Below are 226,122 nucleotides of genomic sequence, written 5' to 3'. Positions count from 1 at the left end.
TACTTACAGTTTTTCTCCTATCACTAGGATTTTAAACTCAGCTATTTCATTATCATGACAGTCAAGACAGCCACTCCCAAGACCACATCTATTTACAACCAACCATCTTTTTACAAACAACTCCAACTTGAGCCCTCCAGGGAAGAAAAGAGGCCTTTAGGGACTTCTTCCTCTGGTGAAGCAGAGCACAAGATGTTTAAAGGAACAGATATAATCTATGGATTCCTGGTTTAAAGCTTACTGGCAATCAGAGCCATAACTAATACGTGTATGTTTTGACTTGCAGCATCAAGGAAGCACAAATTCTTTGAACCAGCTTTGAAAATGCATTCTCAAACAGTCACCCCAAAGTAGTTGTGTGTAACAGATCCTATGTAAAGAAGACTGCTTATGACAGTGCTGTATTTCTCTATGTGCAATCAGGAAAGTTCTTGTTCAGTCTAAATTTTTTGTAGACTGTACATTATGGACACATTAAGCTCAGGGATTTGAACACAAATAAGGTTCTCAGTAACCTGAGCTTGTTCCACAAGATCTCTTCATTTTCAAGCTTCAGGTAGAGTTTAAGCTAACTCTTGGTATGCCTTGCTTTAGGCTGTGGCAGCTTTTTAAGAAGGAAGATAACTGGGTCCTGTCCTTAGAAGCTTCCCAGGGGTCTAAGGCAAAGGTAGGTGTTTCCTTAGGCTAGGACTTTAGCCCCTTCCCCATTGCTTAAAAGAGAGTATCTGGCATAGTGAAACACAGTATGTGTCCCTCCACCCATTTTTACTTCTGCCTCTTATTTCCCCCACTGCCCCTTTCCTGTTTCTTCCTCTAGTGGCAATGAAATGGCAAAGCCAGCTGGGAAATGGACACACAAGCCTATGGGCTCACAGGCTAAGGGAAGTTGAAGTCCCGCACATGGAAGGAGGGTCTGCTCACAAACTGTCTTCTGTCTTCCAAATGCTTCCAACCAGCTTTCTTGCCATATCAAAGGACAGCAAGCAGTGTTCCTTCCTCCCAATGGATTCTGTATAAATCGTGGTGGTCTTTGGCCCAGGGTGCTGCTGGAAGTGGCAGTGTTACCAGCATGAGGTCAGAGCAGCTGTGGCTTTGTTCACATATTGAAAACCCACAAGTAAAATTTAGGTGCAAAAGCTGTGTCAGTTTGCCACACCCAACTTTCCATACTCAGATTTCCCTGCTGACCACCAACACTTGAGCCTCATAGCAACAGGCCACCATAATTAGTCACAGCTTCTGTTCAGAAGCCTGAAGGCAACAGGAAATCAGGAAAACTAAGCTGGAACCATCCTTGTAAGTCTTTGCAGGTCTGCAGGTGAAATCAGGAGTACAGCTAACACGCTGAGAAGAAAACCTTTTGGTTTTGGCAGTCAAACAAATACAAGTTTATTTACAACAAATAAGAAAATATGGCCATCACATCAAATTCTGGTATATTTACAGCATCCAGGTGAAGGATGAGATAGCAAAAGGGTAAGAGGGGCAGAAGGTTGGTATTAAGGAAAGAGGAAGTCTCCTGTTGAATTGCAGAGGAGATGAGCTGAAACAGGCCAAAACCTCCATACTTAAAAAGCTGAGGCTTCAGGGAACACAAACAGATAAACTCTTAACTCATGGCCGTGGGCAGAGATGTAGCTTCTGGGATGACCTTCCCTGAGAATTCCACTGAAGCTGACACAGCAAAGGTGAGTTTGGGCCCCAGTGCTCAGGGAGCAAGGGAAGGAGGGTGTGACCTTTCCTGCTAAGGGATGATGAGGGGGCAAGAGACTTTGCTCGCCTGCACAGGCAAGGGACCATGGAGTCGGTCAGCTGAGCTGGAAAGCGCTCTGGTTCACGGCACTGAAAGCTGGCACGGAAGAGAAGGGGAAGGCTTCGTTCCAGTCCAAGAGCAAGGAATGCGAGACAGGCCAGCTGGGATGTGAGCTCCAGTCCTGCCGCCCAGGTTTAAACCCCCATGGGGCTACCTGCAATGTATGATTATTTTTTCTTTAGTGAGCCTTTCAGCTTCTTCTCTGAGGAGCGTTGTTTCCGCACCTTCTCCTCCTTTTTCCCCAAGTTCTCATAAACTGTTGACTCTTCTTTCTGCCTGTAAGACCAGGGAAAAAGTGAGGAAGAGGAAAAAGCCAGCCAAGCCCACAAGCAGATTTGCCAGGGGCAGGCAGAGCGGGTCTCTGCTGCAGGTGAGCTCTTACTTGGAGGGTTTTCGCGAAACCTTGGGGTGCACATTCCTCACTGCAGGGGGGTAGGCGATGTTCCCATACTCAGACTCGTTTGGCTTGCCTTTCTGAGACTGCAGGAGAGGAAAAACAGGCTTAGAAGAGTGTGATCTGGGAGATGCATTTGAGGCACCATGGAAGAGTTCTGTGTGTTAAACCCCACTCTGTGCTAGGATCTCAGTGGAAGTTGGTGGATTGCTGAAGTGCCTGGGCTCAGCACACTGCCACTGCCAGAGGTGAGCAGCAGGTGCAAATGCAGCCTTGCACAGGAGGCAACAGTGGGGCAACAAATCTCTGGAGGCACTAGAACACCTAAAAGTCCCAAATTTCTGCTAAAGAATATTAAAACAGCAGGAGCTACAGCATGCTGCCAGAAGCTACAAGGAAAGAGAAAAGACACCACTTATCAAATAGCAGGAAAAGATGATGCAGCTGCAAAACTGGGATGTGAAAGACAAAGAGGAAATAAGAGGCAAGGAAAGTCTTTGCTTGTCCTAAACGAAGTTTGTAACAAAACAGCACTTGGTGAAGTTATTCAGAACATAGTTGAGGTAACTGCATTAAAATGTACCTGCTGTCTAGCAGTTCAGAAGGGATTGGTACTTGAATTGCTAATGAACTTGTCCCCTGAATTTAAAAGTCTTAGAAGAGAGGAACAGGGACACAGATCTTACTGCACCATTGTAGTCTGTGTAGGTCTCGGTGTTAACTTAAAGCTTCTGAAACAGAGCACTTCGGCTCAGAGCCAGCAGCATGCAGGGCTTGGGCTCTCAGGGCAGTAGAGCCCCTTTTCTCTCACCTGGATAACTTCCAGCTTTTTCTTGGTTGCCTCTATGAACTGGCAGATGGCCATGTAGATGAACTTGTACTGGGCCTCTGTCTGCACCATCCCAGATCGCTGGGCCCTCACCATCTGGATGGTCTTCTGGATGTCAATGTCGCAGTCCAGCCCTAGCAAGGAGCACCAGAAAAGCTTACAGACATATCCACTGCCCTCTCGCCCAATTCTCTACCAAAAGCAGCCACAGTGGAAGACAGTCAAGAACTTTCCACCTCCTTCCATACTCTTTGTTTCTGTATGGACCTCCTATCTCTCCCTCTGCTCAGTACCTTTGAAGTCTGGCCTTGGAGGAAAAGCCAAAGCTCAGGGAAGGCTGAAGCAGTAATGGTACAGAGATCCAGCAGAACAACTTTCTTAGGGCTATGGCAGGATCTTCTCCTACTGACAGCTGATAGTTTTCATCCCTCTGCAGCTGAACTTAAAGGCAAAGCCCTACTGGGTAGTCCAGCTCATTTTAAGTCCTCTTACCCTTGGTGGAGATTGTTTCCACTATCATATCAATGACGATGATAGTCCCAGTGCGGCCAATCCCAGCACTGCAAAGAGAGGACAAGCAGAGGTCAGAGCAAGACAGGTCCTGAAACAAAATGCAGCTGCTTCTGGGGAAGCATGTGGCTCTTGTAGTAGCTGTTCAGCAATGCCACAAAAGAGTCATGGGTTCAAAAGGTAGAGAGCTTGGTGTAGGGGCACTGAAGAAGAAAACAGCAAATATTTGGACTGGCATATGCTTCACTCACAAGTCCTGGGGTACAGCTGGAAGCAGCAGGACAGACTTTCTGTATCTCACCCTAGATAAGCAACGGAGGATGCTTCAAACTCCAGCCTCTGTACCAACCTGCAGTGTACCAGAATAGGCCCTGCATTGGGAATACTCTCTTGCTTCTGGTTTATCTGGTCGAGGAAGCTGAGGACTCCTCCCGGCTCACTGGGTACACCATGGTCAGGCCAGCTCAGGTACTGGTATTGCCAGATCTCACGCACAGCTTTGCCCTGAGAAGAGCAAAGCACCCCAGTGGTAAAATTGCAACCCAGTCCTATCCCTGGGCTCTGTCCCAGGGAGAGATGAGTCTGAAACCAGAGAGAATCTCTGTTTCCTGCACACTTCTTGGTGATTCCACCAGTGTGATTCCAGCCCAAACCAGGTGGGAACAGCAGCCCTAAGCATGCTAAAACAGCAGCATCATCACAGCACCCAGCAGTTCCCAGGTTTAACTGTATGGTGGCTGTTAGACCCACGGGTTGGATGGCAGCCCTCGGTCAGACACTCACATTATCCTTTGGGCACACACAGAGGTGCCGGAGTTTGTACTCCAGTGCATCGTGCTCCCCAGCGTTCTGCACAAGGTAGGGACCATATTCCTTCGTGCTGCCCAGCTCTGGCCAGTAAGGCACACATTTGTTCTGTGTGGGCAGAGAGGGCAGGGTGAGGATGGGCAGAAGACAGGAGAGAGAGAAAAAGCAGAGCAATGGTTGAAAGGGAAAGGATACACCTCCAGACTGCTACTTACCCGGCCTTTTTCCACCTCCCGTGTTGTCATCACAATAATGCGTGTGTTCTCCTGCCACACCATTTGCCACAAGTCATTGACTGTGGCATCCAGGCAGCCCTGGCTGGCGATGTAGGTCTTGGTGCACTCATCTGGGCTGATCAGGGTGTTCTGAGTGCAGATGGGGGAGGGTCAGGAGGGCTGCAGGAGCAGCAGGCCTTCCCCTGCTTTGAGCACACAGTCATCTTTCAAGAATCTCACCTTGACATAGTTGGCATTGATGTAGTCAGATCCAGGTATATTTGGGTCCCTTCCCTGGAGGATGACTCTGGAGTGATCAACTGGGAGTGCAGTGAAAGAATGAACAGTGCAATGAGATACTCCATGCACAGCCACACAGAGCTCCCTCACTGCCCTGTGCCACCTCAGTCATGATTCCCAGTGATGCCCCATATCCTCAGCTCTCCCTCTCTGGGCCCAGACCAATCTCACTCCATCCTCCCATCTCTCTGTCTCTGTGATGGACCACAGAAGCTAATGACTCTGATGCAACCCTCCCTCCTTCCTTCAAAGACAGGGAAAGGCTGTGACCTCCCTCATCAGCTCTTAAATCCACCTTGTAACCTACTCTGGAGGACAGAGTGGGTTGAGGAAGGGATGGCTTGGACAGTTCTTCATTGCCTGTCTGTCCGTTTGGATTTTTTTATAGCGGAGAAGCAAGACTCACAGGGCAATATGTTCTTGTATCGGTTCTTGCTCTTATTTTCAGGTCTCTGGCCCTCATGACGGTCAAACAGGTGCTTGGCTTCCTGTTTTTGCAGGCTCTGAGAGCAGAAGAAAGAGTAGTCACAGCAAGGTCACAATGTATGACAGGAGAGGTGGGCACTAGGAGGCACAGTGGTGGCTCTGATGACACATGGGCATGCCGTGGGGGAGCAGAGAAGTGAAAACCAAACCTAGACTTGAGAAGCCTGAGCCTTATGCCCTTACTGTCTTGGTGACTCACTCTCCCAACCATAAAACAGCAGCACATTTCTACCTCACTGGGCTCACTTAAAGATGAGACTCATTCCCCAAGGAAACTGGGGAATTATTTTTGAAAGTGTGTGTTTCAGAAATACTTCACACTTCTTTCAGAAATAAATTGACAAGACACAAGAAATTTGTGTACAGGAAGAAATCGAAGATGGAGAATGAGGTGGTGCATGCAGAATTCACATAAAGCCAAATAATGTCCCCCAGCAGTTTCTTACATCAAATTCCTCCCAGAATCCAGCCTTGGACGTCTCCTCAGACAGACTTGTCTTCTTGTTCAGTTCCTGCACTCTGTTCTCAATGTCAGCAGCATTCACCCTTGTAGCATAGTAGGGCTGGGGATGGGAAAACACAACAGGTGAGAGAGAGAGAGATGCTGCTGGAGAGCAAATTGTCCTCTGTGCACCATGGAAAAAAGAAGGAAAAGGACATAAAGCAGAAACAAACAGCAAATCTGTCCCTCCAAAGGGCCCCTAAAAAACAGGAAACCAGACTTACCTGCTTCAGGTACACAAAGGAACCAGATATCTCCTCAATTCCAACCTTCTTGAAGTGCTCCACCAGATCTGTCAAGCTGTCAAACATCTCAGCACCTCCAACTGTGTAGCGTCCATTCTAAACAGAGGAAGAATGTGTAATATCTCACTCATAACATTCATAACAGAATCCTGGAATAGTTTGGGTTGGAAGGCATCATAAAGGGCAGCTAATTCCAAGCCCCCTGCCATAGGCAGGGACACCTTCCACTAGACTGGGTTGCCCAAAGCCCCCTCCAGCCTCGCCTCAAACACTTCCAGGAATGGGGCATCCACAGTTTCTCTAGGAAACCTGTGCCAGTGCCTCCCCAACATCACAGTATTTTTTTCCTATTTATCCCATCTAAACCTGCCCTCTTTCAGTTTGAAGACATTCCCCCTTGCTCTATCACTCCATGGCCTTGTAAAAAGTCCCTCTCCAGCTTTCTCATGAGCCTCCTTTAGATACTGGAAGGTGCTGTAAGATCTCTCCAGAGCTTTCTCCAGGCTGCACAGCCCCCACTCTCTCCACCTGTCCCATGAACAAAGCTGATGACGCTCAGGAAAAAGGCAATGCTGGGGTCCAGATCCATAGGCACCACCCTGCACCATCTAGGAAAGCATTTGCTCTGGCAGGGAGGTCAGAAGAGTTTGCCCTGAGCACACGGAGTTCATGGCTCTGTGCTCTCAGTGGATCAAAGCCCAGAGAAGGTGTATTGCCCTCCAATCCCATTTAAGGCCAGTTGCCTTCTCTCCTTAGAATCTCTTCATCCCACATGAATAAAGTAGGAGAAATCGTGACAGCCATTTCGGTAACATCCATCAGACCACTGCCTCTCCTCCTGCCCTTCCACTGCTCACCTCACACATGATCTTGATGTGTGTAACTTTGAGCTGGGTCCCAGAGGCACCAGTTGCCCCAGCTGGAGCATCAGACCCAGGTTTAGGCTGGTCAGTGAGGACAGACAAGACAAAGTCCCCAGGTTTGCTGAGGCTCTCCCGCACCAAGAAGGTCCAAGGGGTAGCTTTGGCCTGGAGCAGTGACTCAGCTGCAGGGCCTGACAGATGCCCATGGTACCACCTAAGAAAAAACAAGAGAAGGTCAGAAAAGAGGTGGAGATGCAGGAAGTGGATGCCCTGGAGCAGATGAGTGAAGAACAGCAACACTGGGGAAGGGTGAGGGAGGAAGAAAGGAAGGCAGAGACAGAGAAGAAGGAATGAGAGAGGAGCAGAATTTTGGGAAGAACAGATAAGACAGAAGGTGGAGAGCCGGGCAGAGAGGAAAGTGCAAGGGATGAGGTGGAGACAGAAGGGACCTAGGGAGCAGAAGGCTGGTACCGGATGACACAGTGGGAAAGCACCACTGTGTGACACACACATAGGCACAGGTAAATGATACTTTCTGCCTGGAACACCAGTTGGGAGAGAGTAGTCTGTGTGTTTCAGCACCTCACAGTATTATTGGGCTTGTTGCCTTACTGCTGCAAGGGGCTCTGGAAACTCAAACACCAGGGAAATAAAAATAAGCCCCCACTGAGTCAGAAACTCTGCTATGAGATTTAGCAGCACCCAGATGGTTGTATTGAGATCAGATCCATTAAAGAACCATTCCAGAAACTCCTCTTTCTGAAACTCAGTCACCTCTTCACTCAAAGGATAATGCCCATTCTCTGGGCACGTCACACTGCAGCAATCACCCTGGCGATGGGAGTGAGCACCAGGAGCTGATCCACGTGCACATTTCTGTCTTCAATGCAAAAACTCAGCAGCTCCTTCTCTCCTCCTAGCACAAAGTCAGGAGCATCCCCATTTCACCAAGGGATTCCCTGCCTTGCCATGGGGATGTGAAAATGGATTTACTTCCCACGAAGCAGCTAACAGGGAAGGCCTGGCATGGTACTGGTGAACTTCACATTGTTAGGGGGTTATTTGTTCCCCCAAACTGAGATGGAGTTCAGGAGGCCACAGCCCAGTCACAGAGGCAGCTGGGGCATTCATATATTCATTCTCCTCTGCATCTGGTCAGAGCAAGGGGGTGCTCCACATACAGCAAGAGGTTCACACAGTTATTGGCCTCAGCAAGTAACTTTTGTTGACCCTCACTTCGTGCACCGCAAGAAGCAGCTGGTGACTCTCACTGCATGGTTGTCATTAATTTCTGAACCTCCTCTCAGAGAACTGTTCAGCCACCATGTGCTCAGATGCCACCTTGGGATCAGTTGGCCCCTCCTGCCCATCCAAGAGGTCTCCCAGCCTCCCCTCCCCACAGGGAGGAGGGGGTTAATGGGTCCCATTCCTCCCTCCCCCAGCAAAGCCCAGCTCTTCAAAGCCACGTGACGGAAAATCACTTGGGGAGAGAGTGAGAGGAGCTTTCGTAAGAGCCCGAGGGGGGGAGGGGTAAGTTTCCAACCGCAGGAGGAAGAGAGGAAACTGCAGCAATGGCCTTGACTGGAGAGGACAGCCAGCAGCAGACCTGCCCCTCTGCAGCCTGACCCCAGAGCAAGCTGGGGTGTACCCTGATGTTTTGACCCAGGGCATCTCTGCTCCATGCCTCCAGGTGCCCAAGGAGGACGTGAGCAAGAAGGACTTGTCCACCCCAGAGCAGGGCATGACAGCTCCCCCGAGCTGTATCAAAGGGCCTGAAAGCAAAAGGCAAGGGCAAAACCACCTGATTTGATTTAGGAACTTGGTGTCAGAGACACATGCAAAGTGGGGACAGGAAGAAGACTAAGCAGGCCAGGAATAGCAGGGGAACATGGTCCTGCTCGCAGCTACGTGACTCACCCAGGCCTAGAATAACCAAGGAGGTTTGGGGCAAAACTGAGGGCTTCCACACAACGTGTCCCTCCACAGACCATTGCAGACCCACAGCGGACACCGCAACCTTTTCTTTCAGAAACAGCATATAAATAGCAAAGGCAACCGGAAACCAGAAGTAAAAATAGATCCCTATTAGGTCTGCTGTGATGGATCAAGGTACGCACAGCTATTCCTGGGGATGCTGCCCCCATGGACACATAGGAGGTTAAGAAAGGCAGGAGGCACTTTTTACAGGATTTGCTCTGAGGATGCAGGCAGGACAGAAAGGAGGCCATGAAACATTTAATCACAGACACAGCAGCTGCCTTGCTGTCCCTGTACCTCTCTGTCGTGGGGTCAGAGCAGTTGAGCGGGTATCGCAAGTCGATGATGGTTCCATCTTTGTCCTGCAGCGAGCCCTGTTGCTGTGTGTAGTACTCCACCAGTTCTGACAAGGTGGCAAACTTCTCCCCTCCATACAGGTCATAAAAATCCCCAGTATTCTGGATGCGGATGTGGGTTACCTGATCACCAACCCTGTGGAATAAAGCACAGGGCAGTCCAATGAGGTGGTTGGAAAAGGGGCAGAAAAGTGTCCTGCACTACCTCCCACCATGGAACCAGAGCAAACCATCTCCATGAATGGAGATGACTGGAAAGAGAAGCTCCTTGGACAACTTGAGGGAGGCTCTAGAAGATGCTGGGAAGCTGAGGTCATTTTACAGCTTGAGAAGAACTCAAAGGAATAGAGACAGGATGAAGAAGATGCCACAGGACATGTGAGGATCTAGGCAATCTGTAACACTCTGTATGTAACACTGCAAAGACAGAAGCTGGGGTCCAAGTTACTTACCGGACTGAAAGGGAAAAATCCCCTTGATTCCTCCGACTGGGTCTGGCCAGGAAGCTCCCATGGACACCTCGTCCCTTCAGTAAGGCTTCAGCTTCCAGCCCACTCAGGTCACGGTGAAACCACCTAGCAGAGAAAATAAAAGCAAGACCAAGTGAATAAAAAAGGCCAGGCACTACTGTGGAGATTTGTAAGGTGAAGAATGGTCCCTGGTCAGCATCCCTAGGTGAAATCCAACAGCAGCATCCCTTCCTGCCTGATGCCTCCCCCAGCCTATGGACAGTTCCCATTAGAGATACACCTTCCAGGGCCATCCCTGCCCTCATCCATCCTACTTCCCTGGTCCCATTCCTTACACACACAGACCTCTCAGACCCTCTTACCTCACCATTGTGGAGGGAGAAAGAAGAGGCGGCTAAGTGGCTGCCACCAAAGCAACCCAAAAAACACAGAGGAAAAATCAGTTTGCGCTGGAAAGGAAGGGGAAGTCGGAGGTCTGTGCTGGGGCACCCAACGCCAAACTGTTCCTGTGCCTCTTGGGATCTGGCCATGTATCTCTCCTGGAGTCGACTGTCAGTCCATTCAGACCCTCTCCATCCACCTTTTCCTGGACAGGTGCCTTGATCTCTGGCCCGCTGCTCAGTGCTGCTGGTCACGGGAAGTTGTGAGCCCGTACACAGCGGGGCACGCACGGCTCCGGGAACAGGAAGCGCTCTGAGCCATCCACTCTGCAGCCCCAAGCTGCTTTGCATACACTTCTGCTTCTCCTTTTGTGTCTTTCCTCCCCATAGCCCCTGTTATTTTTGGGTCTCTGTCTTTAGCACACAAGGACTGACTCTTCGCATGCATCTTGGGTTCTGGCCATGTTCACAAAACTCAGTTCTGCTCGTCCTCTGTTCCCCTTTTCCTCCAAAAGGCTAATGAGCAACACAAATGGTCCCAAATGTCCCACATGCTCTGTACAGGCACAGAGGGGAATCTGTGTGAACCCAGAGCTGCAGACTTCAAGGTCCAGGCTAGTGCTCTGAGCACAGCAGTGCCTGCCTGAAACCAGCCTGCCACAGGATGGGAATGACACAGGCCGTGGTAGCTCAAAAGGGATGGGGAGGTTGGAAGAGGGTGGTGAAACTGCCCAGAAAGGCAGGCAGAGACCAGGACAAACAGCTACTACCTACAGGGAACCCACATCGCACTGAGGGAGCTGAGCTGAGAACCTCCAAAATCCCAGCACCCCATACTGAGGCCAAAGCTGGACAACCTGGACAACCAAGTACAAAAAAAAAAAAAAAAAAAAAAAAAAAAAAAAAAGAAGGAAAACAGTTCCAATCACCTAGCTGCTTCCAGCTGTGGTCCATGACTGCCCTGGCCACAACACTGGTTTCAAGGTCTGCAGGTCTGGTGAAAGAATGGGAGCTAAGCAGTGGCCTAAGAGTGCAATCCAGCTGGCAAAGGAGCCTGGCTTTTCCCTGGGGCCATCTCAGCTACCCTGTGTGGTGTGGGCAGCAGCAATAGCAACAGCAAGAGCCTTGCTCATTTCAAGCAGCATCAGCTGCAAACTTCCCCACACACCACCAGACTGGGAAATCCTGCAAAAAGATGAACATGCTGCTAGCTAGACAAAAACTCGTGGCCAAGACAGAAACCAGCAACAAAGGGAAGTACAGGAGAGACGAGTGGGAAGCTAATCTTCATTGCTAGAAAGGCAACCCAGGCACCTACAAGAGCTTCCTTAGAAGAAATGCTTCTGGTTTCATGCACATGGTGAGCTGGGGTGTGGTGAGCTGCAGGCAGCCAGAGGTACTGACTTAGAACTGATATTAAAAACCAAGGACATTTTAAATGCATGGGACCAACTCAAGGGAACAACTTCTGCACAAAGTTGTAGAAGTTGCACCAGAAAAAACGGCACCTAAATCAGTCTAGCAGGAACAGGAAACAAGTGTTGTCTATAGCCAAGGGAGAGAAGGCAGGAACTTCCAAGGAGAAATCCCAAATATTAATTCCCAATATCAAAAGCATATTAGAGTATGCTGAGTCAATACAAAGCCAAGGCAGACGAAAACCAGAACTTAGGCACCCCTGTACCCTACCTGAAGGAGAAAATCTGTCTGAGGAACTGACCATTAGTTGGACAAAGGAGAACAGGGAAAGAAAAAGGTAGCAAAGAGCCCAGACCAGAATAAGAAAGGGTGAGAGAGAATTTATCCCATGTAACTCAGTATCCTCCAGAAGGACAAGCCACAAGGTGCAGTGTAATCTCTTGACAGTATTTTTGTGGACAAAAATCCCATATTACATAATTTACAGGATGACTTTACGCTTCTGCTTCTTTCATTTTAGAAAAGGAGTGGATGCATGCAGCTGCCCTGGTGTCTTTGATCTGGGCCATCTAATTGAAAACTACCAGTAAGGGAGGGAAATGTCACCACAGAGAAGCCATCAGTCGGTATCTTTGAGGTTGCCCTCCCAAATGGCTGCAGCATGGAACAGCTGAGCCACTAAATATAATAAGACTATAACTGAGCTACTAAACCATTTTTTAAATATAATTAAGAGGTCAAGAGATTTCAGCAAAGAGACTACTCTTACACTGTTTGGCTTTCAGTACAACACAGGTGTTAGAACCTCATCTTGTAAATCCCTCGTGGAAGCAGGCCACAGCTAGCACAGTAACAAATTTCTAGTAGAATGTAAATGAAATAAATAATTAAAAGACACACATCTGGATTCTGCAAGAAAAAAAGGCCCTGAGAAACTGGAAAGGATCCAGCATAATGCCACTAATGCAGTGAAGAGCCTGGAACACAGCAGAGAGCAAGCTGGGTTTATTCAGCTTGAAGAAAAGATGCTTAAGGAGGGATTTAATACTTGTCTGAGACTACCTAAAAGGGGCCGTAGGGGTTTAGAGATGATGAGTCAGGTTCTGTTTTGTGGGACACAACAAGAAGACAAGAGGCAACAGGCATCACTTGCAGCAAGGGAAATTCTGATTAGGTATCAGGAAAAACTGCACACGTGCTCCCCCCCAAGGGGGTTCAGCACTTGCCACAGGTCCCCAGAGCAGCCGAGGAAGCTCCACCCTGGCAGGTGTCAGGACTCAGCCGAACAAGGCCCTGAGCCACCTGAGCTAGTTTTGGGGCAGCAGGGGTGGGACTAGGCAATCCAGAGGTCAAAATGGTTGTCAAAGGAAGAGCAGAGAGAAAGATTGTGTACAGAGTTTCTTCTGCCCTCCTACTTCCTAAGCCTCTATTAGCAGCTACTTGTAGTCAACTGTCAAATGTATAACAAATTTTGTGCCCTTTGACAAAGAGCTCCCTTGCTCAGTTACAGAAACATCCCCTCCTTTGACTCACTTATAACCTGCTCCCTGCCTCTTTTTTAACACCTGGTTGTTGTAAAGAAAGGAAAAGTCAGTGGGTGATTCCTGGTTTTTGCCCCCTGCTCCAAGCTGCTTGTGGTAACAGACCTGAAACATCCGTATCCATCCTCAACTCTTTGCCAGGCTGAAGACTCCAGCCCTACTAAGGGGTTTCTTTTTGTACAGAACTATTCTATACCTCTGACCACCTTTGCTGTCCCTCTCAGAGATATTGCCAATTCTGCCATTTTGATTTGGAGATAAGAGTGAAGGGGGGCACAGAACTGTGGTGTTCAAAATGCCGGTGAATCATGGACAGTGATGATTTCTGATGTTCACTACAACCAAGCATTAAGCTAACAACTGCATGGACTTCTATAATCAAGGAGAGGTTATCATTAGTTCACAGTCATTGTTTTATATGCAATTTTTGTATTATTTTTCTGCATGAACATTGTTTTACATAAACATTTTCATCTGCTGTTCTACTGCCCACTCAATCACTGCCATTAGGTCTTTCCGAAATTATTCACAAGTCAACTCCCACCCCAATATCCTGAATAACTTTCTATCATCATCCAATTTTCTCACCTCACCAAGCTGTATTCCCAGATCACTTGGGAATATACTGAACAGCATGTATTCCAGATAAGGCCCCTGTGATCTGACCAGTGATGGATGACTTCCCTTTGCTATAAAAATGGGATATTAATTCCCACCTTCCATTTACTACTCTCTAGTAATTCTTTACCCAAGAAAACCTTCATCTTCTTTTTCTAATGTTGTGATTTCAGCTTTATTTGAAGACTTTGATGAGAAAATCTTGTCAAATTCTTTAAATCCAAGCAAACTGTACCGGCCAGACCTGCCTTATCTACAAGCTTGCTAAGCCCCTCAAAACCCTCCAGTTTTACAGGACCATATTTGCCTTTACAAAAGCAGATGCTGGTGCTTTCTTTAGTATCATATTCATTGCTTTCCCCATCATACTGTACACCCGCTTGCTCAGATGACTTTATTGTTCCATGCTTCCCTCACATTTGGGGGGAGCTAATTTGGAGCCCTTTTTGAGAATGAGCATTGCATATGTTACTTCTAAATCTCAGCACAGAGATGATTTCAGACAGGACTTCTGTACAGAAGTCTGTTGTAGTTCAGGCATTAATGCAGAGCAAAGGCTGCCTGGGGATGGGCAGATGGACCATCTTCTTGTGACTTACCAAAGCCACATGCTCTCCATCAGGCCCTGGGGCTCCAGCACAGTGCTGGGCCACTGTGGTTGCCCAAATTCTTACCAGGGAGTGATGCTAGTATGAATCCCATTTCCTGACACCCTTCCACAGTAGTCTCCAGAGCAAGGTACCTGTTTGGACTGACTGTGAGGATTGTATGTCCTGCATAAAGGACTAGAAAGACTGCAGCAAATAAAGGAATAACCAGTATTTAAAAGGCCAGGCAGCTGACATCTCTCTCTGCAAAACCATTCAGAGATGCTGCAGCTGCAGGGTGGCAGAGGAACTGCAGCAGACTGGGCATCACAAACCCTGCTTGCTTGTTATCAAAGTGAGAAGGAGCAACAGTAACAATGAAAAGCACAGCGAGCTCCAATCCTCTGGCTACCTCTAATAGGCAGCTCCTATTAAAAACTGGGGGGGTTTCCCTTCTGTGCCTGATTCCTACTGCTGATATTTTTATTTTTCTCACCAACAACTCTTGTTTTCTTGCCCTAACTAGCATTCACAGCACTCACCCACGGGATGGCATCAGGGTCTTGTCTCTCAGATCCCCACTGATGGAGGACTGACAGGAGCTGGTGGAGGAAGTACCACAGCCCTCAACCAAGGGGGTCCCACTAAAGAAAATAAAGCAATATTGGAATTACCAAGAAAGGATCTTGAAACGGATTTTGGAGAGAGATCAAAGACCTTGGTAGAGGAGAGGTGGCCTGGCACCCTGGCGGCAGGGCTGGATGCTCATGGCGCTGAGTGCCGGGGTGCTGGAGCAGCAGCTGGCAGTGCTTGCGGGTGCAGCACCTCCCGTGACTCACCTGAGCCCGATCTGCACAGGCGAAGCCCCGAACTCCACCCGCTCCCAGGCGGAATAAGAAGGTAGCTCCAGGTCAGGCAAACCTCAGGCCTCAAGCCGCGGGCTTAATTTTCACCATTTGCAAAGCACTTCCTGGACCGTAGTTAATGAATAATCGGAGGGGTGGGGGAAGGCCAAGGCCAAGCTCGGAGAGGTAGATGGAGACGGAAGGGACCGACTGCTCTTCCTGCCTCCCATCCACTGAGCTCACGCCCTCGCTGGCTGCATTCCTGCCCGGTTTGTAACTGAGAGCACAGAACGCCCGACGCAGCTCCCTCACACCTGGCTTGCAGCTCCCTGCTCTCCCAGGCCTGGCTCCTTCACGCTCAGCCCTTTTCTCCTCCTTTCTTTTGCCAAAGACCTCAACTCTTCCAAGGGCAACAGGGACAAAGGGCAGGAGGTTACAAGCAGACATACCTGTTGTCCCTCTGAACCACACTGGAAATAAAACTTTGTAAAGGAGCAAGGCCGCACCACTAGGTTGATCCCTCTGCAGTCCAAGAAAAAACGTGAGACAAAAATTGTATGTTGTTTATGTTGTTCTAATACAGGCTGCAGCCAAATGGGGCAAGCCCAGCCCTCCTATGCTCGGCGCTCCCTGCTGCCTTTTGCACTAGGGATAATGTGCTGGATCACATTTTCAGCCACAAAACAAGACAGCCACAGGCACTGGGGGCAGGAGTAAATTAGCACTGACCCTGCTGGGACAGGGGCCTCAATGGCATTTACAACACTTGCTGAACAGAACTAGATCGTGTTGAGGGACACATTTCCTAGTATGCTTCAAACAGAAAGTCTGAAAATGCTTGCCCTTGTAAAGTGCTTAATACCTGTCTCTCTGATATAAGATCCTAGGGCTTCGCACCGAGGCTCTGCACAAACCTTTCTGCAGAACATGGTACATACTGGGCCTCCCAAAACAGCGTTGCACGTGTCACGCAGAGAGCACTGCTGTACCTGCCTCTGCAGCAGGGAGCAGCACTGCTGAGCTCACGGCCATTCATAAAACACGGGCACTTTCAACACACGTTTTATTCACGAGCACACACGAAGCATCCCATTCCTTCCAGGACCGCTTCTCCCTCGTTCAAGTGCCCCATTCCCAGGGCCGACAGGACCTGCACCTCGGAAAGAGGGCACCAGCCGGAGCACCGGGAGAACTCCGCGGGCTCAGGAGGCAGCAACTCCGCCAGTGCCGGCCCCGTGCGGCGGCAGCGTCATGGGCGGCAGGAACATGGCCTTGAGCTTGCCGGACATGCTGGCGATCTCCGGGTCCTGAGACTCGTAGGACTTGATCAGCCGGGCGAACTTCAGGACGCCTGCAAGGAAAGGGGGTGGACGGGACGCCCCGCTGCCCCGGCGGGCCCGGAGCATCCCGCCCGGCGGGGGAACAACCCACCTTCGCCGTCGCTGCTGAACCCGTAGGCCTTGATCACGTCCTGCTGGATCTGGGTGGCCACGGGCAGGAGGAACTGCAGCATCTTGCCCATGTCGTTGCAGGCGTTGTCCCGAGCCTCCTCCATGCGCTGCGCGTTCTCGGGCGCCCCGAACGCCTTGATCACCTCCGCCAGCACCGCTGCGGGACGCGAGCGCTCAGCCGCCCGCCGGCCTCCCGCATCCAGCCACGCGACACGGGCACTCCGCCGCCGGCCCGCCCGGGAGACGGAACCTCCCGCACTCACCCTTCGCCTGCTCCGCGCTCAGCGCCGGCGGCACCGAGGGCTGCGCGGAGGCCGCCATGGGGCGCGGCGGGGCGGCCGCGGCTCCGGTGCCAGAGCGAACAGCAGCGGCCGCAGCCCGGCCCGCCCCGAGCGCGCCTGCGCCTCCCCGCCCCGTTCTGCCATTGCACCGGCCTGTGGGAGCGGCTTCCCGCGAGCGCGGGAAACCTGCTGGACAAATTCTAAAAGAGCTGAAATCACTGCCGGGGCTACCGCCCGGGCGAGGAGCCCCTCCGGGCCGACCCACCCCTAGGTGAGGGCGAGATCCGCTTTTCCCTCGTGCGGCCTCCTCCGTGGCCCCCCGGCCCGGTGCCGCCCGCCCGACCCGCTCCACGCCGACACCGGCAGCTCTGTCGCCGCCGAACGGACCCGGCCGTGCCGCCCGGTCCGTATGCAAATTTCTCGCTTCTCATTGGCACGCGGTGCGCACGCCCCGCCCCTGCCCGCCGTGGCACGGCTCCCGCCCAGCGGCTCCCCCGCGCCTTTCCCGAGGCGGTGCCCACTTCCAGCCTCTCCGTTTTCACCGGCAGTGCGTCTGCCCTTCCCGTTCTAGCCCCACTGAAAAGAAACGAACACACCAGAGTCCCGTTTCTGAAAGGGTTTTTTTGTCTTTTTTTCTTTTTTTTCCTTTTTTAAGAGCTTCATATATATATTTATATATATAAATTATTAGAATGTGTGTCAGGGCTCGGGAGTGCGTGGGGAACATCGTTTGGGTGGTTGTTTTTTTTTCTTTTCCATAGCTGGGTTGTTGGTTGTTTTCTCCTTTAATGGTTAAGTAAATATATATATATATATGGGGGACCAATCGAGAGATACAACTGTGAAATCAGAACACGCACGCGGGGGCAAGGGGGTCACAAGTTGCTACATAAAACTGCCACGTCTAATAGGATGTGCATGAGTTAAAGTACATCAATTAGGATGGGTGAGGGGAAAGGGGCAGCCACCATCTTACAGACAGTCCCAGGACGCAGTGTTACGGCTGGGCCACGCCAGCTCTCCCCATGGGGCTCAGAGGGGTCACGGCGCTGACGGCAGTCTCCAAAACAGTCTGCTGGTGCTTCGCACCTCATGGCCGTGCCCGTTCCCAGCAGCTGGGGAAAGCACAGCCACCGTCCTGCAAACAGTCCTGCGGTGCTTTGCACCCTGATGGCTGGGACCGGACCCTCCGCAGGCAGGAGAGGCCACTCCGGAAGGGACCTGGAACGCTTTGTTTGCATCTGAAGGGATGTTGGGAGAATGGGAAGCTGCTCTGGCTAATCTGAAAAAGTTCCATGTTGCTTTTCTGTATCGCTAAGCAGTATCTTACACCTAAAGGGGGGTGGGGTGTTGAGGAGGCATCTTGAAAAAAGGCTCTTTTGTGTTTGCAGTTATTTCTTGGCCGCACCTCCTCCTTGCAGAAGCAGAAAAGGCAGGAGCATCCTGTACATGAAGTCCTGCAATGCTCTGCACTTTTTATTTAATGCAACTGTTCCCCCAAAACAAAGGACGGAGCTCCTGCCACCCTGAATTCATGTCAGTCTTTGTCTTTCTGAGCTCTATGCAATGCTGATTCTCTTCTCTTCAGAGCTCAGCTGAAATCACGTACCCATCGCTTCAGGTCCGTTAGTGGTGCTTCAGTCCCTCCCCATTTTCTCTCCTCCACTTTTCCCAGGATGCCATCCCATACTTTCTGTCATCTTCTCTTGTACTCTACTGCATGGTGGGATCAGGATGTGTCACTTTGCAGCTTCCCTTCCCCCAGGATTTGGTTGACTGATTGCTTCTCTTGAGAGAAAGACATGATGATGTCACGCTGACAGAAGTCCATTTAAAGGGGTTTGTCACTTTCCTTTTTCAGGTGGCTAGGATAAAAAAGAGGAACAAGGTGATAGTGAAAGGGAAAAAGGCAATTTACACCATTCCCCTGCCTTTGTTCATCTGGACACATACAACACTGCTGGCTTGGGAGGTTTTGTAGATCCTTTAAGTAGGAGATACTATTGAAAAGGTACAACATTCTACCTCTCTCTTTCCCAGTGTGCCACCCCATGCACACGTGAATTCCTTATCTTGGCAAAACCATCAAGCCTTTATAAATGTTTTGTATTTTGGCAGGAGTATCAGTTAGTCATAACTGCATTAACATGTGTGAAACACAATAAAGTTATCTCCCCCCTCAGAGAGGAGGAGCTGAGATCTCACAAGGGATTAGCCACTGAATAACCACTTGCCAAGTATGACTTTCCTGGTGGTCAGCCATAGCTGAGCCCCATGGCAGAGCGTCCCTGTTCCCCGTGTGGGCTTGGGCCACAGTCACCTGCTCCAGGAGCAATGCTTTCCCTGTTCCCACTGCCTGTGCCAGCCCCACGCCAGGGCTGGGCCTGGAGGTGTTCTTGTGAGAGAGAGCAGCTCCACGCACCTGTAGTAGTCCTCCTGCGTGGGGAGCGGCACGCCGTGCAGAGGGTGGTGGGCGTGGAGCCACTGCTGCTGCTCCAGAGCCAGGCGCTGCAGCTCAGCCGACTGCGCGTGCATGGCCTGCAGCTGGTGCGCCGCCGACATGGGCGCCGAGAGGGAGCCCGGCAGGTCCCTGTAGGGTGCGGCTGCAGCCAAAGGTGACACAGAGAAGAGCCGAGTTAATGCTCCATCCAAGGCCCCACACTCAGCAAGACCCTACTGCACCCCCATTCCCATCCCTGCCCACGTGCAGGACCTGCTCATCCTGACAGCGTGGGCCTGTCCTACACTCTGTTTAACAGACCTCAGTTTGGTCCTGTGACACCTCAGGACACCCCTGTCCCTTGGAACTCTGCTGATGCTCTTTGGAGAGCAGCAGTCCCTGTGAAGTTCCTTACCAAAGAGCTGGTGGCGCAGCACTTCGTTCTCATGTAGAGGGTGAGGCAGGAGAGGGTTGGGGATGGTTCCAGCCGGGTATGGTATCCGGGTGAGGTGTGATCCCGAGGCGAGGGGGTCGATTAGAGGGTGAACGGAGGCTGAGGCTGGGAAGAAAAGATACCACAAGATAATTGTCCCAGGCTTTGTAGCAGGTAACACAGAGACAGGCACAAGGCCTCACAAAACAGATACGGAGAGAGAGGGTCAGAGCATGCTAGGGATGGGATGATTTCACAGCTAAACAACAGTGTCATCTCCTCCTGAGTGTTACTCTTTTTGCCTGCATCAAACTTCACGTGAACTGGTCTGGCAGAGCTCTGTCCCTACACTCCTCAGGAAGAAATACTGCTCCTTAGGATAAAAGTTCAGCAGGGTTCTGCAAGGACCTGCTCTGCAATCAGGTCTGCACCCCATATCATGCCCATCTGTCACCCCGACAGCCATTCACGTGCATACTTGTACTGGGTGCTTTCTTTTCCAGGTCTTATCCAGGACAGATTCTCTTTCTAGTGGTTTGGACTCCCAGCCAGAATAAGGTGCCCAGCCAAGGATGGTAGGGAAAATGCACATTCACTTGTACCTCATGCCATCTCTGAGGAGTTGCAGCTGCTCAGAGCCAGCGTCTGTGACTGACACCAGACTGCACTGACTGCTCACAGCACCTGAGCAGGCACAACACTTTTTTCCTATTGCACTGTAGCTTGGGCTTTGCTTCCCTGAGATTTTCATCCCTAAACGTTTTACTTTGCTTTCCTGTAGGATGTGGAAATGGAAGGGACCACCATTCAATTCTAAAACACAGCAGCCTCCAGCTCCTTATGATTAGCCCACCTTCCTTCTCATCCCATCCCATCCCAATATCTGCAGTCATAGGAGCAAACCTGAGAACCAGCATTTCATTAGTCCTAAGGACACTGCCAAAGTGTTCAAGCAGGGCTCCCGCTCCCTCTGCAGACTCCAGTGTAAGGAATGCAGTTTGCAGCAGCACCACCCAGGCACTCAGTGGGACTCCAGCACATGTACTGTGGCCTCACAGACCCAGAACAAAAGGACACAGTGCAAACAATTTTGCTGGCCACTGATCAGCAGTTCCAGTGCCTTTGGTGAAATGGGAGTGGGGGAAAGGAACAATGACCATGATGTTGGACTCTTTTGGCTGAAGATCTATGGCCTCAAAATTTAGTTCGTCAGCTTTTAGGGTTCCCCAGGGCCAGAGGCAGGGAGGACAGGGAAGGGACAGTAGGATGGAAATCAGAGCTTTGTGCAGGGCACCACCACCATGCAGCCCTTACCTGCGTGTATGGCATCCTGCTGGTGGAGATGGAGGTGGGAGTGGATGTGGGAATGCTGATGATGATGAGGTGTCACATTGAGCATCTGCAGCCGGGCCAGAGGGTCATTGCTGAGAGCGGCCACCCGCTCGGCGTGCTGGCGTTCAGCCGCCAAGCGCTCGGCGTAGGACATGTCAGGACGAAGGGTCGGGCCAGCTGCCAGCGCCAGCCTCTCCCGCTCCAAGTGGCCCAGCCCTGGGTGGAAGGGAAAAGCGGGATGAAGGCCGGGGGCCGTCTGCAGACTCAGCCCGCCGTGGCGTGGGAACGGATCCATGGCAGCAGCTGGCACAGCATGGAGCTGCTCCAACTCGGCCGGTTTGACTTCAAAGCCAGGCTTGAGACGTTCACGCAGATCCCGGTCCCTCAGGTCTCGTTCGCGGGCCTCCCGCTCCCGCAGCTCGCGCTCCCGCGTGGCTGGATCACTGCTGTAGATGGCTGGCACGTTGTAGCCCAGCAGGCCCGGGTCGACGGCGCCCAGGGGCACGTAGAAAGGGTGGTTGCGGTTGCTGGGGGACATGACGTGGGGCCGGGCATACTCGCTAAGGGTGCGCAGAGCTGGTGTGTCAGGGCCCAGGTATGGGGGAACAGTCGCTACAGCACTGCCCTGCTCGAAGGAGGGGCGGTGGGGAACCGGCCCGAGGGACGAGCACTCGACCGGACGGCCCTCCTGGGCCATCTTCTGCAAAAGAGCAGAGAGACCGGCTTCAGGGTCCCAGCGGGGAGCGGCCGAGGGGGCCCTTGAGCATCCGCCCCGGCTGCGCTGCGGCAGTGGGACTCCCAGACCTACCACACTCCTCTCCAGCTCCCGTTCCTTCTCCCGCTCCCGCTCCTTCTCCCGCTCCCGTTCCCGTTCTCGCTCCTTCTCTTCACGGGCCTTCTGCTCAGCCTCTCGACGCACTTTCTCTACCAAGTCTGCTCTTTTCTTGGCCAGCTTGGAGCCATCAAGGGGCACAAAGTACAGGTCTGTGCGGGAGCAGGAGTTGAAGCCACGGTCCAGGTGTTTGTTGAATCTGGGGATGAGAAGTGAAGCCCATTAGTGCCGACAGGGCTGGTGAGCAGGGATGGGGACAGGGACAGCTATTGTGGGAAAGGCTCCATGGGAATGTGAAGAGCATCATGAAAAAGGCAAGAGGGTAGCTGCACCTCAGGCTTGGGGTGATTTCCTCTTCCCTGCCCCATACGCCCCTCCCCATCCTTAGGAGAAACCAGTCTCCCCTCACCTGGCTGACTGGCTGGCATGGCTCGGCACATCCACCACCTTGGGGGGTGGTGAGGGGCTGCGAGCAGGTGGCACGGGGCTCTCCGGGGGCTCGTACTCCTCCGACGGCTCCTGCTTGATCTGAGCAGCGCTGAGGGGGAGTGGGGGCGGCGGTGGGGCTGGGGCAGCCATGTTCCCTGGCAAGGGTGGTGGGGCAGAGGGGGCAGGTGAGGGGGCTTTGTAGCCTCCCGCCACAGGGGAAGAAGCCACCCGGTAGCCGGGAGGGGTGGCTGCACGGAAAGGGGCAGCCGAGGAAGTGGGGGGCGAGCCCGGCTTGTAGGGGGCCGGGGGCTGGAAGGTGGGGACAGGGGAGGCCGCCCGCTTCCCATACGGGGCCACAGCTGACGGGGGTACCGGGGGCGAGACCGTCTTGTAGGGGGCTGCAGAGGGGGAGGCCATGGTGGCAATGACGGTGGAGAGGGTGGTGGCAGCAGAGGTGACTGGAGGGCCAGCCCCATGAGCAGGGGAGGGGGGCGGAGGCGGGGGGAAGGTGTAGGTGGCAGGACTCTGCCCCGGTGGGTGCGTGCACATGCTGGGGTAGCTTCCCTGGGAAGAGGCAGCAGAGGAGGATGAGGAAGAAGAAGAGGATGAGGACGAGGAGGAGGAAGAGGGGGCAGCGGCTGCAGTGGCAGAGGGAGCCTGGCTGTAGGCAGCCTGGCTGTGTGGAGGGTAGAGGCGCAGCCCGTAGGTGGGATGGGAAGGGTGATGGCTGCTGGACTCCAGGCTGTGGGGGTAGCCCCCGGGGGGCTGGGGAGGAGCTGTGGCTGCTGGGGAGACGCCCCCGCTGCTCCCGTGACCGTGGTGGTGCTGCTGGGGAGGCTGCTGGTGATGGGGGGACTGGCCGGGGAAAGGGGCAGCGGGGTGGGAGCCAGCATTTCCCAGGGGGCGGCTGTAAGGGGGTGGCCCCTGGCTCCAGACGGGCTGCGAGGGCAGGGAGGGCTGGGTGTACTTGGGGGGCTGGCTGGAGACAGAGAGGCCGCTGGGCGGGGGGAAGGAGTGCCCATAGGAAGCACTGTAGCTGGGCAGGGGCTGGCCCGGGGAGGGCTGGGGGTACTGGGCAGAGGAGCTGGAGGGCGGCAGTGGTGGTGGGGCGTAGGGGTAGCGGGAGGGGGCCAGGGCCGGTGCCTTCTCCTGCCCCATGCTGTGGGGCGAGGGCAGGTGGCCGCTCAGGGCCTGCCCCACCATCCCTGGGGAGCTGGAGGCAGCCACTGCGTTGTTGAGGGGGCGCAGGGCTGGCGGAGGAGGCAGGTTGGAGGAGACATGGGGGAAGGAAGGGGCAGAGGCCGGGGGGGCAGCCGGGGGGTTGGCCGGGGGTGTCTTTTGAGGGGGGAGCCCTCCTCCCACCGAGGCCAGTGAGATTGGGGTGGTAGGTGGTGGATTGTGCTTGGCGCTGAGGGTCTGCTCACGAGCCCCCGGTGCCGGGAGCCCCCCCACTCCACTGGCAATTTTGGCCCCAACCTGGACCACATTGGCTGTAGGATAAAGGGGAGTGTGGGAGGAAGAGGAGGAGGAAGAGGAAGAGGATGAGGAGGAGGAAGGGGGAGCAGAAGGGGCAGCAACAGCAGAGGAGGAGGAAGAGGAGGAGGAGGAGGCAGGTGTCTGTGGGGCTTGAGCCTGGAAAATGCGTGAGGCCTGGCCCTCCAGCTGGGAATGGTAACTTCCTGTGGGGGGTCCCTGGGGGTGTGCCTCGCCCGGGAGCCCAAAGCTGGGCTCTGGTGGACGGGCCAGGCTGTCGGGAGGGGGAGCTACTGGCGGGCTCTCGGGGAAGAGTGGGGGGTGGTGATAGGAGTGAGACGGCCCCTGGGACAGCACAGAAGAGGAGTCGGAGTCGTTCTCCACGCTCCCAGGGCTGTAGACGCTGGGCGAGGTGCTCCTGTTATCCTGGTCAATGTCCCGTGGGTCGCTGCTCATCTCATCGTTGAAGCTGTGGCCATCAAGGCTGTCAACATCGGATGGGGATGGAGGACAAGGCAACTCCTGAAGTAGAACGAGGAGGAAAGGGGCATTATGGGGCCTTCCAGACCTCACATGACACACTTCAAAGTTCCCAGAGAACTTGTTTTCTGACCTTTCTCTGCCAACCTCAGCACTAGAAAACCTCACAGAGGAAAGGAGACATTGTTTGGCAAGGTACACATAACACCAGTCCTGCCTCCTTTCCAGTGCTCTCCGGTCCTTCATGAGCATTCTGTGGTCAGTAAGGAGGTAACAATGGGTTACCTTGTGTAAAGAGGCAGTGAGGGAGGGCAGGGAACTGTTACACACGAGGCTGAGAGGGAACAGATACAACAGGGGTGATGGGTTGTTGGCCAGGATATGGTATCACCGGTGGCATGGAGCAGCACACACCACAGCGGTCCCAGCACAGGCCCCAGACCCAGAATTGCTTTTCTTGCCCCTGCAGAGCTCTCCCTGCTCAAGGAGACCAGCTCCCACCCAGACCCCTCTCACTGTTCTACTCCTTACTTCCAGGAGTTCCCCCTGTGCTTCCCAACCCCTGCTGCTCCCCACCACCTGCTGCCTCAGACAATGTGCATTGGTGATTAGCAGTCATCATGGGTAAGGATAACTAACAAGCATCACTCTAATCAAGGGAGGCTAAGCTGAAAAAATACCACTGTTGAGCTGAACAGACTGTCCATGTGGGGAAATTACAGAAGTGGAACCAAAGTGGTTGAATTATAAGGACCTCTTAACATGAGTAAGCATCCCCATGTTTGCAGGCCTTTAAGGCCAGTTCCCCGAATAGGCTAACAGGGAATGGAGAAGCACAAGAGCTGAGTCTTCCAACCACACAACCACCAATCCAGCCTGGTGCTGTCGGTGTTTCAGAAACGACTGCCACGGCTCTGTGTGCATGAGCAGGTGTTGAATGACTGTCACCTGGAACCCATCATGACTTAAGCACCTCCCTGTCACACTGTGCTGGGGTCAGAAGGGACTGACTCCGACCCAACCTGTGGCTGCACACGGCGACAGGCTTTTGCTCTGCTGGAAAAGGCAGGGCACATCCCCAGCTCCAACAGCATAGCAGCCCCCTGAACACAAGGCAAATGAGACAGACAGCCTCTATCTGCTCAGTCATCACTCCTGGTGGCATTTTTGTAGATACCATTTAGGTTGGAAGAGCTGCAGTGCAAAACCCAAGGTGTCGGGGCTCCCAAGCAGCAGGAACCTCAAGCTGAGCAGGCACGAGCAGCACAGACAAGGAACTGGAGACTCCTTTGCTCTAGAATGGGCACATGCCAGCAATCACAGCAGGGAGAGCTCACCTCAGTTTTGGTTTTTTTGGGAGCATTGGTGTCCTCCCCCTCACTCTCTGAGATCTCTTCTGTTCGGCCCTGCTTGCTGCTCTTGGGGGTGCAGGATTCCTCCAACCGGCCTTTCTGCAAGGAGACAAGGAGAACAGAGGTGGAGGGTCATGGATAAATCTTCCAACCCGACAGGTCTTCACAGACTGCAGCAGGTGAGACACAGCCACCATGGCACATGTGTCGATGACACTAGCAGAGCAACATGGACCCAGGATATGGCAAAAATGAGCACTAAAAGGGTCTGGTGAGACTAGACACCAGTTCTCAGGAAAGTGCAAGATGGTGAGGATGAGAGCAAAAGGGATTCTGCCCATTTCAGAAAGCTAATCCAACAGAGGCTACTTAGTGGATCTCTTCTGGTCTGTGTCCCTGGATCCTCAAATGGATCCCACCCAATCTGGGCAGTCCTTGGCCACCCCACACTTGTGTTCTAGCTGATATTACCTTTGTCGCTTGTCGGGATTTCTCAGCCTTGCCATCACTGCTGGAGGTGCTGACACCACCAGGGGAAGCTCGACCCCGTGACCTGAGCTCCTCTCGAGGCCCCGGAGTCTCTTTCTTCCGTCCACTCCGCATTGACATCTAACAGAGGGATCACTGTGTCAGTCCTGCTTTGCATCTCTCACCGCTCCTGCTCTGTGCCCAGCCTCCCAAATCCCCTGAACCCCTTGCACTCCACTGTGCCAAACTCATGCCCACTAGCTTTGCAGGGAGCCTCAGTTCCAACCCACACCTCCAGCCTGGCTCTCGTGTCCCACCCCCCTCTCCCACCCCACATACTGAGTCCTTGTTCTGTCGTGTCTTCATTCTTTTGGGTGTGGGACCCCCATTCTCCTTGGCCCGGTTTGATGAAAACATAAATTTTTATGACTCCACAACCCCCGTTGGCTGTTTCTGAGGAGACAGAGATGGGCAGTTCTTCTGGAACGGGGGATCACACCAGCCACGTAATAAAATCCTGCTGAATCCTGAAAGGCAAACAGATGAGGGAGGAGAAAGACTGAGTGAACTACAGAACATCCTTTTGTGGATTGCTATAGAAATATGACAAAATTACCATTGTTTCCTTATTTAGAGACTCAAGTATGTTTACCAAGAATGCAATAAACTCTCTCATCAGTGTGGGAAAAGATTTGCCCACTGCCATATCCGATTTCCAATTTCTAGGAGTGATATGTGCATGATGCGAGGTATTCATTTTGAATGGCTTCAGACTGAGGGCAGATTTAAATTAGATATTAGATATTAGGAAGAAACTCATTACTCTGAGGGTGATGAAGCACTGGAACAGGTTGCCTCATGGATCCCCCAATCCTGGCAGTGTTCAAGGCCAGGCTGGATGGGGTTTTAAATAACCTGGTCTTGTGGAAGAAGTCCCTGTCCACAGCAGGGGTGTTGGGAGTAGATGATCTTTAAGGCTCCTCTTAATCCAAGCCATTCTGTAATTATCTAATTCTATGATTCAGGGCCCAATAACACTGCTTTGGAGGATGCAAGAAGGAATGGTTATCAGGATGTTATCTGTCTTCTGGAATAATTTTAGTATTTTCTTTTCCTTGGGGGAAAAAATAACTGGAAAGTGTTTTAAAATGTTCCAAATTACAATTTTTCTGACTTTGTTAGTTCATCTTCACACTTGTCAGTGCAGAAAGTTACACCGCCCTTACCTGGCCATGTGCTGCCATTTGCTAGTCCCATGTCATTTGTCATTCAGCAAAGTGGCCTTTGCTGAAGGGCACTGTACAGCCCTGCCCTCTCCAGAGCACATCCACATGCACTCATGCACCACCACATAATGCAGAAAATGTGACAAGTCTTGCTTAGGCTGTTCCATGCCCAAGGTACACAAATAGGTGTGAGAAAACACATTTAGCTTTGCTTTTGCATGACACCATCACCAGCTCTGTTTAGCCTGGCGTGCCTGCCAGGGTGTCCTCCTCCTCAACACACAGGATGTTCCTCAGTGTACCAGACCGAGTCGTAGCCAGGGATGCAGAGTACATCCTTACACTTTGCAGCAGCAGGAAGATTTCTGAGATCCCTCCGGAACAATTTACAGCTTTGTGCCATGTCCAAAAGCATTTTACTGTAGATATTTAACACCCTGTTCTATCACACAGTTCCTACTCTGGAGTATGAAAGTACCATGTTTGTGTTAGACTGGGAACTGGAGGAAATTATTCAGGGATACTGCTCCTAAAGTTAGCTTGCTTGAATCCAGCGAGCTAAAGACCTTTTGCACTGCTCTGCACTGTGCACACATAACCAAAAATACTTTATCCTTCCCAAGCCTGTCATCTGAGTTGCTATACTCAGCCTCTGGAATGGACAATCTGAAAGACAAGGGAATGGGTCCTGTGGAAGAGGCACCAGCAGAAAAAAGCCACAACTACTGGGTTTTATTGTCTCATCTGGAAGCACAGAGGAATTCTGTGAATAAGAAGCCTGTGGATTTGGGGCTCCTGAAGACCATCCCACACCTGGAAATATCAGCTTCCAGCTAAGCAGTGCAGGAGCAATCTGGATGACTTCCATTTCTCCGAGAAGGGAGCTGAAAGCAGGGATCAGAGCAAAAGCACCCGACAGGAGAACTCTCAGACCTCCCATGCAGCCCTGCTGCTGGAATGTGTGGCCCCAGGGTCACTGCTTTCCACTGTCTTCATCTGCCTGACCATGAAAAATGACACTGGCCTGTCTCTCCTGGGGCTCCACATCTTCCCTGACCACTGCTTACAGAAACCCATCTGGAAGGTACTTAGGAAAATCAGGGGATTGTTTGTTTTAATTCCATTAATATTTTATTTGACCTTCATCACAAAAGCCCCAGGGGGACTCATCCAGCATTAATTCCCACACACATCAATTCATTAACTGAGACCTCTTCTTTAATAGGAAAATAGCTGATGATGGTTTATAACTGACCTAATGGAGGCAGAGCCCACTCCCAATCCCCACCCGCTGACTTGTTTTACAGGCTCATATTTCTGTCACGCTTTGGCCTTTGGTTGCTAATTCAGCCAGTTACACTGATGCTATTCTAGATAAGCAACCAGAATCAACATTTCTTATGTGAAACAAAAAATTGTAATACCTAAGGTAATCCTAATTTAACTCAACTTTGACTCACGCCATGGTGGCAAACCTGCAAGCATTAGTTCAGCTCTGAAGGCAAGCAGCAGCAACAGCACGCTACCAATGTCACTGCTCCCTGCATTCCACAGGAATAGCACCCATGCCTCCCACACCAGAGAAGCCACAGTGATAACGCAGCATACAGGTCTCACTTCAGCTTTCCAGCAACCCTGGAATGACAATTACCATCCTCTTCCCAGAGAAGTCAGTCAGGAAAATAACATGCAGCCAACCACAAACTGAAACTTCCCTTTTTGAAAGGGATACCCACTCCCTACTTATTTCAACCACTGAATATGCAGTAAGAAACAAAGCCAGAAACAAACAACGGTATTTCAAGAGACATAATCAACCACTAACTGAGGCAGAAGTTTCTGTCACTTAGACAGTGAAGATTTTACTAAAATATGTAAGAGAATTGATGCACACATTATTAGTATAGCTGTATAGCAACTGTTATGGCCAGATGAGAGGATGACAAATCTGTCTTCTAATTTTAACATCTATGAAATAAAAGCTTGCAGTGTGAGCCTTTACAATTTGCAAGTTACACCTAACCCTTCCCGTCAGTGAAGATCCCTGCAAATGCCTCTGAAGGGTTCTTAGGGCTCCATGGTTTTGGTTAGGAGGTGAGACGTGACAGGCCTGCTGTGGAAGGGTTAACCTTTCCCTGGCCCTGTGAAGCCCTTTACAGGTTCAACTGAGTTATGAGGCATTGCAAATTGCTATTTTCTGTTTGTATTTCATACAACCCAGCTTGGCTTGGCTTATTGCCCAAACCCCTCCATATTCTCCTGTAAGCCCTGGTGAAGTCTCCCGTGAGCAACACACACTCAACAGGCATCCCCCACGTGGCATTCAAAATGGATCCCACTCCTCCTCCTCCTCCTCAGCTCCAAGTAATTCTCCTTCCCAAAGCCTGGACTGTCCTGCACTAGCAGCCAGAAGCTTATGAGGTTCAGCTCCTCTTTTGTTGAAGGACACAGATAGGTTCTCTCCTTCCCAGGCTGTCATGTGGAGCAATTCTCCCAGGTAAACAACTCCCAGGTAAACAAGTCCATCTCCAATGAGAAGCACTCAGGTTTTACCTCTTCAAAAGCAGGCTGAATGCTTGTCCTTGGCTCAGGAGAACATTTACACATTAGGCTGTGGCTTTGAGGAAATAAACTTTCCTAGACGACAACAGAAGCAGAGGAAATGGGAACCAAGTTTCTGGGGTGGTTTGAGGGCTTGGCCAGAAGCGTAAATGACGAACGAGTCACGTGCCCAAAGCACTGCACACACTGGGGCTGCAGGCAGGGCTACACCCAGCACGTGTCCAGCAGCCAGGAGACCATTTCCACTGAGACCAGGAAGACACGGAGATGCTGCCAGAGCCATGGAGGGTTTTGACACTTCAGCAGGTGCTCAATGGCAGAGCAAGACCCAGGATGGGCAGCCCAAGTCCAGGGCTCCAGTCTACTTGAGAAGGTCAAACGCCAGCTCCAGTCTGCTTGAGAAGGTCCAGCTAGCCCTCTCTGGGGCCAGTGCCAGCAGAAGGGAGAGATGAAGGATCCTAGCATCAGTGTCATTTAGAAAAAAGAACTAACATTATACCCTTTTTGGTTTATTTACTGTAGACAAAGCCAGCTTCCGCTAGATGCAAGTTTGGAGCAAGGAGTCAGTGGAATGACTGCTTTAGCCTAAGTACAGATGTTCTGAAGTGCAAACCTCTTGTCTTCTTCATTTGGGTACTGTTTAAAGTACACAGTGACTACTCTTTAAGTCATTTTCTGAAATGTAGGAATCACATCCAAAATCCTATATGAAATCCAAGGTATTTGGTATGCCAAGGCAGGGATTCAGAAGTCAGATGTGAAAATTAAACTGAGTCTGGTTCTCTGCAATTCAATAGCTCTCTGTTCCCATCCTGTTTTTTCTCTTCCCACTTCTACAAAGGCATGGACTAGCACTGGAGGGAGGAACCAGGGTGGCAAAACGAACACAGCTGCTTTCTAACACATCGCAGATGCTGAAAAGTGTCCTGAAAATAAGCTGGAATGTTAACTGATGGATCCCTCTTGATGGGTAAAAATCACTAAGAAGAGGAGCAGTATGCATATATATATGACTGCCCAATGAATGATGGTCCCAAATATTTTTAACTCCTGTCTCTATCTCCCTCATTTTGTAAAATGAAGGGAAAATTTCCAGAAATGTAATCAGTTTTAAAGATTGTGTAGGATCTTGAAAACATTAAGTTTTGTCCCAAATACTGCAATCAGACAACCTGAAGTACAGAATTTCCCAATGGCTAATTACCTGATTTCCTGCTTGAACCCTGGCATTTTACTATAGGGCATGATGGAGAAAGAGAGGGAAGGAAGGGGAAGGGCACCGTGTCCAGCGTTGGACAGCAATGAAAAAACACGTCAGGGTTCGGGTCGCACGTCACTGTCTTTTGATACATACCTGGAGCGTGACATTACTGTAAAAGGCAAAATGACTGTGAGCAAAGGGATTAGGATGCCAAAATGGTTGAATACCAAGATGGCAAACATTTGTGGCTAATATTATCTTGGGTGTGAATACTGCCATGACTGGCTAATCTTCTGTATTCAGTAAATCTTGTTAAGAATAAATATACGAAGGTATACAAATGAAAGGTAGTTTTCCAACAAAGGCATTTTTCTGTCTCCTACAAAGTAACTACAACACTGGGTGGATGCAGGGGCTGTGAACTCAGGCTAGGAAGTGAATTCATCAAGGACCAGGACTCCTGCAGGTCACTCTCATGCAGGTCACTGCACACAGAAACCCCAGGATCAGAGCACACACCTCCCAGTCTTCTGCAGACCTCTCCACAAGGCCTGGGACAGGCACATCCAACTACCAGCAGCCATCGGACACAGGCAGGAAGGGCTGAGACCTGCCCTGCCAGGGAGGTTTGGCAACACAGTGTTATGTGGCAAACTCAGGCAAAAACACCTACAACACAAGTTCAAACTGTGACTACTGCTCAGGAGGTCAAAATAATATAAATCCAGTATGAAAATAGTGACAGCTGTCGATTTCTGTTATTTTTCATAAAGACACTGATTTCATATTGGCAGTGTACTGCAATTTCACCGGATTCTTCTGTCTTCAAAATATGCAAAAAAAAATACTCATCTTGAGGCAACAGCTTCAATCCTTCTTATATGTACTTGTTGACAAATTCACTTGTCAGGCTACCTATGTGCTTCTTCTCTGCAGTAAAATAATAAATAAAAATTAAAATGCTAACGCTTCAGGAAAGGGTGCCAAATAAGAATACTAAAAATAACTGTGCAGAACACTGGCAGTCTTAGGAGATAAAGCTAGTTTACATTTTATTAAGCCTATATTAATTTTTGTTTTCTTAATTTTGCACAACCATGAGGAGCAAGAATGTTATTTTGAGTATGAAAACTCTAATTCTGGAACCTCCATTCAAGTAAAAATGTATCTGAGAAAGAAAAAAATTCTGATTAACAGAGTGAAATAACAGAGCTAAAGCTAGGTCATAAATAATAAAAACATTCATGCATTTAACAATAGCTTAATTTACAGCATAGAAGAAGTTATTAATTTTTGCAAAAGCAACCGAAAATAAGGTTTGATTCACTAAATGAAGGTTAGATGTACTAAAGAAGGTTATGTTAATCATAAAACAATTCCTGAGGGCACAATAAAATGACTGTTAAGCATGTAACAGATTTACTTAAAAATCCCAGAAGAATCATTCTGTCTCCCCAGAGGAGGGCTTCCAGATCTCTTGGAGATACAGGCTGGCAGAGCCCAGTGGTGGATTGGGAAAAAAAACACACTGGGCTCTACCTTCTGCAAGTGGGATGGAGCCTACAGATGCATGATCCAGAGGACACATCACACTCCCCACACTCGCTATTTTGTGAAGGGCAGCGTCTTCTATATTTGCAACACCTGAGCACACCTTACCTGTGGAGCTGTTAGGGGCCAAGGGTCTACTGTAATACCTCACACCCCTCTTTTGATACACAGATGTCCCTTTGCTAAGAATGCAAAGAAAATTACCCAGAGACATCACAGGGTGGTTGCCCAGAGACCCAAAGGAGGATGCTAGCTGGAAGGGACATCTGGACTCTGAGCTGACCAGCGCACTCACAAGTGATACCCTTTGGATATAAGAGGCAGATCCATTAAAATGGCACCTGAGCATCCAGCAGCCATCGAGAAAGTAAACTGCATGCTAGAATTTCCTGAGGATAACATCATTATGCCCCCCCACAAACGTATGGCTTTCCTGTATCTTGAAATGTGTGTGCAATTCTACTTCTTCTATAGGAACTAGAAGGGGCAATGAAGAGGCACAACTGTGTGGGCTAGACATCTCTGTCCAGAGAAAAGGTTATTGAAGTGAGGGTGTGACTGGGGACCATTAAGCCATATATGAAAATTAGAGATTAGGTAGGAAAAAATTTTGTTACTGTCTTCTCCAGTAGAAATTTGATGGCCATCAAATAACACTACAAAGAAACACGTTCAAAACTAACCAAAAAGAAAGAGTAGTTCTTGAAACAGGTGGCTGCAGAATTTCCAGTTAAAGGGCACCATGTGTGCTAGAAGGTTCTATGTGTTTGATGGGAGAAATGGAGAGTTTCATTCAAGAGGGAATCACTGGCACTTTCTGGATAGCTAGAAACCATATCTGGCTGTGGCAGGTCCTCCACTGAAAACAGCTGGAAGCTGTAGGACTATCAGAGGAAAATGGCACAGGATTGGATTGGATTGGATTGGATTGGATTGGATTGGATTGGATGAGATAAGATTAGAAAATGACATTATTGGATTAATGGTTGGACTCAATGATCCTGGAGTTCTATTCCAACCTAAATGATTCTATGACTTTGCAACCACTGACCCTAAGGACACCCTTTAGATTCTCTGTTTCCAGGGATTCATGACTGACAGCAAAGACAACACAAGAGCCACATGTGCCAAGGGCAAACATGTGAACAGGATGAAGATGGACAGACACATCCAGAATAAAAGAAGTGAACTAGGACAAGGGAAATGGGCAGAGGAACAATAGTACAGCAGATATGAGTTAGTGGTAAACTTCAAGTCACTCCTAGGCTTGGGATCCCACAGCTTCTCCTTAGTCTACTGGCCAAGGACTGGCCAAGTGGGATGATTCTGCCCTCATCCCTCATCTCTCATCCCAGAAGTCTGAAAAGACTTCTAAGAAGGCTTTTTTTGAATGAGTGAAATCCACCAGTGCACAGAGAAAGGAATATTCCTCAGGAGCAGGAAAAGAAATGTGATTTTCACCTGACTATACACAGGATTGGTAAGGCAATTATGGGAGAAGTGCACACCATTTTTACCTGTGTACTCCAAAAAGAATGCTGACAAATTGAGGAATGTGATGAACTCCTCCCCCTTATAACCTTAGGCTGAATAAATACAGCTTGCCTGAGAAAACGTTAAAAGGCTTGAAGATGGCCTATGAGCACTACAAAGGAAGATGATTTCTGACAGTTCTTTAACCTACACAACAAAGACCCCCATATCCAATGGATCTAGCTAAAGCCAGATAAATCCAACACAGAATTAGTGCAAAATTTGAAAAGCAGGAGAAATCAATCACTTGAAAAACTTGCATAGGAATCTAGTGTATCAATGAAAATTTTAAAGGGTTTTCTTTTATTTTATTGTAAAATAAATGCTCTTAATATTTTCTGCACAGACCAGCCAGTTGATGAGAACAGTTTTTTCAATATTAAACTCATTAGTAGTCATAGAACTTGGCCAAAAGGTGATGAGGTCTACCTAGCTCTGGGTGACAATGGACTTTGAAAGCAATGGTCTAGCAATGTAAGAGGAAAGCCTGATGGATAACCATGACTGGATAAACCATTCTTCACGGAGGGTGGGCCCTCTTTATGTGTCTGGCAAACTCTGAATAATTCTGAGGTAAATCACTTCATCAGTTGCACTGCCTAAAAGAAAAAAACGGCAGTATATCCAAAATACTGTGCTACAGATACACTTTATATCCAATACACTCTGCTATATATATCAATATAAAATTTAATAACTATATAACATTATATTTTATACAAGATATATATTATACAAACTACCATATATATTGTGATATACACACACGCATATATATATATATATATATATATATATATATATATATATATACACACATATAGTAAATCCAATTCACTGTCCAAACAGAAGAAGGTTGCTCAAATGCAACCTTCACTTAAGTGATCTATAGCACAGAGAGACCTTGGGGAAGAAACAGGCTATCATCAAGTGCATTGTACAGCAGGGAAATACAAGACTAAAATTTTCCAGCTAAACTCTCTGTGATGAAGAATGTCACCAGGGCAAGAGACATGAAGTAAGATTGAGAGCAGCCAGCTCCCCTTCTTCAGCAAAGCCCAGACAGACCATCATTGGCTGAAATTGCCTGGAGAAGATATTGCAGTTAGCCTTTGGTTTGTAGGTGAAAATACTGCCACAACAATCAATCAAACATTGATATTTTTACAGGAGGAGGCAACAACAAATCAGTGTTTGCTGCCACAACACACACAGAAAACAGACGATCAGAAACTTCTGCAGGAGGATTATCAGAGCTGGAAGCTAGGCATTGCTTCTGAAGGGATCGCTTCCTCACAAAGTTGACTTCTGTTAAACTTAAAACATGGCCAAATCCTTATCCCCAAACATTCAAAGCCCAAACAGCCAACCAAACTGGTAGGGAGGTGAAGCTCAAGCCACTTGAACTGGAAACATCCCCTTCTGTTTCATCATTCTCCATACACACCTCACTGACAACATGGGCTGTGGGACCACAACCACCCAACACGTGACTGGAAGGGCAGAAAGATTCTCCAGTGCTCATCTCAATGTGACAAAGAGCAGTGCCACATGCACCTGGCCAGCCTGGCAACACATGCCTTGGGCACTGCTGAGCCTCAGTAGGTCAGGGAAGGCACTGAGAGGGAGCAGCTCATGCTCATGTTAAACCATCTGCTGTGACCAGACTCCAGCAGGGATCACAGGCATTAGTGATCTACCTAGGTGATCGATCATTAGTGACCTACCCTAGGTGTGCTCACTTGGTTGAGAGAACGACTTTTGCAGAGATGCCCTCACTTTTGAACAGTCAGAACTTGTGTTGCCTTCTCCTTCAGCCTTTAAGAAGTTTGTAAAGTACTGGTATTTTGTACTTCAATAGACATAGTCTTCAAGAAGTACAGATGGAAGAGATAAAGTGATAAACACAAGAAATATATGTCATACTTCCAAAGCATCTCCTAATGGAGGAAGAATGAGACCAGAAAATCCAATGAAGGCAACAAAATAGTTTATTTGTCCCAAAGAGATTGGGAGACAGAAACGAAGATAAAGTCTGATAGAAAAGAAAAGCAGGTTCACAGAAGAAAAGGCATTATACAAGGAATAATGTAAGATGGACAAACATTCAAGTAGGTATTTAAGGAGGGGCACAGGTGAACATATGCACAGACCAATTCCAGAGATTGCATTTGCAAACATTATACCCCAGACCTGGTAAATAAATAAACTTTCCCTACACAGCTCTGCATTCCACATGGACTGGTCCTCTCAACTCCACCTCCATCCCCAAGAAAATCACTGATGAACATGAGAGAGCTCCAGGACAAACTGGGAAGGTGTACAAGGAGTGACAGGGGCTGAACTTTGGGAAGATAAAAACCTGCCTGATGCATTTCACCCACAAATAGAATCACGATGAAGTATGTCAGTTGGAAGGGACCTACAATGATCATCTAGTCTGACTGGACTAGATGTTCCTCCTCCTCTTGAAGAACAATACAGATCAGGCTGCTTTTAGTACAGCAACCTCACCATGCTATAGAATCATAGTTCCTTGCATGACCATTATCATTTTGGAATACAAGTACACCCACAAGAAACATCATCATCATTCTTTGTTCAGGCAAACCTAAAGATGAGAATGCAAGAACCTTTCAGAGGTATCCAACGGGTACAAAACCCAGGGAAGGAGGTAAATGCATATGAAGAGAGGTAAAGGCAGGTCACTGCAGCAGGTTAAACCTGTTCATCTTGTTCATTAAGATTCACTGCACATTTAATTTTCAAATGTTTGGAGTTTTTTTTATAATTTCTAGCAAGAACTATGGTACTACAAGTTCACTCTTTGGCTATGCTTGAAAAGCTCAATCATGAATCATAACTGAAAAAGTCTGATTTGAAAGATCAGGTCATTCCCAAGAAGTTGGGGAAATACACAAATGATTGGTTTGCCATCACTAATGACAGACACAAAATGACATTAACAACTTGGCCGAGAAAAAGGGCAAAAGAGAATGAAAATAATTCCAAATGAACAATTTGATCATTCACATTTACAAGTGTCCCATCCATGGGTAATGACCATGGAGCTCCAGCCCCTTGTGTGTGCAGCACAGCAGTGATTCGCAACACCCTCGGGCTTAGAAGATAAGGGAGTTCAGCTTTCAACTCAGACAGCTGTGGGATTCTCGAGTGGGAAGTCAAAGCTGAGCTCTGCAGCTTTAGGCAGCACACACCTGAAGGGTGTGTAACCATGCTCCAGCACTCAGGTGGATACAAAATAAATGGCATTTGCAACTTCTCCTTCGCTCTCCTGCTACACACCTTAGGATAATGGCCCACTACTTTCTCCTCACTTTTTTAAGGCTGAAAAGCATAGCAGCTCCTATGCAATCCACCCAGTACAACCAGAAACAATGACAACAGATTTGGGTGCCGAGCTTGGTAAGGACATGCTGCTTCTCAAGGCACAGCCCACTAAAAAACAGACCCTGCAGACAAAAGCCCTACAAATTCTTTCAGTAGCCATCCTGACAAATGAGGAATCTGCTGCGGAACTCAGGGCAGCCACGGCACTGAGGCAAACACAAGGAAAGATACTGCCCATCTGGAAAGCAACTTCGGGAATGTACAATAGCTATCAAGGCACAACTCCACGGCATGCAAAGGCAGCGTGCAAAGTAATGCCACGGTGACCAAATGGCTGCCACTTCAACAGCACAGCGGCCACTCGGCAAAATACAGCCGGCAATTCGCTGGGCAACAGCAGCCGAGCCGGCCACAGGCCAGCTCAAGCCAGCAAGACAGAACAGCCACCGGCTCCATGGCATAGCCAAAAGGGCAATGTGGGAAACCCAGATGCCACTTCTTCAGGAATCCTGAATAACAAATGGACAACCAGCCGGACACAACAGGGATCTCGGCCGGTTCAAGAGGAGCGCAGCCGACACCTTGATGCCACCCAGCCGTACGGGGTCTCGCCAGTGCCCCGGTCCCCAAGCGGCACCCTGGCGTGCCAGGGGAGGGGGCAGGGGTAAGGGGTAAATCCCACCCGTGTCCGCTGCAGCCACGGCGGGGGGAGCCGACACTCTTCTCGGTCCCCCGATGGAAACGTTATTATTCCCAGTTCCTCCTGCCCGCTCCCCGGCCGCACCTGGGGAAGCGGGGACAATACGAGCCCCCCCGCGAAGGCAGGCAGGGCGGGAGTCGGTCCCCTCCAGCGTTGTGCCGCCCTCCTCCCCGCACGGCGCCGGGCCGCAAACTCGCAACTCCCGCCCGCCCGCGCCCCCCGGGCCCCGCGCGCCCCTGCCCCCGCCGAACTTCCCGCCGCAGGGAAGGGGGGCTCCGCGGGCGCTGACGTCACGCCGGGCGCGCGGCGGGGGGTGTCCCCGCCCCGGGACCCCCGCGGCGGGCGCGGAGCCCCGCGCGACCCCCGCCCCCCCGTTCCAGAGGGAAGGCGCTGCGCCGCCGTCCAGCGCAGCCGAGCCCCGGGCGGGCAGCGCCCCCCGGCGATGCCGGAGCGCCCCCAGCCGCGGCCGGGACCCCCGCCCCGCCGAGCCCCCGTGCCCCGCGGCGCTGTCCCGGCTCCTTCCCGGCCCCTCGCCGCATCCACGCCGGGACAGGGATCGCCGGGGACCCTTCCCCAGCGCCGCGGGGGTTAATCGCACTCTCGCCCCTCCTGCCCCCCCCAACTTTGGTGTTTCCCCCCCCCGCGCCGCCTCGCTCCCCATCCCGACAGACGGACCGGAGGGCTAAAATCAAGCCGAGAAAGAATGCAGCGAGTGGGCGACAATGACAAGCTGGGCGGGAGCGGCTGGGAGCGGGCGAGGGACTCACCGGCGGCTCCTGAGGGGAGGTCGAATGAAGGGAGGAATGGAGGAGGCGAGGAGCGGGGGGCAGGGATTTAAACGCTGCCCCCCCTTCTTTTTTTTTTTTTTTTTTTTTTCCCCTTTCCTCCCTCCTCCTTTTCCGCGCTCCCTCGTTTCCTCTCGCGGCTCCGGAATAACCGGTCGGTGGCAGGGACAGCGGCTCCGGGAGGGGGGGTGCGGCGGGGAGCGGGGCCCCCCCGCCCCGCGGCTGTGTCGCCCCCTCTCCCGCCGCGCTCAGGCGCCTCCGCCTGCGCCCCGCCGCCCTCCCATCGCTCCCACCGCTGCCCGCCTTAGCCACCTCCCATTTCCGAAGGGCCCAGAACGAGCCCCCTCCCCCGCCCCTCTGCTCCGCGCTCGCCGCCGCCCCTCCCCGCGAAACACCCCACACACCCCGCACCCCCAACCCACCCGTGGGCAGCGTGGGACAGGGGAGGAGGAGACGCGGACGCGGGGCGAGCAACCGGCCCGGCCCCCGCCCCGGCCGCGGCCGCGCCCCGCACCGCTGGGCCCCCGGCGCCGGCACAAAGGCCGGGCAAAGTGGGGGAGAGAGAGCCCGGAGGGTCGTTTTTGGCAGGACGGGCCCAGGGCGACCGAGAGGTGCGGGGGGGGTGGCGGCCGGCCGGGGCTGCGGCGGGGCCTCCCGGGGGGCGGGGGCGGCGGCCGCCCGACGGGCGCTCATCGGCGTGCGGCCGCGCGCGCATCCATCCCCCCCGATTCCACTTCCCATCCCCCGCCCGGTTGCCAGGCAACGGCACAAAGGGAGCGCGAGCCTCGTGCGGGGGCCGCTCCGCGCTGCCCGCACCGGGCTGCGGGCCCCCCCGGCACACGCACACACGCGGCGCGGCCGCGGCAGCGGCGGCGTGCGGGGCCCCCCCGGCTCACACGCGCACGGCGCGGCCGCGGCAGCGGCGGGATGCGGGATCCGCTGGCGCGGGCCTCGCCCGAGCGGCGCCACATCGCCCCCCCCTGCCGCCTTCCGCGACCGCACGGTGCGGGGGAGCGGCGGGGCTCAGCCATAGAAACGTGAAACATCCCCCCACGGCTGCTCAGAAACGCGGCTGCCTCCCCTCGCTGGCCAAGTTCATGGCGTCGATGGCCATTTTGGAAAAACTGCTGTCGGAGGAATGGCTTTGGGAAGGAAGGGGAGAGCCCGCCGGCTCTGTCACCCGGCCAGCCCGCCAAGGGGCTAATCCAGCTCCATCCGCTGCCTGCTGCGGGAGCACGGCCAGCGGAGCACGGGGCTGGGAGCCGAGGAGATGCTACAAGTGCTGCCCTTCCTGCCCCGTTTAGCTGCAGAAGGCACGGCAGTTGTGGGGGCAAACCTGGAGCTGTATCTCACAGACATGAACACGGCTGCATGTTTAAATAAGGGAGCCTTAGTGTGCAGATGGGCAAGTTTCACTCTGATGGCCTTCAAGCATAATCCCAAAATATTTCCTCAGGAGGACCTCTCAGTGAGCAGGCTGGATGGCGTGCTCTCCGTGGGCTTTTATTCAGCAATTCTCATTGTCCGTTACATGGCTCCGAGCACTATTTACTGTACAGCGTCCAAACTCAGCACTGAATACAGTTGTATTCCTCTCCTCGTGGGGGTTTCAGCAGTGCTATTCACCCCAATGCTTTAAAAATCATTAAGAGCAATGTCCCTTCTAAGCTGATGGCTCCCAATGCAAGTGTTCCACACCCACTTCCAGGGGTACCGTGCCATTTTGGGGCCTCACTATTTATCCTGGACACAGAGTTGCTCTCGGTGCTTCTCATTCCCAAGCCAGCCCCACTGGCATGCAGCACCCTGTTGCACAACATCAGCATGCTTCATGTCTCTAGCTCTCATTCATTCTTACAGTCCACCCTTCTCCCCAGCCTGCTTCTTTGTCCTGCCCCTCGTGGGGACCCTCTGCCCTGCCAGCAGTAATCCTGAAGTGCTGTGGTTCCCTAGGACTCTCTGGTTCCCACACCTGGCATGGGAGATTGAAAAAGCCATGGCTAACGTTTGCAAAAATGCTCACTGGGTTTTGTGTGGTCAGTCCAAAACATTTCACCACACTGTTTTGGAGAGGTGCTGTGTGGAAGAGAACACCCTGTGGATTCCAATCACAAGCGCTATCTGCTTCACAAAGTGCCTCACCAAGCTGAGCCCCAGACAAGAAGACAGAATATTATTATTGCTGTTGAGGTGGTGGCGTTTGCAGTTGTCACGGCTGCTTCAAACTGTCACCTTTAGGAGCTGACAGCCTTGCGTCCCGAGCTCACAGTGCGTGTGACCCTTAGAGGCCAAAGTGATGATTCATGAAGGAGGAAGATCTTGTCAAGATCCTTGTTCTCTGGATGCTAAACAAAATACCCAGATCCCCAAGGTTTGTGGTTTGAGGAAAAGCCTCTGTGGCAGCTACAGTGGTTGGTATTGCTGAGATCTTTTGGATGAGTAACATGTGATACCAAGTTTATATAACCACAGTGTCAAGCCCCAAATGGTTTTCATGTCATCATCTTCCATAACCAGGTCAGTTGCTTCAGTTTGAAAGCTTGACTTAAATATTAAATTTATTATCAAGATTTTTAGTGTCATTTGTTATTTCAATAAGTGACGAGGCAGAGACTCCAATACCTTATGATAATCATACTAGGCTTTGGTTTATTCCAAGAAGCCAGCCAAAGATGGCCTGCACTCTTAGTTTATGAAGAGACATCAGAGGTGGTTCAAAAGAGAAGCAGGACCAAAGCAACCATTCATCTTCCCCACTTATAAATGCTCACAGCCAAATTGCTGCTAGGTCAAGTCACACCCTATGCTTTCAGGGTGGTAAGTATAGGTGGAAAACAGACAAGAGAACCACGAGTGCTTGTTTGTGCTCGTGCAGCAAGACCAAAGTGGGCTGGCTGCAGAATGTGAGAAATAAAATTATTTCACCTTTGAAATCAACAGATTGAAGGTCTTGGGCAAATCAAGAGCATTATAGCTGTGTCTCTTCAGGATGGATATATCACCTGGGGAGTCTGTGAGCCAGCCAGGAACCAAACTTCCTGGAGTGTGTAATCCTGGTCCTCCCTCGGTTTAGGGACATAGGACATGCCACCTTGAGATCTCTCCAGCCACATCATCCCACTGCTTTCCAGTTCTACCAGGGGACAAACAGCTGCCTGCAAAAGGAGAGGCCCTGGCTGGGATGTAGCCTTCTTAGGGAAATGCAGCACAAGAAAGTTTCTGATAGTCCTGTGGGGGAGGGAATGAGATAAGTGAGGTGCTGGAGCTCGTGGCATACAAGGGGAGGCTGAAAGAGCTGTTTCTTTTCAGCCTGGAGTAGAGAAAAGTTAGGAGGTAACCAGTTACTCTTTGGCTTTTTTTTTTTCCCTTTGGTATGGAGGGCTACAGAGAAGTGAGAGCCAAATTCTTCTGACTGGTACACAGTGAAATGCCTATGAAATTTGCAAGAAGGGAAATTGTGACTAGATAAAGGGAAAACCTCCTCCCTAAAGGTAGTTCAGCACTGATACAGGTTTCAGTAGGGGTTGGGGAATCTCCTCACCTTGAGATGGTCAGAAACTGCCTGGCCAAGGCCCCAAGCAAGCCTCATCTAGGTCTGGAGCCAGCCCTGCTGTTAGCAGGGGCTTGAAGTCTAGACCTCCAAACATCTCATCTCAATTTTCCTGTGAAACTCTTACTCTAAAAACACATGGAGCCCCACTTCCCTTTTGACACACAGCATATAGTAGTCTCCTTGATGGAAGGAATAAGGAAGCAAGTTATAGCTGCTTCCATGCCGAGATACGCAATGCTCTAGCATGCTGATCTTTGCCTAGAGAGAGAGCTTTGTAATGTCCCCCTGCCAACCTGTCCAAGCTGTCTGTATTTAGTCTTCCAGCAGCAGAGACAAATACTCTTCTTTTGATTAAGCTGCGCAGGACCTCATAGGAATTATCCAGCACCCAAATTTTTGGACTTCTTGTCAGATATTCATCAAGACAGTGTCCCTGACAGCCTCCTATATGAAAGATACTGGTTTCTCAAGGTTGAACAACATCCCTCTGTTCTTGAGACAGACGAGAACATACTAGAGAAATTCGGTAGCTCTTCATCATTAAGGCTTTTCTCTGGACTCTACAGCAAGCCTAATTCAGTGACACCTCCCCTTCCAGCTCATTTATGGGTGCACACATGTATTTAGGGAAAAAAGAAAAAAAGAAAAATACTGCAGGCTTTGGGGGGGCAGGGGGGAAGAGGCAGCAGCTAATGTTAAATTATCCTGTTAACAGCTGTACATTGCTCTGCAAATGTAATTTAAACAGAGTATGATTTGAGAGGTACAAGAAAGCAAATCCAACAAATGTTTCCATTCACAGATAGCGTCACATTGCCAGCCCATCCCTGTGTTGTTGCTCATACTCCGACTGCATTCACATTACAGCACAGCAATCTGATGGAGACACCAGCTCATACAACAGGAGTCCTCAGGTGTGGGATCAGCCGAGTGCTTGGACAGTTCTACCACAAAGAAGCTGTAACCAAATCTTTGCCGCTGAGCCAAAGGGAAAGCAGCATATGCATCTTCGGATGCACTGCATGAGGACAAATATTTGCTGTACATTGTGCCAGCAGTGACGAACTCTTTTGATTTAGAAAAGGCACCAAGGTGAGGTACTGCTATGGCGGGATGTGTTCCCATCCCCTCAAGGCTTTCACGCACTTTCCCTGACACAGGGACGTGATGATGCCTCACCGGCAGAAACTCTTGCCTAACAAATTCTTCCCGCACTGTAGGGACATGTACACCACTTCCCTGCTGTTGCAGCCTGGCTGCATTTAAATGGGCAACGCCAAATACCTTGGGCACTTAATTGCCTTCCTTGCACAGAAAAAGACGAATGGGAGGGGCGGGGGGGGGGGGGGGGGGGTGGGGAAGGGGAGATGCTCTTGGGAATATGAAACGTAACAAAGTTGTGGGTTTTTTTCCCCTAAAAGACTGCCCTGATTGCTAAGCAGTAGCCATACTGTTCAGAAAATCCTAGTATCTAAAACAAAGGAGCAGTGAGGTGTACAACGGGAAAAGACAGCCCACTGCCTGTATCCAAAATGCACGTTCCTTCTGGAAAACAGCGCTGTCACGCACACAACCGCTTTTGCGGGAGACATGACCGCGGGGGGGACCCACAGGACCCCGCGGGGTGCCGGTGCCGCCGAGGGGGACGCGGGGGCGGGGGAAGATGGAGCAGAGCCTTCCCCCGGCGGCACCCGGACTACAGCTCCCAGAGAGCATGGGCGAGAGACGGGGCACGAGCTATTATCCCCTGCCACTGAAATGTGTGCTGTGTGCGCTGGGGATGCCCTGGAAACCAATCCTGTCTCTACCCTCAAATTTTCCCTCCCACCCTCTTCTCAGTTCTGGGCATCTGTGCCAGAGTCTTTGTCTTCCCTTCTTGGACTTAGTCCTTAATCTATACTGTTTAGTAAAGGATCAGCAGTGAAATGCCAGTGTTTTAAACTTTTGTCTTTGGATTTTAAAGACTGCATTAGGACACAGTCAAGGGGGATTGGGACTTGCTGAGCAACCTCAGAAACAAACTTAGACAAGAGTTAAGCAAGGGTCTGGAAACTTTCTGTAGGGAGGGAGCTGAGTGTGCCCAAGAACGTGGTAGGGCTGCTGACATGAATATAAGGGTGGGCAAGGTGGTTTTATCATTTATTCTCCAGTTGTATTTCTCACAGTAGCACCCCCAACCCCCCACCTTTCTTTGAGTCAGTCCAGAACAAAGCTGTTTGTTGAGCAAGCACTGGGATTTGCTGGCATCCAGCCTGCTAGGGCACTGGCTGGAGCACAGGCAGCTTTCCCCAAGTACTGCTGAGTTGCCCCTGTGAAAAAAGATGGAGCTGAGAGAGATACCCATCCCACCTACACCTCTAGTCACTGCTCTACAAACCCCTTGTGGGGGAGGACAACCAACGTTTTCTCTCTCAAAGACTTGCCATTTCGATCTACCATCTGAGTCCAGCAGGCAGACGCTGGGGGCCCACCCTGAGGCCTTTACATCAGTGGAAGGCACGACTGAAGTCCCTGCACAGCAGATCTTCATGCAACACGGTTTGGTGAAGATGACAGGGGCAAGTCATTGCACATGCCTTCCCTTTGGTGCTTCCTGGCTGGTGGGCAACAGAGCAGTCTGGCTGTGGGACAAAGCTATGAAAGCAGGTGAGGGTAGCTGGGCCTTTTCTTCCCCTTGCCAGTCCCCTCTGCCTTTTTTTGTTACCTTTCTGTGTGAGCATCTCCTGCTCTGGTGGCAAAATGTCCCCACTTCCCCAACACTGGCAACTTGAGATAAACATCAGGCAAGTCAGGCAAGTCAGGTGTGAAATACATTTTAATAGAGTTTAGGGATCTGTAGTTTGTCTGTTGCTCAGCTGAGCATGGGCTGTCCAGAAGGTGAAGCAGACATCATCGGCGGAGGTGAGGCTGAAGGAGTGCAAGAGGGAAGGGAACAGAGGGAAAAAGGTCACAAGAAGCAAATGAGAGCATGGGTTTGTTTACGGATGTGCTTTAATATATTGCCCCACAGTACTATGTGCTGAGCCAGAGACTGACAGCACGCACACGCACACGCACGCACGCCCAGCGTGGGACAGCAGTGCACTTCAACACCAAGCTGCCGGCAAGCACAGCCCAACACAGCACAGCCCAACACGACACTGCCAGGGTGGAGGCGAGGGACGCGCGGGTCCCGCCGGGGCTCAGTGCAGACACACGCCTGGGGCACAGGGACGCCGTAGGCCAGGACACGTACACACACCTACACACATGCACAACGAGAGCGAGCCACTGGCAACACTCGGCTGGATGCGGCCACAGGTGCGGCAGTGCCCGAGCACACCGGCCGACGCACAGATGGTCACCGCACATGCTTCGGCGTACGAGGGAGCACGCTGGGCAGCCGCTCCCGTGGTCTGACACGTGAGCAGAGCAGCCCAGGCGTGGCCCTGCACAAACAACAGAGACACACAATGCCTAGATCCAGGAATGCTTATGACCCCACAGCAAGGGACAGGGTGTAGGCCGCTCTCTCATCCTTCACCTGGGTACATCTAGCCAGGGACACCTGAACTCAAGGGGTTTCGAGGTGAGAGGAAACCAGGTGACAGAGCAAAAAAGGGAGCAGTGGAGGGAAAAGTGGGTTCAGAGTCTGTGAGGTGGGAAAGAGCAGCAGGGTGGCTGTGCTCTGGGGACAATGTTCAAAGAACACTTGGGTTGCGAAAGTTGTGTCCGGCGAAGCGTGCTTCATCGCCAAGCTCTTCCTCAATCCTGCAGGAGAGAGACAGCACACATCAGGCCCTTGTAGTGAGGGAGCATTGGAGGCACTAAGGCGCTGGAGAGGCAGCTCACTAGCAGGAAGCTGACATGTGCCCGAGGAGCTCAGTTCCTGCCAGCTGCTGTGACTGCAGGGGTGCACTCTCATGCCAAGGAGGAAGAAAGGAGTCTGCCCCAGAGGCCTCCCCGGGATCCTACTGTCATCTCTGTGCCTTGTCTTTGTAACATTTCACCCACATACCCCAACAGCCCTCGGGCTTTCAGCTTCTCCCACCCAACTGGTCACTCCCCTATTCTCTCTTCTGCATTCTCATCCCTGGGGCCCCTTACCTCATGAGCTGGTTGTATTTAGCCAGGCGTTCAGACCTGCAGGGAGCACCCGTCTTTATCTGTAAAGCATTCCGCAAAGCAAACACTGTAAGACACTGTTATGACTTGTACCAGTTTCTTGTGGCAGGGCAGGGGATTCTGTTTTGACACCCCTTTGCTTTCCTCCAGGCCTGTGCATGGCCTTGGTTTCACCTACCTGCCCAGTGCACAGTCCTACAACCAGGTCAGCAATGAAGGTGTCTTCGGTCTCCCCAGACCGATGGCTCACCATCACACCCCATCCATTCTCCTGGGCCAACTTGCAGCTGCAAGGAGTGAGAAATGCAGTCAGTAGCTCCTACTCCTACACACCTGCACAGGGTAAGATTCAGGCACACTCTGCTCCCACTCTCAGCATCCTACACTTGGGTAGAGACACAAGTCTGTTCACCCAGTGCATAGTGTGACACCTGGCCGTGGTTCATCCCTACCCCATTCACAGGACAACAAGGGCAGTGGACTGGACTCACGCTTGGATGGCCTCTGTGACAGATCCAATCTGGTTGACTTTGAGCAGGAGGCAGTTGCAGGCTTTCTCTTCAACAGCTCGCTCGATGCGCTTGGGGTTTGTCACTGTCAGGTCATCTCCCACTATCTGAATGCCCACATTGGCAGTGAACTTAGACCAGGCCTCCCAGTCATCTTGGTCAAAGGGATCCTCAATGGAGACCACTGAAAGGACAACCAAAGAGGCACAAATCAAAGCTGCCTCCCTTTCCACCCTTAAAACACAGAGGGTTTGTGCCTGGTCGGTGCGCAGCACCAGTGCTGATTCCCTACCAACCCGCACAGCAGCTCACCTGGGTAATCACGTACAAAGCTTTGGTAGAGGTCACCCAGTTCATCTCCAGAAATGTAGCGGCTTGGGTCATCTGGGGACTTGAAGTCCAGGTCATATTTCCCGTCACGGTAGAACTCGGAGGCTGCCACATCCATACCGATGACGATCTTGTCTGTATAGCCCGCCTTGTCAATAGCTTCCTTGAGCAGCTCCAGAGCTGAGGGGAGAATCACAGTCAGGAGAGTCAGCCCATGCAGAGAGCTGTGCCTTTTGGTAGAAACCTCCCTTGGGAAGGTCCCTAGAGCCACTTACAGTCTGGTGGTGTGATGGAGAAGTAGAAGGGAGCCCAGAACGCAACAGAAACATGCCAAGGAGCTGTAGGGGCTGTGTCCAAAAGGGACAAGGAGGAATTAAAATGCAATTCCACAGCTCAATGACAAGTTTGTGGAAGGCCTTGTAAAACTGTGCACATGCATAAAAGGTTTGTATGGAGAGGCTGTGACAGATCAAGAAGGAGCTTAGAAACATTCCCTAACACAGGAGGTCAATGACACTGAGGCATCATCTTTTGAATCAGTCCAGGGAATGCTGTGAGCTGGGCATAGGAAACCATAGCATTGCAGGCAGGGGTACCCCATCTCTGTAGGGCTCTCACCTTCACTATTTTCCAGGATGTTGGGAGCAAAGCCTCCCTCATCGCCCACATTGGTAGCATCTTTGCCATACTTCTCCTTGATGACACTCTTGAGGTTGTGATAGACTTCAGCCCCGATGCGCATGGCATCGCGGAAGCTTTCGGCTCCCACAGGCAGGATCATGAACTCCTGCATGGCCAGTTTGTTGCCTGCATGGGAACCTCCATTGATCACGTTGAAAGCCTGGAAGAGTCCATAAGAAAGTCAGAGTTGAAGGAACTGGTCTTGGCACCCCTGAGGGGTGGCTCTCAGATGTATCGCCATGCCCATTCATGCCACATCCCACAGGGTAACATAAGCACATCAGCTTCAACCATCAGACCAAAGACACATAAGCCTGGAGTCTTCCCTCCACCAGTGGCTCAAACCACACGGTTGGGGAGGATTTTCTCACCTGTTTCCCTCTCAGAGGTCTTCTGAGTTATGTGTGTTTATCTATGCTCTGTTTATCTGTACATGTTTATCAACAATGCTGTCAGTCTCTCTTCCAGGACCTTTTTTCTTGACCCTGAGAAAATTTTAGCATCCACAACTCCCTTTGTGAAAGAGTTTCTCAAGGCAGCTTCCCTCTGGTGTGAAGACCCATATGCCCTTGTTTTGAACTGTGTCCCAGAGAGTTCACATGATGCCCCCTGGTTCTTGTGCTAAGAATGAGATCTTCAGTTAGCCCCCCACCACAACCTCTCCTGTATCCTCCTCAGGCTCCTTTTTTCCAATTGAAACTTGATAAATCTCGGGCCTTGGCTTGCTTCCCTGACAACTGCAGTGCACTCAGCTGATGTTTCAATCCCATATCCCTTCCTTATCTACCTCCCAACACCTTTGAAGTTTCTTTTGGAAACAACACTCTTTTGGAGTTTCTGAAGGTGGATGTCAAGGGCTGAGGAGTCTTACTGGCACAGGAAGGATGAGGTCCGAGTTGCCGGCCAGGTCAGCGATGTGCCGGTACAGGGGCACATCCTTCTCCGCAGCTCCCGCCTTGCACACAGCCAGCGAAACTCCCAGGATAGCGTTGGCGCCAAACTTGGCTGTGGGCAAAGGAGGAGATTGACTTTTCAGGTGGCAACAGCCTGCCCAGTGGGTGCCTTTGCCAGCCCAGCCTTGGCCTCACCACAGCTTGGACAGTGCCCCCCACTCCATCCCTGCAGCCTCCCATGTTTGTAATTTCCTGGCCAAAAAGAGGGATGAATTACATTTGTTCTCTGTGCCGTCCATCTCAAGCATCAGATTGTCTATCTTCTCTTGATCCACAACAGAGAGGCCCTGCAAGAAAGAAACAGCTCCTGAGAAGGGGATGATTGGAAGAGCCGCTGGCTCTGGTGTGCGGGAGAGGAGGCGTTGATGGAGAAGCTGGGGGTAAAAGGACCTTTTCAGCTTGCGGGGGAACATATATACACAAAGCTCTGGAAACTGGTGGTATTTAGCCAGGTGAGGTAACCCTGATGGTGTTGCTGCAGTGCAGTGTAAATGTACCCATGGTGGAGAGGGGGTCAGCTGCAGCCCAGGCAAGGCCACGCATTGCTGGGGACACAGTACGCCCTTGGGAGTTTACCCATCCTTTTGGCAGCTTCCAGGGAGCTTTGTGGTGCTGTGGTCACACAGAAGCTAGGCAGAACAACAGAATATGCTCAACCTCAAGCAAGCAAATGTAGACTGGATGGAGCCATCCCCAGGAGTGAGGTGGATTAGACCCAACACAGGCAGCCCTCCACCACACTGGGTATTTTTCAGGGGCAGAGAGAACTGGGCTCTTGGCCAGAGCCAGCCATGGGCTACATGGCGTGTAATATGTGGCTTTGGCTCAGCTCTCCTCAAAGCAGGCTCCAGGTCTTCAGGTGTAAACAGGGTGCAGATGTGACACCACTGCTCTGCAAGGCTGTGCCAGACCCTGCATGGTACAACCATTGCTCATCACACCAGGAGGAGGCCACAGACACGTGGATGTGATTCAGTGCTTGAGGGGGAGCACAGCTGAAAGAGGGGGTGAGCTCTACAGGGAGCACCAAGGGGACTAGTTAGGCTGCACAGATGCTGCGGTGGACCAGGAAGAGTTAAATCCTTTCCCCCCAAAGAAAAGATTGCTCTGGACACACACAGGCATGGGGGGCAGGAGGGGTGTGCCCAGGTTCACAGAGAGCATTGCTATGTCTGTTAACCCAGTGAGATGAAGAGAGGCAGAGACAGAGATCAGGGGACAGAGACAGACCAGAGTAAGCGCTGGACAAGGGAGAACAAAGAGAAATCCTTACAGAGCCCACGAGAGCTGGGGCGACAGTGCTGTTGATATGATCCACGGCCTGCAGGACCCCTAAAGAAAGGAAGAGGCAGAGAAAGAAAGAGAGAGAGAGAGAGAGAGTGAGGCAGAGAGAAGAGTGGAAAGAGGGAGAGAGAGGACCAATAGAGAGACTGAGAGAGGGAGACAGCAAGGGAAGATCGAGGCCTGATCTTTCACTTTATGCTAGGTCTGTGCCTCTGTGGTCTCCCTGAGAGTAGTGGGACACATCTGTGTGTCACCACCAGTGGGTAGGCAGTACCCTCCAGCAGAGCCCCACACACAGGCAGCCCCGAGGATGAGCTGTGGAGCAGGCATCTCCCCACCTTTTCCAAGGAAACGTGACTTGTCGTTGTCTCGCAGCTCCAGCGCTTCGTAGATACCAGTGGACGCTCCACTGGGGACGGCTGCTCGAAACATGCCTGGGAGACAGCAAAACAGGGGTGTGAGACAAGCAGAGGGTGAAGAGGAAAAACCCTCATGCACCTCCTTCTGCTTTCATAGGAAAGGATGTAACAACTGCTTGTGCAAATGGGTGGCTCCACTGGCTGGCTGCTCGTGGCTGGTCTCCCTAGATGTGGAGCACCTCAGTGGCAGAAATAAATGCACCCAGGGCTTCCAGGCTGAGGAACTTGGATGTCAGGCACCCAGAGATTCACACCAATCCCAGAACTGTGTGTGATGAGTGGAAGTTCCTCAGCCCTCCTCCTAGTTCCAGAAGCAGCCTGACTCACAGCCACCCTCAGCTTCCTCCCCCTCAGACTGAGGTTTCTGCCTCACTGAAGAAGGAAGACAATAGCTGCATGCCTGCAGCTGGCCTCTCACTGCTCCTCACCCCTCAGCCCAAGTAGTTTTGGGCCCTGTGCAAATGCAGCTCTTTCAGTTGAGCCCCATGCATGGATGTAGCTGCACAGAGATCTCAGGAACAAAGGTTTACCCCTGCCATGAGCATGGCCATGGATGTGCTACCAAACATCTACTATGCCCCAGGACTAAAAGCATAGCTGCAGCAGGGGTATGATGAGAAGGTGCAGACATTTATGATAAAAAGACCTTCCGTCCCTGCTACGGGCAGGAGCGTGGCTCATGTCACACGCAGGACAGCCAGCTGTCTTGTCATGATTTGCCCAGCGCGTGTGCAGAGTTGCTGAGCACAGGCACAAGCAGAGCCACGAGCAGAGTTTTGGTCTCTGCCTCTTCCCCTGACTTGTTGTCTGCTGGGGGTTCACCCATGAGGACCCTCCATGGGTGCACAGCATCAGCTCTGCCAGGGTGGGCAGGGCTTGCCCTCTGTCTCTTATCCTCACCCTCATACCTTTGTGTGTGTAGAGGTCCACCTCAACAGTGGGGTTCCCACGGGAGTCCAGGATCTCACGGGCATGGATCCTCTCGACTGCCATGGTGAGTCTGTGGAGAGGAGAGAACAGGATACACTCAGCTCTGAGAGGCTCCAGGATGTGGTGCTCACCCCTCCTATGTCTAGACTGACAGAAAAAAGTGACCTTAGAAATTTGGGCTAAAACTATTTGCCCCAGGAAATTTAGAAATACACCCAGACTACAGGAATCTACAAACATTTTTCCAGGAACTGGCTATCTATTTGAATTTACCCTGTCCCTCTGGTGCAACTGACAAACTAGGAGCACTCTGCCTCTCCTTGTGTCACAGCACAGCACCCGACACAAGCCTGGATGGCAGGGATGGGAAGGGTGCCACGGGCAGCAGAGAGGGAGGGATCAGCTGCTGCAGCGGGGAGGTGCCCCTGGCTCTGGTGTCAAGGACGGGGCAGCAGCTCCTGGCATCTCCTGTCCCCTTGCCGGGAGGCAAGGACAGCGCCTGCCAGGCCAGACAGTAAGTGGCTGCTGTGTCCCTGTGCAGGGAATGGGGAGCCAGCAGAGCCAAGTCATGGGCAGGGCAGGGGGCAGCCAGCCAGGGGGGACCCCTAGCCCCTCTCCAGCCCACGGCAGGGGAGCCATCCCAACCTGGCTGTTCCAGACCCCAACCATGTCCCTCCTGCCGAGCGTCTGCTCAGCATCCCTGTGTCCCCGTGAGCTGCGGGGTCAGGCTGTGCCAAGGCAGCGGGAGCGTGGAGCTTGGCAGCCTGAGGAGCCATCTTGCTGAAGGCCACAGCGTCTCAGATGTGACAAAGAGGGCTCTGAAAGGAGGGGGCACCTGGCCCAGCTGCCAACCCTTCGCTCTGCTCCTGAGGCAGGGAAGCAGATGAGACTGGGCTGGATCTCTGTTGGGTGGGGGGGATAAGGATGCCTAGCATTCTGGGGCACCTGGTTAAACCTGAAGTAGAAAACATGCTGGTGGGTAATGATGACTGTTTGTTTGAAAGAGCTTCTCTTTGCTGCAGTTTGCTCTCCAGGGGTTCCAAATCAGCTCCTCATGCCACCTTCTCTTTCCCCTGGCTGTGGGGCTGTGCTATGCTGGGGTGCTGTAATGAGGCGTGTGTCCCTCCATGCTCCCAGCACTGCCAAGTTTTCCTCCTCTGGCTCCCACAGATGATTCCCTCAACCCTGAGCAGGGTTGGCAGAGGCCAGAGTAGCCACAGAGCCCCAGTCAGGACCTCCCCATGGCGTGTGTGAGCAGGGGTACAGCCAGCACAGGGCCTCAGCACCGGGGCAGGGGAAAATGAGCTTCAACCAGCACATCACAGCACCGAGGGGAGCTGAGAAGCAGGATGGGGAAGCCGGAGCCAGCACCCGACGCCACTGCCCTGGGTGGGTGGAAATCACAAAGGTGTGAGAAAATCGTGCTGCTGCTTTGAAGTTTCAGCCAGAGCTTCTCGTGTGGGGAGTTGCAGTCAGCGACTCCAGGGTTCTCTGGAGCCTGCACAGGGCCCTCCACCATGTCCATCTGGATGGGATGGTTGGGATCCCCCATCAGCCGCTTTGGCAGTGCTCCTCACGCCATCTGGCACACGCCACAGGAACTTCCTCCAGAGTCGTGCCGGTGCAGCCAGCCGTGAGCTTCCTTTGCAGCAGTGTCCGGGCTGTGCCTCAACAGCTTCCACGGGGTACAGAGGGACAGGACCCCGCTTAAAATCATCTTTGACTGCCAGATGCTGTGGCTCTCTGCTTATCTGGTCACATTGCCCCTGGTCACATCCCTGTGGTCACATCCACCTGCCCCTCTTGGAGCCAGATCCAAGGAAGCCAAATGACAAGCCCAAATCCAGCCTTGCCTTCCCCACCCCATCACTTACATGATCTTCTCTCCCTTAAAGTCCTTTAAAGCCTTTTCTCCGCTTGTGTTGCTGCTCTGTGTCCCCTTGCATTTGCTCTCTTTTGAACAGAACCACCCTGAAATCCCTGGTATCAGCTGCACTGTCCTGAAAGGAGGTCAGAGGCGGATAAGCTGGGATAAGGGATTGGGATGGAGCCATGGCTGGGAAGCCACAGACCATATCCAGGAAGAGAGAGGAGGCTGTGCAGCCCCCGTGAACAGGGGCTGGGCAGCGTACACGCGGAGGCTGGTGCTGCTGCAATGCCTTCCTGTGCAGCTGGCGCTGGTAGCAATTCCCTATCCCTGCCAGGCCAGCAAGGTGAAGACCTTTCCCCCAAGGCACCGCCACCTGTCTCGTGTGGTGCCGCGATTCCCCTGGGCTGGGCACTGCTCCCAGGAAGCCCGCACTGCTGCAGTGTCGTGACTGATGCAGCTATTGCTTGCCTGACTGTCACATCCTCTCCCTGCTCTCCCCCTCCCCTGTGGTGTGGGGCTGTGCAAATAGGAAAACATCCCCTCTTCTCCCTCCCTCTCCCTGAGCGCCCGTGTTTATGGCAACACCTCGGGAGGCTGGGGCGGCTGGTCCGCTCTGAGGCTGGATCCTTTCCCCAGCGGTGCCCAGACTCAGCGTTGCCTTCTCCCCACTACCACCCCCTCCCCCGGGGAAAGCTCCATCCCGCAGCACCTCCCGACAGTGCCCTTGGGAGCACCACCTATCCTCCTTGGTTGCCCCCCCTCCTGCAATTCCCTGGATTCACATCTGAAATTATGATTGCCGGGAGGGGAAAGGCGGGGGGCTTGGAAAGGAGGGAGTACCTGAAATTAAAATATGAAAGAAAAGTCAGAAGGATGGGAGTGAGGAGACAGAGGTGGGAGGAGCAGGGGGAGGAAGTGAGGGGAGTTGAGCTGTTATTGCCGCTCGCCGTGGTCTTTCTCCGCAGGGACCCCAAAGTGCGTGTGGGGTTTGGAGGGCACAAGGTGGGCATCAAAAACATGCACGCAGTGAGGGGTGTGCTGGCCGTGGGGAGACACTTACCTTCCTAGGGCTGGGTGGACGAGAGATTGAGAAAGTGCTGGTAGAAAGGAGAGAGGACGAAGCTGAGGAGGGATGCAGGACCTCAAGGGGAGATGATGTGTCCTCTAAGCCAACGGTGGCGGCAGCAGCAGGATGAAGACGCCCCTGATAGGGCCGGGACAGCAGCATGTGACCCAGAGCTGCGATGAGTCAGGATTTAGCAAAGCTTTGCAAACAGCACGTAGGGGATGGAGAGACAGAGAGAGGCAGGCAGCAAGGGAGAGACGTAGACAGATGAGGGTGAGAGAGCCAGGCAATAGGAGTGGGTGTGCAGGATAAACAATCCCAGTCACTCCAGGCTCATTAATCATTTTTATTCAAATCAGAAAATCTTGCAGGGTTTTTGGGAATCAAATCAAACCACAGAACCTGTAAGTGTCCCCTTTCCCCTCTCACGTCTACTGAGAATAGAACACAGTGCAGTGACTGCAAAAACACTGCAGTGCCTCAGGGCAGCTTCCAGGACCAGGGTGAGTAGCACTCCTCTTTTCTCCAGAGGTAAAATGAGGTGAAGCTGGTACCTACAGCTCTCACTTTCTCAGCCTCACAAACGGGGAAAGGCATCACTACATCTTGACAGCCTCTGGGAACAGGTGTTAAAAACAGGTCACTCAGCCACTGTATCCTCAAGAGATTCTTCCATTTCCTGAAGAAGGGAGGAGGGAGAAAGTTAATGACTCCATGCCCAGTGTCTCTTCCCCTTTCACTGCCCTCTTCTGCTAGTGGGGTCAGGAATGGCAGCAGGGTTGCATGCTGGCCACCACTACCAGGTTGCAAAACCTGGCCTCTTTTTCAGGCTCTTGTGCTCTTGCAACTGCCATCCCTCACCCTTCTCCTCATGTAATATAGTGGAGGAGAGGCTCTATCAGCATGCTTGGTCCTTTTTCTTTCTCTTCACCTCCTTCTAATCCCCACACTGTGTTGTTCTCACCTTTTCTTTTTCCTTCCTTGCCTGACGGATGTTCTCGGCCTCTTCCCGCTCCTCTTCCTCAATCGATTCCTTGTCGAGGCGTTGCAGCTGTGGCAGCCGGGACAGGACCTCCAGGCGGTAATTGGGTTCTTCGGCACATGGATTGTCCATCAGCACCAGTGCCTGCAGCATGGGGAGCACCTGCAGCTTTTCCACCTCCTGAAAGCTTTTGATCCCATTGCTCCTGAAGAAAAGGAAGCACAGATAGCAGGGGAGGGAGACCCGTGCAAGTAGTGAAATCCCTTTGGAACAATAAGTGGACAAGACAGAAAAAGCAAAACTTAGCAGCATGAGGTACCATAGGCCTTAGACCACAGATCTGTCACCTAAGATCCAGAGCTGTCTGCAGCTCCCCAGACTGAGGCACAAAAAAGATATCTCCTCTGGATTCCTCTGTCCATTGAACTGTGTGACAGCACCATGGCCCCGCATGGCAAACACCGAGAACTAAAGGGCATTTGCAGGCAGAACACAGAGAACACGCTTTGAGGGACCCAACTGACCTATAGCAAGGACTGAAAAACCTGAGGTGGAATATGAGTAACTGGAGAGGCCGATATTTTCTAAGAAGCCCAGGAAAGGCACTGGCTGTTACAGCCTAGACAGCTGCTGAACACCAGTTAAGGATGGTAAATATCAAGCCATCCCTACCAGGTCTTCAATTCCAAAAAAACCCCCAGAAAATCCGAAAGATCTAAATGGGAGTGCAGTCTGATGAAGGGATCTCTGGTCCCAACACAGAGCAGGGAGGACCCACCGTAGATTGAGGTACTGCAGGCACTTCATGCTATTAGAGAATCCATCCAGGGCCTCAAGCTTATTGTCACGCAGGTGCAGAGTCTCCAGCTGCTCAAACTCCTCAAGGCCTTCAAGGCTGCAAATGGTGTTCTTGGCCTGAGCACCAGGGAAGCAGGAAGAGAGAAGGAAAATTGGGACACAAAGGAAAGGGAACAGCAGTTATTTCTAGCCTTTAAATCTCTTTCTATCCTTTAGACTCCCTACCACTCATAACACAGCCTTGTCTGAAGCTTGGTCAGATAGTTCAGGGTCTTGGCCAAGTGGGTTCTCAGGATTCAGATTCAAGGACCAAAAGTTTGCTGGAAAAGTGTTTCCTGGAGCATCACTTGGTATCTGAGACAAAACCACCCCATGTGAATACTCCACTGCCAGCACAGCATCCCCTTCCATGGCAACAGCAACAGCGTGGAAGGGAAAGCACACCTGAGCCTAAAATTAATGTGTTTAAAGGATGAGTAACCAGCCCCTCTCAGTCACACAGTCCAGGTAGTCCAGGCACCTTACGGCAGCTGCTTCTCTTGTGGGGAAAATCTACGACCAAGAAGTCCCTTCAACTCCTCCGGGCTGTGTCTTACTTCAGGAAGTTTAAAATTCCCCATCACTGAATTTCATTCACTTCACTGGAATGTGGATTAACAAAGCAGGGAAATACGAAAGCTCTGAATTTCAGGTACTAGTTTCACAGCAGGATTTCGGCTGGAAAAGACCACTAGAGGTCTCCTGCCCAAGTGGAGGCTCCCCGCAGTGCCAGCACCTACGCTCTGCTCTGTCAGGCTGCTCACTGCCTTGTGCGGCCAAGTTTGGAGCATCCCTGGTAATTATCGTCTCCCCACCACGTTCTCCAGCCTGGAGCTGAGCAGGGATTTCCTTGCCGATGTGGTTCGGGCTGCAGTCTCTAAGGATGCTGAAACCTGAATGGAAAACGGGGTGAGAGGTGCTGTTGTACTCTCTCTTCCTCATAGGTACCCAAGCAATGACCTGGGCAATACCCGAGACTGAAAAAGGGGCACAGGCTGAACTGGTGGGATAGGAGAACATTTTAGGGCTGAGTCATTTAGGATACGGACATTTTGTACGAAAGGAGGATTTTAATAGAAAAACTGGACAAAGAAGAATCTGGACCAGCTGGGCCAAGTAAAAGGAGTAACACCAGGACAAAAAGAAGAAAGTTGGATATTTAGTGAAGGCCACGTGAGCAGATTTAGCAGTCAGGAAGTATTAGGACATTGTACCTCAGAGAAAATTGTGAGCTGGTGTGGGTTGGGAGCTCACTGATCACTGGCTTACAAAAGGAATTGTAACCTCTCAACACTCACACTTTCTTCATCACTTCAGTGTGAATTGTTTTACCAGCTTTAGCCTTGCAAGCACTAGCAGGACAATGCAGAATCAATATTTTTCAGAGTTGTTCCATTTTTCTCCCCTAAATCAAACAACATTCTGTCTGACACGCCATCACCTTCCCTTGGATACCAGTTCTTCACCCAGATGTGATGCCACTGTTTCTTCTGGAAAGTTACCATACATTGCCCATGATCTCCTCTCCGCTTCCTGCACACCTCACCTTTTTCAGGTTAGCCTTTGCCACCACTGCTGCACCATGAGCAGGAGCTAACACAGCCCTACTGTGACCCTCAAAAATAATGCAAACATGACACACACCCAGGTTGTAGATTTCCTAGCACATACCACTTTTTACATACAAAATTTCATCTGTGGCTATGTCATACATTAACCAAATGTGGTTCAATTCCTTAAATTGAACTCTTTGTCTTGAACCCTGTCCTTGAGGCATCAGCTGCACTTATCCAAGGCTGAAATAACACCAAAGTCTTTACACAGAAACCAAAGCATTACTGGGGGAGATTTCCTTGCAAAATTATTTAATGAGCATGTAGACATGGGAGATAAATTCAAGCCCCAAAGATTCTTTTGAGTCACTTGTTCTAGTTTTAACAATCACCCCTTGCAATTTTCCTGTTTCACATGGGCAGCTCAGAAACCCCTCAGTCATGTGAGGAACCTTCCCTCAGCAGAGATGCTCTGTTTGTTTCCCTGCAATAACTCACTCAGGTGACTGGGTATACATTGAAATTCTGTATTGTATCTAGTGACTTATCCATTTCATCCATTTTTGGAGCACCTCCAGTCATAAAATCCCAGTTTCCCATCAGAAAATTGCAGAGACGATCTCAGCAAGCAATCTCAGTGTTTTCTGCCAGGGAATCTTGATGAAAAGAAGCCACATAGTTTTTCAAAGCCTTTATCATCTTTAATTGCTTTTCAAGAGGTAGTGACTCAGGACATCTGTTTAGTCTTTGCAAGCTGTAGTACAGTGTGATCCATGGGGCTAAGCCATAAATACTTTCTTCACTTGCATCTCTAGGAGTAAATGCTTCCTTGAAATAACTGTTTATGATATTAAGAAACTGCTTCTCCTAACTTAGTTTCACTGCAATATTGAATCAATTTCTTTTTTGGCAGCTGTAGGTGTGAATCACATAATTGTGCTGGCTTTAAACCAGTATTTGATTAGGCCCATCAGAGAGGAGAAAGAGGCATTGCCTCCCCTTGTCACCCAAAGAGCAAAGCTGTTGCTTGCCCAGTGATCTCCAGTGGTCCCAGGGCACACGGAACACAAGCTTGCCCAACACTGCCTGAAGGGAAAGCTGCCCTCCTGCAGGAGGCTGTGAGGGAAGAACCTGATGCACCCAACATCGACTCCTCTGTGATTTGTGGTTCATGGCCACTCCCTTTGTGCTCTCTGGGCTGCAGGTGCTGGGCTCTGCAGCAGCTCTGTCCCACTCCCCAGGCTGGCTGACCTTACCAGGTAGAGCTTCTTGAGCTTGGAAACACCAAGCCCTGCTGTGGTCTTTATCTTGTTTCCTCGCAGCTCCAGGACTTGCAGGCTGAACAAATGGTCGTGACTCAGGCCCAGCACTGTCTCAATTTTATTTTCTGAGTGCCAGAGGAAGAAGAAATAAGAAAGTTAATCCCACCTTTCCAAGAGAGTGTCCCCACAAGACAGGTAGACTGTATCACCTTTCAGGCTGAGGCTGGCTAGGAGGGGGTGAGTAATGCCCTCAAAATCCGTGATGTGATTGCGATCAAAGCTGATGACTTGGAGGTAGGGCAGCTCCTGCATGCTGGCACTGGTGAGCAGATTCCCATCCACCTTCAGCCAAAGCAGCTGGGTTAGGCTGCTCAGTGGGGCCAAATCTTTCAGCTTGTTCTTTGACAAATCCACATACCGCAGGTGAATGAAGCGTTTGAGGAGGCTGATGTCTGTCAGGCCCCTGAGAGAGAGTGAATGTGAATAATATATCTTTTGTATTTCCCCACTACCATCTTTTGGGTTGCTCCTTGCCACAACTGGAGGGAGGGCAACCACCTCTCCTACTTCCCTGCTGTCCTAGAAAGCCCTGCTGAGAGAAGGAAGAAAAAGGCAGATGATAGGGACAGGCTTGTAAGCAAAGACGAATTGCAAGATTGGACCTGCTTTCCTGGCAGAGGGAGTACTTATTCCCATTACATTGTATCTGTCAGGACAGGGCACAACCAGAACAGAGGAAAGGGTAAGTTTTGGGAAGGGGTTTGTTAGACAGTAGTGACAATACAAAGGACTTTTCTAGTGGAAAAAATAGTGGCTGAGATACCCTATGAGGCTGCTGAAAGAAACAGTCTTAATGGGGCCTTAGTTAGGTGGCTCTGCTGGGGAGGCTGAGGCTTCAAACTGTCCCAAGCCTGTTGTGGCATAGTACTTACAGCTGCCTGCCTTAAAGGTTAGCAATTAGGAGGACAGATGTCAGTGGGTATTTCTCAAAGTGCCTGTGAAGGAGGTCACTCTGTTCAGGCCCCCTCCTAGGAGAGCACAGTCCAGAGCGATGGGCAGGCTGCCATCAGCCTTAGGGGACACTGATGTTCCCAGTGGTGCGCCTGGCCGTGCTGGAGGCAGTGCCCAGGCCAGGGCTGAGGATGGACAGGCTGCGCTGAGGCCCAGACTGGAATTCAGGCGGCTGGAGAGCAGGGCCTGGATACGCTCCTACCCCGCATGGCCGGTCACCAGCTGGCGGCACAGCGACTCCATGGCCATGGAGAAGGGGCTTCTGCCGGGTCACGCATTGCACACTCACTTGTCTTTGGCTTCAAACTTCACATAGGCGTGGGCCAGCCCGTTGCCGGTCTTACTGAGGAGAGAGAGGCCCTCCTTGAGGTCTTCCTCCGTCAGGGGACAGGGAGCCGGCTCCTGGGAGAGAAGGAGAGCACAACGCCAGCGCTGGCCCAGCCACAGCCGGGCGGTGCTGAAGGCCTCCTCCTCACCTCTTCTTCCTTCTCCTTCTCCTCATAGTCCTCCTTCTCCTCCTCCCCCTCCGGCTCCTCGTCCTCCATCCTCCCGGGGCAGGCCGCGCTTGCCGCCTCCCGCGGCCGGCGCTCGCTGAGGCCCGGCTGCTGCCATGGGAACGGGGCCGGGCCCGGCTGCGCGGGCGCGGCGCGGAGCCACCGCCTGGGCTGGCCCGCCGCTGTCCCCAGCCCCGCGTCCCCGGGGCTCGGAAAGCTCAGAGCGTGTCCCGCCCTCACCGCAAGCGCTTTGCGATCCTACTCCACCTGCCCGGCTGGGTGACATCTGCAGCTATTAGCGTATCCAGGGAACCGAAGGATTTTTTCGGTGGGAAGGGACCTCTCTGCGCACCCAGCTCAAAACGGGGCCGGTTCAAAGTCAGGCAGGGCTGCACAGGGTAGTGGGCACTCGGGCAACGAATGCCTAATTAACTCTTAATTTACCCTCTAGTAAATGTTTAATTAACATGTGGAGCAGAATTAGCCTTGGGCTTTGCATGAAGCCTCCCGATTATGAGCACGTGGATGCCAGGAAGGGGTTTTTGGGGTGCACTGCTCCAGCCCTGTCCTCCAGGCTGTGGAGCTGGGAAGGGTTGAGGCTGCCCGTGCCCAGACGATGCCAACAGCACTGGGTGTTTACCAGCCAGGAATGCTACTCAGAGCTGATGGTCAGCAGTGTTTTGCAGTTAATACAAAGTCCAAGGCTCTGCTCCCTTTCCCTTCAGTGCACTTTGCTCCTTTGCAGTGCCTGGGTAACATTAGTGCTAGGTAAGCTGCTTCAAGCAGAGCTGCTCACACAACCATCAGCCATCGCCCTTCCTGCAAGGGACCCCTGCACTCAGGGCGGCACAGCAAGCTGCCCCCTGCCTTGTCCTGCTAGACTCCCCGGTGCCAACCCCTTCTCCTGTGCTCCACATCTGAATGTGAATCTGAATTCACTCCCTGCTCATTATCACACAACTACAGATTGGTTCGGATTGAAAGGAACCCCAAAAATCAGCTTGCCTCAATCCCCCTGCCACGGGCAGGGATGCCACCCACTAGACCGGGTTGTCGAGGGCTCCATGCAACCCAGCCTTGAACACCTCCAAGGATGGGGCAGCCACAACTCCTCCGGGCAACCTGTTCCAGTGCCTCACCACCCTGAGTAAAGAATTAATCTGCATATGAACACTTCCTTTCCTGCCTTTGCTTCCTGCCCTAAACATCCCCTAATTACAGAAAGAAACACGAATCTTAAAACTAGAGAAATTTTGTTTAGATTATATATATCCCAAACCTAATTATACTGACAATTAAGGAGGGTATGTGCTAAAAGCGGGCCTGCACACCCACAGAGGAGCACAGGGTGACGATGGCAGGAGGGGGAGCCCAAGCAGCACCCGCCAGGCTGCTTCCAGGCCCGTCCCAGGAGCCATCAGCCCAATAAAGGCACATTTCCAGGGGCACAGGGGCAGGTGGGAACCCAAATTAAGGACTCAGAGAAAGGAACACCCTGTCCAGTGCCGCCCCAGGGGAGCCTCAGCCCCAGAGCACCTTTAGGATTGGGGGTGTAGCTGTCTTCAGGGGTGTGGGACACAGGATGAGATGCAGGGGAAGAGCATTTGGGGATTGCACGGGACTCATTAGGGAGTGGTTAGGGCAGGAGCCAGGGGTGACCTAGGTCACACAGAGAAACAAATATAGCACACAGGAATAAAAAGGGCCAGTCCTGTGTAAATGGTTTGTGATGATTTGTCCATGTCCTGCACCTGATCAGCACAGCCTGTCAGGCCTTCTCATTAAACTCCTTTTGCACTTTGCCCTGCGTGAGGAACTCGTGGTCAGAGCACCACGGGGAGCTGGCTGCTGGGGGCTGGAGAGGTTGGGATTGAGGGGCAGCTCCTGGGCACTGCCTGAGGCCAGCTGCTGGAAGGAGACACACTGTACACATGTGTAAATACTTCTGTAAATACACAGATGGACACAGAAGCTCACTAGTGCACCTTTGTCCTGCTCAGCTGGAGCAGAGTGTGGGATGAGGCTGCCAGTGCTGTGTGGAAGTGCTCTGTGTGGAGAGATCTGTGTGGCCAGCCATGGCTATGTTTAAATGCAATATATTCAAAGTCACAGAATATTCTGAGTTTAAAGGGATACCCACAAGGATCATTGTGTCCAACGTGTGTGTGGTGCCCACTGGGAATACAGGCTCAGCCTGGCTATTGTTTGGGGCTGAGGATGCAAAGCCATCGCAGCCTCTCTCAGGCTGTCACATCTGGCACAGTGCATTTTTCTCCAACAGCAACCTGTTTAACATCCAACCACTACAGTTTGCTGTGAGGATCTGGCAGTATTTCCACTCCAGAGAGCTGCAGTCCTGCCAGGAAGCAGACAAAAAGAAGAGAAACAAGATCTGGCACTCCTGCTGATACAGAAATTATTTTCCATGAGTTTATTCCTCATTAAATGAATGTTTTCATGCCCCTGAATTCTCTCAAAGCAGTAAGATCAATGCCCAGCTCCCATCTGTTTTCTTCTATGTAGGTCACTCTCCTGGGCTCTTGTGCTGTGGGCAGGGCTAGGGAGGAGCTGATAGCAGAGCTGCAGCCGGTGGTGGCCCAGCCCTGAGCAGTTGTACCCAGTCCCTGCAGCCTCAGGATCACTGTGTGCCCCTGCTGCATCAATGCTGCTCTGGTCTGTATAACCCAACAGCCCCAACCTACAGCCATGGCCCAGCAGCCTCTCAAACACGTGCTCTGGTTGTAGAAAAGAGTTTTCAGATTTTTTTTGCCTTTGAATCATCCTCCTCCTTTCTACATCACTCCACACACATACAGAGCTGGGAGCTGCCACCTCCTTGCTGCTGTCAGGCCCTTCCTTCTCAGGCCACCTGATATCCTAGGAAGGAAATCCCTCCCATCCAGCTGGGCAGCAGGAGGCTCCCCCAGCAGTAGTAGGGCAGGAGTTCCCCCAGCATCAGGGGCTTTTTCCTCCTTGCTCCTCAGCTCCAGCCCCTTATCCCTCAGGTGATGCTAGCACTAGCAGCTGGAACACTGCCCATAGGCTTCCAAGGATGTACTGCCTCACAAATAAGCTCCTCCTTGTGAGGCACTTCTTTTTCATCACCCTCAGTACTACCAAAAACACCCCAGCAGGTAGCTGGGAAGTAACATCAAGTCTTGCTTCCTCATCCACCAGCACATGGCTGAAAGTAAGCAAGCACTGCCCCAACACAGGGCCTAAATAAAATCCTTCCCTGCAGAGACTGAGCTGCTCCACTCTACATTTAATGAGCAAAGTCAATTACCAGTCCTTAAAGGCAAAAAGCAGGGATGAGCACATTACTGAGCCTGCCAGGGAAGACTGGCTCACTGCTGGAACAGCCAGGTGCTCCAGCAGCTACCGGAATAGAGACCCAGATATAATAGAATCACCACATGCCCAAAGAAGAGCTGTTATATGGCAGAAGCAAGATGCAGGTTGAATCCATGCAGTGCCTACTGGAGTAATGGTGGGCTCTCAGGGAAAAGCCCACAAAACCCTCTCTGCAACCAGCCACCTCCAAAAGCAGTAAGTTCTCTACGCTGCTTGTCCCCAGGATGCTTCCAAATAAGATCCAGGACACACCTTTGCTTTTTCTGTTTTTCATTTATTGTTCAGTACGGGACACAGGTGAGGTAAGACATCTCACAAGGGTCTAAGCTGACAGGTTCCTTGCTGATGGAGCTGAAGGATGCAAGAGACTGTGGTTCCTTTTTCCTCCTCGCAGCACCAGCGGCCCCCTGTCCCTGCAGGGCTGCAGGGAAAGGGAGAGATACTGGCCAGGTGGGCTGTGAGCTCTGAACAGGTCAATGGCAAACTGAGGATTCAGCTCAGAGGAGACTGTCAAGACTTACTGAGACAGGCTCCTGCTAACAGGACTCCGACGTGGTGGGGGTGGTTAGCAGAACATCTAGAACAATGACTGTGGAGGGGGAAAGCCTCGAGGGAGGTGTCCGTACTGAGATGTGTGCAACAAAAGGTCCCTTCTTGCTTCCACTTCTTTACCACAAGGGACAGCTCCTCATGGGGTGCTTCAGTGTTTGGCATTGATAATATCCACAAACTCTGGCTTGAGAGAAGCTCCACCAACAAGGAAACCATCAACATCATGCTGAGAGGCCAGCTCCTTACAGTTGCTGCCAGTGACAGAACCTAAGGAGGGAGCAGTGTTTTAAGGTCAGATGTGCCAGTTCTAGGAAAATGGGGTCAGGGACTGGCAAGGTACCAGCCACCTCTTGCAGACAGCAAGACTGTCTCCCATTTATCCAAGCAAGCTACCCAAACAAGCTATAAGGTGATTCTTTATGCCCTGAAAGTCAAGAGTTTCCTTGTCAGGGAGAGAATGATGTACAACTGCAGCAACAGGTAGAGAAACTAAGCACGACTGCCCTAGGAAAGTCACTCTAGACTCACCTCCATAGATAATCCTAGTTGACTGAGCAACAGCATCAGACACGTGGCTTTTCAGCCACCCCCGCAGCTTCTCATGAACTTCCTGAGCCTACAACACAACGCAGGAGTCACACTGAGGCGTGAGCCATTCTGCACACAGTTCCCTTCCAAAGACAAGGGAACGGATATTCTCTAAGTCACTAAGAATCTCCAGGAGATTCCCAGTAAGAATCTTCAGGAAGGTTTCCTGAGGGGGAAGGGTCATTTGGTCATTTAATCAGCCACCTCCCCTGCTCATACCTGTTGGGGAGTTGCAGTTTTACCAGTTCCAATAGCCCAAACTGGCTCATAGGCAAGAACCACTTTACTCCAGTCCTTCACATTATCTAGGGAGGAGAGAGAAGGTAGAGGTAAGCACAATACCCCCATACTGGGAAGAGCAGAGCTGGAAAATGGCTAAAAAACCCCAAACCAACCATTTCTTTTTCCTCTTACCAGCAATAGCCTTGGTCTGTTCAAAAACCACCTTCTCTGTTATGCCAGCTTCTCTCTCATCCAGCTTCTCTCCAATACAGGCAATGACTCCAAGGCCCTCAGCCAGAGCGTGAGCCACCTTCTGCCCAATCAACTGGGAATGGAAAGGAAACAAGGCAGCCAATAAAACAGGTTGGAGGCCTGTTTTAAATGCTCACTTTTCTAGTCTCTGCAGACCCATCATAGCTGGACCATGTCTTCATTCTATGAGGCCACTCACCTCATCAGACTCTCCAAAAACATGCCTTCGCTCAGAGTGGCCTAGGATCACCCATGCAGCTCCAATATCCTTGATCATTGCTGGGCTGGGGAGAAAGGAGATGACTCACTGGAGGAAATTCACATCCCAGAGGCACCCTAATGTTACTCATTGGGGCTCACCTGATCTCTCCTGTGAAAGCTCCCTTTGGTACTTTGTAACAGTTCTGTGCTGCCACTGCAATCTTTGCATCGAGCTTCTGACGGGCAAAGTCTAGGTAGATGGCAGGGGCTCCACAAACCACCTCTGCAAGGCAAAGCACCTTGTTACCCTTGTGACAGGAGAAGGGCAGAAACTGTACCCAGCCACTGATCCCAAATCCCAGCCCCAAGAGGTCATCCCTCTCTCCTGGGAAGGCCCCTCCTCACTGACATTTGGGGGCCCCTCTGCCATAGGGCAATCCCTGCTATCCGATGACTCAACAGCAGGGAGGAAAGCCCTATCCAGGGGGCTGGACAGGCGATACCAGACCGACGGCCAGGTCACAGGGGTCCCTTGAAAGTGCCCAAATGAAAGATCGGGTGAGAATCCCACCCTGCAGCCTGGCCTGGCCGAACCGGGAAGAGCCGCACCGGGTTGCGCTTGGGATTATAACCGGGCACGGCGGCGGGGCAGGGGCAGCGCAGCTCGGCTGCAGGGCGGTGCTCCGAGACCCCCGATCCTAGGGTGTGGGGGCCAGTCCAAGGGGAGGCGCGGGGCCCCCGGGCCGCCCGCTCCGCCGGGGTCTCCGGGGATCGGCCGGGGGCGCCCCGGGGGTCGGCCGCACGTGGCGGCCGGGCCCGCAGGAACCCGGATCCGGTTTCGCGGGTATATTTAGCGCCGCTGCCGCGGGGTTATATTTAGGCCCCGCCGCCCTCTGACATTTGCCGCTCCCCCGCCCGGGCCCGGGCCCGGTCCCCGGCTCCGCAGGGCCGTGTGGGACGTGCGCTACGTGCGGGCCGCGCCCTCACCGGTATCGGCGGAGAGCTTGGCGCCATTCAGCGTGTGGATGAGCTCGCCCAGGCTCTTCTTGTCGCCGTTCATCTTCCAGTTGCCCCCCACGAAGAACTTCCTGGGCGCCATGGCGGGAAGGAGCGAGAGCGGGGCCGGCACCGGAGGAGACGCGAAGGTCAACGGCGGCAGCGCGACCGGCGACCGGCGCCCCTTTTATAGCCCGGCGGCGGCCGAGACCACGCCCCCACGCATGCCCCGCCCCGCGGCAGAGCCCGCCCCTTGCCCCACCCGCGCTCTCCCGCAGCCAGGCGGGGTCAGACAGGAGCCGGGGGGTATTTCGACTTTTATTTTGTCCCTCGTGTATTTTGGCATGTCAAGGGCACACAAGGGGAAGCGCTGCTCGTGGCCCGCCTTGCTGCCCGCCCCACGCCCCCACCCGACAGGGCAGGCGGAAGGAACCCCCCATTCACAAGCCACACGTACACACAAGCCCCCTCCTCTCCTTCCGGACAGCAAGGAGGTGGCATCATTCCACCAAGCAGCGAAGCACTAGGGCTGTGTGTCTCGGGGGTGGGGACAGTGAGGACATTTCCTATAGAAACAGATATTCCCAAACCCCCTTCACTCATGTCCACGGGGGCTCCAGCCCCCAGTCGATCAGTCAGTGAACTCCTGTCTCCCTGTGTCTCCACAGAGAGGCCGTGAAGGGACTGGGGAAAGGAGCAGGGAGGAGAAGGACCCTGCTCCCACCCTCACTGCCCCCACCCCTTCCCCCCCCCGACACTTTCAGCCCACTCTCCCCCCACCACACACAGCAAGAGGATGTTCTAGCTGGGAATCCGCTGATAGAAGTAGATGTAGCCCAGGTCCTTGGGGGGCTTCTCAGAAGCACAGACTTTCTGGTCGTTGTAGATCACCCACCTGCAACAGGCATAAGAGGAGCTCAGGAATGCCATTCCATGGTTAAGACACAACTCGACTGCACTCACCTGCTCTCAGCCCCAACCCCTCAAGACCTCTAAAGAAACGGGGCAGGTTGGGGACTTAAACCAGTACCTCAGTTCCCTTACACTGTGGAAATCCTTACCTGCCATCTTTCTTGATGTGACAAACATAATGTCCACACATAGTTGAAGTGCCCATGTGGCTGATGAAGGCAAACAGTTGATATTCTTGAGAGAAGGAGGGAAGAGAGGATTGTCAGGGAAAGAGGAAAGATGTCTTACTCCCCAACACCCTGTGCAAGGCCCTCTCTAGAGAAGGATCCCTGAAGGAAGCTCTGCCGGGTAATAATTTAGAACTGGATCCCCATCAAGTGTGACTGTGAGTGGTCTTCAGGCCAAACATAGAGGGAAATGGGAGATGCTAACTTCCATTTAGCCTTCTCTCTTCCAACTTTTTATTTGGGCCATGGCTGCTGGATGGGTAACGCAGAGGTTTTGCCTCCCTATGGCACCCAGCAGCCAAGCACTACTGGCACAAATTCTGTGCACAAACTGGAACTGCTTTTTTCAGTGGGAACCGAAAGGGCAAAAAAAGCCTCCCAGAACCACTGGATAAAAGCAGCACAGCCCTTCCTGTCTTTCACTTGATGGTACTTCCCCAACCTCTCTTTTACTGGCTCCCGGGTAATCCTCATCTAGCCTGAAGGGTCTAGACTACTTTGCCATTCCTTCCCTCTTCGTCCCCGCTTCCACCTCTACAACCAGACCAGCTCTGCAATAGCTGCTGCTGCTAAAACCTGCAGTACTGCATGGATCAGGAATGACAAAGTAATCCTGAGTTTGCACTCCAAAATCCACGTTCCTATGGCTTGGAACTCACTTCCAGGCCCATCGCGCACTTTGGGACCCACAGGGACGGATTCAGAGATGGACTCAGCTGCTGAGCGCCCCTCTGAGATATCCATAGCAGCTTCTGCATCGAGGTCATCAATGTGACTAAAGATCCAATCCACTGCACGCTCCAGACTGTTGTTCTGGAAGGAAGAAGACGACAGTGAACTTGAGAATTCCTGTTCCTGAGAAAATCCTTGCACTCTGATGTCACCCGTGCCTCTCACCGTGGCTCTAAGCGCTTTCATTGCCTGGTCCCGGGAGAAGCCCATGGAGACAATGGTGGCCACACTGTCTTCTGAAGGAGGGTCTGGGCAGGCAATAGTTGACCCTGGCCCACTGGATCCAGGGAGAACTAATGGGTTAGCAAAGTCTGCAGCAGGAAACACAACACAGCTCAGAGTAATCAGATCTCTCCAAGAGGGTACAGCCCAAGTCCAAACTACTTCAGTTTTCCACTGTGGTAGTAGGACACAAGAACAGCCCAGAAGCAGTAAGTTTCACCATGGCCATGGCCTCATACCTGGATCGTCCATATGTGACATGACCCAGTTCATGGCCGCCTCAACCCCACTATTCCCTGTGTAATACACGGCTTTGCGGCAGGCATCCATGGGAAAGCCCATTTCCACTAGCTGGATAATCACCGACTCATCCAGCATGGGTGCTGTGGGGAGACAGAAGTTAGAGACGCCCACTCCCACCCATCCCTGCTGGCTCCATTTCGTCTCGTGTCACACAGCCTCCAAAGCCACCGCTTCCTAGCTTTATTTCACACCACCTTCCATCTCTTGGCTTTTCTCAGCCACCTTTCTTCTTCAGAAGAGCAGTCTCACACACAGGCAAAGAACAAAATTATTCAACCCATGAACTTGGGAGCACTGGCTCTTCCCTAGGCTCTGAACCCGACCTCCCACTGTGGTTTGTGAAAATCAAATACCCCTACCAATTAAATCCTGTATAAATCCCAGCTCTGTCTCCTCTAAATGCACCAGACATGCCACCCCATCTTGCACAGAACAGGAATCGACAAACCCCCTTGCATAACACCCTTGCATAACAGGCATGCAAGGGAGGCAGCTGGCAATCGCAGACAAAAGGACAGGGAAAGTCTGAGCAAGTGGGAAACTGCTAGCATGGGACACAAGGCAAGGAGAGCAAGGAAATGAGTCAGGCATCAGGAAGAGAGGAGGAGAATCACTAACATGTCGGAGAGGAGAAGTGAGGGGAGCAGAAGGAGTCGTCGTCCTCGTTGCCATAGAACCCCAGGCTACCTTTGGGCTCATCTGGTGTCACCAGTGGGGGTGCGATGTCTGGCATTTCTTCTTCTCCTTCCTGCAGCCCCGTTCCCTGCAGTGCAGAGATATCCAGCTCCTCTGGCATTTCAATGGAAACATCTGCAAGATATGGTCTTGCTCAGCCTCCACATAGGGGCAGAAACAAAAGACTCAGCTGGGAGATCTAGAAGGGCAAGTCCCTGGGGATGCCTGCAGCAACTTTTGGGATAGTTACTTTCCTCCTGGCAGTAGTGACCACAATATCCATATGTGACTCCCAGTACCTATATGCTCTGTACTTCTCATACTCCTTACCGAGCTTTTTGGGCACCCAGTCCAGACCGAAAGTGAACTTCTTGATCTGGATGACCAGATAATCTGGGAAAGAGGCGAACCGTGTCGTTCTGAAAGAGACACGTAATATTTTTAAGTACCTGGTCAGCAAAGATTGAGGGTATCTAGCTGATCCAAGAAATAACTGAGTAGGACAGAGCCATGTCCTGAGCAAGTTGGGGGATACATCTGTCTGTGCAGCTCTTCTGTGCTGAGCTTAAAGCTCCTCAAACACAGAACCATTTCTAAGGCAGAAGCCCTGACAAGATGAGATGGAATGCAAATCTTGGAGATGAGAAAAAAGTACATATTCTCTACCTTCCAATCCTGTATTTTACAAGCCTGGTCAGATTTTGTTTAATTAAAAGTCTAACCCTTAAGGAATGTAATGGAAATAATATCTTTTATTAGAGCAACCTGCAGGATTAGATACACCTGCAGGAACTGTCAAGCTTTCAAGCACAAGAGCACTTTTTTGGATATGAAACAGAAGCAGTGAATTTTAAGTTAATCAAATTCAGTTAAACATTATTTAGTTAGACTGTTTGAGAGGGAAAGTGTCTGGAAGCTATGAAACAGAGGGGAATGTTTGTGAAGGGAGAAGGACCTGTAAGTGAGACAGATACTCATTACCAGGTGATAATTGCAACATTCTGTAGAACTAAATTAAGCGACAGTAAAGTGTTTGAATACAACTCAGTAAAAATTAAAACAAAATGTTACTTTTCAATGTGATGTTTGTTTATAGTAGCTATTGCTTAATAATGGAGTATTTTAAAAATAATTTAATTAATTAATCCATTAATAATGGAGTATAGAAAAGCACTTCCAACTCTTTGGTGACTTTCATTGCAAAAGAACACCCAGCATCACAGCAGAAAGCTGCTTACATTTGTAATCTTGTCACTTCAACTTTGCACAACGTTGCATGTGCTACAAGCAGTGAGAAAAATTAAAGCTGTTTTTTAAACCTTGCTACTAGCATTTTAACTAGCATTCTTTCAGAGAACTCATGCATCTGTTACACTCAAGTGTTCTGCTCAAATCTTCACAGCTTAAAACTTGAAGAAATTTTAGAGATAGTGCAAGATCAGCGTCATCATACAGTCAGTACAGATTTCAAAGCTAAATTTTAACTTTACAGTAAAAACCACTAGTTTTCTGAACTATCACTGTGTTTTCATAGCCCCTCAGCAACTGAAATCTGATGGCTAGGACTTCACTAGCACTGCTGTTATGCCTACTGAGGGTAACCACCTCAGCACTGATGGACTGATCCCCTCTCTGCTTCAATGTTCTATGGACCCAGGGTGTGGAAGACTACAAAGCTTCAGTAATGGTTCTTCCCCCAAGCCACTACAAGAAGTCCTCAGAGATGCAGCTATGGCCAGTTCATCACAGCTTAGCTGACACACACTTACTTGAGAGCCACAGACTTGGCCTGCAAGGCTGTGCTCCAGAAATCATCCACCTGCTCTGGAGCTCCATAGGCCTCCAGGCAGGAGCTGAAAGGCACCTTGGCTCGCACCAGCTCAGGCAGCGGCTGCTTCTCCTCCTCTGCCTGCCTCTTCTTCTCCTCATATTCCAGCAGTTCATCTAGAGAATAAAGCAGGGGAGTCAAGGACCACCTCTAGGTACCTACAAAGCAACTGGTGTAAGCCACACCCAGAGGCAGAGCAGGCCTATAGATACACGCCACCAAGCACGGAGCACAGCTTCCAGAGCACGGTTCCGAATCTGCAGCCACTCCTGTTTTGCTGCTGAATCACAGCCCAGCTTGTGGTGGCTGAGGGAGAGGCTCTAGAGGGACATCACCATGTCACACCACCTTTGAAGAAATCAGCCCAATCCCACAAAAGCAGGAGAAGGACCTGGCCTCGGAAGTGGCAAAGAAGTCCCTTTCTCATTTAAGGAGTTCTGTAAGAATAGTATAATATACAAACACAGGGCTTGCTACTACTGTTCTGGTGTTGGCACATTACTGACCTTTGTTGAGTGCAGCATCCATGGGCACAGGCAGCTGCATAATATAGTCCACTCGCTGGGTATATTTCACCTTTTCTGTGGCCAGGCACTTCAGCTTCTCCTCCACCAGAAAACGGAAGACCTCATTAGGGTTCTCCGAGCTGCGGCAGTTCCTCTGAAGAAGGAGAAATTAGGACAGATGTAACATCAGAATGGCAGAAAAAACAATCTGCAGTAACACTGATGTCGCACAGCACACGGCTGAAGAGTATTCACTTCCGTACCCAGTACCAGCAAAGAGGAAAAACTAAAGCCAGCTTCTGTACTCCAGGAAGCCATGGCATTCCTGCTCCTACAGAAGAAACTTTACACCTCCAGCTGTGCCACTCCCAAAAAAGATTTCTCCATGGAATCAGCTCTGAAAACATGGCCAAGCACCTCTCCTTCTCCACCCTGGCAGGTGCTAGACAGCCCATTTCCCTGTGTTCTTTCCCTCTGTCTGACTGCCAGCTTCTCACCTCCACTCCTCACCCCTTGCTGTATGAAGAAAATCAAGCTGGACTTTTCCATGATTTGTCAGATAGACTCAACCATTACCTCCACCATGTTGATGAAGTGCAGAAAGAATTCCTGGGCATCCTGCTGTCGGTTAGTGGAAAATTCTGGGTGCCCCTTCCCGATGAGGGACTTAAACATGCGTGGAGCAATGCCATTTTGCATACCCTGCAAAGAACAATGTGGAAGAGGAAGATGGTCATAATTTGCCAAGCATGTGTCCTGGCAGATAGCTCTCTATTCTTAGCCATGCTTTTCTTCAGGTGACAGGCCTTGCAACAAGCCCCAGCACATGTCTTCAGAAAGGGTTCTCCCTCCTTTGCCACGTAGCACACACAATACCTCATGCAATACATGCATCAAAAGGATGCCATATCCAAGCCTCACCTTCTGATCAGGCTGCTGCTCCCCATCTGCAGAAGCTGGCCTTGAATACTCCCCAGAAAGCAGTCCATGGCCCAGTTTGGCTCTGGAATAACAAAGTCACTGTTAGTATCAATGTTTCTTCAACCTCACATGCTCCAGGAACCACATCAACCCATCCAGATTTAACACTGCCATGGGCTGTCAGTCTCACAGATAACAGCTTTCTCTGCTGCACCAGGCAAGATTATCTTATTGTGGTCTGCTCTCTGGCCCCTGGAGACATCACTGACTTCAAAGTTACCAGGACTTTAGGGTGCCAATCTCAACCACTGCTTGCACACTGAGTAGAACATGAAGGAACAGCTGATGCTGAGCCACACAGCAGCTGCGCAGCAGCCAAGCTGAGCTGCAGCCTGATGAGGGGAACGGAGCAGTGTCTGACTGTGCAGGAGACAACAGGGCACAGAGAAATTGTCTGAGCCAGAAATAGCACTGCTGTGAGCACACTGATCACGTTTTCCCACAGGAAAGATTGACTGCATCAGGCACTTAATGGACAACAGTATGTGTTCAGCAATTTACTCCTACGCTCAGACCCTCCTGCTATTCCATTTCACTCCAGTCCTTCCCCATCATTACTGCCATATTGCCATTTGTCTGGAACCAAACCTTACCAATTCCTCCCTTTGCCCAGGCAATCATCTTTCTGGCTGTCTCACCTTAATCCCCTCTCAGTGAACACCTCACTCCAGGCTGCCCAAATTTAGAATCCTCCCGTACCACTGACCTCCCTCCACAAATGCCACCTTCCATTCCTCCACCCCAAACTTCCACATGCTTGTTTGAAAGCAGCTGCAGCACAGACATGACATACTTAAAATGCAACTCCCTCCCAAATCTTGTGTTCCTTCTTCTGCACATTCTCCACACTTGAGGGAAGCCTCTTTAAGCATACATAAGTTATCCACTGAGAATAAAGCTGCCTAAATGTATGTATCCCCTTTACAATCTCCCTCCATTGAAGACAGCAAGCCCCTTTTAACTGTTATGCAGACAGAAGCTGTCTCCCAGAAATCCCCCCAGTTTAACAGGCATAACACACATAATACATTTCAGAGCCTCTCATGAACACAGGCTGCACTCTGTCCTCTCCATCTAGGGCATTCAGCTCAACTTCCTTGGCTTAGATCCTTATTGATCACTGAGGATCAGTGTCTCTGGTGACAGGCAAGGAAAGAGAGGTGAGGCTTGAGGGAGAACCCTGAGAGAGGTGAGGCTTGAGGGAGCAAAGCAGCACAGAGGGGATGCATCCAGGCAGTCTCAGCCTTCCTTCTCTCACCAAAATTCTACGTACACTTGTGTGCTGAAATCCTGTGTGGGGTCCGAAGGTGCACTTTGGAATATCTTCTCCAGCTTGTCCACATACCTGCAGAGCAAAGCAGAGCAATCTAAGGGATATGCAGCTTCATCTGGTAAAAATGCAGTTCTGAGCATGACTACTGCAACAGAAGCTCCCAGCTCTAGGGGACCTTTGTACTGATCCCAGACTAATGGAAAGGAGTGATTAAGCTCACTTACTTTCTCTGGAAGTCTGGGATACTGAACAGCACCTGCATGACAGAATTGAGGTAGCAACTGTTGCCCAGATTACGGATACCAGTGTACCCAGGCCCATAGAGGGGCTTGAGTTGAACGCCAGACTCCTGGATGAGCTCCCACTCTCCAATGCGCTGGTTCATGTCTATTTCCAGTTCTGTCATCGTCTTGTCTGTCTGCAGAGGGAAAGAACAGGAAAATCCTCAAAGAGGACTCAAGGCAACATCAGAGGTGTGAAAAGTGCAATGCTGTAGAGAAACAGAGTCAAATCCATTCTGTTTTACTCTATAAGTAGAAGAGGAAGAAACAAGAGTTGTTTCCATATATATGAATACCTGAGACAGAAAGAGGAGGAGAAAGAAATATGGGAGAAATCTGAACCATTCCCTAGAAAGAGGCATGGAAACTACACACTAACAAAAAAAAAACCTCAGCACCTGGGAGCCCCCTGCCCACAGTACTGACACATAACCCCAGGGAAATAATCCTGAGGGACATGAAAGAAAAGCAAAAAAGGCAATTAAAGAAGAGAGGCAGATAAGACAACCCTCTGTGTGACAAAAAAAAAAAAAAAAAAGGGTTTCTTGACCAGGAATGGTTCTGCATTGCCACAGAAAGTTGGAATCCAGCAATGACACCCCAGAGTGCTTCTCTCTCCCTCTGGGCCTACGGAGGACACCACTTCCTCCTCACCTTCTGCATTTTGAGCATGTCAATCCCAAAGTGTGCCAGGTGTTCTGCCAGGTTGGGATCCAACACCATGTCATCCTCATCATAGGAGTAGACATCTGTGCAGGAAAACAGGAAAAAAAGTAACTTATAATGGCCTGTGATCTCAAATTCACAGCTGGATGAAGAAAGTGCTCGGAACTGGGAGTTCTGACAAACTGAGCCATTGGGCTTTCTGCCCTTTCTCAGCAGAGTAACATAACAGACAGAATACTGAGATTCCTCCTAAACATGTGACAAGACAACTTTGTCACCAATCAGGGTACAGAGGTACACTTATGCCAGGAGTAATGAAAGTGGGTTACTGTGCCATATACTCTACGCTCAGGATTTGAACACAGGATTCTCTGATAAGCACCCCAACACAGAAAATCAGATGGCAACCTGGATAACTATTCTAAAAGCTCCCAATTACAAGGGAGGGGCAGAGAAAGGCAAGATTTTTTTTATCAGCTCTTTCTTTGCCTCACACAAGAAGCAGGTCAGAGTGGGAAAGTTCACAATGGGATGATACTGCATGTTCCAGGTCACAAGACTGCCAACACCACTCTGATACCTGCAAGACATCAGGGCCTGAGAGGTGCCTGGCATCCCTAACCCTGGGAGGATCCCCCTTCTCACCAGCCCCATCAGGAGTAATTGTTCCCAGTTTCACAGCCAGCGGGTAGCCGGTTTCTCGGTAGTGCTCGACTGCGTGGTTGTTGCCACCACTGCCATCGAAGTAGCGCCGACCACAGAGGATGGCTCCATCGGTCATATTCAGCCACAGGTTCTCCTTCATGTCACACTTGCTGCACTTCCAGCCACTATTGACAAGGAACAGAGAAAAAGAGATCAGAGGGAAAACCTCTGGGTTCTACCTCCCAAGCCCTCGCCACTGCTGCCCACTGCAACATCCACAGTATAAAGCAATCTCATCACTCTTCTACTACAGAACGCTGAGAATCCTGATATACCCTAGTGTGCCACCTCCCCTGAATCTACTGTGACAAGGCACACTTGTCACAAAAGAAGTCTCATCTGCTCTGCAGCCCGGCACAGAAGAAGGCACAGAAGAAGGGCCTGGGACACAAGTGACACAGCAAGTTCCGGAACTATGCTCACCACGGTGGGATGCGGACATCGTTCTGAAGCTGGTGCAGGGAAAAAGCATGTTTGGAAACACGTCGAACCTCCCCATCCCAAGCCTGCACCTCCTGCTTCCGTGAGGCTGAATCTGCTGTCAGGATGGCCTCAATCGCACTGGCAATCTGGAATCAGGACAGCAGGAGAAAACATGAAGGGCTGGCCTACCACAGTTAAGGGCACAAGAAGCTTCCATGACACTCCACATTTAGGCAAGTCAGTTGGGACTTTTGGAGCCTCAGTCACACACAAGCCAGAACTCTGTAATATACAGCACTGTGCAAGTGCAGAGTAATCATGATGACTGCCAGCTGAGACTTCACAGCAGCTCTGCAGGATCCCTTTTACAGGGCAGTTTCCTTCTCTGTAATGGTACATTTCTTCATCAACAGTAAACACAGCCCTCCACCCAAGCATACCCTGTCTTTGACCATGTCTGGTAGTCCCTCTAGCCCATCACGTGGAATATCCAAATGGTCCGGCAAAATTACTATTTTTACATCTTCATCATATTCAAACTTTTCTTCTGTGATGTCAAATCCACCTTCTACACCTACAAGAAGAAAAAACATTGTAGTAACAGGTGAAACCAAAGAGCTTGAAAAGCTTCTTTCCCCACAGCTTACATGAGGTAAGGCACCATGACTAAGACAACGATCTAAATCAGTGATCCACAATCTTTCTTCCACTTCTGGATCCCAGACCTTCTGCTGGTGCTGTGGACTTCAGAGGAGCAATTATAAGCCTAGTGACAATAGATTTTGCTTTCCCCAGATCTTTTTACAGATGCTTAAAAACAGTCTCCAGACTCTGGCTACAACTAGGAAGAAAACCAAACCTCCCCTAGAGAGGCATTGGCCAGAAGAGAGCCAAGATAAAGCCCTGGTGTTCAACCTTAACCAGAATAGTCAAGACAATAAATGGAGATGTGCATGAAGAGATCATCTTGTAAGCCAGGGCAAAGGTCAGGTCTATCAGCATCTTTAAGAAGCCTGCCTCTCTTTCTTGCCTTTTCCAGATAGTCTAGAGTCCTGCACTCAAGCAAGAAGAACCAGGAGCTCCTCTGCAACCAGAACACCCAGAACTGCAGAAAAAGTCTGAGCAAAGGTATAGTGATAGTAGTTACTATGCACACATAGCTGTGCTTTCCAAAGGTTGCACCACAAACTGGAGATCCATACGTAAAAGTTTATTTGCCAGTTGTAAAGAGTCATCATGGATGCTCACCAAAACATCTGCAGTTTCTGCAGATTTCCTCACCTACAGTTTTTGGACTATGTAGGTACTCAGAGGAAAAGCTTGGCCTTCTCTGTTCTGCAGGTATTCACATCCTACATCCCAAAAGGAAACAAGCAGAAGACACATGGCTTATTAGCAGCCTAAACCCCCTGTGTTTTTAAACTGAATTTCCTTTGTTTCTGGAAAAATTGCATGCTGTGATAGCAATAATCTCTGCAACAAATATCTGAACATCTGCAGCTGCAACAAATCTCTGAAGGGAATAAAAGCGTTTGCTGCTCAGTGCTTCTGCCTCAAGAATCCTGTGTGCAACACAGCTCTGATAATCACTTCTGTATTTCCTTAAAACCTCCTTGTCAAAAACGTCCAGTCCCATGACATCTCCTGCAACTCCTTCCTTAGATACTTACAATTTTTACACTATGCTATGTACAAACTGCTATGTATGAACACAATGATTTTAGAAAACAGTCACCAGCATCATGCAACAACATACCTAGATAATCCTCTTCTGTGCCTCTTCAGCACAGCCCAGAGATTTCCTGTCACGACTTCATAGAGTAAAGCAATACACAACCCCCCAGGGCATTACACAATTCCTGAACCCTAAGCAAACTAAACCAGACTGGTGAGGTCCCCTCAGGTGGTTATGTGAACCTTCTGAGGCTCCAGATGAGGGTCTATAGCCACCAGTTTGCTCTGAGGTACAATGCCTTCCTTTCCAGGGTGGTACCTAAGCACTACACACCACAAAAGTCCATCAACCAACATGCAGGCATAGGAGGCAAGCACTGTAGATCTTTTCTTGTTCTTGAGAGAGGAACGTGAGGAACAGAGAGATCAAGGGTGACGTTTTGTTTGCAAATCTTTCTAGTACTTTAAAAAAATCTCCCGTGTCAGGATTAGCTATACCACCACAGTTCAGCTAAAACAAAGATAAAAAAAAACTTCTCCTGAACTTGAGACCATTGTCTCACAGGGCTAATACTTTTCTTTATTGTCTCCTGCTCCATTCACACCACTAAGCTGTTATTACAGGCAGGTATCTGCCGACCCACTGACAACACTTGTTGCAAGACCTTTGTAGAATTCAGAATGGAGAAATAACTCATAATGCAGACCGGGCCTCATCTCTCCCAAAGCAGCATAATCATATATATACATAAAAGCACTGGCTATCTGAAGAAACAGAGACTCCAGCCTCAATTATGCCAGAAGTGATCTATGGGGATCTATTCAGCTCACCAGCAAAACAGGGAGCAGCTGCCAGTCTTAATAGTGCCGTTTGTGCTCTGGCAGTAGACGAGTCACTGGGCGTTTACACCAGGGAAAAAGTGAGCCAAAATCAAGACATTCACAGTCCAGATTCTGGATTTCCCTCTAGCGGTCAGCTTCCAGCAAGCCAAGAACCTTTTACTGCTACAAATGTTCCTGTCCCTTCCTTTATGTGTCTCCATAATGGCTCAGAAATTACCAGCTGAGACTGCTCCAAATAAGCAGTATTTCCATTGATTGCCACGACAGCCCTCACAGGCGGTGAAAGACTGGCCTTGTTCTTCCAAAAAAAGGAATATTTAAAATAGTTTTTATGTTTTAATGTTCATATGTATTTCCTCCACTATCAGCCTTGTGAGACCTAATGAACCAAAAATGTTAATGCAGCATTTCCCATTAATTTCTTTCTCGTCTATATCAATAATGCTAGTTCAATATCAGAGGAGTTTAAAAAATAGTTTACCTGCCAGGACCTTCAAACTTACTTTTCTCAGACATACATTTTCTCAAACTTACTTCAGCCCCATGCTAGGCACATTGTGTTTAAGCAACAGTCCCAGTCTGGTGATCCCCACACTAAGCTGAGCCAGGCATGCGGGATCACGGCAGAGGATAAAAAACGTATTTATCCACGGAAAACAAGATGCACCTTTGGACACAAAACACAACTACCACCTTAATGACTGTTCTACAGAAACTGCTCACCCAAGACACACTGGAAAATATGAAGTCTGAATTTGGCCAGGGATACTAGCCAAGAAGGGTAAAGCAAAAGAGACAAACCAAGCAGCTCCAGAGGACTGGCTGAACACAGGGACCATACAGTACATAGGCGCTTCCTTACCAATAGCCAAGCGAGTTGGTTTCTTCCTTGGGGGGTCCCCAGCACTGGAGTTGGTGTCTTCTTCCTTCTGTGGCATTGAGAAGAAATAGGGAAATTAGAGTTAAGGGGACAGGCACGCTGTGGCAAGTCTTAGGGATTGAAATCAAGCTACTCTGAAAACAGAATGAAACCAGGCAGAAATAACATTGGCAATCCAAACAACAACTCAGCATAAGCAGAACTGAAGCATTGGTGTCCCTCAATTCACCAGGAAAAACAACAGCTGTATCTCAGGAGAGAAAACTCTGTATCTGATGGAATACAAAGATACAGCCCAGCTCTCAATTTCAGAACAAGTTTGAGCGTATGTATTTTTATTTTTTTTACCGGTTTACGTGTCCTTTTGAGGTGCAGGTAGACCCTCTGGCCTGTTTTCTGATAGTGCTTTTCCACATACTGCTTCCCAAAGCCCAGGAACGTGTTCATGCAGATATACAAGCCACCATCTGACTCCTGGAAGGAAGGAGGGACAAAACTGAAGGGAGGTGGTAAGGAATGGCATTCCAGCTACTAGGATAGGCACGGCAGACTAGTCATTATTCGTTAAGTCATGGCAACAGCTCATTCCTACACAGCAGCCACAAGTAGCTAGTAAGAAATAGGATGGCAAGCCCCAGCCTGGCTGTCCCAGAAGAACAGGTACTCCTGTCATGATGATGTATTTAAAAAACTATTTGTGTGGTCATTTATGGCAGGATGCTACCAAATCAGGAAAGCCTGAGTTTCCACAAGAGTTTATCTTGTAAAAGGCCCCTAGCACACACAGTTTACAAGTTCAGAGCATGGTACAATCATTACCAGCAAAATTGTGGCACCCTGTCCAAACGCGTGACTCCCAGTGCCATAGGGAATGCTGCCAAGCTACAGTGTGAGGAAGGTTGACAGGCCACTGTTTACTTTTGCTGTTGTGTTCAAAAGCTTGTGAGCAGCTTGGAAACAGATACAGAATGCGCCCCCACCATCCCATCAGCAGCTGGAAAACACCACACTCATTCAGCAGATACCCTTTTCAAATTGAAGGGGCAGGGAACCCAAATGCAGAGGCTGGAAAGGAGGGAGGCCACGAAGAAGCTTGCAGAAGCTGCTGGGACTGAGACAGAATGGGCAGTGCAGGGTCAGGCATCACTGTGGAGCTCGGGGAGAGAAAGAGGGCCAAGATGCCATGTGCTGCTGCCTCGAAGGACCCGTATCTTCCAGTTGCAGCCCATTTCTGCCGGGCTAGGGCTCAGCCCGGACGGGCACCCGTGAAGAAGCTGAAGGGGCACCTCGCCCTCCCGCAGCCTTCGCCGCCCCTTAGGGCCACTTAGGCCGAGCAGGGTTAGCGCAGGAAGCGCAGGGATGTCAGCGGGGTGGAGATGGCTGGAGAAGGGACCACTGCCATCTTAATGACACAGCACTGCCTCGCCCCCCGCCTGCCGGGCCACGCTGCGCGGCCGAGGCCGGGGAGGTGGCTCAGACCCGGGCAGGGCGGGACCCCCGGCGCGCCCCCCCCCGCCGCCGAGGGCGGGCCCGGGACGCGCCCGACCCCCCGCCCCCCGCTGGACTACAAGTCCTGGCGGGCCCCCGCACGGAGGGTTCGGGCTGGGGGCGCTCCCTCTCCAGGGATGCCGACGGGCCGGGCCGCCGCTGATCGGGGCGAGAGCCCTGCCCACGCCCGCCCCGGCCTCAGAACTACAGCCCCCAGCGCGCAGCAGGCGGGCGGGGCGCGCCGCGGGGCACGCCGGGCACAGTAGTCCGCAAGGGCCCTACGCGCCGCGCGGGAACGGCCGCCGCGGCCACCGGGGAACCACAAATCCCATGAGGCCCCGCGTGGGCTGCGCCCCGGCTGGCGGCGGGGTGGGAGCCGGCCGCGGCGGGAGCAGCCCGAGACGGCGGGCGGGCTGGCGGCGGGGCGCGCTTACCGGCGTGTCGAAGGAGAAGGCGCACTCGTCCTTGTGGACGCGGTCGCCGGCCTTGGGCACCCGGATGGACGGCAACACCGACAGAAGCGCCTCGCTCAGCTCCGCCATGACAGCGGCTCACCGCGGCACCGCCCACAGCCCCGCCCCGCCCAATCGCAGCCCAGCGCGGTCAGGCGGGTCCTAACCAATCGGCAGCGAGGCTGGAGGCCGGACTCGCCGTGCCGATCCGCCGGCTCGTCCAATCGCAATCGCCCTCCGGCCATCGCGGGAGGCGGTGCCGGGCTTCTCGTCCAATAACGACGTAATGAGAGGCGAGGGGGCGGGTCTGTCTCGGAAGATTGACAGCGGGACGAGGCGGGACGTGACGGGCGGGGACCGCGGAGCCGACGGGCTGGCGGGGCGGGGAGGTGGGCGTGGCGCGGTGAGCCCCGCCCCCGCGCAGTGGCCAATGGGCGGCGGCACCGCCCGGCGCGCGGGAGATTCGAACGGCGCGTCCGGCGGGGCAGGGGCGCAGCGCGGCCGCCGCCGCCATGGGGGCCTCCGGCAGCGCCCCCGCCACCCCGACCGCGCCCCGCAACAAGCACCTGGCTCACGTCAGCGACCCCCGCTCCCCCTCCGCCGGCATCCTGCGCACCCCCATCGAGGTAGGCGTCCTCCCGCCGCCGCTCCCCCCTGCGTGGCTCCGGCCCGCCGCCCCCACGGCTGCCCTCTCCACAGGTGGTGAGTTCCCCGGCGGGCAGCCCGCAGCCCAGCCCCGCCGAGCCGCCGGCGGGCACCGGCCAGGAGCGGGACCCGCGGTCGCCCACGCCCGGCATCTCCCGCACGCCCATGAGAGCCGTGTCGAGTGGTGAGTGAGGCCGCCGCGGGCGGGCGGGTTGAGGGGCTGCCTGACTTAGAGGCTCACCCCGTCCCCCTCTGTCCCCGGCAGACAGCGTGGACCGCCTGGTGAAGCAGCTCAGCGAGGCTTTCGGGGCCGAGGCCGCGGCCCCGGAGCCGGCGCCTCCGGGAGCGGCGGGCCCCGCCGAGGAGCCGGCCCGGCGGAGCTCCCCGCCCGCGGGCCTAGAGGCGGAGAGGCCGCCCTCCCCCAGCACGGCCCGGCCCGGCCGCCCTGCCGGGCACGGCTTCTCCTCGGGTAAGTGCTCGGTGTGGTGGTGACAGGGCTCCGTGTGCCCGGAGAGCTGCGCGGCATGGGCTGTGAGCAAGGCGGGGCTCTCGGCACCATCTGGTTCGGGCGCCTTCTCCAGGCGTGCTCCGCGACAGGGCCTGTCCCTACCCCCAGCTCGGCTGTGTCCCACCGCCTGGAGCCTCTGCGGCCAGGGGACCCTTTGGGAACTGCTACGTTATCGAACAGATTTCTGTCCAGAGATGAGAAATTGTTTTTAAACTGTATTCAAAATCAAGAGGTATACAACAACTCTTCCCCTCTCTGAGATGGGTTTTTGACTGTGGAGACCTGTCCAGAGGGACCTTAGAGTTTCTCCTTGGGAAGACCTGCGGAGCAAGGGTGGGCAGCACAACCCTGTGCTAAGGCTGAGCAGTGCTGAGAGACTTGGATGCAAACTGTGCATCAGAAAGCTCTGGGCTGAGCACTGCTCCTCAGAGGAGCGGCGGAGCACTGAGACTGTTCAGCCTGGGGAGGAAAATGCTCAGGGGGTATCTTGTTAATAGATGCAAATACCTGAAGGAAGGGTATAAGGAAGGGAGAGCCAGGCTCTTTTCAGTGGTGCCCAGTGATGGGACCAGAGGCAAAGGGGACACAATGGTACACAGGTTCCTGAACACTTTTTTTTTCACCATGAGGGTGACCAAGCAGTAGAGCAGATTGCTCAGAGAGGTTGCAGAATCTCTATCCGTTGAGATATTCAAGAGACACCTGGACATGGTCCTGGAAAATGGGCTCTAAGTGACCCTGCTGGAGTAGGTCCTCTACAGTTCACTTCCAACATCAACGTTTCTGTGATTCCTTTGCCTCAAAGCCCTTGGGTAAGCCTTTGATAAAGGCCAGGAGGTATTTAAATTCCAGGACCTTTGAGCCTTGTCGTGATGTGCTGGTGTGTTTCTTTTTCTCAACTAGTGAGCAAGCCCAACAGACACAAGCCCAACAAATTCATGGTAACATCTGGAGGAACTGGCCGCTCTCCCCTCAGCATTCTACGAGATGATAATTCTCCCAGTGCTCCCACCCCTCGCCAGGTAAAGCTTAATGGGTCATGCTGAGGGAGGCAGATTGAGCTGAAAAAAAAAAAAAGCCAAATCCTTCAATTTCTGTATCTTGTAGGGTCCCAGTTGAGAATTGTGGCCTCATAGGCCTGTAGAGACTAGTAAATTCACAAATGTTTTTCTGTGAGTCAGTCTTGTCACTAAATGCCTCTGAGTCTTGTCCAATGTCTGTCTTTGTTGAAATCGCCCATTTCAGTGCATTCTTTCTCTCTAGGCTGTAGAAAAAAGTCACTCTTGTACATTGTCACAGGAGAGTCCAAGTTGAATGGCCTGAAAATAGGCTACATACCCTGCTGAGAATTAACTAACCTTCTATTAACTTGTGTTTTACACTCTGTGTTTGGGTTTTTTATTTCTCCAGGGCAAGAGGCACGTGTTGGGAGAGAACCTTGGGGAAAAGAAGGACATGGATCTGAGCAGGAGCATTAAATCTGGGAACTATGCTTGGAGTGACTTGAACAAGGAGAACCAGCAGTGTCCTTTTGTGGAGAACTAGGATCTTGCTATAATTTGCTCCTATGTTTTGAGAATTTTCTAGAGGGAAGAAATCCTACAATAGACTGAAACCCCAAAGCAGTGGTCACATTGCTTACCTATCCCTGTTGGGGAAAGATTTCTCCCTCCTCTTCCTAGCTTGTCATGTCTAATGTACAGCACAGACTTTGTCTCTTTTATTGTATATCAGTTGTATTGGTTTTTCCATAGAGTTTTTATCTCTAGTAAATAAATGTATTCAACCTTTGCTGACTGTATGTCCTGATATTGTGTTTGCTCAGCACAAAAAAACACAGTGTGAGATCCAAAATAACGTGAGATGGCATTGTCCATTAATACTGACCTCCTGTTGGTGAGTTATTAAACCTTGTTGATCTCCAGCTCTCCCTAGCAGAGCCTTGGGCCCCCCAGGATGCTACTCTGAGCCAACAAGTGGAATAGGGGCTGAAAAAAATGGCTCTGTCCTGTAACTGAGTAAAATATCCAAGTTTTGAAAGGAAACACTTTCATCTCACTATCCCAACTTCAGCCTCTTCTCAACTACAGCATGTGAGGAACACCCTCCCCATGGGATGTGAGCTAAAGCAAAGTCTGTGGATGAGGTGTTGACTGGTTGAGACCAGCAGGCAATATTTACAGGAAAATAGTTACGTTAGCAGTAGCTCATTGCAATGCTGGAAAGAACACCGCCTGCAGTGCTTCTGTGAGCTTTCTTTATTTGCCTGGGCTATGAAGATCTAAACAGACTTGAAAACATGGGCTGATGGCTACTGGTTAGATAGGGTCACCACACAATGCAGGAGTGAGGCAAAGAGGGAAGGAACAGCAGGAAGCAGACAACAAATAAGAATAAATATATTATTCCCTGATATTCTGGCAGGTCTTGAGGACTACTTTTCTGCCATTTATGCATAGATAAGACTTGAACTAACAAAAGAGTAAATATATTCCCTGCTATTCTGGCAGGTCTGAAGGCTGCCTTTTTCCCCTTTATGCATAGATAGGCCTTGAGCTAAGTGTTCCCCCACGAAAATGAACCAAATTTACTCTAGCTTTATATTTGAGGTGGTGCCATAGAAATCTCAAATCCAGTGTGTCTCTGGGGCTGTCTGCACAGATACAGGACAGCTGCATAGAGAAGTTAGGTAGAGTTAAAGCAGGGAGAGAGTTTAGTCTGGGGTGGGTGTTGCATGAGGGGTCCTCTGAAGGAGGAGGATGGGCACCAGTGCAGGTAAAGGTGTTTGAAGGAAGGTGCTGGGTGTTCGAATTGTACTGCAAAGTCCTGAGACAAAAAGAACAGGTCTTCAAGCCTGCACAAGGCTGGAAACTGCTGGGGCTGTTTAGAAGTGGAGAGAAGGGACAGTGCATTTGCTCCTGCTCCCCAGCTCCCCCTGCTTCTCCTCTCTGATCTCCTTTCACTCTGGGAGACTCCTACAAGTGACCTGTATCTAGAGACAAGTGGGAGTGGTAGGTAGGCATTTCTGTTGTGCTCAGCTGATGATGCTGTTTTGCATGGGCTCAGGCTGTGGGCCGTGCTTCTGCTGCTCTTCCCTCACTGCCGCCGTCCTCAGTTCCAAATCTTGAGGAAACTGTCCCAGGAGCCAGTGGCAACAGCCATGCCATCCGCCGTCACCCCCAGGCAGCTCACTCTGTTGTCGTGGCCAGAAAGGATTCCTGTGGCAGGAAAGAGGAGAGGTCGGGGAGTGAAGGGGGGCCTGTGAGAGGTGACAGGGGTGGCCCTGCTGAGGACACGCATTGCGGGCTGTGCCTACACGCCGTGTGTGTCCCTACCTGTTCCTGCACAGCCTCTTACAGTCAGTACGTGGAGAATAGGAGCAAACGTGCCAAAGAATTTTGTGTGTGGCATACAGCCACCACCCAAAGGGTTCTTGGGAAGGTATGGCCAGCTGAATCCTCATACAACTGCTTTCACCCTGGAGTGACGCTAAGACTAAGATACGATGGGGTCCTTGATAAGGCTGAGAAAAGTGATGCTGTTGGTGGGCTGTGTTTCATGACTTTTCAGAGGGTAGGGGCCGCTTCTGAAAGAAAAATGCTGCGTGTTCTGTGTATGAGCATTACAGAGTACCCAAAGATGTTGGATGGAAGCCTAGGTGCACACTTGGCTTGGTGCCTGGCCACCAAGTGGCACTGTGAGTACCTGGAACTAGCAGACTAGGAGGAAGTAGGATATTCTTTTGGTGCTTATGAGCAGTTTTAGCTAATAGGAACCTTCTTGTCCCCCTTGAAACAATGTTGTTTAAAGGCTTGACTTCCTTAACATTAAAAACAATAGCTCTTCTAGGCCACTGAGAGTTGTCCTAGTTCTGGTGTGCTCCCTAAGCATGAGGGAGCTTTGTTGGGTTTCAGTCAGTATAGGATGTCTTCCTATGTTTAGGAAGAATAAGTGCCTTATTATCCCTAAGGCAGGGACAGGAGGCCTTGCAGGGAGGGAAAGAGGGACCTCGAGGAGCCACTCACCCACACGCTCTGCTTTCAGTGAGTCCCAGATGTTGCAGTTGAAGTCATCGTACCCAGCAAACAAGAGCCGGCCGCTGCGGGAGAGGGCGATGGAGGTGATTCCGCAGATGATGGTCTCGTGGGAGTACATGATGAGCTCCTGGTCCGCCCGCAGGTCGAAGAGGCGGCAGGTGGCGTCATCGGAGCCGGTGCAGATGGCTTCGCCGTTAGGGAAGAACTGGGGAGGGCACACACCATGTTTTAATGAGGTTTTCCTCGGATCCCGATGGAATTGCTCAACTCGCCACCCCCCTGCTAACCACCAGGAGGGCACAGAGGCAGGAAAACCTGGTGGGGCCAGACATTGGATCATAAAATTTGAGTCTGCAGAAGGGGAAAACCGATACTTCTCGTAAGGCCTAATAAACCCTTTCCACTCCAAGAAAACAAATGACCTAAGCTGTTGCAAGATATCTCAGTGCTTGAGGAAGGATTATTTTAACTCCAGCTGTTAGGTTGGGCCTTGACAAGTGTCCACCCATTATCCCCCAGCTGAGGTCTGACATAATTCTGGCTATCAGAGCCTTCCTCTGTCTGATCCTCATATCCCAGCCTTCTCATACATGCTCATTTTCTGTGGTCTTGCTCTGAGGAGTAAATAAAGGCTCCTCAGGAGCAGGTATGGTAGAAAACCATGTGGCTGGCAATGTAGCCATGGGGCAACTGAGAAAGTTACACTAATTGATGTCAGTGGAGGGTGGTTTGAGCAGCAGACTGCAGGGTGCTGGCATTTGGTTGGCTTCAAGGATTAGTCTGCCATGTGTCTTGTCCTGCCATCTCTGCAGCTCTGAGAGAGGTGTTTCCTCCCAAATGTCTGAGCTGCCTCCCATGAAAATTTAATCTTCAGAAGATCTCCCTGTGATCCTACCTCTTCTGTCTGGAGCTGAACCCAGCTGAGTTAGGTATTCCTGCTGCCTCACTTGTGTCTTGCGCCAAAGCTGCTGGAGCATGCCTGAACCACAGTTCCCAACAGCTGCTGCGAGCAAAGCTGGACCAGCACCTGTGTCAGGGTGCTCAGCTCCACAGATCATGGTGTGCTGCCTGTCCAAGACTTGGATACTTTGGTGCCTGGGGAGAACCCTCCTCCAAGCTTCAGTGAACTTGGGCACTCTCTGCTTCAGGCTGGATCATGGGGCCAAGGTCTAAGACCCTTGTTACCCTAATGACTGACAGCTTCTTTCAACCTTGCACCAAGGCTGTTTCAGAGCTGTTCCACCCCCATTTTCCTCCCTAGCACTGTGCAGAGAGCATACGTACGGAGATGGCATTGATGTCGGACTCGTGCCCTGAGAATGTCTGGCGGCAGGAGCCCTCCCGCACGTCCCACAGTTTGGCAGTAGCATCACAAGCCCCAGAAATGAAGAGTTTGAAGTCAGGGGAGACGGCCAAGCTCATGCAGTCTCCAGTGTGACCAATGAACACAGTCTTCTGCTGCCCTGTCTCGATGTCCCAGAGCGCACTGCAGGAGGGGAGAAGAGAGGAAAGACTGTCTCAGAGCCAGCCAAGGCAGAGCAGACCTACAGCCGGGCTGAAGAGCTGTCCCACTCGCAAACAAAAGGTGGGAAACCATGGTTACCACACGGGAAAATGGGTGAGAGCATCCCTGGAGTCAGCTGTATACAACAGGAGGTATCTTCACGGCTGTTGTTGGCAATACCTTTGCCAAAACAGAGTTAGACTAAGGCTGGGGGTGTGTGAGGCTTGGCATATTCCCATAAATGTAACAGCTGAAGGGAATACTGAGAGACAGTAAGAGGGACACAAACAGCAAAAAAAAAAAAAAAAAAAAAAAAAAAAAAAGAAAACAGCTGAAAAAGGTCTTCTGTGTCCATGCTTGTAAGATGCAAAGCTCCTGTTCCAGGGGATCCCACACCACAGCCAGGCAAACAAACCCTGTGTAACCCTGATCTCTGATGGAAATGCCACATATCCTTGGTCAAAAGGTCATTCCAAAGCAGGTATTGGGATGGGGTGGGGTGAATAAAGACTCAGGACTGTTCAGAGTCACAGCACAGCGAGCCCTGAGAACCAGGAACCAAAGGATCAAGGCACTGGCAGTGTCCCTTGCACAGAGGGCAAGACTTGAGAAGTGGAGAATGTAAGGGTGCTCCACATAAAATTAAAACTCTTTCTGTCCTGGTATAAATGACACTGTTCTTTGTGAGAGCTGTTGACATGGTCCTTACTGCTTGACCTGTCCTCAGCTGAGAAAAGAAGCATCTGTTCTGCCAAGGGATGAAGAATGGATCGGGTTTCCTAAAGTGCTCCATGTGGCCTCCCCATGTAGGAGCAATTCCTCCTTAGATAGTGGAGTGCTGAAGAGCACAAGGACTGCACTTGTTGCTGTGCTAAGAGCAGAGGTCATGTCACTAGGATGCAGGAGGGAGCACTCACCATGTGGTATCTCCAGAGCTAGTCACAATATTGTTGTCATCAAGAAATCGGCAGCAGGAGAGGTATCCTGGGAAGCGGGAACAAGCAAATATGAGAAAAAGCGGCAGGGATAGAAGGGTCAAGTTTGGAAGCAGGGGGCACCCAGTTGCAGGCAGGCAGCACACACACCTGTATGAGCTGAGAGCTCCCTGCTCACTTTGACGTTGCCTTCACGAGACTTGAGGCTGTAGATGGAGCACATGTTGTCAAGGCCTCCACAGGCCACAAAATTGCCAGAGGGGGCATAGGCACAGGTCATGACCCAGGAAGAACGCAAAGGGATGGCATGAACCTGGGAGGACCAGAAACCGTGTCAGGGCTCTTGGCAGCAGAGAGAACAGGTCAAGGACACCAGCTCCAAGGGGACCCACTCCAGCATCCCGGTTTGCAGCCACCTGACTCCTACCTTGTTAGTTGTGTATGTGTCCCACACAATCAGTTTTCCATCTTGTGAGGCACTGACCATAAGTCTGTGAGAAAGGAACAAGATCATGTTAGTAGCTTTCTTCCCATCAGAGCTCTCCTGACCATCACACCCATGTGCTGTCCTGCACCCAGCAGATCAGCAGCAACGCTCTCACTTGGAGTCTGTGGACCAGTGCAAGGCGTAGATCTTGGCCAGGTGTCCCCGCAGGGTCCTTCGGGTCCGCATCTGGATGCGTCCAACGACCTCCATTCCAGACACAATCTAAAAAAAGAGTGGCGGGAGAGAAAGAATTTATCTTGGACTACCAGGAGCTTTACTGCTTTCCACATTTCTGCCTCCTAACTCCTTCCTGACTGGGCAAAAGCCCCTCAGAGTGTTGCTAGCTTGCCCAGGCAGCCCTGTCCCTTACCTGAGCAAGCGTTGTGTCTGCACAGGCTTTCCGGGCATCCTGGAGAAGAGACAACAGCAGATGAGAGAGATTAAAAACATGCGTGGAAGGCAATGACAAGTGAAATTTGGGGTCATAGTCTGAGGGCTACTAGAAGTAGGAACTGTGGCTTAGCTGTGTTTGGACACAGGGGGATCTTTGTCTATGATTAGGGCACCTTGACACCAGTCAATTGTCAGGAAGTTGAGCCAAAATTTGCTGTGCTACACCCTTTCCATAGACCCTCCCACCTGACAGAACACCAGCTATATCTCAGACAGAGGAGATCCTGGGGATTCACCACACTCTTAGGACCCCTGTCCCCTCTTCACTCCCTTCCCCTACTGCTCTTCCCCCCACCATGGTGGGAAGATATCCATTAGCATTTAAAGGGCTGTGGAGAGCTGCAGAGGGCTCCAAGTATGTAGATGGAGAAAGCCCAACTCCAGCTTGCGGCTGAGGAGGAAAGTTTGGGCATGCAGTGGTGGGGTAGACACGCTCTCAGCAACTTCATGACTGTTGCCAGCATTACCGCAATCTGCTTCTTCAGCTGCTCAGCCTCCTGCTTCATCTGCTCCATTTCCCCCATCTTTCTGACCTAGGGGTGGCTCCTCCACGTGGGGCAGCCTGGATTCTGGGGAGACAGATCAAAGGAAAGAGGTGTGAGTTAGATAGGACACCAGTGTGACTGCTCAGTTACGGAAATGTAGGTATCTCTGATAAAGGATTGGTGACCATTTATTGGCTGAATACTCAGTCATGTCGTGTTATATCTGGCCACAGCCCTTAGCATTTGGGAAGATTGTGTTGGGCCTGGTCAAAGGTCCATTTTGTCTTGGATCCTCCTTACACATACACATACGGAAGCTAAAGAACTCCAGAGCCACTTGCTGAGGTTCTGGCCACACTTGTCCACTCATTTTTAACCTCTCCATTCCAGGCCCTGGGTCCTCTTCATCAGCTTCTCCCTGCTCATAGCCAAGCTGTCTATCTCAGCTCCAGGAGGAAGAAACTTGATGGGGGGAGCCCATTGGCTATTTCCTACTGTTTGTCCTAAGCAAAGCCTCACCAGGTAGGACCAACCGACTCTCTGACCACCAAGAAAATCTACAGAGCTCTTGAGGTAGTCTCTCAGGGTTCCCTCCCAGTTTCACATCAAAAACCAAGCCAAAACCAACCAACCAACCAAAAAACCAAACCAAAATAAAATAAAAACAAAGGTGGATGCCTAGGGAAGAATCTAAGAATAACATAAGCCGATAGGGATACATCTCCTACTTGCCCAGCCCTAGCTTTTCACTGATGCCCAGAGCTAGAGCAGCATTACTGTATGCAAGTCCTTGATGGACTTCTGTGCATTTGTTCACACCATTTTTGTGCCCATGTCAAGCTCAGCCTCCTCAGTACCCCATGGTGATGACTTCCACAGCTGGGTGGCAGGCTCTACAAAGTTTCTACTTCTATCACTTCCTGGTGGCACTAGCTCCACTTGACATTAGCTATATTTTGAGTTGCTGGAAGAATCAGCAAATAACTGGTCTCTATTCACCTCTGCATCACTCGGTATTTTATACATCTTTGTCATAGCCGTCTCTTTTCCAGACTGCAGAGCAAACTTAGTCATTCCTCCTGTGTAAGCTGTTACGTCCTATTATCTCTGTTGTTCTATGAGCTTTTTTTCAGTTGTTTACAGAGCAGAGATGATACATTTTTGCAGGGCAGGGAACCAGAACTGTAATCCATATTCAAGATGCAGGTGCACTGTATTCTTATACAACATCTCTCTTTTGTTCTTTCTTTCTTGTTATGTGCATTTAAATCTTCACCAGCGATTCTAGCATCTCCCACTTTTATAGACAAACGTAATCTTTAATTGCTCCAACATTTCACCTGGATAGATGTGAGTGTCCAGATGTGCTCCAGGTGTTGCCCAAGAAATGTTCCAGCAGCATCTGCAGAATTTCTCCCAGTCCCTACGGGTCACATCATTCACATCACTTCCATCCCTGTTGCCTGAAGGCCTCACTTCCTCTGGTCAGTGGGGCTTTGGGTCCTTCCATGCCAGACTTGCTCTCTTGCTGTGGGCAAGCACATCCAGACAGCTCCCAAGTCCCACCTTTGCTTGCTGCTTCATAGAGCATTTTGAGTTTCCTTTAAGAATTCCTTCCCTTGGATGTCTCCACGGCTTTCCTTTGATCCCCCAGGCACAGTGAGTTTTTGCTTGTTCAATGATTCCTGAGGTATGGCTTTGAGTCCAGGAAAGAGAACGAGATACAGGCTTCCCCTAGCTCCTGGGAGGCTATCCCAGCAGGAAGCTATTTCAGGATATACTTTGCAGAGAGAAACTTGTGCCTGCCACCTGCAGGGCTGGATAGAGCCACAGCACTGCTGACTCTTCCCTGCTCGCTGCCCATGCACTGGATGGGGCTGCCAGCCCCAGCAAATGGTGAGAGGGCAACAGTGTCAGGGCCCAGAGGAAGGTGCCACAGCCATGGCCTGGGGCTGCCAGCCTCAGCCTCCTGCAGCTACACTGAAGGACAGCAACAGACCAGCACCTCAGCTGAGCCCATTCCACTGGTTTTTCTTCTCTTATTCCAACAGAAAAGTGATGAGGGGGCTCCTCATCACTGGGGCGTGCAAGGATGTGCACCCTAGGCTGTGCAAGGATGCACAGCTGCACCTCATTGAGTGACCCTGGCCATGAAAACCCACCTTCATACACTTCCCCTCCTTTGGGAAAGGGCTGGCATTCCACTCCACCTCTCAGCTGACTGACAGAGCAGGGAGATGCTGGGGAAGGCCTTGCAGCTTTTAGTCAGAGGCTGCACATCCTCCTTATCCTGGGGTGTTTGCCCCTCAGTTTCAGTGTACAGTGAGGCTGCAAGGCTCCATCCAGCTCTGGTCACAGCCTACAGCACACCAAGTGGCACACCTGAACTTCCAGCCACCCTGTGCAGCCAGCCCCTACCATTGTGGCCCACACTTTGCCCTTTTCCAGTGTTCCTAAGGACTGATCCATCAATCCTAAGCATTGGATTGCCTTTTCCTGCTAGGTAACCTCCTGCCCCTGACTCTCTCCTTCCAGCCTCCTTTGCTTGGTTCCCAATTCTTCAGGCTGTTATTTCATACACCTTTGGCTCTCTGAGATCACTGTCCATCCACCTGCCCTAATTTTTCTCTGTAGACTTCTGGCTTTGCCCACCCAGACCTGCACAGAGATGGGAACCTTGTTCTCCCTCCCTTCCAATTTCTGCTCCCAGTGAAGCTGGCTGTACCTGTCCTCCTCATTACCCGTTGGATCCCAGTCTTCCTTTCACTACTCCTGCTTTTTCACTACTCTCTTCCCTTCGCTGGTTGTTTCTCAACTCTGGCACTAGCAAGTGAATGCCAGTTCACTGCTCTGTAAAGCTGCACGACCAGATGAGGGGCTTTTGGAGCCGTAGGCAGATCAAACAGCAGGGGCAGGATGTCGAGGATGGATAAAAAGGGCTAAATATAGAGAAGGTGCAGCTCAGGACTGCGTCCGAACCTTTAAATCCCTCTGAGGAACACTCTAAATGAACTTGGGAATTGTTCTCAGCCTCAGAAGGACAAGGAGCCACAGATGAGTGATAATAATAGCTCCATCTTTTGCCTGTCGCCTCCATCCGTCACGTCCCAGTGCAATTTGTGGAGAATGAGTTATCCCCAGTGTAGTGCAGCTGCCTCCCAGGAGGACCAGGGCAGGTGTGCAAAAGAGCAGCTTGTTATGGTCATGTAAATTTAGGGCAGGAAATGGGAGGAACAAAATGGGGGAAGAACAGAGGAAAGGGAAATGGAGTTTGGCCAAGGCATGTTCCTGCCTTGACCAGCAGGACCTTAGGACTACACATTTCTAGTGGATCTAAGGATCAGCTCACAGTTGCTCATGGTGGTTGCCCAGGCTAGTTTTAATGAGAAAGGCTTCTAAATGGTGCACACGTGGTTCTTTCTGGAAGTAAGGGCTCTCTCAGGTCAATCCTAAGCAGAAGAGGAAACCAAGTCCTTAGGTACCTTTGAAAGAAACAATTCACCATTCTCAGCACAGTTACTGACAGGAGGACCTTGGCACCTGCTCCAGAGTTTTGCCTCCTGCAAGCACCACCAGGAGCGAGTAGGGCACAGCCAAACAGAGCCTGGGCTTGGTCAGTTCATGCCAGCCCTGTTCCGAGCCCTGCCTTAGCTGTGCTCATCCAGTTCACAGCTCTTGGCTTTGGAAATCACATTTCACTCCTTCTGCTCTCCAACATGACAGTTCTTTCCCTTCCTGCCTTTTCTAACAAACTTCTTGCTGCAGCACTCCTGTCCGTGGGCAGTCAAACCCATCCTGAGCCCTTTGGTGTCTGCTCATAGCAGATCAAATGCCTCTGCTGTGGTGCAAGACGGAGGGGGATCTGGAATCATCCATCTTCTGCCTTTTGCTGCCACACCCTGACTTTCCAGAGCAGTGGCCATATCCCTTGCACGATGCCATGGAGGTGGCCCAGCTTCCTCCCTGGAGGCTGTCCCTCCAAGTCATCTGCATCACTCCCTGGTGGGGATAAGGGTGCAAGTAATGGGGGGGAAAAAGAGGCAAGGTGAACCCTCTTATTATCTGCTCCTGGGTAGCTTCCCCCATGCTACGGAAGGAGTGGTTGCTCTGTGGAATGTTGGGAGAGGGCTGTGAATGGAAAAGGGAAAAGTGCAAGAAGAAGGACTCAGTGGGAATAGGCAGCATCCCTGGGTCTCTGTGTAATCCCTGACTAGATTCGCAGGCTCGCCCTGGTGACCCTGGGCTCCTTGCAGAGCCGGATAGAGATGATCCCTCTCTCCTGTGATAGAGGTCAAAGGTCAGGGTAAAATTACCCTGCTCTGCTCCTTGCTTTCTGAGGGCTCCTTCTCCACCCAGAAGAGCAGCCAGCTGCAAAGAGGTGTGCACAGGGTGCGCTGGGAGTGCAGGGCTCTGTACAGGCAGCGAGTGCCAGGTCAATCAGGGGAGGTGTTACCCTCCTGCTCCAGTCTGGAAACTGGTGAGATTTACCTGCCAAGTGGAGAAACAAGCAACCCCATCCCAGTGCAAATCTCCCTCACCACTATAAAGACACTTCAGTGCTAACTCCAACTTCTTTCCATGATCTTACCCTCCCTCATCCTCTGATGGGATGAGCCCTCATTCAAAGGCTGCCCACAGAATCACTCCAAGAAACTCAGGGTCCCAAATGCCAGGTTCACCAAGGTGACCTCAGGCAATGCAAGGCAGCAAACTTACCGGGATCTGTAGAGCAAGGTGGGTTGTAGTCCCTTCTGGATGGGACCCTCACAGCCTGCCTCCCTTGCTGAGAATGGCTCCTCACTGCCCAAAAGTCCCTTGTACCTCTGCAGTCTCCAGTCAGTCCTGTTCGTCCACCCAGCGAGTCCCTTGCTCCCTCTCTGCTCCTCAGCCTCTCCCAGGACTGATCTCCCCATGGGGAGCTGGAAGGCTGTGGACGGGAGGGGTTGGGGGAGGGCTGATTCCAGGAGCAGCGTCAGGCAAATTAAATCAGACACCAGAGACTTGGGGAAATCGGATTGGGACGTAATGCAAAGCAGGTGGATGGGGAGGGGTGAAAAGAGAGAGTAGCACACTGCTCCTGAAGGGAAAGAAACAATCCCAGGCGGATTTGACTCTCTCTGTTTATATCAGCAACAAACTAATAAAGTGAAGATTAGCCAGAACAGCCTAGGATTATCAGCCACCAGGGCAGGGCTTGCTGTACCTCACAGTCACAGGAATTCCTGTTTTCCCAGGGACAGCATGCCACTTGTGTCCTGGGCAGGGCAGAAGGAGGGATGATGCCACCAGAGAGGGCCTGCAAAGGGAAAACCAATGGCAGGGCCATCACACCCTCTCTCGGCTGCAAACAGGGCTCTGGATGGGGAAAACAGAACTGGGCACAGGGGCCAGGGGTGGCAAAAGATTTGGTGGCATGCCTTTTGGCAGCCACTTTAGTGGGATGCTGCGAGGGGATTATCTTGGCCTCAATCTCTTTTAATCTCTCCCGCGGCTTTGGCCCAAGCCTGAGATAAATACCTTTTAACGGATCTCATCTGACGTCAGGAGGCCATCAGTCTAATCACCCAGGCTACCTTTGGGCAAAGCAAGCCAGAGATGTGGACACTGGCCCCTCACCCCACAACGCGTCTTCATCAACCAGGAACCACCCAGCACCCCCCACGAATCATCGGGATGGACATGTGGGTGCTGGGATGTGACAGGCTCCTTTGCCAGGGAAAGGGAATTTGAAATGCACACAATCAAACATTTTCCTGTGACCCTGGGGAGGGGATGGGAAGCAAAAAGGGTTGCCAACACAAGTTTCTCAAGCCTGCATGTTAAGAAGCATCAGGATTCAGACTGAGGAAGGACTTCCCTTTCCGTGGAGCAGGGGCCCTGTGCCAACAGTGACAAAGGGGATCGCTCACCCACCTCTTACACCACTGGCCCTGGCTCTAAAGACTTCTTCCACTTGAACTGCATTTGGGGTCTCCATGCACAACTCATCAAGGCTTGAGTATGTCATGACCACAGATTGATCTCTTGCTCTAATGCTTCCCAGGAAAAGGGTCACTGCTCTTTTAGATACTCCATATCCACCCCATTCAATTCCTATTTGGCTACAATATAATCCCATCTCGGGACACTAATCCCCTGGGCAGTGACAGCAGATTGTCTTTCTATCAGGGTGGAAAATGATAAACAAAATCTTTCTTCTGCTTTCAGGGACAATTTAGTGCATGGAAAGGGGAAGAAAAATGAAAACAATAAAAAGAGAAGTCTTGCTACAGGGAAATGTGAGTGTACAGTGCTCTTTCTTAAAGGCACCCTCACCCTTTCCATGTTAGCCACGTCACAGCTGACTTTCTCTCTTGCTCTCCCTTATTGGAAGTAGCTGACATCTGGGTAAATACTCTGTTATCTTTCACTGAGGGCTCATGCATCATTTGTTAATTAAATTTCAATCAGAAACAAGTGTGCATGTCTTCCTGGTATACAGACTCACGCTCCCATCAATATCTGTGTCCAGCATTCGGCTTTTATTCCATCTATTCACAGTCCCTCACCTTTGCTGTCTCAGGTCACTTTGCAAGGTTCTGGAGTTTGCAGGTGCTTAGGAAATTCAAAGGCTTTAGTTTTGAGCTCCTGAATGTGAGACAGCCCTCACCAAAAGACTCCAGGCTCCTCCTCCCCATCTCAGATTTAGCCCTGGATGGCCAAGAACTTGGCACTGAGAGGAGTGGGGTGGTAAGACCTTGTCTTCTTAGTTCTGAGTGAGACAAACACGGTGAGGCAGTAAAGAAAGTTCCTGGTGTCACTGACTTCCACACTGTGTCCTCCCATTTTTCAGCTGCTGGGACACCACAGAGAAGAAAGCTGCACCCCTCCCCATCACTACGGCTCTACCACACTAATACACTTCCCCAGGCCTCTGTGGTCCCGGTCCTCCCGTGACCTGCCAGGCCGTGGTGTGTGACAGTCCACAGGGCCCCGTGCACTCAGAACTCATCTCTGGCCCGTAGCACCTTGGGGTGCTGCTTCCTATCCAAGCCAGGCTTCTGTCTCTGATCTGCAGGCTTGCTTGCACGCCTGGGAGCACGAGGCTCTGAGGAGGATCTGCTGCTGCGATCAGTTCTCTGATGTTTATCTCCATCAGGCTGGTCCTGCTCCACAGACCTCTGCTCCATCAGCTCCTCTGCCTTCACGCGTTCCTGCAGCCATGGAAACAGAAATGATCTGAATCCTCCCTGCTGGGGTCTCGACAAAACACATCCACCTGACCGCTGCAGAGCCCAATCCCCTTTGCAGGACCCATCCCAGGCTGGCCCCTCCACCAGATGCCCTGTCCAAGGGCAACCCCCAGCTGCTGCACTATGCCCTGCCCCAAGGGAAAGCCCAAAAGCTGTTCCTCAGTGGGATTTGATCTCTCTTGGAGGTACTTGTATTTGTTCCTCCAGCATGGCCCTTCACCTGCTCAGCATGCTCCTGGGAGTGCGTGTACCAGAGGGCAATGGCGCAGCGCCTTCCGCGGCTCACGGCCCACACGCCATGGGGGTTCTCCTTGCCAGAGCTGAAGGCTACCAGCCTCCCACACTTGGGATGCACCTCGGCCTGCCAGGAGAGAGACAAGAGACTGTGAAGCCAGCAGACCCCTGGTCTGGAGTACAGTCCTCCTACAGAGGTGACACTGCCTCTGGGAATGTGGAAGACCAGAGAGCTGCTAGGCATCTTCAGCCAGTTTATGAGCAAGGCAGGCCTTGGAGAGGGACAGAGAGAATCAATGGGACAACAAAGGTCACAGACACCCACAGACTGGAAGAGCCTGGAAAATCTCATCTAGGAAAGAGTCAAATTCTCCTGTCTAAGATTTGCCTCAATTTCCCTTTAGCTGCCCCTATTTGAATCTGCCACTGCACCAGCACTGGATTGTTTTTGGAGTGGTGGGATCCAATAACCAATCAGTTTCCTCCTGCCCAGACTAAGTCTTGCCCTCAGTCCTCTCTCCCTCTTTTGGCCAGTCCCAGACTTACTGTGACAGTCACAGTGTCCATTTCAGTGAAGAAAAGGCCTCCACCTTGGAAGTCATCATTGAGGTAGAGAATGCCACTGTGGACAAAAAGAAAGAGTACATATGTACGGTGAAGCTTACTCCTCCCAGGTGCTTCCCCACACTCCTTGTCACAGGTTCAAAAGCAAGTAGACCAGTTAGCAGGAGAATCCATCTGAGGGTGTTAAATACAGCAGTGCCTAGCTCAGGGGAGTCCCTGAGCTGCAAGCCACAGGAGGCTGGGAGAGTATGCCAGGGAATTAGCTCTACACACTTGTCCCGTTTTATTTTGGTTTATTCTTAATCCCCTGCAGCATGCATCTATGGCACTGTTGTGACAGCGCCCTGGGCTTGATAGACCTTGTTTCTAACCTGCTGCTTATGTTTCAAGGTTGGGAATAATCCAACTCCTGGAAGAGGAGACTGATCAGCAAAGAAAGCCATGTCTTAACAGCCAAGGAATTTCAGGGTAGCATTAGAATTGGAATGATCAAAAATGGGCCTGGTGCATGTAGAAAAGAAAATTAAACCAAGAAACTTTACTAAAGTTATACAAAAAGAGAAGTAGTGCAGCCACTGTACAGCACAGGTGAACCCACAATCAAATAGGTGAAAGAATGGACCACAAACTGCCCGGGTTCTTCTTGGTATTCAATTAAGCTGATAGAAAACATCAGAGGAACAACAGAGGCTCTTAATTAATAGGACAGAGAGGAAGAAATACAAATGAACACTGTGGTTGCTGAAGCAATGTTAAGGACATAAGGGTAGTGAGAGGATTACTAGCCCTGGAACCCAGGAAGTTGTAGCTCTTCTGCCACAGGGTTTTAATGAGGCTGTGAAGCCAGAGTGGTGACATGAGTGGAGAAAAGCAAGGACAGCTCTCACACATCCAAAGGGACAGGAAGGTAGGGATAATGGTTGAAGCATAAACAGTGTTATCCTGACCTCAATAGTCTGCAGGGCTTTAGACTCCATTTCTGAGAAGGGTAATTGGAGGACAAGAAGCAAATGGAAAATGGTCTTAAAATGTAACATGGGGGTACTAAAAGCAGATTGGGCTACCCACATAATGTTTGAAAAAATAGTGCATTTTCCAAGGAAACACTACATGCTCAATCTCAGCAGTTTGGACTGTGGTAAAAGGACTCAGAATAGTGCCATGGGGGAAATTTCTAACAAAAAGAGAAGGTGGAGACGAGCATGAACAGCACACAGGGACCAGTGCACTGCTGGCACCCAAAGGAGCACTGTGCACCTGGAGCAGCATCACTGGAACTCATGGGCCCCTGGGCCCAATACTGCTCAATATTATCATTAATGCCCATAGCACAGATTCACAGGAAAGATCCAGGAAGTTTGGAACACAGGGACTTCATTCAAAAGGACACTGTAAGAGCTCAGCCCTTAAGCTGGTTGGGCAGTCACAATTCGAGCTGCAAGAGGACAAGGATACTCCCAAAAATAGCTCAGTGGCATAGATCCCGAGAAGGTATTTTACCATCCATTCAAATGGAAGTCAGAGAACCCAGGGAGCAATGAAGGGACAGGACAGTTTTCTCACAGGAGGGACAGAGATCTAACTAGTTACATGACAAAGTCTGGTAACTTTACAATCTGGTTATACCAAGTAAACACTGGTATCCAAAGGGAAACAACTCAATTATAATAGAATTCCCGCTAAGTCCCATATCTTCATGTAGCTACTTAGAGATTTCTGCTCCGGATACAGCTACCATTCAAAGAAAAGACAAGTAAAATTTCTGGATGCTCAGGGATGAGATGGCAAGAAGGAGGAATCAGCTGTAGTGAACTGACCTCATCTGGCTGCAGTGTGCAACAACTGGCATCACCATTAAACTATATTTCAGGTTCTTTCACAGAGGAGTAACAAAACCTGCCACGGGCTGCAAAAAACATAAACTCTCACATGGAATGGAAAAACCCAAGACAAAGTATTTGCAGTGAATCTTGAGAGAACAGTCACTGAAGTACACTGACTGCTCAAACAAAAGGAATCCAAGGAGCTTGAATATCCCTTTCCTGTAATTCACAGAATTCTGTAAAAGATGGAACTCGACTACAAGAAACAGCCTGTCAAAAGGGCTGGTAGCTGACTGTAATACTGTGGTAGACCCACAAGATAGCAGTTTGATATCATGGTTCTAATCTGTGCAGCCTCCCAGCCTCATTCTGCTCTCTGTTAAAGCTGGCTGTGTGAAGCAAGGAAGGAAAAAGGGCAGGTCTTCCCAGCCCAGGGAAGGTGTTTCACACCTCGTTCTGAAGCTGCTGATGCAGCCTTCTGCCTGATGCTACAGTCCTGGATGGCTCTGAGCCAACCATCACCTGGCTTCTATAAGCTAAGCTCATGCTCTGATGGGGCCAGGGATATCTTCACATGATCTAATGCAGGTGCTCTTACCTGTAGTCCCTGTACACATAGGCAGGAGGTTCTTTCCAGCACTCTTGCCCCTCAGGATCCAAGAGACAATTGTCAGCGTGGACAGGATGACTAAGATCCATGCGACCTTCCTGTTCCCCTGAAAATATACAAAAAGGAATACGGGCATTTTCCGTTTCAAGAAAGAATAAAGCAGAGGGAAAGAGATACAGTGAGAATAACGGGAGGATAGTCTCCTGAGAGCACATGGCTGGGATTGAGGAGACTCTGGGAGACAGGGACTAACAGGATGAAAGGTTCTTTACCGTCTACAGCTCTGCGACACACAAGGTGTGTGAATGAAAAATGGAGTTTCTTTCCAGGAGTAAAATAGGACTCTATGATTTTCCGAGATTTCTCACTAGCCTGCAGAAGCAATTTGGCATCTCTCCATTCCACGTCCCCATTTTGGGCCAGCTACAAGTGGAAAACAAGTCTGTTACAATACTTACAAAGACACTCTATGAAATGATACACGTACACAGCACAGAAGAAGAGACCTTTGTAAAGTCCTGTGGTCACTCAGGCAAGAAAAGAACACATTTTCTCATTCAATTATAACTCAGGAGTACAACTGTACAGCACAGTAATTATTTCCTTCTCCTTGGCCCATGAAGCTGTAAAGCTGCATAATTTTGGATGTCCCACTACACAAGAGATACTAGGAGACTGAAGTTAGTCTTGAATGAAGAGTCCTAAGATGGCAGGAATATTGGAACACATGACTTAGAAAAACAGGCTGAAAGATTTGGCTTTCTTCTGTCTAGAGAAGAGGAGGCCAAAGGAACATCTAAGTACAGCCTCCTGTCCCCTAAAAGGGGATTACAGAGGAGACAGAGACAGTGTCTCCTCAGAGAGACACACTGAAAAGAGGCAGCAGACAAAAGCTGCAGCAAGGGAAATTTTGGCTAGATATGAAGAAAAATTTCACCCTCACAAGACTGGTACAGCACCAGAAAAGGTGCCCAGAGAGGCTGGAGAATCTCCACCCTTGGAAATGTTCAGAACTTGCCTACGCAAAGAATCGAGGGATTTCATCTAGCTTTAGAATTAGATGTGCTGCAAGCTGGAGGTCAGATCAGAGATCTCAAGAGGCTTCTTCTACCTTAATTTATTCTCCAACTCTAAACTAAGCATGTCTGTAGGGCTACCTCACAGGGACAAGCAGTTCCCAAACCGTGCCTCACAGAAGAGAAAGCACTTGTCAAGCCTTCTACATACAACATCCCTGAATGTGATGAGGAGGAAGCAGGTCAGAGGAGACCACAAGTTTTGTGAGGGAGACAGCTCACCCCTGACACCACCCAGAGTGCAATTCATAGAAGAAAACACTCAGGTGGCAAACTCTCTTTCCGGACAATTAAGAAGGCAGCAGACTCACAGATGCATTTTACCTGCATGGCCTTCAAAACAGTTAACCCTTCAAATCTCTCATGTGGGGTGTGAGGCGACCGTCTTGCCCGGTATCCATCTCCTGCTTCCCCTGCTGCCTGGAATAGAAGGATACAGATGACATGCATTAGGCTGCCACCTCTCCTCCATGGAAACCCTACTGCCCTGCCTGCTGAGGAGGAAAGTACACACACAGGAGTTCTTACAGGATCCTGGCCTCACCTTCGTCAGTCGGAGAAGGTCCTTACACTCAGACTCCGTCAGCACTCTGTCGAACACAACCCTCTGGGTTCCATTCATCTGCTGGGAATCCATTGTGACAGCAATACCCTCAAAAGGCAAAGGACCTGTTGAGAAGCAAGCACAGATAGGCATGAGCAGGCTTTGGACAAGAATCCCTCAGACACCAACCCCCAGCCTGGATAAGGAAGTGGAGACACACTATACATTCTCTGAGAAGACAGGACAGTTCCCCAGAAATGCCCGCTCCTCGCAGACCCCTCACATGCTTCAGGGTAACCAGAGCACCAGCTGGGGAAGCTGGCCTACAGCACGTGCTTCAGGAGCCAGCAGAGACTTGGGACTTGCTGGGAGAGCAGCAGGGAGCTGGGAGAAGTTGAGTGCACTGTGGATTGCAGCAGCGGAACAGGTCCAGCCTACTGGAGTGAGGCTCTGGAGAAAAGAAGCAGGTAAACACCTCCATCAACCCTCCTTTGAATCATCAACATCTTATTCAAGAATTATCTCTGGTGAATCTTTCTGCTTTTTTCACCCCAAAGAGAAGCACTGGCTATTAGGTGATGATTTATCTTTTTGATCTTCAGCCTTTTTTCCCAGCCGCTCTGACCTCTGGATGATGAGGAATGCCAAGCCACTCAGGCCCTGAGAAGGCTCAGCTCTCACATGTGCCACAGCAGAGAACCACCTGGGGTCATTTTAAGCAAAGACTCCACGACTGAGTCCTTCAAGAGGCTCTGCATCCACACATAAGAGTAGGGGACCAGCAAGAACACAAGACTCTGCACTGCAGCCTGTATCATTTGGCCACAAACCCCTTGGACTTTTGCTTTTCAGGGAAAGACTTGCCCAAGCCAATTGTCTGCTTCCAGTTTCCATTTCCTGGCCCCTCCTTCCATGTCCCTTTCAGAAAAGTGTTGATTGAAGTTGGGCTGGTGGAGCTGAACCAGGTTTGGTGTAGACACTGCTGGCACACTGAACAGGGATCTGCATGTCCACGGGCTTGTCACACATTCAGGCTGCTCTCAGCTTCTCCAGCCACAATGCCCTCTGAGTTCGCATGCCAGAGATGTATGCAGCAAGATTTTACAAGATTACACATGCATCAAAGAGGAAGAAAAGAACAGTGAGAAGACTTGCTGAGCCATTCAAGTCAGTCTGCATCTCTGCTAGCATTCCAATGTCTGAGGGTGGAAGACAGCACTTAGCCTGAGTAAGTCAGGCTGACTGCATCCAAGACCTCCTTCAAGCTCTTTTACTCACCCCTCTTCTCCCTCTCTTCCACATCCAGAGTTTCCTGCTTTTGCTTCTCCTGATCCTCTCTCAGGAGCAAGGGAAAAAACAGAGACCAGGGCTGTCAGTACAGAGCTATGCCCAACCCCCCTCTGTAGCAGCATGTCACATCCTTCCCGTCCTTTTGTGCCCATTTCTCCACATATTACTCTTCCTTGTACCACTCCTACTTATACTGCAGTCCTAGCTGACATGCCCAATCTTACCTGTGTTTCTCCCTTAGGTTTTCAGGAATCAGCTCATCTGGAGTCCAAAGATCCTGTAAGAAAAAAAGCACAGGTGGTTCAGTACACAGCAAACCTTGCACTGCTTCTCCAGTGAGTATCAGACCAACCACTGTGGTCAGCTTCTCAGGACAGACAAATTGAGCCAATGCACATGGTTACAGCAGCAATTTCAAATTAACTTCAGTCCTGGAGCAGCAGAAAGGCCTTAAAAGATCCACCTCATAAGGACTTGGGAGTCCTCCTCATCAGCATCTGATCCTTTCTGGATCATGGCCAATTAAAGTGAATTCTGACAACTGTGATTGTGAACAATTGGTGAAACCGTGGCAGGAAGATTAAGATGATACTGTTACTTACAGGGTCATTAAAAGTTTCTCCCAGATGCTCCACTGCATAATAAATCAACTTCTTCTCCATCAAAGATCTCTGCACATAATGCTGAATACTCTAAGGAAGCAAAGAAGACTATCAAACAACCACCTCACAAAAGACAACCCCATCCCTGTCCAGGGCAGAAGCCTACCCCATCACACTGCTGTGCCCATTTTTGTCCTGAAGGGACAATTAAAGCCCGTTTTTGTCCTGAAAGGGCACTGACTGTGACAGACTAGAAGTAAACTCCAGTTTCTTCAGTCCTGGCCTTGGCACATGTCAGCAGTGAAACACCTTTCTCTTTTTGTCTCTTGGACTGTGATCCTGTCCTGTGGGACAGGGGAGGACCAAAAAGGACAGACCTGGAGTTGCAACTACCTGTCTGGCTGTGACAGCTGCGTCCTCTTCCAGTTCTGTGCGATACTGTTTCATTTTCTCCAACATGGGCTCATCCGTGGGATAGAAGAGCAAGTAGGAAGCAGCACATTCAGCAGCCATTGTCTGGTTCCCAACTTGTGCAGGGACAGAAGAAAACAAACACACGTCTCTGAAAGACTTGAGCAGCGAATGTGTACAGGCCAGCAGCACCCAGTGTCCATGTCAGGATCTGGCAGCTGGCTTACACCAAGTACACATCAACCCCTGCCTAACAGGGCCTCCACCCAGCGATGGGAATGAACCTGGTACGGAACAGGCATGCCTTTAATACTTATTGGGAGCTGGTTTAGAAGAAACAGATTAAAAGTAAGTATCTTTTGAAAGAGAGATGGTCCCACTTCCCTCATGCAACAGACAAGATGAGGGGTCTAGCAGCTTCTTTGAGATACAAGTTTTACCAGTTGTCAGACAGAGGAAGTAAGAAACAGTTGGGTCAGTGTGGAGAGGAGCAGGGTTATGCAAAAGAAGGGCTGAGGAATGTGTGGAAGTGACAGAGTGACAGGATGACCAGTGCCATGCCAGGCCATCAGTTCAGCAGGTAGACAGGTAGGGCTGCCTCAGAAGGAGCACCACTGCTGAGGTGAGATGTGTAGCCTCTAGGCAGGAAGGGGGAGCCTTGTCTGGAACCATGTACTGAAAAGGAGGGTATAAAATACTCAGCAAACAGTTGGAACAAGGTCCTGAAAAAGTGTGCTGGAGGAAAGACATGGGAACAGCCTCACACCACAGTACCTGGGCAATGAGACTGTAGGAGACCACAAGGGACATCTCCCAAGGTAGCCAAAGACTTGAATAGAGGTTATGGAAAGAGTTAAGGGGCAAATAGAAGTAGAGCTCAGGTCAGTGTGCCATTTTTCCCCATGACATGCTCCCCTCCAGGATCAGAGGCAAAGGACAAGTGTGGGGGTGCCACAACCTGCTGGTTTGTGGCTCTGCTCACCCTGGCTGTAGGCAAACTGCAGCAAATCAAGGTGAGAGGGTATGAAATCTTCTGTGGCAGAAATTCTCCCCGGCTTTGTGGCAATTTCCAGGACACACTGCTGCCTGCACTTCAAAACCTGAATATAATGGGCTGCAAGAGAGAGGAGCAAGAAAGGCAGTAGCCCACACTTCTTCCAGACAGGAGTGCTGGGTGATGGGATGTGCCCAGTGTGGGGAGCACAGCCTTCCTACCCAACCCTCTGTGCCTCTAACACTACCTGCAATGGCTTCATACAGGCCAGGCTGCATTTTCTCCTCCTCGTCCTCATCCTCCCGAGGCCCTTCACACAGGGCACGACACTCTTCCAGTGCTGACAGGGCCTCTGAGAGTGACTCCTCCAGCCTGGCCACGGCCTGCAGGTACTCATCTGCATCATAGTGCTGCACACCAGTCTCATATGCTTCCTGTGAAGGACAGATCCAGGTCCCTTCATCAGTGTGGGTGACACCAAAGGATGCCCTGAGACTTCTGAGTCGCTCATAGGATGGTGCTGACATAAAGGGGCCCGCCTGCTCATGCACAGTCAACCACACAGTGACAGCAAATCCTAGACTAAAGCCAAGTAACTGTCATCAAAAAGTTTCTCCATCACACTTGCACTGGTTTGTCCTCACCTTGAAGAGAAGGCTGCAGGGAGATCTTCCTGCAGCCTTTCAGACACAAAGGGGTCTGAGCGAGACTTTTGACCAAGGCCTGTAGTGACAGAATAAGGGGCAATGGTATTAAACTGAAAAAGCATTTTGATGGAAGATAAACTATTTGTTGGACTGGAGATAAGATACTTTGATGATGACTGTAGGACACACTGAAGCAGGTTGCCCAGAGAAGCCGTGGATGTCCCATCCCTCAAAGTGTTCCAAGGACAGGATGGATGGGGCTTTGAGCAATGTGATCTAGTGGAAGGTATCCCTGCCTATGGCAGGGGACTTGGATTAGGTGATCATTAAAGGTTCTTTCCAGGCTAAATCTCTCTATGATTCTGTGTATGGGGGCCTGTCTCAAGCCATGGCCTTTGTGTAGGAACAGATCAGGGTCCCAGACCAGTCCCTAAGGTGGAATAAAAGCTGCTCATGCATGGCTCTGCACTGAGCCCTCACCCAGTGTGGCGTGGCCTCCAGGTCCTGGAAGCTGTCTGACTTCACCCCTGACATACGCCGGTACTTCTCGATGTCCTCCCGCATTTGGAGGTGCTGGGGATTAGCGACGAAGAAGGTGTGAGCGGCAGACACGGCCTGATCCAGCTTCTTCAGCTGTAGAGAAAAGGCAGCAGTGCCTGTCATGCTTCCTGCAGGTCTCTGCTGTTCAAAGCCACCCCTCACCCCAGCTGCTTCCTGGGTTCACAGAATCATAGAATTACAGAATGGGTCAGATTGGAAAAGACCATAGTGGGTCATCTGCTCCAACCTCCCTGCACAAGTAGGGTCGTCCTACAGCACATGGCAACAGATTGCATCCAGATGGTTTTGGAATGTCTCCGGTGAGGGAGATTCCCTCTGCTCTGGGCAATCTGTTCCAGTGCATGGTCACCCACATAGTAAAGTTCTTCCTAATATTCCACCTAAAGGAGGAACTTCTTGTGCATCAGTTTCTGCCTGTTCCCTCCTGTAGTGACTGGCACCCGTGAGAAGAAACTGGCTCCACTCCCTTGGCAACCCCCTTGTAGATATTTATGCGCATCAATAAGGCTCCCTCTCGGTTGTCTCTTCTCGAGGCTGAAGGAAAGGCGCTCACTCCCCCGGCTGCCCGACGACCCTCCAGGACAGCCATGCCACGCCGGCCCCCTGCCGCTCATGACGGCACCCCGGGAGGTGGCAACTCCCACGCCGCTGGGGCGAGCCCGCCCCCGGGGCCGGTGCCCACCTGGAAGAAGGCCACCTGCAGGTAGTTGTAGGGCTCCCTGCGCTCGAAGTCGCGGCGCACGGCGCGGCTGGCGCGGTGCGCGGAGGGCGCGGGGCGCAGCCGCCGCCGCAGGCAGCGCTGCAGGCACCCAGCGCGCTGCAGCACCGGCCCGAGCAGCGCGGCCTCCCAGCGCCCGGGCCCGCCGGGGAAGGGCTCCTCCCGGGCGCAGGCGGCGCGGCAGGCGCGGCGGGCGGCCCGCAGCCCCGCGTAGCTGTGCAGGGCGCGCTGCAGCAGCTCGGCCGCCCGCGCCCAGTCCCGCGCCAGGTACGCCCGCACCCCGTCCGCGTACAGCAGGTCGAACGGCACCAGCCGGCCCGGCGACGTGGCGGCCGCGGCGGCGGCGAGGAGGCTGAGGCACAGCAGCGAGGCCATGGCTCCGGGAGGAGAAGACGCAGGAAGAGGAGAAGGGGTCCGAGGCGGGCGGGCGTCCTGGCGGGCCCCGGGCTCGGCCCACCCCGGGGGCGGCGCCGGTCCGGGGCCGCGGTGGGCGGGAAGGCTCGGCCCAGGTCCTGCTGCGCCGGCCGAGAGCCGCCGTTGCCTCGGGGGCTCCCGGTGCTGCTGCCGCTGTGTTTGACGTGACCCCAGGTCCGGGCGGCAGCCCCAGCGCGAACCCCCTATTTGGGGTGGGTCACCCAAACGCCTCCAAGTACGCCTCTCCTTGGAGTCACGCTTGGACACTTCATACTCCCATCACACGGAGAACTAACTCCTTAGGGGGTGAAGCGCTACCTATCTCCCTCTGACACTGCCAAATCTTTGCCCTTGGCTGGAACTACAGCCAGCACCAGCCGGAAGGTCCATCTCCCACACACTAGTCTTGCACCTCCCTGCCAAGAGTCGTGTCTGGGGCAGGAACCTGCTCCAGACCTCAACATTCCCAGCTTTGCTGGTGTGGGCAGTTGAGAGGCACTTCCCCCAGAAGCCTCTGTCAACTTTCCTGTTTGGCTGAGAAGTTCGGGCCATCTGAAGTTTCACACAAAGTTTGCACTGGAATCAACAGTTTGCACTGGTGAAATAAGATGCTAAGGGTCAAGATCTTCTTGGAGTGAATTTAATTCTTTCCAAGCCTGGAGTTACCTCAAAGCAAAACCTTTTGTTGAGCAATGTTGGAAACCTGAGGCCTCCTGCTTAGCACCACATCTGAAATGGGCAGAAGACCTTTCACCCAGTCTCCCATGACAACTCCTCTAAGGGCATCATTCCCGTTCCTTGGCTGCTAAGCATCTGCTGCCTTTCAGGGAAACTGACAAGAAAGGATGAAGAGGGAGGAAAGGAGCCTCGCACATTTTGCATTTCCCTTCCAGAAGCCTGTGAAGCTTCATTAAACACCGGGCCAATCATTTTGTTTCTATGGAAACAAAATTATTACTAATATAGTATTTTAAAAACAGACACACGATTGACACTCCAAATATAGAATTTTAATACCATTCTGCGCCTGCCTTGTCTCTTAGGGCAGAGCGGATGCGAGGGTGGAGTTCACAAAGGGACGGGACTGGCAAGGGTGCCAAGTGGCGGTGGCAGCAGTGGATGTGTTTGTAACCTGAGAGCAGGCACAGGCTGTCTGTTGTCCGTTGTGCTCCCTTCTGTGGATCTGTCCCACTTCTTTTTCCCCCACCAGCATGGGGTGCCGTGTTTTCTGCCTGCTGGTGAGAAAGATGAGAATGCAAATTAGTGATTGGGTCCTGGGACAAAGGGAACGCTTGAAGTTTTATTTAAAAACTGTGATGGCACTGAATGTTTTTGATGCTGTCTCTCATAGTTTGGGGTCCTGGAAGGTCTGTGGCTCGCAGGCTTCTGGGGTCCTTTCACATGGCGCCCGCTCTCCATCCTGCAGATGCCAGACTTCACTGCCAAGCACGGAGCAGCGCCGTGGCCGGTCGGAATTCTCCTCCTCCCTGCTGCCGAGGGAGAGGCGGCGGTCGCGGCGTGATGCGAGCAGGAGACGGGAGTGCCGTGGGCTGCAGGCTGGGGTGGGTTGTGGCGTCTCGTCGATGAACGTGGTGATTTCATCTCGGAAGAAGCAGGCGCTGGAGCTGGAGCCCCGGGGCAACAGCCCTCCCTCCAAAAATTGCCTTAGGGTCGTCAGCTCATCTTCTGGGGGCCGCCGGCGGTGCTGGTAGTCATGCAGCTGGGGAGGCAAGAAACCAGGGCCTCCAGGCTTGCGGGGGGTGGAAATGCGGATGTCGTCAGATGAAGACCACTTGTGTAGGAAGGATGGAGCAGAGCGGTGGGCGGAGAAGATGTTAGTCTCATCATGTGACATTCTCCGTGAGATAGGGACCTGGAAAACAGAGAAGGGGGCAGGTGATGGAAGACTTGAAGAGTCAGAACAGGAAGGGAGTAGCTGAGGTTCTCAGAGAAGAGAGTCAAGAGGACACAAAGGTGTGGGAAACTGACAGAGAAGGAAGTGGGTTGTGGGGCTGCCCCGCTAGCTCTTGGCTCACCTGCAGGTAATGCACCTTGTCCTGGGGCAACAACATGTGGTGCATGGGCAGCAGCTTGATGTCCCGAGAGTCCCGCTTCGCAGCTGCGGCGCCGTTCGCATCAAATCTCACTTTGCAGATCCTGCCATCACCATAATCATCACACACACCATCTGTTGGCAAAGACAAGAACGGCAGTCAACACTTTTCAGTCAGAAGAGGAGCATTATCAGGGCACCTGGACACCATCCTAATGCTTATCTGACTTGTGCTGTCCTACTTGCAGCCCTGAGGGCTCACCTCTGAACAAGGACCTTGTCTTTCTGCTTGCAGCAGCACTAAAGCACCCACACAGTGCCCTATTTCTTCTGTCTTGCCTTTGAATTGCTCACTGCCAGGTCTCTTGGACCCTTGAATGAGCGAGTTGGGCTGAGGCCCAGCATGTCACTTTGGTTGTGGTTTGGCAAGCCACACACAATGTATCTATGCTTGCAACTAGTGAGGAGGATGCTGCACTAATGCTTCCTGGATGCTAGTCCTAAGGCTGTGAGTGGCAGAGCCTTCCACAGAATAAATTTTCTTGTGGTTGCTGACTTCAAGCTGTAACATGAATGTCACTGAGCCACCCGCAACACCACAAGATCCTTTCCCCAAAGATCCCCTCTTTCCTCCGTAGTCTTTTGGGGAGGTTGGTTAGTGAAGAAAGGAGACTGTGGGCTGGTGAGGAGCTTACCATCCTCTGTGTCTTCCTCAGACATGATAGCCACACACTGCTCCCACACAGTGCGGAGATCTGCTCGGTAGCGCTCGCAGGACCAGATGAAAGAGGGGAGCAGCAAGGTCTGCACCATGGAACACCAGAGCACAGCCAGAACCATCCAGGTGGGGGCCGTATCATAGCGCAGGCTGAAAAAGCTCACGACCTTTAAGGTAAGAAAAAGCAGCAATGCCAAGGAGACAGAAGTAGGGAGAAAGGTAACAATTCTGTAGTAGAACATAATTTGTCTCTAAAGGATTCATCAAGTAATTACCCTGTGTCCCTTTGAAAAACTGCTCCTGGGGTCTTGCCCCAGGTTTGCTGGACCATATTCCAAGTTGTCATATCTTTACCATGAGACCTGGTGCTAACATCCGTTCTTCCTGTGCTCATTACCAGCTGGAGCTAAATAGGTGCTAACAAAGGACACAGCCGCTGGGGAAAAAAATAATCTGTGACTCAGCCTCTCCCCTTTTAAGGGTTCTTTTTGAGAACTTCTCCAGCTCTCCAATTTTGCACAGAATCGACCGGCTAGCCAAAACCTGAATGCCGCCTACAGCCATAGAAGCAGAAGGAAAAAGACAACTGGATGCATCAGCTGTTAAAGCTGGTGTATCAGTCCTCCAGAAGCAAACTGGAGAAATAGAAATCTCATTGTTTTTACAAGTAAGTTTGCAGAATAATTTCCTCTCCTCTTAGCCACTTAAAACTGTGTTCCACAGTGGTTTTAGCTGTGTGGTGTGTATTCCCCAGACTTAGACTTAAGAAAATGCTGCTGCGGAAGGATGAGAGAATTACTGCAATCTTTTTAAAACCACCGCTCAGAATAACACAGATTCAGATGCGGCAGTTCTGCGGCTGGTGGGACAGGAGAGATCCCTCTCTAAAACTTGAGAGAAAAGCAAATCTGCTTTAACTGCAGACTCTGAAGGGAAAGAGAGAACTGGATACTTACCAAGATAGGCACCCCAGTGAGCGTGTCGTACAGGAAGACAATGGCGCTTATGAGGTTGGTCATCTGCAAGGAGGTCTTGGCTGACTCGGAGCCATCCAGTGAAGACCTCCTTTTGCCTCGTACATCCTCCACCACAATGGCTGGCACATTGAAAGTGGTGTGTGCTGATGAAGAGCAGGATGACGCTTCTTCCGCTCTCTGATGGTGGCACCGCCGGCGTCTTCTGTGTGCCCACAGGGTTTGGTAGAAGGTGATACCCACGCACACCAAGCCCATGACGATTCCTCCGAGCAGCAGGAGGCTAAAGCAGACACCGAAGCCCAGCCCTATTTTGCTGACAATGAACTGGCAGCCACGGGCATAGTAGCGCTCGCCGTTGTTGTGCCAGCCGATGGAGGGCAGGGTGGAGAGGATGAATGACACCATCCAGATCCCCATGACTGCGTGCAGAGCCTGCTTCTTGGCATTGCTCAGGCGGTAGTTGACTGGCCACCTCACCATCCACATGCGGTGGTAGGAGAGTGAGGCCACTGTGAAGCAGGTAGCCAGTGCCAGGGTGTAGTACGTGGAGACAAAGACCTTGCAGATGCTTTCGTTCCAGTCGTAGTCCGAGGACTCGCGCCGCAGCTGCACCACGGCATAGGTGGTGAGGGGTACTGCTGCCATAAGGATGTGTGTGCCAGCAAGGAAGCACAGCAGCAGCTCCAGAGGCTTGTGTTTCTGTTGTTTGGCCGTGATGCTGAGGATAATCCAAGAGTTGGCTAACAGAGCTAACATCCCACATGCCAGCCACCACAGTGAGTTGTTGTGCAAGGTGGACTCTGATTCAGAGTCCCCCATGCTGCCAACCCTGCTAGACTGCACCCTGCCTCTGCTGCTGGGATATTGTAAGAGGGTGAGTGGGACTCTGCGCTGGGGGAGCCACGTCTCTCCTCATCTGCTGCTGCAATGTGAGTTGTTTGCACGCTGGAAGGGTTTCTCAAGGCATTGCCACCAGGTGCCAGGCAGAACAGCCGTCAACTCTGTCTCGCTTCCAGTCTTCCCTTTCCCTCCTATTTGATTATATTTCTTTCCCTTGTTCTAACTTTTTCATCTGTTTTTTTTTCCCTTGTTCTCTTTCTTTTTCTTTCTTCCACCTTTTTTCTCTCTCATGAACACTTGCCAGTGCTTCTTCCCTCACTCGCTCGGGCTAACTTTTTTTTTTTCCTCCCCATCTATTACATCCCTCTCCTCCACTCTTCTCTCAGATAAAAAGCTCTCTTTACTTCATGTGCCCACCAGACAACTTCTGACTCAGAGGCCACCTTCTGCTGGGACTGGTGAAGGCCACACACAAACAGGGATTTCCAGGAACTCCAAACAGTTTGGCAGAACCAAGTGCCTGCTTCCCAGTGTCCTAGGGAATGAGGAGCTAGGCAAGAGTTTCAGAGGTGACAGGAAAAAGAGCAAAGGTCCTGACAAAAAAGTGAGGGTGGTGCATACACTGTGCGTAATTCCTGTCTCACCAAATGCCACTGCGCTCGTGGCCAGGTAGAGGTTCTTGCCAAGGCTGTCAGAGAGCTATCAACAAAGAGGGAAGGGTGAGAAACAAGATTCAAAAGGCTCCCTACCCAAGACCTCACTGGACTCTAACTACATTGTCCTTTTTGCTGTTCTCTTTTTGCTGGTCTTTAAAGCTTTCCTGCACAGGGCACAGCTGGCAAACAATACAGAGATGGCAGGGAGGGGAAGATCCTTTTCAAAGGTTCCCTTGGAGATTCAGGGCATGAGTTTCACTGTAGAAGAGAGAAAAGAGAAAAAGTAATTTAAGATCATTCTATCCTCCCAGATCTCTCCCTCTCTCTCTCCTTGCCCACACTAACACCTTGTCATGATTTAGACAGTGTGGAGCATTCCCTGTGTCTTTCAGGGAACAGAAGAGCCATATTTGCACCAGTCTCCACACAGCTCAGGCTGGGCTCTGGTCCCCACCAACTCAATCCAGTGCTGCTGAGACACACCATGCTCCCTGCCCTTCCAGTCCTAGGCTCCCTACCCAAAGTGTTACTAATGCCATTTCTGGCATAGAAGATCTGATCTGCATCATCCCTTGCAATTCCAGCCCTGCCATCTCCATGCATGTGCTGCTACACCCCTTGTTTCAGATGTACAGCTCCCACAGCTCCAACAGTCTTTGGACCTCAGCTTCTCTCTGCCAGTGATCTGGTTTTTAACCTGCTGCTCCCATGCATGGGTGCATTCCACCATTACAATAGAACCCTGCCATTCCGCATTCTTGATACACAAGTCTTTCAGCCACATGTTTCTGCTGGGGCAGTTCTGGTCTCCAGAGACCCCCGACAGTCACAAACCTAGGGAACAAGACTATTAACCTATTCCTGAGACTACTTATCTTTGCCTTCCCTGGTCCTACCAGCTCAGACCCCCTTCTCCCCACAGGGGACACCCAAGCAGTATATTCCAGGAAGGTACAGGCCTGCTCTGTGCCTTGACTATGTGGATGGCTCAGTACCCAAGCCTGAGCTAATGGCTGAGTTCCCACGCCCCCCTTCTTCCTGCTTCTCCATTATTTTCTCACCTTCTCTGTGACCACCTGAGGCTTTGCCTCCTTTCCTCCCTGCTTGGAGCAGTTTGCCATGACTGGACTGGCAATGGCCCCATTCTAGTCTGTTTCATCTTTTTCCCCCCACTATCACCACTCTTGCAGTTAGGCCTGTGGCCTCTGGAGACAGTTACCGAACTACCCGTCTCTGATAATCCCAGGGGAATGAATTTCCTTGCAGCTTCTCCTTCTGCCGCCCTTCCCACTCCAGCTTGTTCTGCTGGCCCACACTGATCCCTCGATGAGGCTGGAATCCTCCTGCTTCTGCTGGCTCTGGGGCCCAATTCTGCTTCAAGCTGTGGTACTCCCGCTCGCAGAGACCAGAATGCCCCAGAGCTAGCGCAGGATGCCCGGGTCGGGGAAACCCATCCTCACCTGAGCACGCTCCCTGGGTGCACCCCACCGCCCATCCCACCAGCGGGGGAGAGCACAGGAGACGCTCGCGGGGCTGCTGATGCAGGGGGAGGCGAGGGAGGGGGCTCGCAGGGGAAGGTGACCCAGAATGATTGCAAAGAAGCGCGGAGAAAGCCGGGGTGCCGGGAGACGCGGCCGGCCGGGCCGAGGTGCGCCGCTGCCCCGCTGCCCCCTCCCTTCGCCCCCCGCTCGGCAGCCCGGCCACGGCGGGGGTCCGGCCGCCCCGAGCCTCGCCCGGCGGCGGCGGAGCGCAGCGGCTCGGCCGGGGCTGGGCTGGGCGGGGGCCGCGGAGCCCGCGGGGCGCCCCGGGGCGCGGCCGTGCCCGGCGGCGGCGGCGCCGCCCTGCGCCCGGCGGAGCGGGGGCCGCCGGCGGCGGAGCGGGGGCCGATCGCGGCGGCGGCGGCGGCGGGGGCCGGGGGGACCCATCTTACCTCTCGCCGGAGCAAGCGCTGCCATGGCGACGGGCGCCCCGCGCGGCTGTGCGCGCCTCTGCCCGGTGTGCCGGCCCCCGGCCCCGGCCGCCGCCGCAGCTCCGGCCGCCGCAGGCAGCCGCCCCGGCCCCGCGCTCCGGCCACCGCCGGGCGGGGCTCGGCGAGGGGCGAGGGGCGGGGAGCGCCGGCGGGGGACGGCGGCGGGAGCACCGCCGGGCCGAGCAGCCAGGGGGCGGGACGGGCGGACGGGCGCGGGAGCCGCCGCCCCGGCACCGGCCCCTCCGCTACTCCCGACGGGCCGCGGCGACGGGGCGGGTTGCGCCCGGTCGTGCTCCCGGAGCCGGGCTTGGACATGGCCCAGGCACGGCGGCTCCCCGTCGTGTGCAGCCCTCCTGCCCCACGGGCCGACACGGCCGCCCCCACAGTGTCACTCGCAGGACAAGGAGGCGCCGGCTCCCTTTCCCAAAGAGGGATGTGAGGAGGCACCCAGGCCGTACTAGGTGTGGGGGGGATGGCTGCGAAGCGAGGGGAAAGGCAAAGAGCTGGTGCTGCAAAGGGTGCTTGGCGGGCAAGGTGCCCAGCGTGCCTCAGTTTGCACAGCTGCTGTGGTGGGCTCTTCCATCACCAACCAACAGCGTGGTCATACAGACAGAGGAAAGGGGGAAGAGAGGACAGAAGATAGAGTGGGAATAATGCTCAGAGCAATGGTTTGGTCATGTCAGAGGGGTAAAGCTCCCCCTCCAGCTGTGTCACCTCAGCCAGCACATTCCTGGCTAGAAAGTCTTCACAAGACAAAAGACGTCTCATTTTCCTGTTACCCGTCTTGCTACTGGAGTGAAGGCACCAATACTTTCATTGTCTTCATTCATTGTAGGGCCTGTTGTCTGCCAATAGCTCTGTCTTCCTTTCCTCCATCAGAACTGGTGGATAGTTAGGGTGCAGCTGCATTAGCACCTCAGTTTGAATCAGGAGAACATGAAAAATTTAGGTGAAAGGATCTGCAAGATGTGCAGCAAATGTGCTCTGACCACTGTGAGAATTCAGCTTTGCTTTGGGCTAGGGCTAGTCTGAAGTCCCCAGACACTTACGGAGTTGCAAAAAAGTCTTCATCATCAGCTGTTTCCCTCTACAGATCTGCTCCTGCTTCACCACCCTGTTTACTGAAGTGGACCTACGGATCTAGGATCTGCTCAGTTTTATCATTTATCATTTATCATTCTCAGTATTGGCTGAGGTGACCCCAAGTGTCTTAGATAGCAAGGAATTTCATCTAATATTTGTAGGATCAGCAGAGGGAGAGACTCCTGAGGAAGAAAGCTGGAGGTATGCTGGTTCTCGGGCCCAGGGGCAGCAGCAAGGGCAGTTCCAGAGGTAAAAAAGAGATTTGCATTGCAGTAGCTGTCGTGAATAGGGTCGCTTTTGGAGACAGTGAGTAGAATGAGGAACCACTAGAATAGATCCAGCTTTGTATCAGGTAGGTGATAAGAGATATTTTTGAGGAAGACAGGTGGTGACAATGCTGCCATGATCTGGCTTTTCTTTGGCGTGAGGAATTCCCACAGAGGAACAGTCTTGAGGTGGTTCAGCTCAGTCGCCAGTCCAGCAACAGCAGGAGCCAAAGAAGTGAGAAGGGACAGTAGTGGCCCCCCTCTGTCACTTTTTAACCTATATCATTTGGGGGAGGTTTATGCCTTGAAGTGAGAAGGTCTGTATCCACAAATGTAAACATTTGTGCAGCTTCAATTGTGTCATCTGGATGAAGTGCTTGATGTGATAACTTACACATCACCTTCCTCCTCTGACTCAGGCGTTGAGTCTCCTTAGCATGAGTTGTTAGCCTGCTTGTGTGGGTGAATAAATCCTCGTGTTCTCTCAGAGAAACAGCAAACCAAGCTTCCAGCACTTTCTGTACTGTCTGCCTGCCTCCTCTCCACACAGGAAGGGACAAGCTGCAGCACAGCATCTTTTCATGGCTTAGGCTACACCTGACAGAAATTGGTGAGCAGAGCTGGATGGGAACAGTCCTCCAGTCTCAAGGAAGCTTCTTGTGTTTGCAAATTAGTCTGGGTTATTACTTTGAATGAAAGCAAAAAAATTGAAGATTTACTGTGAAGCAGAACAAACTCTAGCGGAAGAAGAGTTCTTATACTAGGGCTGTCACATTCCCAAGCAGATGCTTGTCCATCCATCTCATCTAAACGTATTTTAAAGATTTCCAGACATCTGGTTTCACTAGTTTTTGTAAGAGGTGCATTGCAACTGTCTATATGCTGCATGTTGACAATGCAGATGCAAAGGAGCAGCAATACTCAGACCTGGAAATCCTGAAGCCTCACAGTGCAGGGCTCCCTGTGTATCTAGGAAGTCCAGGCTAGAGGTGTGACACCAACCCCCCCCACCCCCCCCCCAGACTCATCTCTTAGGAGGACTCACACAGCTGGGGGTAATTTTTAATTCCTACAGCGTCAGGCTGTACTCTGACCAGCAATCTGCTGTCTAAAGTCTCAGCTCACTAAAATAGTCTAAGGCATCCAGGCCTGAAGAAACAGTATTGTTACAATGTCGGGGTATGAAATGGTTTCTGGAAAAGTTCACTGCATAAAGATCAGTTATTTCTGGACAGCAGCTCTGCAGGTCCAGGGAAATGCACTTCCCAGAGGTATCTTGGATCCTTAAAGGAACAGAGCACATTAACCAAGCAACAAACAGCAGAATCCTAAAAGCAGAAGCATTTACACAACAGCCAAATGCGCTTCACAGGGTTTTGATGGTTTGCTGCTCTTACTCAGGACTTTGATAGGGACCATGGGAGGTTTCATATGTTTCTCACAGATCATGGATGCAATTAAATCCACCCTCAGAGCCCCAACACGACTTATACAGCCTCCTGTGAGGTAACATTGGTGTGCTTGCAAGCAGGTTTCCTGGCATCCTTCCTGGCTCTCTGAGCAGGGTGTGGTTAATGGCTAACAAGAATCCAGCCAAGCATCGCCCTCCAGTGACAATGACTGCAATGTAGATTTGTCATATCCAAACCTTAGGTTCTATTTCTAGCACCATACAGCAAGATTTAGTGAGATTTCTCAGATATTTCATCTGCAAAATGGGCAATTGATAATAGCTCTCATCAGGGGACAGATGACTAGTGCTGGTTATGAGCTTCACAGAAATATTTAGGGTTCACAATGTATAAACTAGGATTTGGACTTGTGGATGCCTGTTTACCACTGAATGTTCTTACACAGCTGGGCACCTCCAAATTTTTTTTTTCCTGTCATGTACATAAATATTTGTATAAAGATATTTACTATGAGAAAAGGAATTGCCAGGGTAGCCTTGTCAAATATATGATGCTGTGATGCTGCACACTGTTTTGCAGAGGTGTGTATGTCCTCCTTCTTCCCCCCATTCCCCCTCCCATCCAGTGTAATGCTTTGTGTGCTCTTCTCTTCTGAGTGTTAGGGCCCCCTTTTTCTTCCCTCTTGCTCTTGTGGCATCACTGATATCCCAGCTCAGTGAATTCCAGTCTGTAAAAGACGTAAAACTGTCATTTCAGAATTTAATTATGCTGCTTTCCAAAATTACCGAACACTTACTTGTTTGTTCTCATACACAGAAAAGATAATTAGGAGCTCTTGAATCATTAGTCTGGGAACCCACAATATCTGGAAAGAGCTAAAATTACTTCTTTGCTTTAAATTTGTAGCACTGAATTGCAATTTTCATTTTACCTCTAGCTTCTCTAGGTATGTTTGAGGTTTCCCAAGGCCAGAACAATCATTTAATTCAAATATAGCCTGGGCTTTTAGGAGCACTGCTGACATGCTGGATGCAGCTGGCCCCTGCCAGGGAAGCTCTCTGGCTCCCCTCGTTGTTTCAGGTGGTGTGCTGGCCTCTCTGGAGCCACGGTCCTCATGCAGCCAGCACTGCTGTTGCCGCTGTCCATGTCCAGAGCCTCGTCTCCACACAGCACACGGACAAGCTCAGAGGAGGGACTTCCCAGCACTGGAGCCTGAAACAGGCACCTTGACATGGAGCCAGCTAGTGCTGAACCATTGAGGAGCTGGGGTTTCTCCTTTCTTCCTTTTTGATGCCTTGCCAGTGAAGCAATTTCTGCCACCACCTCTTATTCTGCTGTTCTTTGATTTTCCAAATCTGGAAGTACCTCTAAGACTTGGCCAAGCTGGCTGGAAAATAAACTGAAGGAGAGCCAAAGGCTTCTTCAGGGGGATGCCAAGGAAGGATGCTGACATGCATGAGGCAAAGGCTGTCATTTGGATGTGTTGCTCAGAGGTGAGTGCACTTACAGACCCTGGGCTTCCTCCTAGGAGACACACACTTGGGAATACTCTCAGAAAGGAACCGGTCCAAAGCTGAACATCTTAGAAGAATCTGGTACTCCAACTCTACCCTCACCTTTGAGAAGGGTGGATGGAAGCTACTCTTTCTCTGCAGCTTCGTTAGGTTAATGAGCCATTCAAATGGACACTGAATACTGCCCTTCCTCTCCCATCCCCCCACCATTCCCATCCCCAAGATAAAAAGAAATTAGAAGAGGCTGAAGTGCACAGCTTTTTCCCTTCTAGACCTTGGGAACATGGAAAGAAACACACAGGGTCATTTGGCTCTGAAGGCTGAGGGATGCGAGTGCTTTGCTGCAGAGCCTGCGGGGAGCATGAGTCACATGGATTGCCTCGGCAGATCCGGGCTGACAGCATTCACCAAATCACCGCCTCACGTTGCACTCAAAGGGCACAAATAAACTGGGAAGCAGGAGGGGCTTGGGGAGGTAGCGCTGTGGGACGGGGCTATTTCAGCCCGTCTGTTTCTAGCTCAGCAGAACTGGACAGGGCAGTATATCCTCAGCTGTGTCCAACCTCCTCCCTCCACTGGAGCAAGGAGGTCTGTGGATCCTGACTGAAGACCATGCATTGGAGGTGGGTCCAAAGGACTGAAGCATGTGCTTTTCCCTTCTGCAGCCCAGAAACATGGGGAACTGTAGTTCCAGAAAGACTGATGTAATAGGAAAAATCAGCACTTCACATATTTTTCCAAATTCATGCTTTCTGTGGTATTTCCACATCACTACACAGAGCTCTTGCTGACATTGTCATTTTGTAAGTATTGCCATGTATGCCAGCATCTCAGGGCTACTCTGATGAGCTGTCACCACAAGATAAAATAAGTCTGTCATTGTGTTTGCTGCTTTGTAGAGTTGTTTATTGATGTGGTTTGTGTCATGCAGAGGCATTAATTCCACTGTATAGTGTAGATACACCCTTGTCACACCTAGCAAAGGGAGAAGCCCTCAACACTTCCTGTGAAGGAGGACCAGGAAACATGGAAGATAGCCTGTAAAGTCCTGGCTTGGGCAAGATATAGCCACACTCCATTCCAGCTGGGGACTCATCTATTTTGACACGTTTTGTGCAAGCTTGTTCTTATCTGGTTTGAATCTCTACCTCTGTGCTGCCTTGAAGCCCACACTGAAGCTTTCAGTATTGCACTCAGATGGAAAGCAAAGCCCAGCTAGGACTCACTCTGTGGATGACGTTTGTCTCAATCAGGGCAGTCTGTGCATCTAGGGAACAAAGGAGGAAGATGGAGGAGAGCTGCCAAAAAAGAGAGATTTATAAGATTAGAGCCTACAGTGGTTTGTGCTTGCAAGTGAACTTCAAGTGGAGTAGGGCAGGGTCACAACTTTTGAGATCAGGAGACCCACTGAGGAATTGTGCAGTGTTGAGGAAGGCCAATCATTTTTGTTACACTCATGCAGGTGGGAGAACTGGAAGCTGTGCATCTGTGGATGCAGCTGTGTGCTTACAGACATCCCAGTGGCACCATCACATCTGCTGTCATGCTAACCAGGCTACCTGGGAGCAGATACAAGGACTTTCTGCAACGATGGCGGGGGTGTGAGCCCGAGTGCTCTTTGCAGGTGGGTCTCAGCTGTGCTTTGGGACTGAACCTTTGGTCACTTGTGAGGACTCAGTGTGCCTCTTCCAGCCTGTGCAAGAGAGGAGAGCTGCATCCTGGCTTTAACAGCTGTCAGGCAGCTCAGGATACTCCGTGTTCTCTGAGCCACCGCTGCTGGCATTGTCTGCTACCCATGCTTTTTATCCTGGACAGGCCAGGTTTGATGGACCCTGTGCTGAGAAGAAATTAACTCTACGCTGGCTAAAACTGGGACACAAGGTTTTTAATAAGCCCTATTAGCTTAGTATTTTTTTTGTCAGGCTGATTGTCTTGCTGAAAAAGTCAAGGCTGGTGTTTTTTGGTAAAGACATGGTTGGTTCAGCTGTCAGAACCTCAGGTGAGCCTCTGAACTGCTGGAGATGGCTGCAGTGCTAAAGGAGCTCCCAAAAGATGTTCACCCAGCCTAATTTTTTGTCCCATCCATGTATCAGGTGATACAGGATAATCCCTCTGCTCTAGATACCTGTGTGAGTGAAAAACTGAGCTGACTTGGGTACTCAAACAGTTATTTAAGGTGAAGAGTCTGGACTGTGGAAACAGGGGTAGCTTTTTGCTGAGGGGACTGTGCCAAGCAGTTTGGCATGACCATTACACAGACCACCACTGACTTTCTGCACATTTTCCCACATACAGCTCCTAAAATGGACCTGTACTTAAGCCATGATGATGCCTAGTTTAGCAGATTGATGGGCCACAACTGGCTCCCAAGGTATGCTGGCAGTTCAGGGACAGGACAAGAGCAGGAGGAGCAACTGCGTGCACCAGGATACGGACCAAGGCTTTTCCAAAATTAATGTAGTCATGTGCATGCAAGCACAAGCTATGGGAGGGAAAGTGATGTTAGTGACAAGCCTTTGTCACTCCTGTTTGAGTGAGGATGACGGTGGAGGAGCAGGCCTGACACCAGTGGGGGCCCACACCTGCTGCCACAGCTGCCTGGGGCTGCGTCCCCACTCCAGGGCTTGTGGGCTGGAGGACTTCCCCGGCTCACAGGTGTTGCCTGTGCCGTTGTAGCTGCCTGTCTGTTGTCAGTGTGGTGCTGGCGTGACTGCCGCACAGAAAACCCCTCCTCCAGCAGCAGGCATCCCACTGAGGGTCTTCACCACAGGGAGCCCTTCCCACAGCCCAGTGCCCCTCTGTGTCTGTCCCCAGCAAGGTCAGCACAGACAAACAAACCAAGACCGCAGCCAGTGACAGCTGTGGGACCTCAAGGCCTTTTTTGACCTGCCACTAGCAGACAGACAGTAGAGTAACTTCTATAAACACAAGACTTTTGTGTACATATTTTAACAGCATTTTCTGTTCAGGACATTCTGTCATCTCTGCAACATGCTTTTAGTTCCGGCTGAAATTTCCTGGGCTTTTCACTCCCTCTGCTCATCTCCTTGAGCCAAAAAAAAAAAGGGGGTCATTTGGTGAGAAACATTTTCAGTGGCTTTCTCAGAAGCATCTGCTTTCTGCACTCTGTGGGAGTAGGCAGTTCAAGGCTGGTTTGTTCTCCTAGCCAATTACTTTCTCACACCATTCCCAAACTTACCTTCTAGATCAATATTCAGAACTTCTTCAGTCTCTGACTTCCAGAATATATTGGTATCCTGGGCTATCCTCCTGATAAAATTAGTTCTGAATTATCCCACTGATTGTGCTGTTTTTACTTGTTTTTTAGCTTGTTATGGGAGAGATGAAAGCTACAGGCTGAGAGATGGATATGGGGGATCAGATATGTAGGTCTAGGGGTAGATATGTAGGGCACAGACTGCCCAGGAAAGGCAAATGAGCATGGACAGACATGTTTCACAGACAGCAAAGAGCTGGTGCATTAAGGAAGGCTCATGGCAGCCAGGGAGGTTGGAGATAGTGAGAATCAGCATTTCACATCCTAGCAGGAAAGAGAGAAATGTGAACTTGAACCAGACAAGAGTGCGTCAGAAAAAATGTAGTCCAGCTTGCAAAAAATAAATCCCAACCCCAAAGTAATTTATTGTCACTCAGGCAGATAAAAGAAGTACATAAAATTGGTTCCACAAGAAGGTCAAATTAAGTACATGAACAAAATACAAGCATATTATATATGTATGTGTGTGTATATATACACATATCTTCTGTTCAGCATCTCTCATTATAGAACTGAGGATCAATGATAACCCCTCAGGGTTTCTTGTCTGGTCCATTGGCTCCTAGCCAGACAACCTCCCTCCATGTCATTAGACTGGGGGAATGATGAAGGAATAAAGAATTACATTAAAACAGGAAAATGGGAGATGGATTCACAGAGCACTATGGGCTGCCACGTGGTTAGGTACAGGCAGAGACTTCATCAGTCCTTGTGATATCAGTGCTGCAGTATTATTTTTTCAGCCGGCTGCAAAAGAAAAGTACTACATGAGTACCACCCCCCACTTTTTTTTTTGCATAGAGAATGACTGCCTGCCTCTGTAGCTGAGGATGCAAACAGTTACTTGAGCATCCACACGGCTGCAGTTTAGGTTTCAGTTACACTGAGCTGCTTACTTGGCAAAGAGAGTTAGAGAACAACTGTATCAGCACTTGTACTGCACAGATTTATCTAGATTTTGATGCATCTGTACAGACTTTGTCCTCTCTTTATGGGGATTATTTTTTAACCTTGATAAAATGTAGGTGAAAACAAGGTGAATTCTTTGACACGTTATGCTCTTCACCACATACACATCCCAGCTGTGATGCAGTATTTCCAATAAACATTGTCATTGAATTCTTGGTGGCAGTGAGAAAAAATTAGATGAAACTATCACAGTTTGCCAATGTCACTGGTGAAATGAAGCAGAAGTCCAGTTCTGTTCCCAAACATTCATCAAACTTGTTCATGCAACCATTTATACTTCCCTTTGCACTCCACTCCCAGTGACAGAATGGCTGTCAAGTGTTTCCAACAGCTGCTTCTGATGCCTGATACCATATAAGCTTAAAGACATGGCAAAGGGCAGCTTCTCTGCTGAGAAATCCTTGCTCCCATGAAAAGGGTCACAACGCAATGGTGTATTTCACATCACCCAAGGCTTTTAGGAAAGGGTACAAATCAGACTGTTCTGTGATTTTTTTTTTCTCCTCTTTTGTTACTCCTGGGAGGTTATTGGCAATTTTCACCAAATGCAGTCCAGCAATGCTCTAGCAGAGCTGGAATTAAATTATAGACATCATGGATTTTTAAAATTTAGGTTTCATCCTTGTGCTTGCTTGTGTGCCTTCCACCTCCACAACCTTGATATCCAGATCTCAGATTCACTGTGGACCCTACCAAAGGACTTTGGAACTCCTGCTTGGGTTGGGCTAGCATCTCTCAACACTAAGATAATTTGAGTGAAACAACTCTGCTCAAAAGTTTCCCAGCACAGTGCTACCATGGGTGTGGGATTTAGTAGAGCTCATAATGCTTAAGCAGGAATTTAACATGAGTAAGAGCTGAAAATGCTGAAATGCAGCTGTACTGTTTCACCAAAGAGGCTCAAGTTCAAATTCTTCCCGCTCAGTCATCCAGCCCCTCTCTCTTGAAAACAGTCTGCCCATTCTGGGTGCCCTCATTGCCACTTACTGTTGACACTGACATGTCTTGTTTTCCAGCAAGTATTGTCTTGCCTGTGCCATCCTTTTTGCCCGTAGCTGCCAGGAGAGAAGGGACAAAGAATAATTGGATATTTTTATGCTTCAAATGCTTTCCTGTGAAGTGGGAGTAAAGTGCTGCCTGACATTTGCAGACTGCCCATCTCAAAAACTTGCCTTGAGTCTAAGGATTGACCCTTTGTCTGTTCTGCCCTGCACCCAGACAGGAAATCTGACTCCTCCTGTGGTTTGGAGAGCCAGTAATCTCTGCACCTTTCACAGGGACCGTGGCACTCACCCTTCTCCGCCGCCAGTTTATACCACTGATGATGCACAGGCACCCAAGGGCAAACGCCAATAAGCTGCCTCCAATGCTTGCTCCAATTACCACATAGTTAATCCAAACAGAAGCTTCCTCTGTGGGAGGATAAAAGTATTTAGACACAGAAACAAATAGAATTTTATAGCTTTAGGGTTGGGGCAGGGATGTGATGCTAATTTCCATACCCACGTGGTACTGAAAGCTGATCTTTTTGTCGCTGTCTTCTATGAGGTGACAGCTCCACAGCCCTGCAGCACTGATGTTCACCTCCAACTTTACTTCACGCTGCTTTGAGTTCTTAATGTCCATCTCAGTGCCATTCACACGTTCCCAGCGCAAGTAGGCATTGGGTGCAAGCTGTCCGGAGACCTGGCAGGTCAGGGTCATATTGGCTCCTCTGGAGAGTGGCCCAGCAGGGTTAGCTGAGACTGTAAAGCAAGAAAAGGACATGTGAGTGAGGGGATGGGAAGATGGGTCCATCAATGCTTTTGGGGCTTGCAGATTTCTATAGCTCCTCCTCTTCATGACCGACTTCTCTTCCTCTCACCTTTCATCACCACCAGCTCTATCTTGCTCTGTGTATGTCTTCCTTGGTACTCCAGCTGGCACTGGTACTGGCCAGAATGGTTGAAATGGACTTTGGGGAGCTTCACTGCTATGGTACCTTCAGGTTTGCTTTCAGGTATCTCAAACAGAAAGTTGTTGTTTTTTTTAGTCTCATGCAGCTGTCCTTGTGCTGTGACACTGAACTCAAGCAGCTCATGAGATTTTGCACTTTCCTGTTGTTTCCAATTCAGCTGTCCTGTGAAATCTTCTTTCCATTTTATCTTCTGGGAGTTCAGATGCCATAACAAGATGACAGTGCTATCAACAATTGCATACTTTCTTTCCAAATCTGGATTCTGAAAACCTGAATTTAGAAGAGACAAGGAATACAGAGGCAGGAAGAGCCATGGTTACACTTCCCCATGTTTACCCTTGATCCAGAGTGAGGCACGCCGCACTCAGTTTAAAAAGGATTTGGAGAAAAGCCATGATATCCTCCAGGAAGGTTAAACAGAGGGAGAATAAGACAGCAGAAAGAGCTGAAGCTCCCAAGCACAGCAGAGCTGAGAAGAACAGACCCCAAGGAAAGGAGAATCTTCTCCTCACCAAGCCTGGAGATAAATACGAGTGCAAGAGTGGAACAGAGCTCAAGCAGCAGAACAATCACCAAGCTGCATTGTTGGAAGCCCTGGGAAGTCAACCTTGGAGCACCAGTGCTTGGAATTTGGAGATTAAAAGTTAAACTCATGAGCTGAAGGGAATACTGGTTCCCAAGCCTGTGTGTGAGTTCCATTTTTGTTGTCACATACCTAATACCTTCACAGCAAAGGAGATGTTCTGATCAATTAATGGAGCGTCTGAATGGACCTGACACACCCAGGTTCCGCTGTCCGTAGTCTCCAGTTTCTTTAAATTCACTATGTATTTTTGACGGCTCTTGTTTTGTATTTCTGGTGTTACTCTGTTATTGTTACTGTCAAACAATGTGATGCTGAGATCAGGAAGAGGACTGGATGAATTTTGAATTAAAATCAGTTCAGGGACTTCATTCTGCAGAAAATGCCCATCCAAAGAGATTGTCACTGTAAAAAGAAAATGCACAGCCAGTAAGTCAGTTCCTCTTCCTGCAAGAGAGGGACAAGTGTTACAGCAAAGAGAACCTGGAGATGCTGTGCTCTGGAGATGGAGGAGAAATGATAGCCTGGAACAGAAGAAATGCAGCTGGATAAAGAATCCCAGCAGAAAGGTCTACCCAAGCTCTATGGTTCCCTCCCCTCTTGATGACTAAAAGCCCCCCACTCACTCACATTTAAAGATGTGCAGTGAGGTGCAGACTTTGTGAGTGCCATATTCACAGGTGTAGATGCCAGCGTCGGAGAGTTTCAGATTCCACACGTACAGTTGTTTATATTGCATCTTGATGTCAGCTCGACCAGTAATGAAAGTTGGTTCTTTTGAAAAAATAGGCTTGGTTAGGAGGGAAGAGGTTTCTCAGCTGTGTCAAGGGAGAAGGGGCAATGAATTGGAAGCCTTACTTTTCCAATATTTATTATTCTTTTCCATACGCCATAGAAGAGTATCAGAGTACTTCCAGCTCACAACTGTGTCCCGGGATAACTGTGAGTCAGGAAGTATGCCTGTGCAGTTCAGGGTCACGTCCCCTCCTTCAAGCCCAGTCTGGAATTCATTTTGGTGAGCCATACTGGAGATCAGGCCTGAAAGTCAATACCGACCAAAAAAAGGCATAAGTTCACTTTCTGAAGGGTGGCTCAGTAAAGACTTCCCAGCCCTCCAAAAACATGTTGATATTTCTCCTCCCTTTCCCAGACACTGAAATTATCCTCAATTTTTGAATTTGTCACTCCTTTATATCATCAATCAAGCAGTCAGTCAATTGAGCTCTTTTATTACTTGGTTATATTTTTTCACATATATTCAGAAAAAAAGGAAAATACCAGTAGTTATGGTGGACTGACCATCATTCATAATTTTGAAATATCAACAACTTTACTGAAACAACATTTTCCCACTGGATAAGACTTAGTTATTCTACTGGTAGCAAATGAAGGATGGCATATGTCAGCCCTCCTTCACTCCCCAGTCAACACTTGATGCAACACTGACAAATTTGCTCACACCTTTTTCCAGTTTTTGCGTGGATGAAGACTGAAAACACAAAAAAATGAAGAAATAAAGTAAAAAAGAAAGAAAGAAGGCTGACCTAATGCCAGGTTCCTGTTCTTGAGAGGAGAGCTATGTGACAGTAAAAGAAATAGGATGTATAAGGTTGAAGAAACATTAGGAGTGGTTTCTTGGAAGAATAATTTCTTTTCCTTCACTGTAAAGAAGTTTTCTGCAGGAGACCTTAAGAAGGAGATGGGGTTGCCAGAGGTAAGACTGGGAATAACAGGGTTGTGATCTTCTGCCTCATTGCTGGTAAGCTCTCAGAGATACCTAACCTGCAAATCCCCCAGATGACCTGAGTACTGAAGAGCTGTAGAAGTGTAAAATGAAAAGTTTAATGTAGGGTTTGCCAGAAGTTACATCCCTCTAAGAGGTAACCTGCAACAGTACCCATACAGGTTTTCAATAATTGCACACTGGACTATAGATGTTTATGATTTTGTCTTTAATTGTGAAATTAGAAATGTTATTAATAAGATTTGGTATTTTTGCTTTTTATTTGGTTCTAGGATGCACAAAAGATTTCCAATCTTTTCTCTGTGACCAGAGGAATCAAATCTTGAGTATCTGAGAAATGCTAGCTTGGCCTTATTCACTGTCTTTCCTTTCTTGGAAAATGAGCACTAAAAAATCCACCAAAGCTTATAACATTAGCAGTCAAGCTAAGCAAGCCAGTAGCATTCCATTTGCAAGGGCAAATCTGTGATGACATTCCGAAGATCACATCACAGATGTGGTTACGCATCACAGAGATGTTTTTGCCCAGACAGCTGGAGGCAATGTGGAGGGCATATTTTCCACTCTGCTTGATGTGTATCCTGTTTCTTACAGGACCCCCACTCCTGCATCTCTGTGGGGCAGCTCCCTAAACCCTGGTTTTGGCTGGCAGGCTCAGCAGGCTGGCTGGGAACAACCTGAGTCCCAAAGCTAAACCGTGTGAGGAAATTTATACAACACATCAGAAAGAGCCTAGAAATACACCGAGTATTGTGAGGCCTGTGAAAAGGCTGTGAGAACCATGAGGGTTTGTTGAGCCCAGGACTCACCCAGATGCAGAAGCAGGAAGGCAGCAGGCATGCAGCTCAGGGCTGTGCCACACGACTCCATCACTGGGGAACGCTCCTCTCATGCGCGGAGGGCTGGAAATGCTGTCACTGCCAAGGGATCTTATCCTGGAAGACCCAAATGCTCTATTAATAATGTTTGATTATTCAGACCTCGATGGATGGGACTTGTGTTCCCAGTCAGCTCCCACCATCCTTCAGCACAACAAAATAGAAGCTTATTGGGAAAGTTACCAGAGCCCTTTGTTTCAGCAAAGAATCCATCTACAGCGTGCCCCTGGAGTTTGGTAATAAACATTTCATTTTACTCATCCCTAGGTTTCTGGCATTCATCAGGCAGCAGCTGTTTATACTGCCAAGACTTCTGTGCTTTTTTACTTCTCTATGGTGGGTTATCATCACTCTTGCAGAGATTAAAGCTAAACACATACAGGGCTGCATTAGCAAGAGCACAGCCAGCTCTGCTGGAAGTAAAGTGAAGTAATTATTTCTCTCTATTTGGCACACCTGAGGTCTCATCTAGGATACAGGGTACAGTTTTGGGCCCCCAGTACAACAAACTGTATGGAGTTCAGTGGAGGGCTAGTGAGATGGTGAGGAAGTTGGAGCACCTGATATACAGGGAGAGGCAGAAAACTGGGCTTGACAGGGAGAAGGGAGCCAAAGTGAGATCTAATTTCAGTTTCCCGTTATCTAATGGATATTACCTAGAAGAATAAGCCACATTCTTCTCAGATGTGCACAGGGGAGGAACAGGAGGCAGCAGCCATATGTTGAGCAGGGAAATGTTGACTAGATAGAAGGAAAACTTTCTTCCCACTGAAGGTGGTTCAGCAACAGAGTAGATGCCAAGAGACACCAGGCAACCTCCACCATTGGAGACACTCTGGAGTTGCCTTGTCAAGCCCTGAGCAACATGTTGTAGTTTTAGAGTCAACTCAGGTCTGAGTAGGAGAATTAACTGATGACCTCCCAATGTCCCTTGCCATCTAAATATTTCCATGTAATTTTGTGATTCTACAATTACAGCCATCTTTAGGTTGTTATTAATATTCTTCTTCAGATTTGGTTGTTTTTTTTTTTTTAACTTCTTACCTTAAAATTTTCAATAACCAGCAAGTCTGATGTTGGAAAGACATGCTTGAATTCTTAAGATTATTCAATGAAAAGTGTATGGAAAAGGGAGGAATGAGCTCCAAAAGAAGTTGCATTAATGGTAGCAAAACCTTAAGTGATAACTGGAAGCTAATGGTCATGTTAAGGTGAGTTACCAAATTAGATGCAGTTTCTGACTGTAGCAAAGACCCAGTGCTGGTAACAGCTGGGTGGAGTAACAAGGTGAAGAGGACCATGGCCGCTGGTGCAAGGACATTACCGAGCTCTCCATCCCTAAACCAAGGCATATATCACAGAAGGGAAGCCAAGCAGCTTAAATGCTCTGGGGAGTGAGCAAGCCAGTGAGGTGACCTCACTCCTCTGAAAGCAGGCAGTCCCCATGTCAGGCATGTGACAGACTGAAGGCTGGAGTCTTAATGGGATTAAATTCAAAAGAAATTAATGAATAATTTTCTACAATATTTATATGTACGATGTGCAATATGAAGTGTAATATATTCTATTAGAGGAAATTTAATACTGAAATTAATTTAATGATCAGAGCATGTGAAGCTATCAAAGAGTAGATGAAAACATCAGCACTACATTTAAATGGAGATCAGGTCAGCACAACATCTGACATCCAGACCGATGTACAGACATGCACAGATGAAAAATATGTGTGCAAGAACAAGACAGCAGCCATATGCACCATCAGAAGAGAAACAGGTGGCAAAGACACAGTCAGAGGAGACTTATGGCTTGCCTCGTGCAAAACAAAAAACCCACCCCAGGCCAGGAAATATTTGCATGAGCTGTTTTCTGTGAAAATTGTAAAACAAAGGAGCAAGTGCAGATGATTGGAGATCACTCCTAACAAGATGCAGAGGCAGTGATGAAGCAGTTTGCTGGGTTAAGCTACAGAATAAGGAAAGGGACACTAACAAGGCATCTGTATGCATCTCACTCCAAAGGAACATCGATAACTGAGAACTGGCACAGGGCCTGAGTAAGATCCATTCCTAAGGTGACAGGAGAAACCTCATCCCTGCTGTGAAATTTCACATCACCTGTTCCTGTGGGATGAAAGTCAGCCCCCATTCTAAAGTAATATCTCTGAATTAACAGTTCAATTATGGGTTTCAAATTTTTGAAGTCATTAAACTTTATATAAAACCCAAAGGTAATGGAACAAGTAAAAATTAATGAAATCGCTGAGTCACACCTCATAATTTTGTTTTGACTGGGAATCTCTATTCTCCTGTCATATGGCTTCAGTTTATTCTTTGCCTTCTTGCTTCCTGGTTATTGAGCAAAACCACACAACCAGAGCACTGTGGGACTGGTGAACTGCTGACCTTGTACATCTTGGTAGATGCAGATTGATGCATCTTTGTTCTTCTGTTTCTTCTCTTGGTTTCACATCTTCTGCATTCCCACTTTGTTCGCACTAATCTTTGTATTTCTGTGGCAGATCTCCACAGTGTGATGTTACCACCTACATGTTACAAATCAGTGGGGAAAATGGGTTGCCTTCAGCTAGGATTTCTTTTACACACTTTCCCTCTCTCCCTGTTTATTTCTACTTCTCATGCATGCCACTTCCTATTCTCCCCTGCCTTTCTATCTCCTTCTGGATCCCTCCAGGCCAGATCGCAGGCAAGGCTGCTCCGGAGTTTACAGATCTCAGTGAGCAAGGCTCTGCTGTGTTAACCGAGCAAGCTGCTCTCATTAGCGGATGCTTGTAGCAGACCCACAGCCTCCTTACAGGCAGCCCAGCTGCATCTTACGGTGGTACTCATAAATTAAGCGGTGTCACAGAATGTCCCCAGGCACTGGAACATACTCATCAGTCCTGTTAAATTGCTAGTACATTTCCTGACACATTTTTGGCCGGGGACAACTCTCGCTCTCCCGAGCAACTCTTGGGATGCATTTAGGTGTTAGCATGGGCCAGGGACCTCTCCCATTAGGTGGCTGGCATGTGGCCAGTTCATTTTGGAGGTTAAGTGAGTTTAATAGTCCAGACCATCTCATGCCAGCTGGCCTCTGTGCCAGAAACAGTCCAGGCATACTTGATTTATTAGCACATCTAGCAACGGAGGAGCAGGGCTCCCTCCCAAGTGAACATTGATTTCCTTTTCATTTTAACTTCCCCCTCTTATTAAACTGGTTTAATTTCCTTCTTGACTTATTTTAATGATCCTTGCCTCTCTGAGGGATAGGAAAAGGAGAGCTGAGGTAGTGAGTGGGCTTGCTTCAGAGAATGATGCCTGCAGGACCAAGTCATGCCTGGAGAACATCTGCTTGAGAGCAGGGCTGGCAGCCCCTTGGTCCCTCCAGTACCAAACCCCAGTGGGTGATGGCTACAGAGACCTCTCCACAGGCTGGCACTGGCATGACACAGGAGAAAACTTGAATTAAAAAAAAACCCAACAAGTAAAAACTCGACAACTGCTCCCGATGCAGAGCAGGCCATCTCCTTTTCTCAGTGTGTTCCTGTGCCTCTTTCTTGCAGTGTGGTTTTGGTTTCTCCTCTCGCTCTTGTTTGTGGCTGTGCTTTTGATCTGGCAGCAGCTCGTTCTGTCAGGGTGGGGGGCCCCCCAGCCCTCTCTCCCCACGGGGGCTCCACACCTCAGCTTCCGCTGTGGCATTTCCCCTTGCGCTGCCTGCTGGGCAAGGGCTCAGGGATGCAGCTGCGTCTTGCCCTGCTCGAGAGTTAGGCTCAGCTGTGGGGCCCTGAGCTAAAGGGGTTCACATCTCTTCTTCTCAGTTTAAAAATCTGAAAAAAAGCTGACTCGGCTGACCAAATAGTGGTTTCTTTGAATTTACTCCTTAACATTAAAGCAAACGTCAGGTGATCAGCAGGCAGGGTAAGAGATGAAGTGCAATGAAAATAGCCAGCAGAGAGCAAAGTTATGACAGCAGTGAGTCATTTCACAATCTCTACTGTCCCCCTGGACTGTTTGATCCTCCCTCCATTTCCTCCTGAGCATCTCTGCTCACCTAAGAGCAGATGCCACCCTCCCATTGGAGCTCCTGGGAGAGGGAGGTGCTGGAGCAGGATCCATGGGGTCACACAGGTGAAAGCAGCTGATCCTCCCTGGGAGAGGTCCCACGATCAGGACAAGGAGGGTGGTGATGTCACTGTGTCAGCACCAGCTGAGCTCCCCTCAGCCATGAAGTACCCCCATGCCCAGTCACATGCCTGTAACCACATGGAGATCACAAGAAGTGGCTCCATCTCCACAGCCCAGGCTGCTCCCTTCTGGCCTAAGGGGAAGCCAAGACCTGCCTTTCTAAAGCCACCGGAGGCTGTGACTAATAAAAGCACTGTGATGCACTCTGAAATCCGCTCCTTAATCAGCTTTCCAAGCCCTGTATGTGCTTGGGATGACATTTGGGTATCATCCCTCCTTAATTTTGCTCTGGTGAATACAGGCTCCCCACATGAAGCTGTAGCACATCAGGTGGACACCATCCCTGGGTGCTCAAGAAGCGGTCGTGGGGATGAGGTGGATGCTCAGTTTGGATGAGCCAAGCCCTGCTGTGCTGCAGGCTGACATGTTTGTGAGACACTGGGGAGGACAAAGGAAAAGTCGGGGAGACCTCGTCACAGCCTTTCAGTACTTAAAGGGATCTTACAAAAAAGATGAAGAGCGACTTTTTAGATGGTCAGATAGTGATAAGAGAAGGATGAATGGTTTTAAACTGAAAGAGGGTTGGTTTAGATCAAATGTTAGGAAGAAATCTTTTACTCAGAGACTGATGAGGCACTGGAACAGGTTGCCCAGAGAAGCTGTGGCTGCTCCATCCCTGGAAGTGTTCAACGCCAGGCTGGAAGGGGCTTTGGGTGACCTGGTCTAGTGGAAGGTGTCCTTGCCTGTGTCAGAGGTGTTGGAATGAGCTGTTTTCTAAAGGTCCCTTCCAACCCAAACCATTTTGTGATCCTATGACTCTAATCTGCACCAGAGTCTGTTGAGTTCTTGGTGGAGAACACTGAGCAGTAACCTGAACTCAACCCTCATGTGGAGGAATATCTGAGGTGGCTGATGGAGGCTGAGTAGGATACACCACCTGAAAGTTGAAAAATTCAACCAGAAATTAAACTCCTGCTTTCAACAGCACAGCAGCCCATGTAAGGGAAAAGCAAATCCCTTTTCTGTTGTCCTGAAATTGTAAGGATCCCTCTTTTTCCAAGAAATCCCGCTCACTCAGCCCTGACCTAATGGATCAGGCTGCATTGGCAGCTAGTGTCAGGCAGTGAGCCAGTCAGCCTGGATTAGCAGAACAGACCCCTCCAGTCTCAGCACGTACAGATGTAAATAGACATCCTTACTTAGCTAGAGACTGGCATCTTCTTATTTTTGCAGGCTTTTTTTAGAATAAAGTTCCCCTTCCTGCAGGGTACGTGGAGAAGGTGATAGCAAGTGGCAGCTGGTAGAGGGCTGCTTCCCAATGCATTTGCAGGCCTTGGGGATATGCAGTCACCAGTGACAGGCCCTCATATAGGACATATTTCCCTATATATGTGTTTAAAAGATCCCCAGGCTCTGAGGCAAGTTGAGCTTTTCATAACTCCCTTTTTTCATGCCCCTTCCAGAGAAAATTCCAGGGAGACAGTTTTTAGTTAAAATTAAAAGGCCTCAGAGAATTGCACAGCCAGAAGTATTATCAAGTCAAAGGTTTAAGATGGTTTTACAACAGACCTTTAAGCGTGGCAAAACCAATCCATCCATGCTGAAACAGCAACTTGAGTGGAGTAATAAAGTTCAGAGCATTAAAAAACCTGAAAACAGGCTGGCCTCTTAGCAGAAGAAAGAGTTTCCTTACCTCTTTTCTCTCAGCCTCTGTGTTTCTGTCTCCCTGTGTTTGTCACCTGCCGTAATTGATCTCACCCAACTACAGCTGAAACAAAAGAAGAATGAAGTTGATGTTCAGCGAGCAGATGTAGGGTTGGCCTTGATGTCTCCTCCTCTCCAGCCGGAGCGACAGCAAGGTCTTGCTGCCCGTCCAGGTTCTGCTGACATCCGCTGACTTCTCTAGGCAGATGGTGATTTTCCAAAGGCACGTGATTTCGACTCTGGGTGTGAACAGAAATGGACCTGAGCGGAAGGCGATGTATGGCAGCGGTGGGGAGAATGAGTGTGCGAAACAGAGAGAGCCTATTGGCCACAGGGCAGCTGATGGAGGCCGTGACGGACTGAAACTTCAACGTGGATGGCTGGGAGCTGGTTCTGCTCCACTGAGGAGGACAGCTCACAAACTAACAGGTTAGCTGGGCAGATCCAGACCCAGCCCATGCCTCCTGCACTCTGTAAAGCAATCTGAGCTCCATTTCCCAGCCTGTCTCCTGCACCACCACTAAGAGGAGGTACCTCTAAGGAGCTGACCCCAGGCCCACCTGTCTGTGGAGTATGTCTGAGATTTAGGGTGAGATGAGAGATTATTTTCTTTATAACAGTGGTGGCTTTTCCTTGGCTGTCAGCCAGCACCCACCCAGCTGCTCTCTCATTCCCCCTCCTCAGCAAGACAGAGGGAGAAGACGTGAAAAACCCTCTCAGGTCAGAATAAGGACAAGGAGATCTCTCCCCAGCTACCATCATGGGCAAAACTGACTTAACTTGGGGAAAGGTTAATTTAATTTATGGCAAATTAAAAACAAATACATACATAACATAGTGATAAATTTTTAAAAAACCCAACAATTTTCTCCTCAGGCTGAACTTCACACCTGACTCTTCTATCCCTCCTTCCTCCCCCAAAGTGTCACAGGGGACAGATCATGGGAGTTGTGGTCAGTTCATAGCCCCTCATCTCTGCTGCTTCTACCTACATGTGCTGTTCCTCTGCTGCACTGTGGGGTCCTTCAAGAAATGCTCTGATATGGATTCCTCCCATGGACTGCAGTTTTTCATGTTCATCTTGACATTAGAAAGACCTTTCTTACAGTGAAAACAATCAGTCACCAGAACAACCTCCCCAGGGATGTGACAGAGTTGCCATTGCTGGAGGCAATGTGATTGGGCAGGGTGCTGTATAATCTCATCCATGAACCCAGTGTGGGTCCTCCATAGGCCACATCTCCTGCCAGAAAATCTACTCCAATGCAGACTCTCCATGGGGCTGCAGGGGAATCTCGGCTCTGGCACCTGGAGCACCTCTTGCCCCTCCTTCTCCCCTGATCTTAGTGTCTGCAGGGCTGTTCTCCCACGTATTGCCCTTCCTGCCTCCCACAGCTGCTGTGCACAGCTTTTTACCCTTTGTTAAACACAGTCACAAAGGTCCCACCAGCATCACCAATGAGCTGAGCCTTGGTCAGCAGTGGGTCTGCTCTGGAGCTGTCTGGAGGTGGCTCTGAGTGACATCAGGGGGCCAACTCCTTCTCACCTCTCACAGAAGCCACTGATGCAGCCCCTCCAGTACCAAAAGCTTGCTCTGTAAAGCCAGTGTAAGGTTACTCTTCAGTAACCTGTACCAACCTGCACCACTACTGAATCTCAGCTGTTTCCCTTCTCTGTAGGGTGGAGGAGGGGGCTTTTGTGGTTTCCCACCCACATTTGGTCTCTCTCTCTGAATCCCAGCCTCAGCCAAGGTGGCGGAAACCCACTGAGCCCCAGACACAGCTGAGATTTCATCTCTGTGCCGCCCACTCTTCTCCTTTTGGCAGTGACTTGCCCCTTTGCCTGAGGATGGGGGTGTGAGATGCAACCAGGCTTTGGGGGGAGCAGGGACAGACAGGCACAGCAGCGAGGCTCACATTGTGCCACCAGCTGTGACAGGAACAGCCATGGTCAGGCCTCCAGCACAAGAGCTTCTCCATGGATTGTGACTTTGAAGAAAGATGATGTCCTGTTTCAGAGAGGAAGCCAGCTGCACGAGACAGGAACTTCCCAGTGTGGGATACAAATGATGGGATGGGATGGGATGGGATGGGATGGGATGGGATGGGATGGATGGGATGGGATGGGATGGGCACTCTGCCAGTGTCCAGAAGCTGGGAAAGCCCTTTTCTGAGACACAGCTCTCTGGCAAGAACCTGACATATCACATCAGCATCTTCAAAACTCTCTCACTTGTGTCAAATAAAAGTGTCCTTTCTGGTCCCCAGCTGCCAGAGAAGGGACGTCCTGGGGAAAAAAACAGTGTTAAGAAAACTCAGGTTGGGATTGTAAGGTTTTGGCATCTCAGTGCTTGGGGATCTGAGGCATTGAGCTGATGCTTCAGTTTGCACAGATTCTGGCTCGCGTTTTGTCTCCCCAGCACGCTGTAACACAGAAACATTGGCTTGTTTTTAAACAGTTGGTTTATGTCACTGCAAATATCTACCAGAAATAGCGTTCCCTGAAGGGGTAAAGCTTGCAAAATGCACTTGAACTTGCTGCAGAGCTGCAAGGAGAAGCAGGGCTGTGGGTCTGAGGTGACAAAGCCGCAGGCATGTCACATTGTGAGAATGCCTCTTCTGGATCCACTGTCACCCTAGGGTGGGGATCCATCTCTTGGAGCTGCTGCAGTTGTGCAGTGAACAGGTACCTCTGGGACCAAGGGTCACAGCGTGCAGTGACGTGTTTGTATCACTTTCATCCAAGCATCTCAAAGCACTTTGCAAGCATTAATTAAACATCAGAATCCAGAAGGGATGAATAATATTAGCCAGTCAGTCTCTCTTCTGAATGTAATATTCCTCATAAATATTTAACTGGTTTTTAGGTTCTTTGCAAGTCTGGTTCTCACCTCGCTGGGGCAGTTGCTGTACTGCACCCCTGGGGAAAGGGGGCTCATCCAGCATCATGCAGTGACCCCACGGCACAGCGAGAACAGCCTGAGCACTGCACACGGCTCTCCCCCCACAAATCAGTGGCTGTCATCTTTCCCTGCTCTGTCCCCTGCAGAGACACGCTGCGCTGTCTCTCTTTGCTCTAATCCCATCACCAGCAATATTTTTGCAAGCTCGTGTTGGAGAGAAACAGATCCTCTCAGCGGAGAGAAGAAGCTTCCAGGCTGTGCTGGGTGATGGTCACAGTCTGCAGAGACATTGAGTGTCTTCAAGGAAGTGAGAGATAAAGGGAGAAAAGGGCCTCAGAAATCAGACGTTGACAAAGACCTTTTAACTGGCTTCACTGGAAAGCCAAGATGCCTCCAGAGATCGTCTCCTTAAAACCAAGTTCCCTGCACATCACTGGGGGCTCTCAGTGTGCCTCTGTAGACTGATAGTTGAAAGATACCCAGATATGTTGGAAAATCAGTGATTGCCCAAGTGGTATTGGAGAGAAGGAAGGACAAGTGTTTGATGCAGCATAAAAAACCGATCTTCAGGCACCTGCCTATCAGCAGCTTCAAAAGCCAGGAGCGTTCTCTTTGCAACAGAATAGCTGACACCTGGTGAGCCTCTTGAGGGGCATTTCTGATGCCTGATGTGGGAGCTAGAAACAAGCTGGCTGCTGAGGGGGCCCAGTGATTTGCCCCAGCACAGCTGTGTTCCTCAGAAATGGGGAAAAATGGGGAGAGATACCTCTGTAGGAACTTGGAAGCCTGAACTGGGAAGAAAGGGCTCTCCAAGCAGATATCATAAAGGTTCATTTGCTGATCAAAGTGGAAAATCAGGAACCCTCCAGAGAGGTTCTTCATGAGCAAGGGGTCCCTTGTATTTAGTCAGGAGGGGTGGAGTCTGATGGAGCAAGACAAGCCAGGTGTGCTGGGAAATGAGGGACTGCTTGGAGGGCACTGGACAGAGGAATCAAGAATCACTACTTGCAGAAGTGTATCACCAAAAGTGACAGGGGCTAAAGCAAGCTTAACCAAAACCAATCCCGTGTTAAGGACATGTGAGAAATGCAACAGGCAGGAGGGAGGTGCCGGGGGGGGGGGGGCGTTTAGGGACCTAGATAGGATGCATATTGCTTTACTAGCTCACTATTACTGGCCTTGGCAAAAGCAAGGGGGAGAAGCTGGTGACAGTAATTGTTTTGATGCACAGCTGGAGGTGTTTCATCAGCGCAGAATCCCGCCGCACAGTGCACTAGATGGCGGCATTGGCTCGGGACGAGGGGCTGGGAGGGCCCGCGCAGCAGCCGCCGCAGCCGCCGGCCCCGCCGGGGTGTCCCCGCAGAGCTCTGCCGGCCGTGCGGGCTGATGGAATCACAGAGAGGCTTGTGTTGGAAGGAACCTGAAAGATCATCCAGTCCGACATCCTGCTATGGGCAGCCACACCTTACAATAGACCAGGATCCAACCTGGCCTTGAACACTGCCAGGGATGGGGCATCCACAGCTTCTCTGGGCAACCTGTGCCAGTGCCTCACCCCCTTACAGTGAAAAATTTCTTCATAATAACTAATTTAGGATTTTGAAGGGCTGGGGAGTGCCTGAGCAGAGGGTCCTAACTGAGCTCCTGACAGCCCCCAAAGCTTGTTAGGGAGTTTGCTGGTATGTCCTCCTTGGTCCAAAACCTGTGTCATTTTACATACAAAAAGGGGGAATGCTGACCTGGTGACAAGAAGACACACAGTGCTTGTAAAAGAAAAGGAACCTCAGTAAGAATGAGAATTACCAAATCCTTGCAAAATCTGCCTTTGTGTGTGACCTCCTGTGTTTCTGGGCACAATGTCCTATGTCCTTCTGCCACAGGACCCCCTGACACCCATCTGTTCAGGTGGGAGTGACACCCTTTTCAGAGTACGTCATATGACAGCTTTTGGAGGGAGTGGCATTGAACTGGCAGGCCAGTGGGATGGAAACCTAGGAGAGAAACTCTTAAGCATGATGGAATCCACAACTATGAAAAGACTGTTCCAGATGCTTTGGAACTTAGTGGGAGGCACAAGATGCACTACCCACAACAACAGCATTCCCGTAAGGAGCTTGGTGTGATGGCTTTGCCTTTAGAAGGCAAAAGTAAAACCCTACATATTTTGGGTTTATTCACCAAAGTGTTGAAACAACAGAAGCAGAGTACTAAGTTGTGGGATTTTTTTTTTCAGGATTGGTGCTGATATCGTTCTCATAAATTTGACAAGCACATATAAAACTCAGTCTGCCTTAGTAGCCTACATAATTTGAGATCTGGTTTTAATGTTTCATTGTTTATAAAAGGCTGTGCAGAATGCACAAAGACCACAATAAATCTATTTTTCTTGTTGCTCTTTTGTCAGATTATGCTATTTGCTAGCACTTAGCCTCTCACTGTAAATCCCTCAGAAGTCTGGGTTGCAGAACATCTGGACCTAGTTATGATTTTTTCTAATGATGCTGATCTTTCTTAGCAAAGAAAGATTAGTTTGGGATTAAAGGTTGTCTTCCTATTCCTTTCAGAGGAATCCTATGCAAAGGAATTTGCATGCATAACACTTTCTTTGCATTCCTTAAGCCCTCCTCTCTGCTAAAAGGGAGTCCACTGGATTTCCTGTGTTTTTTTGAAGTTTCCATTTGTGCAATAAATTTTCGTGGCAAGGTCAAGATAGCTGGAGCTACAGAGTTGGCTTCTGTGAGAAGCTGCCAGAAGCTTCCCCCATGTCTGATACAGACAATGCCAGCTGGCTCCAAGACACTGATGGCCAAGGCTGAGCCATCAGTGATGGTGGTAGAGCCTCTGGGACAACATGGTTAAGTGGGATGAAAAAACCATGAACAACTCCAGCCAGAGAGAGGAGTGAGGATATGTGGTAGGAACAGCCCTGCAGACACCAAGGTCAGTGCAGAAGGAAGGGCAGGAGGTGCTCCAGGTGCCAGAGCACAGATTCCCCTGCAGCCCCATGGTGCAGACCATGGTGAGGCAGGATACCCTCCTGCAGCCCATGGAAGTCCATGGGGGAGCAGAGATCCACCTGCAGCCCATGGAGGACCCCAGAACAGGTGGATACCTGAAAGAAGGCTGTGACCCCAAGGGAAGCCCACGCTGGAGCAGAGTCTTGGTAGGACTTGTGGCCCTGTAGGGAAAGGAGCCCATGCTGGCGTAGGTTTGCAAGTGGGACTGGTGACCCCAGAGCAGACCCATGATGGAGCAGTTTGTGAAAAACTGCAGCCTATGGGATGGACTCAAATTTGAGAAGTTCATGGAGGGCTCTCTCCTGTGGGAGGAACCCCACACTGGAGCAGGGGAGAATGAGGACTCCTTCCTCTGAGGGGGAAGGAGTGGCAGAGAGAACACATGATGAACTGACTGCAACCCCCATTCTCTGTCCCCCTGTGCTGCTGTGGGGAAGAAGGTAGAGAAAATTGGGAGTGAAGTTAAGCCTTGTAAGAATGGAGTGGTGGGATGGAGGTCTTTTAAGATATGAGTTTATTTTCTCAGTATCATGCTTTGATTTGATTTGATTTGATTGGTAATAAATTAAAATAATTTTCCCATGGCAAGTCTGTTTTGATGTGATGATAATCAGTGAGAGATCTCTCCCTGTCCTTATCTGGACCAACGAGCCTCTTGTTATACTTTCTGTCTCCCATTCAGTTAGAGAAAGGAGTGATGGACCCAGCCAGGATCAAATTACCACATTCTGATATATTGAAAATACTTATCTGAGTTTTGCACGTGTAGCTGTATCCTTATGGAAAAGCATCAAGTCTTTTTCCTTCATATTCCATTTGCTTTATTTCCTGTTTCTATTTATTGACTCTGCTTGAAACAGGTTTCCAGATTTGTTTGTTTTGTTGTACAGACTCTAGGTCCTTCCACCTCAACTCCACTGACTTGCCTTGCGCTATCTTGATTTGGAAATATTTTCCTATATATAGGAATAGTTTCTAGGAAGGAAAATCTAAACTGCATAAACACTTCCAGGCTTTTGCTCACTGTAACTGCACCATGCCAGGATTCTGCCTATCATGACAGGCTCAGTGAACAGCTGGGTACAAGCTCAGTGTTATTGAACTTCTTTCAGAGGAGCAGACAAAACACCGAAGGGCTGGATGGAAGGGATGCAGAGAAAGGCTCTGTGTCTCCGTGTAAACCAGCACTGCTCCCCTGCTGGGCTGCTGCCTCCTCTTCCAGAGCACAGGGCCCGAGCAGAGCTCTCCATGCACAGAGATGGGCCTGTGCACACTGTCAGAGAGAACATCCCAAAATCTGGGATTGGTACCTGAAAGACAGTGAGTCAGGAGGGGATGGGGAAGTAACAAAAAAGGGGATGTGATAAAACGTGGTAAAATAATGGCCATCCAAGGTACGATAGATTTGGGAGTCCCTCTTTTCCCAGCCTTTGTGATGGGAGAAAAGAAAACTGTGAAAGTGGAAAGCTTTCAATTCAAAACTGAGAGAGGAACCATTTTCATACAGTGAATAAGGAGATCCAAGGACTGATTGCCAGAGGAAGTCAGAGAGTACAAGGAAACAGGGAGGTTTAAAGACAGACCAGGCACATATCTGAGCAATGAGAACATCCAGGCTGGTAACAGGCAATGCTGAAAGTGTTACCACAGGAGGAGAGAGCATCCCATTGTGCGTGAGAAGAGAGAGCAAACCAATGTCAGGCACTGAGAGAATGTTATGTGATCCTGATGGATATTGGATTGCCCCTCAGTGCCACAGGGGTTAACCAGCCTTTTCTCTACCTCCAAAGCATCTGGCAGAGGGAGGTGATTGAGCTAGACACATCACTCCCACCTGAAAAAAAAATAGCAGCATTATCATTTGCCTAGGAAGATGCTGGTACCACACTGGACTGTCTTGCCTTATGTTGGTTCTGCTCCGGGGTCTGCCTGAAATTGCACGGGATGGTTGAAGCGGACAAGTCTACCTCGCAGCTCTGCTGCACTTCTCTAGGATTAAGTGGAGAAAGGGGTGTCATTTTCAGTAAAATACGTGGATAGCTGAGTAGCTAAAGAGCTGTGGAGTCCAGACATGCTCCCTGGAGTGGGCTAGTTGTGACTTTTGGGTGTTGCTGCGCTACCTGCAGTCTAAGGATACCTGAGTGCATTCACTACCTGAGTGCCTGAACCTTTTGGGGAGGGAAGATGAGAGCCACACAGTAAGAAGGTCTGTTCATGTACCTGCTGAAATAACAAAAAGCTGTTCTGGCTGTGGTGACCTTCTCTCAAGTCAAGAGAATCTTCCATCCTGAACATGGAGCAGCCTCAGCATGGGGACCCATATGGGAGAAATCACCCATGTGGCTCTCACTACTAAGTGTTTCTTCTGGGGTTGCATTCAATGGCTGCTCAAGAGCAGTACCACAGCCCTCCATGGCTGTTCAGAGGGGACGTGAAGAGCATTCTCTGACTGCATGAAACCTAAACACATTGAAGGTCTTGAGGGGTAGGGCCTGGCAGACTCATGCTTACATTTCTAAGTACATCCTTAGCAGGAAGAGAGTGACAAAGAACCATAATGCCACTTGTAGATCTTTCAGGAAAATGTGAGGATTAAAGAAATAAAAGAATGAATGAAAAAGGACAGTCAGATGAGGAAAAAAAAAAAAAAAGAAATGCAGCAAAAAGGAGAGACTGAACCTGTGATTCTTCCTTCTCTAGTGGCATTTAATTTCCCCTTCCCCACTGTGAAAATGTCAGAAACGAACAGGCAACTTCAGTAAAACAGAACTGAAAGAGAAAGAGAAGGCAGCAAAAGCCTTAGAAATGGATTCACACAGGCAGAGGTACACCCAGCTCTGTCAAATAGGCACACTCCTCCACAAGCACACACAAGGGTCAGAGGAATTTTTCATCACATGAATTTATTTTAAGTTCTAAAATGAGTTCCTAATAAGTTAAAATGCTCAAAATGTGCAACAGGGCCGTGAGCAGGGCAGTGCAGGGAGAGGGAGAGGAGAAGACAGTGAGCATGGGGGAAAAAATACTGTCAGAACTGCAGGGGAGATGGATTCCAGCTATGTCCTGCATCCAAGTGTTCCACCAGAGAAAGCCTGAGAGAGAGGCTGTGAAGGAGGGGCAAAGAGTGGGACAGAGATGTGGCACCAAAGCAGGCAGTAGCTACTGGCTCAAAAACTCCCAACAGCTCCAAGGCATCTCTGCTGCTGGCCACCTGACTGCAGTGGTGAGTCTGCCTTGCCCTGGCTGCAGCTTCCAGCCCCTCTGCAGGTACAGAGCTCCCAAGGTCCCCTGCATTGCTCATGCCATCCCTAGCCCCTCCTGAGAGGTCTGCATGGTGCCCATCTCTCTCTGTGTGGCACAGAGTTTCATCCTCCCATGCAGACTAGCCCCGATGCCCCTGCTTCCATCAGCACTCTGTTTGCTGGGTCTTCCCTTTCTGCTTTTCCTCCATGGGCTTCCATGGCACATTGACTGCAAACATCCCTTCCAGTGCTGGGAAGGCAGGAGTCCGTGCCTGAAAGGGAAGCAAGAGGCTACATCATACATTGGGAGAGAGACTGAATGGCACGAGTCTGAGCTTCTCCCTGCCATGGAAGACAGTCCCAGTGCTTGCAACCAGAAGGCTCCCATTCCTTCCCAGAGCCAGGGAAAAAAGATACTCTCTGAGACATGCAATTTCTTCTAGGCAAGGCTAGCTCAGCACGATCCTCTTGGTGTCATGGGCATAAGGAATAACAAAGACAGGACATGGCTAAGGGAGAGCAAGACTGGTCTGGACAATGGTCAGGCCATTGTCAGGTTTGATGGTATGTCAGATTGTACAACACCTTTTTGGAGAGGTAATAAAGGCATGAAGGCTTGGGCAAAATGACATAAGAACAAATTAAAGACAGAACCACTATCACAAGTGACTTTCTAGACAGTGAAAGGGGTAGATCTCAGGGCTCCTGATGGCAGGATAGGGTTGCACACAGACAGTACAGCAAGAAGGATGAGATTAGAGAATGGCATGGTAGGTGTGATCTCAGCTAAGAGGAAGGGACTGGGGTTTGCTGACAGGTTTCTGCCAGGCTGAAGGGAAATGAAAAGCTCAAGTCTTCAAAGACCAGTCATTATTGGCACAGAGGGTGTGAAAGTGCTAATGAGTTAGGCAGCTGATAAAGTTGAGGAGCCTCATTTGGAAGAAAGAGGATGAGAATATCATGTAAGACACAGATATTTTAGGAGAAGGCAGCACTACCCTGAGTGACAGGATCAATGAAATGCAACAGTAGCAATCAGACATTGATAGGATCAGGGGACAGGAATAGGAATCTCTAATGTGTGGGCAACAGCCCATCGTGTGTGCATGATACACCGCGGGGAGCGTCCAGTTTCCAACCAGCGCAGGAACAGCAAATGCAGTCTCAGAGGATGCCAGCAGAGAGAGAGAGAGAACCAGAGAAGAGCTGATATCTCTGCTCGAGGCACCACTCATCTCACTCTGAGGGAGGACGAGCCCAGCGGGGAGCCTGTGCAGAGAAGGGTGTGAATCACAGAACCAGAGGGTGGTCGGGGTTGGAAGGACCTTTGGAGATGATCCAGTCCTGCTAAAGCAGGGCCATCCAAGGCCAGTCGAGGAACACCCATGGATAGAGGAGCCATGCTTGCCACACGGGAGCCTGGCTTGCTCAGCACAGCGGGGCCATGGGGGCGTATGCAAGTGCTTTGATGTGGTGAATATCCTGGTGGGATGAGAGCTGTGCTGAGCAAACAGCTGGACACCCATTTCCTGCTAGCTGAGGCTTTACAGGTACACTGTCAAGGGGTTCCAGTCCAAGGTTTTGGGCCAGAAAGGTTGGTTCTGATCATCTTGCCCTGGACTTGCACACTTTAGAGAGTCTCACAGAAAGTGTAGATTTCTGCCTCATTTTATCCTTTACCATCAGTGCTGATTAAGGACGGATGACGAAGAACCTGTCACGAGCTGCTCTTGCACTACCCACAGTGGTTTTTTAAAAATTTCCACCTTGCTTCTTTTGTGATGCTGCCTGCCTTCAGTCTCCAGCCACTGGGACTTGCTAAGACTTTTCATCAATTTTGTCACATCCCTCATCTTCAGCTCGAGGCAGTTTCAAGGCTCCCAGCTCTTTCACCAGGGTAAGCTCTTCCAAACTTATCTCGCTCTGATCGCCCAGCCCCTTCCCCGCTAGAATTGTCATCGTGGGCTCTTTCCATGAGGCTAAGTAGGAGGCAGCTGCATCACAGCTACTCCCAAAAGATGGCCCTTGTCTGCAAAAGGAAACCCTGAAGGATGATTTTGCCATGTTATTAATTTGCAGAGCAATAATATGAAAACTTCAGAGAAAGAGTCTGTCTTGTTTGCACAGTTTTTTCCAGTGACATGCTCGGGAAGGATTAGTCCTGGTCTGGTCTTGAGGTTATGGACACTTACCCTTTTTTGTAGGGCCAGAGCCACAACACAAACGGCGAGCAGGAAAAAGAGGGTGAGTGTGAGCCCAAAAGTAATCTGCCCACTTAAGATAGAGGGAGCGCTGGAGACCTGGGCACCTGTGAGGAGGAACCACAGTTAGGAAGGAAGGGATGGTTGATTTTGCATGAAGGGAAGGGTGGGACTGCACAGCAACAGGCAAAATAGGAAAGAGGTAGGCAGGGAACTGGAAGGAGCAGCATAAGGAAGTGGTGAAAGCTAAGAGGGGATGACAAGAAGATGGGATTCAAGTGGTCCAAGGGGAGAAGGACAGGATGAGGTTGAGAGAGGAAAGGGCACCAGAGAGCTAAGTAGGGTGAGGAGAAGAAGAGGTTGTTTGCAGACCCATGGAGGACAGTACCTGTGATCTGCAGGTCATACTCCACTGCTCCCAGTCTGCCTTCTGGGCCATGCACACTGCATTCCCAGGTGCCCATGTCCTTTTGTGACACTTGGGCTATTTCCAAGGTAGGTCCCATCCGGGAACTGTGGTCCTCCAAGCTACGGGGAGTAGCCACAGCCAGCTTGCTCTTAGTGGGGGCTGAGTCAAGGTGAGTCCACTGGAAACGCTCATGTCCCTGGGAGTGCGTGAGGCTGCAGATGAGCAGCAAACGATTCCCCTCAGAAACTGGTCCTTGGATGCTTGGAGTCACTGTGGCAAAGGGAAAAAAGTAACCTCAGGAAAGCCTACAGGCATGTCCACATCTCTTCCTCATCCATTCGTCTTCTATTGCATCTTTTCTTTATTACTTCCTCTAAATTATTTTCTTTGTCTTTCTCATTCTTAAGAGGAATAATCAAGTCACCCAGGAAAGCCCCTGATACCAGCAGAATCCAATGCAGTGCAATGCCCTGAATAGAGATCTTGCTTCCTGCCCCAGAGTGGGAACCCATGACCAGGAGCTACCCATGCTCATTGCACAGGTATGTGGGGATGTTTATCTGCAGTGAGGGACCCCAGTCTCTCCTCTCACCTGAAAGCACGGCCAAGGTCACATTCCTGCTGATTGTCCTGCGTCCCACAGAGACAGCACAGCAGTACTGCCCTGCATCACCCGGCCCCACCGCGGGGAGATGCAGGGGGAAGCTTCTGCTGCTCAGATTCTGGAAGATGCCCCTGTCTTTCAAATGTCCTCCTGCAAGATGGCTCCAGTGGGCTGCCACCACACTCATCCCAAAGGCTCTGGGAAGGTAGCTCAGACTGCACGGTAGATTGGCTGCAGAGCCAGCTGCTGCATAGACCACAGGGTTGGTTGGGCCATCAAAACCTGAGCCAGGGAAAGAAGACAATGTGGAGTGGTGCCTGGAAAGAGCTCCTCAGGGAGATGACTGACCTGGGAAGTGAGGACAAGGTGGGAGCTGGAGCCACCGGGGTTAGTCAGTCACAGCAAAGGGATAAGGTTCGGGATGCTGGGGTATCAACACAGAGCTTGAGCTCACCTAGAATTTGCAGGTTGAATGTGGCAGAAATGATCTCCTTATCAGAGTACCGAAGCTGGCAGCGCCAGGAGCCCGCATCACTCATGGCTGGATGGAGGATGGAGAGAGTCCCGGACAAGGAGCAGAAGGTCCTGGAGGTGGGGCCCGAGTGCTCCTTGTGGAACCAGCATGTCTCCACAAGGCTGGCCCGGTGGCTGGAGTTGCAGCTCATCAGGAGCAGCTCACTTTCTATCACAGGACTGGGTGGACTAAGGGTCACTGCAAAAAGAAGGGTTTGGGTTGGGCAGTGAGCTAAGGTCATAGGGGAGCTACCAAAGCAGCCCTTTGTGCCTGCGCTGTCCTAACTTTATCCCTCAGGTAGCTCTCCCTTCAGAGCTGAGGGCAGACAGCAGGAAACTGCACTTTCCGGAGGGTGCTGCCTGTGCTCTCACCTGCCCTGCCAAACACGGCATCCCCACCCAATCCCACCTTTACAACCTCCCTGGTCCTAAAATCAACATTCCCCAGGTTTTCCATCCTCTCCTACCTGTGATCACCCCCAGCTCCACGTGGCAGCTGTGCACCTCTGTCTTGTATTTCACCTGTGCCTCATACAGCCCAGCGTCCTTGCTCCGGACAGGGATGATCCGCAGGGAAAAATTGCCGTTGCGTAAGGTGGAGTCCTGGAGCGACACTCGGGGCTTCATGAGCTGTGCTGTCTTCTGGAGGCCCGAGTCCCCAACTTCCAGCACCACCTGTGGCTCCTGGTGCACACTGGAAGCAGGACAAGTGAGTGGCACATGCCAGAGGCAAACACAAGATCAAGATGAGGGCAGGAAGGAGGGAATACGGGGAAGGAAGAAATATGGGGAAGGAGGGAACATGGGGAAAGGAGAAAAAGGGCTCAAAGGGCCTCCAACCCCCCCATTCCCCTAGGAAGGATTCGTATCTCTTTTGGCCCTGGCATACCTTCCCCCATGCCTCTTCCACAGCACAGATATCTTGTCAGGCAGCTGCTTTGAGCTCTCCCTTGTCTTTCTGGGGCTCAAGTGGCAGGGTAGCACGGCTGAATTCCCTTCTCTGACCCACACTTTCTGCTCCCTGCTTCTCCCCTCTGATAATCCTGGTAGGATGTGGCCAGCTGTAACAAGATGGAGAGTTGAGCAAAGAGAGGCATTCAATATTATCCTACTCTGGGGTGGGGATGACATCTTTGCCAGGGTGGATTAGAATACAGCATGATATCTGGCCACCTTCTGTGGAGTTGGAAGTGCAGAAATTCTCCCTTCCAGCCTTTCCAGGGATCAAGTAATACCCAGACTCAGATTACTGAGCTACTCTGCCCCCTCCCCCAATATGTTCAGCCCCTCTTACCAGTGAAAGGCAGCAGAGTGAAGATGAGGAACAGCACCAGGGACACTGGCTTCATGGTGGCATCCAGGAGAGGGATGCTTCTCACTCAACTCTGTGCTTAAGGAGGTCCAAAGCTTGAAGAGGTCAGCAAAAATGAGGCATGGGCAAAGAAGGTTGTTAAAATGGGTGGGTGAGCACAGAGGGTCAGTGGGATGTGCTTGCTGTCATGCTCCCCCTCTCTCTCTCTCTGATCAAAGCATTTCCCTAAATGCCTTTATATTGCAGGTGGGCAGTGAGTTTCCTCATATCACTAAGAAGATGCGTCACGACCAAGAAACCAGTACGAGCCCGGGGCACGTGAGGGCAGAGGAGGGAGGGACCAGAGACACTGCTCTAAGCATCTTTTAGTGGAAATTCTTTGGGTCGCTCTTGTTTTTCTTACAAGTTTCGCTTCTATATAGCCAGTGGAAAAAGTGTAGAAGACACTTCCCAGCAAGTACCCTTCATGTTTTTCTTTCATCTCTTACCTTTTTTGGTTTGATCTTCCTGTCTCTTACAGGTTCTCTCTAATTCTTTCAGGGCTTTTGAGAATATGTTGGTCTTTTTTCTGCTGTTCTTTCTTTTGTTGGTTTTCTTATTATTGTAATTTCCCCCCCCCCCCCTTTAATCTTTCAAATGTGCTGATTTCTTGGGTTTTTCTGATTGGTCAGTTCACAGGCAGCAGAAGAAAAGGCTAATGTTCCATGCTAAGCTCCAACCAGGACATGTGTGACTCATCAATCTAGAGTCCAGGGCTAGTATGGGACACACTTGAAGTGGTCCAAAGAGACAGAGGAGAGCATCCAGAGAGAAAAAATGAGCACTCAAAAGAGGGCAGAGTGCTGTGGCACTCTGAGGAGTGTGAGGAAGGAAGCCTCCTGCTCCAGCAGCTCTGGAGGAAACCCACTCGAGCTCATGTGCTGAGGGGGCTCATCCTAGCCCCCAAGCAGCTGCTGACCTTTGCACAGGGCAATACATTTCCATCCACGTGCCTCATCCTGGGCCCCCTTTTTGTCTCAGAGAACCCCCACTGTTGCGGTTCACAGTTTCCAGCTACCCACTGGCTCTGACTCTTTCAGATTATCAGCCCTTCATGATGAGTGTCAGACACCCAAGCCCCTCGGTGGCTCATCCACCAAGGGCTTGGGCTTTTTCTGAGGCTGAGGGAAGGGAGGTGACTCATAGTGGCTGCTTCTTGACTGTAGAAGGAATTCTTGCTTGCTCTCTAATTTTTCTCAGCTGTGTGGCGAAGGTGGAGGATAAAAGAGAGCCAGTGCTACGCTTCCCCTCAGCAGAGCTCTGTTGTAGGGACAGCTCTCAGGTCTTTGATCCCACGTGGCTCTTCAGCCTCCTGAGTAGTGGGACTGGTGTTCAGGTGTAACCTTGTGTGCCTCCATGCCCCTGAGGGACTGCTCTGTAGTGGCCCTTCATGCCCTCTTGTGTGACACAGCCCGGGGGATTGCATGGGAGAAGAAGAGACAAGTGAAGATGAGGGAGAACTTGTGACAGTTGTCAGGAGGTGTTTTTTCCTCCTGTTCAAGAAAAACAGTTTGTGGTGACCAGTTCAAGCAGAAAACATCAACCTCTCTTTCCCTTGAATCAGCAGCGCAAGAATGGTGTGAGTGTGTGGGTGCAGATGAGAGAGAGAGAGGGAGAGGAGGGAGTTGGAACTGTGGTGGAGAGGCACGTACAGCTCCACAATCCAGCACCCTCTGCTCCCCTTCTCCTGGCTTTTTTCAGGGGACACACCAAGCTCACTGCTCTCCCCCTTCATTTCAACCCTCCCTGCACTCGTAGCCTTGGCACACTGGCACTGTCCCCCTCTCACCCCCCAAACCATCCTTAGTGGAATCCGTACTCTGGGAAATGCTTGTCTCTTGTAGGGATCAGCAAAGGAGGCGATGTGTTTCCATCCTGCTGCCGCTTCCTCCAGAGGCGGTCCCACGGGACTGATGGACAGCCCGGGAAAATGACGGGCATTGCCTGGCACTGAGGGGGGGCATTTGGGGCCCAGGGCTTATTGTGCTGAGTGAGCACGTTGTGAAATGAAGGTTTTGGAGGCTCCATTTTACTCAGCACCAGGCTATCTTTAGCAAAGACACTGTGACGTTTGTGTCTAACGACCCACTTTAAATGCTGACTCCTCGAATGGCATTTTCGTCATCTCCCAGAACAGGACCCCGGCGCAGAGATAACAGTGGCCGGAGGAAGACCAGCATGGGAACGCCTTCTCAGAAGCGCCTGTGTGAGTCCCTTGGGCAGTGGGACTCCGGCAGAGCCATGGGGAATGACAGGCAGGCTACAATGGGAGTGGCCAGGGGCAGGGAGACAGGAGCCCAGCTCACGAAATGCTCCTTGGTCTGTGCCAGGCATTAGTATCTCCAGCCAGGTTCCAGGCACACCCACAGCAGACACCTTGTGCACAGCCTTAGTACATCGCTTTTCTTGTCTGTCTTGGCATGTCTTACAGATGCAAACTAGCCTGACCAAGAAAAATAGGAACAGAAAAAACACTGTCCTGCAGTATCATCGAGTTAGTGTCACTGAAGGAATCTTTTGTTGAGTTTCCAGATTGCTGTGATACTGTATTTTCCTCTGAGACATTCCACTTTCACGTTTTGGTCCTTGCAGCATCAAGTCTGAAGCTGGTCACAATCTTCTGCTTTTATGCTGACTTTCTGAGGTACTCCAGAATTTATTTGCAAACTATAGCTGATCTAAGAAACAACTTGCAGTGACTTGTAGCCTGGGTTATCGGCTGGTCTGGGTGTTCCTGAGATAGAACGCTCAACAGAAGGACCTCGTGTAAAACGTCCTGATTGCTGTTTGCCCAGTGCAAAAGCAAACACAGCAAGCAAAAACAAGTTACCTACTAATAAGAGATAACTAATAACTCCATGGCAAGGGACTGTAAACAAAAAGCAGCCACACCTGGGGAAACAGAAGGGAAAGTCTGGCAGGGATGTGGTGTGAGCAAGAGCTGCTGGGCAGGTTGGTACTCAACAGGCACCTGCATAGGCAGCAGTGTTTCCAGGGATCAGAATGGGATTAACTGCAAGACTTCTGGCACTGACTAGGAAGCTTAGGGAGCTAAAAGACATTTAAGGTCAGCTGCAGAGGGGAAGGAGTAGAGCTGCCCCTCTCTGGGCACTCGGACAGATGCAGTGGTTCCCAAGCCACCACCACGGTGCTGCGGCAGGGTCAAGCAGCAGAATACTGCAGCAGAAAGAGGCAGTGCCCACGTCTTTGCAGGCTTTGTGTGAAATGCAGAGTGGGGAAACACATGGAAATAGCAGCCCTGGGGTAGAGGGATAAAGCCACTCTATCCAAACAGAGGGCCATGGTGGTTTCTACCAAGGCACCAACCCAAGACGCATTCTGTGTACGAAACTGAGGGTGGGTACAAACTTCCTTTTTTGAGGGAGGAAGTGGCTGGTCCAGTCTTCCTTCTGTCCCTCTGTGATACCTGGAAGCAGCAAATTATCCCCCCTAGGGGCGGGATATACCACATGCCAGAGAGACCCATTCACCTGAGGTGACGATCCCAAAAAGGAGCGAGGAGAAGAGGATTGGAAAGGAGAAAGTTCACATCACTCAGCAGATCTGGGTGAAACCAAAATGTGCCCCTGCAGAATTTCTTGGAGTAGGAAGAGTGACTGGATGCCGGACTGGGAGGCTTTTCTGAGAGGGCCCTTTTTAGAGGGTTTGCTGGATGGGCAGAGCCTGAGTCACCACAGGTCTCTGAGATGGTGCTGAGGAGAATCTAGTGGTGGCCTGCTTCCCAGAATCCAACAGGAACACCTTTAGGAAAACATAGCTTTACGGGGTTTTTGGACAAATCTGCAGCCTCTTTCTCCAGTGCTATAAGGCAAGCACCCTTTGTATGACAGTCCTCAGCAGACAGCTGAATATCCCAGAGAAACCTGAATTAGAAAGTCAGGAACAGCACTGGGAGGTGCTGACTGAAGTCATGGGCTGCATTTCTGCTAAAACAACCCTGGTGATTTAATTACTGAAGCGAATCTGCAGCATTCATGGGCATGTTTGGCAGCTGGCAACTTGTATCTGGCCAGCATTCACTGTGGAGAAGTGTGTAACTATTCTCTTTCAAAAGATCCTTCCTGCAGGGAAGATGGGGTGCTGCAGGATCCCCTACAGTCATCCAAAACTGGATATGGTGATGGCTTATCAGTACCTTGGCCAGTATTTAGTTAAGTGATCTCTCTTTGATGCCATAGCCCCTGTGTTTTGCAACACAGAGGGTGAGGTGGATTAACTACAAAAATCCCTGCAGCAAGCTAGGTTACATTTTGACTCATCTCTCATTGCAGCATTCATGCTTTTAATCCAATGGAAAAATATGCAATAGCCTCCCAAACATCCCAGGGCTGCAGTGGGTTTTCTCAAGAGCAAAGAGGTACCCAGGAGCTCAGCACATGGTGGCAAGGCAGTGTCAGGACAGGCTGTGAGGCTGATGCTGGACATGCAGTGAAACCAGGGCACCCAGATTCCTCCAACAGACTGCAAAAAAAGCCCCTTCTTAGGTGTGGCTTCTTTGGTTTTCAGTCTCTTCACAGTTTTGCAGGGAGACTGTACAACTGCTTTTCCTAGAGATTTTTTGGCCTATGGGACCTCCAGAACAGATATGGGTTGTGTCTGCTGGTCTTAAGACCCAGCAGCAGATCTGGGGAAACAATATTTCTCCTGATGCCGAGAGAGAAAGTTTGATCCACATATTTCAGGCTCATATCCCCGCTGCTGCTGTTTCTCTCAATTGACAAAACAGAATCCCCTCAGAAAAAAAAGCCACTACAAAAGGATGTGTCTTCTGCTCCTGGGGCTCAAATCCTTTCTGTGCCCTACTCTGGGCAGTACCATGGCTCCCTCCAACACAGAAGAGGCACCGTGGTCATGCCTCAGATGCTGTTGTTCAGGGCATGGAGGGGTCTGGCTCTAGGCTTAGTTGCATGTGTCCTCAGGAGCCGCGAAAAGTCGATGTGCTCCATATGCTGTGTTTTCATGGTGCATCGTGGCAGGAGAACAGGAGCCCATGTCTCATGGTGCACTGGATCTCTGGAAGCTGCAGGCAAACAGTAAATAGTGAATATGTTGTTTCTTTCTTAGTGGGAAGGCTAGATATGGAAAATGTAGGGTAACTAAAGGAGCATATGATGCTATGAGAAATCATTTGCAGATGAGTACAGCCACAGGGAAGGTTGCTGTGGGTGATGGCACAGCAAGGAAGAGCACAGCAGTGCTCCTCCAGAAGAGTCCTGAAGAGAACAAAGTCTCTGATTTGGTGATCCCCAGCCACTTGGCTCTGAACAAAAAATTGCTAGGGAAGTAGATGGTGCATTTTTAAACTCAAAGGGCTCATTGTAAATCAAAATGGATTTATTCCTTTATAGTTTAGTTTTCAGCTGGATCAATTCTCTGCTGCTCATCAGTGTTGACAAAAGAGAGGCAGCAGGAGAGATGAAAGGGAGGATGGGATTGCCCCTCTCTGCAACACTACACATTTTTGCTGGGTTAACAGGATTGTGTGCCAGACTGTAATTCAGAGGGTGCTGGCAGCTGAGCTGTTTTTTCAATTTCCTCTCCACTTGGCACCTCATGGCAGGTAGCACCCTGTATACTTCTGCAAGATATCTTCTACTACCTCACTAAGAAAAAGCCCCACAAAACCAAATAAACTCTCTTGTTTGTTAGTCACAGCATCACAGGAAGATTCAGGTGGGAAGGCACCTCTGGGTCTCCACTCCACCCCTCTGCTCCCAGCAGGGTGATTCTCAGACTAGACTGGGTTGCTCAGGGGCTGGCCCAGGTGAATCCCGAACACCTCCAATTGTGGATAATCACTGCTTGCTGAGCTTTTGCCTTTAGCACTGCAAAGAGACCTGGCTAGCTCTGGAGTATCCCCACTCTCACCATGCTGGAAGATGACTGGCGCATCCAACAGGCTTTCCTGATTCACCCTCAAAGGAGGCTGGGACCAAAGAGTTGGAACTATAAATGGACCTTATAATTCCCAGGAAAGGGTGGGGTCTCCTGTGTCACAATGAGGGCTGGGAGAGATCTGGGTTCCCAAAATGGAAAGCAAACTGAAAGTTGGTCACTGGGGTGCAACTGAGGCAACGGGGAGTAAACATGGGTCTAAGCTTGATTTTTTTTTTTTTTGTGCCATTTATAATTTTTCCTGGTTCTTAGAAGTTTCTGTTTGCAGACATCAGATCCCATTCTCCAGGAGGAGTACACTCTGAGCAGCAGTTCTCTCCACTGTAACAGGTTTCTCTGCCAGGTTTTCCTCTGAAAGCCACAAAAGAACATTCAAAGGGCTCTCTTTAGCTGCACAGCGTGTGAGAGAGTAGAAGATAAAACAGCTAATGCTTTTGTGTCCTGTGTAAATACTTCAGACCCTTTGCTGATGAGATGAAAGTGTCCTGGAAATTCAGACAATGTGAGCTTCCAGTGCTAGGCTGCCACAGGATTTGTTCAACATCCAAATGCCCATGGGTGTCTTGTACTGCCAAAACATGGTTAGGAGGCTTCAGAGCTCTGCAGGTGTGACTTTCTCTCCTGGCATGGTGCATATATTTGGCAAGGTTAACAGGAAGCCACTGCCTCCTAAGACCCCTGGTAAAGTCACACCTAGAATTCAAACATAACGTTCTATGTTGAGGAACAAAGTATGTGGATCACACTTCCAGAACAGAATACAGTATCCTAGGAAGACAAGACTCCAGGGAGCGAGATAGATGGTAAAATGCTGCATAAAATGGGATCTCAAAGAGTGAACAGATTGTGTTACCTCTGTTTACAGCACAAGTTACTGGAATGTGTCCATATTTCAAAAAAGGATGTGGAAAAATGGAAAAGGATTTAGAACAGTGGTACCAAAAAAAAAATCCCACTTGAGAGCCTGAGGATCTTGCTTTGAAATGAATGAACTTGAGGTGTTTGATTTCTTCTACATAATCTGAAGAAAACAGCGGTAAACTCAGGCAGCAACTTTACTGCAAACAAAAGAAAATTAATTTTATGTGTCACAAAGACTGTATAATTCTTGTAAGAGGATGATGTGGAGGCCAGGAGTATAAATGAGTTCAAATACAGATTGGGTTATTCATGGAGGATCAGTTCCTCTCTGGTTTTCAAATATGCTGACCTGGTATGAGTGGCAGCTTAGGATCCTAAGAGAGCTAAGAGTTCTTGACTCTTGCACAATCCGTCTTTGACATTTTTTTCCCATGAGCAGAAGATGTGAGCTAGAGACAGGCTCTCCACTCCAGCAGAGGAACACACAGATGACCAGAGGCTCTAAATTACATCCCAAAATCTGTCTGGAAAGGAGGTGCATGCTTCTCACAGAAAGGGACTAACACGGGAAGAGATCTTGTCATGGCCTCTTCACCACCTGCAGACTGTTACCACGAAAAATGGTCAATGCCATCCTCTTGTTCAGCCCCAGGATATGGGACTCTGCAGGATTAAGGAAACTGAGCCAGACAATCACCACCATAAGAATAAAACAGTATCTATTCAGATTTCTCCGGGCTTTTTCCCTTACTCACAGCCCTGAATGGAGGGTCTCCCGAAGAGTTTGTGTGTGCCCTTTTCAAGACTTAGAAGTAAAAGCCAGCTTGTCTTGCTCTGCAAGAAAATTCCAGTGGAGGGAAAGAGTGGATGAGCATGACTGCTGAGATGAGGCACACAAGTCACAGGGAAAAGGAAGGAAAAAGCTCTTGGACTCAAATGAAGTGAGGTGGTGGTGGAACGTGGGTGTGGGGACTTTCCCCTGCGTTTGGCAGGGACTGCCTGTTTTTTCCCTAGCTACAGGTGCTCAGAGGGCTCATTTGTTCCAGCCCTGAAGGAGATACAGGGGTTTCTATGTTTTCTTCTTCTTTTTTTAATTACTATAATTTTCTTCTGTGTGTTGCTTGTTAAGTCAAAATAAAAGTCACTCTGAAGGACTGGTAACCCCAAGGGCTCTGTGTGCCCCCTGTCTGAACTGTAAAACCAGATCAGCTTGTGCAGAGGAGGAAATATGGGCAAAATGGTCCAGCCATGAGCCAAGGTAAAGTTCAGAAGCCTTAATAATGGAAAAGGAGGCTACAGTCACTCTGGCACAAGAGCAGTTATTCAAAAGGGGAAAAAAAAATAAACCAAGCCAAGAGCAACAGCATTTTCTGGTCTGTGAAAAACAAATGTTTGGGGTCAATATAAAAAATCAGAACTCCTCCAAGTGAAGTGGCATACTCATTCAAGGGTCAGAAGATGATCTGGAACCCTTCCCAGGTTCTTGAGAGTGGGATTCCACCTTACAACTGTTTTCATGAGGAAACAGATCCAAGAGACGCTCTTCCAAGCTTGCCTTCCTGTCTCAATGCCACAGGGAAAGACAGCCCCTGGCTACATACTCACTGCCACTGGCACGATTTCTGATAATATCGTCCTTCATGGGGTTCTAAGACAGATCAATGTAAAATTTTGGTTTAAGAGGAGGAGGAGAAAAAAAAAAGCGAGTTTGTAACTAGAATAGGGAATAACTAAAATTACTCCCATGGCACATTCCTACAAATAGCTGCCTGAGCACAACTGAGTGGATGATAAACTGTGCTGAGGGTGGAAAGGACAGAAAACTTTTAAAATTCTATTGCTGCCATGCAGAACTGAAGCTGTAGACAGTGAAAAAAACAGGCCCCTACCTCCTAAAGGTGGGACAGTCAAACTCCAGTGCTCTACCCAGGAGAACCAGTAAGGGAAGGAACACTTCTGGGAAAGGGTCCAAAATCCATATGTGCCTTTCTAGTGGAGGTCCCTTGGGCTTGCGTTGGACTGTCTAGGCAAAGGACGGTGGTCTCCTGGAAGCCAGAGAGACACCCGCTGTGTGTTCAAATCATCCTGTGGACACGCAGCCAAGACCAATCTGACCGTGAGTGACCACACAGGGACTTCTCAGTTCTCCAGCTTCACCGCTGGTGAGTGACCAGAGCCATTCCCGGCCGCACCTCGCTGAGAGGCAGCTCACAGCCTGCCCTGTGCCCGGCGTTTTGGGTACAGAGACACTGGCATGAAGCCTGCTCGGAACTTTCCAGTCGCGTATTCAGGGACACGTCGGGCTGGGTGCCACCAGGGGGCCCTTGGTAAGCAGGAAAGCTGCGCTTCAAGGACTCCAGCCATGCCTCTCCCAGGGATAAATCTGTCCCAGAGGATCAAGAAAAGCAACATAAGGTGCACCTTCCACGCTGAGAGGTACCAGTTTGAGCCATGTTTGGTTGTGCTGCCTGCTCTCCCAGGGTGCTGCTCTGTTTCAGCACAAGCAGAGGTCTTGAGAAAAGAGATTGGGGCTCAGCATTTGTGCCCCAAGTTGAGGCAGAAGGACTTGGTCCTGCTGGAGGTCACCCCGGAGTCCTCAGTGATAAGAACATGTACAGCACTAAGGTGTTCTGCTGTACAGCAGCTGGGACACCACAGGTGTCACCACTCCATCCCAACTCTGTGACACCCCGTCTTCCTTTCTGTCTGCAGTCTGCAATCCCATCTGTAGGCTTTTCACACTTGGAAGTAAAAGCATAAACAGCCCAGGGGGATACTGGGAACACCTACAGGGATCCTACCACAGATGGAAGATTTGATCTGAAGTTAGGATTTGATCTGAAAGCCCTGTAAGTATAGAGAAACTGAGGCAGAACAGGATCCTCACCCAACGAGGAACTAGTGTCAGCATGGCACACCATTAGCAATGCCATACCAGAATGCTTATTTTCACAGCTATGGAAAGGGATTCACAGACCCTGAAGCAGTCTGTATTTTCTTTAGTTATGAGCAAAATCTCCTGACTCATTTAAATTACAAGGCTGGCTTTTCCAAACATCCCTACTGAATCTTCTGTGAAATTTACCTTGTGAAGAAACATCAAATTCCCAGCTCAGATCTGGGTCCATATTTGCCATGCTGCTGTCCTGGAAGCTCAGGAGGTTTGTTGGAGCCATATTCATCAGCTTCAGCTCTTTTCAAAACTGGATCTGACACAGGAAAATATTTATAAGTATTAAGAAACTTCCCAAAAGAAAACAGCAACCAGCTATAAGTTTTCTGGTGTGCTTATGGACAAGCCTACCTGGGGTCATGCTGGGGCTATGCTGGGAAGTGTTGTCCAGCAAAGACCTTTTTGTCAAGTCATTTGGATATGCCACAACAGAAAGGCTGCCAAAGGATGCTTCAGGCAAGAGGCTTTGAAAGTTTTCATTACAAATTGTGCAGCCTAATAAATGCATCCTAAAATGATGTGTGAATTGTTGTAAAACCAGGGAAGGTCTAAGCCATTACTCCACTTGAAATGCCAGCGAGGTATTGGCAGACACAGGTAGTCACAGGGCTCTGGAAACTGGCTGTTTTTGCTACATCTTACATCCTTTACTGGTTGCAGGATCTTCTATCTTGGATGCAGGGAGCCCTGGTAACATTTTGGACCTAGGGACAAGACCCTTCATTGCAGGACATGTAGCCAGACACCCTGCTGACATGACACCACTGCGTGGCTGAAGGGACTAAACTGAGAATAAAGCATCTTGTACCCAGACAGGACACTGGAGAAGCTGACTTGGACGTTTTGAGACATGGTAGAGAATGGGAGCAATAAACGTCATTTCAAAAACCACCGGAGGTCTATAGAACGTGCAGCTCCTACAGCCCCCTGGTGACAAGCAGCATCAGTCAGATGTCACCCACAGCACACACATGAGCCGTGTGCTCTTCTGCCCCCTTCCATGGGTCACATACAGCAAGTCACCGAGCCCCCTGCCGTAACCTGCCTGCCCAGGGACACCTGACAAGGTGAAGCTTGTCTGCTCTGATATCCCAGTTCTGTGAGGCTCAGCTGAGGAACTGCTGTTGTGCACAGATACTTCCAGCTGGGACTCAGGCTTCCTGAACAGCCTGAGACAGGAAAGCATCTTCTTCTGTGTCTAATAAGAAATGCCTCCCACAAGAGCAAATCTGTGCTTGGTGGCACCACGCTGGGTCCATGAGCCATCTTGTGTGGCTGAGATCCTTCAACACTTAAAGACCTTAGGTGTCTCCTCAACCCTGTAACTGTCCAGGCTTTGATAAAACCATAAAAGCTCACCAGGAAACAGTACTGGGTTTGCATGGCAAGGTTTTAGTCATGGAGGGGCTCCAGGGGTGGTTTCTGTGAGAAATTACATGTGATGACCTAGCTGCAAATCCCTGCACTGCTGGAGGGGAGGAGATAGAGAAAATTGGGAGTGAAATTGAGCCTAGGAAGAAAGGAGGGGTGAGAGGATGGTGTTTTCAGATTTGGTTTTATTTTCTCATTTTCTTGTTCTGATCTGCTTATTAATAAATTAAATTAAAATTTCCCCAAGTCAGGTCTGGTTTTCCTGTGACAGTAATTGGTGAATGATCTCTCCCTCTCCTTATCTTGACCCATGAACCTTTCTTGACATGAGCCTTTACTGTATTTTCTATCCCCCATCCTGTTGAGAAGAGGAGCATTAGAGCAGCTTTGGTGGACTTCTGGGGTCCAGCTGGGGTCAACTCAGCACAGAAGGAAACCCCAAATTCACCCACTGATGAGACGTCCCGTCCATCTGCAATATGTCCTGGGCCCGAGCCCACACATGTAAACACAGACTCCTTCCCTGAGAAAACAGACTGGAGCAGCCACGAGCATGGCTGTCTTTGACTCCGTGTTTGAAATAAGGGAGAGAGGTGGGAGGGAAAAGTACACAGGCTTCCTAAGGATCGGGGAGGGCGAGTTGTTTCAGTTTCCCATATGGCATATGGGACGTGGCTGAGCAATGTGTCTCCTAACCAGAGGGACTAAAGAAGCCCCTGATCCCAAGGGGAGAGGAGGAATAATTGGTCTTCACTGTTTTCTTAAAGCTAGTGCAACAAGGTGATTATGGACTTTCCTGAAGCAAGAAGGGTTTTCCTCCCAGACCAGCAGTGGCTGGAGGGCTCACTTTTTCCAGGTCTGAAGGAGGGTTCACGACTCTGCCCATGTGATGGTTTTGATTATTCCAGTCTTGTATCATCTATTGAGTTAAAACTGGTGTGAAAGACAAAAGAAGCTGGGCAGAGGGGATCATTTGCCTAAGGGGAAATGAGAAGGTGACAGCTATAAGATACAAAGAGCATTCATTTCTGGGCTCAGCACTTCAAAATATCTTCAGACTCAGCTCATATTTTCGATGGCAGGCCTCTATTTCTTCATATATTGCAGAAATTGGTAGGTGGAAAGGGACATCTCAAGATCCCTAGCCCAACTCCCTTGGTCACATCAAAGCTGATTCCAGAGCTACATCTGGTTTTATTCACCCAACAAGGCAGCGCTGTTGGTCACCTGCAGCAGCCAGATCTGTCCCTATAGGTTTGGCACCCCTTTCACAACCAGAGCCCTCAGGAGGTTTGCTCATCACTCTGGTGGGCCCAGGTCCCACCTGTTCAGTGATCCCTGCCAAGGAGCAAGGGGTAACTCGCTCATCCAAGCTAGGACAGGGACCCAGCTAAGACCTCACAGGCGGCTCTACCTGTTCTCTGCACTGGTGTCAGCGTTTGCTTTTCCAGACCACACAAAAGGGCCATCAGAAGCAGAAATTGTCAGTCTAAAGGGAAGTTTAGCAGAGCCTGCAAGAGCACGACTGCGACACCTCCACAATTCCCTCAAAGCAAGCAGACCTGGAGGAGAGAAGAAGAAGGAAATGTCTGGTGCTGCTTGGCTGGCAGGACCAGATCTGCTGTAAGCTTGCAGCAGGTTCCATCGGAAGCAAGGAAGGGACAGCTCAGGGAGTTCTGCCCCCAGCTGATGAGGTTAACAGATGGCCACAGGAATTAAATTAAATGAGCAGAGAATTAGCACAGAGACGAGAACGGCAAATAAGGCCCTGAAAAGGCATCATCATTTCTGAGGAATCACCGGTGAAGACAGGCTTGTTCTTACCTTGATGACACCAGCACAACACGACTGATCTCACTGTGGGAGAAGAATTAGGCTGAAAGATGAATAAAACTGCAGGCTCGGACACAAACCAAGCACACAGGCAGGCTTGAAATGAGGCACAGTGCAAAGCCCTGCATTCTCAACTTTTTGTGGAAACCTATACCACTGCTTGCTGAGCTCAATCTGTCAGCCAAAATACCACTGGATTCAGCATGGACCTTTGTAGATCTACAGGAAAGGAAGAAACGGTATGATTTTCTATTGTGTTATCTGTAGCCCATACCTCAAGTCAGAGATGATGCCCTGTGGGTCATCAACATGAAAAAAAACCCAAAGCAGATATGTTTCTGTATCTCTAGCTGTATCTTCTAACTATCCACAGACAATGACAAATGTGTTCAATAAAAATGAGTAAGGCAGAAGAAATAGTAGAAACTGGGGAATCACGGGGCCCATAGAGACATGGAGAAGCTGTCTGGCAGCCCTTTGTCACTTCCCTCTGTCCTGCAGTATTTCCCTCAGAGGAAAGGGAGCGTGGCTGCTCACATTGCTAGTGCTGGCCTAACAATCAGCTGCTTCCCCACTTCCTTCTGGATGACTGCCTGGATAGAGCCAGTGGTACTGGTGTTGCACCCACATAGGAAGCTGAGATTGAATTATGCTTCCATAACTTCTCATTGGCAAGCACGTTCTTCACTAACCCCAGCCAGGCACTGCAGTGGTGGTGGGAAGGAAGTATGAAAACTGTAATATGCCTGTGCAGAGATGGTATCATCTGCTGATAATTTGTCTTCAGTACTGAGCAGTAAAAGCTGGCTGCCAAGCAGAAAGTTTGGGAAAGTCCCGAGAACTTGCTCAAATTTGAAGCAGAGACTAGAATCTGTAATATATATATATATATATATATATTTTTTTTTTTTTTTTTTCTTCAATGGAGGAATGCTGGGCATACCAAATTGCAACAGCGCTGTTGCGAGGTCCGCGCGGGCTGGAGCAGCCCATTGATCCATTGATCCCAGCGCCCCAGGTAGACCAGGCAGGGGTGGTGCGAGTCACTCGCAGGCAGCAGCGACCTGCTCTTGGAACGCGGCTCTCGGCGGAAGGAGCCCAAGCTGGCTGCGGCTCCAGCTGCCGGCAGCTCCACCAGGAACCGGTGCCTGGGCGAGGTGCAGCGTGACCCCACCCGGGAGACACCCACGGGCAGCGGGGGCTTTGTCCCTCTGCGCAGCCCTGCAGCCCGACACCGGCATTTGGAGAAAATGCTGGCGGATGCTTTGCCCCTCTGGAGACAAGTAAGTGTTTGCGCTTCCAGAGCCTGATCCGCCGCTGCAGCCGGACAAGCACAAAGCCGCTGACGCTCACACAAAAGTTGGTATTATTTACAGCTCCCGATGGCTCCTTGCGCGACTGCCAAAGCACGAGTTTAAAAAGAAGAAACACGAACGGCAGCTTTAAAGGTCTGCACAGATAAAAAGACAAACGCTTGACAGCTCTCCCCAGGGCAGCTGGTGGGACAAAGCACTGAGGCTCTTGCCTCTCCAAACGCTCCCTGGTCGCTGCCACTGGTGCCGTGTGAGTCACGCCTGAAGGCAGCCAGGGCAGGGGGCCACGGGGCAGCGCACGGCGACAGCAACACCGGGCTGCAGCCAGCTGCTACAGCTTAGTTTCCCTTTCCGAACCCCTTCTGCCCGACAGCAGTTTCGAGAGATTCAGGACAGCCCCGGAGCTTCGTCCTGTGTTTGTGCATTGCCCTCGCTGTAACCGCAGCGTGACAGGGCGAGCAAGGGGCCCTAAAATAACCAACACACACATGCCCTTTGATCAACCTCCGGCTCCCTTCTCCACCCACTGCTGGGCAAGCCACCCCCTCTTCCTACAAGCCAACTCCCACCGACCCCTGCAGGATGTGAAGACACAGCCACGCACACCAGAGGTTTGAAACATTTTTAAACGCTTTTATTTACAGTGCTTGTTGAAAACAATATATATATTTATATCCATCATCCTCGTGATGTCTGTGCCATAGAAAAGGCTGTGGCTATATTGCCTTTAATTTACAAAAAAATGGTCACAAGAAAATCTGAAGGGAAAAAATGGAAATCAAAGTTTGGTCCCCAATTGTGTCTCTCTTGATTTGTTTTAAAAAAGCCTCCAAATTAAAAAAAAAATACACAGCTCAGATGAAATTCATATATAAAAGCAACCCTTATCTTCCGAAAAATTCACGAGGGCCAGCTTGCTGTCATGTAAACTTGGAAAAAAAAAAGAAAAGCTTAAAATAAATCCTGTCTCCGTGTGTTGCTTAATAGAACCATTATTTGCTTGTAATATTCTTTCTTTGTCTCTCAGGGTTCAGCGGGAAAGCGGATGAGAAGAGGCCTAGGACTGGGGAATGCACCATGAGATCTGTGCCCGCACCTCCTGGCTCTGGCAGGAGCTCTGGCAGCAGGGCTGGGGAGCAGGAGCTCTCAAGAATCTCATACCAGTGACAAAAACAGGCGGGCAGGTGACAAGGGGACGGGAGGTGCTTTGCCACGTGAAGTGCCTGGCAAGGCTGTGTGCCCAGGAAACCATGAGATTCTTGAGGGAAGGGAGCACTGGTAAGTGGGGCACAGTGAAGGGATGCAGGGGACGGGGATAATTTCAGGTGGGGAATGTCATGGACGGACTAGGTCTTTGGGTGAGAAGGGAAATGCTGTCTTCCCTGTTTGAGAGCATTTCTAATCTTTCCTCATCTGAGATTGTGTGAAGCCAGAGGCTAATGGGCAGTGCAAGCACAGGCTGGAATGGAGGAGGAGAGATGGGCGGAACAGGGGAGATGGGAGGGGAGGACTCAAGCTGAAGAGCCGTTTTCTGTCTTCTGTCTCTTTGGATCCACTTCATCCTGCATCAGCCATGGGGAGGAAAGAGGAGGAGTTACCATCAAACAGTCACCACCCCAAGGTACATAATTTCTCCACAAAACTCTTGACTGCTGCTCTTTCCTCCATATGGAAATCTCTGTTAGGCCCACCCTAAATCCACTCCCCTCTAAAGCACCCTGGAGTGCCTGACACAGCTGTTCTGTTGGTTGTGGTTAAGATGTGGACAGTTCCATTCAGAGGGACACCACACCCATGCTGTTACTTCCAGGTGTAAGAAGCTGAGGCTCACACCACTCCAGACAGACCTCAGGGTCTGCCCTTAATGTGGAAGATCAGACCCTTCAATCACCACACCCTTACAAGTCTATCTCCTGGCCTGAAGCCCAGAAAACACAGGTAGTTCAGAGGTCATTGCCAAGCACAACCTCCAGCACCTCGACTCTCTCTCTCACTCAGCACCACGACTGCTGGTGGAAGGACCTGGATCCTACAAGGAGCATACAGTGATTTACTATCCCCTTGCCACATCAGATTTGTTTACCTGTCTGCTCCTGAAGCAATGAGACCTGAGGCCAATTTGAGATTCTCAGCAGCAGCATCCACATGGATTTGATCAACAAACAGCAAGTAGCCTCATTCCTTCTCCCCAACATTATTCTCACACTACTACTCACCTCCTCCTCCTCTGCAGATCGTTTCTCTGTGTGGCCATCCTGCTCCTGCCCATTCTCATCTGCTTCTAAGCACAAGCAAGAAAGGAAAATCATGGGTTAAACTGAAGCAGCATTTAAGGGAATGTAATCTCACAGTCAAGAGGGCTCAGAGAGGGAATTTCCCTCCACAATCCTCTATTCCTCTGCAGCCTCCTATTCCTCTAATTTCCCCTACCTTCATCCTCATCACCACCTTCTTCTTCATCTACATCATCAGGATTCTCTTCATCATCCTCATCAGCTCCATTCTCCTCATCCTGAACAAAACAAATCAGTCAGAGCAGAAACTGGTGCCCAAATAACATTTCCATATGCTCTTTGCTACAAGCACAACAATTTTCAGAGCTCCAGCCACTCCAGGTGTGCATTTGAGTGCGTTGTTACTCTGACATCATTATTCCCACCACCCCTGCTGTACACTTCTCCCAACCAGCCTTCCTTCACAAAGCCAATCCTTCCAGTCCATCCCCAACAACACGAAGCTCCTCGTCTCCCACGAGCTTACATCCTGAGGAGCTGCTGCCATCCCTCCCAACAAGGAAAGCATCTCTCTGATTACAGGCTAATGACTTAGCCGAGGCTCATGGTACATCTGCTTCCAGATCCCCCCCCCGCCCCCCTCCGCCCCCAACCTCCATCTATCTGTGTGTTTCCTCACAGTTCCTCCCCCCAGCTTCTCCAACACATGCTCCTTGTGCACCTCAGGATACCCCAGTGGGCGCAGGACCACATCTCCTGTGCCACATTCTCCCACTTGTTCCTGGCTCCATTCCCTTCTTTGACCTTTTTTCTCCCTGATGGGCTCTGCTGACTACACTATGTCCTTCAAGGCTCATTCTCCACAATTATCCAAGAGCTTACTCTCCCTTTACCTCTAGGCTGGCGCTCCCTTGGCCTGTTCCCTTTCTGAATCTCCCATATTCCCTTCATATTTGCTACCCACAGCAAGTACAAAAACCTCCCCGACGTCGCCAAATCTGTCCCTCAGAAGAGCCTCACCTCTACTATCTCCTTCTTCTTTTCTTTGTGGATTGCTTTCTCTTCGAGTTTTTCCTTCTTTTCTTTCCTTTCCTATATATGAAATGAGGTGCAGGGGGAGGGGGGGAAAACCAACATTCCGGCGGTCAGCGGCAATAAAAGACGGGGATGCCTAAACAAAGAAGGCTCGGAGGAGAGGCGGAATAGCGGGCGAGAAGACATATTAGGCGTTAAATCCGCCCGCCCGACAAAGGAAAACAGCAGCGAACGCGCGTCAGAGCTACTTTTAGCCCGCACACGCGTGTGGAAACAGAAGTGGCACGGAAGAGTTTTAACGATTAAAAAAAAAAAAAAAAAAGGGCAACGTTCTCCGTAGGATCGAGGCGTTTCCGGACCTCTCTCTCTCTCCATTCCACCCCTCCCTCCGAGGGCCCGCGCTTTGTGTCCACACCACTTTGCCGCTGCTCCGCCGTGACACCGCTTCCCACCCCCCGGCCCGGCTCCGAGCGCAGCCGAACCCACCGCGCGCTCGCGCCGCCCGGCCAATGGGGGGCGGGGGCGGGGCGGGGGGCGCGAGGGCCCTCGGGCCCCCCCCCCGCCCCGCCCCCGCCCCCCCATTGGCCGGGCAGCGCGCGAGGGGCCGCGCGCGCCCCCCGCCGCCAGGGCACCTCACGGAGCCCTCCCCCCCCTTCCCCCGCCGAGCCCGCTCCCTCCCCTCCCCTCCCGCCGGGAGCGCGGTCGGTTGCGAGGATGGGAAGAGGGGAACGGGGGGGGAGGCGTCTCACCTTAGCGCTCAGCTCCGCCGGTGCCTCCTCAACGCGTTTTTCCGACATCCTGGCCCCCCGGTTGCGAAGGGAAGAGGCCGGTTGGGAACCGTGCGAGGGAGGGAGGGCGAGAGCGAGAAGGGGTCAGCGGCGGGAGCGCAAAGTCCCAGCGGTCCGCAGGCGGCGGCAGGATCCCGCCCCGGGGGCCAAAGTACCAGGGTCTCCCGCGGTGGGGGGATCCGCCGGGGCAGGGGATTTATACGGCGCCGGTGACGAGGGAAGGAGGGACCTGGGGAGGGAGGAGAGAGGGACGGGAGGCGGAGGAGGGAGGGGAGAGGGACGGGCTGCTAGAACAATGTGCGCTCAGCCGCGGCCGCCGGGCAGCGGGGGCGCACCGCGGGTCCCCGCAAGACGCCGCACGGCCCCGTCGAGGCCACCCGAAAGCCCCGCTCCGCGCCGAGGTGCTGCGGCTCCGACGGGAAGTGTCCGGGGAGGGGAGCCGAGCCCTCTGGCCGCAGTACGCCCGGGGAGCCGCCCGTACAAGCTGGCTGGCTCTCCAGGAGGAATCCGGGGGAGGCGAGAAGCGGCGCTGCGGGGCCGTGTGGGAGGGCAGCGCTGGCGACACGCGGCCTCCTGCCTGGAATTTTCCACTCCAGCTGCCCGCCCTTCCTCCCGCTGGAAGCGCTCCCAGCGGCGGGGCTCCTCCCGCCCCTCCCCTTCTTCCCTCCCGCCTTCTCCCCCCGCCTGCCCGCCCGGCGCTGGGCGCTTTTCCCGCGCTCTACGCGCGGCAGAGGCAGTGGGCGGGGCGTCGGGCAGGAGGTGGGCGGTGCTTCGCGGAGGGAGTGGGCGGGGCAGGTGGCGGGGGAGCGGATTAGCGATCGCATCCCCCGGTCCCCATATAAGGAGGGGCTGGGGCTGGGGCGCCTGATTGGGCCATTCAAATGAGCTCTCTGCCTGGCAACAGGTTTCCCATTGGCTGGCGGCGGCCGGCGCGCCGGCGGGGCGAGGGCGCGGGGCCCTTCGGTGCAGTGCGAGGTGGGAGGGGCAGCTGGCACGTGGGGCGGCGGGAAGGCGCGCGAGGGCGCGGGCACTGTCCCGCTGGGCTCGGCTCCGACTCGCCCGGGACCGACATCCCGGCCACCGGCCGGGCAGCGCACGGTGCGCAACACTGACCCTTGCCGCCCGCCCGCCTCGGGCCCGGACTCTGGCAGACATTCTGCCAGTGCCTCCCTCCGGGCTGGGAAGGATCATCGCCCAGCTCCGGGTCTCCCTTTAGCCAAAGGTCCTTCCTGCAGTACCGCAGGTGGTGACTTGCAACTGCAGGGATTTGTTGCTAATAGAACAGATGTTCCTGTGGCTGCTCTTCAGCACTTTGGTTACCAGCTTGAGCAGACTGGATGACTAAATTCCCTTCACCTTTCCCAGAAGGTTTATATTGTCCCCCTCTTAGTCACAGGCTTGTACAAAAGCAAAAAAAAAAAAAAAAATTGCAAACATTTGCAGGCCTACGTACATACAGAACTAAGCGTGCACGTGAGCGCATACAGATGTACATGTGTACGCGGTCATTCTCACAGGTACAAGGCAAGGTTATTAATCCATCTGATTGGAAAATGTATTGAGGTACACAAGCCCTTCTTGTCCTTCAGATACAAACTCGGCCTCTGTGCAAAGTCAGGATTTGGAGCTGGTGCTCTTGAGTTTAATCGAATGTGTCTCAGTTCGAGCATTTAACAGCAAAAGCCGTTGGTATTTGTGGAACATAGGGCACTGAGTATGTATCTCCTGAAGGAAAGTAGGAAAGAGATTGGATAAATTATAATCTGTGTGACAGGGAGGTAGAAGGTACCCACCTTGTTGTCTCGTCTCCTCCACAGCTACAGCTGCTTCTCTCATGATCTGACTAATTGGCATTCTTCCCAGCTGCACACAGTGCAGAGTGCCTGCCCCAAAAAACAGTCCTGTAACTCAGATGCACACATCTAGACTAGTACCAAAATAAACCAAATTATGAAAATGCATGCACTAATTTTTTCCCCCCTACTGTTTCACAAAACCCATCTGGCCAATTTCTCAGATCTAGCTGCTATCAGCATTCCAGCCCTGGTTTGGTTCAAGTACCCCTCTTTCATCCTTCTCTTTTGCAAGAAGAAAATCTTACTTTCTAGATATACCTAAAAATAGGACCCAAAATAATCTATATAATGGCCGGATGTTGTTCCTCTCTGCTTCTGTTTGTCAGAAGGTGCGTGGCTCTTTGCTCTGCTGTTCTCCTCACCAATCCAGGATTTTTTTTCCAGGATCCTTTTCCTTTACACACTCAACGACTGAAAACACAAAATTACATTGACACATATCCCTTGGCAAAGACATCTTCACATTAATGCACAAACAGGCCTTGACACAACATCCTAGAGGGGAGAGAGCAAAGGATTATGTTCAGAGATGTTCCCGTGCCCAAAGCTCCGTGTTGACACAGACTGCGCACCCACGGATGCAAATTGACAAACACCTGTTTGTGCAAGGGGAGCTTGTTTCCAGCAACCTGTGGGATGGAGCTGTTGGGTCAGCACTACAAACTGGCATGGCAGCAGCAAGCTCTCCTTTCCTCCCCAGCACCTGCAGTGTGCAACCTCCCATTGTCCTTTCCATGCTCCACACCCCATCCCCTTTGCAATTTTTTCCTCATCTGCTGCTTCTTGGCATTTGTCTCCTACCTGTGTTCTTGGCAACACTCTTCCCATGGCCCTCTCCCTGGCTTGTCTTTGTGACATCCTGTATCTTACATACAAAATTCATCTCACATCCCCTCCTTTGTTTTTCACATGTCCCATTTTGCCCTGCATTATTGTATCAACTATGCCTTTCCCCTTAAATCCAACATGAAAAATTCTTCTTCATTCCTTGTGACCTGCCTGTTTCTGCATTCTGACTCTTCTTGCCCTTTGGATCCTGGTGGTGAGATTCGCTGGGCTTCTAGTGTGCAGCTGCTTCCCTCAAGCCCTGAGGGTATCCATTGACTGTCTCACCTAGCTCTTCCCTGTGTCTTCTGCTCCTCCACCTGATCTGTGTCACTCTTCATTTCGCCTGCCAGATCGATCTGCAGCTTTTCTCTGCTCCTCTCTCCCATCTGTGCTTTCCCCTTTGTTGCAAACGCAAGTACACTCATTGTGCGCTCTGCAGATGCCAGTCCCTGCTCAGTGTGTTCTATAGTCTTTGTAGTTGCTTTGCCAACTCAGCAGAATATATTCTATCCTTTTTGGAGACTTATGTCCTTAGACAAAATGAGGGAGGTGCAGAAGTTACATGACAGATCATTGTGTGGAACAGACACTCTCTGTGTCTGCCTGCAGCCCAGACAACAATGGGAATGTCATTTTCTCCGTACAGTGTCACAATTTTGGTGCTGTACCCAGTTTGTGCTTGGTGTTTATGTAGGTGTGTGCATGTGTTTAGGTGCAGTACATACCTGTTTGTGTAGGGAGGGGATATTTTCCCTCTGTTACATTCTTTTACTTTTGTGAGTGTAGAAAGTATAGTATTTTTCTACTGAGGCGTGCGTTGAGCTTGCAGGCGTGTGCCATCATACGTGAGCACGTGGTTGAGATGTGTTTGGGCTTTCATGCATGGTATCTATTTTTCTGCTCCCAGCAAATGTGGGGTGAATGCACCTAGAAGCAATTATTTATGCATTTTGGTCTATTACCTTGTTAGTCATGCCACTGTGTTCTGATGGGGGCAGAGGGGACGGTGACTTTTGTGTTTATTTTGAAGGCTGAACTAACTAACTGTGAGCCATTTTCTGAGCAAAAACAAAACACAATAACTGGGTATTTTAAGAATTATATTTACTGAGCTAACTCCTAAGTGGTTCCAAACTGTTTGCTGAATAACAAAAGAGCAGAAGGATGTGTATTTGCATTAAATTTTCTTAATTTACATAAATCCAGAATATCTGTCCGTTCACTTACAGCAAAAGTAGCAAAATCTCAGTGTGCAGAGAGAATGTGTTTGAATGCATTTATGTATTTAACCCACGCTGTTCATCTTTCTGTACTGTGTCCATTAAAAATCCCAGCAGATAATCCGCTTTGTTCTTCTTCCACTATGCTGTATACTGAAGTTAAGAGGAAATACACAAGAATTCAACCACCGGCCAACTTTGCATTGGGAAATGGCTTCCTGAGAGGCAGCATATTTAAATAAGCCCTGCAGGAAGGCTGGAAAGCAGGGTAGGTAACACAAGAAGAAGAAGCAAGAGGAGTAGAAGGGAATGACGAGGGGTGACACAGCCTGTCAGAAGACTGGAAAGAGGAGGGATGTTTTCAGTCGTGATTTTTTTGTGAGCCTCTCTGCTAACACAGCACAGATGGGAGGTCGTGGTTCTCACTCACAGTGTGACAGACACACTCTTAACACGAGCAAAATATTCTGAAAGTAATCGCTGCCACACAACGCAAGTTGCAGCCACCACAAGCTGGCTGTAGCATCCCAAACATGAATTTTCACATTTGAGGATCAAATCAGAGCTGTCCTTCACTCAGGGTGCCCTTCATCTGAGGTCAGAGTTAGTTGTTGGGTGAGGATTACGTAAGAGGCACAGATGAAGGGAACCAATGAGGAAATGGCTGTGGGTAGCTCTGACTTCTGGAAACGAGGATTTCTTTGTCTTCCAGGCGTCCGCGGGGCCCCTGCCGCATTCGGGCGCGTTACGAAGCTGTTTCTGCCCTCCTGGCCGCAATGCTCGGTCCGTGCCGGCAGCAGGTAACAAGGCACGGTTTCTCACCCTGCCTTTATTTGCCTTCTCCACGTGATGCTCAGTTTGCTTTCCCGGGGCCGGCCGTGCCGTGAGGGCGCCGGGGATGCCGGGGGGGCCGCGGGCAGGAGCCGGCGGCGGCAGCGTTGGCGAGGTGGAGCCGAGGGCAGCGGCGCCATTCATTGCTTTCCATCCCGCCCTTCGCTCACCTCCGCCGGGCCCCCGCTGAGCGCCTTCTCCCTGCCCTTCCCCCCGTTCCCCACCGCCCCCAGCACAACCTGGGCAGCTCAAAGGAAAAAAAAAAAAAAAAAAAAAAAAAAAAAAAAAAAAAAAAGGAAATGGAGAGACATAATGGTTTTGGTTTTTGTTCATGGTGAAAAGAGAAGCGGCCTGAATAGCGAGTGTGAGAGGAGCAAGATTGGAGCCTTGCTTCTCATTCACACCCCCATGTTGCTCGTTATTCTGACCCAGCAAATCGCCATCCCCTTGGAGCACATCGGGAATAACGTAGTGAGTGCCGTGCAGAAACCTCTCCTACGAGCACTGCAGCAACAGATCCTGCATTCCTCACAACTGTGACCTTATGCACATTCCACAAAAAGGTTGCCGTTCTAATTCCTCCTTCCAGGGTTTCACGCAGCGTTTGCCACCACCACGACTCTCTGCAAGCAAGGCTCCCTCGAGGTTTGCTGAACTGGCAATGGCCCCGGAAATGCAGCCTTTGGTAACGTGTCCATCAGGTGTAAGGACTGCCTGTAAGGCTGCAGAAATACCCAGGGAGAGCCACAGCCTCAGCCCCCAGTCTCACAAACTCAGCCCTTGGGTTGCACTTGCAGAGGAGCAGCATTAGGGACAGAAGAAGGATCTGCAGAGTGGTGTTTGTTCCAGACTCTTTTCTGTTCCTTTCCCCTCTGTGTTTGAAGGCAGCAATGCCTGACTTATACTTTGGAAAATCTGAGAGAGCCCTAGCATCTCTGGGACATTGCAGGAGTGGGAGGATCACTAGTATCCAGGGGACAGCAATTTATTTTATCCCAGATCTGGGGAAAAGAAGAAAGAAAGAAAAAAAATAAGAAAACCGAAAGAGATGTTTACATTTCTGCCCTAGAAGATCTTTACCTCCCTTTGCATCCTGACACTTGAGGTCAACTCCATACTCCCATCAAACACCAAGAGTGCCTCAAAGCAAAAGAAAAACACACCAGACAGGAAAGGCTTTCCAGACTGGAGGTCTCTGAAGGATGATTCAGGTTTGCAGAAGCAGCATCAGAGAGGTTGAGGCAGTGCCAACAAGGGCTTTGTGTGAACTTCAGCACTCACAGATGAGCTCTGAGCTGGAGACAGGAGGCTGTTTCAGCAGCTCACTTATGAACAACTTATGAACAACCCTCCAAGAGGTTTGGCCTTGCCTAACCCGTACCCTGCCCATAGGACTTGTGTCCACCTCATGATCCTGCACCATTGTGCTGTCGACAGTTCCCCTATTGTGGACGTTTTGGTTTCAGCCTCTGCAGAATGCAATTACTGTGTGCACAGAAGGGACTTCTGAAGAACTTTCTGCATGCACACAGGCACGGGCCTCCCGTGAGAGGTCTTCTTTCTCAATACCAAGCAATTTTGAGACCTGCTGTAGCAAGAAGTATTGCCAAGTCCTCTATGCATTCCACACATGAAGCACGCTACTGAGTCATTTTCATCTGTCAGACTCTGAAATCCAAGGACATGGCTCCTGCCACAACTCAGGAGCTCAGTTTCTCAACCACTTCTTGCAGCCTGCTATTTCCAGTCCTCTGGCATGGGTCCAGTCTGGCTCCTGCACATGGTGGGCCGGATGCAACAGTCAACAGAAGCACCACTGAGGAAGCGTGCCCTGGGCTGGAGCTGGGATGAGTCAGTCTGCTCTCTTCCCTGTAATCCAGTGGGGCTGGCCGTAGCTGAAGGGAACCAGCATTCCCCAGAGATGGTGACAGAGGTGTCATCCCCCTGCTTTCTGGAGATTCCCCACCACTGCAGTAGGTGCACATAAGTACCTAAGCTTCGCCTGTGATTCCCAGTTGGCTGTCCAGGATCAGTGATGACCCACAGCTGGCTTACAAAGTATCCTCCCTGCTTCCGCCAGCAGAGCACTGCGTGCACTCGCTGTCCATGTGCTCAGCACAGCCAAACAGCTCTGTGGGTGCCTCCTACGTGCCCATGCCATGCAGGAAGCCTGGGATAAGTGCTGCCTCTGCAGCAGCCAGGCAACGCTGTGGACTCTGGCCAGGAACCAACTGGCCACGAGCCACAGGGATTACTACAGAATCACAGAATATTCTGAGTTGGAAGGGACCCATCAGGATCTTCAAGTCCAGCTACAGGACCATTACCAAGGGTCACACCATGTGCCTGAGAGTGTTGTCCAAACACATCTTGAACTCTGTCAGGCTTAGTGCTATGGCTGCTTTCCTGGGGAGCTTGTTCCAGTACCCAGCTACCCCCTGGGTTAAAAACCTTTGCCTGATATCCTAGACCTCCCCAACACAGCTTCAGGCCATTCCCACGGGTCTTGTCACTGGTCCGCAGAGAGAAGGGATCAGTGCCTGCCCCCGCGCCCCAGTGCCTTCCCCTGGTGGGGAAGCTGAGCAGAGCGACGGGGCCTGCCCGGTGCCTCCGTTACCACCGCATCCTCCCATTCCCATTCCCATTCCCATTCCCATTCCCATTCCCATTCCCATTCCCATTCCCATTCCCAGGCTCCCCGGCGGGAGCTGCGGGCCGGGGGCGCCGCCCGCGGGGGGCGCCAGGGGGCGCTGTGGCGCGCGGCCCCGCCTCGCCCGCACCCTCCCCCGGGGCGGGCGCGCATGCGCGGCGCGGGCGGGGCGGAGGCAGCGCGGTCCGGGGCGCGATGGGCGCGGAGGCGTGAGCGGCCCGGGGGCTCGGGCTGCGCCGGACCGGGACCGCCGACACCGGCAGGCACGGCGGGGCAGGGGCACGGCGGGGCAGGGGCGCGGCGGGTGGGCCGGGGCCGGGGGGGAGCGCTGCCATCACCTACCCTGGCTGGCGGCGGGGCGGGGAGGGGCCGGTTCCGCCGCTCCGCCCCTCCCCGCCCTCGGCCCCGGCTGCGCTCACCGCCCTCTCCCCTCCGCAGAGGCCGCCCCCGAGCGAGGGAAGCATGTTCCGGCTGATGAGGGATGGCGAGCCGGAGGACCCCATGTTTGCCATGTGAGTCGGGGTGGGCATCCTGCGGGGGGATCAGCGGCACGGAGCGAGGGGAGGAGGGAGGGCTGCGGCACGGATCGTCCCCGGGGAGGCGTGCGCTGCCCCCGCGTCCCACCAGGCGGGGAGAGGCCGGGCGGGCCCGGGGAGCGCCGCTGCAGCGCGGCTGTCTGGGGACAAACACTGGCATCCTCCGGAGGGGCAGCGCGGCGAGTAACAGGGATCGCGTCGGTCTCGTTTCTGCGGTATTGGAGCGTGGTCTTGGACGAAAGCGTAATAAAGTAGGCCAAAAGGCATCGCAGCTGTCTTGAGAGGAAGAGAGGGCTGGAATAATAACTAATCTTTTTCTTTGCGCAAGGATTTTTTTTTTTTTTTTCATTATGCAAAGTAGGGTTGCAGTTGAGATAGATAAAATCTGCTGCTCTGTCCAGTGTTTGTTTGCTGTTCTGCACAGGAAGTCATTAATGGAGCTGGAGAAGGCTGCTGAAGCAGTTGTCAAGTTGTGAGGAATAAAGTAAAGAGAAAACAACGAGTGGTTTTGAAACACGAGTATTGAAATCTGACAAAGCTCCCAAGAACTCTTCCTGGGATTCCTTTCACTGAATGTTTTTGTTTCCGTCCACAGTACAGAAATTGGATGCTATTGATAAATTTTGGCAGTGACACTAAGTTGGCAGCCCTTGCCAAAGTGGATAAGGAATACACTGTAATACAGGAAGAATTTGATTGTGTTAAACAAGACGTTACTAGAAATCTGGTGAAATTTATGTATGTAGAAGAATAGTCAATTTTTTTGCTTATGAAATCAATAGTAAGCAAGAATTTTATCAGCTGTGAGCAAATTAGCAGGAGAGGAGACCATGATGTCCCAGTTAGTCACCGAATGACAGTGTGTTCTCATTAACATGGCAGGTATGAGTCTAGCTTTTATTATGGGGAAGCATTTCCAGTAGAGACAGAAAAGTATTGGTTTTAAGTATTTAAGTAGTGGGTGCTTCTGTCATCTCAGGCATAGTCTGTGCTGTAGAGGTCATTAAAGCTCAAGAGGGATAATTGCAGGCTACAAGATGTGCAGGAAAAAAGCTATGGTATTTCCCAGAAGTTTCTTATTGTGGCCACCCTATTCTGTGACTCTTTATCCTTACCCTCCTTTTCTTCCTCTTGCTTCACCAACCTGTGTGAGTGCGTGCAGCCCTCAAAGTGGAGACTGCAAAAGAAGAGAAAACCAGTTAGGGATCTCAGTTATTGTTCCCTTTCTCCCTCAAATCTGGAAAAGCTGTATGTGGTCTCAAGCCCTGAGGGAGCAGAGGGGTGTCAGGCTGTGCAGTCCATTCTGGAGGTTCCAGTCTTGCATTTCACTGTTTGTGTCTGTGTACATGGAGGGGTGAGAGGACGATATGTGGGATCTCCTGCTCCCTGGTGCCATTAAGTGTAGCCCTCGCTTTGCAGCCAGGAAGGTCTTCATGCACCTCCCTACAAAAGATATTAGAGCACTGAGGTTCTGGAGTGGCCTTGGCCATACTTGGCTCCAGAGCAGTACTGAAGCAGAACACCAACCTGCTTCTGAGCAGACAGAAATTAGTACCTGAGAAGGCTTCTGTGGTATGAAGCCTTCTATCACAAGAAATGTGATGGGATCCAGAGATCCCTTCCAGCCCCAGTAATCACCATAGACAAGACAGACTTCTCAGGATTCTGAATTTTCAGCTTGGGAAGGAATGTACAGTTGTGTAAGAAAAACACAGAGCTGGGAGGAGCGGATTATATGGGGCTTTGTCCTCACCATTGTTCTCTCCACCTCTCCAAAAGGGATCCTTTTGCCATCCACCGGCAGCACATGAACCGCATGCTGTCTGGGAGTTTCGGGTTCGGGCCGCTCCTTGGCATCACGGATGGGACCACACCTGGGGCTCGCCAGGCTGGCCGCAGGATGCAGGTAACACAGGGGCTGAGTACAGGCTAGAATTTCTCAAACTGATCTGTTGGTTTCTGTCTCCCACCCTTCCTGGGTTGGGCACCCCCCTCTCCTCCACACAGTGGTGGGTGAGGAATCTCTTAGGGAATGGAGTTCTGGTCATTCTCTTTATTCCACCTGTATTAAAGTGTTGAAAGCAACTGTGTTCTGGGTTGGACAGGAGGAAAGGAATAAATATGTGCTGTTTCTCAAGGATGTGAATTCATATAATGGGGAGAAATGTAGGAGCATCACCTCATGTCTGGTTCATTAGGGGTGATATGGCTTGTACCCCCAGAAATCCATGGGATGCTTTCTTGATCTGTTCATAGAGCCTGAGTGTTCCCAGTTCTGTTTCTGAGAAGGATTAGTGTGTTCTGATGAGGATCTAGTGTTTGGCTGTTGCGAAGTCATTCTCTGTTCTGTTTTTCTGTTCTCCTGGCAGGCAGGAGCTGTTTCACCCTTTGGGATGCTCGGCATGGTAAGTTTTCTGTTTTTCTGGGTCAGATTAGAGGCTTTCCAAGTAGAGGCTCCATACTGAGATTCATCAGCACTGTGTGCAACCAGTGCTAAAATGTAGCCATCTGTGAGCGTGACCAGCTATCCTACCAGGTAGGGAGGATGGGAATGTCTGAGGAGACCAGGATGAGCTTTAGATTTATAGTAAATGGAATAGGGAAGAAAGTATTGAACTGAAACTGGAAGCATCTGGTTTCTCCTGGACCTCTCATTGAGTTGTTTTATGACTTCAGGCCTTTACCTTGTTTCCCCTCTAATATTTTAATCCTGTTCGTGAGCTGTTTTTGAAGAGAGAGTCTAACTCTGTGTATACGGGGAAGTTGTATTTGCACCTTGACCAGAGAAAAGTCATAAAGCTGTTATAGCACAATATTTCATGGGAATTGGGACAGTTAATATCTGAGAAGAGCAGGTAGTCCCTTAATAACCTCATATGTCTGAAAAGAAGCTGCAGATCTGGAGGTAATGGAGGAGCTGTGAGGGTGCGAGGAAAGCACTTGGCCATCAGTAGGCAGAGGGGATTATTGCACCTCCTTTGCCAGTGGTGGTGGCTGGAGAAGCCAGCAGAATACTTCAGCTAAACAGGGCTGGAATGAGAATGTACGTGAGAATACTGAGCTCGGAGCGTGCTGATCTCTGTCTTCCACTGAAATAATACAGTGGAAATAGGTTATTCCAGATCCAGCAACTTCAGCTGTCTTGCTCTGCAGAATTGCCTCAATGAGACTCCAGCGTCCCAGAATTTTTGTAGCTCAGAGGAGGATTAATAAGACTACAAACACATAGACTTCAAAGCATAATAACATTGTGTGTGAGTACTGCTCTGCTGGAAATGAGAACAAGAGGCTACTCGAGGAAACAAAAAAAAAAAGAAATCAGCAAGTTTGAACTGACATTGTAATTTTGTTTACATATTGCACAATTAGCCTGTGAGACCTGCTGGCCCAGGGTGTTACTGCAGCATTCAGGTTTACAGAATGGAAAAGGCAGGTGTTTGTAGGGGAAAATAAGCAAATTTGTTGTTATGCTAGAAAGAAAACAATCAGTGGAAATTTTCTTAAGATCACTGTTAGTGCACATGCTGAGATTTATTCTCCTAACTTTGCTGACTCCCCAAGTTCACAAACCCCAGTGCATCGGCAGTTGGATCCAAACTAAAAAAACAACCTTTGCCAGAACATTGGGCAATGCAACCTGAGAGAATAGAGAAAACAGCAACCCCAAGTTCTGTTGGCTTTTTTTTTTCTGTGCTACTGAAAGAACATGAAAAAAAAAACCAAGGTTCTTCTTCTTAGGCAGCAGGTTTTTTTGCAGATAGTTTGTTGTTCTTTCCATGTCTCTTCCCAGACTGACTACTCTTGTGTTCTCTTTTCCTTTTTATTAGGCAGGTGGCTTTATAGATATGTTTGGGATGATGAATGACATGATTGGAAACATGGTAAGAACCCTCCATGAACTGTTCTGTATTGAGGGGAGTCCTGAGGGTGCTTCTGCCATCCCTCTAATGTCTCTTATCTTATTGTGCTGCTTGGGATGGACTGAGCCACACCTGCCAAGGTGGCAGAGGCTGTAAGCTTTGCTTCATCACTGGGAGTCAGTGACAAGGCTTGTTCCTGAGTGCAGGGAGAGGAGAGGGGTGAGGAAGGAAGTGTGTGGGTGGACATGTTTAGCAAGAAATAAGTATTAATTTAACAGGAAGGTGTATTCTCCAGAAAAATGGACCCATGGGGATTATATTCATCCTATTTTAACTTCTTATTTCAGTGTAGAGAGGGAATTAATTGCCATCTCTTCTTCCCTCCCATCCCTTCTTTCCACCATTCCCCATTCCTTCTTGCAGGAGCACATGACAAGTGGTGCTAACTGCCAGACATTTACCTCCTCAACTGTCATCTCTTATTCCAACCTGGGTGATGGGCCCAAAGTCTATCAGGAGACCTCAGAGATGCGCTCAGCACCTGGCGGGGTAAGGAGGAGGCTGCTGGATTTGCTGTGAGAGGGTGGGCTTCGTTTGGTGGCTTTGTGGGTGGCCACCTACAGCACTTTGGCTTTGCAGTCAGCTGCAGTTCGAGGAGCACATTGCGCTCTTGTGACTCACTGAACCATGCCAAGGGCCCCTGGGAGGAAATGGGAAGAGCTGGCAGTGGGGAACCCATTCTTCCCTCTTTGTAATGTCGTGTCTGACATCCTGGGAGTGGTGGCAGTGCCAATTGTCTGAAATACTGGAGGCAGGAATCAGGGTGCCTTAGGGGGCTGGGAGAAGGAATGAAAATGCTGATTCTATGGGGGAATCTTCCCCCAGATCCGTGAGACAAGACGAACCGTAAGGGACTCGGACAGTGGCTTGGAACAGATGTCGATTGGACACCACATCAGGGAGAGGGCCCACATCATGCAGCGGTCCCGGAACCATCGCACAGGTGACCAGGAGGAGAGGCAGGACTACATCAACATGGATGAAAGTGAGTAGTGGCCATGTCCTCCTCCCAGCAAAGCCAGGTGCTGCTTCCCCACCTGCTCCCCCCCACCTGAGCTGGTTGTCTGCCTGCGCAGGTGACGCAGCCGCGTTTGACGACGAGTGGCGGCGAGAGACGTCCCGGTTCCGGCCGCAGCGGGGCCTGGATTACCGGCGCCACGAAGGCAGCGGTGGCCGGCGGGCCGAAGGGACTCGTCTCGCCATCCAGGGCCCTGAGGATTCTCCCTCCAGACAGTCCCGCCGGTACGACTGGTGAACTCGGAGCAGACCTTGTGGGGGGTGCAGTGTGGCCACCCCCAAATCTACCTACACGCTCTTGTAAGTCTTAACAAGTCCCTTCCTTGTCTTCTACTGTGTGGTGGCCTCCTAGCCATAGGGTTCTTTTTTTTTCTTTGCACTCATCTTATGTTATTTTGAAGTTTTGGTTGCAAAGGGTTTTTCCCACTTTGAGAGGGCAGGGGAGGGTGTGAATTTTGAGAAGATGCTGTGCTGAATGGGAAGATGGAAGCTGTTTAAGTTAGCTTTGTCATGAACAAAAGACCTATGGTGTCAGCCGTAACTGATGACTGAAATACTATGATGTGATGTAGGATTGCAATCTGTGGAGTGTTATATTGTCATTGTATAAAACTTAGAGACCATTTGCTGTCCATCCAGCTTGAAATATAAGTAAGTGCTGGTGTCTGCTCTCCTGTGCTTTGAATAGGGCTCACTAGGATGTGATCTAGTGCTTGAAAAATTACATTTTCCCCTTTTTTTGATGTCTAGACAACAGGTTTAAACATGTCTTTATCTGTCTTCTGCTTTCTAGGCACCACTTATTCTGTTTATGTCTTCTGTTTCCTTTCCTCCCAGGTACAGACAGTGAAACTCTGAAGCCCCTTCAAAGCACCACTTGGACCCTCCTCAAATTTAGTATTAACCTTCCTCCCACTTAAGAATTGAAACAAAGCAACTAATCTTCTGCATTGCTCTATTTCACCCCATTTGGGTGCTGCAGTGGGGCATGGGGAATCTCACTGATGTGCAAGGAACACATCAATTGCCCATTCCCTCTCTGCTGTCCCGTGGCTCTGTTCTTTCTGCCAGTAGTGCCGGGCATGAGAAGCAGCCACCTTGCCTCTTCCATCCTTACCACTCTTTCTGTGCTGGGTTGGGCTGGTTCTGAAGTTTGTGTTTAGTCCCCTGTGAAAGGAATATGAGGGAATTCTGCTAGAACCCCCTGTCAGTCCCCTCACTGGGACAGAGGCTTTGATTCCCCTGCTGCTCCTTGGTGCATCCGTGGAGAAGCAGAAGGATGTGTGCGTTGGAGAAAGGAGGAGCAGAACAAAAGCTGGATCAGCCTGTGGGCCCCCTGACCCCTCTTCAGTCAGCTCCCCCACTTTTTTAATTTGTGAAACTTGTAACTAGATGTTTACTGAATAAAGAAACAAACTGTAAAGAATTGGTGGATCAGTCTTTTCCTTCAGCTGACCTAATTGTGCCTGCTGTGGAATTAAGTAACCTCTTTCTCATCCTTGGAAAATTGCTGAGGAAGAAACTTGGTGTGAAATTCTCAGGCTTTGTTTTCTTATAGAAAATAGCCTAATAGCCTTCCCATGTAGTCACAGAGTGAGATGATGCTCAACATGGAAATTGTGCAAGAAGACCCAAGAACTCACCATTTGCAAAAAATGCCCTTTAATTGCTGTAGTTTTGTTTTGCACTCAAGGGAAATGGTTGGTCTTTCTTGCTGCCTGGTCGGCTGTGCAGCCCTGAATTGGACCTCTGGGGCTCCTGCACAGACAGGGAATATTTCCATTATTTTCTTATTATATCACTGCAACCGTGGCTGATGTTATGAATGACCTTTCCTTAAGTTCTTCAGTATTAGGTGAAAATTGAGAGGCATTAGGAATACAGGACCAGGGAAGATCTCTTGGGGTTTTGGCCAGTTTTGTGCTCTGGCACACACTCTTATAGAAACCTTTTCATCAGTTTATTTGGAACAGAAGGCAGGAAATCAATTCATGACTTACACTTGGAAGTGGTGTGCTGGGATCTTGTGGTGTATCCCTCTGCTGTACATATGGGCACTAACAGAGACACACCTTGCTGGGGACTGACTGTCCTGCCCTGAGAAAAGGATGCAGCATCCACCCTCTGGAAGCTCAAGGCAGAGTTTGCATGGGTTCCACCCTTCAAGGAAGTGCACTACAGAGCTGTGGCTGATGGCAAGCTCTGTCCCCACTTCCCCATGCCATTTTGTCCCATGGCAAACCCCAGTAGGAGTCATAGAATAGTTTGGTTTGGAAGGGACTTCAAAGACAGCAGCCTGCTGTCCCTGGCAGTGGAGTGACTTTCTGGAGGTGTCATAGCCAAGGTAAGCCCTGAGGAGAGCAAGGCTGGAGGAGCTACACAGAAAAAAGCAGGGCTTGAGAGAGGTTTCGTGGAAGTCATCTTGGGGTTGTCAGAGTGTGAAAGAAGGGGCTGCAACAACAGCAGCCCTCATCTCTGGTGGTCTTGAGCCAGTGCAAGATGTGGCATCTGGTGCTTTGATACAGTGAAGAACCAGCTGAGCTCAGAAAGTGCTCACAGCATGGAGATGGTGGCAGTCACCAGCTGCCAGGTCCTGGCCAGGTTTTGAGGTGATGTGTGAGATGGAGAACAGGTGTTTGCATTAATAAGCAAACAGAACTCAGTTTCTTCATGCAGAAAAGCCAAATCTTTATTGTACAGGTCATATTTTATAGGATTATCAGAAGGTACTGTGTCAGATCTTACTGATGGACAATACATTCACACTTAGTTCATTGGTCAGTACATGGTATTTTGCATATCTATCAAACTTCTGTATTTATAGTTAGTTTACATATTTTTTCTACTGATTCTCATGAGACAGATCTTATTGTTTATGCAGGTGCTAGTTGTTTTTCACTCAAGAATAAGTTGTTGTATTAACAAGCTCTCATACCAAGACTGTTTTCACATAGGAACTTGCAAATTACTTAGCTGCACTTAGAAGAAATGACAGGCTAGCTATTAATTTAACAGAGCAGGCCTGATTTTATGAGGCTTTTCTTTTCTAATTCTTCTACCTGTCTATGACAAACCGGAAGGTGGCCGTGGTGGTGGTGGGGATTAACACTGACCTTTGATCGTGAGGATCCATTCCTCTTTGGGCATGGATTTCCTAATCTTGATCTAATCCCAAATCCTTTTATCTGGATTCAGCCTTTGCTCCCTGTTGGGTGCTGTCCTGATTACCGATTTAGGTAGGACCCTTGCGTGCTCTTGCACTCAGCAGTGGGAGGAGGATTTACCTGGCTGCCTGAGCCTTGCTAACTGCTGCACAGTCATTCCCAAGGTCTCAGCCTTCTCCGGGGGCAGCAAGGCACTGGTGGTCTAGGAATATGGGAAAGAACTTCAGTGAGAGGAGAACTTTGTGTTAAGGCAGGAGCCCAGGGGAGAGTTTTAGAGACCCCAAACCAGGAAGTAGGGAAAGTATTTAGAAAGGGTGACCCCTTTGCCTGTCCCAGGCTGACATGGTACATGCACTTCTGGCTTCAGAAAGAACCAGGGCTTTTTCCAAAGAAGGGAACACACCTACCTGGGGTTAATTTTTTCCTGTGAGTTACAGTTTCAAGTTAAATGGTTTGCCCTTAAAAACAATGTACCTCCTGTATCAGGGCACAGGAAAGGCTGGGATGAGACTCTCCCATTTCTGAAATGTCTCTGACAACTGGGCCAGCAAGATGGAGAAAGAGAAGGCTGGATGTTCTCAACATGAAAATCAAACAGTACTTATTTCAGATGGGCAGGATGTGGTTACAAGTCATCCTTAACCATCCAAGGGAGACAAAATCCCTTCTTGCTCCTTCTCCCATAGGTGTCGCCTTCAAATTGGACGAATTGAAGCACCACATAAGGGCAGTTCAGTGGTACTACTGGATCTTCCTAAGGAGCAAGTAGGACACCTGAAGTGAGACAGAGGGAAGGGGAGGTGGGTAGAATGAGGTGAAGAGAGGCTGGAAACACTAGTAGGAAGATGGATAGCATAACCTTGGAGGAGAATGCACTAGCTACACACAAATAAACCAGAAACTTAGGTGGTTTTGTTTGTTGTATATTCAGTTTTCCATAATTGAAAACATATATTGAAAATAAAACCCATTAGGGCTAGGAACTAGGAACTTTGTCCTTACATGCTTTTGTGGGTAGCCCTGAAGGTCTGTGCATCTTTCACTGTACTTTTTGAAGTATTGTGAAATACTGAGGGAATTGTAGAATACTGGGGAGAAAGAAGTCTGGGAAAGTTAACCTGGTGTCAATACTTGTAAATAAAAAAATTAGATTATATCCACACCTGTAAACCAGGCAAACTGACATTAAATCAAGATAAGAGATGCAAAATGCATTAAATTTAAAAACAAGCATTTATGTCTCAGTGTTTATAATATGTGATCTCACTTCTCAAAATTGTTCCTGTCCAACAACTGTGATAATTTCTGATTAAATTATGGGCTGGGTTAACAAAGGCACTACAGCAACCCAGAGTCAAAGGTTGCAACAGCACAAGATATTTTATCTGGCCACACAAGACTATGTTCTGAAGTAAAATAAGTTAGTAATTATTAAAACAACAAAAAGGACAATATTATAAATTTTAGTTCACTGATAGATTTCAAGTAATGAGGGGGAAAAGAGACTGTAGCATATGATTATCCAGTAGGATGTTGTTCTGAAACTAATGCTCATTAGTAACTTGATTAATGATCTGAAAGAAGGTATTAAACCATAGCTGATGAAGCTTTCAGAGGATCCAAAGAACAATGAAAGTAATAAATGTTGGAAAAAGATGAGATGTACTGAACAGTCAGTAACTATCGGTGTGTTTATTTATAAACAGTAGGTATTTTTGGCTGCACTGAATGCAGAAAAGACATTCACCCAGGGACATAAACATAGTCTGTGCTCTTTCAAAATGGAGAACTCCAAAAGGAATTGGGATTGGAAGACAACCAAGGAAATGAATGGTACTTGCATAATTCTTCCTCTGTGCAGATGGGTTACACTAGGATGCATTAGTCTGTGTTCATCAAGAACAGAGGTAAAAATTCTCCCCTTTGAAGAATCACAGAATGGTTTGGGTTGGGGGAGACCTTAAAGATCATCCAGTTCCAGCCCCCCCGCCATTGGCAGGGACATCTTCCTCTAGACCAGGTGGCTCAGAGCCCCATCCAACCTTGAACACTGCCAGGGATGGGGCACCCACAGCTTCTCTGGGCAACCTGTGCCAGTGCCTCACCATCACCACAGTAAAGGATTTCATCCTAATACCCAGCATAAACATGCTCTCTTTCAGTTTGAAGCCATCCCTCTTCTCCTGTCACAACATGCTCTTGTAAATAGTCTTTCTCCATCTTTCTTGTAGGCTCCCTTCAGGTACTGGAAGGCTGCAATTAGGTCACCCCAGAATCTTCTCTTCTCCAGACTGAACAATCCAAATTCTCTTTAATTTTCTCAGCTTTTCTTTGTAGAACAGGTGCTCCATCCCTCTGACCAATTTGGTATATCAGAGTAGTGAACCAGTTGTGGGAAATCTGGGTATTGGACACTAAAAAGGAAACTAAAGAAGACTCAAGAAGGGTGAAGCAAGGATGACTTGGAGCCTGGAAACACTGCCCAGCAGTACCAGTTAAGGTGAACTGAACTCCTGTGTCTGAATTCACTCCACTGGAGCACAGGCTGGTGTTACCTAAATGGGAATGTGGCTTCTGACAGCAGAGGGCTCTTCAGCCCAGCAGAAAACTTGCAGCGACCTCACGATGGAACTGGGAATGAATGCAGACCTCGTGTGAGAGCAGCAGAGCACACCTCAGTTTCCCAGCTCCCCCTACTCCAAACCCCATGGGGTATCCCAAAAAGAACTTGGGGAGTAGGCACAGGAACAGGGCGAGGGAGTTCTTGGCCACTTGAGAAGCCAAGCCATGTGATTATACCAGTCCCTTTGGGCTTCAAAAATCTGTGAGTAGGAGAGGGAAACAGACTGGCACAGGGCTAGACTGAAGGGAAAGGTGGGAAGGGCAAGAAGAGACCTTTTGACTTGACAAGGGCTTCAAAGCAGGTGGGACCACAAAGAGCTGCAGGAAACAGAGCTCTCTCTGGGCACAATGGTTTGCTCAGGAAATAAACAGGCACTGCCATGGGGCTGGAATGTAAAATCCTACAGGCTCCAGTGCTGGAGAACAAAAGGAATTAAAATAGACCTCAATCCAGTATATAACTTAAAACTGACTTGTTTGATTTGCAGTATTTTTTTACTTTCCATAACACACAAAAAAATTGACTTAATTTTATATTTCAGCCCTGTATTAAATGTAACTGGGATTTTTTCACCTCCTGGGAATTTTCCTTTTTAAAGACAACACTTCAAAAACTGTTTCCGTGGGGAAACTTCACTTTGGTTATTATTACTTCCACCATCTCCTCACATCTGGATGGCTTTTTAAATCCTGAGGGCACTTAATACAAACTTAGCGTGGGGGGAAAAGGTAATAAAAGGAAGGGAAATAGAACAGACACTACCTATCTCCAACTGCTGGTGATGTAATGTCCAGAGGTAAACTGGAAGATTAGGCACTAGCCTCACAATTTACATCCCTTACTCATGACAGAAAAGGAGAACAAAGAGTGCAAAAGAATAAATGCTTGAGTAAATAAACAAAACCCAGCAACATTGCCAAATTGGATGAGGGTATCATACAGGAGGATGTAGGTGGCCTTGAAGGTGTCAGTAACAGCAAAAGGGCTAAAGTTTGTAGCACAAAGTGAAAGGGAAATGGAGCATAGGACCTAAAATTAAAATTTTAGCTATAAACTGGAGCTCTTCTGATTACAACCATCAGAAAAGAAGAAATACTCTGGATCACCAGAGGAGAAGACATGCAATCCAGGAGGCATTTCTGGTAGCTATAGGTGTGTGTTACTGTGCCTGTGAGAGATGCTGCACAAGGCTTCACCTGTGGAAGAGAACTGTGCTCATTTCTAGCCAAGAAAACTTAATTTGAAGTGCAGGTAAGAGAGCACTTTTGCACTCTATTTGAAGAGCAAGTAAGAGAGTAAGGAGAGCTCATGGTGCACGAGAGGGCTGATTTGGTTAGTTAAGCAAAGTGAAGTCTGTACTCAAGGGAAATAAACACCAGGGAGGAAGTACAGCTTCAGCTAGAGGCAGGCTGGCACAGGCACAAGAGAATATCAACTAGCTCTGAATTCATTTAAGCTGGAAATTAAAAAACTTTAACCACTACAGCAGTTGGGTTCTGGGGCAGCTTGCCAAGGGGACTAGTGGGGACAATAAAATTAACCAGTTTGGGGTTGGCACCTGAGAAGCTTTTGCAAGAGATTGTGAGACCATAGTGGTGAGAGATCACACTCGGTCACCAGGAGCCTTCTTGCTTTTGCTCCCACCAAAGAGATCATCCATCTTCCCACATCCTGAAACCAGTGCTAAATGCTTCAGAGGCAGATACAGGCAAAGCCTCCCCAGAAACATTTTCTCCTGATCTGAAGGGGCTGGTGCTTTACTTGTCCTCAGAACAGGAGGGTGCAGGGCAGTTTTTAACACATGCACAAGTGCTACAGGAATTCTGAACATTCTTGCTACTGTAAAAGGGTCACAGCTCTCGAATCCAGCTGACATTTTGCTGCCTATTGAATTCATCACAACAGGAATATAATTGCACACTGCACAAAGAATTTTTGCAAATGAACTCCTTTCCTTGGCAGGAGAAGAGCCTGCCACCAGCAGAGGAGGCAGACAATAGTCCAGCCTAGTTCCACACTGGATCAAGAGGGATGCTCCTGGAAAACTGCAGAAGATGAGAGAAAAACACCCAAAAGATGGGGTGCCTGTGGAACCAGTAGAGAAAACAGGTGGTTTTTATATGAGTATTTCAGCTAAGCAGTGACTAGTACTAGGAAAAGGGATGAGGAAAAAAGAGCCCTGCAGGTGGGAACACAGACAGACTCCCATGGAGCAGATGGCAAAAAGGGAAAGGGGTCACAGAATGAAAATAAGCAGCTATTCCAGGGCATACAAAGGAGACAAGAAGGATGTCAGAGATCTGAGAGATGCATTTGCAGCAGCTGACATGAACTGTGAGATTCTTCTGACTACTCTACCTTGCTCTGGATCAGAATCCTGCAGAGGCAGGGCTTCATCCCAGGAAGGATGATCCAGCTGTGGCAAGCAGCAGGCACAGCCTTCTGTGGCTGATGTTGTGGGGGGGTCTTTGTACAAAGGTATGGCCCCACGGGCAGCAGAGGGGGACACACATCATCTGTGCCAGCTCTCCCAACAGACCAGACTATGGGCACCCACCTGGCACAAAGGGCCTTCAGAGGAGCACTTAGCCACTGCCCTGGTGGAGGAGAGGCAAGGCATCCCAGCATGGAGCTCTGGGGGACCACACAGATGCATCATCACCCTGCAGACCAGCAGATGCATTTTGGCTAGCATGGCCACAGCCTCTGCAGCACCACTCCTCAGCTGGCATCAGGAGCTCACAGGAGGATGCAGGTGGTGGGCACATGTCCTGCTGATGGGCAGGGCTGCCATCCTCCCTGCTCCCCTCACACAGGCCTGAGGAAACCTGCTGTCCAGAGATGTGCCCCCCAGCCAGTGTCACTGGCGCAAAGGAGGCTTGGTCATGTGTAACAGCACTTGGGTACACACCAGCCCATCATTCTTCAGGAAACAAACCACCCTGCCAAAGGTCTCCTCTGGAGAACAGAGGCAAGGGCAGCCTCAGCAACCCCGGTAAATAAAATATTGACTCCTTTTGAGCACACAAAGACCATCTCTGACTCCAGAGGTACCTCGGCACATAGCAGTGCAGGATGGGGGGTACCTTAGAGAAGTCCTGCAGGGCGTCTGTTCAGCTGTGACACTTCCCCACCCTCCTGGTACAGATAGGCGCTGCTGCAGAAGCCAAGCTGCTGGCAGCAGCTGCCCAGCACCTTCACAACCTTCAAGAAGGGGAGCAGCAAGTTCCCCAGAAGAAATTGTGTCCCAAGAATGCAATAATTACCAACATTAACCCCAATCCCTGGTTACCTCTTGCCATGGGGCAGCTGGAGGTGGCTGGCAAAAGTTGGACATCAGTGATAGAACAGTTCAGGTCCTCTCCTACCTCCTCCCTTTTCTGAACCCATGTGAAAGCCCCATGTAGGTACCCAAAGAGGGGTTTGCAATGAATCGCTGCACAAGAGCTGTTAGACTTTCTGTGCTGGGGATGGAAGATCTCCTGCTCCTCATTTTGGGATGGACATTTCTCTTCTCATACCGTCTTCTACAGCCCTCTAAACCTGCTTCCATCACAGGGCTTAATGTGTCCAGGTATTTCTGTTCTCCTTGGTCTGTTTTCTTGGTCTTTTCTTTGGAAAAAAATGGGTCAAAACATAAAGCCATTTAAAAATGAAAACTTATAATAATGCTCAGTACTTACATCACTCTTGCCATCTTCAAAGTGATTTATAAATGTTAACTAATTAATTAATCTTCACATCTTCTCCAACTGAAATTCAGAGTCACAGCTGAAGCGAGTAGAAAAATAAAAACCGTGGTTTTCAGGTGAAGGGCAAAGGCAAACCTATTGTCCTGCCCTCTGTTTGCCATCCAGCAAGGCAATTTGCAGCAATACTTTCATTCTGCACTGCAACCCTCTCATTTATTTTTCAGTCCTACCAAAGGGCTGAAGTGATTTTATGTGCTACCTCCAGCTTTCCTTTTCTTAATGGAGGTCTTAAAAGGTGCTCCCTTTGAAAAGTAAACAAAATGGAAGACTTTCAGAGCTGTGTTTAATCCCAAACTCTCCTAAAATCCGTACCACAGCCAGCCTTTAGAGGGGGACACAGGCAAATGGGAAGGGGGAGCAAAGCCAGTCTATGGCAAATACGGTTCCCAGAGGGTTGAGCTGACCCTGGGACATGGTGGGGAGCTGGCTGTCATGGAACAAAGTTACAGCACAAGGACACGGCCGGACTTGTGCCAGCTGTGACTGAGCTGTGATGATCTGAGTCTGGGGCTTCAGCACAGCCTGGGGCTGGAGTGGTGAGCCCTGCCAGAGCCATGCTGGTCCACATGCTGGCTGCTGTCAGCCACGTGGGGAATTTGTGCTCCCAAGGCTGATGGCAGCACGTGGCGCAGAGCTCAGGCACTGCTCAGCCCGGCCTTTGCTGCACAGGGCATCACACGAGCGCTATCACACACAACCGGCCCGGAACTCTCAGTGCTGGCTTCCAACTCCACTCCTGGGATCTGCAGCCTGGATTTAAACTGTGGATTCAGGGCATTGAAACAGACCCTTTATGTCTAATAGCCACAGTTTGGTTAAAGATAGCAAAGCCCAACAGACCAGAGAGGAGATGAGACACTTGGGGCAAAGAGCTGTTACAGCTGCTCTTCCTAAGCAGCAGGTTCTTGTGGGACACAAATATCCTCCTCCAGTACTGGTAACTTCAGCTCTCCCTGGAGGTGACACTGCTCCAGCCCAGCTCCCACTGGACGTCAGCCAGTGGCTGTTAGGACACGTGCTGTGTCCGGCTGCTCAGCTCTATCCCAAGCCCATTCTCCTCAGTCTTTCTCATCACACCCCAATGGCTTTGCAAGCAGCAAATCTTTCAAAGGGTGTGAGGTGCCAGACATCTGGCAGGTGCTTGACAGCTATCTCCTCCCCTGTTGGCACCTCGGCTCCAGACTAGCCCTTCCCAGGAGCTGAAGATCTGATACACATGGATGTTATTGTTTCTGAAGACCATCACAAACGCAGCTAGTGCAGCGCCTCTGCTCCCTGACAGAGACAGATGAAGGTGATGTGACGCAGAAGGCAGGCTCAGGTGATTTAAACAAAATCACAGTCCCTCCCAACAACTTATGGAGAACAGGAGTCATCAGGGAGACTTCCAGATTTGTCAGGTCTCTCTAGGTAGGCAGACACAATCCTGGCCCAGCTATCCCCTCATGGGCTCCATCAGCCAGATTTGTGTCTCCCATTTGGACAACTTCATATCATAACTCTCCTACTTGGCATTTCTGTGCCAGGAAACTACAGCCAAGGTGCTCAATACCTCGTGCAACAGAAGAGGGGAAGGTGTGGGGCTGCCTGAGTTCTTGGGAGACCCCAGCCAGTGAGAGCCATCACCCCAGGAGAGCTGGCATATCCCTGTCCCCAGCAGAGCCAGCTGGTACGCCCAGCCCTGTGACCACACACAGAGGAACAAAGCTGCTGGGAAGTTGTAGGAGTTCAGGGGTTCAGGTGACAGGGCTTTCCCACTGACAGTCACTGCTGTATTACAGCAGCCTGGAATTAGCAAAGCAGCAATACTGCATTAAACCTGCATTTTGTGGGATTTGAGATCTGAGATGGCACCTTGCTACCACCAAAACAGGCACAGACTCACCCCCTCTCCTTCACAAGACTTGCTCACACCTACCTTGGCTCAGCTCCAACTCTCACCTGTTTGCACAGGGAGCTGACCCAGGAGAAAACCCACCCCAGCCACTGAACCCAACAAGGCCCCATAGAGACAAAGCTCCCAGCTTTCCTTCACTGGATTATTTTTTAACATGGTTTGCTCACACACAGACACGCAGGTTCAGGGAATCAAATTTTAGTCTTGGCACAAAGCGCAGAACCAAGCGGGGGTGGGAGTCATGGTGTCAATTTACATTTACATCAGCTACATGTCATGGAGAGGCAGTGTGACACTGACACCCGTCTGACTCGGCTCCAAGCCAGCCTCAAGGAGGCATCCTTTGAAGAATCCAAGTTAGTTTTTTTCCTGGGCATCTCACAGGAGTCACTTTCACTGATTTGGATTTTTTTTCCAACCAGACATCACCACCACCCGAGAACAGCTTGTGCAGCATCTATCCTGTGAGAACTCACACATGTGGGCATTGACTCTGTTACCTTCACCTGTCAGGCAAGTCCCCACATCACTTTCCATTCTGTCCAGGATCACAAGACACACAGTACTGGCACAAATAAGGACTTTTTCCTCAGTCTCTGCACCTTCCTCTGAGACTACCTGAAAATCACCTTTTGAAAAGTCTAGAAGAAAATCAACCACACAAGAAATACTTTAAATAAGATTTATGATTAATTTCTGTTTTATGGACTCTCATCCCAATAGAGATACTGTGGCACTACCTTTGAAAAGGGAACCTCGTATTTTGAGGATATTCCACCACAAAATGGGACAAAGGCTCTTAACATCACAGCTTACTTTGGAACCTCCAGAACTGGTGTACAAGGCAAAGAGATGCCACCCACAGGAGCGCAGGTTTGTATAGATATGTCCATAGATCTATATTTTTATTGTTTTATATATATTTATAATATATTTATATTTTTTTTTAAAAGAATCCCTTCAAAAACTACCCTCCCACCTAGCAAAACAAAGATTAAACAATTAAAGATGGTGTCCTGGAGCAAAGTATCCCAGAGGGTCTCATAGAGCCAAAACAACTGCTGCACACCAGCACCCTCTTTCCAAGCTGTTGTGATGCCCTGGGGGTGCCAAGGTGATTGTCACACCTTTACGGCTCCTGAAACTGACCTGTCAAAAGACAGGGAGAGAGAAAGAGAGAAACACACGGCCGTGGCGATGGGGGGCTCGAGCGGCTGGGGAAACAGCAACGCGTACAACCTGAAGCTCAGAGTGTGAAATGCTGTGATGAAGGAGGGAGACACTGCCTGAAGGTCGGTAAAAAAGAAAGAGAAGAGAACAAACATGCAGGCGAGTTAGTTGGCAAGATGGATCTCAGAGAAGAGCTCAGAAGCATCACGTTTGGGACCCCTGCTACCCCTCCATCCCCCAAATCTCTTCTTCTCACCCTCCCAGTTGTGAAGGGAGATCCAACTAGCTTGATTTAGACCAAATCTTCGTGCTGCCCCGGAGCCTGCGGGCACAGGGAAAAAAAAAGAAAAATAAAAGTTCAAAGTGGACACTCAGGTTCGTATCTCACTTCCTTCCTAAGTGCACAGAGAAAAGTGCACTGATGTTCCCACACGCACACGCTCTGTCTGCCCACACTGCTCACCCTTTGGCTTTGGAGGTCTTCTTGCTCGCCTGGCGCTGGTTGGTGCCAGGGGCCGGCTCCCTGAGCTCCGTGAGGTGCTGCTCTGGGTCTTGGGATGTGGCTGCCGCAGCAGCTGCTGTTGTCACTTTAATGGTCTTCTTCAAGTTTGCCACCTGCAATAGCGGCAAAGTGGGAACTTTCCCAAAGCTGGGGGCTTTTTGGCTATGGGTTTTTTTAGCTGCACTTTGGATTTTTTAAAATTTTGTTTCTAAAAGAAGCCCTGGAGCTAAGAGCTGCAAGCTCACATCAAGCAAAAGAGCCAACATCTGTCCAGGCCCCTGCACTGCAGAGGAGTATTAAGCTGATTTAGGACTCTTCTTCAGGCACAAGTCCCTGGGGGGGTCTGGCCTAGGCAAAAGGCAATGCCTCACTTCAGCAAAGACTGCAACAACCACAGGGTACTGGCTCTAGTTGTTTTAAGGTGAGGGGCTTTGCTTGCTCCCTGCTGCACCCACTCACCTCGCTCTCGATCTGCTGCTTCAAGGCCAGCTGTTGCTCTTTGTGCTGGTTGGCACGACTGACCTGCTCTTCGATGCCCGACAGCACAACCTCGCAGCCCTGGCACCTGGAGAGGAGACCCACAACTGAACAGGTCATGGAATTGGCAGAGCATAGAGGGAAACGTGAAAGACAGCAGATTTCATTCCAAAAACATTGGGAGGTGACAGCTAAGCCAGGCAGGGAAGATACAGGGGCAGGAATCTGATGTAATAACACAGGGAATTATGTTATTATCTGGGAGGGGGACAGCTAACAAAGCCATGCTGGGTTAAGAACTACAGATAAACACTCAGGAAGCCTCCTGCCAGCATCCAGTGCTGTGCAAAGGCTGCTGCGTCCACATCACCCCTCTAGACACAAACAGGGGAATTTGGGAAGTTATTTTTGGAAAACTACTTTCCATTGGAGTATGGGAAAGGGGATCAAGTAGGTCACCTCCCAACACCACCCACCCTTAGCAACACACAAAGGATCCAGGGAAGCCACTGGCCACTCCTGCAACCTTTTTTGGGTGTTAGTACTGGGGGCTTCCTCCTCACCACTCCTGCAATGTGCGGGTGATGGTGCTAAGCTCCTCCCTCCGGATGTCCCTCCCAATGCTGTAATCCACCTCCAGGCGCTGGTTCCTTTGATCCAAGCTCCCTCGCAGCACATCTGCATACACAGCCTCAATCACCAGGTCCTCCAGCTGCCGGACATTCTTCAGCTGCAACTGCTCCAACAGCACTGAGTAGGGGATGCACTGTGGAAACATGATGGTAACTAGCACAAGATAATCCCAGTGGGAGGAGAACTCAGAAAAAACAGGGCCACTACCTTGATCTTGGCAGCCAGAGTGACGACTGACAGGTGCCTAAGTTTGTTCTTCTGGGCCTCTGTCAAGGGAGGGAGGTTTGCTGCTTCAGCTGTTGTCAGGGAAAAGAATGAGATATTGGAATTTATACCTCGTTTCCCAGTTCTGCACAGAAGCATCTGTACCACACCCGTCTCTTAAAACGTCTGCACACCAATCCCCCAAGGGGTGCTTCGTCTTGCCAAGCCATCCCCATCAATTCTCAGCTCAAAAGACCTTTTCTGAGCAGCCTTTCTTCCTGCCAACCTCAACTCAGCCTTTTTAGCTGTCCCATGCGTTATTTATGCGGGTCTGCACATCCCAATGGATATCTAAGTCCCTCCCCTGGCCCCTCAGAAACGTCTCTGTCAGGATGCTCTTTGGCAGGTGGCAAATGGCAGCGTTAATCTCCGCCAGGTACACCGCTAGTCTGGGGCCCAAAGCACAACCGGGCGCGTGTCGGGCCGGGGGCTGAATCCTGGCTGCACGGGGGTGCTGCCGGGGGAGGGAGGCCCTCTGCGCCCCGGGTCTCGCCGCGTTTCCCGCCCCGCGGGATCCCCACCACCGGGCCGGGGGGCTCGGGGACCCCGCGCCGCGCCCGGCCTCACCCAGGTAGTCCGCGTAGGTGCCGTAGGCGAAGATGGTGAGGAGGCGGAACACGGGGGAGAACTCGCTGTCGGCCAGCTGCGGGGACACAGGGTCAGGCGGCGCCGCCGGGCCGCGGGCAGGGCCCGGCGGGGCCGCGGGGCCGGGCGGGCCTCACCTCGCGGACGGCGGGCATGTCCAGCAGCTCCCCGAACACGTAGATGCCCGGGGCCTCCAACACCTGGTGGATCAGGCTGGCGAGCGCGGCGCCGCGGGCCGCCTTGGCCAGCAGCAGGAACTGCTCCTGGCTCTGCCCCGTCACCTTCCCCTCGGCCGCCATGGCGGGGCCCGGCCCGGCCCGGCCGCTCGCCCCCCGCAGCCCCGGCCCGGCCGCTCCCGGCCGGCCCCGCGCACCCGCCCGACACCGCCGGCGCGCAGCGGCCGCTTCCGCGTGTGACGCGCACCCGCCGCCCATTGGCGGAGCCGGCGGCTTGTCCCGCCCCCGACGCTTCCCCATTGGCCGGACCGGAAGCCGCGCGGCGGCGCAGTCCCGCCGCCAGGGCGCCCCCCGCTGGCGGGGTTGAGCGCTGCCGCCCGCGGCGGCGCCTCGTCCGTCCCGCGGCCGTCTCGTCCCTCCGCCGCATCCTCCGGGCATCCCGGGCCATTCCCGGGCGCCCGTGTCATCCTGCCACGGCACAGGCTGCGGTCTGCGGCCACCTGCTGGTCCCCAGCCCTGGCCCTGCTGGTCACAGGCACCAGCCAGCCTTCAACTCCGTTCTGCACTGTTTTCATGCCCTGGCCTGCTCACCAGCAGCGTCTGCTCACTGTTCTCTTATTTTTCATGACCCATCCTCTGTCAAAACTCCCCCAAGCTGCTCAGCCATAGTGAGATGTGTCCCAACAAGGCAATCAATGCAAGAGGAATATCCATATATTTATGGGTCGTGCCGGTCTGGTGAATATCTACTCTTCATCCTTACACCTGGAAATGTTCAAGGCCAGGATTGATGGTGCTCTGAGCAGCGTGGTCTAATAGCATACCTCCCTGCCTCCAGCAGGGGTGTTGGAACGAGATGATTTTTAAGGTCCCTTCCAACCCCAACCATTTTGTGATTCTATGATTAATGTTGAAATAACTGGTGAGAAAACAGTTGCACTACTATATGGCATGGTGTTTTTCACATCTCAATGATCTATTCTATAAGCACCACACCAGAATTAAAAGAGGTGCATGGAATACCTTGTGTGTGCCCACACAAAGCTCTCATTTTTGCTTTCACACCATTAAGATCTTACTATTTTGGGTAGTGTTTTGGGGATATGTAAATGTAAAAAATCTTATGTTGCAAAGCACCGTACTTATGTATTTAAGCTGTGCATTTCTTAAATCTCTGCATGCCTCCCCTCCTCTACTGCATTAATTTTTACCAAAAAATGACTTTACTATCTGCTGAATCATTAACCATCGCACTTGTCAAGAAATGCATCCCTGATGCAGGCAGGGTATGGCCATAAAAAGATAGTTTAAACGCTCCACAAGGATAGAAATGTTTATAGTGCACCTTAAGTATCTCTTCGTAGGTGTATGAGTTACAGCAATGCGGTCATTGTTGAGGGCAGGGTTCCCTGTGCCAGGTGAGAGAAAATAAGAAGTGGGGGTCATTTGGGGAAAAAAACACCCACACTTTCAGAGCTCTTCTCATCTTGTATAAATCACATGGTAGGCAGAGGTGAGTTGTGAGGGGACTGGGAAGAGTGCAGTCAGTGTGTATTTCAATAAGAAATATTATGCTGTTTGGCTAAGAGTTTCCAGTGCATCACCAATTTCCTCATGGCTGGCTCTTTCAGAAACCCACAATGATTTTCCATGAAAGAAAAAGAGGCAACAAATTGATGGGAGCCTGATACAGTCTATGCAGGTAGCATGGTTCTAGGATATTAAAATTGTAGAGCCATCAGGGCAAGTTTGCACTCCAGCACGTGATTGCCAGCAAGAGATTTGGTCTTCAGCTGGATCAGTTTAGCATATATTAAAGGCAGTTGACTTGTGCTTTGCCACACTTCTGTAAGCGTAACATGTTGAAATAAGTGTAACATCTTGAAATCTTCGTCTGGGTAAAGTCTACTTTTGTTAAGGTTTTACTTGCTGGTATCAACAACTCTCTTCTCTTGCTTTGACTCTAGTTCTTGTCACACAGCTGCTGTGGCTGAGTCATGGAGAAGGCTCCTTTGGGGTACAATTCTGCTCCAAACACGATTTCAGAGCTAGAAAACATAACCCATGGCTGCCTTGGGGGGGTGGATCGTTGTCTCCCAAGCTCATTTGTACAGCTGTATGGATTGTCACTACTCCTTCTCAGGGTCATCCTCTTCAGTCCCTAAGGTTCCTTTAGTGTTTGGTCTCCTCACTGAGGCTACTGACAGAACGAGGGAACAGTGTGGACAGCGATGGTCAGTGTGAAAAACTGAACTTCTAACGTTAATGATCATGCCACAAAGATTAGGTGGACATCACTTAAAACTAATTCCAGGCATAAGAAGCAAAACAGGTCTCAGTGCTGGGCCAGAGAAGCAAACATGTGCCCTGAGAGGGGAAGGCGCCCAAACCTTCAGTCCTGCTCTTGTAGGGCACATTTTCATTTATGTGCTCTGACCATTTTAGCTTTGAGATGTTGCAATCTCCTCCGCCTCAAAAATCTGAAGCTGAGGAAAGAAACTTCTCCAATCATCTTCCACTGGTAACTGAGCATGGGCACAGTCAATGAGCTCTCCTAGGAAAGTGCCTCACATCCAGTGGCTCCGGGCATTGTTGGAAGCTACCTTGGGTCCTCAATGAACAAAATAGTAAGGAGTGTTTCCTATGCTCAAGTCAGGTAAAATGGGACCAAGACGCATTTTACCCAACAGGCACTTCTTCAGGAAGATCATGATGACCCAGGGAAGTAGGAAAATCTATCAGTCTGTATTCTCAGAGCCAGCAATATTTGGGCTTCTCCATACAGCAAGATGAAAGGAGAGGCAGGGCAGATAAGGTTGGCTGAGAGCTGTGAAGGCAGGTTACAGAGCAATATTGACAAGGGCACCATCTCCTCTCTGCTTTTCCCTCCCTGTTTATGTATTTAGGCCTGATTCACTGTAGCCTCACACCTCCTGTCTTCACTTACACCAGTGCAGGGTGCATTCAAATCAGGTTCAAACGTAACCCTGCTGATTTGTAGTGTTTTATTACTCTCTTCCCCACCCCCTCGCCAGCTCCTTCCATCTCAGTTTTATCTCTCTATCGATCTGTTTCTCTCACACTCCCTGACACGCTTGCTGCCTTTCATTATTAGTTAGATAAAGCCTGGCAGCCTGAGCATCCTAGCTACATTGATGCTCTCTCTGTCTCCTTCTCCACTTTGGCCCCAGTTCCTATGTCCTGTGTGCTGGCTTTCCATGTTTTGGTCTGCTCCTTTTTTATACTGCATCAAGGGCAAAGACCAGAAGGTCCTTTGAATGACTCAGATCCTGCGCTCTCCAAATGAGAAGGCCATCGTCTTCACGAGTGCAAAAGTCATGGGTAACATCTCCACAACTTAGCAAAACTTTGGCCTCATCCCTAGATTGGAGTGCTGGGTGTTGAAATTAAATCCCAGCCTCCTGGAGTCAGTAACTTCTGTGCTTTTGCTTTCCTCACAAAGCAAACACCTATCTTTATGGTCACAGGGAAACTGTGAAATGTGATTTTCATGTAACCAAAAGAGCCAAAAGTAGGAGGTGAAGAGTGCAGATGAAAGCAAGTCTGTATGACATTTCATAATTTTAAGATAAATCTTGTGACATGGAGACGTTCTGTGTTGTTATTCCCGAATGTTTGGGATTTCTGATCCTAGCTGTAACCACCCCCTAGCACCATCCCTCTCTTCTGATCTCGCTCTGATCTCTACAGAAAGAAACCTCCATTCTCTTTGTGCTATAGATCCACTTTCTTTCCTCTGTGCTCACTGTCCCACTTTAAAGCTGTATGATGAGCTGTACAGGCTCATTCTAGGTTGTTCCTTTCTTCACCACCACAGAATCCAAATAACTTGTCAAAATGCTGAAGACATTTTTTTCACTAGTCCCTCTCCAAACATAGCAGAGTGACATCTCATGAGACGATTTTTCACAACTGTGTGTAACACGGACTCTGAGACAAACACACTGTAAAGGACAAGGGAGGCTGGCATGACTCTCTTGGATACCAACATGATACAGAAAGCTTTTAACCCTTTCGTTTGTACTGGGCTAATGCACACAGGGGTTACACTTAAAATCAGCCCAGTATCAGCTGCTTGAGGGTAACTGCATGATAATTCTTCCTCTGATCTGCTCTCACAGCCCTCAGGATTCTGCAGACCAGGAGCTGTCTTCCAGACAGGCCTCCGGATGTGATTCAAAGACTCCAGAAGAGAGAGGATCTTGCACTTCACTAGGTAGTTTGTTTCTGTGATTAATCACTCTTCAGTGACTGGCTCTTGTTATTCTCTGCCAGAATATTTGGTAGACTTTTCTCCAGGAAAGAAGTGATACTGCAAGCAAGTCATGTCTCGTTCTGCTTTTTGATATATTAAACAGGTTGACCTCTTTAAATTACTGAGATCTCCAGCCTTCAGATCACCTTTGATTCAAAGTTATTTTTAAAATATGGAGCATAAAGCACTGTACAGTTTTCCAGCATGAGACTTACTGAGACACAGAGAGAGGTTTAATCGTCTCCTTGCTTGCCATCCTTACTTCTGTCCTTACACAGACAGGAATCACTTCAGACTCATTGCTGCAGCCTGGATCACTGATTCTGTGTTCAGTTTTCTGCCTGTTACAATCCCCACATCTTTTTCAGACTGGACCTCTTTCCAGGACTGGAAGTTGTTCCCTGTAGACATGGACACTTTTTTCCCTGTTCGTGGCTGTACAATTTGCTTTCAACAGTCTTATAAGAAGTTTTATGAGAATGACCACCTTACTGAAAGGGGCAGGTCACTCTGTCCTGGTCCTATCCTCATTATTTTTAACACTCTAACAATATTTGTGCCCTCAGTAAATTGTATCAGAATGAACTATATCTGCTCACCAAGCACTGAATAAAATGGTGAGTCATACCTGACCCGGGACTCATTCCTGGGCATCCACATAAGAAACACTGCCACTCAATGGTGGGCTTCCAGGGATGACCTCCTTTGCGTTTACAGGGTGTTAAATGGAGTTAACCAGCTCACTTAACCTCCTGCTCTGTTAATGTTGCATAACACTTTTTTTTCTTATCAGCGTGCTTTGGGAAATTAACACTTCTAGAAGCCTGGATAGATCTAAGCCATCACCTTTCCCAAACAAACCTGTAGTCACATCAAAGACTGACAAGAACAAAACAAGTTTATGCAGCAAGATTAGTTTCCTCCGAACCAGGCTGATTGGCATTAACTGGAGAATCTCATATGAGCTCTTTGTTGCTTTGCCTAGAATTTTTCAGGTCTTCTGTTTGCTCTTTACAAATATTCACAGGGCACAGTTCTCTTCCAGTCTTCTGGGATGTCTCTGATATTCCAAAGCTTATTAACCCCTTGTTTGGTGAACAGTAGGGCAGAGGAAACTGGGTTCTCTGTGGAGTTTCTTCCTGTATGTTCTGTACTTTCCACTGCCGTACCTTCAGCTGGGGTCTCTTGATGGCACCCATTCCATGGCTTGCCACATCTGTGAGGGGCAATTTCTTCTACAGTCTACATCACTGGGCTCCCCCACCACTCTCTAACATTACATAGCTTTTTTACATAGCTCAGAGCTCTTTGTTATATTTCTAATATATTTCTAAAATAACACAGCTTTCCCACCATTTTCTGCTTAATTTTTTTGGCCTGCTGCATGGACTGCTTTGACCTGTGGGGCTTTGCCCAGCAGCATGGCCATAGGCTCTGTTCCAGCACAGGCATTGGAAGCATCTCTTTCCTCTGTCAGGCTGCTGGTTTTCATACAATTTGTTGGAGCTTATTTACCTTTTAAAATCTGGTCATTTTGTCAAATCCATGGCAACTAACAGACAGACAGATAGACAGGATTCTGCAGGTAGCAAGGCAACAACATGGGTCTCTCTTCCCTTAGGAAACAACAGTAAAACCAGCAGCAGAGGCCTGCCTGGGCTCAGGACTCCTGGTGTAAATGATCTGTACGTGATCATTGCCAGACAAAAATAAAAGCTAGTAACACCTGATTCCATCTCTCCCCTCAAATTTCCATGTAATTTTACATTAGCTTTCCTTTGAAAAGGAAACCAAACAAGCCATTCCATTTATATCACATAAGAGTGAGGTACAAGTGACATCAACCCTTAAGCTCTCTATTCCCATCACCTCGACAGCTTTCCTGACTCCCCCCACCACATCTACCAAGGTTTCCTTGGTCCCTACAAAATCCTGCTCTTTGTCTTCTCTCATATTTTTGACTCGTTTTGGTGCCTTCTATAATTTTACTCTTCAGGGGGATTTTCAGTGTTTGCGTCATTTGGATTTTCACCCTTTAGCTGACCTTTCCCTGGTTGAAATTTCTCCTGTTTTGTGCTTCCCAATTATACTAAACACATTCGTCAGGATTTGAAAAGGTCAGAGACAGCCTGTGTGCCTGATGTAGCCCCTTCCAGAGCTTTCTACCCTCTGCTACTTCCATGTGAGAAAGCAGGGGAAGAAACACAGAGAACAAGACAAGCTGAACGCTGACTTGCGCTGCTCCACCATGTCTGCACAGGGAGTTTCTTGGGATGAGAGTGTGAGGGATCACTGAGCAAGGTTTGTGCAGATGATTTGTACAAGTCCTCTGAGAGCTAGAGATGAGAAGGCTGGAGTGTGACAGGAGCCTGGATAATCTCTGAATAAAGCCCCATGTACATGAAAGGGACAAAAGCCGGGGGGGGTTGGCGTGTGCATGCCTGGTGACACACAGTGCTGCAGCATCCGACACAAACCTCGGCCGTGACACCACTGCCCGCAGTGCCCTCCTCCCACACCACGACTTCCTGGTAACAATAGGCCTTAACACAACCCCATCCCCGTGCTGATCCTCCAAACACACAATGACATCACTCCCAAACACGTGAAAAACCTGTTGACTCTCCTAAACATGCTCACAAATTCACACACAAGACTCAAATATCCTGGCATGGGAAAGCTTAGAGCAGCCTGGTTTATTGGCACAGGAGCTCACAGGAAGCCTAGTGAAGAACAGACTCAGACCCTTCAGATATCTGTCCAAAGTTGGCACAACCTGTTCTGGCCATCCTGCCGTGCTCAGGCTTGGTACTTTGTGTCCATTTGTCACCTGCTTCCATCCCTCATGCAGTGGCAGGTTGCTTTACAGCTCAGTGCTGTCTCTACGATTTCTTTCTGGTATTTTTTTTTTCCCAGGGTCAGTCACAGCGTTTCCTCATCGCTTTATGATGAAAAGTTTGATTGTTTTTGAGGATCTGAGGAAATTACTGTCTTGCTTCCTCATATTTCAGGCCCTGGAATGGAAACTGTCTCTCTGTCATTGACTTTCTTCTCTCGCCCGTTGGTTGCTCAGCTGCTCCCTTCTGATTTGGTCTGTGCTTTCTGTTTGGTTCTTGATGGTGGAGGGAGATGTTCCCTGTGAAATACTCGGCCCCTCAAAGGCACATCAGCTTCTTTCTTTAATTTTGCTGTCACATCCCTACCATTTCCAGACGCATCCTATCGATCCCTGGCAGAAACGCACTTGGGGACACGCTCAAAAGACCTGGGTGATCCCTCAACGGGTAAAACACACTTTGGAAGGATCCCCCTCCTCCCCCCCCTTCTTCCCCAGCGCTCCTACCTCACCCGTGTGTCCCAGGGGCTCTGCTCGTGAGGCTCGACCGAACCCCGCCGCCTGCCCCGCCGGGGGCGCGCCTCGCCGGGGCCACCCGGCCCTCTGCCGCCCCCCCGCCCGGTTCCGCGGCGGCCACGGGGGCCCGGGGGCCCGAAGCCCGGGGATGATGGATGCGGGGACGGGGGACCTGGGGCGGGACCGAGGGGTGGCATCTCCCCGAGGGCGCTGCTGCGGGGCGGAAAGGCGAGGGGCGGCGGGGATGAGCCCCGGGAGGCGGCCCGGGGGAGGGGGATCCCGGGGGGCCTCCGCCCCCAAGGACGGACCGGTCCGGGGGTGGCATTCGCCGGAGCGAGCTGGAGCGACGGGTCCCTTGGAGACACCTCTCTCCATGGCAACCTAATCGCTTCCTGTGAAGATCCCGAAATAACCGACGAGACGGGGGAGCGGAGCCGAGCGGAGCGGAGCGGAGCCGGGCCGAGCCGAGCCGAGCCGTGCGGGCAGCGGCGGGGAGGCGGCGGGGGGCAGGTCCGGCGGGCGCGGGGCTGCGGGAGCGCGGCGCGGGCGGGCAGGGAGCGGGAGGAGCCTTCGCGCCCGGCCGCCGGGGCAGGGGGCTCCGGGCCGGGGGGACGCTCTGCCCCCGCCCGGCCGCTGCCCTCGCCCGGCCGCCCCGGCGCCCCCCGCGGGCTGCTGCGGGGGCCACGGTGCCGGGCGCGCCCGTGCCAGCAGCCATGGGGTTAACGGGAGGCAGCGAGCGAGAGAGACAGAGACAGAGAGAGAGAAAGAGGGGCTGGACCAGTCCTCGGCAGCTGTTTATTTCAAGGCATCTCTCGCTCCCTCTCCCTCAGCCAAAGCTCAGCCTCAGCAAACCTTCCTCCTCCTCCTCTTCCTCCTCCTCCTCCTCTCCTTCCTTCGTCCTGGCCATGAGAAGCACGGGCAGCAGCAGCTGTGCTCCCCCAGCCCTGTGCTCCGCCGCCCCGGCTGCGCCCCACTCGTCTCCCCGCAAGGTAAGTTCATCCTCTCGGCACGGGCTTGGGGGACAGAGTGGGGACGGGGCTGCAGGGGCGGGCGGGAGTGGGGTTGCATGCCCGTCTCCAAGTCATCTCTCCCCGTCTCCTTCCCTGTGTCCTTTCTCCCCTTCTTCTTTTCCCTTTTCCGATCTAGGTGCTCTGTCTCCTTCCAGCCGGCTGTCTCCTTCCTCCCCCCTCCTTTTCCTCCTCTTTTAGTCGGGGGCAGGGGATGCCTGAGGTGCCGGGAGGGAGGGGGCACAGCCGAGGGATCGCTGCCTCTTACCCTCCAGCTCCGGGCTCCATCACAGACCTGTTGTGCTGGAGCACTGGAGCCTGCGCTGAGGAAGGCGACTTCAGCCAAATTGGCGCAGCTGGAGAAAGGAAACAGAGGGGCCAATCCCACCTCCTGCCTGGCCAAGGGTGCACCATGCAAGAGAGAGCAATTCAGATGTGGAGACTCAGCACTTGAAGCACTTGGATGCCCGGGAACAGTAGGAAACTGGGAGGCAGAAGATTGTCAGACTCATGACATGTATTGCAGGCAGGCACTAGATGGCAGGGGATCGGCATCCTAGAGTGCTGCTTGGAATGGGGCCACACTCACAGTTCCCAAATGCAGGGAGACTTAAGCTGAGAGGACCATTGATGGGCTTCACATGCCCATTCCCTTGCTATGAAAACATCCAAATGCAGCATCACCCTTCCAGCCCTGCATTCTGCCCCAGCTTAGGATTGCCATACCCAGTCCGTAAGTGCTCACCCTGGCAGCCTGGCACGGGAATTCCTATTGGCAAGTCACTGAATGCTGCAGGACCTGCACTGACTCAGGGCGAGCAGTGTCAGCCCCTCCGGGATCCTGCTGGATCCTCCTGGGTGCTGCCACCAACCCTCTCAGCCTCAGACATCAGGTAGAGCAGCCTGATGTGAGCCACTGCATCCCAACTGCCAGCCCCCAAATTCAGCCAGCTCTAGGAGGTGCTGCCCCCAGCCCCATACATAGCAGGAACTCTTTCCCTGGATGGGCTTGGCATCTCCACCCCACGGTACCAGCATTAGGATTCACAGTCCCAGCTGCCAAAACTCCTTCAAGTGCAGCAGAATTGTCTCCCTGGGTCATCTGCTCTAGGATTCCTCTCTTTCCCTGTCCCCACCCAGCCAAATACAGCAGGGCATATACACAACCCCTTTTCACCAACATCGGGGTTCATGCTTCCTGCTGCCAAACCAGTAATGACTGCATCTCTGCCTCTTGGACCATGAACTCCAGGGTGTTCATGGCCGCTGAGAAAAATACAGGTGTGGTGTGTCCAGGGCATCACACAGTGTCGGGGGGGGTCTCACTGCCAGTGCCTCAACTCGCTCTGCTCAGTGCTTGGAGATAGCTGCTAGGTTCTGTGGTCCCAGATCACAGTCTCGTACAGTAGCTGTCACCACAGCCCTTAGTGCTGGCTGGGAGATTAAAAAATGACAGCCAACCTAGCATTCCTTCTCTGTAAGGAGGGCTGGGTCCTCCTCAGCTTTGTTTTGATTTTTTCATCACTATTTCAAGTGGAATCGTTGCAGTGGGGGAGCTGGCGAAGCAAGGATTTGCATGAAGCTCTTGGTGCTGCGGGGTTGCTAATGGTGAGCGTTATTTCAGCCAGCAGTAAGTTTCATAATCTTGGCCCAGCTCTTGTGAATGTTCCATTTTTCAGGGTCATTAGCCTCTTTACCCTTCTTCCATCCCTTCCCCCTCTCCCCAAACTGGTTGGCAATTTCATTGTTCCAGTGGAATATATCCGTCATGTGAGGTCATCGCTGCATAAGGAGAGGTGATTGATTGCTTAGGTCACTGGGGCCTGTCCCATGCTGAGCTTGAATGCTGGTTTGGAGACCTTGAACCGGACTCTGCACTCAAAGGCAAGGCGATGTGGGGTGCAGAGGGGCACGGTGATGCATTCCCGGCAGCTTGAGTCGCCGAGCAAACAGACTGCTGCATTCTGAACTAGCTGGAGCACTCTGAGAGCAGACAGCTTCATTCCTAGAGGCACAGTATCACAGCAGTCAAGCTCTAGATGTTACAAAAATACAGATCATCATCTACCGGCTGAGCCAGACAGAATAGGGTGCAACTCTTTTCCCATCCCCGGATGGAAAGAGCCTCTACCCGCTCCTCACTAACGCGGCTTGTGTGCGCTTGGCTTCATCCAACTGCTCTCCAGTCAGAGCTGATCTCGGCTAGGCATTGAGAAAGCTGTGAGATTCTCAGATTTTAAGGCCAGAGGGACCATTTTGATCATTGAGACTGACCTACAGCAGAGCACAGGCCAGAGAATTTCACCAATTTAATTTCCTGCGCCAAATCCATAACTTCTGATTGAACTGTAGCACGTCTTTTAGGAATACAGCCAGCCAAAGGCTGCAGGCAGTAGGGAACACACCACCTGCCTAGGTGAATTGTGCTGGTGTGTGACCCTCTTTATTAATAGTATTGTTCCTCATTTGAATTTGTCAAACTTCAGCATTTTGTAACAGAAGGTTACAGATTGCACTTGATGTGAGGGAGCTACAGCACACGGCTGGCACCTTGGTTCTTTTATTCCTGCCGTGCCTTTTTTATTTGGATAGGATTTCTCTATTGCAGTAAGGTATACAAGAATCCTGAACACTGAGAAGGAGTAAGCGAATCCTAGGGCTTTCCTGGGGCACAGTAGTGTCTGAACTCCAGAGCTCAGGGTGTCACATTCAGGGTTTATTCAGAGCTCCCTGCTCTGAGCAGGAGTGCAGCAGGCTCTGCTCGTAGCCGTTAGGTAGGACGTAAATTCCCAGCCCCCCTTGGTGAACTGCTGTGTATGCTTTGGAGCACGGCTACTGAGATCTGCTCTCTCATGTCCCAGCAGCAGCAGGTCCATGCCGCAGGAGACTTACAAAGAGGGAGGAAGCACAGATGGGTGTGGGGAACAGCAGCAGGATTCATGCTTCCATCCTGCAAATGCATGAGAGCAGCCCCTAACATATTAGCCCCAGTCTGGATTGATGGTGGGGTCCATATGCAGCAGCAAAGAACAGTGTAATTCTTACTCACTGCTTTCAAGCACCAAGATTCACAAACTGAGCTCAATGAAGTGCCCCGGGGAAATAGCTTTGTCATTCACACTCTGTCATCTGTGCATCACAGGACCAGAACGCTGAGATGAAGGCTCTGTAGCTAGAGTGAAAGTATACAGGTTTCCTGTTCTGACTCTGGGAGTAGCCCTGTCCAGTTTTATTGCCATTAGACCTGGGAAACACATATGAAAGCAAGAGCCCTGCCATGAGGTACTGGTGCAGAAATCAAATCTCTCTGCTCTGGCACACAAAGGCTTCTTGAATGGTATAAGGTGGGATTTATACTCCCAGCTAGTGAGAGCATAGGCATCCCCATCTCTGCTCTGAAGGTCTACCAGTTTATTCAGGATCCACACTGGGAGCTGCATCCAGAGCTGAACGAAGGGCATGTGTTACTCTTGCCCGCCAACACAGCAGGGTTGGTGCCTAGGACACAATTCTGCTGCCAGTGGCTGACCGCAGAGTGCCCCAGACATGCTTTGTCTGCTGTTTAGTCAATAATCCACAGGGACATCCATGCTCCATTTCGAATTTAAACACTCCAAGCACGCTGGAATCCAGCCTGCACTGCCTGGTATTTTCACCTGAAGCCTTCCTTTGCTCCCACACCCTCCATGCCATGGGAGACACCTCTGTCCTGCTCCCAGCTCCTCCACGGTCAGTCCTGGGTGTGCCAGTACAGGACACACGCTTAGTCTTTGGCCATGATCTCATTAGCAAACCAGAACATGTGGATGGAGACCAACCAACTTTGCATCATTCCTGCACTCATCTGGAGCCACCTTTGGGGTGGGGGTATTGGGAATCACCAGCTGTTCACTCTAGGCAGCAGAACCCATGCACAGCAGTGTCTCCAGTCTGAGGCTTGGACCCCATGTATGGGCTGTCCCCTCCTCAGCATCATGTGCACATGAGGCGGTCAGTGCTGGGGCTCACCCCTCCTCAGCTCATTCCACACATTTTCTGCTCCATAGGGCTGAAATTTAGAGAACTGTGTGTGAAAGGCATCCAGGATTTGGCTATGTAGGGTATCTTATTCCCAGGTTTTCAACCCTGGAAGTCCATAGACTGGGGTGTCATTGCTGGAGCTCACAATCTCAGCTTAGAAGAACAGTGTTGTCTCCATTATGAGATCTCCCAACAAATGAGGAGAGGAGGAGAGCGCAGCGACCCCAGCATTCCTACCCGCAGGCACATTTCTGAGGGTAGAGCCATCGCTGTTAGGAGGAGTGCTAGAGGTTACATGTGCACCACTACTGTGCCATACTTCCCTGCGGGACTGGCACTGAGGTCTGCCTGCACTTGGAGAAGGTCACCCCTGCTGGGATGGCACTGTCCAGCCCCACATCTCCTGCTTCCCGATGCAAAACAGCCCCCTGCCCCTGAAGACTTGAGCTGTGCCAAAAGCAGAGCAGCCTCTTCATCCCAGGAAACTGCTGTCCCGTGGTGAGTCCCAGGCGTAGTCCCAGGCACTCCAGGCCACCTTGAAATTTCTCCTGCAACTTGTGTGCCCTCCAGCCTGGGGATTCACACAAGGAGGTCCTCCATGCTTGGGATTCCCTCCCTTTCAAAGTCCAAAATAAATTCTGTCATGGATTTCTGTTGCCAGACATGATCTTCCGCGGCATCGTGATCATAATCCAGATGGCCAAGATCTCGCCAGTATCTGGGTTCAGAAGAAATTTGCTCCATTCTGCTGCCTCTCTGCAGAGCTGCATTTTAATACTGAGTCCCCTCCAAGGCTTAGAGGTTCAGGAGCAAAGAACAAAGAAATGCTTAGAATAGCTGCTCTTTTCTCCTCATCTTCATCTCAGGATCCCTCCAGAGACTGATCTTGCCCCGGAGGGAGGGGCAGGGCACATTAGCCAACAATTCTTTTTTTTTTTTTTTTCTGTGAACTTTGTTTAAATATTTAACAGAAGGAAACTAAAAATATCCCCGGTTAATGCAGCAGGAGCTAGACAGCTACTTAGACTTGGGTGCCCTTCCTCGTGCCCCCTCTTCTCAGGTGTACATCACATCAAGCCCCGGCCTTTTCCCTCTGGAAGAGGAAGCCTCTCACGCAGAAGGGGCTGCAGTTTTTGTTCAGGGCATGGGGTGAGCAGGGGCGGATGGCAGTAACCCCTTGGAAGCTGGGAGGTGCAGCACAGCTGGCTCAGGGCTGGAGGGGCAGGGTTGGCCTCTGCATTGACTCCCTCAGGCAAGCATTCCTGTTTCTCCATCCCGGCAGCCACAGGAGGGCATGACCGTGGGTTGTCGGCATTCATACTTTCCCCTTCATGATGAAGGAGCAGGCTGAACATCTCGCATGATTTTTTTTTTTGTCCTGTGCGTGCGGTTGCGGAGAGGATCCGGGGTCAGGCGCACAAGAGCTCACCGGGGAAGGGCTGGCACGGCGCTGTGCCCAGCCAAGGGAAAGGGGTGGGCAGCAGGAAGGGCAGCCGGGCTGCCACCGGGCTGATGCTGGACGGTGCTGAGCATCCAGGGCAGAAATCTGGTTGAGAGGACCTGACCTCACTCCGTGCTTTTGTTGCTCAGCCATGGGAGGTGGGAGAGAAAAGGGAGGACTACAGGAGAAAGGGAGGGATGGGACAGTGCAGAGGACATTAAGACAAGGAGTGTGGGAAGGTAATTTCATGTTAGCTAAGAGGAAAGTAAATACTAAATATTTGATAGGCATATTTTTTCTCTTAAATTCTTTAGTGAGGCTGGACTTTTTCTCGCTGATTCACTCTTTCTCAGTTGTCTTGGTTTATCACTCTCATGCTTCCCCTCTCGCTCCCTCACTCTGGCACACAATGAAGAGGCTCTTTTTTAATAAATGGATTACACACTCCACACTATAAATAAACACAGGAATTAAGATTCCAACTTGTTCCAGTGATAAGCAAACAAAGATGTTGAATCCCCCTCTCGGCCCTAAGACAGGAGAGTCCCTGGGGAAGCTGTGCATGTGCCTGGGCACGTGTGCTCCAGAGATCGCTCCTTGCTTTTGTGAGCATATGCTAACGCATGTGTTTCTGGGTGGACTTGGCATGGGGATGGGGACAATGCACCTCCGTGCATGGGGGGCATGGGAGCAGGAGAGGGTGCACGTGTGTGTGCATGGACTCCCCTTATCCTGCCAGCCGGGGCCGGGAGCTCACACTGCCTGCAAGGAGAGAGCCGTCACCACTGTGTGAGGGGACACTGACACCCCTCCCTTTTGGTTCCCAGTGAAGAAGATGAGACAAGATCCTGACTGAGCAAAGACACTGTTGCATCTGAGATGGAGCCCAGTGCCTGGTAGGTTCACAGCTTCCCACACTGGCAGGTGAGGCGGGAAGAAAACAGGAGTGTGGGTGGTGGGCTGCTCCCGGCTGCTTGGCCTCTCAAAGGAGGAACGTTTAGATCAGGCTCTCTTCTTCCCCCTACCCCACAGCAGGATGCCTCCACTCCTCTCCCGCATCTACTCCCTGCAGCTGTGGCATCTCCTCCTCGTAGTCTTGGCCGTCCCTCCTCCTGGCACATGGTCTCTTCGCTCTCGGGGCCTGGCAGCCCCACGGCCTCTTTGCACCCGCCGGAGCACCTCGGCCCCACGGTCCATTTGCATCTGGGAAAGGACCTCACAGCCAGAGCGGGATTCCCGCTCGGATTCCCGCTTGGATTCCCGCTCGGCCGTGCCGCGCCAGCGTGCCCTGCCGGCACGGGGAGCAGAGCTGCGGCACGTGGTGCGGCTGAGGCGCCAGGCCGCGGGGGCCCGGCCCGCCACGCCCTCGGGGTTCGAGGACGGCATGCCCTCCTCCCAGTACCCCTGGGCTATCGTGTGGGGCCCCACGGTGTCGGATGAGGATGGAGGGGACACAAACTCAGCCAACCCAGGCTTCCCACCGCTGGGATACACCTTTGTCTCGCCGCACGGGATGGCGACGGCGCAGCCCAACTCCCACTCGCTTCTGCACAACGCGGGGCTCAACCTGCGCGAGACCCCAGCCACCCTGCGGCCCTTCTTGTTCGGGCCCCGGGGGGAAGGTAAATCTGCACTCTGCCTCTTTCACACCCCGGTCCCCTGCAGGAGCAGCTCCTTCTGCAAAACTCATCAGGGACATCCCCTTGCCCTGCTGCTCTCTGGGGACTGGAGGGAGTGGCCATCACAAGCCCCATTCCTCTGTCTCGCAGGTGTGGACCCCCAGCTGTACGTCACCATCACCATCTCCATAATCATTGTCCTGGTTGCCACTGGAATCATATTCAAGTTTTGGTGAGTGGGGTTTGGGCCAATGGAGGCTCTCACTGGGCCGGTGTCTACAGGAAGACTGTGAGCTTGGGACTCATTTGTCCCAGGGGTGCAGATCTGGTGCTGCAATCCCTTGCAAGGTTTGGCACTCGGCTACACTGGGCTCTGTTGCTGAGTGTAGCGGGGTCCATCCCACAAACCTCTCTGTCATCAAGGGCTGGAGCTTGTCTCTTTACCTCACCCCTTGTTCTCTCCAAAGCTGGGACCGAAATCAGAAACGCCGGCGTCACTCGGGGCAGCAGAGCGGTGGGAGGCAGCAAGAGAGCCAGCAGCCCCTCACAGACCTCTCCCCCACCACCGTCAGCATCCTGGGGCCCTACGGCGACCCCCTGACTCCCACACCTGAGGCGGAGGGGTCCAGGCAGGGCCAGGAGGGTGCAGAGAAACTGGGTGGCCATGGGAAGAATGCAGCGTTCCAGCTTAACCGGTGAGTGGCCAGTGAGCTGGGGCAGGAGGGGCTGGCAGGGGACAGGGGGACAGGCACGCTGAGACAGGGCAAAGTTGGCTAGCGGGAGTGGGGGGGTGTAAACACTAATTAATTTCCAATTCCCTCTTTCCCCCAGAATCCCACTGGTGAACCTGTGACGATCCCGGGAGAGGCTGAGCTGGCTCCCCCACCTTCCTGTCACCGCTGGCAAGCGCGGACTCTCCCCGCCTCTGCTACCCCAGAAAAAAAAAACAACCTCCTTGTGCCATGGCCCACCACCACCTTTATTAACTAACCCCACTGGGATGTGCCTGGGCAAATGGACGAGCTGGGCCTCCTTAGCCTCCTGCTGGGGGAAGGTTGGGGACCTGCCCTGCCCACGCAGGACAGGGTGACAAGAGAGCAGAATGGTGGGAGGGAAGACAGCTGGTGGTGGTGTGAAATCTTGACCTCCCCAGCCCCTGTTCTAGCATCTGTGCGCAGACACACTTGGATCTCCATGACTCTCTCACCAGTGCATGCCTGACATCGGGGGTAGGCAAGGTGGAAAGGCGTACCCCTGTCCCCGTGGGCCCTCACCCTCTGTGTGTCCCTCCCCATGTCGTGTGCTTTGCAGTGAACGTCTGGAGTTCAGTGGCTGCAGGATTGCCGGCCAGGTAACTTGGATGGTGGCAACTTCGTCTGTTCCTGAGACCTTGGCCTTCCTGAGAGTCCCAAGGAGGGGTGAAGCTTGGGCAGAAAAGGCTCACAGAGCACCTGGGCCCTCTCAACAACCCATTTCCTTGAAAGAAACATTATCTTCCCCCTAGATGGAAGATATTCACATCTTTCCAGTTTCTTTCTGCCTAACACTCCTTTGGGCTTTTTTCTCTTCAGCTTGTATCTTTTTTCCTCTCTCCGTCCACAGTCTTTTCCCCTCAGTTCCCACCCCCATGCCACGTCTCTTGCCAGTTAAAGTTGGAAATTATTCCTTTAGCTTTCCAAATGTTTTGATCTTTGAAAGACTCCTTGATGTCCCTCTCCACCCCTTTGGCCTCCTTCAGCAAGGTTTTTCTGAATAACACCAGTCTAGGATGACACTTTCCAGAAAATCCGAGGTGAAGCCCTCTGCTCACCGTGTTATTTAGCAAGTCTCCTGTACACAGCTAAAGTGTGGAATGCAGATATTGCTGGGCATGAGGAACTTGAATTTTTCTGGGCTCAGGAAGAGATTTGCTTTCAGATACTCCTGGCACAGGCACCAAGGCAGCAAACAGGACTCTGTGCCTGGGATGACCAAGAGCAGTTTAGAGTTTATCTTGGGAACACTGGAGGGGTTGCCATGTACTGCTGGTAGGTCTCTCCTGGAGGGCAAGGTGACTGGTAAGCCACAAGGCAGTGCTCACCAAGGGCATGAGAGAGGGGTATCTGGGCTCCCAGGTGATGCTTCATTCAGTTCCACAGCTGATTAGAAACCGAAAGCAATGGCACATGTAATCTATCCAAACTGGTTGCCTGCACATGTTATATGTGGTGGTCTGTGGGGCTGGCAGCCACACTGTCACTTACCTGTGTGAGCAAGATCCATGCATCTCCACCTCTTCCTAGGCATGGACCCATGGGTGTCACTTTAAGGACATATGAGATGGCAAATTTCAGCTTAATGACAATAGTTCCTCTTAGCTTTTATGGACAACTTCAAATTAATTAAAACCCCACACCGACTACCACTGAGGTGAAAAATGCACATTTAGTTGCCCCTACAGTGTACAAACACCTTTAGCTGCTGGACTGATATGGCCAGAGGCAGGAAAATCACCCACCATTTGAAGGCCCTAATGCACCGTACAAGGTCTCTTACAAAAGTCATCTTGGAGACAGGGATGCAGCCTTTCATCCTTTATCTCTGCATAAAAAGCCTGTTCTTTATAGGACAAAGCACAGGGAATTTCATAAAAGGCCTGGTTCTGCCCATTTACCCAGCTGAACCATTAGGTGTTCTTGGGTCCCATCTGACTCACTGTGAAGGGCATTTAAATCAGAGTGTAAATTACAATAAGCTTCCCAAAAACAGCAGAGATTTGGAGAAAATGACAGGTCAAATAAAATTACTGGCTTATTAAAAGCACAGAGTGGCTGAAAGATGTAGGTGGAAAAGGACTCTGGAGATCTCTAGTCTAAGCACAGGTTGATTCTGTGCTTACAGCAGGGGATATTAGCACTTTACCGTAGATCGATCTGTTACTGAGCCTGTTCTCATTCAGGATCCATGCAAGGCTTTGGTGGACATTTAAGCTGCAGATGGACATGGAAGGACCAGGTGGCAGTTCCTGCTCGCTGCCCCATTCATTGCTGCCCCTGTTCCCGCTCTCCCTGGCACATCTCTGCTGGGGAAGGACATCTGCAAGAGGCTGCACTGCTGCTTGCTGGCAATTTGCAATACCTTGAACTGGTTGAAGTAATCTTCCAGACCAGATTAATTAGATTGTTCTTTGATCAACAGCATTTGTTGAAACAAGGCCAAGGTTTAGACTCTTCCACTTAATTGGCTGTCCTTGGACTTTCTCTTTCCACATGCTGCATGGAGAGAAGGTTTGTAAGAAAGTGGCAGGGGACCACAGGAGGCATGGAGAAAACATTTTTCAACACTTGATGGGGCTTTTGTAAATTCTGCAAACAAATTAGATTTTGGTGGTTTGGGATTTTTTCCTCCCCCTTTTACATGTCTCTGGTTTTGGTAATAGTATCTCCAGGGAGAGAAACCTTTCATGGATACTGTGGTAAGGGGAAAGCAGGTGAAGCTGCGTAGAGAAAACTCTACAACAACAGAGGCTTGGGTATAATGAACATCTTTTCTAAGAACAATTTTCCTAGCCAAATACATTTTTTATGATAGTAATTCAATTTCTCACACAAAACAGGTTAGATACAGGGAAACAACTTCATTGTCCTACCCAAACATTCATTACTATGCTTTGTCCCTGGAACAAAACACTCAGAATACATGTGGACACACAAGCTTCTTCCAGTTAATAAATAATCTCACTGGATCTGTTTTCTCCATGACTGGAACCTTATAAACCATCTTCCCCTACACAGACTGGAGCCAGAGCATGCCTGAGGTCTTTACCCTGGCCCAGGGTAATATTTTGTCAGATGTGCACATGGATGGGTTGACAGCACCAGCCAGAGCAGAGGAGAGCACCTTCTTAATCACAGCCCATCAGGTTTCCCTGTCTTCTAGATGAATGGAGGAGAAAGATTTTTTTTTTTTTTTTCTTTCCATTAGAGAGAAAAGTGTGCAGGGAAACCAACTGGAAGTGTTTGTAATCTTGGGCTAATTCTGCCCAACATTTCTATGCTATTGAAAGGGAACATCCAAGTGGGCCGAGTGAGATGAAGTAACTGTGTCTCTGCTGAGCTCCTGGAGAGCCCTGGCTTTTTGAACACAAGGGTGGTCTCTCTGTGAGCACAGTGGAAGGGAGGGAAGTTCCTGCTTTGAAGCAGGAACTGGAGTTTCCTTCTCTTTACCCAAGAGAGTGGAATGACCCCAAGGCCAAATCCTGCTTGGGCTTTCCCATCTGGTTGGTTGCAATTAGTAGGCAGGGAGCAGGCCTCTGGTGTGTGTTTCCACACCACTCCTCCAGTCCAGTTTCCAGGGACTCACATCCTGCCAAGCATCCCAAAATTCAGAGAGGGCTATCTACCTCTTCCTCAATGGCACCTAAGTGCCCTTGCAAATCTGGTCCCTTCATTTCCCACTCCACTTCCCGATGAAGAAAAATGCTTGGAAAGGAGTGGTTTGTTCCTTTCCTGCAAGTTCTCAAACAGGACCACCTTGAGACTGTTCTGAATTAAACGGTTTTGGTTTTTCACGCTGACAAACCACATTTGTGGCACAGCCTTAGAGCTGAGACCTGCAGCACAAAAGTCCTGGGTCAAACTCCAGCTCCCCAGCTGCATCCCTTCTGTCCCACTGTAGTCCTGGCCCTACCTTGGCAGGACCATAGAGAGAGGTCCCGTCCCTTCACCAACTGCTGGCTCTCTACTCCTCTTTTCCTGTTGTTTTCCCTCTCCCACTGTTTTCCTTCTTCCCACTCTTGTCCTGTACCATGGTCTCCCTCCTGGTTCTCTCTCCCTTCCTATCGTTTCGCTTCCCTACTCCTCTCTTGTTCTCCCTTTGCCACTCGGTCTCGTTCTGCCACGGCTTCCATCCACCCCTCCAGCCTTCCTCCTGCTCCTCTGCTCAGTCTCGCTCTTCCCCCTCCCCTGCCCTTGTGCGCTGTGATATATATTTTTGTAGGATTTCTCTTCTCCTTGTGGTGAAATATTCAAATCTTGTGGGATGTTAGTTTCAACATTTTTAAATAAAACTTTGCAAAATATTGAAAGCAGACCTCTTGTGTCTGTGGAAGGTGCCACACAGGAAAAGTTAGGGTGGGATGAGAGGTGCACCCTGGACAGACCCCATCGGGATGGGGGCTCAGACTGCTGGCATCCCACATTCTCTTCTGGAGAGTAGAGGGGGCAATTTGGTCCTGTGTCCATCTTGCCTTGGTCTCTTTGCCAACTGAAGGGGCCCTTTGACCACCCTCGTGAATTTCCATGGGAGGTGGCGCCTGGTGGAGGAGGAGCCCTTCTTCACCCACTTCCCCACCCAAGCAGCTGTCCTGCCTCTGGAGCTGCTGCCTCCCAGGCATGCCCTGGGGCTGCTTGTCCTGCTGAGGGCCAGGGTGTCCGGGAGAGGTGACAGAAGCCGAGGGGAAGGGAGGGACATGCAACGCTGCAGGCGCAGAAGCCTCCCTCACTCTGTTCCCCGCGGCTGCCTCCGCAATTTCTATTTACAGCCCTGCTGCCTCCCCTCCTGGCCACAGTGCTGCTGCTGTTGCTGGTTTCCAGGGCTGCTCTGTAATTAAGCATCCTTGTCTCCTACAACTCCTCCACTTCGCAAGCCCAGCGGCAATCGGGGCTGGGGCTGCACCAGGCTTGATGGCCACTCCAAAGGGCTGCTCCCTGGCAGTGGCTGAAGACTGCTGGGGATCGGGATGGTTCCCAGCCCCTGCTCCCTCTGCCCTGTCTGAGTCCTTTGGGCATTGGGGGTGTCTCTGATCCTCTGCTTTACTCTTGGAGGAAGGAGCAGGCTACGCAGGCCAGACCTGGCCTTGGACTGGGGTTTCTGCCCACTGGAAGGACCCTTCCTGCTGCAGTGCCAGACTGCTCCACATGGCACCCTGTGCCCTAGACAGGATATCTGTGGGTTGGTGGTGGCCCCAGGCCCATAAGAGAGCAGACACACTCCTGTGGTGGCTGTCCCGGGGTACAGGCACACAAGAGACTGAGCAGTACCTCTTCTGCCCCTGTGCTGAGTGTGGGAGAGCAGAGACTTTCACTCTGTTGCTTTGGTGGAAGATCCTCTCCAGTCAACAGCTTTGGGGCTGGGAAAGCCAGAGAGACTTGACAGAGGTGGAGATAGGTTCTCATGGTGCTGGAATTACACTCATGTGCTCATTGGTGCAGTGAGATGTTTTGTACAAACCTCATCTGCTTCCAGTCCGAGCTTCAGCCCTTCCTGCTGACTTCTCTCTGTCATCAGATGCTTTTGCTCTGGTGCCCCCTCTGTGCAGGCTGGGGCTGCAGGCACTCAGCCAAACATACCCTTTTCCACCAGGACTCACTCTCTGACTCACAGGAGAAGCTCCACAAGCTGCCCCTTATTCTTCTGGCTTCCCAAAACACTGACTCCTTGGTCTAGTCCCCTCCCCTCCCATCACCACTCCCCACTACAGCACTCCTATCCACCTGTCCATGTTGACTTCCCACCCTTCCAGTCTGGTCCCAGCTCTGACTCTTTTTCCAGCATCTCCATTCCTTTCCTGTCTGCAGCCTTTCCTCCTTCCCTAGCATCTCCCCCACATCCTGTTCTCCAGCAGGGAGCTAGTACTGGGAGTTGCATTCTGAATGAGGATAGCAGAGATGGGAGGAATGAATGCAATCATTTAAATCAAAGAACAACATACAAAACCTGCACAGTGACTTCAAGACACATAAAAATCACTCTAATGAGTGGCCAAAAACCAAGTATGAGGTGTTGCTGACTGCTGTGATTTCCTGGGAAAGAGAGTAGTTCAGAAAAACATTTTGAAACCATCTCCAAAATCTGGGATTCCCTCCAGCTGAATGCCTTCTGTAACCTGCTATAAATTATCCCATTATGGGGGGAAAAAAATCAGGCAACTGTCAGCTGGAAAAGTCTGTATTGCAGGGATGTGGCAGCAACCAACAACACTTGCTTACCTCACCTGCTCAAGGACCTTCTCCAGAGTTGTGGCTGGAATTAGGACCCCATGTGCTCTGGCTCTGCCCTCCTCTCCAGGCCTGTACTGCTGGAAGTCATTCCTTAATGTTCCTTTGCACCTTGTGAGAGAGCCATCCCGACACTGTGTGGGCATGAGGGGAGTGGTGGGAAAACACCTGTGGAGCTGTGGGCATCCCTGTGCTCCTCGAAGAGGGTGTGGAGCAGGCATGGCAGCGTGGACAAGCTGTGCTAACTCAAGTGTGAGCCTTTGTGCAGGGGGAATGGAGAGCTTCAATCACAGGTAGCTCTGCACTCTACTAAAGGGACCTGGCTGTGTGGATGGCCATTTAATTAGGAGAAATGCACAACTTGAAACTGCCATAAAGAGTCGCCCTGAAACAAGCAACCTCTCATTTCAGCATCATGTAAAAGAGTTGAGTAGTTCCCTGGTTCATTCCTGCTTTGATCCTTAGAGGCAGAATTGAATCTTTATTGAGGGCTGCTGTGTCTCCGAGTGCACATTGCACTCAGTGAATAATAGGCCATTCAGTGACGCATTCCACATTGATCCAAAGCCCAGCTTTCTCTGGGAGTGACCAGAATGCACACAAAACCATCTTCAGCCTCAGATCAATCCTCACAAGGGATCTGGCAGGGAAGCAAATGCCAGTTCCTGCTCCAGGGCCCTGCCCTGCCTCTCTGTGGCTCTAGTTAGCGCTCCAGTGGCAGGAGAGCAGATGCTCTAGGGCAGCCAGTCTAGTTTGAAGCTCAGACTTTGTTGACAGCTGGACATACCACAAGGGTTCAACAAACAAGGAAGCAAACAAGCCTGGGGTGACTTGTTTTCTATCAGAGGAACATGGTGTGATGCCTACAGCATGCACTGGTCAAATCTGAGTTACAGCCTGGCCTAGCTAGGGAGCCAGTTGGTTTCCTTGTTAGTTTGTCTATGAAAGGATGCACCAGAATCACAGGCATCGTGATTGTCTCAGGTGCTCTCTAAGCCTTGGTAACTGACACAGATTGCAGAAGCTTTCTGAGCTCTTCCCAAACCAAGGGGCAATCAGTGGTGGGTGTCCTCTGCTAGTGTCAGGGGAGTCAATCTAGCCAGGTTAGGACACAGTTTTGCCTGAACGAGTTCATTAACCAAAACATGAATGCAGTGGTTAAATACCCCTACAGTGGAGGTTTGTGCTGGTCTTATTCAGACACATTTGGCAATACCAGGATGAGTTATCTAAGCCTAAATTGGTTTCTTTCCCATGCCTTTTTTCTCCTTTGGCAATTTTTTTCTTATGTGATTACACAAATCAACAAACATCACACAAATGAGATCCAACACTCTGTGTACCCTGCGTTGGCTGGATACACAGCAGGAACCCTAAGAGGTTCCTTTATAATGAGATTTCTCTTATATCCAGCATCAGGGCCTCCATGACAAAACTGAAGACCAAAAATACTGTCCTGGACAAATGTGGGTTTCCTGTATCTACTCACATTGGCCAGCTTACTTGTAGCTCCCTATGTAGTGCAGTAATTCTGAGTGCAGGACATGGGGAAGAGACAGATTTTCCCCTAGTACCTGCAAGTTAGAGGAGGGCTGGGACAAAAGAGTGACTGAGCATAACACTGCCTCTTCCAGGGTTTTGGTGACAGTTCTTTGTTCATACTCAGGCAGTCCTGCAGAGAGAAACAAATTGCCTAACTAAAATATAGAGAGCTGAGGCTGTCAAGCAAAGGCCTAAAGAGAGGTATGATGGAGCAGGAATATGAAGGAGGACAGGAAAAGGCAGGGTGAGGAGAGAGTGGGCAGAACCAGAAATTGTGGCTAGGATTAAATGATGGGGCTGTAAGGAGAAGTAGAGTCAAAGGCAGGGATCAGAATAGAAATTTAGAGCTAGGGGGCAGTGAAAGCACTGGGTAAATGAAGTCAAGGTGAGTGAAGCAGGGCTCTGGGAGCTCACAGGGACCAGGGTGCTGCCAACACTGAAGCCCCAGTTTAGCCTGAGCACTTACACAGCTCTACTTCCAGCTGTTTCAGGAGCAGCAGTTGAATCTTCCCCTGCCTCCTGGTGAGGGAAGGGAAAGCACATGCTCATGGGTCAGCCCTCAGAGCTCAGCCTCACTGCTACAGTGCTGACCCAACCCATATGGGAGAGATGCAGGACTGTCACAAAATGTAGGTCAGGGGCTTAAAGTCCGTTTTGCAGGTTTAAAGGTCTCAGCCCTCTGATGTTTGCTCCAAAGGATGATACATTCCCAGTTAAGGGATGCTGTTCCCTCTTCTTGCTCCCTTATCTATGTTAGTTGTCTGGCCATCATTTTCCAGGAGCTGAGATGGAGTCCACTTCACGTGACCTACAGTGGTACCAAAAACTAAGCCATAGGGATCACACTCCGAACACACACAGCACTGAGACCACCAAAAATGAGGCTGTCAGAGTCTGCCCTTGTGCTCCCAGAGCCAGTCTTTTGGCCTCTGGCATGTGCCACTAAAGGGCAAGGACAGTACCACCTGGAACAGGTACCAGAGCAGTGCCTGGTGAGGGGAAAGTCCCTCAGACCTGGAAATCTATGCACTGGGAAGGCCAGAAAGAATGATGCCTGAAGAAAGTGCTTAGCAAAGCTGAAGCCAAGGGTGCAAATGTGAAGGAAGGAGTGAGTAGTGGTATGAAACAGTGAGCAGCATCCTCTGCACCAGGAAGGCCTGCTGGAAAAGAAGTGCGTGATAACCTGACTCCGAGCATCTATCAGGATGGTGGATGAAGGAAGAAGCTGGTGTTTCACAACTTCTGAGTTCCCTTTGCATCCTGGGTGGTTGCTGCCATTTGTTTTCTTCTTTGGTGATAATTGTACGTCGTTTCTCTGCATGGTTCACTGCACAAATGATTTCACATGCCCGCCCGAGCTGTGCTTTATTGTACTTTGTTTAAATATGCGAAATTGTATGCAACTCCATGTGACGTCTTATGCAAATTGCTTCTTGTGTTACTGTGCATATTTGAAATTAATTTGAGTATGATCACAGCCCTGACTCTGAAGCCATTGTTTAGACTGAGCACTTACCCAGCTCCCCTGATCCTTCCAGTTATCTCAGGAGCAGCAGCCTGAGCCTCCCCCGCCTGCCTCAGCCTTGATCCAGAAGCAACGTGCGCTGGAGGTGACACAGCTTAGATGAAGGTCGTGTTCCAGGCCTCTGCTGAGTTTGCCAGTTAGAGCAGCCAAAAACTGAGTATTTAATGGGAAAGCTGGAGCACCAAACTTATGTCCCAGAAGGGTCTGCAGACATGCACTCATGGGGAGCAAATTTTAATACCTGCAGAGCCAGGCTAGACTCTGGACAAGGACATTCCATCCAGTGGTTCAACAGCTCACCAAGGTATTCAAAGGCATGTAGGCTTAGAAGAAAGCACTGATGTTACAACATCAGAAATTAAAGATGCTTTCTGGAAAAGATTGCTAACAATCTGCCCCTTCTGGCAGTGAATCTGCAGGTATAAGGCAAATGCTCTACACAGAGGTGTTCCATGTTCTTAAAAAGATCAGATTCCATTAAGAACATCTACTAAACACAGCAGCCATAACACAGGCAGCAATATATTTTCTATGTTAATCTCTGAACAACAATCAAGCCATTTAAGCAACATTCTTCATGCTAATTTTCCCTTTTCTCCTCTTCTTGGTTATGAGTCAGCCACTAGGCTTGAAACCCCTAACCTTCATTGCTGAGGAATGATGTAGACCTCACTCTGGCAAGGCCTTAATCATCTGTTAAAGAACAGAAAAGAGACAGTCAACCACTGAGTTTCCCGTAACTCCCGTTTTATCCCTGGCTCATATAACCCACTGTAATCTGGCAGTGAAGTGTTTCATGCAAGGATTTCTGTGCTGGGCAGTAGAGCACAGGTGGGTGCTGGGAGGCAGGGGTGGCTGGAGCTGTGGGCCACGTCCCAGGGCTGCTGGTGTCCAGGGCTGGCAGCAGAGAGGAGCGAGGCAGGTGGTGCTCCCAGGCAGGTGCAGCTGGTTCACTGTAGCACCCAGCCTGTGGCTGTCCTGGGAGAGCTGCTGTCATCTTTCCCCTTGACAGATGCTCCTGGGGCATCCCCTTCTCTCATCTCCTTTTGCCATCCTGTGCCAAGGTGGTCTCATTCAGCTGACTGCATACTTTGGGAAAGGGGTGATGGATGGACCCTGGCCAGTAATCAGTACCCTGGCTGGGCAGTAAGCCAGTGGGGGAGCTGGCCTCAAAGCCCCTGAGTGCCCAGCTCACTCTCCCCTGGGCTGCAGTGTGGAGGAGCCCTCTTCTGCTCATCAGAAATCCCCTCAGATCTGCAAGACACCCAGCTATCACCTGAAGCAATTGGTCTTGGGCCTGCCTGTCACATACTGTCCCCTCCAATTTCTGTGCTTAGCTCTCTGCATGCTGGAGGCTGGAGGATTCACATCCTCACTCCTTGGGAAATTACAGCCCTACAGCACTCTGCAGTATCCCCAGGACACCATCCCACAGCCCCATACAGCCCTACTTCCAGGCGAGCCCCAGGCACCCAGCTTGGCTTGAGCTGCTTTGAGGGCAAAGTCGTTATGAAAATGTCCTGCAATTGCGTAAGAAGAGAGGATTGGCAGAGATCTCCTGGCCTGCGGCAGGCAGCCCCATCACATCTTCTTGCTCAGAGACTTCCAGTCCCACAACAAGTTGTCTCCTGGCCTCACTGCTGCTGTTGAAAGGCTGTTCCAGATCCTTGCACAGGCAGGTGGGAAGCTCCTTCCAATTTCCATCCTCAGTGTACCCATGGCCCAGCCTGTGATAACTCATTCTTGTGCCAGCACTGTCCTCGGGCTTAAATTCAATGTCAAAACCCTTTGTTAACAGAGAGTTAATGTTGCTTGGTGATAGCTCATTCATTCCCAGAACATTATGTTCATCAAACGCAAACTTGTGGAAAAACAGGGCATTTAGAGCTAAAGTACATGCCCAGGCAACCTTACTTGTGCACCTTCTGAGCTGGCAGCTGCCAGAGGGACTGTCAGCTCTCTGTCTGCATTCACTGCGTCAAGTATAAAGTGTTCTGTGATCATCAGTGGGAGCGTTACCTGGGACCGGAGGGGGTGAGCAAGGAGGGGAGAGCCAGGCCCTTGGGGGCAGGCGGGGTGGGGATTTTGGCTGCCAGCTTTGGGATGAAAGGCAAAGTATTTCTGCCCATGGGATACCGGGTTCTTTCAGTGCACCGCTTTCAAGGACAGAAGGAGATTACATGTGATTAGGACGTCCTGGGGTAAAGATTTCACCAGGCACTCCACTCTGCAACAGCACTGAAGGCAGCAACTTTCTGGCAAGTGTCAGCTCATAAAAACGCAGCCATGTGGCATCAGTGCTTTGGGATGAGCAGACCAGTGCTCACCTGACCCACTGCACTGCGGAGTCACTGGGGTGGCGGAAAGCCATCTCCAGCAGCAAGTTTAGCTAGCCCGGCAGGTTTGGCACAACCACAGCTGGGGAGGACTCCTGCGATTTTTGGTGGCATCAGGCTGTTTGCCCTTTTGTGCAGTTGCAGTCATGCTTTTTCTACCACAGAGGCTGCTGTATCTAAGGTGAAGGATGCTAGAAGGCTGCCATGAGCTTCAGTCCCATCCCAGGCTTCATATTAAGGGAATTCAGACCAGAATTGCCAGCATGGCTACAGAGATGTACAGTGCACAAGAGCCAGGGCTGAAGATTTTGGAAATTTTAATACATGGTGATTGCATAAGTTTCAAGCACAGAAGCAAAGAATGGCCAGAGGGACTCCCTCTGTACACCACTGCCCTGTTACCCATGCTGCTGCCATTTCCAGCTCACCTTTCTCACTGCATTAAAACATTAGTGCATTAGAAACTGCTAATGTTTAAAACAAATTTTCTTACAGTGTTTGCTGCTGGGTGCATATTTTCTAAAGAGTGACTTACAGGAAGTTCAGTGTCAAGGACAGCCACAAATCCTGCCCTAGACAGACTGCTCAGCATCCTTCTGTCCAACTAGGCTTTGTGCTGGGCTCCTATCTCCAGAAGTTTTGAGGGAGCAAGTAGCATTTCTCAAATTTGTTCTCTACTTTCTGAAGTTTTTCGTATGTGTACTGTGTGCAGTACCTGCCTTCTTGCTGACCCAAAAGGGCAGCTGGCCATATTTGCCATAGCAAGGATGTGCAGATGATGGGAGCTGATCTGGGGAAAGCAAAGGGCTGTCAGCTGGCAGGCCTGGAGGGCTCCACTCCAGAAAAAGGAGACAAGGAACAAGCAAAGAGTGACTTCTCAGGTGGCAGCTGCTCCTCAGACAGAGCCAAGGCTTCTGTGACAGATGCTCGCTCTGCCTGCAAGGCTGGAGGAAATGAAGCCCCAGGTGACCGTGGTGCTGAGAGAGTTCCTGGAAAACACAAGCATCCTTGCTAAAATGAGGCCCAGCAATGATGCAAAAGATTTTCTAGGAACTCTTGAGTATCTAGGTGAGACTGAGAACTGCCCTGAGGATGTGGAGATCATTATGCCAGCCTGTCTGAGAGGAGGAGCTCAGCCAGCTGAGTGGGAAGGAAGCACTTGAACCTGCAGAATGCTACTTGCTGCATCTCTGGACTCACCTGCTCTGATCCAAGGACTTGCTGCTTCCAGTGAGACACTGGGCAGGAAACATGTGCCCTTGGGTCCCACATTCCTCCAGGCAGAACACCTGGCCACAGCTGGACTCCCTAAAGCCCTGTCTAGAGAAACTTCCATGTGGAGAATCAATAAATAATCCAGGAGCTTTTGGGTCTAGTAAGAAGGCCCAGGAACAAGTTTGCAACTCTTGTGCACTCAGCTTGAATAGTGGAAAACTACCCAGAAAGCAGACAGCACTGTGGAGTGTGAGGAACATAAGGATGGAGAGTGCAAAATGAGAAAGGGACAGTGCTCTGTCAAACAGGCAGAACACGCTTATGGATACAGGCAGTTGGATCTGCTTGCCTCTGAAACAGAAGAAATACATCAAATCCTGATGGGATGCACTCAGAAGTGCTGAGTGAGCCAGCAGAAGTCATTGCAAGGCCACTCTCGGTAACTCTTGATTGGTCATAGCACCTGGGAGAAGTACCTGAACACCCGGGGAAAGCAAAC

At 50.5% G+C, this 226,122-nt stretch overlaps 17 protein-coding genes and 1 non-coding gene across 29 annotated transcripts; 3 read left to right on the top strand and 15 right to left on the bottom strand.

Annotated features, from left to right (window-relative positions):
- Positions 1 to 1,415: 1,415 nt before the first annotated feature.
- PTPN6 (protein tyrosine phosphatase non-receptor type 6) lies at positions 1,416 to 15,232 on the bottom strand. Of its 2 annotated transcripts, XM_053935578.1 has the most exons (16): positions 15,152 to 15,232; positions 14,855 to 14,956; positions 9,750 to 9,872; positions 9,239 to 9,433; positions 6,959 to 7,178; positions 6,081 to 6,197; positions 5,801 to 5,917; positions 5,275 to 5,371; positions 4,809 to 4,888; positions 4,569 to 4,718; positions 4,330 to 4,461; positions 3,896 to 4,050; positions 3,529 to 3,596; positions 3,019 to 3,170; positions 2,196 to 2,293; positions 1,416 to 2,089 (listed from the first exon to the last, which is right to left on the bottom strand). In XM_053935578.1, exons 2-16 carry the CDS (start codon positions 14,866 to 14,868, stop codon positions 1,981 to 1,983), a joined length of 1,827 nt encoding a protein of 608 aa, XP_053791553.1. In that variant the 5' UTR covers positions 14,869 to 14,956; positions 15,152 to 15,232; the 3' UTR covers positions 1,416 to 1,980. The 2 variants fall into 2 exon arrangements, with proteins under 2 accessions (XP_053791553.1, XP_053791552.1); XM_053935577.1 differs by lacking the exons at positions 14,855 to 14,956; positions 15,152 to 15,232 and adding an exon at positions 10,130 to 10,540.
- A 971-nt stretch (positions 15,233 to 16,203) lies between these two features.
- On the bottom strand, positions 16,204 to 17,240 carry C2H12orf57 (chromosome 2 C12orf57 homolog). The gene is made up of 3 exons (XM_053935583.1): positions 16,872 to 17,240; positions 16,589 to 16,765; positions 16,204 to 16,508 (listed from the first exon to the last, which is right to left on the bottom strand). Exons 1-3 carry the CDS (start codon positions 16,927 to 16,929, stop codon positions 16,360 to 16,362), a joined length of 384 nt encoding a protein of 127 aa, XP_053791558.1. The 5' UTR covers positions 16,930 to 17,240; the 3' UTR covers positions 16,204 to 16,359.
- On the bottom strand, positions 17,050 to 17,110 carry LOC128784866 (U7 small nuclear RNA). The gene has a single exon (XR_008429666.1). It is a non-coding gene; the product is annotated as a U7 small nuclear RNA (small nuclear RNA).
- Positions 17,241 to 17,495: 255 nt separating the features above from the next.
- On the bottom strand, positions 17,496 to 39,534 carry ATN1 (atrophin 1). Of its 3 annotated transcripts, none has more exons than XM_053935576.1 (10): positions 39,460 to 39,534; positions 26,468 to 26,655; positions 26,132 to 26,269; positions 25,646 to 25,759; positions 22,336 to 24,350; positions 21,903 to 22,125; positions 21,077 to 21,794; positions 19,745 to 19,888; positions 19,312 to 19,492; positions 17,496 to 18,754 (listed from the first exon to the last, which is right to left on the bottom strand). In XM_053935576.1, the coding sequence occupies exons 2-10, from the start codon at positions 26,543 to 26,545 to the stop codon at positions 18,721 to 18,723; spliced, it is 3,645 nt and encodes a 1,214-aa protein (XP_053791551.1). In that variant the 5' UTR covers positions 26,546 to 26,655; positions 39,460 to 39,534; the 3' UTR covers positions 17,496 to 18,720. The 3 variants fall into 3 exon arrangements, with proteins under 3 accessions (XP_053791551.1, XP_053791550.1, XP_053791549.1); XM_053935575.1 differs by lacking the exon at positions 39,460 to 39,534 and adding an exon at positions 38,928 to 39,331; XM_053935574.1 differs by lacking the exon at positions 39,460 to 39,534 and adding an exon at positions 39,020 to 39,331.
- Positions 39,535 to 45,387: 5,853 nt separating this feature from the next.
- Positions 45,388 to 54,877, bottom strand: ENO2 (enolase 2). Its single transcript, XM_053936434.1, has 12 exons — positions 54,731 to 54,877; positions 51,779 to 51,870; positions 50,790 to 50,885; positions 50,441 to 50,499; positions 49,385 to 49,454; positions 49,086 to 49,219; positions 48,152 to 48,374; positions 47,516 to 47,713; positions 47,186 to 47,387; positions 46,873 to 46,981; positions 46,677 to 46,735; positions 45,388 to 46,340 (listed from the first exon to the last, which is right to left on the bottom strand). The coding sequence occupies exons 2-12, from the start codon at positions 51,861 to 51,863 to the stop codon at positions 46,271 to 46,273; spliced, it is 1,305 nt and encodes a 434-aa protein (XP_053792409.1). The 5' UTR covers positions 51,864 to 51,870; positions 54,731 to 54,877; the 3' UTR covers positions 45,388 to 46,270.
- Positions 54,878 to 55,062: 185 nt separating this feature from the next.
- LRRC23 (leucine rich repeat containing 23) lies at positions 55,063 to 62,054 on the bottom strand. The gene is made up of 7 exons (XM_053935850.1): positions 60,858 to 62,054; positions 60,671 to 60,783; positions 59,580 to 59,833; positions 59,365 to 59,495; positions 56,497 to 56,633; positions 55,701 to 55,923; positions 55,063 to 55,415 (listed from the first exon to the last, which is right to left on the bottom strand). The coding sequence occupies exons 1-7, from the start codon at positions 60,924 to 60,926 to the stop codon at positions 55,377 to 55,379; spliced, it is 966 nt and encodes a 321-aa protein (XP_053791825.1). The 5' UTR covers positions 60,927 to 62,054; the 3' UTR covers positions 55,063 to 55,376.
- Positions 62,055 to 64,482: 2,428 nt separating this feature from the next.
- TPI1 (triosephosphate isomerase 1) lies at positions 64,483 to 67,221 on the bottom strand. The gene is made up of 7 exons (XM_053936601.1): positions 67,032 to 67,221; positions 66,204 to 66,327; positions 66,043 to 66,127; positions 65,784 to 65,916; positions 65,589 to 65,674; positions 65,310 to 65,397; positions 64,483 to 65,048 (listed from the first exon to the last, which is right to left on the bottom strand). The coding sequence occupies exons 1-7, from the start codon at positions 67,141 to 67,143 to the stop codon at positions 64,930 to 64,932; spliced, it is 747 nt and encodes a 248-aa protein (XP_053792576.1). The 5' UTR covers positions 67,144 to 67,221; the 3' UTR covers positions 64,483 to 64,929.
- Positions 67,222 to 67,345: 124 nt separating this feature from the next.
- Positions 67,346 to 82,229, bottom strand: USP5 (ubiquitin specific peptidase 5). Of its 3 annotated transcripts, none has more exons than XM_053935682.1 (20): positions 82,094 to 82,229; positions 80,520 to 80,645; positions 80,154 to 80,220; positions 77,215 to 77,348; positions 76,775 to 76,920; positions 76,292 to 76,476; positions 75,635 to 75,729; positions 74,924 to 75,117; positions 74,700 to 74,771; positions 73,367 to 73,448; positions 73,022 to 73,147; positions 72,446 to 72,599; positions 71,881 to 72,055; positions 70,442 to 70,530; positions 70,055 to 70,246; positions 69,373 to 69,516; positions 69,077 to 69,222; positions 68,839 to 68,992; positions 68,102 to 68,186; positions 67,346 to 67,935 (listed from the first exon to the last, which is right to left on the bottom strand). In XM_053935682.1, exons 1-20 carry the CDS (start codon positions 82,199 to 82,201, stop codon positions 67,842 to 67,844), a joined length of 2,568 nt encoding a protein of 855 aa, XP_053791657.1. In that variant the 5' UTR covers positions 82,202 to 82,229; the 3' UTR covers positions 67,346 to 67,841. The 3 variants fall into 3 exon arrangements, with proteins under 3 accessions (XP_053791657.1, XP_053791658.1, XP_053791660.1); XM_053935683.1 differs by having other exon boundaries at positions 70,124 to 70,246; XM_053935685.1 differs by lacking the exon at positions 82,094 to 82,229 and adding an exon at positions 81,197 to 81,548.
- Positions 82,230 to 82,588: 359 nt separating this feature from the next.
- On the top strand, positions 82,589 to 85,055 carry CDCA3 (cell division cycle associated 3). Its single transcript, XM_053936447.1, has 5 exons — positions 82,589 to 82,737; positions 82,811 to 82,940; positions 83,022 to 83,225; positions 84,168 to 84,286; positions 84,675 to 85,055. The coding sequence occupies exons 1-5, from the start codon at positions 82,624 to 82,626 to the stop codon at positions 84,807 to 84,809; spliced, it is 702 nt and encodes a 233-aa protein (XP_053792422.1). The 5' UTR covers positions 82,589 to 82,623; the 3' UTR covers positions 84,810 to 85,055.
- A 1,249-nt stretch (positions 85,056 to 86,304) lies between these two features.
- On the bottom strand, positions 86,305 to 91,204 carry GNB3 (G protein subunit beta 3). The gene is made up of 9 exons (XM_053934633.1): positions 91,148 to 91,204; positions 90,598 to 90,636; positions 90,343 to 90,449; positions 90,168 to 90,231; positions 89,891 to 90,053; positions 89,723 to 89,789; positions 88,586 to 88,787; positions 87,290 to 87,506; positions 86,305 to 86,482 (listed from the first exon to the last, which is right to left on the bottom strand). The coding sequence occupies exons 1-9, from the start codon at positions 91,202 to 91,204 to the stop codon at positions 86,376 to 86,378; spliced, it is 1,023 nt and encodes a 340-aa protein (XP_053790608.1). The 3' UTR covers positions 86,305 to 86,375.
- Positions 91,205 to 97,665: 6,461 nt separating this feature from the next.
- Positions 97,666 to 108,915, bottom strand: P3H3 (prolyl 3-hydroxylase 3). Of its 2 annotated transcripts, XM_053935047.1 has the most exons (15): positions 108,436 to 108,915; positions 107,673 to 107,825; positions 106,793 to 106,979; positions 106,534 to 106,665; positions 105,534 to 105,667; positions 105,141 to 105,230; positions 104,763 to 104,815; positions 104,527 to 104,585; positions 103,249 to 103,373; positions 103,029 to 103,124; positions 101,901 to 102,051; positions 101,617 to 101,734; positions 99,178 to 99,253; positions 98,618 to 98,758; positions 97,666 to 98,358 (listed from the first exon to the last, which is right to left on the bottom strand). In XM_053935047.1, exons 1-15 carry the CDS (start codon positions 108,844 to 108,846, stop codon positions 98,146 to 98,148), a joined length of 2,139 nt encoding a protein of 712 aa, XP_053791022.1. In that variant the 5' UTR covers positions 108,847 to 108,915; the 3' UTR covers positions 97,666 to 98,145. The 2 variants fall into 2 exon arrangements, with proteins under 2 accessions (XP_053791022.1, XP_053791023.1); XM_053935048.1 differs by lacking the exon at positions 98,618 to 98,758.
- Positions 108,916 to 109,873: 958 nt separating this feature from the next.
- GPR162 (G protein-coupled receptor 162) lies at positions 109,874 to 116,168 on the bottom strand. Of its 2 annotated transcripts, none has more exons than XM_053935050.1 (5): positions 116,060 to 116,168; positions 112,613 to 114,387; positions 111,634 to 111,823; positions 110,922 to 111,073; positions 109,874 to 110,758 (listed from the first exon to the last, which is right to left on the bottom strand). In XM_053935050.1, exons 2-5 carry the CDS (start codon positions 113,450 to 113,452, stop codon positions 110,231 to 110,233), a joined length of 1,710 nt encoding a protein of 569 aa, XP_053791025.1. In that variant the 5' UTR covers positions 113,453 to 114,387; positions 116,060 to 116,168; the 3' UTR covers positions 109,874 to 110,230. The 2 variants fall into 2 exon arrangements, with proteins under 2 accessions (XP_053791025.1, XP_053791026.1); XM_053935051.1 differs by lacking the exon at positions 116,060 to 116,168 and adding an exon at positions 115,590 to 115,831.
- Positions 116,169 to 124,122: 7,954 nt separating this feature from the next.
- Positions 124,123 to 130,010, bottom strand: CD4 (CD4 molecule). The gene is made up of 9 exons (XM_053935150.1): positions 129,713 to 130,010; positions 128,018 to 128,197; positions 127,790 to 127,933; positions 127,292 to 127,564; positions 126,484 to 126,846; positions 126,122 to 126,364; positions 125,913 to 126,031; positions 125,607 to 125,674; positions 124,123 to 124,397 (listed from the first exon to the last, which is right to left on the bottom strand). The coding sequence occupies exons 1-9, from the start codon at positions 129,771 to 129,773 to the stop codon at positions 124,382 to 124,384; spliced, it is 1,467 nt and encodes a 488-aa protein (XP_053791125.1). The 5' UTR covers positions 129,774 to 130,010; the 3' UTR covers positions 124,123 to 124,381.
- Positions 130,011 to 144,994: 14,984 nt separating this feature from the next.
- Positions 144,995 to 149,918, bottom strand: LAG3 (lymphocyte activating 3). The gene is made up of 8 exons (XM_053936404.1): positions 149,852 to 149,918; positions 149,447 to 149,618; positions 149,025 to 149,251; positions 148,499 to 148,756; positions 148,033 to 148,326; positions 147,420 to 147,710; positions 147,023 to 147,138; positions 144,995 to 145,102 (listed from the first exon to the last, which is right to left on the bottom strand). The coding sequence occupies exons 1-8, from the start codon at positions 149,904 to 149,906 to the stop codon at positions 144,995 to 144,997; spliced, it is 1,521 nt and encodes a 506-aa protein (XP_053792379.1). The 5' UTR covers positions 149,907 to 149,918.
- A 15,654-nt stretch (positions 149,919 to 165,572) lies between these two features.
- PTMS (parathymosin) lies at positions 165,573 to 168,783 on the bottom strand. Its single transcript, XM_053936568.1, has 5 exons — positions 168,174 to 168,783; positions 167,410 to 167,481; positions 166,586 to 166,667; positions 166,372 to 166,436; positions 165,573 to 165,717 (listed from the first exon to the last, which is right to left on the bottom strand). The coding sequence occupies exons 1-5, from the start codon at positions 168,219 to 168,221 to the stop codon at positions 165,667 to 165,669; spliced, it is 318 nt and encodes a 105-aa protein (XP_053792543.1). The 5' UTR covers positions 168,222 to 168,783; the 3' UTR covers positions 165,573 to 165,666.
- Positions 168,784 to 175,757: 6,974 nt separating this feature from the next.
- On the top strand, positions 175,758 to 182,496 carry MLF2 (myeloid leukemia factor 2). The gene is made up of 9 exons (XM_053936373.1): positions 175,758 to 175,860; positions 176,036 to 176,109; positions 177,913 to 178,039; positions 178,503 to 178,538; positions 179,961 to 180,014; positions 180,417 to 180,542; positions 180,879 to 181,038; positions 181,130 to 181,370; positions 181,908 to 182,496. The coding sequence occupies exons 2-8, from the start codon at positions 176,060 to 176,062 to the stop codon at positions 181,306 to 181,308; spliced, it is 732 nt and encodes a 243-aa protein (XP_053792348.1). The 5' UTR covers positions 175,758 to 175,860; positions 176,036 to 176,059; the 3' UTR covers positions 181,309 to 181,370; positions 181,908 to 182,496.
- A 10,678-nt stretch (positions 182,497 to 193,174) lies between these two features.
- Positions 193,175 to 196,501, bottom strand: COPS7A (COP9 signalosome subunit 7A). The gene is made up of 8 exons (XM_053935987.1): positions 196,275 to 196,501; positions 196,120 to 196,195; positions 195,496 to 195,584; positions 195,219 to 195,421; positions 194,638 to 194,743; positions 194,140 to 194,291; positions 193,933 to 193,998; positions 193,175 to 193,792 (listed from the first exon to the last, which is right to left on the bottom strand). Exons 1-7 carry the CDS (start codon positions 196,434 to 196,436, stop codon positions 193,959 to 193,961), a joined length of 828 nt encoding a protein of 275 aa, XP_053791962.1. The 5' UTR covers positions 196,437 to 196,501; the 3' UTR covers positions 193,175 to 193,792; positions 193,933 to 193,958.
- A 6,829-nt stretch (positions 196,502 to 203,330) lies between these two features.
- PIANP (PILR alpha associated neural protein) lies at positions 203,331 to 217,096 on the top strand. 5 transcript variants are annotated; one of them, XM_053935893.1, is made up of 7 exons: positions 203,331 to 203,873; positions 204,772 to 204,930; positions 211,237 to 211,305; positions 211,442 to 212,031; positions 212,179 to 212,260; positions 212,496 to 212,723; positions 212,860 to 217,096. In XM_053935893.1, exons 3-7 carry the CDS (start codon positions 211,289 to 211,291, stop codon positions 212,879 to 212,881), a joined length of 939 nt encoding a protein of 312 aa, XP_053791868.1. In that variant the 5' UTR covers positions 203,331 to 203,873; positions 204,772 to 204,930; positions 211,237 to 211,288; the 3' UTR covers positions 212,882 to 217,096. The 5 variants fall into 5 exon arrangements, with proteins under 5 accessions (XP_053791868.1, XP_053791869.1, XP_053791867.1 ...); XM_053935894.1 differs by lacking the exon at positions 203,331 to 203,873 and adding an exon at positions 204,387 to 204,451 and having other exon boundaries at positions 211,445 to 212,031; XM_053935892.1 differs by lacking the exon at positions 203,331 to 203,873 and adding an exon at positions 204,387 to 204,451.
- Positions 217,097 to 226,122: the final 9,026 nt, after the last annotated feature.

This window comes from Vidua chalybeata, chromosome 2, assembly GCF_026979565.1.
Source record: "Vidua chalybeata isolate OUT-0048 chromosome 2, bVidCha1 merged haplotype, whole genome shotgun sequence".
NCBI classification, from domain to species: Eukaryota; Metazoa; Chordata; class Aves; order Passeriformes; family Viduidae; genus Vidua; species Vidua chalybeata.
This window is presented reverse-complemented; position numbering and strand designations above follow the sequence as displayed.

Excerpts from the sequence above, each read along its gene's own strand:
- PTPN6 (XM_053935578.1), bottom strand. Across the intron at positions 7,179-9,238 it reads TCTGACCCCACGACAGAGAG|GTGGTACCATGGGCATCTGT; the intron begins GTACAGGGACAG and ends GTTTTTTCTTAG. Across the intron at positions 5,918-6,080 it reads CCTTTGTGTACCTGAAGCAG|CCCTACTATGCTACAAGGGT; the intron begins GTAAGTCTGGTT and ends TCCCATCCCCAG.
- C2H12orf57 (XM_053935583.1), bottom strand. The coding sequence starts at position 16,929 with ATGGCGGCCTCCGCGCAGCCCTCGGTGCCGCCGGCGCTGAGCGCGGAG. Across the intron at positions 16,766-16,871 it reads GAGCGCGGAGCAGGCGAAGG|CGGTGCTGGCGGAGGTGATC; the intron begins GTGAGTGCGGGA and ends CGCGTCCCGCAG. Across the intron at positions 16,509-16,588 it reads GTTCAGCAGCGACGGCGAAG|GCGTCCTGAAGTTCGCCCGG; the intron begins GTGGGTTGTTCC and ends CTTTCCTTGCAG.
- ATN1 (XM_053935576.1), bottom strand. The coding sequence starts at position 26,545 with ATGTTTTCATCAAACCGGGCCAAGGAGAATGGGGGTCCCACACCCAAA. Across the intron at positions 19,889-21,076 it reads GCAGGATGCCATACACGCAG|CCTCAGCCTCCGTTCACCCT; the intron begins GTAAGGGCTGCA and ends TTTTCTTCCCAG. Across the intron at positions 19,493-19,744 it reads GCTGCGCCACCAGCTCTTTG|CCGCACCCTACAGGGACCTG; the intron begins GTAAGGAACTTC and ends CTTTGGCTGCAG.
- ENO2 (XM_053936434.1), bottom strand. The coding sequence starts at position 51,863 with ATGGCAGTCGAGAGGATCCATGCCCGTGAGATCCTGGACTCCCGTGGG. Across the intron at positions 49,220-49,384 it reads GGACGGCACAGAGAACAAAT|CCAAGTTTGGCGCCAACGCT; the intron begins GTAATTCATCCC and ends CTTTGCCCACAG. Across the intron at positions 46,341-46,676 it reads AAATACAACCAGCTCATGAG|GATTGAGGAAGAGCTTGGCG; the intron begins GTAAGGGGCCCC and ends TCTCTCCTGCAG.
- LRRC23 (XM_053935850.1), bottom strand. The coding sequence starts at position 60,926 with ATGGAGGACGAGGAGCCGGAGGGGGAGGAGGAGAAGGAGGACTATGAG. Across the intron at positions 55,924-56,496 it reads CTGCAGTACCTCAATCTACG|GAGCAATGGGATCAAAAGCT; the intron begins GTGGGTCCTCCC and ends CCTTTTCTTCAG. Across the intron at positions 55,416-55,700 it reads CAAGGAAGGAAAAAGAAAAG|GAAATGGAAGAATCTCTTGA; the intron begins GTGAGAACAACA and ends TCCCTTCTTCAG.
- TPI1 (XM_053936601.1), bottom strand. The coding sequence starts at position 67,143 with ATGGCGCCCAGGAAGTTCTTCGTGGGGGGCAACTGGAAGATGAACGGC. Across the intron at positions 65,675-65,783 it reads ACAGACCAAGGCTATTGCTG|ATAATGTGAAGGACTGGAGT; the intron begins GTAAGAGGAAAA and ends TCTCCTCCCTAG. Across the intron at positions 65,398-65,588 it reads AAACTGCAACTCCCCAACAG|GCTCAGGAAGTTCATGAGAA; the intron begins GTATGAGCAGGG and ends GTTGTGTTGTAG.
- USP5 (XM_053935682.1), bottom strand. The coding sequence starts at position 82,201 with ATGGCGGAGCTGAGCGAGGCGCTTCTGTCGGTGTTGCCGTCCATCCGG. Across the intron at positions 80,221-80,519 it reads TCAAAAGGACACGTAAACCG|AAGGAAGAAGACACCAACTC; the intron begins GTAAAAAAAATA and ends TCAATGCCACAG. Across the intron at positions 68,993-69,076 it reads TGAAAGCGCTTAGAGCCACG|AACAACAGTCTGGAGCGTGC; the intron begins GTGAGAGGCACG and ends TCTTCCTTCCAG.
- CDCA3 (XM_053936447.1), top strand. The coding sequence starts at position 82,624 with ATGGGGGCCTCCGGCAGCGCCCCCGCCACCCCGACCGCGCCCCGCAAC. Across the intron at positions 82,738-82,810 it reads TCCTGCGCACCCCCATCGAG|GTGGTGAGTTCCCCGGCGGG; the intron begins GTAGGCGTCCTC and ends CCCTCTCCACAG. Across the intron at positions 83,226-84,167 it reads CGGGCACGGCTTCTCCTCGG|TGAGCAAGCCCAACAGACAC; the intron begins GTAAGTGCTCGG and ends TTTCTCAACTAG.
- GNB3 (XM_053934633.1), bottom strand. The coding sequence starts at position 91,204 with ATGGGGGAAATGGAGCAGATGAAGCAGGAGGCTGAGCAGCTGAAGAAG. Across the intron at positions 90,054-90,167 it reads ACACATACACAACTAACAAG|GTTCATGCCATCCCTTTGCG; the intron begins GTAGGAGTCAGG and ends TGGTCCTCCCAG. Across the intron at positions 89,790-89,890 it reads GGAGCTCTCAGCTCATACAG|GATACCTCTCCTGCTGCCGA; the intron begins GTGTGTGTGCTG and ends CCCGCTTCCCAG.
- P3H3 (XM_053935047.1), bottom strand. The coding sequence starts at position 108,846 with ATGGCCTCGCTGCTGTGCCTCAGCCTCCTCGCCGCCGCCGCGGCCGCC. Across the intron at positions 105,668-106,533 it reads GCAGTTTGCCTACAGCCAGG|TTGGGAACCAGACAATGGCT; the intron begins GTGAGCAGAGCC and ends TCCCTGCACAAG. Across the intron at positions 104,586-104,762 it reads AACCTAAGGGAGAAACACAG|AGAGGATCAGGAGAAGCAAA; the intron begins GTAAGATTGGGC and ends CTTGCTCCTGAG.
- GPR162 (XM_053935050.1), bottom strand. The coding sequence starts at position 113,452 with ATGGGGGACTCTGAATCAGAGTCCACCTTGCACAACAACTCACTGTGG. Across the intron at positions 111,824-112,612 it reads TCACTGGGGTGCCTATCTTG|GTCGTGAGCTTTTTCAGCCT; the intron begins GTAAGTATCCAG and ends CTTACCTTAAAG. Across the intron at positions 110,759-110,921 it reads ACAAGGTGCATTACCTGCAG|GTCCCTATCTCACGGAGAAT; the intron begins GTGAGCCAAGAG and ends TCTGTTTTCCAG.
- CD4 (XM_053935150.1), bottom strand. The coding sequence starts at position 129,773 with ATGGAGTCGTGTGGCACAGCCCTGAGCTGCATGCCTGCTGCCTTCCTG. Across the intron at positions 127,934-128,017 it reads GAATAATAAATATTGGAAAA|AACCAACTTTCATTACTGGT; the intron begins GTAAGGCTTCCA and ends TTTTTTCAAAAG. Across the intron at positions 126,365-126,483 it reads AGAGCTGGTGGTGATGAAAG|TCTCAGCTAACCCTGCTGGG; the intron begins GTGAGAGGAAGA and ends CTTGCTTTACAG.
- LAG3 (XM_053936404.1), bottom strand. The coding sequence starts at position 149,906 with ATGAAGCCAGTGTCCCTGGTGCTGTTCCTCATCTTCACTCTGCTGCCT. Across the intron at positions 149,619-149,851 it reads CACTCTGCTGCCTTTCACTG|CTGGCCACATCCTACCAGGA; the intron begins GTAAGAGGGGCT and ends ATCTTGTTACAG. Across the intron at positions 149,252-149,446 it reads TGGAAGAGGCATGGGGGAAG|TGTGCACCAGGAGCCACAGG; the intron begins GTATGCCAGGGC and ends TCCTGCTTCCAG.
- PTMS (XM_053936568.1), bottom strand. The coding sequence starts at position 168,221 with ATGTCGGAAAAACGCGTTGAGGAGGCACCGGCGGAGCTGAGCGCTAAG. Across the intron at positions 167,482-168,173 it reads CGGCGGAGCTGAGCGCTAAG|GAAAGGAAAGAAAAGAAGGA; the intron begins GTGAGACGCCTC and ends TTTCATATATAG. Across the intron at positions 165,718-166,371 it reads GATCTGCAGAGGAGGAGGAG|GATGAAGTGGATCCAAAGAG; the intron begins GTGAGTAGTAGT and ends TGGCTGATGCAG.
- MLF2 (XM_053936373.1), top strand. The coding sequence starts at position 176,060 with ATGTTCCGGCTGATGAGGGATGGCGAGCCGGAGGACCCCATGTTTGCC. Across the intron at positions 178,040-178,502 it reads AGGCTGGCCGCAGGATGCAG|GCAGGAGCTGTTTCACCCTT; the intron begins GTAACACAGGGG and ends TTCTCCTGGCAG. Across the intron at positions 180,543-180,878 it reads TGCGCTCAGCACCTGGCGGG|ATCCGTGAGACAAGACGAAC; the intron begins GTAAGGAGGAGG and ends ATCTTCCCCCAG.
- COPS7A (XM_053935987.1), bottom strand. The coding sequence starts at position 196,436 with ATGGCGGCCGAGGGGAAGGTGACGGGGCAGAGCCAGGAGCAGTTCCTG. Across the intron at positions 195,585-196,119 it reads CACCTACGCGGACTACCTGG|CTGAAGCAGCAAACCTCCCT; the intron begins GTGAGGCCGGGC and ends CCCTGACAACAG. Across the intron at positions 193,999-194,139 it reads AAGACCTCCAAAGCCAAAGG|GCTCCGGGGCAGCACGAAGA; the intron begins GTGAGCAGTGTG and ends CTGTGCCCGCAG.
- PIANP (XM_053935893.1), top strand. Across the intron at positions 212,032-212,178 it reads GTTCGGGCCCCGGGGGGAAG|GTGTGGACCCCCAGCTGTAC; the intron begins GTAAATCTGCAC and ends TCTGTCTCGCAG. Across the intron at positions 212,724-212,859 it reads GCAGCGTTCCAGCTTAACCG|AATCCCACTGGTGAACCTGT; the intron begins GTGAGTGGCCAG and ends TCTTTCCCCCAG.